Consider the following 284,187-nt stretch of genomic DNA (forward strand, 5'->3'; position numbering starts at 1 on the left):
TTAATGTGAAGAAAAGGAAATAAATATGTTATTTTTAATTTCTGGTTGTCTTTGTAGCTCAGTGATTGAAACTGAGTTAAGAAATTTCGATTCAAGGAATTCCTGTTCTTGGTCTTCATATGAATTCCAGAGATGGGAACATGTCTACTTGGATGCCCACGTAAATGGGTAGGAACAATTGGTTTGGTGTGTTTTTGCAATTGCATATCATTCCTCCATATTCCACAGATTTCTCAAAGTCCTGTAGGAAAAACATAACTGGATTTCCCAGTCCTTCCTTTTAGATTCTCCAAAAGACCAAAACCTTGAAAGATATCCATGAATATAGAAGACATCACCTGATTTGCTCGCAATAAAAAAGTTAAACGTTTGTTTTTTTTTTCCATCAGAATCAGTAGTGCATTACAATCATGTTGTTGCTAGCTGTACAGGAAACTGAGCTGTGCTTGCAGGGATACATCCAAATACATCTCAGACATCCCCTTACCTACTCTGGATAAACTCACCATAGAGTTAACTGATCTCTGTATCCATCTCAATGAGATGTTCTCTCTCTAGCATTATTTTATTTAACAAAATAAAATTTATTAACAATCTAAAAGATTTTAATGCATTAGGGAGTATATTGAGATGTATTCTAGTATTATCTCATGTCAGTACACATAAAAATTGAAATGTATCATGGAAATATTATTAAAATATGCAGACGTTTTAAACCATATATGAGCATGGAAGCACCTTAACATTGGAAGATTTTTCCTGAGAAATCTCAATTCAAGAAAGTAACTCTGCCAATTTGGTTTCAGGTTGGATTATTGCACTTAATGGATAATAAAATTAGACAGAAAGAGAAAGTCAAGATTTTTAACTAGTCAGATCTTCTGAATACAGATAACTTTGATTAAGTTGCACGTATGAAATAACTTTTAGTAGTAATGTATTGCTGTTATTTCTAATAAAATTTTACTTTACCTTCTTCTTCAAAAAAAAATCAAAATATCTTCTAGTTCAAATGCATATTTTCTTTGGGTACTGGAAATTTGATAGTTTAAGGAAACTGAAATCTTTGACTGAAGATAGAATCTGATTCTTATTATTGAACCCAATTTTATAATTACTTAGGAAAAGCAGATAGACTAATATGTATTCTATTTATTTCTAATTTGTATCTAGAGGTATCATAGGGGCCACGTTTTTGTACAATGGTAAAATCTAAGGCTGACAAGCATGAGAATGTGGGTTAAAGTTTGAGAATATCCACTTTGTGCTTAGGTACTAGAGAGGTTATGTCCATGTCCAGTCTATCCCTCTAAAGACCCTGGATGACTGGGGTGAGCATTTGAATTGGATAATACCTGGCTGGATTGGGTTGAGAACCATATTCAATACAATTATGAATGGATTGAATTTGGATTGCTTTAATCAGATGGAAATGGAATCTGAATTCAGATAACTGTATACGATTTGCGCCCTATGATATACCATATGGCTTAGCAAGATTAGGGTTCAATTGGAATAGAATATATACTTACTCCTCATTATCCCATTATTTTCTAATCTAGATCCTGTTAGTTATTATTTTTCTTCCACTAAATAACTATTGGACTATTTATGAACCTGATGTAAAAAATGTGTTACTGCATAAAGACAGATTGAGCAAGTAATGTAAAGAAACAATTAGAATTTGTTGCAGAATTGGAGTTCTCTAATATGGTTTGCAAGGAGCTGTCTTATGCATTGAATTTTAATGAAATGGTAACCAATAAAAAAATTTCATGGGGAAACAAACCAATTCTCCAATTCCTATTACCAAATTTCAGAGTTTTAGGGTTATAGCCTTATAGGATATAGTACAGTTCAGTAATTTATTTATTTTCCAGTTCTGGGTGTCTTAAGAATGGAGTTATATCTTTTAGATTTTATCGCTATTTCGAAAATTACTATTTATGGTAACTTTCAGACTTATTATTTATACTAATTCTCATAATTACTTTTTTTAGTAAACTCGTGGATTACTATTTTTAGTAATTTCTGGGTGTCTTTAAATTAAGTTAGTATTAGTAGGATTAGGGAAGTGTTATTAGAGTTTCTTTAGTAATTAGAATCCTAATTGGAGTGTCTTTATGGGTCATCTATTGATTTGTCTTAGTTCTAAAACAATTAGAAGTTGTTTTGGACTTTTGGGTCAGTTTCCTAGTCCAAAATGGAGTTCATAAAGGGTCATCCAAGCTCATGTATTGAGTCTATAAAAAGAGTCATTGTAATTGGAAAAAAGAGGAGAGTGATTTGATAAAATAAAGATTGGTTTAATGAATTCTGGTTGTTGCCAGAAGTTATCCTCTCTTTTCCCTCTCTCTCTCCTTATTTTAAGCTCTCTGTTTCTTGCTGTTTACCCCAAGAGCAAGAGTTCACCTCTTTCCTAATTTCTTACTCATTCTTTGGTGCACAACAAGCACTCTACTTGCTTCTCCATCCATATAATTCATCTCTACTCACCCACAGCACCTCATTCACCCCACAAAGCCCACAACCAGATCCTAAATTAGTAGGACCCCCTGTCCTACATCACCTCCAAACATTTTTTAAGGCGTTGACTCCTAGGTTATTTTTGATAGCATAGGGTAACAGATATCCATACGAAGATGAAGGAGAGAAACCCATATAGGAGATGTATTTGAATAGAATATCCCCATATAGGTATTCATACATGTTTGGTGCCTTATTAGGAAAGGAAAAGGCCAAAAGGGCCAGTCGGGGACCTTGTCATATGTTGTATTGCTTTATGATGCATAAGATCATATAGTATAAATGTTAGCTTGTTCATTACTGTTAACTTAGGCAACAGGGACTTTTTTGTAATTTTTGCCTTAATTTATTAGTTGTTGGTCACTCTAATATAAATAGTTTTGGGCTGGCACTGCTAGTTCAGTTTTTTTTGGGTTTTCATATTTTTCTTCCTCTCGTTTCTCTCTTCTCTCCTCTCTCTCCTTCTCTTCCTCTTCGTTCTTTGCTGGTGATATGGTATCAAAGCGCAAGTACTGGTCCTGAGAACAAATCGATTAAGTAGATTGGGACTCAAGAAACTAACCTGCAAGTGGTCTAGGAGCAGATTTTCGTTTTTCTCTTCCTCTTAGCCATGTGCCAAGAACAAAAAGCTTTAATTTTAGAAGACCATTATTAATGGCTCAGTGGTTTGGAGCCCAAATTTTAGAAGACCATTATTTGATTGGGAGTTGGAGGAGTGCTTGGAGTTGCTGGCAAAGCTTCTAGCAGTGGAGATTGAGACCCACGACTTCAGATATCAAATGGTGGAAAAGATGCAAGGATGGGAAGTTCACTGTCAAACTATGTATATTGCTTTGATTAGGAATCAGGTGGAGATTGAACCAATTAGAGTTGTTTGGGGGAAACCTGTTCCCCCAAGGGTGGAAACTTTTGTTTGGCTGAGTGCTAGAGGCTGTATTTTGACATAGGACATATTAAAGAAAATAGGTTATCAATTTCCAAACAAATGTGTGCTGTGTTTTGCTGAAGAGGAAAATATTCTGCACCTGTTGGTTCAATGCAATTTTGTGAAATCAATCTGATCCTACTTCTTCAAACTGTTCAAGGTGGATATGTCCTTGCCATCAGACACTAGTGCTATGCATCTCTTCTTAATATAAAAGATTTTTATTAAAGATAAAGAAAAATGGGGTTTTTCTTCCTATTCTTAGTTCTTCCTCGTCATCCCCCTCCTCTTAAGGAGGCTTATGCCTCCTTGTGTTCAGAAGGCTTACGCCTCTTACATTCTGAACTATGCCTCACTCCTCTAGGTAGTGGAACGCCTTGTGTCATGCCTCCGCATTTTAAAACATTGCTCCATACACCTGAGTAAACCCTTTTGCCACCAACCAGGCCTTGTACCTCTCTATTGTACCATTAGCTCTGTTCACTATGAAGACCAACTTGCACCCTACCGATTCCTTATCCACAGGAAGATCCACTAACTCCCATATACCATTTTTATGTACGGCGTTGATTTCTTCTTTCATTGCATCTGTTCATTTAGGTATTGAAAGAGCGTCTATCACATTTTTAGTGATAGGACACTATCAATGAAAGAAAGGAAAGCACGAAAAGAGGATGAGATGTTCTCATAGGAGACAAATGCGAGATAGGATGCTTGGTGGTACAAGACCTAACTCCGTTCCTTTGTACAATAGGGATGTCTAGGTCATTAGCACATGAATGACCAATAGCAATAGGGTTAGGAACATCAACAGGAATAAGATTACCTAGTTGGATAGGATCTATCCTTGGTGAATCTGATGATATTGGTGGTACAACTTCAAGTTGCTTTACAGCTCTTGAACTCAGCTGGCCCTTGCGTCGATGAAGAAAAACACGAAACGAAGGGGGGTCAGGTCGAGGAGGAAGAACCTAGACTTGTTTCTCCTTCACCCTACTCTCCCCCTGAGGAGAAACAAGAAAGAAATGATCACTCTCAAAGAAAGACACATCCATAGAAACATAGTATTTCCTGGAAACGGGGCAAAACAATAGTAACCCTTTTGAGAAGAAGGGTAGCCCAAGAATAGACATGGAATAACACGAGGATGATGTTTACCATGAGTACGAGACAAGTTTTGAACAAAACAATGACAACCAAACACATGAATAGGGATAGAAAAGAAGGGAGCTTTTGGGAATAGGAGCTAATGAGGGGCCTTGTACCCTAACAAATGAGATGGCATATGGTTGATAAGATAGACAACACATAACACATCATCTAACCAAAAACACTTCGGAACATTCATGTGGATAAGTAACCCACAAGCAACTTCAAGGAGATGGTGGTATTTTCTTTCTACAACACCATTCTATTGTGGTGTTTTGGCATAAGAGCTATGATGGATGGATCCACGCGAATCAAAGAACTGCGTGAGATCAATATGGAAATACTCTTTGGCGTTGTCAGATTGGAAATTTTGAATCTTCGACTGAAATTGAATTAATATCATGCGTTGGAAATCTTCTATAGTTTTTGGCACTTCATCTCTAGATTGCATGGGATACACCCATGTATATTTGTAGTCATCAATAAGTGTAATGAAGCATTTGTACCTGATGAAGGGTAATTTGGCACGACCTAGTGAATAAAGGTCATGTGGACGCGATCTGCCTGTAGGATGACAACTCAGCAAGGGGAGCCTAGTCAATAGTATGCGGAGTTCGGATGTTTGGCCACCTCGGCATAAAGCCACCTCGGCGCCTAATCGAGTTTGGGGCCCAGGAACCGAAGTGACACAATCAATTCCAGTGGCTTCCCAGTAGACTTCGAATATTACGGGATCATACCGCATAACGACAAGCCTTATCTTCTCCCCGATTGGATCAGGCGGCGACAATAAGGTTCATTGATTGATACATTACTCCCCGACTAAAGAGGAAATGGGTCTCGTCCATTTACGCCGTAGATCTCGGGACTGTTTCGGGAAACCCGCAATGGCTCAGCTATATAAAGGCATCAATCCCTCCATGGTCCAGGTACGCGCGCGATTACTTGCATCCAAGCTCTCTAGCACTCAAATTCTAGCTCGCAACCACAACATACTACTGACTTAAGCATCAAAGCGACCTCCCCGGGTCATCCACCTCGGTCACTCTGATCACTGTTTTGCAGTTTGCTCTAACTCATCACTCGAGTACGTCCAGGCAACCCTCCAACTTGGAGCTTCTAGATCACGCATCATCAGTACCAGTATTAGATGATAAAGTAACAGGGTCCCAAACATTAGAATAAACAATATGGAAAGGAAGTCGAGGTAGGAGGAGTAGAATCCATTTGGCGGATTGCCCTCCCATACAACTCCAAATGGTCATGGAAAGAATTAATGATATCTTCTCGGGGATTAGTCACGGAGAGGCAGTCCTAGCTCAAGATAGTTGTAAATGGTTGAGACTCCTAAGAGGCCAAGTTTGTTGCATTAAACTTCTTCTGACCTTGTTGTCCCTGTTTCTTATTCTGATTTGATTTTTTACTCAGTTTCTAGATCCACTTTGGCTTCCCATGAAGTTCCCAACAAGTATCCTGAGTATGTCTAGACTTTTGACAATGAGTACACCATAACTTATCTTTATCATCAACTTTCTTCTAAAAGTTACCCTTCTTAAAAGAATTACTACCTCCTACAACCACACTCCCTTTAGTTGCCAAGGCATTTTGCTCCCCTCAGAATTATTCATCACATTTTGCCTGCTTTCTTCGGACTGTACTAGGGCATACACTTCTTACATTGATGGAAGATCTTTACTTTCCCAATATCTGAACTTTAAGAGACTCATATATAGGGTTCAGCCCAAGAGAAAGGCAAAAACCCATTGTTGGGAAACCAGAGACTTGTAGGCCTTAACATCTGCATCACACTTCCAGTCTATGTTTTGATAGTGGTCCAGTTCTTTCCAAATTGAGGTCAAATCAAAATAGTATGTTGAGAGACTCTTTTTCCCCTGTTTACAAGTTGAGGAAGCAGCTCGCAACTGATAGATTTTGGCATAATGTCGTTGCTCTAAATAGGTAGAGTTTACCTGTTCCCAAATTTCATAAGTCGTTTCAGCCCACATGAATGCCTTCCTTACTTGAGGCAGCACAGATAGTAACAGCCATGACATCACCATGTTGTTTTCCTAGTCCAACCTATCATGTTCTACACCCCAGACTTCGGTTCTTTGGCTTTACTATTAATATAACCCACTTTCCCCTTGGAAGTTGTGTAAAGTTTAATTCCCCTAGATCATTCTAGGTAATTGAGACCATCGAATGGTATCACAGCCATAGGGAAAATCATGTCAAATTCTCCACTCACTCCACTTTGACTGGAGGACCCACTAGACACAATAGAATCCTCAAAAGACATGATATAAAGGTCTGATTTCACAGTTCAGTCCCAGTTTAGTCCCAATTCAGTCAAAAAACAGTCCTATAGAAACTTGTCCTCACACAAATAGCACTATATAACCATTCCCTTTGGTGCACACACAAAAAACATTCACTTCCACATTGACACTACTGAATCAATTTTGGAGATGAAACAAGATCAATTTCAGAACTAAACTGCCCTTATAAGTACCCCTTCATCAGTTTTCTTGGTTGCACAACTACTGTAATCTCCAAAAGAAAAGGTAGAGAACTGCTGTCACATAGTCATAGGTCATTTAGACCTACACAACCTAGTTATTTGGGCACAAAAAAGGATCACACAATCCACAAGACTGAGAAAAAATTTCACAGCAATTACAGGTCATTCAGATCTCCATAACTCACTTAGGTACAAAAGGATCACACGATCCATAGGAAAATGCAAGAATCACCTTCACAACATCTAACTTCCCTCCCTTTAATGGTTTCTTGGCACACGACCAAGAGCAAAGGGAAGAACTACACAAAAACTCCCTCCAGATCAGTCTGATGCATCACTTGACAAGTTCGATCCACAAAAGAGAGGAATTGAAAAAATTGGAGAAAAAAACTTGATCGAACTGCTTCTAATCCAGGAAAAGTTGCTCTGGTACCATGTTTTCACATCTTTGATCTCTTCAGGAGTCTTAGGTAACATGTCCTTGGAGAGTGACTCTATGTCTAAAAGGGATAAATCCTTTCTTGGAGTCCTGCATGTTGAACCTCTTAATGATTTTGTCGATGTACATAGGTTGTGATAACCCAATCGATTTCTTCTATCTATCTCTATAGAGTCAAAGTTCCAAGATATATGAGGCTTCTTCAAGATCTTTCATGGAGAATTGCTTTGAAAGTCATACCTTCACTAAGGACAACGTTCATGTATCATTCCCAATGAGCAAAATGTCGTCTACATAAAGTACCAATAACACAACCTTTCTTCCCACTATATTTCTATAAATACGGGGTTCATCCAGATTTTGCTCAAAATCAAATTGTTTGATAGTTGAGTCAAATTGGATGTTCTAACTTCTTGAAGCTGTTTTTAGCCCATAGATGGATTTATTGAGCTTACACACCATGTGTTCTTGACCTTTACCAAAAAAGCCTTCTGATTGTTGCATATAGATATCTTCTGTAAGATTTCTATATAGAATTGCAGTTTTGACATCCATTTGCTAGATTTTGCAACATAGTGTACAACTATTGCCAATACTATTCTAATGGAATTTAGCATGGTCACGGACGAGAAGGTTTGCTCATAACCAAATCCTTTCTGAGTGTAACCATTCATTACAAGATGATCTTTGTAGGTTTCAACCTTTCATCAGGGCCCTTCTTCCTTTTAAAGATTCATTTGCAATTAATTGCTTTTACCCTAAAGGGTGATTCTATAACAATCTTGACTTTATTGGTATTCATTGAGTCCATCTTAGCTTTCATGGCATTTACCTAGGTTTCAACCTTTCATCAGGGCCCTTCTTCCTTTTAAAGATTCATTTGCAATTAATTGCTTTTACCCTAAAGGGTGATTCTATAACAATCTTGACTTTATTGGTATTCATTGAGTCCATCTTAGCTTTCATGGCATTTACCTACTTCAAAGAGTCTATATCTAACATAGATTCCGTGTAAGTCAGGGGATCTTCCTCACTATCCTTAGTTTCCATCAAGTCTCTTGATTGTGGCCATAACAAATAGGAGGTCTAGGCACCCAGGTAGATTTTCTTGGTTGGGTGTTTGTATCTGGAACTTGTGGGACTTCTCCCACTACATCAGAGTTCTCCTCATCAAGAACTTCTTGATGATGATTGTTTAAGATGTAATCCTCTTCAAGGAAATGGGCATTTCAATTAACAAATACCTTTTGTCAACACTTATCTTTTTTTACGTGTGCTAGACAACCCCATATTTTGAACTTTGAAGTGTCTAACGCTTGGTTTCTTGCTAGTCCAAAGCTCATATAAAGTCTTAGGAATTGACTTGGCTAGAATTTGGTTCAACACATATGTAATAATCTTTAATGCATGTTTCCAAAAGGATATGGGTAACTCTAAGTAGACGATGAATGATTGGACCATATCTAATAAAGTTTGATTTCTTCTCTCGAACATACCATTTAATTATGGTGTAGTAGGAGGAGAATTGTGAAATGATCTCATTATCCCTTAGGTAGTCATTGAATTTTTTAGAGAGAGATTCTCCACCTCGATCAGATCTTAGTACTTTGATTTGTTTCCCTAACTATTTCTTGACTTCATGTCTGAATTTTTTGAACTTTTCAAATGATTCAAACTTATGTTTAATTAGGTACATGTACCCATACTGAGAATAGTCATTGGTAAAGATTATAAAGTAAGAATGCGATTATGTGTTATAACATTCAAGGGACCACATACATTTGTATGTATTAAGTCAAATGTGCCTGTTCTTCTTTCGGGTTTACTGGTGAATGGTCGTTTTGTCATCTTTCCTTCTAGGCAAGGCTTATAAGTTGGTAGATTTTCTACTATGAGAAAATCCAAAAGACCATCCTTAATAAATCTTGTGATACATTCTATGTTGATGTGACTAAGTTGATAATGCCACGGGTAAGTAAGGTTAATTGTCTCACATGTTCTTTTCATAGGGATTTGTTTTGAAATTGTTTCGATCACATTTATCTCTAGGGAAGGATGGAGTGCTAGAGATCATTTTCAAGTTCTTCATGTGCAAGGAACTTGTTATTCAATTTAATTGTAATTTTATTGTTGAATAATATAGAATGACCATTGTTACATGTTAACAGCTGTTATTTTTTCCTATGTATAGTACCGCAAGGGTACTATTGTACTTTTGCTCCTTTTTTATTTTAGTTGTTGTCGCCCAGTATATATATTAAAAAGCTGTGCCGCCAGCAGTATCTTTTGAGCTCTCAGTTCTCTCTTCTCTCTTCTCTCTTCTCTCTTCTCTCTTCCTCTCTCTCTTTTCTCTCTTCTTTCATTCTTCTCTCCTGCATAACATTACATAACTTAGAAATTGAAATCAAATTCCTCTTAAACTAGGGTACATAAAGACAATCTTCAAGTACTAAGAAACCTTCCCTAAAACCGAAAACTATTGTTCCTATAATAGTAGTTGTAATGGTTACAAATGTCCCCATGTAAAGAATGACCTCATCATCATTCAACTTTCTGCTTTCCTTGGACCCCTGCAAAGTATTATATGTATGAGTAGAAGCCCCAAAGTTAATACACTAGGATGTAGAAGTCACCAACATATTGGTCTCTATGATCTAAGTTTCAAACATACCTTCCTTCTTCTTTAAGGAGTCTAAGTACTGAGGATAGTTCATCTTCAATGCCAACCTACTTGTAGAAGTGACGTTCATATGATGACTTGTCCCTCTTCTGCTTCTTACGCTTGTCAACTTTCTTTTGAGGTTTTTTCTTGCTTTTGTTTTCTTCTTACCAGACTTGTCACCTCCAACAAGCATGACTACTGACTTCTCCTTTATCAATTCCTCAGCATGTTGCAAGTTAGCTTTTAGCTTGTTCATCTTGTTGTTCAGAATGAACTGATTGAAGGTGGGTAGAGAGTTGAGGATAGCATCAATCTTAGTGTCATCATCTAACTTACTGCGCAGAGCCTTCAGTTCATTGATAAAACCTTACCATTTTCATGACATGGTCATGAACTAGATGGTTCTCTGACAACTTAGTTGTCATCAACAGTTTGGAGGCCTTTTGGCGAGTAGAATGATTCCACTTCTCATACATTGTTTTAAGACTATCCAGTATCACCTTACATGAGGTGATTTTGTCAAACTATCTCTAGATAGAATTATCTCTTTCACCAGGATTTTTTGGTGCCTTTTGGGTGGATACCTTATCAATCTTTTAAGATAAGGTACATGATGACTTTTTTTTTGATAGATATAAGGTCCATGATGAATTCTCTCATGTCTTTTGAGCTTCCTCTTTGGCCTCCATTAGACAAGGTCCATGGCCATTTTGGAGTAAACTTTTCTAATTGGTAAGTATTGACTCATCATATTAGGAGCCCCAATATACTGTGAGAGGGCCTTCCATTTTAGGATAGGTCCCTTCCATTAGTCTATGACACCTCTATCGTCATATGAGATGATCCAACTGGCATCTGTAGTAAAGCAGATAGCCCAATTTTATGGTGCATCTTTGCTTATTGTTTTTGTGCATTTTCACACCAATGATGGAAGGCCTTTACAGATAACATCTAATGTTGATCCCTATCATCATACACTTGTATTATTCATGAGGGAACTGATGTTTTAGTAGTCCCTAACTTCAGTTCTTATGTCTTACCAAGGTGGTGCCCACTGAATTGATGAAGTTAGATTTTATGTGGGTCCCACGGATTAAGGTTACTGCGGGGTTCCCTTCTTTGGAGAGGAAACAGAGGGACCCACAATCCAGGGGATGATTCAATGATCTGATAAATATCATGGTAACGATGTGCATTCAACCATGATGGGTGTAGAGAGCCACTTAAGTATGAATATTGGCCAAGCACTTATGGCCCATGTGTTGGATTCACAATCACAGAGCAAAGAAGTATCCGATACAAGTAAACTAACAAGTGAAGCTTTAGAAGCCCAAACCTGTTTAGGTTAACACATTATCAGCCCAATGTTTGATGGTTTTACTTAATTAGAAGGTAATTAGATTATGGGCCCAACTATAAAAAGTAGTTGAGCCCATTATCCAACTCATAACTGCTTGGGTTGATCTTGCTTTAACCTAACTAGTTTGTTTTCTAAGAAAGGTTTGAATTGATCCATGGATTGGTCCATCAAACGCTTGACTCAAATAAGATTTAGATACTAATTAGTGATGTTCATGGGCTGTTAACAGTAAGCGATGAACCCTAGAGTCGGCCCAACAAATTGGATCCATTCTAGGTCCAATCAGCCTACGGTTTGGTGATCCATTTCAAGTACCAATTTAAAGTTTATGATCTGAATAGATTTAGCCAGTTTTGACAGTTAAAACAGTAGCAAATCAAAACATAAACACAAACAAAAACATGCTAACTAGGGCTGAGAGTGTGGTGATCAAAATCAAAGTGATTGAACTCCTTGTGTCAAACTAGGACTCCCCTTGTGGCTAGGGTCTCCAAGTCTTCCAATGTGATTTTAGAGTTGCAAATGGATACCATCTGGAAGTCCATCCACCAGGGACCAATGTTAGTAACAAGAGTTGTCAAAAATTATTTGTGGTCAACAATGGTTTGTTTGTACTGTCTATTGCTTACCTTGTTTCCATATAAGTTGTGTTTAATTTGATAAGAGCAAGAAGTAAAACAACTTGTGATGCAATCAAGCCCATAGGCCTTAAAGTCACCCACCAGAGACCAAAATATGCAAGCCCTCACTAGCTTAGTTTGTGGTCTAGTCGACCATTTTTATCCTTTGTAGAGGAAATTTAAAAGAAGAATATTATAGAGGAATATCTTATAGCTGCTGTCTTTCTTTTTAAGCTATGGTTTTTCCCAAAGGAACAACTCATTTATCACTATAAAAAGTCATCATATGGCCCTTTTTGAGAAATTAATGAACCCAATTTTTAACTTTGCAACTTGTGCTAAAGGGGTGGCGAGACTCCATTGTCCATCTTGGGTTTGATAAGATGCTATTTTCAAGTTGTTTTGTGGTAGTATGATTCTGTCCATTATTCTCCCTGTTCTCTCTGGTTTCTTTTCTTACTTCTTCCCTGCTATTTGATTTCTTTCCATTTGGTGAAACCACCAATAAAAGCACCTCCATCTTGGAAGCTTTGCAACTTGAGAAATATGAACCCCTCTCGAAGTTCGTACTTGTTTTTGCAACCTTGCCTTTGGTTCTGTGTTGTACCATTTTCTTCCTGCCCCATTTTCAATTGAAATAAATGCAGCCTTAGTAAAAAATGGTAGTCATTATAATCTAGTAACGACTTTACTTGCACTTACCGTATTTGATTGGAGGCTTGATTTGTTGATTTAGAAAAGCATTGTATATGCAGTAGGATCGTGCACTCTCATTGGTCTTGCTTCCATGGTTCTGTGTTTTGTACATAAAAGCTAGATATTTGAACAACATATCATGATCTTTCAATATCATTACATAACCATGAGGGCCTCTGCAAGGACCGAGACATATCAATTGTTCCAAAATCCAAATATGATTGTTTTGATGTCATTTTTCTTTTCTTGTTATTTAATCCTTTAAATTTTCTTATGTTGAAGCAATATCATAGAGGTATAGAAAGAATTAGATATTTAATAAATCAGTGGAAGCATGTATTAGACAAAAAATTACCTTTTGAAGTTGATTCATAACTCGAGGCCCATTCATTATATCTTCAGGTTATACTTATACCCAAGGTACTTCACAAATTGGTTATTGTTCTGCCACTTAGGCATTTGGTGGTTTCTGAGATGCCAGCTATCTGAGCTATAACATTATTTTTAAAAGGGGAACATACATGTAAAACTAATTAGTATTTGCTTCAGTTAAACATTATATTTGCACATAATGTTTATTCAAGCACAATTTTTGTCTTATCGTAGTCAGATAAATGAACTAACTTTAGTGAACAATTTTATAATTGGGCAATGGATTCCAAATTGCAAGCTTTTTTGACATTTTCTAAAGCTGGGGTATGTCAAACATAAAGCTGGAATTGATGTTATTTATTTTACCAATCCTCAGTAGAAATAATGACAGTAATGATGTTTTGACAGCAACGCTCAAATGTGCCTAAATTTGGCAACTGGGAAAGTGAAGGGAATGTACCTTACACGGCTTATTTTGACAAGGCACGGAAGGGCAGAAGTACTGGGAAAATCATAAATCCAAATGATCCTCAGGAGAACCCAGATCTATTTTCTGATACACCACCTGTTCGAGCAGATCTTCCCTCCAGGACAGGAGCTGAATTAGAGGGACCAGGAGATGAAAAGCCAAAGCATGAGCACCGGTCAAGCAAGGAAGATGCTGATGCCAGGAAAGTAACTGAATCTCCAGAACATCATGAAACTGAAGGTCGAAGAGCTGCTGACTTGCCTCATCAACGTGCTGGTGATCGTGGGGTAAGTTCTGGTGAAACCCCCAAAAAGGTTAGCAGACCAGTTGGTGGGTCTGACAGGAGTGTTGAACAGTCTCCGCTCCATCCACACTACCAGGCAAAGGCTGCAAACAAAACTGGTGTTTCTTCTCCTTCCTGGGAAAAAAAGTCTGATCATGGGCATGGTTTAGCTCCCGCAACCCCTGGAAGATCACGACTGAGACCTCGTGGTGATGAAACTGTAAACTTCTCTTGATCCCATTTTTCTCAGAAGCTTGAATACATACATAGACATGCACAAATATGTACTATATAGAGACATGCATGAATGTTTATGTGCTTTGTGCAGTGTGAGCTTCAGTTTTTTTCCCTGTTTTTTCAAGTCTTTCACTACTTAGTTGGTCTTATTATCAGTTGCCTAGTGCACTTGGCAAACCCTTTTTGTGCTCAGTCTTGAATCTTTTTTAATAGCATTGATTATATTATCTATGAGCTTGGTAAAGTGTCTAAGTGCTACTATTGCTTAAAGTGATTCTGTGCTACTCTTGCTTGCTTAGGTGATTCTCTAAGGTGGGGAAGAACTGATATACTATGGATTTTCTCTGTTGAGTAAGAGTATGATGTTATTTCCTATGTGGCAGTTTGAAAGAGGGCCTGCTGTACCAAAATTTGGTGACTGGGATGAGAACAACCCTGCATCAGCTGATGGTTATACCCACATCTTCAACAAAGTGAGGGAGGAGAAACAGAGTGGGGCAGCAAAGGTACCAGTCATTTCAACTGAATCATCTTACTCCAATGGTCGCCTTAAGCAAGACAAGGACAGTTCCGTGGTATGTGGGTTTCTTACTTCCATTAGCTCTTTTTTCTGGCTTCTATTGTTCTTGAACATCTTCTCATTTATTTGATTATTTCCTTGTCTTTTTCAGAGTTGCTGCTGTTTTGGGGGCAGAAAATGATGTTTCTATGCCCATAGATGAAATATAAGTTTATGGGACCTGTAAATAGCTCTCAAGTCTCTGTAGAGAGTTTATCTTTAAACATGCATTCTTTCACTCTAGTTTGTGTGCTTTATGTGACAATAAATATGAAGTTTTGTTAAGTAAAACTTTCACTCTTTTTCCTTTCACCGCCTTTCTTTTGTACCTTGATGACCTGTCTACCTTCCATTTTCCCCATCATGTTTTGATGAAGCAGATGCAAATTCGTTTATTTCATTGACAATACGTGGAGTTGTTTTTGGTGTTTTTGTTCCGAGTTCTTGTCTTTATTTCCTGTTATTTTCTAACTGAATCGATCAGACAAGAATCACACACACAAACAGGCATTAGATTTTTGAGCTCTTGGCTGGGCTAAGGATTGAAAAGTTGGCTTACCTCGCCTTGGGTTGAGCTACGAATAAAGCCTTGGATATTCCAATACCAGACGGAATCTGACCCAACCCAACCTGAGCTCATCCAACCTTCTAGTATATATTTATCCCATGTATGTAAGTACAACGTGTATTTTTCTCTTTACACTCATCCTTTTTTCCTCTGCAATGAAGAGGTACAGTACTTTCTTCAATGAAAGGGAGAGAAGGGGAGGGTTGGAAAAAGCAATGTTTTAAAAAAACGATCTAGAACCGGAATCGTTCTAGCCACTGGTTTTTAAGTTGACGGTTTGGCCGTTCAGTTCAAATGGATGGCCTGTTTTGACCAAAAAAAAAAATATTAAAAAACAATAATTAAAATCAAAATGGTCAAAAACTATTGAACATGTTGACGGTTTGATCACTTGGGTCAATGGGTCATTGACCAATTCAATGGTTTTTGGCCAAGGACCGAGCTTGGGGTAAAATGGAATTAATTATCTGAACAGTTTTCAAGTCAAACGGTTTAACCATCTGGGCCAATGATGGTTCGAAAACATTGGAAAAAAAAGAGAAGGCAAAATTTTTTCAATTGAATTAAAGTAGTTTGGTATATAATTATTGCATACTAATGTTGTGCACCAAGGGGTCAGTTCAAAATCGGAGAGTGTACACGTGTAGGACCGAACTTTCAACTTTGGTGTCACTATTGTGCAACAAGGGGAGTTACAAAAGCTGGGGACCGATTGTACTGACACATGCATCTTAATGGCAATTCATCCTTAAGAGAAAAAAAAAAAAAGATGAGATGTTGGTGCAAACTATTCTTCTTTGCCAGAGAAAAGATTTATCTTTTTGTTGGGTTCGTGACCATCAATCCACCACTCATCTTTGGTTTTTCATCGTATTTGGTGAGATTTCTCAATTTTATCTTGTAGCTACTGTTACTAAAATTGTTGTTATTATTAATATTTTAAAAATCGACCCGGAACCGAAACTGCTTTAGCCACCTTCCGGGTCAGCAGTTTGACCGTCTGATTCAAACAGACAGCTTGTTCTAATTAAAAAAAAGTAAAAAAATAATTAAAATAAAAAATGGTGAAAAACCGTTGTTTGGATTGATGGGTCGACTATCTGGGTCAATGGATTGCTGATCAAATTAATGGTTTTTGGCCTAGGAATGAGTTAAGGGTGAAATGGAACCGTTTTGGGCCAAACATTTTAATCATCTGAGTCAACAATGGTTCAAAAACACTGGTTATTATCTAAGATATCCAATATCTTTTGATGTGAATACCTCCAGTTGTTGTTAGAAAGACTATTTTACCCCATTATTGTTGTTGATAGTAGAAGTTGTTATACTTTGGTCCTATGGTTAAATCCTTGGTGTATTTTGTTCTTATTGTGTTTTCACTATTTGTCTCATTAAGCATATTCTATTGTGTTTGCTTGCATTTCTTCTTATTGATTTGCATATTGTACACAAGAGTATTATTAATCCCAATAAAGTGGCATCAAAGCTATTGATTCTAATATTTTATGTGTAAATCACGGAAGTGGGTTTAAGTAGAATGATTAGCTTGAATGGAAGTAACTGCTCCATTTAGAAATCGAAAATGGAAGATTTGTTCTATTGCAAAGACTTGTATGCATCGTTGAAGGTCATAAGGGTAAATAAAAAAAAAAATCTAATAATGATTGGAAAAAGTTTGACTGCAAAGCTCTTGAGTATTCAGAAATTGCAAAGAGTTCATTTATTTAACGTGGAAGAAATTGGAAGGATTGTATGGATAGAAGACAACTAACAACAAAGATTTCTTAACTAGGAAGCTTATGAACTTAAAAATAGAAAGAAAGGTCTTCCATTATACGACATTTCAATGAGATGCAAAGTATTATAAATTAGCTCACTACATTAATGAAGATGAGGTTTGATGATGTGATGATGAATCTTTTAAGTAGTGGAGTTACTATCAAATGAAGAAGCAAGAGGAAAAATCTTTGGGTTCTTTACATTCGAAAGTGCTTGCCACACAAACTAGGGAAGAAGGGGACATTTTTTTTTTGGATTTTGAGAGAGGTTGGTCAATGTGATTTTGGTTCTCATTGACCAAGAATTTTATGTTCTTTTTTCAGATTTATGTGGGGATCAGGGAAAGTTTATTTTCCTGGGGGGAAGTTGCTAACACTTGAATGAGACAAAAACGCCTCTTTTAATGATGGATTTTTTATGGATAAAATGGTCATTGCCTTATTTACATGAGAAATAAAAAAACATGGATAAATACACTTACCCGGATAAGTGTTTCCCAAGAAAAACTTCACCAGGTAACTGCATTTATCCGGATAAAAGCGAACAAGATTGTGATAAATCATGGAACAAATTTAAGATAAGAAGTGTAGTTTGTCACTATTGTGAAAACTCAAAATACTTAAAGAAAGAGTAAGAGAAACTTAAAAATGACTAAAAGAAAGAAAAAGAGGAAAAGCAAGAGCAAAAACCACAATTGCAGTTGCACTTGATGGTGAGGTTATTTTCTATGGTTATGAACTTTGTATTAACTTCATACATCAACAAAAAGATTGGGTTATTGATTTAGATGCACTCCGTGCTACTCTACAGACGTTGTTATAAAAGGGCACTTGACTTGTTTTTAAAACACACGAAAAAGGCAGCTAAGTGATGGAAGAGAATAGAGCCTCCCAGTTAGCCCAGTTCGGATTAAGCAGTTCCATGTTGCACTTTGCTTCCATGGGCTAGTGTCTCGGACCTCCTTTGTTTTCTTTATTGATGCAGATTGAAGATTGGAATGGATGATGAGCAGATCGAAATGGGTGATTCACCGGGTGGTTCATCAATTAATTGGTTGGCCAGTTTACATGAAGGTTCATTGAGATGGTGAAGAATGAAGACACTAGCCATTTCTTTTTTGTTAGTGCAACTTGATATCTGTGATTCGTGTCTATTTGCTGAAATAAACTCAATAGCAGTTAAAACATCCCCAGCAATTAAGTTCTCTATTTCATTGATCCAAATATTAATGACTATGATTTTTGTAGTTCATTTTCAAGAAAACTTAAGCTTAGTCCTACATATTGTGGGAATGTGGGTCACCACCAAGGAGTTCCGTATTTTGGATGTTCTTATGGAGAGGATGACTAGAGTCTGAGGTTGCAGATTGGTGAAGGAAACAGGAGCATTGGCGGATGATAGTGCCTCTGGTTCAGTTGGATGAGGAGGAATTGAAGATGAATAATACTTCTCCCAAAATCTTGATATCTAATAGGGATATTTAGAGGGATATTTTGGTAAATTTGATAAAACCATTTATTTTTTAAGGTCAATGGACAGGGAGCTTGGAGATTTTAAAACGTTATGGTGAGTTTTAGACAAGATTTTTAAAACCTAATCGAACAATGAACCAGGAGTCTGGTTTCTGAGTCAAACAGTTCGACTGTTCGAACTAAACGGATGGCCCGTTCTGACAAAAAAAAATAAAAAACAGTCAAAACTGTTGAACGGTTCAAACGGTTCAATTGCCTGGGTCAGTGGTTTGCTGACCAAATCAACGTTTTTTTGGCAAAATTCTAGTTTTGGGGAAAAATTGAACCGGTCACCGACTGTTTCTTGATTTTTCCGGTCTGACCGTTTAGTCCGATCAAGTTTTGAAAACCATGGTTTTAGATAATATCCCTTTATTTATCCATAAAATCCTTAGAGGTGTAAATCGGGTCGTGCTGCATGTGGCCTGGCAGGGCACAATGGCACGCGGGTTGTGCCAAGCTCAGCACGATGGTCTGGGCCAGCATGACAGGGCACGATTGTGCGTGTTATGCCGCCTGCGGCCCACGTGTTGGAACGGCCTAGCCCAGGGTACGATCCGCAGGTCCTTAGCTATATAGGGGCTTTTTTTTATAGAAATACCCTCCCAATAGCTATAAACAACTATATAGGGGGTATTTATATATTTTGGTTTGGGGGGGGGAGATGATACAAATGCCCCCAACAAGCAATATAACAAGTAGTTCGGGGGCATTTTGGGTAAAGTGATTAATAGCTTTACAATGACCAAAATACCCCTCCCAACAACTTAAAACGACTAATTTTTAGGGTATCTTGGCCAATTGAATTATTTTCAATTCCTATAAATAGCCCTATCCTCCACCATTCTCATCACACCAATTCAACAATTCCTATAAATAGCCCTATCACCCACCATTTTCAATTCCTACAATGATCAAAGTCAAGAACAATAGGAGAAAATGATGAAGTCAATATTTTTTGTATACTCAATAGTTGTATAGCTTTTTTTTTCAAATTATTGTAAATTTTGTTTTAATTTTATTTAATTTATTTGATATTTTATAATAACATAATTTTTTATATTTTATTAATTTATTCCATTTTCCAATTTTCATTTTTCATTCATCCAACCATTGTATGCTTTATATCATTCAAATTTAAATGAAATAAAATTCCTATTTTTCTTTGAATTTGTTATTCACTTTGAGTCTTTGTCTCTTTGACTTCTTATTTGGTTAAGTATTTTTTTCATTTCTTTGTTAGACTTCTTATTTTTTCAAATAGTTCCCAAAGTTAAATATTTTAGTTTTACATAGCAAAGAAATAAAAAAGTGTAAAAAAAACAAAAAAAAATCTGTCATAGTTCGGCTCACGTCAAAGGCCCGGCCTGTGGCCCAACCCAGCACGGCCTACAACCCTCCCAGCTCAAGCCCGCTGCATGGCTTGGCACGACATGGGCCTGCACGGGCTTGGGATATGGGCCGTGCTGGGCTGATCTCCCAAATTATCCCTGAGAAGGGCGGTACGGTCCAGGATGGCCCACACTTTGCACGAGCCGTTTTACACCTCAAAAAATCCTTAGATATTAAATGCATGAACTTTTTAAATTAGTTCTCCCATTTGCCATTTAGTACATGTAGGACAATTTGGTTTTAATAAGCACAAGCAAGATGGAGGACCGGGGTAATGTTTATATTCTGTTGAATTCATTGTTTATTCAGTTTTTCTTCTACACTTTTTGTTTTCAAATTACATAATGAATGCACATTTATCTTGCATTTATCTTTGGTGTTAGATTATCTACAATATAGGAATTTTTATGGGTTTGATGCTATTAGCAACAACTAGATTTTGAAACATTTAACAGTTTGATGTAATTGTATATAGGGGTTGGAATGGAACCTGATGTAGGGTGATTTGGCCCGACCTCGTAGCACGGGGACACGTGTATATGACCTGGCACAAGCGATAACTCAGCATGATAGCCTAGCCACAACTCGGCGTAACAAGCTCGTCGAGGCCCGACCAAATGACTCGATAGGTGTGACAACCCGCTAAGAAGCAAGGCCCAGTTCGCCTCAAGCCTAAAGGCAGAGCTCCCCAAGCTCCCCCCGTGCAAGGGGCCCTGAGCTCCTCCTAAGGGGCCCCGAGCTCTCCCTTCCTAAGAAGGGAGCACCCCAGATTTTGGCTAAGTGTCCCGAGGGAGAAACACCTCGGGGCAGCACCGTCGAAACTCTTGTTCGTACTTGCTTAAGGCTCGCCTCCAGTGCGAGCACCTCGGCGTACCTCGGTAGCTCGGTGCAGGGCAAACCTGCCCTAGGTGGTTTGGTGTACAACAACTTGGCAGACTGCAGGGGAGATCCGCCTAACAATCAAACCTGCCTGACATCCGTACTTGTTGGATCCAGTGGCAGTGCCCGCATCCCTTGCCAGGCGGCATTCTTCCTGCCGTCTCTGAAAAGCATGGCACGCCTAACGAGTTCGTACCCTGCTGTAGCAGCCTGCACCTACCACCCCAGCCCTGGCAGTAACGGCTAGGGCAGTGGCGGTTACGCCTGATGTGACCGAGCTCCGGTATAAGAAGACCCCGACCCTCACGAAACAAAGGTATTGATGCTAGCACTTTCAGCACTCTTAACTCTTTGTGTCTTCTTTGAGTTTCCTCAGAGTTCTAACTTAGCCATCGGAGTGTTCCCGCCGGGAGAGCTCCCCGGGAACCCTTCACCTTCCTCTTCCTCTCAGGTGCCGTCCGTCATAGATAGGAGCCAAGCCTCAGCCAGCTAGGAGTGCCCAGATTGTGCTGCATCATTTGGTGCCGTCTGTGGGAAACGCTTCAAAAGGCCTTCCTTTAACTTCTGTGCAACTCTCTTCAAAGAACTCATCGGTATTACCAACACCTATGGCTTCCTCTAGCAACGTCGGACGCTGGAACACCTCTGAGGATCAACCCCAGCTACCCACCGTCTGCATCGGGGAGTTCACCGTCCCCCTCTCTGTGGATGGGGTTCCAAGTCTGAATGTGACTCAGACGGTAGCACCCTTGACTGTTCCACTACCTTTTGTTGTCGGAACAACCTTCGCTGAATCCACCATCCTCTCTCCGATGGCCAGCCAAGGTCAGCTTGAGGATCTAATGTAGTGCATGCGAGTCATGCAGGCTCAGATGCAACAGTTCCAGCAACTCCAGTTCCACCAGCAGCAAGTGCTGCACCAAGTTTCCCAGTATCAGTATCAGCAACAGTTTCCTTCACTCCCTCCTCGGCATCTAGTTGCACAGCCAACCAAAACTCACCACCAAAGTGAACTTCCTTCCCGCCGAGGAGAGACCTCTGTATCATCCCATGGAAGGAAGGAAAGACCCCCTACCCCCGCCTCGCGGCCTGTAGTTAAGTCGGGGGCCTCCCAGCCGGTTAGGCCAATATCACCTCAGCGCTCGCAATTCGAACCTCCACTTGCCGAAAACCGGTTCGAAGTGCTGGCCGGCGACCTGGAACAAGGTCCCTCTGTTCGCAGCTACCGACAGCCATCCGAGCATTTCCTTGGGCCCATTGAGCTCAGTAATACCGAGGCCAGCAGCACCAACGCCGAGCTGGCTAAGAAGCAGCGAAGGCGTCGCTGAGCTCGCCGAGCTATCACCCGCGACCTGCCCGAGCTCAGAGGCAAGGTAGAGGTGAGTTCGAGCGAGGTAAAAGCTACACCGCTTCTTTCAGTTCCCTCCCCCCTGTCACCAGAGCTCCTTGCTATCCCCATGCCAAGGGACTTCAAACTCCCCCTGCTGGACAAGTACGATGGATCTTTCGATCCCAATGACCACGTGGACGCCTTTCAGTCCTAGATGCATCTGGCCAGAGCGAGCAAGTCTTGCATGTGCGTGGCCTACTCCACCACTTTCAAAGGAGTAGCCCGCACTTGGTACCGAAACCTCACGCCAGGTTCAATAAGGAGTTGGGCGCAGTTCGTGCAGGTCTTCACCTCCCACTTCGTTACTAGTAAAAGGTGTCCGAGGACCCAAGAAAGCCTTCTCAGCATAGTCCAGAGGGAAGGAGAGTCCATCCAAAACTACATCAAGCGGTTTAATGACGCTTGCCTGCAGATACCCGACCTAGACCCTGCCAGTTTGGCTCACTACGGCCAAGCGGGGCATCACCCACAAGGAGTTCAGATGGCACGTGGTTGTCAACCAACCCAAGATCGTGACCGAGTTCCTCGAACTGGCAGATCGGTTCATAGGGACAGATGAGAAGATTAACCAAAAGGGCAAGCAGGCCCTTGAAAAAAGAAAAAGGGAACTGGAGCCCCCGACTCCAAGTGACAGCAAGAAGAAGAAGGACCAAACTCGGGGGGCAAAGCCAACTTAACCTTTCTGAGCTCCGGCAACAGAAAGGGATTATACGCCCCTCAACACAAAGCGGGCCGAGATCCTCATGGCTATCAAGGACGCCCCATATGTGAAGTGACCACCTCGGCTTAAGGCCAATCCCAATGTTAGGAATAAAAACTTGTATTGTAGTTTTCATAAAGATCACGGTCATAGTATCAAAAATTGTAAAAACCTCAACGACAAGATAGAAGAACTTATCCGTCGTGGATATCTGAGAAATTTTGTACAGCATAATAATAATAATAATAATAATAATAATAATAATAATAATAAAGCAGGTCGACATGGGGAGCAGAGTAAAGAGGCTCTCGAGTTCAGCAGACAAGTAGAACAGCCGCAGAGGCAGCCTCTCGACGAGAGACCAGTCCGGGGGACCATCCATGTAATTGTCGGAGGATCAATTGTTTCGGCTGCACTTCGGCAGCAGCTCGGTCATCAGCCCGCGAGGCCACCAGGGAAGAGCTTAACCCCCCAAAGCGGCCAAGGGTAGAGGAACCGATCTTCTTCACTGAAGACGATGTGCGGGGGTCCGTTACCCCCATGATGACGCACTCGTCATAAAGATTAAGATCAACGACTTCGAGGTCTGGCGCGTCCTAGTCGACTCGGACAACTCGGTAGATATACTCTTCAAGGCAGCCTTCGATCAGCTTCAGCTCCAGGAAAGCAACCTGAAGCCCGCAAACACTCCACTTGTAGGATTCAGCAGTGAGGAGGTCAAACCTTTAGGGAGAGTCACTGTCCCGGTGGAGGTCGGCACTTGGCCTAGTGTGGTAAGACTCAACCACGAGTTTCTGGTGGTCGCGACCTCCTCCCCGTACAACACAATAGTGGGTCGGCCCATCACCTATGCCTTACGAGCAGTAGTCTCCACCTACCATCTGGCGATGAAGTTCCCTACAGACTTCGGAGTCAGGGTGACGTGAGGTGATCAGCTCGAGTCCCGCAAGTGCTACGTAGCCGCCCTCAAAGGAAAGGCCAAGGTAGCAGACGACCTTGAGCTAGAGCGACCCACGGAGTAGTTCGCGGAGCGAGCCGCGCCTACCGAAGAGACCATCCCCATCTCGGCTTCGGCAGAGGACCCAACTCAGGTACTTCAGATCGACTCTTCTATTGAGAAACCCCTGCGGTCTCAACTGGTAAGTTTCTTACTCAAAAATTTAGATGTTTTTGCATGGTCAGCAATAGAAATGCCCGGCATAGACCCCAACGTTATAACTCATAGGCTCAAACACTGATCCTGTAGTTAGGCCCGTTAGACAGAAGAAACGCAACCTAGCCCTAGAGCGATGGAGGGCAGTCGACGAGTAGGTCGGGAAGCTCCTTGCAGCCAATTTTATCAGGGAGGTTCATTACCCGAGCTGGGTGGCCAACCCCGTTTTGGTGAAAAAGGCCATCGGTAAATGAAGCATGTGCGTCGACTACACCGACCTGAACCGAGCTTGCCCAAAGGATTGCTTCCCACTTCCTAGGATCGACCGTCTAGTGGACGCGACCTCGAGGCACGAATTGCTGAGCTTCTTGGACGCCTATTCGGGCTACAATCAGATCACGATGGAGTTAGCTGATGAAGATAAAACTGCTTTCATAACCGAGTTCGGCCTGTACTGTTACAAGGTCATGCCCTTCAGGTTGAAAAACGCTAGGGCCACTTTTCAAAGACTTGTAAACAAACTGTTTGAGCCACTAATTGGCAAAAAAGTAGAGTGTTATGTAGACGACATGGTTGCCAAAACCCAATTTTCACATGATTTAATATAAGATTTACATTCAGTTTTTGAAATTTTGCGTAGATTTAATATGAAACTAAATCCAAACAAGTGTGTCTTCGGTGCCACCTCGAGTAAATTCCTAAGATACATTGTTAACCGGCGAGGCATTGAGGCCAACCCGGACAAAATCAAAGCCATCCTAGAAATGAGACCACCCCGTAAATTAAAGGAGGTTCAGAAGTTGAACGGCCGGTTAGCCGCCTTGAGTCGCTTCATGTCCAAGTTAGCAGATCACTGCCTGCCCTTCTTTAAGGCCATAAAGAGCAAAGGTTTTGAATGAACCAAAGAATGCCAGCTCGCGTTCGACGAGCTCAAAAGGCACCTCGCCAGCATCCCAATCTTAACCCGACCCGAAGAGGGTGATGTTTTAGAGCTATACCTCTCGGCAAGTGACGAGATGTCAGCTCGGTACTAATAAGAGAAGTAGATTGGGTCCAACGACGTGTCTATTATGTTAGTAAAGTGTTGTAGGGAGCAGAGACAAGGTACCCAGAGATAGAAAAGTTAGCCTATGCACTAGTCATAGCAGCCCGAAAGCTCCGCCCGTACTTCCAAGATCACACCATCGTTGTCCTTACCAACAAACCTTTGAGGCAAGTATTGCTCAAGCCCGAGGTCTCGGAAAGGCTGCCAAAGTGGGCTATCAAGCTCAGCGAATACGAACTCTAGTATAAGCCGCGAACTACTATCAAGGCCCAGGCCTTAGCAGACTTCATCGCAGAATGCACCTTTAGCTCCGAAGTCCCCAGGCCGGTGGAACACGGGGCCCCTAGTGTGGGTGAGCCCGGGGTTCCTGGGCTGGTTGAGCTCGAGCGTCGTGAAGTTGCAACCAGCGCAACATCCCTCCTAGTTAGGCCAAGCGCGAACTGGGACGAGGAACCTAGGATCCTTCACGTAGATGGCTCGTCAAACCGGCAGGGCAGCGGAGCTGGGATCGTTCTATATGGGCCAAGTGGTGTGAAACTGGAGTACGCACTATGCTTTGAGTTCGCAGCATCCAACAACGAAGCAGAGTATGAGGCGCTACTAGCTGGGCTGGATCTGGCAAAGGAAGTGAAAGCCAAACGCATTGTCGTCTGCAGCGATTCCCAGCTCGTGGTCAATCAAGTTATGGGTGAGTACGAAGCTCGCAAGCCAACTATGGTAGCATACTTAGCCAAAGTAAGAGGAGCTCTGCTCAACTTCCGGTCACACTTCATCCAGCGAATCCCGAGGTCAGAGAACGCTGAGGCCGATGCCCTATCCCGGTTAGCCAGCACTAGTGATAACACCATGAGGACTGTGTATATAGACAATTTGTCTCGGCCTAGCATTCTCAGGGGGGCAGAGGAGATCGCTCCCATCGTTCAAGTAGAGCCGAGCTGGATTGATCTGCTCATAAGCTTCCTACTACACGGGACCCTCCCCGCTGATCGTAATGCCGCCAGGAGGGTAGAGTGTTAGGCAGCCAAATACGTCATGATAGACGAACGGCTGTATCGAAGATCCTACATGCTCCCCTACTTGCGCTGCCTGCGACCCTCTGAAGTCGAGCTCGTCCTCCGCGATACTCATGAGGGCTTGTGTGGTGGACACTTGAGGGGCAGAGCCCTCGCTCAGAAAGCGCTATGATAGGGGTATTACTAGCCAACGATAAAGGCAAATGCAACCGAGCTCGTCAAAAAATGCGACAAGTGTCAAAAGCACGCCAACATCCACCACCGACCTGTCGCCGACCTAAAGTACCTCTCTAGCCCATGGCCATTTGCACAATGGGGGATTGACTTACTCGGGCCACCACCAGCTACAGGACAAAGGAGGTTCCTGGTGGTAGCAGTTAACTATTTCACAAAGTGGGTTGAAGCTGAACCTCTCGCAACAATCACAGCCCAGAATGTGCAGAACTTCTTTTGGAAGAACATAGTGTGTCATTTCAGATTACCTCGGGTACTGATCTTAGACAATGGTAAGCAATTTGAAGACATCAAATTCCAAAACTGGTGTCGAGACATGGGAATTCAGCAGAACTTCACCTCAGTGGCGCACCCTCAAGCAAATGGTCAGACAGAACTCACGAACAGAGCTATTCTCCGCGGACTAAAGGCGCGACTAGACCGAGCTAAGGGACTATGGGCAGATGAGCTGCCCAGTGTATTATGGGCCTATCGTACCACAAAAAAGACCGCCACCGAAGCAGTCCTTCCAACCGAGATCGAAGTTCCCTCACTGAGAGTAGAAGCACATGATGACAGGGTGAATGAAGATGAGCTACGCACCAACCTCGACTTGGTTGAAGAAGTACAGGACCTCACATACATCAGGACCGCGACCTACCAGTAAAGGGTAGCTTGGTACTATAACACCAGGGTCAAAAAGCAGACTCTCTGCGTTGGCGACCTGGCTCTCCATAAGGTTATGGTGCCTGAGCCTGGTGTTGGCAAGCTCAGTCCGAACTGGGAAGGACCCTATCGAGTAAAGCGAGTACTCGGGGAAGGAATGTACGAGCTCAAAACCCTGGAAGGGGAACAAGTACCTCGGGCATGGAATATTGTCAACCTAAGGCAGTATTACCTATAAATAACTGAGTAGACCACGAGTCACTCTCAGGGCTTAAGGACCAAAATGCCGAGCTAACAAAGACCTCGGTAAAATAAAACCCAGTCGCTTCTATGCCATGGACAAACTCCGAGAGTGGACCACGAGTCTTTCAGGGCTCAAGGGCCAAAATGCCGAACTAACAGACTCTAGCACAATAACCTAGCCACCTCTATGACGCGAACAAATTCTAAGGGGCTAAAACACCGATATGACCAAGGAGCTCGGCACCACAGTACATGATGTATCGAGGGCGCAAGCAAACCAGCAGATTCCACGACGCTTAGCTCACCTCGGCATACAACCACAAGACAGTTCGGGCATATACCTTACTATGCCTTACTGTGCCTTACTATGTTAATCACCTCGGTGTACGCCACAAGACAGTTCGGGCATATGGCTCACTATGCCTTATTGTGCCTTGCTATGTCAATCACTTCGGTGTACACCACAAGATAGTTCGGGCATATGCTTCACTATGTTCTACTACGTCAAATCACTTCACACACTCAACCATGATAGCTCGGATCAAACAACACTTGGAAAAGAAAGATCGCTTGAAAAAGAAAGATCACTTGGAAAAGGAAGATCACTTGGAAAAGAAAGATCAATTTCATTAACAAGTTTTGTACAATGAGCTCGACAAAAAGAAAAACAACAACAAAGACTGAGCTCGCAGGCTCGGAGTACGAGGACAATCACTTTGGGGGCTCTTCATCTCCACGCGAGACCTCCTCAGGAGCTTCGGGCTGGTTAGAGGCGTCCACTTCTTCGTCACCATCCTCCTCCTCTGAGTCCGGATCCTCTGTGGCTTGACAAGCTATTTCATCTGTGATTTGCGAGGTGGTGATGGCACTTGTGTCAAGCTCGGGGTACGTCTGCCTTATCAGCCACCTGTTGAGCTTGAACCCCTTGCGGTAGGCCTCCCCCAAAACAACATCGAATTTATCAGATTGGATTTACTCTATGACAGCCTTGATCTTCGTCTCCTCTACCGCTTGAGTGAAGATCTCGGTCTTCTCTTCGATGTCCGCCTTAAGGAACTCCACCTTGTGCAGGAGGGCCCTCTTATTCTCCTTAAGGCCTTCCGCTTCCGCCCTGACGACGTCCAGCTCGCCCCTCAGCGCACCCTTCTCGTGTGCCAGCTCCGCTTTGAGGGCCTCCACCTCGCCCCTCAGCACGTCCTTCTCGCGTGCTAGCTCGTCCTTCTCCTGTGTTAGCGCTGTGATAATGTTCCTCTGGGCCCTAGCGCCTCTCTCCAACCGGTGGATTTGCTCGTGAGCTGCCCGCAGATCGGTATGGGCAGCGTGGGAAGACTCCTCGGCGGTCAGAGCCCACTTCAGGTTCCTCTTGGACTGAAGAGCAAGGGCGTGCACGGCGGAGTTTGCCTGACAAAGGAAGTTAGTACTGAAGAAATGTATATATAAAAGAAAAGGAAAAATAAGAGAACTTACCACCATAGTGTGGGTGGCAGCCCGGGCTCCGAGCTGAGCAGGGTTGAGCATATCGGCCCAGACCGAGATTTCCTTGTTGTAAACAGCCCCTTTGCTTTTTCGAAGGCCGCATTGGGGGACCAAGATACTTTGGCCCCCATCCGGGCTCCCCGAGTTGGAGACCGTCGTCTCGGCTGTACGAATGGGCTCGGCGGAGACTTCGGCTGCTATGTCAGCAGCCCCGGTGGCAACCTCTGGCTCAGCTGCTGCCCTCATAGTGGGCTTAGCCGAGTTCTCGAGCTCCCTAAGTGGTATGGACTCCTCCAAGTCAATAATCGGAGGAGCCCCAAGGAGCTCGGGCTCGGAAGTTGGAGCCAACAGAAGCTTGGGCTCGGGAGTGGGGGCTGGCGGTGACTCGATATGGGCTCGCTTAGCAGCTTGCTTCTTCCTCCCCTTCATGTGCTTGAAGAGCCGATCTCCCTAGAGTTTGTCTGCCTCCATGGGACCTGCAACAGAGCTTGGCATTAGTACTCGAGTAAAAGAAAGGAACAGGCCAGACAAATAAGGTACTAACTACCTACCCGGACTCAAGCCGTCCTGGATGGGAATACTCTTAGTGATGTAATCCTTGAAACTACAACCGACCTCCGCCCACGATTGGAATGTCTCCCTGGTCTTCTTGTCGAGGATGATGCCAGGGTCTTGGATAGCCGCCCTCCAGTGAGTAGGGAAGGGCCACCCCGCAGGGTTCCGGACTACGAAGTAGTCCTGCTTCCAAGCTGGGATTTTGCTAGGAAGCTTATGATCAACTTGAACCCAGGGCAAGGGAACAAGTAGCAAGCCCTCCTGTGCTCGGGGAGAACACATGAAGCGCTCTTCTTGATGGTGAGGATAGAACAGAATATGTCCAAGTTAAGGGGAAGGACATACTCGTAGCAGAGGGAGATGGTTCCGACCACGTTACGTACCGAGTTCGGGTGAAGCTGGTCTATCGTAACATTGAAGTGGTTCAGGACCTCCACTATGAGTGGACGGAATGGAAGGCACAACCCAGCTATGAGATGCTCTCAGAAGATCACGACCTCGTCAGGGTCGTGCTCCCATGTGAAGTTACCCGCAGGTATACTGTAGGTGTACTCCCTAGGCAGGTTGTACTGCTGAATAAGGTGGCAGAGCCTCTCCAGGGTCATGGTGGAGGGTCCAAACCTGTCCAGCATCCAACCTCAGTGAGAGGTGGATGCCAAATTACCTGAGGCCTCCCGCGCCTCGAGGGACTGGACTCCAGTAGGGTTACCTTGAGCCGAGGTACCCACCTCGGGCACCTCAGCCTGGCCACAACTCAGCCTGACCACAACTCACCTCGGGGACACATGTATATGACATGGCACAAGCGACAACTCAGCACAACAGCCTGGTCACAACTCGGCGTAACAAGCTTGTCGTGGCCCGACCAAACGACTTGGTGGGTGTGACAACCCGCCGAGAAGCAAGGCCCAGTTCGCCCCAAGCCTAAAGGCGGAGCTTCCCGAGCTCCTCCTAAGGGGTCCCAAGCTCTTCCTTCCTAAGAAGGGAGCACCCCATCTTTTGACTAAGTGTCCCGAGGGAGAAACACCTCGGGGCAGCACCGTCGAAACTCTTGTTCGTACTTGCTTAAGGCTTGCCTCCAATGCGAGCACCTCGGCATACCTCGGTACCTTGGTGCAGGGCAAACCTGCCCCAGGTGGTTCGGTGTACAACAACTCGGTAGACTGCAGGGGAGATCCGCCTGACAACCGTACCTGCCTAACATCCATACCTGCCGGATCCGGTGGTAGTGCCCACATCCCTTGCCAGGCGGCGTTCTGCATGCCGTCTCTGAAAAGCATGGCACACCTGACGAGTCCGTACCCTGTAGTAGCAGCCTGTAGCAGTAGCCTGCACTTGCCACCCTAGCCTTGGCAGTAACGGCTAGGGCAGTGGCAGTTATGTCTGATGTGACCGAGCTCCGGTATAAGAGGACCCCGACCCTCACAAAACAAAGGTATTGAAGCTAGCACTTTCAACATTCTTAACTCTTTGTGTCTTCTTTGAGTTTCCTTAGAGTTATAACTTAGCCATCGGAGTATTCCCGCTGGGAGAGCTCCCCGGGAACCCTTCACCTTCCTCTTCCTCTCAAGTGTCGTCCATCACAGCTAGGAGCCAAGCCTCAGCCAGCTAGGAGTGCCCAGATTGTGCTGCATCAGAACCGTTGATTCGTTGACCCAATCCCTGGCCAAAAACCGTTGAATTGGTTAATGACCCATTGACCCGAGCGGTCGAACCATCGACCTATTGACTCATTTAATGATTTTTGGTCTTTTTTTTGTTTTTTGTTTTTTTAATTTTTGTTGTCAGAATGGGCCATCAATTCGAATCGAACAGTCAAACCGTCGACCCAAAAACTGGTGGCCAAAATGGTTTCATTTTCGGGTTGTATGAGTCACACATTCAAATGACATAACACATATGGTATTGCTTAATGGACCTCACAAGTGTATTTTTTTTTCAGGACGGGTCGTCCGTTTTTTTAATTTTTTTTTTTAATTTGGAACCGTCCAAGCAACTAGTTTTGTTTTACCCCAATCCCGGTCCCTTGCCAAAAACCGTTGAATTGGTCAATGACCCATTGACCCAAGTGGTCGAACCGTTAACCTGTTGACCCGTTCAATAGTTTTTGGCCGTTTTTATTTTTTTATTTTTGTTGTCAGAATGGGCCATTCGTTCGAATCGTCAAGCTGAAAACCGGTGGCCAGAAATGTTCCATTTTCAAGTTGTATGTCACACGCTCGAATGACATAACATGTATGATACTGCTTAATGGACATCGCACACTCAATTTGTTGCCTGTAATTTTTGTTGTCAGAATGGGTTGTTCATTCGAATCGGACAATCTAACCATCAACCCGAAAACCGGTGGCCAAAACGGTTCCATAATTTTTTGCTTGTAATATTTTGTTGTCAGAACGAGTCGTTTGTTCAAACCGAATGGTCAAACTATCAACCCAAAAACCGGTGGCCATAACGGTTCCATTTTTGGGTCATATGACTCACACGCTCGAATGATATAACATGTATGATACTACTTAATGGACCACACAAACTCAATTTTTTGCCTATAAATTTTGTTGTTAGAACGGACCATCTGTTCGAACCGAATGATCGAACCGTCGACCCAAAAACCGGTGGCTAGAACGGTTCCATAATTTTTTGCTTGTAATTTTTGTTGTTAGAACGGGCCATCCGTTCAAACCGAATGGTCGAACCGTCAGTTGTCAAAACGTTATTAACAATATTTATCAATAATAGTAAGTAATTATACTATTTAATTAAATAATCATTAATTCATTAAATTAATAATTACCAAAATTAAATTAAATTAACAGTATTTATCAATAATAGTCAGTAATTGTAATATTTTATTAAATAATCAATAACAATACTTTTAATAACATTTTTAATTATTTTTAATATAACAATAATTACTAAATTTATTAATAACAATATATATATATATATATATATATATATATATATATAAGATAAGATTTTTGTGTTCTAATATACTTATAATCTTCCTACAGCAAATACATTTATAATCTGTTTTGCAGGTTATTTAGGATCTGGGTTCTTAATCCCGTGTGTGTGTTTTTTTAAACATCTAACTCATTCTATTCTGTAGGACTTTCAAGATCTCAGCCTTCATTATTTTTATTCGTGCCATACCTTCTAATCTTGTCTAAGAGAAATATGATAATGGGAATGGTAGAATGTTGGGTTTGACTATGATTTGGAAAAGATATGATATTAGAAAAATAACTGACCAATAAACTAGAATCATAAATGTGATAGCGAATCAGGTATTATTTATCAAAATTTATGGGTGGATTTTGATTGGTCAAAACTCTTTCCATATCATATCTTTTCCGTATCATAGATTTTCCTAAAATGTTTATTTGTTTTGTATAGACTTTGTCATGGGTGAGAGAAGGATTTGTTTGAACTCACAACTCATTTATGGGAGGGACGCCGTAATGCCAACTGATAACTGACTATACCTGTAAATTGAGCGAATTTGAATCAAATCAGCTTATATTCAAATTCAAATTCGATTACAAAGAAGGTAATTCGAATTCGACCAATTACTTTTATTTTCTTTGGAAACCCTAAAGCCAGATGCATTGAAAGAAGAGGAAGAGGAGCCCTGCAGCGTTAATTTTGTTCATGGCTTCATGCCCTATGTCTTTTAAAAATAAAACTAGCAAGAAATATGCAACATCTGCAACAAGACATTGAACAAGATAAACGTAAACGGCAAGACATTGAATAAAAAGAAAAAAAAAAGAAACAAAATAAACTAAAAGAAACCTATAGTAGAGTGAGTAGAGGCGCTAAGATGGATCGTTTGTTGTTGCTCGGTTCTCGGTACTTGCAGCTTGAGAATAAAAAAGATGCAAAAATAGAAGATATTGAATAAATGTGCTAAAATAGAAGATATTGGACATGAATGGTGGCTTCTCAGTGTTCGCAGCTTGAGAATAGAAAAGACGGAGGGAGAAAAGAAGAGGGAAGAGGAGGAAAAAATAAGAGGAATGAAGTTAAGGCTATATTTGATTTGAAGGAAAAGGTAGGGAAAGGAAGGGGAAGACAGAATAAGGTAGGGGAAGACAGAAAAACCAATACAAGGTTTGAATAGGTTTCCTACCTTTTCCTACATTTTCCTTCAAGAAAATAGTAGGGAAAGGAAAGGAAAGACAAGGAAATCTGTACAAACCTTATATAGATTTTGATATTTTTCCCTACCTTTTCCTTCAAACCAAACATATCCTAAAAGAGAGGGTGGGGAAAGGACAGGAAAGAGAGAGAGAGGAGAGGGGGGAGGGAGGGAGGGTTATTGAGAAATGAGATCGAGAGACAGAGAGAGGAAGGGGTTATCTATGGGGTTTCTATTGTTCAATCCACCTCAATAAAAATAACTCTACCGTACAATTTGAGTAGGTGTCAACTCAGAATTGATGTCAATACACGGGGTGAGCGGGTATTAGTGTTATAGGTGGAGGTATTTAAAATTTTGAATTGTTGTAGGTCTGAAATTTAAAATTCTGAGGTGGAGTGCAGTATAGTTTTTACTATTTAGAAGTGGAGTAATCGAATAGGTGACATCATTGCAGCCTTGCTGAAATTTCACATTTTTATGATGGGCATCTAACCACTATTAAGTTTAAATTAACATATTATATTATATTTACTAGCGGAGGGGCCTTGCATTGTAGGGCTTGCAAAAGGTAAATTATTGTATAGGGGAAAAAAGAATTTGAAAAGGTAATTTTTAATTAATTTGTTTGGAAAAATTAACAGTAATTCAATTAATTTAATTAACAATGATTCATTAACTACGGTATTTATTAATTAGCAATGCCTATTATTTAATAGTATTTAATATTAATTAGCAATATTTAACAATATTTTAATTATCAATATTTATTAATAACAATATTCTATTTATTAATAATAGAATTTTATTAATTACTATATTTATAAATACTATATTTTATAAAATACAATATTTTATTCAAATCTTAGCAGATGCGGATCGGATTCGGGTGTATTTTTAATAATCAGATCGAGGTTTGGATTTTGTTGAATTCGATTTGAATCTAATCCGATTATAGCCTTATAAATAAGATGATATAATATGATCTCTTTACACGTATTGTCTCAACACACAAGTAGGGTTGTCAATGGGTCGAGTCCAACCCGATGGACCCTATGGACCTTAACCGATTGGGCCAGTTCTAGTTCCAAAAACTGGAACCGACAGGTCGGTTATGGGTCCTTGTATAGTGTCCTGATTATTATCGGTTCAGTCCAGTCACAATTTGATTCAGACCCGACCCGACCCGAGCTATATACATAATATATATTAAACATATATTTATTTATTTATTATAATTGGGTCTGTCGGGTCAGACTCGATTGTTTTGATAACCAATCAGTCCGGTTCTAGGTCTAAAAGTTACAACCCTATCAAGTTCGGGTCCTTGGTATTTCATGTCAAGTCAGTTCCAATTCTAGTTGGTCCCGACCCTAACTCAACCCGTTGATAGCTCTATTAACAAGAGAGAGAGAGAGATTAAACATTTATTTATTTATTCATTATAATCAGGTATGTCGGGTCAGACCCGATTGTCTTGAGAATCGATCGGTTTGGTTCTAGGTCTAAAAATTATAAATCCTATTGGTTATGGTCCTCGGTATTTCATGTCAGGTTGGTTCCGGTTCTAGCTAGTCCCAACCCAGACCTGACCTGTTGACAGCCCTACACAAGAAAGTGAGAGAGAGAGAGAGAGAACTTATAAGAAAAAAAGGAGGGACTTAGTGCGGAACATATAATCTTGTTTGAGAAGCAACTAATCATGTTCAGGAAAAAAGAATTTGAAAAAGGTAACTTTTAATTAAATTTTTTTAGCAAAAATTAACAATAATTTAATTGATTTAATTAACAATGGTTCATTATTTACGATATTTATTAATTAGCAATGCCTATTATTTAATAGTATTTAATATTAATTAGTAGTATTTAATAGTATTTTAATTAGCAATATTTATTAAATAAATGGTATTTTATTAATTACTATATTTAATAAAATATTATATTTAATAAAATACAGCATTTTATTTGAATTTGAGCATATCGGATTCAGGTGTATATTTTTAATAATCGGATCAATGTTTGGATTTTGTTGAATTTGATTCAAATCCAATTCGATTATAGCCCTATAAATAAGATGATATAATATGATCTCTTTACACGTGTGTTCTCAGCACACAAGTAGGATTGTCAAATGGGTTGGGTCCAACCTGACAGACGTGATGAACCTGAACTGATTGGGCCGAACTAGAACTGGCGGGTTGGTTACGGGCCCTGATATAGTGTCTCGATTATTATCGGTTTGGTTCGGTCATGAACCGGTTCAGACCTAACCCAAACTATATACATAATATATATATATTAATATATATTAAACATATATTTATTTATTTATTTATTATAATTGGGTTTGTCAGGTCAGACCTCATTGTCCTAAGAATTGATTGGTTCGGTTCTAGGTCTAAAAATTAAGACCCTATCGGGTTCAGGTCCTTAGTATTTCATGTCAGGTCGATTTCGGTTCTAGTTGGTCCTTACTTAGACCCGACCCATTGACAGCCCTACACACAAGAGAGAGAGAGAGAGAGATTAAACATATATTTATTTATTTATAATTATAATCAAGTATATCAGGTCAGACCCAATTGTCCCAAGAACTGATTGGTTTGGTTCTAGGTCTAAAAATTACAGACCCTATTGGTTCAGGTCCTCGGTTTTTCATGTCAGGTCAGTTCTGGTTCTAGTTGGTCCCAACCCAGACCTGACCCGTTGACAACCCTACACAAGAGAGAGAGAGAGAGAGAGAATTTATAAGGAAAAAAGGAGGGACTTAGTGTGGAACATATAATCCTGTTTGAGAAGCAACTAAATAGTGGACTTCTCCTCACACGTTGGAAGGGGAGCCATGTACAAAATAATAGATTTTCCTCACACGCTCACTTTATAACCCACACGTGGGGATATTGTTTTTTCAATGTTGAATGCATCAACATATCCATGTTTTGTAATATATAATACTAGTGGGGACCCGTGCGATGTACGAGTTTTGTTAAATGAAAACTAAACAATAGAAATACATAAGAGTATATACTTGTTTTATATTTTAACTTTTTAATAACTAATCTAATTGAACTCAACCCAATTTGGTCAGTTTTCTAGTATTTCTGATCAGCTTTGGTTCAACAATTTTCAAACTCGACCAAGTTAGGTCAATTTTGATTTGGCCATTTGTATATTGACCAAATCTGAATTGAATATAAATTTAATTCCTACACTTCTTAGTCTAAAATATTTTATATCATAAATTTAATTTTTAATTTATTTTTAATAATACCACTGTAATTTATTAAATTTAAATTTAATTTTTAAGTTTAATCTTTTGAAAAAATAAACCAAACCAAAAATAGACCCAAAAAGATACAACCTGAGTTGGTACGTTTCCATTAATGGTCAATCGGTTTTGGGTGGCAAACTCCTGACCTGGCCAGGTCAATTTGGTTGGTGAAACAGCCTATAACCGAACTAAACCAATCCTTGAACACTCCTAATTTCAACTAAATTAATAGTCTAATCTCTAATAAATAACAATAGTTTAATATCCAATAATTATTAAAAATTTATAGAAAAATACACAATTATTGAAAATAAGTTTATAATGGAAATACAATAGATATCTAATAAAAATACATGCAATAATCGTCACAAAAATACAAATACTGAAAATATATTAACTTAGTCAATAAATCGTGTAATCTCAAATAATAATTTAATCTCTAATAAATATTAATCAATAAATTATAAGAAATACATAATTACTAAAAATAAATTAATAAAAAAACACAATAAGTACAATAAATTAAATTTCAAAGGTTAAACAATTGTTGTTTAATCTCCAATGATGACTGACAATTTTCTGTTAAATAACAAAACAAAAATAGATTTATAAATAATTATTGAAAACATATTTATCAAAAAATACAATAAATAATTACTAAAAATACAATAAATATTAATTTTAGTATATATAAATATATAATGAATATACACTATTATTGTAAAATTATTACTAGTAAATATTAATTTTTTGAAAGTTATTTTCTATAACTTTTAATTGATATAAGTTAAATTAGTTATTTACAATATTATTTAATTATTTAAATATTTAAGATATTAATTACTTATTGAATTTAATAATCCATAAAACTATAATTAGTACTATTATTACATAATTCATTATTAATTTTTTAAAATACTAAATTATTATTGATATTAATATTATGAAATATATTATAATTATTTTTCTACTTTTAAGAAAATTTTTAATTTTATTACATAATTTCGTTATTTTAACTATTTAAAATTTAGTCATGTTAAATATTTTGTTATTTAAATATTTAAATAATATGTAGAATATTTAAAATTTTTCATTATTTCGTTATTCGAACGGTTCGAGTGCCCGAGTCAATGGTTTGCTGACCAAATCAACGATTTTTGACGAAATAACGGTTCTAGAGTAAAACAAAACCGATCACCTGACCTGTTCCTGATTTTTCCAGTCTAACCGTCCCATCCTGTCCGATTTTGAAAACCATGCTTTGAACACTTTTAATTAATCAATCAGTTCTTGTAACTTTTTCATTTCAATTCTTATAACTAAAGCCAAGTCACTGGTTCCTCAATCAACGGGCTATGGTGATTAAGCTGCATTTATATCAAATATTTGTACAATTAATGTGGCAAAAATTAATATGCTACATGTTCAACTAAATACATACATATGAAGTCAAGGAAAGATTACTTCAACCTCTCATGCATTTCAGAAATAGGCTTAGACATCCTTTGTTCTCAGGATTACAAGAATTGATGTCATTACAGTGGGGGTAGTAAATGTGGAGTAGCCGCTACTTCTGAATGTTTTTGTTTTCATTTATTTTTGGAATTACCACATCAGCCAAAAAATAAAATCATGTTCTTGAACTCTGTTTTTGTTTTCAAAGTAAAAAAACAAATTGGCTTTATAGAATATGATGTTGAATAATCGATGAAAACATGTTTTTAAAATTAGATTCAAGAAAATGTTTAGTTTCAGTTTTAAAAACAAAAAACTTATAGACAACAAAGAACATGTTTCTTATGTTTTTGTTTTAAGAAATGGTCTATTTTCAAAGATCGTTTTGATTTACTTTTGGGACGCGAAACAAGAAAGCCCCCTAGCCTAAATTATATTTCATATGTTATATATGATTTGCATTGATGAATTTAATTGTATTTATAACTACAACTTAATTTTCCCACGATGTGCTTCACACTGTATTTTTAACTGCATACTAAATTGTTTATCAGCATCAAGGTTGGCCTGCACTTATATTTTCTTTATTTTACTATTCAAATTTTAGATTTGAATGATTTTAACATCAACATCACAATGGTTATCCACTTTTTACGTCTATATTTCCAATTCTCACCATCATGGTTTTTAAAATAGAACCGGTGATCGAACCAGTTAAGGGTCCGGTTATTGGTTCGAATGGCCTGACCATTTAATTTGAACGGCCAGTCCATTTTAACAAAAAAATAAAAAATTTTAAAAAAAATTAAAAAAACTGAAAAACGGTCAAAACCATTCAAACGGTTCGAACGATTAACCTGCTGGTTCAGCAGTTTACTGACCAAAATCAATGGTTTTGGAAAAAAAAACGGAACTGGTTAGATAACTAGTTCCCGGTTTTTTTGGTCTGACCATCCGGTCCGATCCGGTTTTGAAAACCATAACTATAATAGCACAATTTAAATTCATGTAACAACTTCATGGTTTAATATTTGAATAACATAATATTTTAATTCCTATGGGGATTTAAAACTTCAGAAATTATAGATTGCAAGTCAATTTTTCTAAGATGCTTCATTTTGCACTCTACTTCATCTCAATCTAATTAGTGCTAATCATCAAAAGAGTGGCGGTCTAACTCCTCTCTCTCATATGGTTGGGTTCAAGGTAGGGGTGGGAAATGGGTGAGTTGGTTGGATTGGATTAGGCAAGGGTTGAATACCAATTCACTCATATTGATCCCACCAACCCACTATGATCCATCGCTAATTATTGTTAAAAGGTCATAAACCACCCTAACCCTGACTCACCCATTTTGACCCACTTGACTTATCCATATTGACCCTTAACCACCTTCACCCATACTGACCTACCTATCTTCATCTATAAATACAAAATTGGGTCGGGATGGCCCGTAAACCCGAAATAATAATCTTTAAGAGGAACGTCTCTCACTCAAGGTTGTTACGTGGCAAAAAAATGGGTCGGGTCGACCCATATACCCAAAAGTAACAATTTTTTGAGAGGAACATCTCTCAAGACCGCCATGTGGCAGAAATGGGTCGGGGCAACCCGTATACCTGAAAATAACACTTTTTGAGAGAATAATCTCTCAAGGATGCCACGTAAAAGAACCGAGCCAGGTCAACCCATATACCCGAAAAAAAAAAAAAAACATTATTGAGAAAACCATCTCTCTTAAGATTGCTACATGACAGAAATGGGTTGGGTTAACCCGGACATCCGAAAAAAACATTTTTGAGAGAATCACCTCTTTCAAGACTGCCACGTAACAAAAACCGGTCAGGTCAACTCATATACCCAAAAATGCAAAAATTATAGAAAATAGCAGAAAAATTGTAGAAAAATGCAGAAAATTACGAAAAATGCAGAAAATACCAGAAAATTACAAAACAAAATGCAAAAAAAAATCATAAAAAATAAAAAAAAAATCAGAAAATTGTAGGAGATGCATGAAAACATCAGAAAAATGCAAAAAGGCACCAAAAATGTAGAAAATGTAGAAAAATAATAGAAATTTTTAGAAAATGTAGAAAATAGCAGAAAATTTGCAAAAAAATGCAACTTTATAAAAGTGCTTTCATAAAAGTACTTCTACAAAGTTTACTTTCGTAAAAGTGTTTTCATAAAAATACTTTCGTAAAAGTACTTTTATAAAAGTGCTTTTGTGTAAAAGTACTTTTGTATAAAAGTACTTTTATAAAAGTTCTTTTATGCTTTCATAAAAGTGCTTTTGTGAAAAAGTGCTTTTGTATAAGTACTTTTATAAAAGTGCTTTTATGCTTTCATAAAAATGTTCTCGTAAAAGTATTTTCATAAAGTGCTTTTGTAAAAGTGCTTTCATAAAATGTACTTCTATAAAAGTGCTTTTGTAAAAGTGCTTTCATAAAATGTACTTCTATAAAAGTGCTTTTGTGTAAAAGTACTTTTGTAAAACTACTTTCATAAAAATACTTTTCATAAAATTATTTTATAAAATTGCTTTTATAAAAGTGCTTTCGTGTAAAATTGTTTGTGAACACGAAAGTTAATAAAATCTATTTTATTTCACTTTTAATCACAAAATGAAATGTGGCATGGTGGTTTGGCAAGCATAGAGAGCTTAACTTTGACCCCACCCATCTTGGCCCTAATGGGTACCCTTGACCTAACCCACCCTGACCCTTTTCCATTGACCCTAATGGGTTACTCGACCCATATTGACCCACCAATAGAATGGGTGGGTCAAATGGGTTGGGGTCAAGATTGCTAGCCCTAGTTCAAGGATTCTATTACTGATTGTGGGCTTTCAAGGACCACAATATACTTTGTGTAACTACAAATGTGCTGATTCTATAAGAGTGTGGTTGGACCATGTGCTTTTTTTCAGCAAACTAGATAGTTTTGTTTCCCTTTACTATAGTTGCTCACCTTTCTATTATGGCGATGACCATTCACCTATACTAGGTGACCCCAACTTTCTTGAATAGAAGAGACAAGGATTTGAGACTGTTCATTTTTTATCAACATTTGGAGATAAAGAAAATTAGATGACACTCGAAGGGCATTTGTGTCTTTTCAAATGCCACTTAATGGCTGGTTGACAAACTGGTTAACAGCAGGTACTGGATTGGCACATTTTGAATGTTCAAGTATTGAACTGTTGCGTTTTAAAGCTTAGGGACCAAAGTGACACTAGTTACAAAGTACAAGACTATAAGGTACTAATCGGGAATTTCCCCTTAAAAATATAAGATGTCCCTGAGTTGTTTTCAAAGGTCGTGTGTACCTCAAAGACATTTGGCAGGTCTAGAATGAGTTGCTTTATGCAATTATGTCTTTTAGGCCATGTTTGGGAGTGCTTAAAAATAAGCACTTATTTGGGCCAAGACCACACCATTAAGCACTTATTGGTGTTTGGGAAATAAGCCCGAAATACGTGTTTATTTTAAAAGTAAGGGCTTATTTTTTAAGCCCAAATTTCCAACTTTTTTTAAGTGCTTATTATATAAGCACTTATTCATTTTTTTTTCTTCCAAAAGTATCCCTAGTTGAATTTTAAAATACCACTTATAAAATTATCCCTAGTTGAATTTTATAAAAGTGCTTTTGTAAAAATACTTTTATAAAAGTAATTTTGTAAAATTGTTTTTATTAAAGTGCTTTCATAAAAGTACTTTCGTAAAAGTGCTTTCATAAATGTACTTTCATAAGTGTTTTTATAGAAAGTGCTTTCATAAAAGTACTTTCATAAAAGTATTTTTATAAAAGTAATTTAATAAAAGTACTTTCGTAAGGGTATATTTTGAACATTTAAAAGAAAATGAAGGATAAAATAGTCATAAATGCTTATTGGAGAAAAAGACTACCAAATGCCCAATATGAAATAAGTGCTTATTTTTTTTAAATTAGTACTTGGAAAAGTTGGGTGTCAAATGCAAATAAGTGCTTATTTGAATAAGCACTTATTTTTAAATACTTATTTAATAAGCATTTGTTTTTAACATAAGCACATCCAAACACAGCGTTAATCAAGTCTGTTATCTATAAGGCCCCAATTGTTTTTTGGGAAATGGGAGGAGGAAACCAACTTTACAGTGTTCTCTTAGTAAGCTTTGGGTCTGTTAGTTTCCCTAGGTATCACTTTGGTATCTATGCCGTTTATCAAAAAAATGGTGCCACATTCAATACAGCTAGGCGTTGCCGGTTTTTACTGCAAAAAGATCGTTTGGTTCAAGCTTTTTTTGAAAAAAAACACCCACATTTCGTAAATCAAGATAAGCTTGATGCAAACGTCATATTTATCATTTCAAGGGTGTTCAGAACTGTGATCATTTATTTAATAAACACTAGCACATAGGCACTACTTCAGCAATTCCCCTCTCATGCTCTTCCGTACGCATTGGGAATAGCAAAAGGTGACTTCGGTTTCTATAAACGTCTACCATTTGGAAAAGTTCTTTTTTAAAGCTTCCTCAAACGCTTAAGCATTTTTTCACTGTTATACTGATGTAACACCTAATTTTCATAAACGGTTGTAATTATTACCTTTCTCAATTTTACAAATAAATAAAGTACAAAAGTTGAATAAAAAAATGTAAACATAATCAAACACGTACTTCATGTATCAATGGGTCATCGCCCCAAACAGTTCAATTACGTGGATCCGATGTATCGCCTGTGTGGTTGCTAATGTATAATGAGTTGGAATGTTTCGGTGCTTTTCGATGCATTGAAACATTCCATGCAAACAATGGCATATGGGTTTGGATGGAGAAAACAGACCTTGTTTTATTCACCGCCAAGACCCCTTCCCCCCTCACTGCTACAAATCCTTGCCATTCGGCCGTCGTCGGTATGTTAGCAATAGATATTTTCATTTTTGTTTCTGTTTTGTTCAAGAAAACTATTCTATCTCATTGTTTTTCGCATTCAAGGTTTCTATCATTTTCTCATTGAAGATTTAGAACGCAATCTATACCAAATACCTCAGTGTTTGGCTATGCCAGTAGGTATACATACTATCTTTTTGTCGTTTTTTTTTTTTTTACTGTTTTGATAGACAAACTCATAAATCTCACCATTTTCTCATTCCCAGTGTTGGAAGGAGTTCAAAGTTCAGACTTCTTCCTAATCTGTTTTTTTTTTTGGGTTGTCGTCTGTGATTTTGGCTGCCATTCTTCAGTCTTCACCCAACTTTGGTGGTGTAAGCAACAAGTACAAGGCAATAAGCAAGACGACCAAGAGGATGTGGATGAAAGTCGTGAAAACTGATTCTTCAATCTTCATACAAGAGATATTCACGCAATTCACGCCAAGGTGTTGGATCTAATTCAACAACGATTTTAACTGTTGCATTTTATTTTTTTACTGATAAATAATATAAAACAATCATACAAAGATTTTGGGCCGTTTGATAAGCATTATACAAATATAGGATGCAGGATTAATGTGCACCACCATACATCATATTGTCTAGCTACCATATGAAAAACGGTGGTAAAATCACCTTACCAAACAGCAAAATCTGAAAATCGGTTGCTCAGAGCTTACCTGGCAGAAATGAAAAATGGGTAAACATGTTTTTTTGGGCGTAGGCATGTTTTCTCGAAAACCGGGCCCAAAAACAGCCACTTTACTTAACACCATCCAAGTGACTTTCCCACCTGGGAGAAAAGTTTACAAAATATAATGGGAATAAAAAGAATATGGGTAAGTAAGTGAACTTTCTTGGATAAGTGTGGGCATGTGCATTTACCCAGACAAGTGACCTTTTGAAAAAGGAACAAGGCCTATAGGCCGATGCTGTCATAGCTTATCATTTCCACTAGAAGGATATTCACCTCTACTTCTCAGTTGTATTCGGTTGCACCACAGGTTTTCTGGTGTAAACCTAACAGAGGTTCCACAAAGATCAATGTCCATGCAGCCATCTCTCCATTCAAAGCATCTGCAGGACTAGTGGTAAGAGATCATAAAGGCAATTTCATTTATGCTCGTCCCTGTCCAATCCCACTGTTCTCCAGCTGAAGCGGAATCCCAAGCATTTCTCTTTGGCCTGAAGTTTGCTGAAGAACTTCATCTCTCTTCCATTATTGGTGGTGACGCTCAATGCATTGTCAAAGTACCTGTTGGCAGATCACCTTGATCCTCCATGGCTGTTCATACTGTTTTAGCCGACTTCAGGACTTTACATGCTCACCTTCCTTCTTGCTCAGTTTCTTTTGTCCCTAGGAATGCTAATTGTGCTGCCCATTCTGTGGTGAAACAAGGTTTATCTCTTAATTATTTGCACTTGGTCAGCGGTTCCTGATTTTCTTTGCCCCTATCTTGTAAGTGACTCTGCAACTCTTTCTGAGCAAAGTTGAATGGATTAGCCTTCAGGCATTTTCTAGAAAAATAGTGTCTTGAGAGCATAACACATTTAAATAATGAAAGAAAACCCAATAGCCAACCTGGAAAAGTCCTTGGAAAAATAAAAATTTAACCAATTCAATAATTTGTGACTGAGAATGTTTCTAAGGTTCCAGCAAGCTCAACTGGTAAAGTCAGTAGATGCAGTTCTCAATGGTAAAGTCAGAAGAAGTAGATGCCTAAATGCTTGAGAACCAGAATCACCATCATGGATTGATTATACTACAGTTACCCCCCATAAAATGTAACAGAACTCGAATCACCTTCTGCTGCCCACTAGTCGCTACCCACTTCCCTCCTCACATTACACCTGATTACAACCTGTCCAATATTAAAAACCAGCTTCCATGTGTGAAACTAAACTATACGTCCATCCTGCTCTAAACCAGAAACCCAAGATCTCTATTTGTCCCATTCAAACTAACCCCTGTTCACCTTGCACTTCCCCAGAGCTCACAGCTCACAACACATTTCACTGGCATTTGAAGGTCTATTCACTGATGGCTGATACATCCACCATTTGCTTGTTTCTAGAAATATGAAAGTATGGTAGAAAGACATTAAAAGAATAAACAAAATCTCACCTCTCACGATAAAATCAAAATCCACAAAAGCACTATTTCTCTCTGTTGGGCAGCACTCAATCTGACATCAATCTCTGGCATCACCAGCCCTTTGGCTTGCTTCATGTACACTAAGTGAGAGGTCAATATAATGGTTCAAGACTGAAGGTGGCGATCAGAATTTCTGTTCAAAACCTAAAACTGGTTGCAGAGAAAGAGGTCTTATGTTAGTCTAATTAGATTGAATTGGTTAAATCTAAGGTTAGTTATTGGTTAAATCTAATTAGACTGAGAATGTAATTATTGAATTGGTTAGACTTTAGATTGAATTGGTTAAATCTAAAACTGGTTGCTGGGCCAGTTTTGGTCTTATGTTAGTCTAATTAGATTGAATTGGTTAAATCTAAAGTCATAATTAGACTAACATAATTATGACTGAGAATGCAGCATCAGCCCTTCCCACCAGCCTTGGCAGCAGTTAAACCTAAGTCTGGGGGTGATACAAAAAGGGATATAAAGAAGAAAGATAAGCGGGATCTAGTGTGTGAACATTGCAAGAAACCTAAGCATACTAAAGACACATGTTGGAAGTTGCACCCTCATCTAGTCCCAGCAAAACTGAGGAACAAAAGGGGTAATGCCCATATGGCTGTCAATACCGATTCTGCATCCTCATCGGGCACAAAAGGCACACCCCTAGACACCTTAGCTGTTGTTCGGGCTGCCCTAACTCAGTTGGAAAAGGAAGTTGGGAATTCAACTCAATCATCTCAGTCATCATCAGCTCCTTCCACATCAGCCTTTGCTCATTCAGGTACTCGGGCCTCAACTTATCATTCTTTAGCTCCAAGTAACATTGAACATTGTTGGGTAATAGACTCAGGTGCATCTGACCATATGACTAGCTTGCCATCACTGTTCACTACCTATCACTTATCTTCTGGTAGAGATAAAGTGTCCATTGTTGATGGTTCCCTTGTTCCCATTTCTGGCAAGGGAGACATCAAGTTGTCTAATACCATTTCCTTATCTTCAGTTCTGCATGTTCCTAAGCTTGATACTAACTTGCTTTCAGTCAGTAGTATTACAAAACATCAGAATTGTTCAGTAACTTTTTTTCCTGATCGATGTATTTTTCAGGACTTGGAAACAAGGAAGGTGATTGGACTGGCCGTAAGACAAATGGGATCTATTTGCTTGGAGAGAGTTCTCATTGGAAAGATCATGAAGATAGGAAGTCTTTTGTTTCTCAGTCTGTTAGTCTGATTATGCTTTGGCATAATCGATTAGGTCATTTATCCTTTCGGTCTTTGAAGAGTTTGTTTCCAAATTTGTTCGAGTCTGTTCAGATGTCAAATTTGAGATGTGAGAGTTGTGAGCTTGCAAAGCATTGTAGAACATCTTATTCCTTGAGTAATAAAAGCAGTAATTCTTTTGATGTTGTGCACACCGATGTTTGGGGCCCATATCACATCCCTTCTATGAGGGGGTACAGATATTTCTTGTTGTTTGTTGATGACTATACCCGTTTTTCTTGGGTTTACCTTATGCGCTCTCGAGATGAGGTTCCTGCTCTAACCCAGATCTTTCATCAGATGATTTTAACCCAGTTTGGGGTCAAAATCAAAATCTTCAGATCCGATAGTGCGAAAGAATACTTTACCAAGCCACTGGCCTCTTATCTACTTGATCATGAAATTATTCACCAGAGTACTTGCCCTTATACACCACAGCAGAATGGGGTTGCTGAGAGTAAGAATAGGGACATATTGGAGGTGGCTAGAAGCATTATGTTTAACTCCAATGTGCCTATCCGTTTCTGGGGCGATGCTATTCTTACAGCAGTGTATCTCATTAATCGAGTTCCTTCATGGGTTCTTGACATGAAGCCTCTCTTTACCTTTCTATACCCCGATAAAGAATTATTTACTGTTCCCCTTAAAACCTTTGGTTGCACTTGCTTTGTTCAGATTCTTGGACCTCATCGTTCCAAATTTGATCCTTAGGCCTCCAAATGCATTTTTCTCGGTTATGCACAAACTCAAAGGGTTATTGCTGCTATGAACCTACTTCTGGGAGGAGATTTGTCTCGATGGATGTTACTTTCTTTGAGGAGGTACCCTATTACCCTAGGGTTTCTCCTCAGGGGGAGAGTAATGAGAATGGGGTTAACTCATCAGAAGTTCCTTTACCTGTTCCATTGAGTGGGGTCAGTGGGAGTGGGGTTAACTCATCAGAAGTTCCTTTACCTGTTTCATTGAGTGATGAGGGATGTAATGGAGAGGATTGTCAGAGGTGTCAAGATTGGAGAGTCTATCACAGGCGGTGGAGGCAGGTTGATTTCGGCCATCAGCAGTTCAGGCCAGCCCCTGCGGATCCAGATCCAGGTACCACAGTCCCTTTATCAGATCCAGGTCCCCCTGAGATACCTTCCACTGTTGCTACTTTACCTTCTTTGGATGACCTTGACCTCCCCATTGCAGTCCGTAAAGGCAAACAACGTTGCACCACATCCACAACTCACTACATTTCCCAGTTTCTGTCCTATGATCGTCTGTCCCCCTCTTACAGGTCCTTTCTCACATCCATTGCTGATATTCCTATTCCCAGAACAATGCAAGAAGCCTTGTCAATTCCTGAGTGGAAAGATGCAATGAAGGTTGAAATGGATGCCCTTTTGAGGAATAATACTTGGGAACTAGTTGACCAACCTAAAGGAAAGAAACCGGTTGGATGTAGATGGGTATTTACTGTGAAACATAATGTTGATGGTTCCATTGAAAGGTATAAGGCCCGATTAGTTGCAAAGGGATTTACTCAGACTTATGGTATAAACTACTTGGAGACTTTTGCTCCAGTAGCAAAGATGACCACTATTCGAGTTCTGCTATCCCTTGCAGCCAGTTATTCTTGGCCCTTGTTCCAAATGGATGTTAAAAATGCCTTCCTCAATGGAGACTTACAGGAAGAAGTCTACATGCAGTTACATCCTGGATTTTATGATGCAGAGATAGGTAAGAAGGTTTGCCGGTTGAATAAAGCCTTGTATGGACTAAAGCAGTCCCCTAGAGCTTGGTTTGATAGATTCAAACAAGCCCTTGAAAAATTCGGCTATGTACAGGCCCAATCAGACCATACATTGTTCATTAAGAGAGTGGACTCTTCCTTGACTTTGCTTGCTGTATATGTGGATGATATTGTAGTGACAGGGAATGATAACAGTGAGATTGAGTCTCTTAAACAACTCCTTCATCAAGAGTTTGAGGTGAAAGATCTGGGAGAGCTACGATACTTCTTGGGTATTGAGGTTGCTAGATCTAAACATGGGATTTTTATTTCTCAAAGGAAGTATGTTCTAGATCTATTAGCAGAAACTGGAAAGTTGGGTGTTAAGCCTACAGATACACCTATTGAACAGAATCACAAGATCAGTGCAGAGGGTGGAGAGCCTCTTGAAGACAAAGCTATGTTCCAATGGTTGTTGGAAAACTCCTCTATCTTTGTCTCACACAACCGGACATCAGCTATGCAGTCAACATTGTCAGTCAATATATGCTCTCCTAGAACTACTCACCTCCTTGCAGTTGAGAAAATATTAGCATACTTGAAGAGATGTCCAGGTAGCAGTATATTATTCAAGAATAATGATCACATGAAGATAGAGGTCTATACAGATGCTGATTGGGCTAGGAGTGTTGATGACAGAAGGTCTATCTCTGGATATTGTGCATTTGTAGGAGGTAACCTTGTCTCCTGGAGGAGTAAGAAACAAAGTGTTGTTTCTCGTTCTAGTGTTGAAACTGAATATAGATCTATGGCTAATGGTGTGGCTGAAATCCTATGGCTGAAGTCATTATTTGAGGAGTTGGGTATTGCTTATGAGAAGCCATTAATGTTGTATTGTGATAATTATGTTGCTATTAATATAACTCATAATCCGATACAGCATGACAGAACTAAGCATATCGAAGTCGATCGACATTTTGTCAGAGAAAGGGTTTCGTCTCAAGAAGTGTCTCCCGTATATCACCTCCAACATGCAGCTCGCAGATCTTCTCACCAAAGCTGTTCCAAGGAAGAAATTAAAGGCAGACCTATGCAAGTTGGGAATGACAAATATCTATTCCCAACTTGAGGGGGAGTGTAGAGAACACTGATGTGGACCCCACTGTTGTGGTCCCCACTGTGTTCGTATGGCAGCATAGCATATGTTTTTTGTTAGTTGTGTCAGTGTTAGTTGGTAGTTATTTCAGTTTGTTGTTACAGCTTGTTATTTCAGTTTTTTTATTAGTTTATTTGCCATGTAAGCAATAAGGGCAATTCAGCCCTTTTACAATTAGTCAACATATATAAATATTAAGAGTGGGTCAGCAGATCATTATGATTGACCCTCTCTCTCTTTTCTAAAAAACCTTCGTGTGCTTCTTCTTTTCTCCCTCTCTTCTTCTTCTTTTCTTCTGAAATCTTTCTTTTTGCTTTCGAATTCAAGACTGATTGTAGTCTTGATTGACTACTCTATTGCAGCCAAGCTGCACTACTCCAACCATAGCCAACACCAATTAGGCCAAGTTTTACCATTTCTTCAAGCAGACTAATGTTCCTTTGTGTCCATTGTAATGGGTGCTCTTTTTTTTTTTGCAGTTAAAAAGCATTTTTACTAAAAAAAAACAATGCATTGGCAAGATCTCAATATTCATCAGTTTAAGATAACAGTAGCAAATTATTTATTCTGATTCTTGGTAGAGAATCTTCTCATCATATCATCAATAGGCCATGGAAGCAAATACCATGCTGAGTAAACAACTGGTGCTCTGCAAAACCATACTGAAAGTTTTAAACTCTTCTACTCATCTCAGTGCCTAAAAAAGGCACTACCTGTGCATCTCAAATTGAACTTTCAAAGGAAACATGAATTTGACTGCTATAACTCAGATTCAGATTTGAAGCAATAGCTTCTTCAAGTAATTTCAGAACACCTAGAAAGGTTAGGATTTCTTGTTTGAATGGGAAAAATTAGGAGAAGAGAGGTTTTGGGTTTCCAGTTTAAGAAGTAATGGAATGGACATTTAATTTCACACATGAGGGTTGAGCTCTCGTGTTAATGGACAGGTGGCAGCTGGGTAATGTGGGGAGAAATGCTGGTGGTGTCAAGTGGGTAGAAGATCCGGAGCCAGATTAATGAGGGAAGTTTTGCTACATAGGCCTTTTATTCAGTAATATACATGACTTGTTGCACAGAAAAAGGAAGCCTTCTTACTCCCAAGTAACTTTTCAATTTATAATTCTCAAAACAGAACAATGCTTGATAACCCAATATGTGGTGGCAATATAACTGACAAGGACTGGGGTGCCACTCTTAAATACACACCCCCTCAAATGTTGGCCTATACAATACATAGTCCAAAACTTTGTATTAGCCACATCATCTATCTACAGTACTAATAGACAAGGGATTGTACATGAACTGACCTAGATGAATTCAAGAACGTGATTTTACTAACTATATCAGTCATATTAGAGAATGTCATACCAACACCTGCATGCTCTAGCCAATTCCCTAGTTACCACCCCAAGTTGGCACCAATGAGTTTACTGTCCCTGCATATGCAAAATATAGTTTAACAATAGAACATTATAAACTATATCAAAGCCAAAAATGAAGATTGAAACTGTTTGCAGTTACATTTTAATTAAAGTTGAAAGAGACATACCTGACCCTTTACACTCTTGCGATTTCCAGCAGAACCCTTAATAGAACTGTTCACAATTGTGCATTGCCTAATAGCTTCCTCAAGTGCACAAACTGCAATATTATAACTCTCTTGAGATATTGATCCATCTTCACCCAATTTAAGGGCTCGTTGACATAAATCATTATAGCGTTGTACTCTAGATTGCACTACTTCTGTTCTCACTCTCGTAGAATACCTGCTTTTTGCATCCTTTGTCCATTGTTTAAGTATATAATGAGGGGGGATTGTTGATACAGTTGCAAATTGGAAAACAACCATTGCATGCCTACAAAGAAAACCTTTATATTCAAATAAATGACATAGACAAGATATCTCTGATTTTGATTCATCCCAAGTAACAATGAAGTCATGTTCTGCTTCAAAATCTTGGACCCTAAATATCATGGTGGTCCCATCTTGCCTCTCTTTTTTTGGTTGGCATGCAACTATACCCAATACCTCAACTTGAAACATTTTAAAGATTTCATGAGTGTAGATTGTTGACATTTGTTTCTCATAAGGTGAATGCGACTTCAAAGTAGGTATTCCATGCCATGTATCAATTTCTGCTTTGGATTCTTCTTCATATCTATCTTGCAAAAAGACTTTATATTGTTGGAAAAATTCTTTCAACATGGTTTTCCTCGTTAAATACTTGTCAAATGAAGAGTTAATAGTCTTAGATCGTTGACCAGCAGACATCCCTGCAAAGAAAGTGTCCTTCATGTATGTTGGGGCCCATTTCTTGCGATCTTCATACAATGATTTCATCCACTGATCTTCCCCAAGTTCAAAAGTTTGAACAATTTTCCACCACTGGCTTTCAAACTCTTCATCTGTCCATGACCTATAGATGCATTTATTAAACTCTGCCATAAAATTCTCATGGTTTTTAATTACATGACTAAGCTTATCTGGAATCTTTCCTAATATATGCCACAAACCAAACAGATGATGTGTGCTTGGAAAGATTTCTACAATAGCTGCTTTCATGGATTCAACCTGGTCAGTAACTAACACCTTTGGAGCAACTCCACCCATTGCTCTAAGCCATGTCCTCATTATCCAAAGAAAAGTAGATTTAGTCTCATCTGCAATTAAAGCACACCCAAAAAATGTAGGCTGAAAGTGATGGTTTGCTCCAATAAAAGGAACAAATGGCATTCTATACCTATTTTTTATATATGTAGTATCGAAAGATACTATATCACCAAAATAAGTATAATCATGCCTACCCTTCGGATCAACCCAAAACACATTTCTCAATCGTTGTTCATCATCCAAATCAATTGCATAGAAGAAGTTTGTGTTCTCTTCCTGCATACATGTAAAATATTCAAGCATAGCTTGTCTATCTCCTGCTTCAAGGTACAAATGTCTTTGATTTTCAACATCCCTCTCCAGATATTCACCATTATGCATGGGCATCATATGCATGAGACCATCCATGTTATCCCTATTTATTGAATTTGTACTCTCGTAGCTCCGGAAGTAATAGGATTTGGGTGGCAGAAGTTCATGGTTATGCTCCTTTATAAAACTAAATACAACCCATTTTCCATCTTTTGTTTTTTTCATATGCAAGCTTGCCTTGCATCCTATCTTATAACAAGGCCGTTGGTTCGCAACATCACCTGACTCTTTCTTTTTTCCTTGTCTAGAGCATGTAAAAGTTGTACTGATAAACTCCCGATTTGCCTTGGAACGAATGCTGTTTTTCTTTATACTCTCAAATCCTGCCATCCTAGCATATTCTCTATAAAATGAATATGCTTCATCTCTAGATTCAAATTCCATTCCCTCATAAGGTTCTAAATTTACATTCTCTTCAGTGACAACAAACCTCCTGGTAGAACTCATATCTGATTCCTTTTCACCACTCACCTCTCCATCAGTCATAGTATTTCCACCAAAATTTAGCCCAATATCTTCCATTACATGTTCATCTCCATCAGCATTCAGTCCAACATTTTCCATTTCATGTTCATCCACATGTGTCTCTAGATCAATTTCCATGAAGACAGTCTAAATCTTTAACCACACAGCACTTTTCCTGATAAAATTGAAGTATGAAAATTTATAAGTACTGAAATGAATGAAGGAAACTTTAACCCCCCCCCCCCCTCTCACTCCCACCCCCTTTTCTCCTTTTTTTCAGTAGGGTGGGGGTGTGCAAGAGGGAAGGAAATAAACAAAACAAAACCTGGTAGAAATACATGCACATTAAGACCAAATTGCAGTGTGACATCAATGAGGATACTAAAACAAGAGAATGCAAGATAATATAAGATCCACATACCGAGTACATATAAAAACAGGAAAAAAAAAGGCAATAACAAATCTGGCCTTCCAACCACTTTCTAGTCTCTCCATGTAAAATTGCACTCAGAATTTAAATCTTTCTCTTCTTCAGTTCAGTTTTTTCAAGCTTTACAAATATTCTGAACTAATTTCCCCACATATATGACTTTTAAGTTGGCATAAGTACCCACTTCAAAAGAAAACAACTGGGTTGATTTTCTTTTCTTTCCTTCTTCATCTACCAATTCACTTATTTCTTAGTTTCTATCTTGGGCTTTGAGTGAGAAATTAAAACTCATGATGAGTCGATTGACTACACCATCTACTTTCACGATGCTAAGTCCATGAAAACTGAACAGAGGATCAAAGAACCCTTGAAAGAAAATCACGCAACAGCAACATAACCAATCTATAATTTACCGGAAATCGAAAATTAAACCAAGAATATACCTTGTATTAGATAAGCACAAATGCACAGTATGATTTTCGCAAATCCACCAGAAATAACAAAAGCACAATTAGGGCTTCAGTTGGAAAGCTCGAATAACTAAGGAGTTCAGATCTTAAGGATAAATCTGCTCTAACAACACAGAGAGAGAGAGAGAGAGAGAGAGAGAGAGAGAGAGAGAGCTGGGCTCCCGATGGAGGCTAGAGATTTTTCTTTCTTCACGGATGATGGATCGGAGGAAAGGGAAATGCTAGCGCCACTCCCACCACGATATAGGTTTCTTTACTCGCAGGCTCGTAGTCGTAGCGAATTAGCGATGTACTAGCCAGTAGCCTCTAAGCGCAAAAGGACAAAAATAAAACACCCCTTATTCCTCTCTTGTAAATGTCTTCAAGCCGCAGTTGAACCCTCCGGTCTGACCAGTTGAACTGCGACCCAATCATGCTTCTGGTCCATTTCACCCTTGGACCGATTAAAAAAAAAATGTTTACTTGGTCAACGTCCTGGTGACCCATCTGGTTTTCATTAGACCTGTTCGATGGGTCACTGGTTAGACAGTAATTTTTTATTCTATTTTTGTATATTTCTAGCCATTTCATCACTAAAATCAGATATGTCCAACTCTTTTTTGTAATTTTTTACAATTTTCGTTATTTTTATACATTTTATCTATTATTTATTACCTACTAGATAACAATATGACTTAACTAAACTTTTTTTTACTTTGATAATTGAACCATTGACATGTGAAATGAAACCAAATTTATATCAATGCATCAAGAAAGCAATTTATATCAGTGCGAATACAAATGTGTAGAGTGCAAAACCTTATATTTTGTATTATTTCGTATACATTTACATTGTATATATTTGTCTTTGTACTCTTTTCAAACTAAGCTATGGGAAAATTTGGTTTATAATGAACAAACGAGTTCAGATGAGCAATCAACACATAGTGCCAAAAACGTTCCAACCAGCCATTGCAGCCGTACATTGGGAATGTCTCTCCATGAATGACAAGACAGAATAATCAATCTTTGTCTAAGTGGAGGGAGATATAAAGAATCTTCAAATTCTTAATTCTTGTATCATGTGAGAATTGCCCGGCAGAAAAGAATAGGTGATTTATCAGGATTATTGCATGCAAAGTTGGCAAATCAGCCATGAAGTTTCCTTTTCTCGAAGACTATGTTTGGTTTGAAAGAAAAGGTAGGGAAAGGAAGGGAAAGACAGGAAAATCAATACAAGGGTTGTAAAGGTTTCTCTACATTTCCCTACATTTTCCCAATTCAACCACCTAACCAATTCCTCAAACCTCAGGGTATCTAAACCAGCCTTTTTGATCTTGTCATATCATAAGAGAGTTATTCAAGGCGCCAAGGAGTCGTGTTTGCATCCATTTAACACATTAACCATAACAACAAAATCACTTTCAAACCATATTGACAAGTAGTCAGATCCCTTCAGCAAGCATATGCCATTGCATAATAGCTCTTGTTTCAACCTTTATATTGATCTTCATCTATTTATATCTATATATTAAAATGTAATGTATCAAGTTGCTTCAACCTCAATGGCACGTACCTAGTTTTAAAATTGAACAAAATAACTCGAGTGATAAATCATTGTTAAGACTTTAACTCTTCTCATTAACTCACTATTAGCTCTGTCTCTTTCAATAACTCATGCAACTAATTCTCTCTCCATTACTATATTAAATTGCCTATAAAATTCATTAACTTGAGAGTATCTATATTCGTTTTAAGTTATAACTATTAATAATAGATTAACTAGATTAATTATATTGAAATGGACATAGCCGATGATATATTATTTCGCTAAATAATCTACTTCCATTTAAAATTTAATTAATTTTAAGTTAGTTAATCAAGTAATAATGTGCATTTTAGAGTTAATATTATTTACTTCACCCCAAAAATAAAGTCAATGTTTTAAAATTTTACTTCACTCTAAGTCATGGGTCAATGGTTTAATTGTCCAGGTTGGATGAGTTAAACCGTGATCATCCATCTATATATGTATAATATAATATCATATAATATCTCTCTCTCTCTCACACACACACACACACACACACACATATATATATATATATATATATATACACTTTTTATTCTTACTTTTTTTATAAATAAAAGACATGAAAGTTGAAATTTAAGGCCAAAAGTTGAGCTTTTCTTTGTATAGTGAGGCAGCAAAGATTGTGAAAAGTTAACCCAAAAAAAAAAATACCCCAATCAAACAACCGAGCACAAAATGGAGGATTGTCAGTTTACAATCTTTTTTATGTATCTATTCTTTTTGTTCATTTGTTAAAGAGATGTAAGATTTAAATAAAGGGAATTGAATGAGGTGAAAAGTAGTAGTTCAACTTACAATTTAAACCTCATAGTTAAATAGGGATTATATTCAAAAATGAGTATTCTAGTCAAAAGAAAGTTCTACAATCTTATTCATATATTCAATAGTAGTGTAAATATAGAGTTATAGATGTATTCAATTTTTTCTATAATTCTTTTTTGTATTTCTATGTGTAAAAATAATTCTGATATATCACACTTACTTTTTGTTTAATATGATAATTATATAATATTATACATGTGCATTTTTTTCGCAAAATTTATGTAATTTTTCATTTTTTTATTTTATATTCTATTAATTTTTATTATTTATTTATGACATTAAATGTTAATACATTTGACCCAAAAGTTGAACTATTGATCTTTTCCAAATAGTAAAATAATTTTATTTTTGGTTAGTTCTAAATTATGTATTCCATTATCATTATCAATAAAAATAATTCTTGTTTATTACACTTATTTTTTAATTTGATTAATAAAAATGTCATAAATGTGTTTAATTTTTCCACATTTTTGTAATTTTTTTATATTTATTTCTATTTTAAAAATTTTATTACTTAACTCTGACTTCATATGTTGATCAATTTGATTCGGATGGTTGAATTGCTTAGCCACCACTTGGATAAAGAATGGTTTTGTTTTCAGTCGATTTTAAAATATATAGGTTTATATTGTCAATAGATCTAATTAGTAGCATTTATTAGTGAAAAATAACTTAAATATAGGGTTAATAAGAGAAAATGAGAGTTAATACCTTTAAGTATAAGACTTAATGAGAGGGGATTAAATGAAGTGGAAAGTAATAATTGAAGTTATATTTTCAACCCTTACAATAATAGATGGAATAAATAGACAAAAATGAGCATTTTAGTAGCCATAAAAGCTGGCATTAAAGTTGTAATAAAATGACTTTTATACCCTTTTCTCAAACAAATAAATAGAGGGTAATTTTAGTCCAAAGAAAATTCCACTTTCTATTCACACTATTGTATATAGTGTAGATTATAGTAGAGTTTAGATGATTAATGCAATTTCAACCATCTTAATTAAAGTTTATGAAAATACAAATTTACTCCTTAGATAACTCAAGTTGAAGGGACAAATTTTGTTCAATGAAAATTCCAAAATATAACACCACATTCAAACTTTTATAAGTAGCATAAATGATTTTAAGGCAGTCTTTTTAATAGTTTAAGTCCTGAAGTTGAGAATAAGAACAATGAAGAGAAAGATTAGAGTTTTCAGAACTCAGAATGCAAAGGGAGGGAATGAGTGAGTTGAATAAGGGAATGCTCATATGTGTATGGAATAAAGAATTTTAGTACTTTTCTAAGACAGTTAAGCTCAAATCCCTAGGCTGATTTGATAAGGGGCACACATCAGATTGCAGATCGGGGACCAACTATTGGTCTACACAAGCTATCATTATCACCTCTTTGTGATTTTATCATGTGTTGCCTGCGGGTGGCCTTTGTAGAGAACACGTGTTGCATGGAGATCATGCACTTTTCTATCCACGGGTTTGCATGGCTATCTTTTCGGGGGACCACAATCGGTTGGTAGGCATCATAGCGACTAGCCGCGGTTCATAACCATGCTGTCATTGTCATCATGATTTTTAAAACGACTCGGCAACCGAATCAGTCAGGGGTCTAGTTATCGGGTCGAAAGGTTTGATCATTCAATCAGAACGGTTGATTCATTCTGACAAAAAAATAAAAAATATTTAAAAAAAGATTAAAATCGTTCGAACGATTAACCAGTCGGTTCAACGGTTTATTGACCAAAATCAACGATTTTAGGGAAAAATAGAACCGATCAGATAACCGGTTCCTAGTTTTTCCGGTCCGACTGTCCAATCCAGTCTGATTTTGAAAACCATGATTGTCATGCCACAATGGGTGATTGCAGTTATCCAAAAGGCAGATTTGCATATGTGTGACCATGACTCTTGACATTATTTCGTGGCCAAATTGTCATTGTCATGCTGCGACGGTGATTGCAATTATCCTAAAGGCAGTTTTGCATACTTGCGTGACCACAAGTCATGGCATTCAAGCGTATTTATATCTTTCTACTGTACGCTGTACCCATGCATATCAAAAACATATCGCAATACATATCCATTTCCTAGCTTACCAATACGATGTGCGATATGATATTTTGAACCTTTGATGAAGACAAGTCAATATTGATTGTTTTAGTTCTTTTTCACCAAATGTATCATTAATTAGCTGGTTATTTCCAATTAAATTTCAAATTTGAAGGTGGAACGCCTGTGTGAAAATAACTCTTACTACTAGACCATATCTTAATAACTTGACAGAGAAAGATGGTTTCAAGTCACATTTTATAGAAAGTGAAATTAACAATTTTCGACAATGAATATAATTTATATTGGTTCCCTACAATTCATATACAAGTTTTGATTCTTTAACTTTTTCCAATTTTTCTTGAGTGTATCTCACGAGCAACGTACATCATCATCATCATCTAAGCCTTATCATGTTTTACTATTTCATTCTATTCAGTACCATATCTTTTCTTTCTTTCTTTTGTTTTGTTGATGAAATGGGAAGAGGGGCTACACAGAATGGGGGGTCGCACGTCCCCCGAAATCCAAACAATTAGGGTCTAGGAAGGTTTTCTAAATTATGTGTGCTTAAATCATTTTTTACTCACACTTGACATAGACAAAATATAGTGTCATATTTGTCTATATTCAATACCTTATTTCTAGTCATTTCAGCATGACCCTGGTGATTGCTAAACTGGCAACAACAATCTTGTCCACCATCTTCAATTGCTTATGGGAGAATGATGATAGGTAGTTGGATTAGTTTTCCAAGTCAAGTAAAACCCCATCCGAAACTTTCCATGTAGACAATGGATTCTAAAAAATGGACAAGTAATTGGAAGTGGAGTTGCATTATATTCATTTTTTGTACACGTTTGTTGACTTATACCAACATTCTTATCAGTATTGAAGTGGCAAATAAAACACATCTACAGAGAAAGCAGTTTCTGGAACACATCTTCTTACAAAGGACTTAGCTAGATTTCACAATTTGCACTGTATTAGATAATCATTACATCATAACTGAGCTACACCGGGTCCAGAATCAGTGGATGATATGCAGTTTGCCTCCACTGCTAAAGTCTTGACGATTCCATGACAGGGGTCAACTCCAAATGCGGCATTTGAAACATTTAAGGAACAGCTATTTTTTCCTTGACATGCCTGAAAATGTCTCAAAAAGTGGAAATTATTATCGATGCTGATGAAATCTAGTGCATGGTGGCAGCCATGGCAATGAACCTTGTCTCTAGACTCTCTACATGCTCATGCTCTCCATGATGAGTGTATTGATGCATTGATCCAAATTACTTGATTGATGGGAGAAGCTCTTGAATGGATTTTCAATAAAATATGTGCTATGTTAGAGAGAGAGAGAGAGAGAGAGAGGGAGAGGACAAAATGTCAAATGCATGTAGAGAACAGGCTCACCATGACACCATACTTGTACATGTTGACTTCGTACTTACCTCAGATACCACTGACATTGAACTTGGAGCATGGCAATTACCCATTGAGAATTGTCTGCAGCTTCCTTGAGGAGTACCATAACTAGCAAATGTTATGGTGGAGATTGTTTGTCCATCATCACAGCGCAGTTTCATTTCTGGCGCCACATCATTGAGTGATATCTTTCCCTGGATAACATCTTCATGTGACCAGATGCTGAGAGGTGGATAGTAGGATTCAGACACTTGAGCACAGATAGTTTTAGTAGAATGAGACTTGACAACTATTTCCAATGGGTTTCCTCCTGTTTCTTCAAAGATGACAAGTAAATTGTTTGATGCCCGCAACCATGATCTGGGGACATGATACCTGGAAACAGTAGGCATTAAGAACCCAAAATAGCATTCCAGATATTCATATGTATGCACAGTTTAATATGTCCAATGGCACTGTTTTGTACTTTTCAAATTCTTTTTGGGTTGAAAAGCTTGCTCAAGGAAGATAGGTAAATATCTTTTCTTTGTCTATGCCAAAGGGAAGATTTTTTGTCAAAGAAAAAAGAATCTTACTAAATCTTTTTGTATGGATATAACTTATAACATGATAATTTTAAATCTTATGATTAATAGAAACATTGCATTCTGCTCAAGCCAAAAGCAAATGGCCCAAAAGTTAGGTGGGCTAAAAGGTAAGAAAATGCAATAGAGAATCTGAAAATTTAGTTCATTTATCCAGAAAAAGCATCTGATATAGTCCCTAAAGAGATAATATGGTGGGTTCTTGAAAAAAGGAATACTAATAGATATCTGGACAACAACAATGCCACAACGCCTGTAGGAAGGACATCAGAGTTGCAAACAACAATGAGACTTCACCAAGGCTTAGCACATGGCCCTCATTTATTTGCACAGGTTATGGATGAATTAGCTAAATATATTTAGTAGGAGGTTCGATGGTGCATGTTGTTTGCTGATAACATAGTATTAATTGATGAAACTAAAGAAAGATTAATTGCAAAATTAGATTTTACAGACAAATACCTTAAAAACAAGAGGTTTTAAACTAAGGACTAAAGTAGAATATATTCAACGTAAATTTAAAATAGTAGGGGCCAAAACCAGGGTACATTTTGAAGAGCAAAAGATATCTGAATGTGACCTCTTCTTCCTCTCTTCTTTTCCGTTCTTCTCTCCCACTTCTGTCTATTTTCTTCTAGGTTTTCATGGTATTAGAGCTGGGATCTGGGCTCTAATCATATTCAGATTGTGGTTCTCACCTGAAACTTGCCTTTTTTGGTTGGAGAAGGAGAAAATTCAAATAGGACTGAGCTAGACTTTTGTTTCTTCTCTTTTTTCTCTCTCTTGGTCGCTGTACCAAGAGAAAAGCTGGTTAAAGAACCTAAATCTCGGACAGCTGAACATGATAGCATGGTGATGTCTTGGCTCCTAGGTTCGATGATGGGCTGAAACTTCTTGTGGGGTTTCGGAACAAGCTAAGGCAACGTACTATGAACAGAAACATTATGCCAAGATCTATTAACTTCAGGCAGAATCTTCTACCTGTAAATAAGGGGATCACAGCCTATCTACATACTATTTAGCTAATCAGCTCTTACTTCAGTTCCAAAGGCTGTTGTTGGAGTAGACTCATCTCCTCATCCAGTGCAGGTCACCACTGAACGACCACCGATCCGACAAGTGTATACACGTCGAACGACACCGGCCCCTCCTCCTGCTTCTACCTCATCTGCGGATCCTCTCATGGCTCCTATTGCTGAACCTTCAGACCTTGACCTACCCATTGCCTTACGGAAAGGTAAACGTAGTTCTACACTCCATCCCATTTCCAATTTTGTTTCATTATCTCGTCTTTCTACCTCACATCGCCAGTTTGTTTCACTTTTGTCTTCTATTTCTATGCCTAACAATGTTCAAGAAGCTCTTAGTTCACTTGGATGGTGGCGGGCAATGGAGGAGGAACTTTCTGCTCTTCAACATACTCAAACGTGGGAACTTACTACTCTCCCACCTGGTAAGCATGCTGTGGGATGTAAATGGGTGTATACTGTGAAATACTTTCCAGATGGTAGTGTGGAGCGTTTGAAGGCCAGACTTGTTGCTAAAGGTTACTCACAGTTGTATGGTGTGGACTACATGGAGACATTCTCTCCGGTGGCTAAAATTGGTTCCGTTCGTGTCCTAATTTCCTTGGCAGTTATGTATGATTGGCCTCTCCTTCAACTTGACATAAAGAATGCCTTCCTCCATGGTGATCTAGTGGAGGAGGTATATATGGAGCAACCACCTGGGTTTGTTGCTCAGGGGGAGGGTGGTAAGGTGTGCAAGCTGAAGAAAGCAATTTATGGGTTGAAGCAATCTCCACGTGCTTGGTTTGGAAAGTTCATCGAAGTGGTGAGGAGTTTTGGAATGAAGCAATGCCAGGTTGATCACTCAGTGTTCAGCTATGACTCAGAAGCTGGGAAGATTTTATTAGTGGTCTATGTGGATGATATTGTCATCATTGGTAGTGATAAATTGGGGATTGGAAAACTAAAGGTATTTCTGCAAAATCATTTTCAAACAAAGGACCTTGGAACATTAAAGTATTTCTTGGGAATAGAGGTTGCCAGGTCAAAACAAGGTGTGAATCTGTGCCAAAGGAAATATGTCCTTGATCTATTGGAAGAAACATGACCGATAGGTGCAAAACCGGCTGAGACCCCTATGGAACCAAATGTTAAGTTGAGTAGTGATACAGGAGAAGTATTTGAAGATGCTGGAAGGTATAGATGACTAGTCGGAAAGCTGAACTATCTGACTATCACGAGACCCGACATCTCCTTTGCAGTCAGTGTGGTGAGCCAATTCATGCAGAACCCTCGTATACCTCACTGGGATGTAGTCCTTAGAATTGTGAGGTATCTGAAAGGAGCTCCAAGCTATGGGCTATTGTATAAACCAGGAGGAAAACTTGAAGTAGTTGGGTATACAGATGCAAATTGGGCAGGCTCAGTGAGTGATAGAAGATCTACTACAGGCTATTACACATTTCTGGGAGGAAATCTTGTGACATGGAAGAGTAAAAAGCAGACGGTTGTGGCTAGAAGCAGTGCTGAAGCCGAATATAGGGCCATGGCTCACACTACCTGTGAATTAGTGTGGCTGAGGAATCTCCTACAAGAAATTGGGTTTCACATGGATAAACCTATGAGATTGTACTGTGACAACCAAGCTGCATTCCATATCTCATCCAATCCTGTCTTTCATGAGAGAACAAAGCACATAGAGGTTGATTGCCACTTTGTGAGAGAGAAGGTTCTTGCTGGAGAGATAAATACAGAACATGTGGGCTCCAATGACCAGTGGGCAGATTTGTTTACAAAAGCTCTAAGCTCAGGGAAAGTGAACTATCTATGTAACAAGCTGGGATTATATGACATATATTCTCCAGCTTGAGGGGGAGTGTTAAGATGTGCCGAATAGGGGTAGTTTAGTCTTCTTCTGTTTATTAAGTAACTTGCTTATGTGGCAGTGTTATTAGAGTTATTTTTTCCTCTGCCACAACTTCCCCCTGAGTCACAGCCACCCCGACCAATCATGGAATTGCCACAGCCCCCTCTGAGATGACCTCCCCCTCTTGTACTATGTCCACCACCTCTAGCTGTCACAAGTGCTGATCTATCAGACTGTGTGGGGTTCTCTGTCTGTCCCAAAGAAATTCTACGAAGTCTTGAGAATACTTCCTCAAGTGTAGGAAGAGTAGAGCCCCCCAATATTTGAGCTCTAACTGGTTCATATTCCGACTTCAGCCCACTAAAAATCTTGTAACATCTAGCTGCTCCCTTTGCTGTTGCTGAACTTGAATATCTGGAGTAAGGGGATGATAGACATTGAGTTCATTCCTTATATTCTTCATGCAGGCATAGTACTCTTCTAGTGTTTTGGTTCCTTGTTGTAAATCAAAGTACTCCTGATACAACTGATATACTCTTGTTGTGTTATCTTGTCCAGAATATAGCTTCTTAGCATGCTCCCATATATCCTTAGCCGTATCAAGGAACATGAAGTTGGCACTGATTTTGGGTTCCATACTATTCCACAACCAAGTCATGATTTGAGCATCTTCTTGTTCCCAATCATCAAACCCTAGAGAGTCAACCGATGGCTTCTCATCTCTTACATGCTTTACTTTCTTCTTTGCCTTGAGAAAAACTTCCACTGATTTAGCCCATGGAACATAGTTCTCCCCATTTAACTTAATTGAGGTAATTTGTACCCCTAGGTAGTCGGAGGAAATTACTACACTAGGTTTCTGATCATTGTAGCCATCTCCTATTGCTGCCATTGTACTCTTTCACAGTTGCCTCTAACTTTACTTCTTAGCTACAAGCTGATTGATGTTGTTCACAGTTTGATATTTCAGCACCTATTGCAGCCTCTAAACACAACAGTGGAAGCACACACTTGTTTTTATTCACACTACTGCTGACTTCACACACTTACGTCCCACATAAGCATCGGTTTACCATTCACTAATCACAAGTAGGCCCTCTTACAACCACTCAAAACAAATTGTGCATCACAAGCACCACAACACAATCAAATCTGCTGCACCCAGTTCAGATTTGTTTAACACACCTAAGAGGGCATTACACAACCACAAGGAGTTCGGCAAGGTCACTGCATTCTACCTTACACCACTCGGCCACTTACAGCAGCCCTAACACCACTTAACAACTTACAGCAGCCCTACACCATTCAACAACTTACAGCAGCCCTACACCATTCGGCTACTGCACACACAGCCCTTCCTAGGGCAACAATGAACCTAGTTCTCTAGGTTCTAATCAATACTAACAGCTTCTTGTAGGGTTTCTACCCAGAAATATAAGTAACACTAGAAGAAGAGAGAACCGACCTTCCTTTGAGAATATCAATCAACCATTCATTGCTGAAGTCACTTTCCTTGTTGAAGAAGGTTATGCGCAGCAGAGAGACAAGCTGTAATGTTTCTGACCTAGGGCGAACCAGTTCTCTCCATTGACTGACCAGAAACGAAGGTGAAGAGTCACGAACAAAGCTGAGGTGCTTTACCAACTGACGTAGGTCAGGAGCATGGCTCTGATACCATGTTTCGACTGCTGCTACAATAGTCCGAACAGGAAGAGGAGAAGAAGAAGAAGAAGAAGAAGAGAAGAAGAAGGGTCTGTCGAAAAACTGATGGTTAACCCATCCAGTCGACCCCCTTAATCTATATTAGATTCTAATAATGTTTACAAAGACAGAAATGCCCTTACTTAAGTGTGGGGCAGAGTAACTCTAATAACACTGCCACATAAGCAAGTTACTTAATAAACAGAAGAAGACTAAACTAACCCTATTCAGCACATCTTAACAGAGTGGAAAAGTGATGAAGATGCAAAGGACTATAAGAAGCTTGTATCTCAGCAATGTGTGTTTGCTCTCTTGTTGGGTCTGAATCCCATATATGGACCATTCTGTGTGTAGATTTTAGGAAGTAGGTGTGAGCAGAACCAAGAGCAAAGAAGAGCAGATTCAGGGGTGTCTTGAATAGTTGACCCCCACCCAAAGAGCCCCTTTATATTAAAAGATATGTACAGTTACAAGAATGCCCTTATAGGGCTGAAAGATAAAAAAGAACAAATAAAACAACAAGTGTACTGTACAATAGGGACTATACTAATAATATACATCAAGATGTATCTCCACACTCCCCCTCAAATTGATGCGTAGACATCAGCATTAGTTTGCCCATAAGAAAGAGGTGTCAAACCTGAGTCATGGCCTTGGTGAAGATGTCGGCAATCTGCATGTCAAAGGCTGCATGGGGAAGGGATATAGAGCCAGCAATGAAAAGATCTCTAATAAAGTGTCAGTCCACCTCATTATGTTTAGTCCTCTCATGGAAGACAAGATTAGATGCAATCTTGATAGCACTTGTATTGTCTGCATATAGAGGGGTAGGAGTAGGAAGTTGAGTACCAAGATCCATGAAGAGAGTCTTCAACCAAACTATCTCACTACAGGCAAAAGACATGGCTCTATACTCAGCTTCAGTAGAAGACTTAGAGACAGTTTGCTATTTCTTACACTTCTAGAAGATGAGAGAATCACCCATGAAGACACACCACCCAGTAGTAGATCAGCGAGTGTCAGGACAACCAGCCCAGTCTACATCATCATAAACTCTCAACTGTATGGGTGATGAGGAGGAGAAAAACAGTCATTGAGAAGTTGTGTCTCTAACATAACGAATGATGAGATGAACAATAGTCATATGAGGTTGACGAGGGGCACAAACAAACTGATTAACGACCTGAACAACATGTGAAATAACAGGCTGAGTCATAGTGAGATAGATCAAAGATCCAATAAGCTAGCAATACAAAGTAGCATCGGGAAGAACTAGGCCTTCAGATTTAAACAATTTGACATTCAGCTCCAAAGGGGTATCAACGTATTTCTCATCAGTAATTCTAGCTAATTTGACGAGATCAAAGGCATATTTCTACTGACAAATGAAATACCCCCAACTACTACAATGGACTTCCAAACCCAAGAAATAAGTAAGAGAGCCCAAGTCCTTCATGTGAAAGGAGTTATGAAGTAAGGACTTCAACTCACAAATTCTGTCATGATCATCCCCAGTTAAAAGCATGGCATCAACATACAACAGTAGAATGGTAATACCCTAGGGCCTTCTCCTAACAAAGAGAGATTAATTAGAGGAACTTTGGCTATAACCAGCCACAACATCTCGAAAACGCTCACACCAAGCCCGGGGTGCCTACTCCAGACCATATAGGGATTTCTTTAGGCAACAAACACGTGAGGAATCACTACAATATCCAGGAGGAGGCCTCATGTAGACTGTCTCCTTCAGTTGACCATGAAGAAAAGCATTCTTCACGTCTAATTGGTAAATAGTCCAGGAATGGACAACAAGCAAGGCTAGAAGAACGTGAACAGTAGTGATCTTAGCAACTGGGGCAAATGTTTCTTCATAATCAATCCCATATTCTTGACTGTATCATTGGGCAACTAACCAAGCCTAATATCGATCAAGGAAACCATCTTATTTTAGTTTGATCGTGTAGACCCAACAACTCCCAATAATGGAAGCATCTGGAGGAGCAAGCACATGATCCCAAGTATCATTCTCATGGAGGGCTTGAATCTCGGCATCCATGGCTTCTTTCCAATGATGACTCCTAATGGCTTGTTAATAAGAACGAGGAATATCTGTGGAAGAAAGTACAATAGAAAAAGAGCTATGGCTTAAAGGAAGACCATAGCGTTCAGGAGGCTAAGAAATACGAGTAGAACGATGAAGCGGAATAGGAGAACTACCATTTGAAACAGAAGGATCTTGGGGAAAAATGTCACTTATAGGAGGTGTAGGAGGAGGATGCTCTGGACCGGGTGGAAGGGGGGTAGTAGGTACAGAATCTGGGACACGTGGCCCCTTGCAAGTGGAGACGAAAAGATCTTTCTCAGCAGAGGAAGTAGGAGTGTTATCTGAATCAAAGTCCTGCAAAACAGAGATGGAAGGAGCAGACAATCTAGCAATTCTAGCAAAGAAGGAAATATGTTCAAGAAACACAACATTCCGTGAAATCCGAATACGACGAATACCAGGGTCATAACACAAGAATCCTTTGTGGTTAGGACTATATCCCACAAAGGCACGCATAGCAGACTAAGCAGTTAATTTAGAATGTTCACGAACAGAAAGATGTACAAAACAAAGACAACCAAAAATAGGAAGACTAGATTAGTTTGGGGAACGACCAAAATGTTTTTGAAGGGGAGAAGTGTTGCCAATAATAGAAGGAAGATAGCTAATCAAATACACAACTTTACTAGCTACTTCTACCCAAAACGAAATTGGAGTGTGAGATTCCTATGGTAATGTCCACACAACACTAAGGATATGTCCATTCTTACGTTCAACTACACCATTCTGTTGAGGAGTGTTTGGACAACTACGCTGAAATTGGATTCCATAACTCCTCAAGTAGACCTAAAAGGTTCCATCTCTATATTCTCCCCTTGAATCTGAACGGAGGATGCTCATATTACTTTTGAAGCAAGTTCGCACCATAGTATGGAATAATTTAAATGTTGCAAAAACCTATGATTTGTGTCATAGAAAATAAATCCAAGTGTATCTAGTACATTCATCTATAAACAATACAAAGTATTTGTATCCCAATCGTGAAGTAATAGAAGCAAACCAAACATCATTGTGTATAATCTCAGAAGGTGTAGTGGGATGCTCAGAAGTGTGGAAAAAAGTTAAAACATGACTTGTAGAGAACACTGATGTGAACCCCACGACTGTGGTCCCCACTGTGTTCGTATGGCAACACAATATGTATTCTTTGTTAGTTATGTTAGTGTTAGTTGGTAGTTATTTCAGTTTGTTGTTACAGCTTGTTATTTCAACTTTATTATTAGTTTATTTGCCATGTAAGCAATAAGGGCAATTCAGCCTTTTTTACAATTAGTAAACATATAAATAGTAAGAGTGGGTCGGCAGATGTGAATATTCGACCCTCTCTCTCTCCTTTTCTAAAACCCTTCATGTGCTTCTGCTTTTCTCCCTCTTTTCTTCTTCTTTTCTCCTTCTGAAATCTTTTTTTTTTTTACTTTTGGATTCAAGACTAATTGTAGTCTTGATTGGCTACTTGACTTTTACTCAAGCAATAGGCAGTGCAAGAAATATCAAAAGTATGAACAGGAGGAATTTTATTCTTAATTAAACCAAAATCAAACAAAAACTTCAATTTTTGAGAATATGGATGACCTAATCGTTGTGCCATAAATCCCAAACATTATTTCTATGACTCAAGAAGGAACCAGACATAGAGGAACTAAGATAAGCTGAGGATGCTACTGATTGAGATTTCTTGAACTCCAGCGCAAACGGACAACCCAACTTACACCCCCTTCCCTTTCACCTTCCCAGTGTACCGGTCCTATATCAAGCAACCATCATGAGAAAAGGTGGGAACATTTCCTTCATTAACAAGTTGGCCAACAGAAATCAGATTAGTAGTAAGGCTGGGCACTAAGAGGGTTTTTGAAAGAGGGAAGGGCATAGTGGAATATAGTTTAAGGGATAAACCAATAATGTCTAACATTTTACCATTGGTAGTAACAATGTGTTTATCGTGAGTTTCAGTAAATTGATTTGGTTGGTTGAGATAGGATCTTGTCATATGATTGGTGGCACCTGAATCTATAATCCAAGCATGTGAAGGAGAGGAACAATATCTAGAGAACTTACCAAACAAGCCAATAGCAGAAAAAAGAGAGGAAATGGCAGAGAATGCCAATTTCTGAATCTTTTCCTCGTCCATAGGTCCAATAGAATCACTTTTCATGGAAGAATCACCCATAGTGGACACAGTGTCAGTGTCTGTCCATCTGTTACCTAATAAGCCCAAGGCTGAGTCTTTTGAGAACCCTTAATTGGTCGGACTGGACAATCTGGAATGATGTGACCATATTGCTTGCAATAGGTGCACACATTCTTCTTATTACAGTGAGAAGCAATATGTCCAAAACCCTTACACTCATAACACTGGGTTTTGGAGAAGTCCTTGGAGGTTGACTTCTTACCTCCGTGAGATACAAAGGCTGTTTCAGCCCCAATTTCAGTCATCTTTCCATTAAACCCAGCTACAGTGAGAAGCCTAGTCTCTTCCCTCAGTAACTCCCCCAAAACAGAATCCAAATCTGGAAGTGTTCCTCGACTCAGAATATTGGACTTGATTATCTCATATTCAGGTCTAAGCCTCATCAAAAACTGATATACTTTCCTCTTCTCAAAATGTTTATGGAGATATCTCGCGCATTCTTCTGAGTCCGAGGGATCAATATGGACAAGTTCATATTCAGCCCACAAATCAAGAAAGCCTGCATAGTATTCCTGTATTCTTCTATCTCCTTGACAGTAAGCAAATATCTCTGATTCTATTTGATACTATCTAGACATATTGGATTGTTGATAAACTTTCTTCAAATATAAATACATTTCATAGGTTGTTTTCATTCTCCTCATAGGTACATCAATATGAGAATCAGTTGAGCTGAGAATCTAGGAAACAATCTTGCTGTTATCTAGTTTCCATTGTTGTAAGGCTTTGGCCTCGGTCTCAGCTGGTCTAGTGACAGTCCCATTCAGGTGTCCTTCCAAACCTTTTCCTTCAACATACAAATCAAAGTGGAACTTCCACATCATATAATTCTATCCATTCAGTTTCACAAGAATAATATCCACTCTGTCTAAAGCCATTACAGCAGAAAACAATAAATCACACACACACAAAAAGCCAAAAACAGGTTCGGAAATAGTCCAAATACCAGTCCAAACAGCAGTCCACTTCTGCCCAAGAGAGGGAAAGAGGAACCAGTACTACAGCAATCCGGACAAGTCCAGAGAAGGGTCCGAACAGCTTCAGCAAGCAAAAAAGGGGTTGACAGTCCAAAAAAGGTAAGTTTCAGGACTGTCAAACCAAAGAAGGGACTAAAAACCCTTCAAAAAGAGGATGAAAAGGAGATCCAAGAGAATGGAAAGCAAAAGGGGTCTAGGACGACACCAGATCTAGAGTTAAAGGCTGATTGGATCAGCCGAAAGAGAGAAAAGTGGGAAAAACCAACCTGTTAGGCATCTTTTTCAAAAAAACAGGAGGGTTTTTGTGCTGATCGAAACAACCCCCAAGAAGATCCGGATCAGAATCCGAACAGTACTGATGGAAGCCTTGAAAAGCAGTAAAGCACTCTTCAATCTTGTATAGAAACCAGAACTCCTAGGCTGATACAGGTGACCCGCTTTGATACCATGTGAGCAGAACTGAGAGCAAAGAAGAGCAGATTCAGGGGTGTCTTGAATGGTCAACCCCCACCCAAAAGAGCCCCTTTTATATTAAAAGATATGTACAGTTACAAGAATGCCCTTATAGGGCTAAAAGATAAAAAAAGAACAAATAAAACAATAAGTGTACTGTACAACAGGGACTATACTAATAATATACATCAGGATATATCTCCACAGTAGGGAACTTCCCTCAGTTCAAGAGGTGTATGTTCTAGTTCAATCTGAGGAAAGCAGAAGAAATTTGATGAATGCTTCTAAAGGGGAGTAGCCGGTTGCTTTAGCTGCCAGGGCAGTAGTTCTGGAGTGAAGAAGAATGACTCTAAGAAAGTTGATGATAAGGATAAACTTTGGTGTACTCATTGCCAATGGTCTATACATACTTGTGAGACTTGCTGGGAGCTTGTTGGAAAGCCCACGTGGGCTACCAAGAATCAAGACAGCTCTAAGAAGCCCACCCAAAAGAAGTTTAATTCTGCAAATATGGCTACTCAGGAATCTAGGACAAATAACTTGACATCTAGTTCCTCTCAAGAGAGCTCCCTTGGTTCTGACCCTAGGGAAGACATTGTTAACTCTTTCATGATCACTTGGAGTTATATGGTAGGACCCTTCGGCAAATGGATAAATTGGTTCCTATTCCTTCTACCTCATTTGCGTCTACATTAGGTAACAATGCTTCTACATTTCATGTGTTTACCTCAATCCTTGATACCCCTTGGATCATTGACTCAAGGGCTTTTAACCATATGACTTATAAGTCAAATTTGTTTAAATCTTACACCCTTCTCTCAGGTAGATAAAGTGAGACTGGATTATAGATCCTTTTCCACCATTGCTAGTTAGGGATTTAGGGATCTGTATCCCTTCCCCATGGACTTGGTTCTACCTAATGTTCTTCACGTACCTAAGCTTCCTATTAATTTGTTATTTGTAAGTAGTATTACTTAATCTTTGAATTGTTGTGTGACCTTTTTTCCCAACTCTTGTATTTTCCAAGATTTTGCCTTGGGGAGGACAATTGGTAAAGGAAGCATAGTCAATGGTCTCTACATTTTGGAGAATAAAGCTGGTCATGCGGCACCAGTCTCTATGGGTCTTCTAAGTCAGCCAGTCAATCAACCAATTGAGAGTTAAGTTTGTTTATGGAATAACCGTCTTGGTCATCTGTCATTTAAGTTTTTAACATTATGTTTCTAGAGTTGTTTTAAGTCTGTGCTTGTTTCAAGTTTGAAATGTGAGACATGTCAATTAAATAAGCATTGTAGAACTCATTTTCCTCCAAATAATAAAAGATCTACTATGCCTTTTTATATTGTGTATTCTGATGTTTGGGGTCCTATAACTACATCTACTAAGGGTGGATGTAAATATTTTATTGGCATGATTGATGACTATTTATGGTATATGTGGATATATCCTATGCATTCAAGGGACAAGGTGCCCAAAATTGTGAAGAATTTTCAGGGTATGGTTTTCACTCAGTTTCATGTTGAGATTCAGATTTTCTAATCAGATAATGCAAAATAAATCTTCCATCATGATCTAGCTAACACTTTTCTATCCATGGGTCTCTTCACCAGAGCTCTTGTGTACTAGAACACCACAATAAAATGGTGTTACAGAAAAGAAGAATTTCCACCTCCTTGAAGTTGCTCATAGTAATGTCCTGCACATGAATATTCCCAAGTGTTTTTGGGTTGAGGATGTTCTGGTTTCCCTTTACGTCATCAATCATAATCCCTCTCTTTTCCTACAGTACAAGGCCCCACATCAGCTTTTATTTCCTCGGTCTCCCCTATTTTCCATTCCTTTGCATGTGTTTGGCTGTTGGTGCTTAGTTCATGACTTGTCTCCTATATGGGCTAAATTAGATCCTAGGGCCATTCCCTGTGTCTTCCTTGGTAATCCATCTTCTTAGAAAGGCTACAAATGCTTTGACCTTACTTTTCACAAGTATTTTATGTCCATGGATGTGTCATTTTTTGAATCCAAGCCATTCTTCCCTACCTTTCCCAAGGGGGAATTGTATGGAGGAGAAGGTCCAATAGTAGATCCATCTTCCTTCTATCCTAGATCTTTCTCCCTTTTGTGTTTTACTAAGGCACCGTAAGAACCAACAGAGTTCAAAAAGTGTAGAGCAACCAAAAATTGGACTCCTTAAAGGAAAGTCCCTCTCAGCCAGGTACTCTTATTCCTCTTGAGACTATTGATTCTATTGCTATTGATGACTCTTGATGATCTTTGTTAGAATGTTAAGAGTGATGTTCGGCTGATAAGAGTTCTTACTAGCCCAGTCTTATGTCTAACTTATCTTGTAATTGGGCCTGTGTTAATGGGCCTAATCCTGTTTAATGATTTAAGTCATCTGGGTGTCCCATCACTAATCAGGGGCATCCCAGTAATTTCTTGTACCTTGTACTACATCCATCTATAAATAAAAGACTGGTCGACTGGCTAGTACAGTTCGACATTCTCTTCAGTTCTGTGGTTCTCTTCTCCTTTGCTACTTCGAGTATAGCTCTTCAGATTACATGGTATCAGAGCATTAGGTCCTTCCTGGTTTCAGCAGGCGCACTCTTCTCTTGCTGTCTTTTCGTCTTCTCTCTTCCTTTTCTGGGTTGTTGCAGTAAAGACCTAGGAGTGTAAGAGAGTAAAGCAAGTTCGAACCTAGGGTTTCTCTTGGTTGTAGGACTCAAGGGAAGTAAGACCCAGAAGTAGATGTCCTACTAGTTTTTTTTCAGCAAGTAGTAGCTATTGGGCTACTAAGAGGGGTCTGTATAGGACAGACCTAGTTGAGGACTGATTTCAGCAGTCCTAGCACTAGCCGAAAGGGGGAGAGCTTCCTCTACAGTTGCAGCTTCGTGCTCTAGCAAGACTTGCGCAGAACAAGTGGTAAAGACTTAGCCTCCTCTACAGTTGCAGCTTCGTGCTCTAGCAAGACTGGCGCAGAACTGTGGCAACTTCAGTTACAGATTTTCTTCAGGTCAGTTATCAGCCCTACTTTTGCACTGCACAGTTGCAGCCTTAAACTTTTACCAGCACTGTGAACTGGTTCAGTTACAGACCTTTACTTGCTATTTCGGCCAGTCCTAAACAGCACTGCACAGTACCTGAACTGTGAACACTTCTACCAGCACTGTGAACACTGTGATCACTTAGGCCAGTCCTAAACAGAACCACCTACAGCACTGTGAACAACTCTTGGACTGAAGTCAGGATGTCCTCACTATCCGGTGAAGTTTCCTCTAGAGATAACAGACCTGTCACAAGGTCCTCAAACCGGGAAAACCCTAATCTGCACAGCTTGCAGATTACAAGTGTGCTGCTAGATGAGTATAACTTCAGAGAGTGGTCTGTCTCAGCAATGCTATTCATTACCTCTCGTGATCTCAGAAGCTATCTGGATGGAGACAAGAAACAACCAGAAATTGGCAGTCCTGAATACACCATGTGGCGCAAGGAAAATGCCACAGTCATGTCTTGGTTGCTGGCCTCCATGACTCCTAGGGTGGCCAGAACTGTTCATCACTTCCCTACAGCCGCTAGAATTTGGGAGAAAGTATCTAAGACATACGGCCAAAAAAAGAACAATGCTAGAATCTACAGGCTGAATCAAGACATTGCAGTCCTAAGGCAAGGAGACATGTCCGTGGCAACCTACTTTGCAACACTGGAAGGCCTCTGGGAAGAACTTGACTACCACTTGATTTTGGATTGGGAAAATGCCAATGATAAGGGGAGGCATGACAAGCAGATTGAGGAGGGCAGAGCCTTCAAGTTTTTGGCGGGTCTTGACCCTGTATATGAAGGTATAAGGTCACAGATTCTAGGGAGAGATGAATTACCTGAGCTTCACCATGTCTACTACCTGGTGAGGAATGAAGAAGTAAGGAGAAAGGAGATGCAAGTTGACTCCCAGACACAGTCAACAGAACTACCTGGAGAACATTTAGCCTTAGTCTCCACTAAGGGGAATAGATTTTCAGACAAGAAGTCCCTCAAGTGTACCCATTGCAGTGGTGAGAAACACACAAAGGAGAAATGTTGGGTCTTGTACTCTCATCTGAAGCCAGCTGCTCTGAGAAAGGACAAAAGGCAACATAAGGGCCACACAGGAAGTGGGAATCTTGCCACCAACAATAGTAGTGACAACTCACAGAGTACTCAGACAGTGTCCTCTTCCACCGCAAGGCAGGCTACCGACTCCTCTGGACCAAGTACTTCGGGCTTCACAGCTAATGAGGTAGAGGTTCTCAGCTGGGCATTAGCCCGTCTGAAGAACAATTCTTTAGCTTCCACCTCTCTTGCCAAATCAGGTACAACCTCTGCATTTAGTGCAACTAGTTCCATTAATTCTACCTCTTGGGTGATTGATTCTGGAGCCACTGACCATATGACACATATGTCCTCCTTATTCTTTACATATCATTTGTTGTCTGGCCAGGATAAGATGAGAGTAGCTGATGGGTCCCTCTCCACCATCTCTGGAAAGGGGGTGGTTGACCTAATCAAGGACCTCTCACTTAAATCAGTTCTACATGTTCCTAGTCTTACCTCAAATCTGTTGTCTGTTTCAAAGCTTACAAAAAATTTGAACTGCAGTATAACTTTCTTTCCTTCTCATTGTGTCTTCCTGGACAGATTGACGAGGAGAACGATTGGGAGTGGTTATGAGTATGGGGGCCTCTACTATTTTGATGAAGATGTCAGCTAAGCCTTGCAAGCTTCTACTACTAGTCCGGAAAGTGTGGAGTCAATAGCAAGGCTGCACTTGTGGCATGCTAGGCTAGGTCATTTGTCCTTTTCTTCTTTAGCAATGTTGTTTACCGAACTATGTAAGGGCATTCCGAGTCAGAGTTTAATTTGTGATGTGTGTCAAATGTCAAAGCAATGTAGATCAATATATCCAATTTCTAGTAATGAAATTCAAGCCCCTTTTGATTTGATTCATTCTGATGTTTGGGGTCCTTCACTCATTGTTTCCATTGATGGCTTCCGTTACTTTATCAGTTTTATTGACCATTATTCTCGGTGCACTTGGATTTATCTGTTGAAAGGATGTGATGAAGTTCCCCGGATAACTATGATGTTTTGCAAGATGGTTGAAACACAATTTGATAAAAAGATCAAGCAATTCCGTTCAGACAATGCAGTTGAATACTTTGAAAGATCCCTGAACTCATTCATGGAAGATGCAGGCATGTTACATCAATCATCATGTGCTTACACCCCTCAGCAAAATGGGGTTGCTGAGTGCAAGAACAGGCACCTATTGGAGACAGCTCAAGCCCTTCTTTTCCAACACAATGTGCCCAAGCAATATTGGTCTCAAGCTGTTCTCACTACATCATACCTAGTAAATCGGATGCCATCTAAGGTACTAGGTATGAAGACCCCTTTCTCTGTTGTGTCCCACTCTTCCAGAGTTTCCTCTTCCCCCACGGGTTTTTGGCTGTACATGCTTCATACATGTGAAGGATCCAAAGAAAACCAAATTGGATCCAAAGACTACAAAGGGGATATTTTTGGGGTACTCTCCCATGCAAAAGGGGTATAAGTGTTATGATCCTGTCTCCAAGAAAAAATGTCACCAGATATTTTTGGGGTACTCTCCCACGCAAAAGGGGTATAAGTGTTTTGTTCCCATTTCATCACCTTCCACCACTACTAGCTGTAACATTCCGGGTCAACCTAGTGAGACTCCCACTGTAACAGTTACTTCTCCAGATTCGGCTGATGCTTCTGAAGGTTCCAGTAAACAAGAGAAAGAGATACTCACATACAGTAGAAGGAAGAAGGGCCCTCAACCTCATGATTGCAACCAGTTGAACTCAGATCAATCTGTCTCTGCAATCCAAGGTAATTCTGACTCACTCAATTCAGATTTGGATCTTCCTATTGTTCTCCGTAAGCCTGTTCGTTCTTGTACCACTCGGCATCCCATAGCTGATTATGTTTCTTACTCACACTTATCCCCTGCCTATCATTCCTTTGTGTCTGCTCTTTCCTCTGTATGTGTCCCTTCCAGGTATTCAGAGGCGGCATCTGATCCAAGGTGGAAAGAAGCCATGAATGAGGAGATGAAAGCCCTAATGAAAGCAAGAACGTTGGAATTGGTGGACCTGCCATAGGGGAAAGGCACTGTTGGGTGCAAGTGGGTATTCACAGTAAAGCACATGGAAGATGGGTCAATTGAGTGGTACAAGGCCAGACTTGTGGCAAAGGGATTTACACAAAAGGAAGGAATTGACTACAAGGAAACCTTTGCCCCAGTAGCAAAGCTCAACACAATCAGGGTTCTTCTATCACTAGCAGCAAAATTCTCTTGGGAACTTCATCAGCTGGATGTGAAGAATGCCTTCCTAAATGGTGATCTTCATGAAGAGGTATTCATGGAACCCCCACCTGGATATGATGTTGGAAAGAAGGTATGTAAACTAAGGAAAGCATTATATGGTTTGAAGCAATCTCCCCGGGCATGGTTTGAGAGACTTTGTTTGGCCATGAAGAAAGTAGGGTACACTCAGAGCAGTGCAGATCATACATTGTTTACAAGGAGACAGGATGACAAACTTACAACACTCATTGTGTATGTGGATGATATGGTGATTACTGGAAATGATGTGAAAGAGATGAAGAGGCTGAAGGAGTTCTTAGCTTCAGAATTTGAGATCAAAGACCTGGGAAATCTGAGATACTTTCTTGGGATTGAAGTTGCTAGATCAAGAGAAGGAATCTACATATGTCAAAGAAAGTATGTGCTAGATCTCCTAGAGGAAACAGGCATGATGGGGTGTAGGCCAGCAGACACTCCAATAGAACCAAGCCATGGATTACAAGAATCAATGGGTGAGGAATACTGTGATAAGGAAAGGTACCAAATTGGTAGGAAAACTGATATACTTATCCCTTACTCGGCCAGACATTGCCTATGCAGTGCATGTTGTCAGTCAATTCATGCACTCACCAAAGACCCCTCACATGAGAGCCGTGGAAAGAATTCTCAGATATTTGAAGACTTGCCCAGGGAAAGGAATTCTATTCAGGAAAAACAACAGACTTGAAATTGAAGCCTACACTGATGCTGATTGGGCTGGGTCTGTTGGAGACAGAAAATCAACCTCAGGTTACTGTACATTCTTGGGAGGAAACCTAGTCACATGACACAGTAAGAAGCAGAATGTTGTGGCTAGATCAAGTGCAGAAGCAGAATACCGGGCTATGGCACACGGGGTTGCTGAACTCTTATGGCTCAGAACTCTCCTTAATGAGCTTGGTATCAAGACTGAGGGTCCTCTCCAGCTGTATTGTGATAATAAAGCTGCTATCAACATCACCAACAATCCCGTGCAGCATGATAGGACAAAACATATTGAAATTGATCGACACTTTGTCAGAGAGAGAATTATTTCAGGAGAACTCTGTGTGCCTTATACACCATCAGAGATGCAGATTGCAGATGTATTGACAAAAGGGCTGGCAACAACAAAGTTCAGGGACATACTTGGCAAGCTAAACATGATTGATATCCATGCTTAGCTTGAGGGGGAGTGTTAGAATGTTAGAGTGATGTTCGGCTGATAAGAGTTCTTATTAGCCCAGTCTTATGTTTAACTTATCTTGTAACTGGGCCTGTGTCAATGGGCCTAATCCTGTTTAATGATTTAAGTCATCTGGGTGTCCCATCACTAATCAGGGGCATCCCAGTAATTTCTTGTACCTTGTACTACATCCATCTATAAATAAAAGACTGGTCGATTGGCTAGTACAGTTCGACATTCTCTTCAGTTCTGTGGTTCTCTTCTCTTCTTTGCTACTTCGAGTATAGCTCTTCAGATTACAATCTTAATATCCCAATTGCTCACAGAAAGGGCATTAGGTCATGTACTACTAAACACCCTATTGCATTTCTTGTCTTATAAAAATGTATCTCTCTCCTTTCGTGCCTTCTTAACTGCCATTGGTAGTGTGTCTATTCCCAAAAGTGTTGTCGAAGCTTTGTTTATACTTAAATGGATAGATGCAATGAAGGAAGAAATTAGTGTTATTCATAAAAACAATACATGGGAGTTGGTAGATCTTCCTAAAGGAAAAAAAGCCAGTCGGTTGTAAGTGGGTGTTTATTGTGAAACACAAGGTTGATGGTATAGTGAAGAGATAAAAGGATAGCTTAGTTGCAAAGGGGTACACACAGGTATATGGGGTTGATTATAGAGAGACTATTGCTTTAGTCGTCAAAATGAACTCTATCTGGATTCTTCTATCATTAACTGTTAACTTTAATTGGGAGATTCATCAACTTGATGTTCAAAATGCTTTCCTAATTGGAGACTTGGAAGAGGAAGTTTACATGATTCAGCCTCTTGGTTTCTAGCAAATGAAATGAAGGGAAGGTATGTAAGTTGAAGAAATCCCTATATAGATTGAAGCAGTCTCCAAGTGCTTGGTTTAGTAGATTTCACGTGGCCCTTCAATAGATTGGGTTTAAGCAATGTTAATCAGATCATACTCTTTGTCAAGAGGGAACATGAGAAAGTTGTAGCCTAATTGTATGTGGATGATATAGTCATCTTTGGGAACTTGAGTTTTGAGATTCAGCGGGTGAAAATATCCCTTGTAGTGCAATTTGAATTCAAGGTTCTAGGACCTCTATGGTACTTTCTTGGAACTGAGGTGGCCTGTTCACAAAAGGGAATCTTCATTTCTCAAAGTATATACATCTTGGATCTCTTACAAGATACAAGCAAACTGGGTGCAAAACCAGCAGATTCCTTTATTGATGCTAATCATAGACTTGGTGATTGTATTGGAGAAACTCTAGAAGATGTTAAGAAGTCTTAGAGATTAGTGGGTAAACTTCTCTACTTGTCAATAACTCAGCTTGATATTGCCTATGTTGTGAGAGTTCTCAGCTAGTTATGCATGCTTCCAAGAGGACTTCACATCCAGAAGCTGTAGAGAGGATTCTTAGATATTTAAGAAAAATATCTAGGGACTGGTATGCTGTTCAAGCACGATCACATGAAAGTTGAAGTTTACACTAATGCTGATTGGGTATGGTTAGATGATGATAGGAAGTCCACAAGTGGTACTGCACCTTTGTTGGTGGAAACTTAGTCACCTAGAAGAGCAAGAAACAAAGTGTTGTGACTAGGTCTAGGGCTGAAGCTGAGTACAGAGCCTTGGCTCATGGGGTTGTTAAAGTTCTTTGCAGTGTTTTCAACCGTTAACCCAGCCAGTCGAACTGTTCAAACCATCACCCGACCAAGATTCCGGGCCAGTTCATCAAGACCCGTTAGACAGTCAAAAACTATTGACTTGGTCAAGAACCGTTCGACCCGTCTGGTTCAATTGTTGACCCATTCGACCCAGTCACTGGGTCGCGGGTTGCACATTCAGTGTATGCAAACTTTCGGAGGCCATAACTTTGCACTCCGATGTCCGATTGGGCTGATTTTTTTTAATTTTGGGTAACTATTCGAAATCTATGCATCTCAATGGGCCATAGGTGCCTTGCCCCACTATTTTCACAAAAAACCCATATTTTGGCCTCAAATTACAATTTTTAATATTTTTATAAATAAAAATGAGTTAAAAAATATCAATTAAATATAAAAATACATATAACATATCTAAAACATATTTATATATTATTTATTGATAAAATATATTTCTGCACATATATACATATAAATATATATACTTAATACTTATATATGATGACATGGCACGGTCTGAACCATTCGACCCAGAGGCAAAAACGGTTCAGCCTCCAGGTCGGTTTTTAAAACATTGGTTCTTTGGGTAAAAAGTCTAATTGATGAATTGGGTTTCTCTGTTGATAACCCAATGTCCCTTTGTTGTAACAACAAGGTAGTTATAAATATTGCCATCAATCTTGTCCTTCATGATAGAACTAAACACATTAAAGTTGATAAGCATTTTATAAGAGAAGCTCAAAAAGGGCAAAGTTTGTACTACTTATATCAATTCTAAGGAGAAACTTGCAGATGTTCTCACAAAAGGACTTCACTACCTATGACAGAATGAGTTATGTGAGAAGTTGGCAATTACTAACATATATGACCCAACTTGAGGGGGAATGTTGTAATTCTGTTATGTTATGGCTACAAGGGCTTTTTTGTCTTTTTATTTCTTTCTATTGTATAGCTGTCACACTAATAGTATAAATAGAACACAAGGCGTCAAACTCCATTCTTTTTTGGTGCCTTTTTATTTTTTCTTCTTTCTCTTTTCTTCCTCTCTGGAATTCCCTTCTCTCCCACTTCTATTTTCTTCTAGGTTTTCAAAACTAATTACAAGACCATCAATGGTGTATCGAGTGCATGGTTAGGTAGTCAAGAAATAACATATCCATAAAATGTGTGGAAGAAATGTGAATGTTGAAATGGATGAGTGTAGACGAAGATGGTTTGGGCAGTAGAGAAACCATCAACAACACCAGTAAGAAGTGATCTGCCACAAGTTTAAGGGGGTAGAACAGTGTTCAGAAATGCATCCTTTATTTATCTATGTTGCTTTTAATTGTTCACTTTTTTCCTTTTATTCATTTTTATGCATTTTGTGCTGTCCTATAAGGTTGTACACAACCAAGGGTAGACTAGTCATTTTAGATTGTATTTTAGTTGTAGTTTATATAGTGGAAAGAAGCTATAAGCCCAAATTTTTTGACTCCCTTTCAAATCTTTCTTTCCACTTTCTTCTCTTATCCTTGTCCTATCTTTTACTTTCTATATATTTCTGATTTCTTTTTACAGTTCTGTTGGCCAAGTGGTACCAAAGCAAGGTTTCACAAAGAGAATTTTGGATATAACTCATGTAACTCTAGGATAATCTTTCCACATGGAAGATTAAAGAATTTGATTGTTTTTTTAAATCTCCCCTAGTTTAGATGATTTTTGGAGATGAATAAGGAAAATACATATCTTTTATTATGTTTAGAAAACTGATAGTTTTCACAAGGTAACTCTAAAAACTTAACAGAAGAAAATAAAGTAGGAAATAGGTGAGTCAAAGGTTAAAAAGACAAATGACCAAGGAAAAAGTGCCAAAGCATGATCCTCTACTAGGAAGAAATAGATTTGTATGTGTGATAGAACAAGAATTAGAAGAAATTGATGTCTTTCTATTGAGAAAGTAGTACATATATATACAACCTTGTAGATACTAAAAAGGAAGAAAATCATACAGCCTTGCAGATACAAAAAAGGAAGAACATCATACAGCCTTGCAGATACAAAAAAGGAAGAAAATCATACAGCCTTGTAGATACTAAATAGGAAGAAAATCAAAGAAAGAATAATTCCTATAATCAAGCTATTCCTAATTGGGCTAATACTACATATTTACAGCCTATAATTTCATAACACTCCCCCTCTAGATGGAGCATAGATGTCAATCATGCCCAGCTTGTTACAAATATAAGAAATCCAAGCTCCATTAAGAGCTTTTGTAAAGATATCTCCTAACTGCTCTCCAGTCTTTACATATGCTGTAGAGATCAAGTTTTGTTGAATTTTCTCACGAACGAAATGACAGTCTATCTCGATATGTTTAGTTCGTTCATGAAAAACTGGATTCGAAGCAATATGAATCACAGCTTGATTATCGCACCATAGCTTCGCTGGAACTAAGACTTTAAGACCGACCTCAGTTAAGAGTTGAGAAACCCACATAACCTCACACGAAGCTTGTGCCATTGCTCTATACTCAGATTCTGCACTAGATCGCGACACCACATTTTGCTTCTTACACTTCCACGAAACCAGATTACCACCAACGAAAACACAATAGCCAGTAGTGGACCTTCGATCAATCTTGGAACTTGCCCAGTCCGCATCAGAAAAACACTCAATGTTATTGTGACCATGATTCCGATACAGTATCCCCCGTCCAGGAGCTCCTTTCAAGTAACACAAGATTTGTTCTAAGGTTGCCCAATGATGCACTATAGGAGAGGACATAAATTGACTTACAATACTAACTGAGTAAGCAATGTCTGGACGAGTCACTGTGAGATAGTTCAACTTTCCAACTAATCTTCTATATCGTTCAGGATCATCAAAAGCATCTCCATCCTTTGTGAGTTGCTGGTTAGGAAGCATTGGAGTACTGCATGGTTTGACTCCCAGTTTCCCAGTTTCTGTTAACAGGTCCAAAACATACTTCCTCTGAGACAGGAAAATGCCTCTCTTACTCCTTGCCACCTCAATCCCCAAGAAGTATTTTAGGTGCCCCAAATCTTTAGTATTGAATTGGCTCTGCAAGAAGGATTTCAAGGATGAGATTCCCTTCGTGTCACTCCCAGTGATAACAATATCGTCTACATATACAACAAGTAGAATGATGCCAAATGTGGACTGCTTATAGAAAGCAGTATGGTCAGATTTGCACTTCCTCATCCCAAACCTCTCTACTGTCTGACTGAATTTTCCAAACCAAGCTCGAGGACTCTGTTTTAGTCCATACAGCGATTTTTGAAGACGATAAACTTTCCCAGACTCCCCCTGAGCAACAAACCCAGGTGGTTGCTCCATATAAACCTCCTCCTGAAGAACTCCATGCAGGAAAGCATTTTTAATATCAAGTTGGTAAAGTGGCCAATCATATGTAGCTGCCAGAGAAATAAATAATCGAACTGAAGTCAATTTTGCCACAGGGGAGAAAGTATCAGAATAGTCCACTCCATATGTCTGTGCATAGCCTTTGGCCACCAGGCGAGCCTTTAGGCGAGCCACTGATCCATCAAAATTAAATTTGACTGCAAAGACCCACTTGCATTCAACCGCTTTCTTACCAGCAGGTAAATCGACCAGATCCCAAGTACCATTCTCAGTCAAGGCATTCATTTCCTCAAGCATGGCATCACGCCACCCAGGATGGGATAAAGCCTGGTGAACAGTTTTGGGAATCCCTACAGAATCAAGAGAGGCAACAAACGAACAAGAAGTAGAGGACAAACGATCATAGGTAACATAAGAGGAAATTGGATAAGTACATTGACGTTTACCTTTTCGAAGAGCAATAGGTAGATCAATATCACTGGGCATTGGATCTGATGACGAAGAAGAGACCGGTGCCGGACTTGTCACAAGAGGATTAGGTCGTCGAGAATAGACTTGAGTAATAGGTAGTTTTGGTTGAGGTGGTGGTGGGGGTATTGGAACAACACTAGCGTCTGGACCGGTGACATGATACACTAGTAGATCATCATCCTCTTGTGGACACACAGGTGTAGATGGAGCAGTAAAGAAAGGAAGATGTTCATGGAATGTAACATCAGCTGACACAAGGAAACTGTTCAAGAGAGTAGAAAAACACCTGTACCCTTTTTGGAGACGAGAGTATCCCAGGAAGACACATTTTAATGACTTGGGGTCCAATTTGGAAACCTGCGGACGAACATCACGAACAAAACAAGAACATCCAAAGATACGAGGTTCAACAGGAAACACAGATTTATTAGGAAACAAAATCTTATAAGGGATCTGATCATTTAGAACAGTGGAAGACATGCGATTAATCAAAAAACACGCTGTAGAAACAGCATCAGCCCAAAACTGTTTAGGAACATGTGTTTGAAATAAAAGAGCCCTGGCAGTTTCAAGAAGATGTCTATTTTTTCTTTCAGCCACTCCATTTTGAGATGGAGTATCAACACAAGATGATTGATGGAGAATTCCATTCTGAGTCATGTAAGTCTGGAAGGAATCAGAGAAATATTCTAAAATGTGAAAGCAACTCAGAGCGAGATTTCATTAAATAAAGCCAAGTCATACGAGAAAAATCATCCACAAAGGTAACAAAATATCAAAATCCAGTCTTAGACATGATAGGACAAGGTCCCCAAACATCTGAATGTACTAACTCAAAAGCATGACTAGCCCTTTTATTAACTCGAGAAACAGACGATAGACGATGATGTTTTGCAAACTGACAAGACTCACAATCTAAAGAAGATACATCATGAAACTGAGGAGATAACTTCTTTAACAAAGGTAAAGATGGATGCCACAACCGACAATGAGCTTCAAAAGGAGATAAAGTATTGGAACAGGCAATGGTCTGAGGTTCCTAGGTATCCAAAATGTACAGACCTCCTGATTCTCGTCCTTTACCAATAATCCTCTTCGTCATAAGATCCTGAAACAGACAATGATCAGGAAAGAATGAGATACAACAGTTAAGGGTACGAGTGAGTTTGCTAACAGATACCAAATTAAAAGAAAATTTTGGTAAACTCAATACAGATGACAAAGAAAGTGTTGGTGTGGGATTGATAGTGCCAGAACCAAGGACAGAAGAAATAGAACCATCTGCTAAGGTGACTGAAGAAGGAAAAGTGTGTGATTGGAAAGTGGAAAAGAGACTAGGATTACCTGTCATATGATCTGTTGCATCAGAATCAATGACCCACTGAGAGGAAGAAGAAAGAAGACATGTATTGGTTTTACCTGACTCAGCAAGGGCAGTGATGGACTGAGAGGAGTTCTTTAATGCCTCTTGATACTGGGTAAATTTTGCATACTCATCTGCAGAAATTGTAATGGTCTGATTTGACGATGGATGAGGAGCATCACTCGTAGTTACAACATGAGCTGACTGAGACCCAGAAGACTTGTGGTTTTTCTTTAGCAATTTCTGGCAAGTCCTTTTAGTGTGTCCTGGTTCATGACAATAGTAGCAAACTACTCCCCCTGTGGCCTGAGTTCCAGCATTCCAACCACTATTACTGCCACCTCTGCTACTATTCTGAGAACGAGACCGACCAGTTGATCCACTATTCTGACTGACAAGTGCACTAGATTGTTGTACAGGTGAGGTATGGGAACCAATATCTGTACGAAGGACCCTAGTAAAGACCTCTTTTAAAGAGGTAATCTCAGGATTAGACAAAATCTGTGACTTAGCACCATCAAATTGAAAATTAAGGCCAGCCAGAAAACTCATAATAACCATCTGTTCACGTTGAGTCTGCTTAACTTTGATATCAGTACTGAAGGGTAACAAGGCGTTCAATTCTTCATAAGTGCGCTTGAAATTCATGAAATAGGTCTGAAGAGACTGATCCTGTTGTTCAGCCTGATAAAATGTCTTGCAAACATCAAAAATACGGGAAATATTTTCTTTACCAGAGAACAGAAAAGCCAAATATTCCATTAGTTCTTTCACAAACTCACAGTGAGAGACATGACCGACGTACTCATTCTCAATAGAATTGTGGATTTGCAAAAACAATTGAGCGTCAATCCTTAGCCATTCAGTGCGGGTCTCATTATTAGGAGGGTCCTTAGTCAGATGGTCGTCCTTAGAGATACTCCGTAAATACAAACGAACAGTCTTACTCCAGTCTAAATAATTAGTTCCGATTAGTTTTTGTTCAGTGATCTTAGACAGAATGGGGATAACACTAGGCATAGCCAAGTTCTTTTGTTCAACCGCCATCATAAACACAGGAAAATAAACTTTTAACAACCAGCAAAGCCAATAAAACAAAATCGGCAGCAGATGCAACACCCAAACAGCAAGAAACCACAACTGACAGCACCGAAATATCAACTGTATAAAAAGAACAGAGAAGAAAGACTTTCCTGATGGGCAAACAAACACCACAGGAGTAACACCGAGGCTGCTGTGCTACTCTCCGACCTGTTGTAGACTTGAAAGCCCTCTCCCGATCGAAGTGAAGACGAGATGGATGAAGGTGGGTAGGCCGATCTGGGATTCTGCTTCCACTGGTAGGGGCGGTGAGATGCAGATGTCACTCGGAATGGGTGACCTAGAGATCACAGCTGCTGCTCACTTGGGCAACGTAAAGAATTCAAAGCTGCTCACTTGGGCAGCAGAGGGAAGAAAACCAGAAATTAGTTTCAGACTGGAATTGGTGTCTCCAGCTCTGATACCATGTGATAGATCAAGAATTAGAAGAAATTGATGTCTTTCTATTGAGAAAGTAGTACATATATATACAACCTTGTAGATACTAAAAAGGAAGAAAATCATACAGCCTTGCAAATACAAAAAAGGAAGAAAATCATACAAGGAGATTACTCTGATGAAGTCCTCTACTAGGTGGCACATCAAGGTGGTAGATTCCATTTGCCTCATGCCCACTCCCAATCATCCTATTCAACTCAAAATCTTGAGAAACAGATTAGTCGAGGACAAAAACCACAGAGTAGCTTAGGGATTTAATGAAGCTATTAACAGAGGAGAAATTTGTATTTAGCTTAGGGACATGAAAAACTGAGGAAAGAATTAAGCCATCAATAACTTTAATATCTCCTTTTCTAGAAATAAGAACATCCATCAACAATATATTCCTTATCCTTTCTTGAACACAAGTAGGACTAGAATAAGAAGGGTAAACTTGTCAAATAGTCAAAAGCTCTTGAGTCTGCTATCTAAGAAATATTTTCATTACTAGTTGCCAAATCATGGTTGGCAGTGCAATGATGAGTAATGAGGAAGGACAATGGATCCTTCACTTAAATATTCACCCTTAATAACACCTCCAGCTGACTAAAGTACTTGCTATATTTTTCAAATTTAGCCCTGGCTGCAAGCCTGCAACAAGTGTCTCCTAGTAAGGAAAATTAGGTGGAGAGAGATTAGAAGCAAACTAATTAGATGATGTAGTAGCAACATTTGCATTGCCTTTCTTGCCACCCCAAAGTCTGGTAGGTTTCAGATGATACCAATGTCTATTTTTAGTATGCTTGCGTTTCCTATATTGCTCACACAAAATCTCCTCCTCCCCTACATGATCTCCAAGTCCCTAATATTAGGCTTAGGTGCAATTTGAGTAGTAAAATCAAGACATGACTGCAACTTAATATTGCTCCTTTTGTCACTAGACTAGAGAGTACACCTTTAGAAGAGAAAAATCTCCTCAAGTAAGAATATGTTGGTGGGCCAAATTTCTACCAAATTTGAAAAATATAGAAAGTACTTTAGTCAGATAGAGGCATTATTTTGTATAGAGATTACACCTGTGGTAATCTTGCTCCTTTTCTTCATTTTTTGATTGGTTTCAAATTTTGTATTTCATTTCCAACATCAATAAAAACAACTACAATTTATCACACTTATACTCTTTAATATGATTAATATAAAATATTAGAGATGTGCCCAATTTTTCTACATTTTTTTTTATTTTTTGTAATCTTTGTATTTATCTCTATTTTGAAAGTTTCATTATTTAACTATGACATCATGGGTTACCCATTTGACCCATATGGTTGAATTGCTCACCTGCCACCATGACAGAAGAAGAGTTTTGTTTTTGGGCTGGTTTTAAAAAAATGGGTTTTTGTGTTGTTAAAAGTATTGAATACGGATCTAATTGCTAGAATTTATTGGTGAGAAAAAATAGCTTAAATATAGGATTTAATGAAGCAAAAATAGGAGTTAGTACCTGTAATAAAATCCAGAAAAGGGTGAAGAAATGTGGAAATAAAGAAGAAAGGGGTGAGGAAGAGATTCAGTCCAGACAAGGTCCAACAAAAGAGAGAAGAAAGCAAGAAGTGAAAAGAAACAAGGTCTAGGAAAGAGATCCAAACTTTCCCCTCTCCCTCCTATTGACCTCTGTTTTGTTAGACTTATATTAAAAACAAAATTACAAAAATACCCTCCAAAGGTTGCATATAACATAAATCTAGAAAACAAAGAACAAAAAGACAATATTACTCCTGCAACATAAATTTCAACACTCCCCTCAAGCTGTAACATATATATCGTAAAGAACCAGCTTGTTACAAATGTAACCCATCCTGGCACAGCTTAAACCTTTGGTGAATAGATCAGCTAGTTAATTATCAGATCTTACATATGGTCTGACAACATCACCACTTGTCACTTTTTCCCTTATAAAATGACAATCAACTTTTATGTGTTTGGTTCTTCGTGAAAAACTGGATTGGAAGCAATATGTGTGGCAGCTTGATTATCACAAAAGAGCTTAATTGGCTTACTAATAGGATGCACTCCATTGAGGTTTTGAACCTTTGGCCACCAGTCAGGCTTTGAACCTCTGAACACTACCATCTTGTCTATGCTTGATTATATAAACTAACCGAAAACCAACTGTTTGTTTATTAGGAAGCACTCCATTGAGGTTCTTTTTTATCTTTAGTTGTCAACTTTTCGAGACCCTTCATCAACTAGATGTGAAGAATGCTTTTATGAATGGGACCTAGATGAGGAGGTGTATATGGTTCAACCCCTTGGTTTTCAACTGCAAGTGAAGGGAAAGTTCATTGTCTAAAAAAAAATCCTTAAATGGCCTAAAAAAATCCCTTGGGGCATGGTTTGATAGGTTTAACAATCAAATGTGTTGGTTTTGTGCAGTGCCAAACTGATCACACACTATTCGTAAAAAAAGGGTGATTTTGTTGCCATTTTGATTGTATACGTGGATGACATTGTGATTATAAGAAGCTAGGAAGAAGAAATTCAAAAATTAAAATAAATTTTGGCCTCAAAGTTTGAGGTTAAATATCTTGGACCATTGAGATACTTTCTTGGTATTGAAGTTAAGGAATCTTTATCTCTCAAAGGAAGCACATCATTGATTTATTGAAGGATAGTGGAAAACTAGGATGTAAACCAGCAGATACTATTATGGATCTAAAATGTAAGCTAGGGACCTATGAGGGTGAGACACTTTCAGATGTACAATAGTATTGAAGACTCATTTGGAGGATCCTGTACCTCTTTGTCACCCAGTCAAACATAGTGTTTTCAGTGTTTTAAGTCAGTATATGTGCTCACCAGAAAAATCTCATTTCAAGGCTGCAAAGAGTTTTTTCTTACTTGAAGAGACACCTTGTCAAGAGTCTTCTCTTCACTAAACAAGGCTACGGTAGGTTGGAGGATTATATTGATGCTAATCAGGAAGTTTTTGTTGATGATAGGAGATCCACCATTGGTTATTGTACCTTGTAAGGGGAAATTTGATCATGTTGAAGAGTAAGGAACAAATTGTGGTAGCAAAGTCAAGTGCAGAGGCGAAGTATTGTCTTAAGGGGTAGCTGAACTTCTATGGTTAAATAATCTTCTTATGGAGTTGGGAATATGGAATTTAGACCCTAATGTTTTTTATTGCAACAAGGCAGCCATCAATATTGCTCATAACCCAGTTATTCACGACAGGATGAAACATATTGAAGTTGACAAACACTTTATCCATGATAGATTTGAAAGGGGTGAAATATGCATACCTTTTGTTGGCTCAAAAGAGCAAGTGGTTGATGTATCTACAAAGAGTGCATCTATCTTGCACCATGAGGAGTTATGTAACAAGTTGGGTATGCATGACATATACAACCCAACTTAAAGGCATGCGTTGTGACTTGTGAGATATGCTCTTTTTATTCTTTGTAGCACAAGGGTATTTTCAAGAAATATTCTTCTTCAATTCTGCTCTCTTTTCTTCTTTTCTTATCTCCTCTCATCTATTCTCTTCTCTTCTCTTCTCTTCTTTTATTTTCTTTGACAGATTACAATCAGATTTATATTAGAATACAAAACAATTATGAGGGGTCTAGTTGAATGTATATGCCCATCTCTAAAGGATACCTTTATTGAGAGGGCAATTCATATGTATGCTTACAAAGATGCCCTTGGGCCATATAAAATTGTTGATCTACAACAGTCCTATACTATTATTGTGATCAGCAGAAAAGAATTTTATTAAATTGATAACTGGAGTTAATACACTCAGTTAACAAGAATGTCCACCCAACTCTAGAGCAGAGTTACATGGTAGCTCAAAAAAGTTGCTGCCTCAACACCCCTTGTTTGGCAAGGGCATCAGCCATCCCATTTTCTGTCCTCACCCAGTTAAAGTGAACTTCGAGGTCCTCTGTGATGCTTTCCATTTCCCTAAATGCATGCCTGAGAGTCCAAGGGATGTGTCTATTGCAACTTGCCCTGGAAATAATTAACTTTGAATCCCCTTCCACCTCCACCTGTCTATAGCCCAACAGTCCTATACTATTACAATAGGATTAAAGAAATAAACAAAATAAGAAAATAAGAGACCTATTTAAAAATCCTTCTGTCTAGAAAAAACTAAATGGCCATTTGTGGGATCCATAGAACAAACATATCCTACTTGATTTAATGCTTAGACTAAGAATCACTTCAAACATTCAGGGACAAATACAGAAAACACAGAACATAAGGAAGGAAGAGAAAGTGGCAAAGTATATTAACATTGAACTTTAAGTAGGAAGAAACATACCAGTTTTGAGTAGGTTTACCACAGTTTGTTGCACACTTTCTTTCATTATAGGTTCCACGGTAATCACATGTATTCTGGCAACCCTCTTTTGGAGCAACCAGTGACCAGTGTCTTCCAATATTGTGGCCATTAACCCAAGCTTGGCCCTTTCCCATGGTTCCCAGATCCAGGGCAACAGGATCTACTCCATCAGGAACATCAAAATATGTCTGTATGCAAATATAATTTCAGAATAATGTTAGAAAGAACACAGAAAAAAATATGCAGGCATCCATAAATAAAGTCTTTATGAGGCAAAGATGTAAGATACTTGGTTAAGTGCAGTTGCAACATTATGTTAGAAGAAACTATGGGGCCTAGAAAAGATAATGGATAATTGTTTTAATTGATAGCAAGATCAGAATGTGTTTTGATAAGAATGAGAAAGACGCAAGTAAAAATTTAGGGATAGAAACCAAAAGAAAAACTACCAGAGGCAGAAAATACATCAATAGTGGACCCTATGCATATGAAAAATACAGCTAATATGACATGTTATCCCCTAAAAAATATCTCTTCCCATTCCTCCTGCCTCCAACCCACTATAATATTCTAGAGGGGGTTTCAAATACACTCTTCTTTAGCAGACCATTAAGGAAGGGATTCTTCACATCCAACTAGAAAATAGACTGAGAATGCACAGTAAACAAGGCCAAGAGAACACAAACTATAGTAATCTTGTTAACTAGAGCAAACATCTCTTCATAGTCGATACCATATTCTTGTATGTATCCCTGAGCAGCAAGACAAGCTTTGCATTTATCTAGAGAACCATCAGACTTCAACTTGATAGTGTAAACTCACTAGCTCCCAATAATAGAAGCACCCAAGGGTGTAGGAACAAGATCCCAAGTGCCATTCTCATGTAAAGCATGAACCTTTGCATCCATTTCTTCTTTTTAATGGGGACTGCTAATGGCATGTTGGTATGAGTGAGGAATATCTGTGGAGGATAAAACAACAGACAAGGAGCTATGTTTTAAGGAAAACCATAGCAGCCAGTACGTCTAGAGATACGAGTAAAATGACAAAGAAGAATAGAAGGAACTAAAGTAAGATGTGGAGGGGTAACTGAAGAGGAAGAATCTGTGAGCATTAAGTAGATTGACGTCCCAAATCAAAATCTTTGGCTTTGACTTCTTCTGAGGCATGTATATAGACCAAACTAGTTTCTCTTCCATCTTTCGAGCCACTATCCAAGGTGAATGTAGTAGTTTTAATTTACACGATGGATATCTATTTAAAGACAACTAGTTATATGCCCCTAAATGTTCTTGGAGACTAATGATTTTGTAGGAGATCCATAAGGACATATTGGTCTAAACAAAACGTATTCCCTCATAGCTAAGTAGTACTACAATCCTAAGCTGCAACTAGATGTGGACAAGTATGTAAAACGACACCAAATTTTCCAAACTACAAAGGCCTCCAATGCTAGTCTATACACTTACCTCCCTGTTCTAACTCCACCATAGGTTGTCATCAACATGGATTTCATGCTCAATCTCTCTTGAACCATATGGGGATTTGATAGTGTCTTAGTGGTAATGGATTGATTCTCAAAGATGGTCCACTTCATCCCTAGTTGCAAGATCAACGACGCCTTGCACATAGCCTAGCTCATACTCAAGGAAATTGTGTGACTCCATGGCATCCAAAATCTATATTCTCGAACAGGGATCACAAGTTCATTAGAACCTTTGGTCTTGGCTCAGTTACAAACTAAAATTCAGCAGCTCCTATCACCCTGAGATTGATGGCTAGACAAAAGTAGTGAATCGCAAAGTCAGAACCTTGCTTCACATTGAGTTGAGCAAGGCACCCTAGGCTTGGGATGCTACTCTCTCTTTGGCAGAGCTCTACTACAACAAAGCTCCCAGCCAAAGCACTAAACTCAGTCCCTACCAGATAGTATGCAGATACAATCCCCCAAGACCATGGAGTTGACAGAGCTACCAATCAAGGGATGATGTGTCTTGTAATTCAACAATATGATCTCATATTTCAAGGACATTTGCAATTTTGCACTAGGGTGAAAACTCTATACTACCTATGGGCAGTACAAATCCTAGGTAGACAAACAATGAGGAAATCTGACCTTTGAAGTTGGTGATCTTGTATGGATTGCTTTGTCCCCAAAGAAATTACCAACAGATGGAAAGGAATAAGAGACAGAAAGGAGATTTCCAACCAATAGTAGAGGATGATATGGGGATTATGAGGAAACAAGAAGTTAGAACAACATCACTCCAATAAATTTTAAGGACAGGCACATGAGTTAATAAAGATTGAGCAATATCAAGGAAGTGTTGGTTCTTCTTTTAAGCCACACCATTCTGTTGTGGTGCTAATGAACAAGAAGATTGATGAATATGAGAATCAAAACAATTATTGAAAACCAATATGAAAATATTCTTTAACATTATCAGAGCAAAAAAATTTGATTGAAACACCAAATTGATTTCAATTTGTAGCATAGAAAGAAAGATAAGTAGACAATAACTCTGAACAATCTTTCATTAAATAAATTCATGTCGTCATCATAATGAACAAAAGTAAAAAGACTTGAACTCTTCTGATATCTCCCCCTAGAACAAAAGAGACTGTATGGTGTTTGCTAAGTTGACACAACTAACACTCCAATTTTGTGACCAATTCCAATGACAGTTAACTGTTTCAAGACCAGAAGTAAAAGATGACCTAACTGAAAGTAACACTAGTTAGGTGTAAGAGATGAATGAATAGTTTTCTATGAACTACCACCATCCAAATAGTACAATTCTCTAACTTCATGCCCTCAATCAATCATTTTCCCCATTTTGAGTCCTAGAAAACACAATAAGAGGAATAGATGAGACAAAGCAATTTAGGGCCTTAGTTAACTTGATGACAGGCATAAGACTAGAGGGAAATTTAGATACTATAAAGTAAAAAGTAAAGTAAGGTCAAAAGTAAGTGATACATTACTGGCACTAGAGACGGAAGAAGTGGTACCATAACCTAGGGTAACAATTTGAGATGTAGGTCTAATCTTATAGTTTGAAGCTCTAGAATCTATTACCCAAAAGTAGACTTAAAATGGGAAACATAAGCTATAGGTGAATAACGGGCAAGTGTGGCAATATTATTGGAAGAAGAGTACTGATGAAGTTTCTCATACTCTTCACATGTGATAGATATCAACTACTCCTTCCCAACTCCTAAAATAGATTCTCATCAATGGAAGTCACATGACTAGGGTCCTCTCCAACTAAGCATGGTTAGCCCGATTGGATGGTGGGCCGCGTAGATCACATTAGAGTTGATAGTATCTTCATGACCACAATGACTGCATTCACGTCATACTCTGTCTCCACCACTACTGCCTACACCCCAAGCACTTCCTCCATCTCTACTACTTCCATGACCATGACTTTTACACCTATACCTTTGCTATGTACACCTTTACCATTGCCTCTAGCCATGATTAACGTAAACCTCTCAGATGTAGGAGTGCCCTCACTTTGTTGTTTGAACACTCTCCTGATATGAGAAATAATTTAGATAAAGATGGAATCCATTGCTTCCCAAGATCTGAGCACGAACTGACTTGTATTTAGGACTTAACCTAGATAAGAATCACACAACATTCAGGTTCTCTCTTTGTTGTTGTCGTTGTGCCTTTATGTCACTAGTAAGAAGTTGATAAACATCCAACTCATGTCAAACTTTTAAACCATATATATGTAGTCTATCGATGAAAGCTGAAACATCTCTCCCATTTCAGAAAAATATGAATATTAGGAATTCCCAAAAAATTTCATATCCTTAGCAAAATGGGGATATTTTGGAGAAATTTTCCCAAATACCACCAATACTGTGAACCATGGTTATGCCTTTAGGTATTTTTACTTCATCACCAAGATACATTGTGAGTTTCAGCTTAAAACATAAACATAAATTAAGAAAGGAAAAGATGCTATCTAAAATGTAAAATATTGAAACATATTCCATTCCTTTCCAACAAACACTTTCTTTTATGTATATCATCCATATCAGTGAGAAGATGAATGTAAATAACCAAGATTGGAAGCCTTGGTCATGTCCGAAGAGGACCATTCCAACAAATATAGGATATAATAGATCCAAAATAATAGTTAATCTCTACTCCATAATATGACCAAGGCAAATCATATTTTTTGTTAAAATGGGATGCAAGTGTTAATAGTCACCATATGATGCAAAAATCATGAGCAAAATGTCATGTGTGGATCAAATTGTACCATGATGTATAGGAAAAAATATGTGGCACTATCTGTTCTTTCTTTTCATTTTCACTGGAAACATAAAATTTTATTAAAATATGAAAAAGAATATGGAACCTGTAGAACTTTTTGGTTGTGTCTGTTTTATGACAAAATTTTCCCTCTTCTTATTAGCTATTTATTTCAGCTTCTTGAATGCAAAAGTATCAAAGAATAAATGTACACTATTCTTGATGTTGTTCAAAAATGAATATTTTTTAGTAAAGACTAAATGTGAATAGTGATGCCTGGAATACTTAAAGTAATCAGGTTTAACCATACCTTGTACCAGGTAAACATAGATGAGCTTGACTCTGGTGGCAACTCAATCCAATCTGCTTGTTCAGTATTTTCTAAAGCATATAATTTCATGAACTCACCCTTCAGTCCAACCTATAATCAAAATATAAAAAAAATGCTGAATTGTTTTCTATCCCAAAAACAAAAGCAACAAAATTTACAAGTCTGACTTCTAACATGATCAAGACAAAATAGTAAATAAACGTTGAGAGCTGCCAGTTTAGGAGAAAACTTGTTTCACTCTTAAATTTTACTAACAAGGGGCTACAATGTTATACACATATTAATATAAAACTTAAAGACAATGATCATTGATATTAGCAGACCATTAGGACAGAAGGGACCCCAAGCCATAAAAGACCCAGATCTTGGAAGTTACATGTGCATCAGAGAACTCTATGGTATTTTTTGAGATTATATTTTAGTGAAATATGGAGAAGAAAAAGAAAAACAGCTTGGGTGTTTCAATTGACCTGGAAATGTTGGGAGGTTTTTCGGGGACTGGTTTAGTTTCTTCTGAGTCACCTAACTTTTTGGAACTCCACAAAGTTTATTTCAATTTTATTGGAGCTATCTTCAAGGTTTGGTGATGTTTTTCCTTCACAATATTTGTGGCCAAGCATTCATTTTTCAAGATCTAGGACTGTTCTGCTTGTAAGGCCTCATGATGAAGGCCTGTAGTGAGACAATCAGCCAGTTGATCTATCCACTTCGATATGTTTTGTATGGTCATGTTTCACAAGACTGTGGGAAATGTTTATGGCTGCTTGATTGTCGCAATAGAGTCTATTGAAGTATTAGCTTGGATGCTTATCTCGGTCAATAAGGTCTTCAACCAAAGTAATTCTGACACTCCATGGGCCATTGCCTTATATTCTACCACAGCACTAGATCGAGCAACAACTGATTATTCCTTGCTTCTCCATGAAACAATATTACCTCCAACTAAGGCACAATAACCGGATGTAGATCTTCTATCATCAATAGACCCTGCCCAGTCCACATCTATGCAGCCCTCAACCTTTAGATGCCCATGATTGGAGTACATCCCTTTAACAAGAAGGCGGCCAACCACTCTTTGAAAGGCTCCTTTGTCTAGAAGAACATCTCCTTCAATAGTACTCAACTAGTAATTGGGATCAATTGGAGTTTCTGCAGGCTTTCATCCTGTTGAGCAAGAGCAAGTGAAGAGAAGAGAGGAGAAGAGAGAAGAGAGGTGGGTCGAGTGATTGAAAGCCCTCCAGAACATAGGGGGCGAATGAATGAATTTATTATTTATACTAGTCCAGTCGAACAATATAAACAAAAGAGAAATTACAACAATACCCTTATGGTACTAAACCTGAATACACAAACAACTGTCAACACTCCCCCTCAAGTTGGAGCATAGATATCAATCATGCCCAACTTGTCACAAAGATCATGATGTCTGGAAAGGTTTAAACCCTTTGTAAAGATGTCTGCAAGCTGGTTCTCAGAAGTGACATAGGGGGTACACACTTCGCCTGTAATAACTTTCTCTCTGATAAAATGCTTGTCAACTTCGATGTGCTTTGTTCTATCATGTAGCACGGATTGGCAGCAGTGCTTATAGCTGCTTTGTTATCACAAAATAGAGTTATAGGTTTGGCCACTGGGAAACCCAACTCCCCCAACAAATTCTTTATCCACATGCCTTCAGCAACCCCGTGGGCCATAGCACGATATTCAGCTTCAGCACTGAATCTAGCCACCACATTTTGCTTTTTACTCCTCTATGTAACAAGGTTCCCTCCTATAAAGGTGCAGTAGCCACTGGTAGACTTTCTATCACTTTGGGATTCAGCCCAATCTGCATCTGTATAAACTTCAACTTTCAAATGTCCGTGCTTTTGAAATAACAAACCAGTACCCGGATACTTCTTTAGATATCGGAGGATTCTCTCTGCTGCTTCAAGATGGGAAGACCTAGGAGCATGCATGAACTGACTGAGGACACCAACAACATATGCAATGTCTGGGCGAGTCATAGAAAGGTATAACAATCTCCCTACAAGCCTCTGAAACTGTTTCACATCCTTGAGTGATTCACCACAGTTGTCACCTAATTTATGGTTGGGGTCAATGGGAGAGTCAACTTGCTTCACCCCCATCTTCCCAATGTCCTGAAGTAAATCTAGGACATATTTCCTTTGAGAAATGAAGATACCCTTCTTTGATCGTGCGACTTCAATTCCAATGAAGTATCTAGCAGGTCCTAGATCCTTCACTTCAAACTGAGTGGCAAGAAAAAGTTTCAATTTCTGAATTTCATCCTCCCAGTCACCAGTAACAATTATGTCATCCACATATACAATTAGAGCAGCAATTTTACCTTCTCCTTTTTTCACAAATAGTGTGTGATATGATTGACATTGCCTGTATCCTTTCTGCTGAACTGCCACATGGAATTTACTGAACCAAGCTCTTGGTGATTGTATCAGCCCGTATAAGGACTTCTTCAACTTAAACACTTTCTGTTCATTGCCTTGAGCTAGAAAACCAGGAGGTTGAATCATGTACACTTCCTCTTCAAGGTCACCATTCAAGAATGCATTCTTGATGTCAAGCTGGTGTAAAACCCAATCCAGATTAGCCGCAAGAGAGAAAAGGACTCTAACGGAATTCATCTTGGGAACAGGGGCAAAAGTTTCTGCATAATCAACTCCATACACTTGAGTAAATCCCTTTGCCACTAAGCGAGCATTATACCTTTCCACTGTTCCATCAGCCTTATGCTTGACTATGAACACCCATTTACATCCAACTAGAACCTTTCCCTTAGGAAGATCAACAAGTTCCCATGTGCCATTTTTGTGAAGGGCATTAATTTCTTCCCTCATGGCATTTGTCCATTCAGGAACTGAAAGAGCTTCTGCCACATTCTTAGGGATAGGGACACTGTCAATAGAGGTAAGGAAAGCACGGAATGAGGGTGAAATGTTCTCATAGAAGACAGTTGGAAATGGGATGTTTAGTGGTGCACAATCTAACACCCTTCCTGTGAGCAATAGGGCAGTCAAGATCATTAGCAGTAGAGGAAACATTTTCAATAGATTCAAGGACATCATTGGGAGCCAAAATACCTGAGCGAGTATGATCCTCCCCCGAGGAGTCTGGTGGCACTGGAGGTACAGCTTTCGGATTCGCTACAGCTCTTGAATTTGGTTGGCCTTTGCGACAATGAGAAAAAACACGAAAAGGCAGAGGGTCAAGGAGAGAGGGAAGCTGAACCAGTTTCTCCTCATGCCTACACTCCCCTTGAGGAGAAACAGGATAGAAAGGCTCATCTTCAAAGAAAGAAACATCCATGGAGACATAGAATTTACGAGAAACAGGATCAAAACAACGGTACCCCTTTTGAGTGAAAGAGTAACCAAGAAATATGCAAGGGATAGCACGAGAATCCAATTTCCCACGGTTGGGAGACAGATTTTGGACAAAACACCGGCAACCAAAGACACGAGGAGGAATAGAAAGAAGAGGAGCCTTAGGAAAGAGAAGTTGATGTGGGGCTTTGTACTCTAACCAATGAGAGGGCATACGGTTTATAAGGTAAGTGGAACAAAGAACAGCTTCATGCCAAAAGCGTTTGGGAACATTCATATGAAGTAGTAAACCTCGAGCCACTTCAAGGAGATGTTGGTTCTTCCATTCGGCCACACCATTTTGTTATAGTGTGCGGGCACAAGAGCTACGGTGAAGGGAACCATGCGAAGCAAAAAATTCCGTGAGGTCACTATGAAAAAATTCTTTTGCATTGTCTGATTGAAAATTTTGGATTTCAGTTTGAAATTGAGTGAAGACCATCCGCTGGAAATCTTGAATGATTTTTGGTACTTCTTCCCTGGTTCGCATCGGGTATACCCAAGTATATCTAGAATAATCATCAATGAGGGTAATGAAATACTTGTAGCCACTCTCAGATGGTAAAGTAACAGGGTCCCATACATCAGAATGAACAATGTGAAACGGAGATTCAGATTTACTATTTCTTTGAAGAAAATGAGTTCTACAATGCTTACTCAATTGACACGTTTGACAAGAAAAATCAGAAACAGACATTGACTAAAACAGTTTTGGGAATACAACTTTCAAAGACTCAAAAGACAAATGACCAAGACGACAATGCCATAAATAGACTTTTTTCTTACAGGACTGACTCATAGACTCTGTAACATGAAAACCAGCCTTGTTCTCCAGCATGTAAAGTCCATCAGCCATACGACCCCTACCAATCGTCCTCCCCGAGGCCAGATCCTGAATCACACAATGAGAAGGGAAAAAAGTCACTAAGCAATTCAAGGAATTAGTAACACTACTAACAGAGAACAAATTAATGGGAAATTTTGGAACATGAAGGACATCAGAAAGGGTAAGACCAAGAGGAAGAGAGAGAGTTCCTTGACCAGCTATGGAAGTGTATGATCCATTGGCTAGTCTCACCTTGTCTCTTCCAGAAAGAGGGTGATAGGTTTGAAAGTAAGAGGACGTACCAGTCATGTGTTTTGACGCTCCAGAATCAATGATCCATGGAGAGTCAGGGGTGTGAGAAGCAACATGGAAAGCAGTGGCAGGGTTACCTGACATAGATGCAAATGAGGTTGAGGAAGGAGCATCCATCTGACGAATTGCTCTACCATAGAGCTCTAAATGGTCACGGAAGGAATTCATAATGTCCTCCCTCGAGTCAGGTCCAGTGAGATGTGTCTGAGTCACAGTAGAAATGGGGGGCTGATTCTCCCGAGTAGCCATGTTGACCATGTGATGTTTCTTTGTACCTTGCTGTCCGTACTTCTTATTCACCTCTGAACCTTGCTTCTTAGTCAGATCTTGAGCCCATTTTGGTTTCCCATGAAGATCCCAACAGGTATCTTTGGTGTGTCGGGGTTTATGGCAATGAGTGCACCACAATTTGTCCTTATCTTCTGTTTTTTTCTGGAGATCTCCTTTCCGGGAAGAAGATCCCACACCAGTAGAGACACCCCCTTTTGCAACCAACACAACAGCATCCCCACCAGGGTTGTTCATCAAATTTCTCCAGCTTTCTTCAGACTGTACAAGAGAATTGACTTCCTGAACAGATGGGAGATCCTTAGAGCTGAGAATCCGAACCCTGATAGATTCATACATAGGATTCAGACCATGTAAGAATGCAAACACCCTTTGCTGGGAGACAAGCTGCTTGTACTTCTTAGCATCCTCATCACACTTCCAATCCACACTCTGGTAGTGATCCAACTCCTTCCAGACAGATGTTAAGTCAGAGTAATAAACTGATAAACACCTCTCCCCCTGTCTACAAGTAGAAGATGCTGTCTGCAGTTGATAAATTTTGGCATAGTGTCGCAATTCTGAATATGTAGACTTTGCTTGTTCCCAGATTTCATTTGCAATTTCAGCCTACATGAAATTCTTCCTGATTTGAGGTTGCATGGAAACCAAGAGCCAGGACATAACAATACTGTTCTCCTGATTCCATCTATCATATTCAGCACTCCCAGAGGATGGCTCTTTTATCCTCCCATTAATATAGCCTATCTTCCCCCTTGCAGTGATGTATAATTTGTCCCCTCTTGACCACTCCAGGTAATTTAAACCATCAAGAGGGACAACAGCCATAGGAAAGGATAGGTCACCCCCACCCATTCCATTCAGCATTGAGGAAACTCCAGATGTGGCTGAATCTTCACTGCCCATGATATCAGAATAAAAATTGAAACAACAACCAAAAGAGTACAGCCGTACAAGCCTATTGCAGAAATAGAGGTCCTTCTGACCACCGGTTTCACTGAGAGCAAAAAAACAGAACATTGCTGTTGCAGTACAAGAACAGGTCCTTCTAACCTACAGTTTCACCGAGAACAAAACAACAAACTGAACACTGCTGTTGCAGTACAAGAACAGGTCCTTCTGACCTACAGTTTCACTGAGAACAAAACAACAAACTGAACACTGCTGTTGCAGTACAAGAACAGGTCCTTCTGACCTACAGTTTCACTGAGAACAAACAACAAACTGAACACTGCTGTTGCAGTACTGAAACAGGTCCTTCTGACCTACGGTTTCACTGAAACAAGTCTGCACACTGCTGTTGCAGTACAAGAACAGGTCTGAATGACCTAATTAGTAGGCCTGATAGCTAACCAGTCAAGGAGATCAACAGGGTAGCCGAACAGTCAATCAATAAGATTAATATTGAGCAGACAATCAATTGGCTGAACAGACAATCAATAGTCCACAATACCAATAAAAAAAAATTTGAATACAGTTACTGTGTTAAGGAATACAATCACTTAACAGTAGGGCAGCCGAACAGTTCATCAAACAATAGGCAGTCAAACAGACAACAGTAGGGCAGCCGAACAGTTCATCAAACAATAGGCAGCCGAACAGACAAGGATGATAGTACCTCTTTTAGTTTCAGATGATAGTCTCCCTGTAAACCAGAACTCCTTCTACGAATCCTCAAACAATAGGCAGCCAAACAGAAGATGACCAATACTTCTTTTAGTTTCAGATGATAGCCTTTCTGAAGACAGAACACCCTCTACAAACCTCAAACAATAGTCTCTCTACAGTCGAGCAGACAAGAGGAGCAACTTCTGGGCTGGAAGACGAAAAGACTCTGTAACTTCTGGGTCGAACTGATTTCACCAAATTAGGAGTTCGATTGGAGACAACACTGGATGCAACAACAGTTAGCTTGACATCACCCTTTAGGCCTGGACGACTTGCTTTGATACCATGTTGAGCAAGAGCAAGTGAAGAGAGGAGAGGAGAAGAGAGAAGAAAGGTGAGTCGAGTGACTGAAAGCCCTCCAGAACATAGGGGGCGAATGAATGAATTTATTATTTATACTAGTCCAGTCGAACAATATAAACAAAAGAGAAATTACAACAGTACCCTTATGGTACTAAACCTGAATACACAAACAACTATCAACACATCCCAATTTCCCAACTTCATGGAACAAATCAAGAACATAATTTCTTTGAGAGAGGAAGATTCCCTTCTTGGATCTTGCAACTTCAATTCCAAGAAAGTACTTGAGACCACTGAGATCCTTAATCTCAAATTCTGAAGCAAGAAAAGATTTTAACTAAGAGATACCTAAGATGTCATCCCCAATCACAACAATGTCATCAACATATACTATCAATATAGTCAATTGACCAGCCTGAGACTAAGAGAATCCAATCTTCAAAACAACATTTCTAAATTTGTCAAACCAGGTTCTAGAGGATTTCTTAAGGCCATACAAAGATTTCTTCAGACAATATACTTTCCCTTCACCGTTACCGAAGCTTACTCTAGGAGGTAAGTCCATATACACTTCTTGTAGATCTCCATTAAGAAATGCATTCTTCACATCCATCTGATATAAAGGCCAAGGGAAATGAGCAGCAAGGCGAGCTTTATATCCTTTGGCCACAAGGCAAACTTTATACCTTTCAAGTAAACCATCAGCTCTATGCTTAATAGTGTATACCCACTTACACTCAACAGGAACCTTATCCTTGGGATGAGGCAAGGATAAGGCACAATCTCCCAAGTCTAGTTCTTTATCAATTCCAAGGAAGTATTTGGCAGGTCCTAGATCCTTCACTTCAAACTGAGTGGCAAGGAAACCCTTCAACCTTTGAATTTCAACCTTCCAGTCACTAGTAACAATTATGTCATCCACATATACTATTAAGGCAGCCATTTTACCTTCTCCCATTTTCACAAACAGTGTGTGATCTGATTGACATTGCTTGTATCCCTTTTGCTGAACCGCAACATAGAATCTGCTGAACCAAGCTCTTGGTGATTGCTTCAGCTCATATAAAGACTTCTTTAACTTGCACACTTTCTGTTCATTGCCTTGAGCTAGAAAACCGGGGGGTTGAACCATATAAACTTCCTCTTCAAGGTCACCATTCAAGAAAGCATTCTTGATGTCAAGCTGATGTAGATCCCAATTCAGATTAGCAGCAAGAGAGAAAAGAACTCTAATAGAGTTCATCTTGGGAACAGGGGCAAAAGTTTCTGCATAATCAAGTAAAAAGATACAAGGTGATAGTTGACCACACATCTAGTAGAAAGAAAGATACAAGGTGATAGTTGACCACACACCTAATCGGCTGACACCAACTTCAGGGTAGCCAAATAGTCACTAAGATCAACAATGTAGCCGAACAACAAGAACAGTCAATGGGAGAAAAAAAAAACTTCAGTCCATCAACAATGTAGCTGAATAGTAGTAACACACAAGAGACCAGGGCACCCGAACAGTAGGTGGACAGTACCTTCTTAAACGCCAGCCTCTCTGCAAGCTAGAACATCCTCTTCGTACATCAGGTGACAGCCTCTCTACAGCTGAGCAATCAAGGAAAACAACATCTGGGCTGGAAGATGAAAAGACTCTGTACCAGAACTCTTTTCTGCGCTAGGAAGCTAAACAGTCAGGTCGGCACCTTCTTCCTTCTTGAAGTCGAACATCAGGGATACAACTTCTAGGAGATGAAGAGGCAACCTACTCGGCATTGGAGAATGACCTCAACTAATTTGTTTTCAGGCCTAGACGAACCCGCTCTGATACCATGTTGAATGCCTCAAAAGAATGCTAGAATGCTTTAGGCGAGAGAAGCATTTGTTATTTATACTATACTGGTTGTACAACATAAAGAATGGAAAAATTACAGAAATACCCCTGCGGTACTAAACCTGTGTACAACAACATCTGTCAACAGTATATGAGCCCCAAACATTAGTATGAATGAAATAGAAAGCAACATCATTTCTTCTATTACTCGCAAAATATGTGGTTCTACATTGTTTGGATAAATGACAAACTTCACATTGAGGATTCAAGTTGGACGTTGAACTGAACAAATTTGGAAACAAAAGTTTTATAGACTTAACAGACATATGACCAAAACGAAAATGCCATAATTGCAAACGACTCAATTTCTCATTAGAACAAGACTTGTCCTGGCTCAACAATCCATATTCTGAAGCTTCACTAAAAAGCTAGTCTTTACCGATTTCATGCCCACTTCCAGTCATCTTCCTCATGATTAGATCCTGAAAAACACAATGGGTAGGAAAAAAGGTTATAGAACAATTATGGGACTTGGTAAGAGAACTAGAAAATAACAACTTTTTATGCAATTGAGGAACATGAAGAACAGATCCAAGGGAAAAGTTATGGGTAAGTTTGACTTCTCCCTGACCTGACATAGGGGTTTGAGATCTATTTGCAACAGTAATCTTGCCCTTTCCAGTGGTAACTTATATGAAGTAAAGTGTGTAGGCATACCAGTCATATGGGCAATAGCCCCAGAGTCAACAATCCATGGGTTGGAGGTGGAACAATCAAGTGCAGTACCTGTGTTAGCATATATGCACTAGATGGATTACCAAAACCAGATGAAAAGGATGCCCCACTCTTTTCCAAGTGGAATAGAAGACTCCGAAGTTTATCCATCATGTCAGATGAGTCATGAGATTGAATGATCACATTAGAAGATTGACCCTCATTACCAACTATGGCCAAATGACCATTGCCTTTTCTTCCAATTGTAAACTTGTCCAATTTCAAGTGAGGATTGAGATTCCAACATCTTTTCGTAGTGCGACACTGTTCCTTGCAGCTGAGGGAGAGGTCCTCTCTTGTCAGGCAGTGCTTGATCATTAAGGTCTAAGAGGTTAAGTGTAAGACCATTTAGGATAGTACCTGATGGGCTAATCTTGCACCTGCCCACAGCCCCTGGGTTTTTATAAGATGGCTTGGCCCAGGGACCACTTAATGTAAGTGTTGGGCCCATAAGGTCCATGTGATGGGCTCAGGGGTTCACTGAGCTTTTCAGTGAATTCGGCTGGGCCTTGTAATAAAGGCTGGGCCGAACCCATGTGGCCGGTGTGTAGATCAATGCTTGGGTCCCACGCCATACAAAGAAGCCCAACTAGGCAGTAGATTGGAAACTAGTTAAGCACTGAACATTTAATGGGCCAAAAGCCCATTTCGAGCTGGGCTGATATGATCACCCATCTATGGGGCGGATCTGAGATTAATGTTAGCAAAAGGATTGGGCCTTTAACCTTATCCACTCTTGGAGACCAAATTCAAATCAGATTTGAGTCTGGTAACCTCCTGATAAGATCAGGAGTAAGCTAACTTAATCTGCAAATAGGATTAAGATAATCCCCTATCCAAATACTGATTTGGATTGGGATAACTCCTAATTTAGGAGGTTTCTTAATCAAGAAGAAAGGAGGAAAAACCCTGAGAGAAAACATTAGATTTCGAACAGGGGTTTTTTAAGTAAGCAAGAAAGCATCCTGCAAACTGAGATTAGATCTCATTCACACTCCAGAGAGAAGAGAAGCAATTCAGCCATATTCATCCTAGGAGTTCTCCTCTAGCCGCCGCCACGCTTTCTGACAAGATTCGATCTTTGAAGAAGAAAGAAGTCAAGAAATCAGTTCTTGACATCACTCTTGCAAAAAAGACTGAAAAAGATTCGGTGTTCAGAGTTTCCAGAGGATTCTTGCGAAGGATCCAGTGTGTAGGACGCACTCTGCTGGTTCCGTTCCCGAAACAGCTGTGTCATCTTCAGCAGGAGCGGATCTTGGTGTCTTCTTTGGGCGTGAACACCAACTTTGGGAGATACTGTTTCTCTGGATCAGGTATAACTCCTCCCTTTTCTTTTTGGTTCAGATCTGGTTCGATTATGGTTCAAGTAGGATCCTTGAATATTGTATTCTAAATTTAAGGAATATGATTCCCAGTTGGAAGAAGGTAGGAAAATTTTTGAAATTCGCCCACCCATTCTGCAATCTTTTTGGAGTCCATTAGATGGATTCTACCATTCTTTCAAGGGTTACAAGTGTTATGATCCTGTCACCAAGAGAAAGTATGTCACCAGAGATGTAGTCTTTTTTGAGTCTCAACCCTACTTTCAATCTTCCTAGAATCCTCTTCAGGGGGAGACTAATGGGATGGAAGAGGATTCTTTTTCTCCCTTCTTTTTTGTTCCTCTATCTGCCTCGGGCCTTCCATCCTCTCCTTCTACTCCTAGTTGTGGCATCCCGGGTGAACCTAGTGAGGCTCCCACTGTTCCTACTACCTCTCCTGATACTGCAGATGTTCCTGAGGGCTCTAGTAGGCAACAGAAAGATATAAGAATCCCCTACAACAGAAGAAAAAAGGGCCCTCAACTCATGACAACAACCAGTTGGACTCAGATCAATCTGTCTCCGCAATCCAAGGTAATCCCAACACACATACTTCTGATTTGGATCTTCCTATTGCTCTTCGTAAGTCTATCCGTTCTTGTACTACTCGGCACCTCATTGCTGATTTTGTTTCTTACTCACGTTTATCTCCATCCTATCACTCCTTTGTGTTTGCTCTTTCCTTTGTACATGTTCCTTCTAGGTACTCAGAGGTTGTGTCTGACCCAAGGTGGAAAGAAGCTATGAATGAAGAGATGAAAGCTTTAATGAAAGCAAGGACTTGGGAATTAGTGGATCTGCCAGAAGGGAAGAGCACTGTCAGGTGCAAGTGGGTGTTCATTGTAAAGCATAGGGAGGACGGGTCCATTGAAAGGTACAAGGCCCGGCTTGTGGCAAAGGGGTTTGTTGGAAAACGTTGGGTTACTGGTGTAGATGCATATTTGGTAGTTAGCATCTATATTTGGTAGTTGTGAAAAAATAGGAATGTGTGAATATGTATTCCTAGGATTGTGGAAGAGTATAATCCCTTAAATATGGGGATTAAAATAGTTAGTCCCTTAATTATAGGGATTGATTTAGGAAGATGTTTTCTATTTATTGCAGCAGCTTACTGGATAAATATGCCAGTTGGCAATGGAATGATAAGATCAGTTTTTTACCATTTCAAAACATGGTATCAGAGCTCTAGGTTTGCCAACATTGAGATTTTTTTCTCCGGCCTTCATTGCCAAATCTTTCCCCTGCTTTTCTGGCCTTCATTGCCAGTTTTGTGTTTTTTTTTTCGTGTTTTTCTAGCCTTTAGTGCTGATCTGTAATCAGTAGTGTTTCTTTTCCTCCTTTATTCTCCTTTCCCGCTAGCCTTATTCTTCCTCCATTGACAATGTCCGACGTGACTGCAACAAGTCTCCCGTCCAAACCGATGAAGGAGCAACGTGTTAGACAGTTTTGTATGCCCTTAGCTTCAATATGATTTGATGTACTTTTGACATTTAGTGTAAATAAATAAAGTGCATGTTTGATTCATGTTGTTTGGTATGATTCTGTGTAAGACCCTAAAACTGGACACTTATTGAGGCTCGTGTTAGGTTTAAATGTTCACAACCATTGCATAAGTCTGAGGAGATTTATCCTGCCAAGGCTGATACTGGTGTGCCGCCAAATGTTGGGATGGCCTGTCTTGGCCACCAGGGTAAGACCAAAGGCACATGTAGTATGGGATTAATCGAATCCTTGAACCGGACCAAATTTCTAGTATTGCCCTGGACCTTAGAGACAGATGGGCAAAACTGGAAAGTTACACCTGACCCCTAGACTCGATTATGATACTTCACTAGGTGTCGGATCGGGTTGTCTTTGATATGCCAATCAGTGAGATCTTTAGCAGGGGTCAAAACCTGGGCACATTGGGGCAGTCTGAGAATTCATTTGAGTGGGTGATCATAGTGACAGGATCAGCCCCTTTAACGGACAAAGGTAATTACCGGGAATGCACTCTCTCTGATGGAAACGAAACTGCCGGCAGTTGATTTCAATCGTTGGAATTTTGTTTTGCAAAATTTATATATATGATATATAGGTATTTTCACTTTCAAGTTGTTTGCAAATGGTTTTAATTCCCGGGATCCATGTGAGTAGAGAGTGCAGCACTGTTCCTTGTAGCCGAGGGAGAGGTCCTCTCTTGTCGGGCAGTGCTTGATCATTATGGGCTGAGAGGTTAAGTGTAAGGCCAATTAGGATAATACCTGATGGGCTAATCTTGCACCTGCCCACAGTTCCTGGGCTTTTATAAATGGCATGGCCCAGGGACCACATAGTGTAAGTGTTGGGCCCATAGGGTCCATGTGATGGGCTCAAGGGTTCACTGGGCTTTTCAGTGAATTCGGCTAGGCCTTGTAATAAAGGCTGGGCCGAACCCATGTGGCTGGTGTGTAGATCAATGCTTGGGTCCCATGCCATACAAAGAAGCCCAACTGGGCAGCAAATTAGAAACCATTTGAGCACTGATTACTTAATGGGCCAAAAGCCCATTTCGAACTGGGCTGATATGATCACCCACTTATGGGGCAGATCTGAGATTAAGGTTAGCAAAAGGATTGGACCTTTAACCTAATCCATTCTAGGAGACCAAATTCAAATCAGATTTGAATCTGGTAATCTCCTGATGAGACTAGGAGTAAGCTAACCTAATCTGCAGATAGGATTAAGATCATCCCCTATCCAGATGCTGATTTGGACTGGGATAACACCTAATAGGATTAGGAGATTTCTTAATCAAGCAGAAAAAGAGGAGAAACCCTAAGAGAGAAACAACAGAATTCGAACCTAGGGTTTTTGAGCAAGAAATCTTCCTGCGAATTGAGATAGGATCTCATACACTCTAGAGAGAAGAGAAGCAACATTCGCCATCTTCATCTCAGGAGTTCTCCTCCAGCCGCCTCCATTCTCTGAAAAGATTTGATCTTTGAGGAAAAGAAATCAAGAAATCAGTTCTTGATGTCAGTTCTGCAGAAGGAACTGAAAGGATTCGGTGCTCAGCGTTTCCAGAGGATTCTTGTGAAGGATTCAGTGTGTTGGACGCACTCTACTGGTTCCGTTCCACAGATTGTTGTGCCATCTTCAGCAGGAGCGGATCTTGGTGTCCTCTTTGGGCGTGAACACCAACTTTGGGAGATACTGCTTCTCTGGATCAGGTATAATTCCTCCCTTGTCTTTTGGTTCAGATCTGATTCGATTATGGTTCAAGTAGGATCCTTGAATATTGTATTCTAAATTTAGGGAATATGATTCCCAGTTGGAAGAAGGTAGGAAATTTTTGAAATTCGCCCACCCATTCCGCAACCTTTTTGGCGTCCATACGATGGAGCCTACCATTCTTCAGTGGTATCACAGCCAGGTTCGAATCTTGAACCAAGAAAACCAGATCTGAACCTGCGCAGATGGGCAAAAGTTGTTCTACCAAGATTTGCGCAGATTATTTTCTTTATTTCAAGAAATTGTTTCTTGTTGAGGACGATTGATCTGAAATTAATTTATATTAAATCTAAAATTTATTTAGAACTGTTCTTTATTTATTTTGATTTAATGGGTTGTTCGAACCTGGAGATCAAAGTGAAGATTTGGTGCAGATGGTCTGCGCAACCCTTTTTTATTATTCATTCAATTCGGTCTGTAAATAATTTTTTTTTTCTAGATTGAATGTATAGGATTTGATCAAGAATGTTATTAATTAATAGAAATAGGATTTCTGTAATTTTTTTTATTTTCTTGATTGAACAAGGCGGTGCTGGAGATTTGCAGATGGAGAAATCGCATTCTGCGTTTTGCAGTTTATGAAACTGCAACCCTAGTGATTAACCTCTGTTTTGCAGGTAGTGCAAACAGTCCATATTTGATTTATGATTGTCTAAAATCAAAAATTATTAATTTCAGATCTTTTATGAATTAACTCTTGAATTGAAAATCAGTTTCGGACAATTCCGGACTAGATTGGACCAAAACCGTTTGGACCGAATCTAGGGTTCGAAGGGGACTGTTTTTCAATCCAATTTTCTCACACTTGCGGTTCCAAATCTGATGTTCAATTGCAAGGATTAATTCGGCCCACCTGTAAAGCCTAGTTTTAAAGGGTTAAAACTGCAAAAGCCCACTCCTGTGAGAAAAGCTATATGGGCCGAACTGCTAACTACGATTCAGCCCATATACCTAGACAGCATTAATAGTTAATGTTATGTTTTAAATGGGCTGGTTAATGGGCTTTACAGTAGTTAATTTGGTTGGATCAATTCTTCCATTGCATGTGATGTGTGGATGTATGATGTGCTGCGACCATGAGCCACAAGCACTTGGCTCATGATGAATCCTTAGTGGCTCTTACGCACACCATGGCTGAATGCACATCATTGCCATGGTGTCCCCAAAGGTCATTGGATGACCGCTTCCTTGCATGGTGAGCCCCACAACCCTGAAAAGGGACACGTGCAGAAACCCTAGCCGATTAAGGCCCACCAGAAATCTGACTTTATGAAAGTCAGTGGGAGCCACTCTGGTTTGACCTAAAATTAACTAGGGCGTAATTTTGCTCCCTCCAGCAAATATGGGTACAATAGGGAGATCCATGTGATGGACTCTCTAAAGGCCTTCCGTCATTAGCACAATGATGGGTCCTTCGGTAATGAGGAAACGCACCATAAAATTGGGCTATCCATTTGCTGTTAGATCTGTCAGAGTGTTTCATGAGATGATAGGGGCGTCATAGACCGATGTGGGAGGGGCTTCACCAGAAAATGGGAACTCTCTCATGGTACCTTGGCGTAACCTGAATATGATGGGTGAGCACTCACTGGACAGAAAGGTTTACCTGAAAACAGGTCTGAACCTTGTATGACAGAGGCCAAAAGGAAACTCATACAATGAGTGGATATGATCCGTCACAGAAAGGTGGTGGGGTTTTGCAGCTGAAACAGTTGGCTTCACACATCCTATGTGATTTCCCACATTTATAGAGACATTTCGCTATCTCCGTCACTGAGATAGGAGGGAAATCTCAGAGATAAACAAATGGGAATGGAACATAGATTAAAAGCCATATCTATGTAGACGATAACAAGCTTCCAGATGATAACAAGCTTAAGGGCCCAAACTATGCCGACTGGTACAGAAATCTTATGCTGGTCCTAACTTCCGAAAAGTTAGATAAGGTAGTGAAAAATCCTGTCCCGGAGCGTCCGGGTGATAGGGCTTCTGAGGCCCGAAGGAGGGAGTACCAAGATTGGGAGGATAAGAACTCCCTAGCCCACTGCTTTGTCATTGCCTCACTGGACAACTCAATACAGAGGCAGTTCGATCAGATCGAACTAGCCAAGGACATATTGGACAGTCTAAAGACAATGTATGAAGAGCAGAATCGTTCTACTCGACAAAAGGTCTTGAAACTATTCATGACCGCGCAGATGTCCAAAGGGCAGAAAGTTCATGACCATTGTCTTCAGATGATGGGCTACATTAACGAACTCGAAGCCCTTGGATCCGGGCTAGATCTTGGCACACAAGTAGATGCCATCCAGAATTCTTTGCCCTCTTCCTTCAATGCATTCATAAAGAACTATAATATGAACAAGCTGAATGTCAGCGTCCAGGAACTCAGCAATATGTTGCAGAGGGCCGAGGACTTACTTAAGAAGGACGAGCCTGTGGTTATGCTTGTTGAAGCTAACAAATCGGGCAAGAAAAAGAGAAAGGCAAAGAAGCCCCAGAAGAAAACTGCCAAGCCCAAGAAGCAGAAGAAGAACAAGGCATCTGATGCCTGTCACTTTTGCAAGCAGACCATCCATTGGAAGAGGAATTGTCCTGCCTACCTGGAATCTAAGAAAGGTAACTTCGAAACTTGTGTCATAGAAACTAATATGTTAGTTACTTCTGTGTCCTGGTGTGTTGACTCCGGAGCTTTAACTTATGCGTGTAACTCACTGCAGGGGTTCAAAGTTAGCAGAAGACTGAGTGAAGGTGAAGTGACACTGTTCTTGGGAACGACTGCAAGTGTTGCAGCTGCAGCAATAGAGACCGTAGAATTAGTCTTTAGAGAAGGAGTGCTTGTACTTAAAGATTGTCTTTATGTACAAAACTTGAGAAAAAATTTAATTTCTGCTTCTAAACTGTGTGCTGATGATGGATATACTGTTTATTTTAGTAATATGATTACTGTTAAACGGAATGATAAATTCATCGCATGTGGGGAACTGGAGAACGGTCTCTATGTTCTACATCCTTCTCTGGAAACTAACTTAACCGAAACTACGTCGGTCGAAAATCCCATGAAGAGAACTCATGATACAGTAAGTCCCACATGCCTCTGGCATTACCGACTTGGTCATATTGGTGTTGACCGAATCACAAGGATGGTCCTTTGGATTTTCTAACCGTAGAAAATCTTCCCAGTTGTGAGCCCTGCCACCAAGGTAAGATGACTAAATGGCCATTTAGCGGTAAGCCTGAAAGATGTGCAGGCACACTTGACCTAATACATACTGATGTATCTGGGCCCCTGAGTGTTAGGACTCGTAACCAACACGTGTATTTCATTACATTTACCGATGATTATTCTCGGTATGGTTACATGTACCTAATTAGACATAAGTCTGAATCCTTTGAAAGGTTCAAAGAGATCAGACAAGAAGTCAAGAAATAGTTAGGGAGAGAAATTAAGGCCCTTCGATCGGATCGAGGTGGCGAGTATCTCTCTGACGAATTCAGGGACTACTTGAAGGTCAACGGGATAGTGTCACAATTAGTTTTTCCTGCTACACCTCAACTTAACGGTGTTTCAAAGAGGAGGAATAGGACCTTGTTGGACATGGTTCGGTCACTTCTCATACGCTCGGAATTACTCACATCCTTTTGGGGATATGCACTAGAGACTGCTATCTACGTGCTGAATCGGGTTCCAACCAAATCGATTCCGAAAACTCCATATGAACTCTAGACCGGAAGGAAGCCAAGTGTGAGACACTTGAAGATTTGGGGTTGTCCGGCGCACGTTAAAAGAACAAGTGCAGACAAGTTGGAATCCAAGACCAGTCGTTGCCTATTTATAGGCTACCCAAAAGATTCGGTGGGTTATCTATTCTATGACCTAAGTGAGCAGAAAGTGTTCTGCAATCGAAACGCCCAATTCTTAGAAACCGAATACATCCTGGACACCCATCGTCAGGAAATAGTTCTTGATGAGGGGAGTTCAGGAGCAGTGGGAGATGTCCCACAAGTTCCAGGTAGTGACCAACCTAGAAGATCCACTCGGGTATCCAAGCCACCAGTCCAATATGGTTATGACCAGGATAGTTACCTGGTGGAAGCCTTGACTAGTGAGAAGGATCCCGTGACTTATGCGGAAGCTATGTTGGACATAGATTCCCAGAAGTGGGTGGAGGCCATGAGAGCTGAGATGGACTCGATGGAGGCCAATGGAGTCTGGACTCTAGTAGATCTGCCCTCCGGGGTAAAAGCAATTGGTTGCAAATGGATCTATAAGAGGAAGTAGGGCCCCGATGGCAGAATTAAGACCTACAAAGCTCGTCTGGTGGCGAAAGGGTATACTCAGAAAGAAGGCATCGACTATGAGGAAACTTTTTCACCCATGGCCATGCTTAAATCCATTAGGATCCTGCTAGCTGTAGCAGCATACCATGACTACGAGATTTGGCAGATGGATGTCAAAACCGCGTTCCTGAATGGAGGTCTTAGTGAAGATATCTACATGCAGCAGCCGCAAGGCTTCATTGCTGCTGGTCAGGAACACATGGTATGTAAACTTAACAGATCCATATATGGAGTTAAGCAGGCTTCTAGGAGTTGGAACATCAGTTTTGATTCTGCCGTCAAAACGTTTGACTTTGAGCAGAATCCGGATGAGCCCTATGTTTACAGGAAGTCCAGTGGGGATAAGATCACCTTTTAGGTGTTGTACGTGTACGATATCCTACTCATTGGGAATGTAGGAATGTTGACTTCGGTCAAGGTATGGCTTTCGCAGCAGTTCTCCATGAAAGATCTTGGAGAAGCTTCCAATATACTGGGTCTTCGACTCTATAGAGATAGATCGAAGCGGATAATTGGATTATCCCAGGCTGCTTACATTGACAAAATTGTCAAAAGATACAACATGGAGAACTCCAAGAAGGAAAACGTTCCTTTCAGGCACGGAGTCACTCTCTCCAAAAGATGTCTCCCAAGACTTCTGAGGAGATTGAGGGCATGAAAGACGTTCCCTATGCCTCAGCCATAGGGAGCATCATGTATGCCATGCTGTGCACTCGCCCGGACATTGCTCAGGCGGTGAGTATGATAAGCAGATTCCAAGCCAACCCAGGGCAGGAGCATTGGATTGCTGTGAAGAACATACTCAAATACCTTCGAAGGACAAAAGAGTTTTGTCTGGTATTCGATGGTAGTTCACTACAAGTTCTAGGGTATACTGATGTCGATTTCCAGTCGGATCCAAATGATAGAAAGTCTACATCTGGGTATGTTTTCACGATAGGATCGTGTGCTGTTTGCTGACAAAACAGCAAACAGGGGTCCACTGCAGATTCCACAACCGAGGCCGAGTACATTGCTGCAAGTGAAGCCGCCAAGAAAGCCGTGTGGATGAAGAAATTCATTCACGAATTGGGAGTGATTCCGTCCAGCACATCACCCATCCCGTTGTTGTGTGACAACAATCGAGCAATCGCATAGGCTAAAGAGCCTCGTGCCCACTCGAAGTCAAAACACATCGAGAGGAAGTACCACGTACTGCAGGAGATCGTTGGTAGAGGGGACGTCCTGATTCAGAAGGTAGCATTAGCGGATAATGTGGCAGACCCATTAACTAAGCCACTGACACAAAAGGTGTTTGAGAAACACGTGGAAAGTATGGGACTCCGGCATGTACCAAACTGGACCTAAGTGCAAGTGGGAGCTGTTAGACAGTTTTGTATGCCCTTAGCTTCAATCTGATTTGATGTACTTTTGGCATTTAGTGTAAATAAATAAAGTGCATGTTTGATTCATGTTGTTTGGTATGATTCTGTGTAAGACCCTAAAACTGGACACTTATTGAGACTCGTGTTACTTTTAAATGTTCACAACCATTGGATAAGTCTAGAGATATTTATCCTGCCAAGGCTGATACTGGTGTGCCGCCAAGTGTTGGGATGGCCTGTCTTGGCCACCAGGGTAAGAATCAAGGCACATGCAGTATAGGATTACTCGAATCCTTGAACCGGACCAGATTTCCAGTATTGCCCTGGACCTTAGAGGCAGATGGGCAAAACTAGAAAATTACACCTGACCCCTATACTCGATTATGATACTTCACTAGGTGTCGGATTGGGCTGTCTTTGATATGCCAATCAGTGAGATCCTTAGCGGGGCTCAAAACCTGGGCATGTTGGGGCAGTCTGAGAATTCATCTGAGTGGGTGATCATAGTGACAGGATCAGCCCCTTGGTTGGACAAAGGTAGTGATCGGGAATGCACTCTCTCTGATGGAAACCAAACTGCCGGCAGTTGATTTCAATCGTTGGAATTTTGTTTTGCAAAATTTATATATATGATATATAGGTATTTTCACTTTCAAGTTGTTTGCAAATGGTTTTAATTCACGGTATCCATGTGAGTAGAGAGTGTAGCACTGTTCCCTGCAGCCGAGGGAGAGGTCCTCTCTTGTCGGGCAGTGCTTGATCATTTTGGGCTGAGAGGTTAAGTGTAAGGCCATTTAGGATAATACCTAATGGGCTAATCTTGCACCTGCCCACAATCCCTGAGCTTATATAAGATGGCTTGGCCCAGGGACCACTTAATGTAAGTGTTGGGCCCATAGGGTCCATGTAATGGGCTCAGGGGTTCACTGGGCTTTTCAGTGAATTCGGCTAGGCCTTGTAATAAAGGCTGGGCCGAACCCATGTGGCTGGTGTGTAGATCAATGCTTGGGTCCCATGCCATACAAAGAAGCCCAACTGGGCAGCAAATTAGAAACCATTTGAGCACTGATTACTTAATGGGCCAAAAGCCCATTTCGAACTGGGCTGATATGATCACCCACTTATGGGGCAGATCTGAGATTAAGGTTAGCAAAAGGATTGGACCTTTAACCTAATCCACTCTAGGAGACCAAATTCGAATCAGATTTGAATCTGGTAATCTCCTGATGAGACTAGGAGTAAGCTAACCTAATCTGCAGATAGGATTAAGATCATCCCCTATCCAGATGCTGATTTGGACTGGGATAACACCTAATAGGATTAGGAGATTTCTTAATCAAGAAGAAAAAGAGGAGAAACCCTAAGAGAGAAACAACAGAATTCAAACCTAGGGTTTTTGAGCAAGAAATCTTCCTGCGAATTGAGATAGGATCTCATACACTCCAGAGAGAAGAGAAGCAACATTCGCCATCTTCATCTCAGAAGTTCTCCTCCAGCCGCCGCCATTCTCTGAAATGATTTTATCTTTGCGGAAAAGAAATCAAGAAATCAGTTCTTGATGTCAGTCCTGCAGAAGGAACTGAAAGGATTCGGTGCTCAGCGTTTCCAGAGGATTCTTGTGAAGGATTCAGTGTGTTGGACGCACTCTGCTGGTTCCGTTCCATAGATTGTTGTGCCATCTTCAGCAGGAGCGGATCTTGGTGTCCTCTTTGGGCGTGAACACCAACTTTGGGAGATACTGCTTCTCTGGATTAGGTATAATTCCTCCCTTGTCTTTTGGTTCAGATCTGATTCGATTATGGTTCAAGTAGGATCCTTGAATATTGTATTCTAAATTTAGGGAATATGATTCCCAGTTGGAAGAAGGTAGGAAATTTTTGAAATTCGCCCACCCATTCCGCAACCTTTTTGGCGTCCATACGATGGAGCCTACCATTCTTCAGTGGTATCACAGCCAGGTTCGAATTGGGAACAGTTTGATGTAAAGAATGCGTTTCTCCATGGTGATCTAGAAGAGGAGATATACATGGACATTCCAACGGGTTTTGGAGAAGCCATTAAGGGGAACAAAGTTTGTAGGTTGAAGAAAGCACTATACGGTCTCAAACAGTCTCCGAGAGCATGGTTTGGAAGGTTTACAAAGGTGATGCTTAGTACAGGTTACAAGCAAAGTCAAGGTAACCACACATTGTTTATCAAACACACAGCCTCAGGGGGAGTTAATGCTCTATTAGTCTATGTGGACGATATAATCGTTACTGGGAATGATAAAAAGGAGGAAGCATTGAAAAACTGCCTTGCCAGAGAATTTGAGATAAAAGACTTGGGGAGACTAAAGTATTTTCTCGGAATTGAAGTTGCACATTCTAAACAAGGCATCTTTATCTCTCAACAAAAGTATGTTATTGATCTTTTGAGAGACACAGGAAATATGGAATGTAAACCAGCTTCCACGCCTATAGATCCCAATCATAAACTTGGAGAAGCCAGCGAGAATGCAAGTGTAGACAAGGAGATGTTCCAAAGACTGGTTGGAAAACTCATTTATCTTGCACATACACTGCCGGATATTGCATATGCTATAAGTGTAATAAGTCAGTTTATGCATAATCCTAAAGAAGTTCATCTGCAGGCTGCTCATCGAATTCTGCACTATTTGAAAGCCAATCCAGGGAAAGGAATTTTATTCAAAAGGAATGGGGGACTGGCTCTTGAAGCATATACAGATGCCGATTATGCAGGATCTCCAGTAGATAGATGGTCCACTTCTGGTTACTGTACCTTCTTGGGACGAAACTTAGTCACTTGGAGGAGTAAGAAGCAAAATGTAGTGGCTCGGTCAAGTGCAGAGGCAGAGTTCAGGGCTATGGCACAAGGAGTGTGTGAATTACTCTAGTTGAAGATAATTTTAGAAGACTTGAAGATTCCACAAGAAGAGCCTATGAAACTATATTGTGACAACAAGTCAGCCATCAATATCGCTCACAATCCTGTTCAACATGACGGGACGAAGCACATTGAAATTGATCGACACTTTATAAAAGAGAATCTGGACAACAAGTTGATTTGCACTCCCTATGTATCTACAAAAGGACAACTGGCCGATGTACTTACTAAAGGGCTCAATAGTACAAACTTTCATAGAATTGTAGCCAAGCTGGGAATGGAGGATCTCTATTCACCAGCTTGAGGGGGAGTGTTGGAAAACATGGGATTACTGGTGTAGATGCATATTTGGTAGTTAAAATCTATATTTGGTAGTTGTGTAAAAATAGGAATGTGTGAATATGTATTCCTAGGATTGTGGAAGAGTATAATCCCTTAAATATGAGGATTAAAATAGTTAGTCCCTTAACTATAGAGATTGATTTAAGAAGATGTTTTCTATTTATTGCAGCAGCTTACTGTATAAATATGCCGGTTGGCAATGGAATGATAAAATCAGTTTTTTACCATTTCAAAACAGGGTTTACTGAAAAAGAAGGGATTGACTACAAAGAAACCTTTGCTCCAATAGCAAAGCTCAACACAATTCGGGTTTTATTGTCATTTGCAGCAAATTTTTCATGGGAACTCCATCAGCTGGATGTGAAGAATGCCTTCCTAAATGGTGATCTTCATGAAGAGGTATTTATGGACCCTCCACCAGGCTACGACTTTGATAGAAAGGTGTGTAAACTGAGGAAAGCATTATATGGCCTAAAGCAGTCTCCTCGTGCATGGTTTGAGAGGCTTTGTGGGGCCATGAAGAAAGTGGGGTACACTCAGAGTGGTGTAGACCATACCTTGTTCATAAGGAGACAGGATAACAAACTTACAGCACTCATTATTTATGTGGATGATATGGTGATTACTGGGAATGACCTGGAAGATATCAAAAGACTAAAGGAGTTTTTATCTTCTGAATTTAATATCAAAGACTTGGGCCATTTGAGATACTTTCTTGGGATTGAAGTTGCTAGGTCAAGAGAGGGGATCTATATATGTCAGCGGAAGTATGTACTTGACCTCCTAGAAGAGACAGGCATGATAGGGTGTAGACCAACAGATACTCCAATAGAACAGAACCATGGTCTACAGGAATCAGTAGGGGAGGACTACTGTGATAAAGAGAGATACCAAAAATTGGTAGGGAAGCTGATATATCTGTCTCTCACCCGACCAGATATTGCTTATGTTGTGCATGTTGTCAGTCAGTTCATGCACTCTCCAAAGATCCCTCATATGAGAGCAGTTGAAAGGATTCTCGGGTACTTGAAGACTTGCCCAGGAAAGGGAATTCTGTTCAGAAAACACAATAAAATTGAAATTGAAGCTTATACTGATGCAGATTGGGCCGGTTCTACTGGAACAGAAAATCAACTTCAGGATATTGTACATTTGCTGGAGGGAACCTGGTTACATGGCGGAGTAAGAAGCAGAATGTGGTTGCTAGATCAAGTGCGGAGGCTGAATATCGAGCTATGGGTCCTCTCAGGCTGTACTCAGACTAAATGTTGGTGAGCTTGGCATAAAAGCTGAGGGTCCTCTCAGGCTGTACTATGACAACAAGGCTGCCATCAACATTGCAAATAACCCAGTGTAACATGACAGGACAAAATATATTGAGATTGATCGACATTTTGTTAGAGAGAATATTCTCGGGAGAACTCTGCATTCCTTATACTCCATCCGAGATGCAGATTGCAGATGTGCTGACTAAAGGGTTGGCTGCAACAAAATTCTTGGACCTTCTTGGCAAGCTAAACATGACTAACATCCATGCTTAGCTTGAGGGGGAGTGTTAAGTTGACTGTTTTTATGTATTGTTGGTCCGGCTGATAAGTGTACATGTTAGTTAGTATTGGGTTTTAAGCTGTTAGGTACTGGGCCTTTGTTATTGGGCCTAAGTCTGTTTAGTGTTTTAAGCAGTCTGGGTGTCCCATCACTAATCAAGGGCATTCTAGACATTTCATGTAACACTGTATTGTAACCTACTATAAATAATAGTACTGCCAACTGGGTTACTCTGTTCGACATTCTCAGCACTTGTTTGCCTTCACCTCTCTTCTACTACTTCAACTACAACCTTTCAGCAAACAATCACCATGTAAAAAAGCAAACTTGATGTCAAGCTGAAACAAGGGCCAATCAAACATAGCAGCAAGAGAAATCAGAACAGGAACTGACCCAAATTTGGCAACTGGAGAGGTGTCTGTGTAATCAATACCATACTACTGTGAATAACCTTTGGCAACTAACCGAGCTTTCAACCGTTCAACACTCCCATCAGGTAAGTATTTAACCATGTACACCCACTTACAACCGACAACATGCTTACCAGGCGGAAGAGTGGTTAGGTCCCACGTATGAGTACGAGTCAGGGCCGAGAGTTCTTCCATTGCTTGGCGCCACCCTGCAGAAGTGAGGACTTCCTAGACATCCTTGGGAACAGAGACAGAGGATAACATAGAAACAAACTATCGATGGGAAGCCGAAAGGTGAGATACAGAAACATAATTGGAAATGGGGTGGAGAGTGCAACTACGTTTACCTTTCCGCAAAGCAATAGGAAGATCAAGATTAGAACTTGGGGTTGGGGCTGGGGTGGGAACAACTGCTGGATTTATCGACGGTGATGAAGCTGGGGGAGGAGGCAGTACCTGACGATGTGTATACACTTGCCGGATAGGTGGTCCTCTCTCAGGTAGCTGCACTAGAGGCAAAGACTGGGTCACAACTGGAACAAGAGGAACGAGATCCTCAACAGGAACTAGAAGAGGGGGTGATGGCAACGGTGGAGAAGAAGTACCCGACCTGAAGAAGAAAGGAACAAACTCAAAAAATGTAACATCAGAACACACAAAAGAACGCCGAGAACGAGGATTATAACACTTATACCCTTTTTGAGTCCTGAAATAACCAAGAAAGACACACTTAGTGGATCTAGCATCTAACTTGTCCATTCCAGGCCCAAGATTACGAACAAAACACACACATCCAAAAACTCTAGGAGTAAGGGGAAAAGGAGACAACGTGGGAAACAGAACAAAGAAAGGGGACTGACTTTCAAGGATAGACATGGGAATGCGGTTAATAAGAAAGTAGGATGTAAGTACAGCATCACTCCGAAAGGGTTTCGTGACATTCATCTGATGTAAGAGGAACCGAGTAGTTTCCAAAAGGTGACGGTTCTTTCTTTCAGCCACCCCATTTTGTTGAGGGGTGTAGGTACACGATGTTTGATGGATAATGCCATGTTGTTCCAATAATTCTTGAAAGGGTGTGGAAAAATACTCGCGGCCATTATCAGAATGAAGAATTTTGATATGTACACCAAATTGATTGCGAATTTCAGCATAAAATTTCTGGAAGATAGAAAACAATTCACTCTTTTCTTTCATAAGGTAAAGTCATGTCATCCTTGAATAATCATCAACAAAACTTGTAGCCATTATAAGACACTACTCTGTTTGGACCCCAAATGTCCAAATGGACTATAGAAAAAGGACTCGATGTACGACTATCAACTCTAGGACTAAAAGAGACACGATGATGTTTCCCAAACTAACACGACTCACAATTTAAATTAGAAAGATGACTCAACGACGGAACAAGCAACTGAACAACTCTAAGAGACGGATGACAAAGTCTGCAGTGCCATTGACGAGGGGAGAGAAATGACCGAAGAGTTGTTGTCGAACCACCTCCATCAAGATAATACAGTCCACCAGCTTCATGCCCTCCACCAATCTTCATCCCCATCTTGAGATCCTAAAACACATAAGAGGAAGGGTAAAAAAGTTATTGAGCAATTAAGAGACTTAGTCAATTTACTAACAGACATCAGGTTAAAGGGGAACTTGGGAACATATAAAACTGAGGAAAGGGATAACGAGTCTGTTAGACAGTGTATGCCCTTATCTCCAATCAGAATGATGTACCTTATGACATTTAATGTAAATGAATAAAGTACATATTTGATTCATGTTACTATGGCGTGTTTCTATGTAATACCCTTAAACTGGACACTTATGAGACTCGTGTTAGTTTAGAATCTTCACAGCCGTTGGATAGATCTGGGGAGATTTATCTTGCCAAGGCTGACACCGATGTGCCGCCAAGATGGTTGGGGTGGCTTGTCTCAGCTGCCAGGGTGAGACCTGAGGTACATGTAGTGTGGGTTTCTTGAAACCCTAAACCGGACCAGAATTCCAGTATTGCCCTAGACCTTGGAGATAGATGAACAAAACTGGAATGTTACACCTGACCCCTAGACTCGATTATGATACTGCACTAGGTGTTGGATTTGTTAGACAGTTTTGTATGCCCTTAGCTTCAATCAGAATGATGTACTGGGTCCCACGCCATACTGGGTCCCACGCTTAAGGCTGGGCTGAACCCATGTGGCTGATGTGTAGATAAATGCTTGGGTCCCACGCCATACAAGGAAGCCTAACTGGGCAGCAGTTTGGAAGGCTTTTTGAGTACATAACCTTAAATGGGCCTTAAGCCCATTTCGAACTAGGCTGATTTGATCAGTCATTTAAAAGGGGCGAATTCTGAAGTGGGTCAGCTAAAAGGATTGGGCTTAGACCCTATCCACTCAGAGAGTCCAAGATCTAAATGAGATTTAGATCTGCAAACCTCCTAATTAGATTAGGAGATAGCTGATCTGATCTGCAGATAAGATAAGGATTATCCCTTATCACTAAGGGACTTCTAACCCAAATATGATTTGGATTAGCAACTCCTAATCTGATTAGGAGCTGATCCCTTTGAGATTATAAAAGGGGAAGGGGGCGGCAGCCTTTTACATGATCAATAGCACTCTTCTCTTTGAAGAAAGAGAGATTGAGAGATTTCCTGCATACTGCGAATTCTCTCCTGCCGCCACCTTCCTGCCATTGCCATTCCTTCAGTTCGATCTCCAGTTCTTGGGAGCAATCAAGATTTGATCTTGATCTCAATCTTTTGGGAAAAGATTGGTTGGAGCTGTACTCACAAGCCGTCCAGTTGATTCTTGCGAAGGGTCAAGTTCTTTTGAAGAACATTGTTGATTCTGCTCCATCCTTCACTGCGCCATCTTCAGTGGGAGCAGATTTTGGATCCTTCCTTGGGCGTGAACACCTCCATTGGGAGATAGTATTTCTCGTATCAGGTATAATCCTCTCCCACTCCTTTTGGTTCAGATCTGGTTCAGTTTATGGTTCAAGATTGATCCTTGAAAATATGATTTTCTAAATAGGGAATACGATTCCCAGTTGAAGGGAGAGATAAATTTTTGAAATTCGCCCTTTATTCCGCAATCTTTGGGTGTCCATAGGATGGATCTCTCATCCCTTCAGGATTGGGCTGTCTTTGATATGCCAATCAGTGAGATCCTTAAAGGGGGTCAAAACCTAGGTATGTTGGGATAGTTCGAGAATTCATCTGAGTGGGTGATCATAGTGACAGGATCGGCCCCTTTGTCGGACAAAGTGAATGATCGGGGATGCACTCTCTCTGATGGAAACCAAAAATTGCCAGCAGTCGATTTCAACTGTTGAAATTTGTTTTGCAAAATATATTTATATAGAGATATACATATATATATATAGATATATATATATATTATGGTTTCAAAATGTTTGCAAAAGGTTTTAATTCCCGGGATCCATATGAGTAGAGAGTGTAGCACTGTACCTTGCAGCCGAGGGAGAGCTCCTCTCTTGTCGGGCAGTGTTTGATCATTATGGGCTGAGAGGTTAAGTGTAAGACCATTGAGGGTAATACCTGATGGGCTAATCTTGCATCTGCCCACAGTCCTTGGGTTTTTATAAGGTGGCTTGACCCAAAGACCATTTAGTGTAAATGTTGGGCCCATTAAGAGCCCATGGTGATGGACTCATGGGTTCACTGTCTCCTACAGTGAATTCAACCAGGCCTTGTAACAAAGGCTGGGCTGAACTCATGTGGCTGATGTGTAGATCAATGTTGGGTCCCACGCATTACAAGGATATCCAACTGGGCACCAGTTTGGAGGTTAAGTGAGCACATGGACTTAATGGGCCTAAAGCCCAATTAGAACTGGCTTAATAAGATTAATTAAAGAGGGGCGATTCTAGGATTTAGATCAGCAGATAAGATAAGGGATTATCCCTATCCACTCAGAGAGTCCAGATCCAAATAAAGATTTGGATCAAGAAACTCCTAATTAGATTAAGAGGGTTGATCTTTATCTGCAAATAAGAAAAGGGATTATCCTTATCTCTTAAAAAGAGTCCAGATCCAAATACAAGATTTGGATTAGGAAACTCCTAATGGGATTAGGAGATGCTCTCTTTAAGGCTATAAATAGAGGAGCAGGGCGAACCTCCAGTTCATCCTTCAGTCTACAGATTCAAGAGAGAAGATAGCATACAGTTGGACAGTCTCGATCTTCTGCTCTTGCTCTCTCCTGCTATTGCCGCCATAACCAGTTCGATCTCCACTCTGGGAGCGATCAAGAAAGGGTTCTTGATATCATCTTTTGGTGGAAAAGGTGATATGAAGTCGTGCTCACTCGCCCTCCATCAGATTCTTGCTGAAGAATCAGGTTCTTGCTGAAGAGCCATCCTGCTGATTCTGCTTCATCCAGCACCGTGTCATCTTCGGTGGAAGCAGTCTTTGGATTCATCCTTCGGCGTGAACACCTTCAGATCTGGTCTGGTTTAGGTTCAAGATTGATCCTTGAAAATGCAGTTTTCTAAAATAGGGAATGTGATTCCCACATGGGAGAGAATTTTTTTGAAATTTCGCCCAACCTACCTGCATGGTTCGGCCATCCATATGATGGATCTCTCATCCCTTCACTACCACAACCATGCTGACCTCCTCTACCACCACAACCTCCCCTTCTCGTAACTGCAAATGCAGATCTATCTGACATAGTGGAAGTCTCTATGGGTCCAACTGAAATCCTCCGAAGACGAGCAAGCACTTCCTCAAGAGAGGGAAGAGTAGATCCACCTAGTATTTGTTCCCTGATGGGTTCATACTCAGACTTCAGCCCTACTAAAAATCTGGTCACATCCAACTGCTCTCTCTGTTGTTGTTGAATTTTGACATCAGGTGTAAGAGGATGATAAATATTCAACTCATTTCGTAAATTTCACATACTGGCATAATAGTCCTCAAGACTCTGGTTCCCTTGTTGCAGATTGAAGTACTCCTGGTACAATTGGTAAACCCTAGTAGTGTTATCTTGTCCAGAATATAGTTTCCTTGCATGATCCCAGACTTCCTTGGCTGTATCTAAAAACATGAAGTTCACACTAACTTTGGACTCCATGCTGTTCCATAGCCAAGTCATAATTTGAGCATCCTCCTGCTCCCATTCATCATATCCCGGAGAATCAATTGGGGGTTTATCTTCCCTTACATGTTTCACTTTCTTTTTGGCTTTCAGGAAAACTTCAACAGACTTAGCCCAAGGGACATAATTCTCACCATTTAGTTTTATAGAGGTCATCTGCACATTCAGATAATCAAAAGGCACCATCACACTTGATTTGTATTCACTGCTGTCTCCCATGACTGCACAAGAAAACAATGGGAAGTTGTACCACTAAATTGTTACTCTACTCCCCTAATAAATCACCACACTCCACACGAATGACCGAACACCACTAGGGGTCCTAGTACTTGGTTTCAGCAACAACACTTACAACTATTCACCACTGTTTCAGCAACAATATTCACAACTGTTCAACACTTTTAGCAACAGCACTATTGTTGCCGTCTACTGTCAGCACTAGAAACCCTCACAACACACCTCACGAATAGGATATTCAGTTCTGCAACATATAAAAAAAAACTTGCTACATACCACAACTTAATTTGAAGATCATGTACCTGTCGAGTAGAGGATACCAAGTCTGCACTGTTACCATCACAAAACCAGCCCTCTTCGAATTGCCGAGTAGAGGGTTTTCTACCAAGCACACAAAACCACAACAACTGCACTCATTGGAGGCATGGAAACCCCCAGAAGGAGAACATGACCAGTCCTTTTCTTTCTTTCTGGAAAACTCTCTAGGTATCAATGAGAATTCTGCAAAACCCTAGAAAGGAATGCGCAGAACAGAGAGAAAAGGATAAGACTGATCTGAACTGATTATCGTGGCTCTGATACCATGATAAAACTCAGACTAAATGTTGTATAAGTTCAGATCAGAAGAAAGAGGAGAAGAAGAGAGAGAAGAAGGAGAAGAAGGAGAAGAAGGAGAAAAGGTCACACCCGAACTAGAGAGAAAAAGTCAAATCCCTCTAGTGGGCCCTTCTTTTATTTATACTCTTCTAAGATATACAAGAATTATCATTGTGCCCTCACTTAAGTGAGAGCCACATCAGCTGAACAATACATATATAACTAAACATAAAAGGACTATACTACCCTTGTACAGCCAGATCTAACAGGATGAAACAGGGGCTGCACCCCCTTTTATTCTTAAATTTTTTTCATTCTTTTTTTTGTCATCATTGCTGATTTGAAACAGGGGCTCCTCCCCCTTATTTTCTTCTTTCATTTTAGCATTTTTCTCCTGTTTTGCATACTTTAAGCAAGAATCAAGAACCACAAGCACAAAAATTAGTTTAGAGATTTGTAGGTTAATATATAAAACCCAAAACAACTAGCTCAGGAGAGGTAGAAATCTGTAGGTTTTCCATTTTTAGATTCCACCGCGTAGGCTCACCTAGGTGCCTGAGCGACCCATTTTCACCTAGCCTCACCTTGGCACCTTGAAAACTATGTTACTAAACCCTTCAATCGTCATGTAATCTTTTATCTTGACCATTGTTTTGTTCAAGACTTGAGAACTGGGAAGATAATGGAAATGGCAATGAAGCTAACAAAATATACTTTCTAATCCTAATATCACGACAATCCTTGGAAATATCCATCCCATAGAGGTGGTAATTATGAGTCTATAAGTTAAATAAGGTCATAAAATAATCAGTTGGGTCATCTGTCATTTAAGGCATAGAAATTCTTGTTTCCTAGTTTCTTTTTTTTTCTTTTCAACTAGTGTCGTTGTCATGTCTTCAATGTGAAATGGGTTAATGTCCATTTGTCAAAACATTGTCAAACAACTTACCTTTCAAGTAATGTAGTTCTTTTCCTTTTCATATCATACATATTGATGTGTAGGGCACATATTCTACATCCAGTATTTGTTGTTATAGATGCTTTATATTATTCATTGATGATTTCTCTAGAATCACTTGGCTATACCTCCCAAAGAGTAAAAAAGAATTATGATAATCATTAAGAATTTTACCTGCATGATAGAGACTCTATTTGAAATAGAGAATAAAGATTTTCCGATCTAATAATGATAAAAATAATTCGAGTGAGGAATCATTCACCAAAACTATTGTATTTTACACCTCAGAAAAATGGTGTAGCAAAGAGGAAAAAACACATGCATGTTGTGAGGTGGCAAGAGATCTGTTAGTGAAGGGGTATTTCGGTCTTTGTACACCTGTTGAGAGTGCTGATGTGTACTATTATGTTAGTTTGAGTGCCTCTTACTTAAATAAGGGCACTCTTGTCTTTTCCAGTCACATTATTAATATAATAACAGGTCTGGCCGAATCTAGGGAGACTTTTCCTAATTTTCGAACCAGACCTTTTCTCTTCTCCTTCCTCTTTCTTCCTTCTTCTTTCTTTTCTTCCTTCTTGCTGTTTACTTTACAACTAACAAACATAACAGATTTCTAGGGCAGGCTGAACTTTAACATGGTATCAGAGCAACATCAAACAAATCAGTCCTGCTAGAATTTTGTTTTCTGCGCATTTGAACTAGGGTTTTCTTAGATTTCTCAGCCGTTGGTTGGAGACTAGGAAAAGGGCTGAAAAGGAGTGATCGCCCTCTTCCCTTGGAGGTTTCTATGCCTCCGGTGGTGGTGTTGGTGATCGGTTGCTGTGGTTTCTAAGCCCTCCCCTAATTAATGTAGGGCTGGTGTGTGTGGTGCAGTGGTGTTTCATTCCTTCGTGTGGTTGGCCTTCAGGCGATGAGGTAAGGAGTTTTTTTTTTATGCATATTTTCTGTTATGGAACACATGAGAGGTGTGGTACAGATCGTATGATGGGTTTTCAGATTGCAGTATGCTAGGGTTTATGTTAGAGTTTATGCTGGTTTGTGTGTGATTCGAAGGGAAGTAGTGTTTACTTAATGGTGAAACTTCCGATAGCTGTAGAGTAGAGTTTGTGGTGTTACAAGTACAGCTTTCAGCCTTTGTCATAGCTGAAATCAGTGTGCAGATTTCGGTAAAGTATCTGTGTGGTGTGCAGTGTGTAGTGCTCAGTTTCAGTGATAAGGGAATTCGGCAATGGCAGATAATAGTGATAGTAAACCTAGTGTGATGATATCTACTGACTACCTGAATGTCCAAATGACCTCCATTAAACTGAATGGAGAGAATTATGTCCCTTGGGCCAAGTCTGTAGAGGTTTTTCTGAAGGCGAAGAAGAAGGTAAAGCACATAAGAGAGGAGAAACCTCCCACTAGTTCTCAGGAGTATGAAGACTGGGAACAGGAAGATGCACAGATTATCACATGGTTGTGGAACAGTATGGAACCCAGAATCAGTGTGAACTTCATGTTTCTTGACACAGCCAAAGAGGTGTGGGATCATGCTAAGAAACTGTATTCTGGTCAGGATAATACAACTAGGGCATATCAACTATATCAGGAATACTTCAATCTGCAATAGGGAAATCAGAGCCTTGAGGAGTAATATGCCAGTATGAGAAATATCCGTAATGAGCTAGATGTCTATCACCCTCTCACTTCAGATGTCAAGGTTCAATACCAATAGAGAGAGAAGCTTGATGTGACTCGGTTTCTGGTGGGGCTGAAGTCTGAGTATGAACCAGTACGAGCCCAGATACTAGGAGGATCTGCTCTTCCATCTCTAGAGGAGGTGTTTGCTCGTCTTCGGAGGACTTCCATTGGATCTATGGAAACCTCTAGTATCTCAGATAAATCAGCATTTGCAGTGTCGAGAGGACGAGGTGGCAGAAGTGGGGCTCAAGGATCCCAGCCTAGCCGAGGTGGCAGTAGCGGTCCAGTGTATGGCCAGAGTGGTAGTGGTGGTCCTACACATATCCATGGTGGTGGTCGTACTGGAGGTAGAGATTCAAGGGGAGCTCGTGGTAGAGGACGTGGCTCGGGTCCACGAAGGTGTACTCATTGTGGTTTGGATGGACATACTATTAACTACTGCCATGACTAGTGACACCAGTTCCAACTTTAGACAAGAGAACTGATCAGCTGACCAGATGCCTTCTACTTCTCCAGATGGTCCAGGCAGGGAGATGGTGAGTGTTCCTCGTGATGAGTATGAAAGGTTTGTTCAATCCATGTCACAGCAGAACACAGCTACCTTTGCACACTCAGGTATGGCTTGTTTGGCATCCACACCCAACCCCTGGGATTATTGACTCTAGAGTCACCGATCACATGACGAGAACTCCAGGTGTGTTTTCATCTCTCACTCATTGCTCACCATCACAATCTGTTACCCTTGCTAATGGCTCCACATCATCTATTCGTGGTGTTGGTAATGTTGACCTAGACCCTGTGTCCCTATCCTCTGTTTTATATGTACCTAAACTTCCATTTAATCTTATGTCTGTTAGTAAGCTGACCAAGTCCCTTAATTGCTCCGTTACATTTTACCCCTCTGTGTGTTTTTCAGGATCTCAAGACGGGGATGAAGATTGGTGGAGGGCATGAAGCCGGTGGACTGTATTATCTTGATGGTGGTGGAAGAACGTCAATGGCCCTTCAGTCATCTATTTCTCCTCTCCAGTGGCATTGTAGATTTGGTCATCCTTCGCTGAAAGTGCTGAAGTCCTTGGTCCCTTCATTGAGTCAACTTTTTGTTCTAGATTGTGAGTCGTGTCAATTTGGGAAACACCATCGTGTTCCCTTTAGTTCTAGGGTTGATAACCGTGTGTCGAGTCATTTTTCTTTAATTCATTCAGATGTTTGGAGTCCTTATAAAGTGATGTCATATAATGGACACAAATATTTTGTTATTTTTGTTGATGACTTTTCAAGAATGACGTGGCTCTATTTAATGAAAGAAAGAAGTGAATTATTTGCCATCTTCCAGAAATTTTATGCTGAGATCCGCAATCAATTTGGCGTTCACATCAAAATTTTCCGTTCTGATAATGGCCGTGAATACTTGTCTTCACCTTTTCAAGAATACTTGGACCAACATGGCATTATACACCAAACTTCATGTACCTACACCCCACAACAAAATGGGGTTGCTGAGAGAAAGAACCGACATCTTGTAGAAACGGCACACTCACTCATGCATCACATGAATGTTCCCAAACCCTTTTGGAGTGATGCAATGCTCACCTCTTGTTTCTTAATTAATCGGATGCCCACATCTATTCTTGATGGTCGTTCTCCTTTTAGTGTCTTGTTTCCCAACATGTTTCCGTTTCCGCTTCCTCCTCGGGTATTTGGGTGTGTTTGCTTTGTCCATAATCTGGGTCCCGGGACTGACAAGTTAGAGGCACGATCCCTTAAGTGTATCTTCCTTGGCTATTCCCAGACTCAGAAAGGGTACAAGTGTTACCATCCCAGTTCTCGTCGTTCTTTGGTATGTGCTGATGTTACTTTCTTCGAGTCTACTCCGTTCTTCATGGGGTCCGGTGATGCTGCTTCCTCCACATCACCTCCTCCTCTTCCCCTTCTTGTGGCTGATCCTCCTCCTCTGGTTTCAATCGTGCCTACATCTTTGCCTCCGGTGCCACCGTCCGTTGACAGCCCACCTATCCGTCACGTGTATACACATCGCCCACGCGCACCGGCTACGCCTCCTCCGGCTTTATCACCGTCGACAGATCCGACTTCAAATCCAACACCAGCCTCCGACTTTGATCTCCCTATTGCCTTACGGAAAGGTAAACACACCTGCACCCTTCATCCTATTTCCAATTTTGTTTCCCTTACTCACCTCTCTGCCTCCCATCGCCAGTTCATCTCCTTGTTATCCTCAGTGGTTGTTCCTAAGGATGTCCAGGAAGCCCTTACCTCTCCAGAGTGGTGTCGTGCTATGGAAGAAGAGCTCTCTGCACTCCATCATAATCACACTTGGGACTTCACCGCTCTTCCTCCTGGGAAGCATGCTGTCGGTTGTAAGTGGGTGTATACCGTTAAGTACTTGCCAGATGGTCGTGTTGAGCGCCTGAAGGCGTGGCTGGTTGCAAAAGGGTACTCCCAAACCTATGGCATTGACTACACAGAGACATTCTCCCCGGTTGCTAAGATAGGGTCAGTTCGTGTTGTCATCTCCCTGGCAGCTATGTATGATTGGCCTCTACATCAACTAGATATCAAAAATGCCTTTTTGCATGGTGATTTGCTCGAGGAGGTCTACATGGAGCAACCACCAGGGTTTGTTGCTCAGGGGGAGGATGGTAAGGTATGCAGACTTAAGAAGGCTATATATGGCCTTAAACAGTCCCCTCGAGCATGGTTTGGTAGGTTCAGTGAGGTGGTCAAGAAGTTTGGTATGAAACAGTGTCAAGTTGATCATTCTGTCTTCAGTCATGACTCTCCGGTAGGAAAAATACTACTGGTGGTGTATGTAGATGATATCATTGTGACTGGGAATGATAAAATGGGCATTGACAGATTGAAGGCATTCCTATAGGAACACTTTCAAACAAAGGACCTTGGCAAATTGAAATACTTTTTGGGCATAGAGGTAGCAAGATCTAAGCATGGCATTAATTTGTGTTAGAGGAAATATGTGCTGGATTTACTGAAAGAAAAAGGTTTGTTGGGTACTAAACCGACTGAGACACCTATGGAAACCAATACGAGGCTGAGCAGTGATATAGGTGAAGTATTTGAAGAACCTGGCAGATACCGACGTCTTGTAGGCAAACTAAACTACCTAACCATTACTCGGCCAGATATCTCATTTGCGGTTAGTGTGGTTTGTCAGTTCATGCAGAAACCTTTGGTCCCACATTGGAATGCAGTGCTAAGGATTGTGAGGTACTTGAAAGGAGCCCCTAGCCGTGGGTTACTGTACAAAAGTGGTGGAAAGCTGGAAGTAGAAGGATACACCGATGCTGATTGGGCAGGTTCCATGTCTGATAGACGGTCTACCACAGGCTATTGTACCCTCCTGGGGGGTAACCTGGTAACGTGGAAAAGTAAGAAGCAAACAGTTGTGGCAAGAAGCAATGCAGAAGCAGGGCCATGGCACATACTGCTTGTGAATTAGTGTGGCTAAGGAATCTTCTACAGGAGATAGGATATGACATCAGTACTCCAATGAAGCTCTATTGTGACAATTAGGCAGCGGTTCATATCTCTTCCAATCCAGTGTTTCATGAAAGAACCAAGCACATCGAAGTTGACTATCATTTTGTGAGAGAGAAGGTGCTGAATGGAGTGATAGAGACTGCATATGTTAATACAGGAAATCAGTGAGCAGACTTGTTTACAAAAGGTTTGAGTCGGGGGAGAGTGGACTACATATGTAACAAGCTGGGATTATATGATATATATTCACCAGCTTGAGGGGGAGTCTTAGTGAAGGGGTATTTCGGTCTTTGTACACCTGTTGAGAGTGCTGATGTGTACTATTATGTTAGTTCGAGTGCCTCTTACTTAAATAAGGGCACTCTTGTCTTTTCCAGTCACATTAATAATATAATAACAGGTCTGGCCGAATCTAGGGAGACTTTTCCTAACTTTCGAAGCAGACCTTTTGTCTTCTCCTTCCTCTTTCTTCCTTCTTCTTCTTTCTTTTCTTCCTTCTTGCTGTATACTTTACAACTAACAAACAAAACAGATTTCTAGGGCAGGCTGAACTTTAACAAGATCTACTATTTCAAGTGAGTGTTCCCACTCAATTTTGGGAGGATGTTGTTCAGACAACAAACTTGATCAATAAGTTTCCATTAAAAATACATAAATTACTTTGCTCACATCAGCTACTAGATGATCCTTGAGAGTCTTTGGTTGTGTTTATTTTGTTCATGACTTGAGTCTTTCCCAAGTTAAGTTGACCCTAAGGCCATAAAGTGTGGTTTGCATGGCTATTCACCTATTCAAAATGGGTATAAATTCTATGGTCCTTCTTCATACAAGTGTATGGCCTCTAATGATGTCACCTTCTTTAAATCCTAGTATTTCTTTTAAATTCATGTCTCTCCTCAGGAGGAGAATCTATCTGAATAGAGACAGAGTCCTCTTTCTTCCACTACCTGTTCCTTTTGAAGTGCCAACATAGGAATTGTAGGTGTCTATTAGGCATAAGAAGATGATTTTTGAAGTTGAACAACAACCACAGTATCTCCTCGGGTTCAGGTAATGTTTCTCTTCCTGTCAATTCATCTATTGTTTTTTGCTGATTCTACTTTTGTTCAACCTTATGTTTATCTTGTTCGGACTTCTGTTAATCTTGATCTTCCCTTTGCCTTACATAAGGGGAAAAGGCAATGTACACATACTTGGGAAGGCATACCTAGTAGAGGACTATTGTGTGCTCATCATGGTCATAAAGTTGGAAGGCATATATTTACGTAAGTTGGGCTGGATCTGTAAATGATAGGTCTGCTTCAGATTACTATACATTTATCGATGGGAACATCATTTCTTAGAGAAGTAAGAAACAATTTGTGGTTACTAGGTCAAGTGCAGAATCTGAATAATGAGCAATGGTACACGAGGTAAGTTTTTCTAAGACCTAAGAACTCTCATGACTGAGTTGGAATTTAATTTTGAGACAACCAATCAGCTACTCATATTGATAAAAACCATGTTTATCATGATCATACTAAACACAGAAATTCAGGACAAAGTTGCAAGTGGAGAAATCTACCTTTTATGGTTAAGTGATCAACTAGTTTATTGTGAGGTTGTTCCTCAACCTAAGATGGAAGACAACTTGTAAAGCTTGGAATGTATGATATTCATGCCAAGCTTGAGGGGGAATGTTGACAGGAACCAATTTAGGGGCAAACTTGTCTACTCCTAATTTTTAGTGATGAGGAGCTTCAATACATATTACTATAAAAATTAATTATAATGATGGCTGCAGCTTATTTTGCTTTTTCATTTCTTTTTTTTTTCTCTCTAATCTCAAGTCTTCCATCAATCATTAACAAGTATAAACAACAATAAAAGTAAGAATCCAAGATTTTTTCAATTATGGGACAGTGTTTTTAAAATTGACCCAAAAAAATAATTGTTTTTTCATCTGGGTGGGAGACTGAGATTCAACTGTTTGGGTTAAACAGGACAATGTGCTGTCATGCTAAATAACAAAATATATAGAAAATAGATAAAATCACAACAAAGTTATTGAAAAATACAGTTTTATAGAAAAAATTGGGCATAACTCTAATCTTATATATTTATCATATTAAACAAAAAATAATGCAATAAATAAGAAGTATTTTTATTAATATTTGATCTGTAACCCATAGGCCGGGCTAAACAGTTCAACTGATCAGATCACCCAATTAATGGTATTTTGTGGGAAAGCAATTCGGTAGTGAAACAGACCCAGAATTCTGGATGGGTGATGGGTTAAGCAGTCTGAACAACCAGTTCAACCATAGGTTTAAAAAATATCAATTAATACTTTGGGCTGCTCAATTCACAGTTAAGTCATGCATCACCAGCCTCCAATCTAATGAATTTTATGTATTTACCGTCAAAACCTAATCTTCATTTGTTTTACCATACACCAGATGATGGCAAACATGGCCACGTTTGGGGCAAACATGTCAAAACCCAATGCATTTTGGGACTTCATCATGGGGATAACTTATAAACCCTAAGGGTGCAATTCAGGTGGGTCTGCGCCTAGCATTTCTTAATTGATACAGCTGAAATTCTTAAAATCAGGAATTCAAATTTGCACCTGTAATAAACCCTTCCAAAGAGATAGTTACAAGGATAGAAATTGGAAGCAACAAAACAATTTTAATGGGCATTGCAATGATCTCCTACATTTCATAAGAAGGTTATAGATATTAGATGGATCGCTTCCCTATTGAGTATTTTACTATTTAGCGTTCATATCAACCAGGTAATATAACATGATAGCACGTTGATACTAAAAAAGGTGCTCAAGAAGAACCCACATGAATAAAAGAAAGTTTACCTGATAAGTCCAAAATGAATTTGTAAGATCCATCTCTCCATTTTTCAATCCTGTCAGTTTAATTTGTCCTTTAAATCCTGCTCCATCTTTCTCAAGGAAGGCACCAGAGTTCTAAATGAAATAATAAAAGAGACAATGAAATTAAGTCCCTCTCCATTATTAATCATTTACTAATTAGAAATTTAGTACCAAATAATGGAAAACCAAAATCTATAACAGGACCCAAAAGCTTTAAGACGAAGCATTTAGACTGTACAAAAGAAAATCTTATCCCTATTATCTTCTTCAAAATGTGGACTAATCTGTACTACTATTAGAAGTGGGAATGACATCTAGATTCTAGAATTTTTCTTGACTAAAATAACCCTACTGCTGAATTTAGTCCCATTTTATCATAAGGGGAAAAAACACAATCTGATCTACTAGTTATATTAATTCACTCCATTCCCTATATTTAAGGTATTAACTCCTATCCCCCTCTCATTAAATCTTATATTTACTGTATATTAAATTAATGAAATTTGTGGACTTTTTCTTCACTAAACACCCCCACTTTTGAATTTGTTCCATCTCTAACTGTGAGCAAAAACATGTAATTTAAACTATTATTTTACACTTCATTCAATTGCCTCTCATTAAGGTGTTAACTCCCCCTCCTTAGATCCTTTATTTGAAGAAATTAACTCCCAAATTCCCTCTCATTCGTCCCAAATTGCCACTTTCTGATTTATTCCATCAAACTACATTACATCAAAATATAGCCATAGTCCGCTTCACTTGGAGTTAGTGTTCTTCCTTGACTTCCTCATCAAAATCAACTCCCTTGAATAAGTCAATTTTGGGTGCTTTACTAGTATTGTCTATATGATGTGTAGTTTCGTAGTATTTTGTGCCAAATGTATTAAATGCAATTTTGCTGATAAATTGGAATCTTAATTCAGGACATATGGGATAAACTTCTCCAAATTTGGCTATTCCACAGAGTAACCCATGACCACATCCAAAACTGCAAGTAATATGTAGATACTACAGCAGAGGAAAATAGTGTTATCTCATTAAATTGATGCCACCACATGATAAAACACATTAACATGGATAAAACAGCAAATGCCAGAGTCTTCATGAGATTCTGGTTAGACAAAACTTCAGACAATATGCAGATCGGAATGTTCTAGAAAGAAGATTGACAGCTTATCTTATCAAATGCTAGGATAAGATGCATCTAAAGTATTCTTTTAATTAAAATTACCTGCAAGCCCACTGTCTGGGATAATATTGCCAGCTCATTGTATCCTTGTGATAAATTTAGAGGATGCACCACTTGGACCCAATGTCCAACTGTACTGCCTTCATTTTCAAAAGATATATCAACTTGGGTGAAACTAGCATGAACTATGTGAGCATTAAAAAATATAAATAAGATTAGTAAGATATGTGCATTTTAGTCCTATGCTTTATTTACATATGCAGAATCACATGACTGGGATGAGCATGCAGGTCAATGATCATTCATTACACACTGAAGATGGTTGTGGGAATAGTGTATTAAAGGGGTAATGATCATGTGGTTGGACTTTGTATGCAAACTGCAGGGTAATCAAGGGATTGTCAGTGTATTATTGTGAATACATCAAGGTTGGGTTTCTTAACCATCACTGGTTTCGGATCGTTAGCAGATTAAAATTTGAGGCTGTCACCTTAATCATAAAACTTGACTCCTACAAGGGGAATTGCTAAATATGAATATGTCAATCTTCCAATTCGTGAGAACACCAAAGGTTTCAGGGGTGTCTACAGTAATATTGGACCCCCACCCAAAATGAGTCAAAATATATATATTAATTATGTATAATTGCAATTGATCCCTTGAAAGGATGAAGAGGAAAAACAAAGAATTACAAAAGAGCCCTTAGAGGGCTAAAAGATAAAAAAGAAGAAAAATAAGACTAAGACTATAGTACAACATGGACCATAGAACTATAGTACATCAAGTGTCTCCACACTCCCCCTCAAAGGCTCAAACTGATGCTGAGACATAAGCATCAGTCTGCCCACCAGATATAGATGTCTAAATCCCATCATAGGCTTCGTAAGTATATCAGCAATCTGCAAATTGGAAGCAATATGTGGAAGAGAGATGGAGCCAACAAGAAATAAATCCCTAATAAAGTGCCAGTCCACCTCAATGTGCTTGGTTCTCTCATGGGACACTGGATTAGACGCAATCTTGGTGGTGCTAGTGTTATCAACATAGAGAGAAATAAGTGTAGGGAGGTGAACACCAAGATTAGCAAGGAGAGATTGAAACCAAACAATCTCACTACACACAAATGACATAGCCCTATATTCGGCTTCTGTAGATGACTTAGAAACTATTTGTTGTTTCTTGCATTTCCAAGAGATGAGGCAGTCACCGAAAAAGACACACCACCCTGTAGTAGACCGCCATCTAGTGTTAGGGCAGCCTGCCAATTTGCAGCAGCATAAGCCCTCAACTGAATAGGAGAGGAGGAAAAGAATAGCCCCTGAGATAAACTACTACGAACATAACGGATGAGATAGATGAGGGACCCAACAAGTTGTCGATATAGAGTAGCATCAGGAAGCAAGGTCCCATCAGATTTATACAACATTGAATTCTAGAGGTGTAGCAACTTGTTCGGTTTCCGTATGACCAGCAAGCTTAACAAGATCAAATGGATATTTGTGCTAACAAACAAAGTAACCTCGATTATTATGGTGTACTTCCAGCCCTAAGAAATAAGTAAGAGAATCCAAGTCTTTCATATGGAAGGAACTATGGAGAAGAGACTATAATTCCTGAATTCCAACCTCATCATCTCCAATCAACAACATATCATCTACATACAACAACAGGATTGTAATGCCTTGAGATCTTTGATGGATAAAGAGTGAGTGATTAGAGGCACTCTAACGATATCCAACAACAACAATAACAACATCTCAAAACTTCTCAAACCAGGCCCAGGGAGCTTGTTTGAGGAAGGAACAACTAAATCCCAAGTGTCATTCTCTTGTAAGGCATGAATTTCTGCATCCATGGTTTCTCACCAATGACAACTGATAATGACCTGCTAATATGAGTAGGGAATATTTGTGACAAATAACACAGCAAACAAGTAACTATGGTTTGAAGGGAAACAATAATGATCAGGAGGTCTAGAAATATAATAGGACCAACGAAGAGTTGTGATAGGAATAGAAACAAAATCGGAAGGAACATCACTTACGAGAGCATCAGTGGAGGGATGATCCAGGCCGGGAGGATGTGGGGTTGTAGGCATAGGATCTTGGGCACATAACCTTTTGTGAGAAAAGATGAAAAAATCTTTTGCACCAGCTAGAGGAAACAGATGGAGCAGATAGCCTAGCAACAACTAAAAAGGAGATATGCTCAAAGAAAACAACATTTCGAGAAATACGAATGCGACGAACAAAGGGATCATAACAATGAAATCCTTTGTGATCTGGACTATATCCCATAATGGCACACATAACAGACTGAGCAAATAACTGGGAACGTTTACGAGACAGAATATGAACAAAGCAAAGACACCCAAAAACATGGAAACTAGATAAGACTAGAGGACGACCAAACAGTTTCTAGAAAGGAAACATATTAGAAAGACCAGAGGAGGGAACACAATTAATCAAGAAAACAGCAGTGCTAGCAACCTCTACCCAAAACGAAGGAGCATGAGATTCTTGTAGCAGGATTCTCACAACACTAAGTACATGACCATTCATATGCTCAACCACTCTATTCTATTGAGGTGTGTTTGGACTACTTTATTGAACTTGTATCCCATGACTTCTTATATAGGATAAAAGTCTCCATCAATGTATTCTCCCCCTAAATCTGAATGGAGAATACGTATATGAGACTGAAACGAAACTTGTATCATAGCATGAAAAAACCAAAATGTAGGATATACTTCTGATTTGTCTTAGAAAGTAAATCTATGTGTACCTAGTGCAATCATCAATGAACAAAAACAACATAAAGTACTCGTATCCAAGTCGAGAAATAGCAATTGAGGTCCAAACATCACTATGTATAATTTCAAATGGTGAAGTGGCATGCTCAAATGTGAGGAAAGGGTAGAGTGTGGCTTTTGCTCAAACAACAAGAAACACATGAGGTATCAAAAGTATTTAAAGATGGGATTTTATTTTTAATAGAACCTAATCAAACAAAATTTTCAATTTTTTAAAATGTGGATGTCCCAAATGTTTATGCCATAAACGTTATTTCTTTTCCTAACTAAACATCAAGAAGAAAATTCTCAAACTCCAATGCAAATAAACAACCCAACCTACACCCCTTCCATTTCACCTTCCTAGTGTACCAGTCCTAAATCAAACAACCATCATGAGAAAATGTAAGTGTATATCCTTCGTCAACAAGTTGTCCAATAGAAATCAGATTAGTAGTAACGTTAGGAACAAAAAAAGTTTTGGTAAGAGGAAGGAGGTAGTAGATGACAACTTAGACAGGTCATTACTACTAATGATATTCAACTTTTCACCATTAGCAGTAATGATATGTCTATGATAGGCTTTAGAAATGCTATCTAGTGATTCAGGGTAAACTCCTGTCATATGATTAATTGCTTCGGAATCAATGATCCAAATATAAGATTGAGAAGAACAATAATAAGAAAACTCACCAGATAGGCCAAAAACAGAAAATGCAAAGGAAATAGCAAAGGATACCAGTTGCCGAATTTTCTCTTCAACCATAGATGCAAAAGGCTCACCCTTATCAGAAGAATCACCCTCGGTAGAGGAGATATCAGTGGTTTGTCCTTTAGTCAATTGATATGCACGGGGCTGGCACTGCTTCTGGACACCTTTAGATGGCCTAACCGGACAGTTTGGAATGATGTGACCATGTTGCTTACAACAAGTGCAAACATTCTTTTTCTTGCAATGAGAAGCAATGTGACCAAACCCCTTGCATTCATAACATTGTATTTTGAAGAAGTCCTTAGCACTAGATTTCTTGTTTCCTCGAACAACAAAAGTTGTGTCAGCCCCTAAGTCAATTGATTTCCCATCAATACTTGCAACAGTTAAGAGTCTAGTCTCCTCCCTCAACAATTCACCCATCACTAAATCCAAATCTGGAAGAGTTCCTCTACTCAGAATGTTAGACCTGATTATCTCATATTCAGGCCTAAGTCTCATAAGGAATTGATTCACTTTCCTCTTCTCAAAGTGCTGCTAGAGATACTTGACACATTCTGCAAGGTCCGAAGAGTCTGTATGGACAAGCTCATATTCTGCCCACAAGTCAACGAAACTGGCATAATATTCACGAATCTTCTTACTAGCAATAGGCAAAAATCTCAAATTCAATCCAATATTGTCTAGACATGTTGGATCAATATACACCTTCTTCAAGTATGCATACATCTCATAAGAAGTATGCATTCTTCTCATTGATATTGCAATATGAGAAACAACTGAGCTGAGTATCCAAGAGACTATTTTCCCATTGTCCAACTTCTATTGTGAATAAGTCATGGTATTAGTTTCATCCAGCTTAGTAACCTTCCCATTCAAATATTCCTCCAGGCCTTTCCCTTCAACAAAGAAGTCAAAATGGAACTTCCACATGCTGTAGTTAGTTCCATCTAACTTTACGGGAATGATATCAGCCTTCTCAAACATTCAGAATCACAACCATAGTCCAAAACAGGTTAACAGAGCTCAAAATGAAGCTAAAAGAAGGAAGAAACGGAGATTAACCACCCAACTTAAATGAGTAACAGTTCAAGATCAATACTGATGTAATACTTCACTAAATAAACTGAGATTATGCTACAGAAATCTCAGAATAATAGGGTTACATAAATGTCAGTCCCAAAATGGAAGGTTTCAGGACTGTCAACTACAAGGGTGGGATCAAAACCCTATCACAACCGAACCATTCTTCAAAGCAGACCAATAACAAGTTAAAGGAGGCCTGGGCAACACCAACTATAGAGTCTTAGGCTGATTGAATCAGCCAATTTAGAGGAAAAAAGAAAAAACTGACCTGCTGGGTGTCTTTTCCAGATAAAAAACCTATCAGCTTCCGCCGAGTAAAACAGCCTTCAAAAAACCTTCAACCAGAGTTTGATAGCAATCAAAATACTCAAACAATCCTCTAATAATCCAAGAAGCTAATCGAATCAGCAGCTGGTAGACATGACCCGCTCTAATATCATGTCAATCTTCCAGTTCGTGAGAACACCAAAGGTTTTAAGGGTGTCTACTGTAATGTTTGATCCCCACCCCAAATGAGTCAAAATATATATATTAATTATGTATAATTACAAAGGAGCCCTTGAAGGGCTGAAGAAGAAAAGTAAAGAATTACAAAAGAACCCTTAGAGGTCTGAAAGATGAAAAAGAAGAAAATAAGACTAAGACTAAGACTATAGTACAACAGGGACCATAAAACTATAGTACATCAAGTGTCTCCACAGAATAAGCTTGTGAAACAGACAATCAAAAACCAAAAGATTGTCCTAGTTGTGGCTCCTGGATCATTCATCTTCACCAAAGTATAATGTCATAAATAACAAAACATGTTTGCATGATTTAGATATGTATTGATTGTGCCAAATCTATGTCCATTTTGCAATGCTTTGTTTGGTGAATTGGGTAAGTATCTACTTAATTTCACATGCGCCTGAAATAAATTATTAACAAGTACAGTTAAAAATTATTGCAATTAGATTGGAAACTTGAGTTTTTCAATGTCCAACCAGGAGTGCCTTTTAATGTTATGCAATGTGAATTTTCGATAAACGTAATTATATTTTGAGTCTTCAATTACCATGTTGCATGTTTATTTATTGCAATCTTTTTCTTCTCAATATCCCCCCTTTTTTATCAGTGTTTTCTTGATAAAAGTAAGAGAAAAGGAGAAAAGAAGAAACAATGGGAGAAGAGCGAATAGAGAAGAAAAGAGAAACATATCTTGGAGAGTCGAAAGATTGGGCTAGCGGTACCAGCCTTTCTATTTATAGTAGGGCAACCCAATAATATTAACAAATAAGGTAAAAGGACAAAAATTCTTGATAATATCAGGTATGACTTGAATTCCGGTAATTCCATAAAATTTTGGGAACAAACCTGGGTGGGGAGCACCCCTCTAAAGGATCAGTTTCCATCTTTGTACGCTATATCTGATTTGAAAAATGAGCCGATCTCGTATGCTATTTGGAGAGGACTAAGGGGAAGGACAATGTGGAGAGGACTAAGGGCTGCAGTATGTTGGACACTGTGGGAAGAAAGAAACTCCAGGATATTCTCAGAAACTCAGAGAGGGATAGCAGATTTGAGGACTATCATACAGTTTAGGGCGGTACAGTGGCTGAAATATCTGGAAATATTCACAGATTACACTGTGGATGACATGTTGAGAAAGTGGGGTGAAATTGCAAGTTGCACGCAGACCAAGTCAGTACTGAGTGTGGCTTGGACCCCCCCACCTAGTGGATTCTTGAAATTAAACTTTGATGGATGCAGTAGGGGAAACCCGGGACAATCAGGGATCGGGGGTGTTTTTAGAGATGAAAATGGGGCCATCTCTGCTATGTTCTCAGGCCCAATTGGAGTGGGTGACTCCCTTAGAGCTGAGATATGTGCAGTTATGGAAGGAGCCCAGAAAGCTAAGGAATTGAACATCAAGAAACTTATAATTGAAGGGGATTCAGAGGTGGTGATAGGGTGGCTGACCAAAGAACAAAATGATCTTTGGAAGTATAACAATGAGAAGAGGAAATTCAAATGGCTGGTGCGGGAGATGGAAGTTAAGACATGTTGGATTAAGAGATCAGCTAATTCCCTAGCTGACGGTTTAGCAAAACAAGGGGCAGAAAGGGATTCCTTGTTTTGGGCTAAGTTGTAATGTTAGTGTCCTTGTATCTTTGTATTTTCTTCTTTCCTTTCTTGAAGTTCTTTGTGACTCTTGGAAGATAAGTGTGTTTGTCTTCCACTTGTAAATTTTCTACTGATGAATTAATGAAAGTGTTATTGATCAAAAAAAAAAAGGTAAAAGGACAAAAATGTTCTACAGCACTACATTGCAAACTATTGACAGCTTTAACACTCTCCCTCAAGTTGAGACATAGATGTCAATCATTCCCAACTTGTCACATAAAGTCATTGTGCTGCAAGTGATGTAGACCTATTATGAAGATATCCACAAGCTACTCTTCTGAATTGACATAGGGAGTGCACACTTCCCCACTAACAAGCTTCTCCCTGATAAAGGGACATGGGACTATCAACTGCAAACACCAGCTCACCCAACAAATTTTTTATCTACATATTCTCAGCCACTCTGTGGGGCATTGCTCTGTACCAAGCTTCAGCACTGTACATAGCCACCACATTTGTTTCTTGGACATGCAACAGATTCTTACTCCCATGTCAATGTCCATGCAACTTGCAAACCAACCATAGAAACAAAAAGTGACTTTTGTATGTATAATCATTTTTATTGCATTCCCATCACTACCATTGAATGTGTATTCATATCTTTATTGCACTGCATAATGTTCCTTCCAATTACCTGCATGCTGGCCATTTACAAAGATTCGTACCACATCACGCATACTGTTTATGCTAAGTGTGGGATTAATTCCAGTATTCTCCCAATACGAAATGTCATCATCAGACATATTTATTCTGCATTCAAGTAATGTCAAACAGGCATTAACAGAAAGAAATGGAAATTAACCATGACCAACCCACAAAAGAAGAAATACAACCAGTCAAAAAAATTCCTGGAAGGAATAATGATACTTGAACATAAAACCTTGCTAGAAAGAAACAATATTTAAAGGGTATATATCTCATTTGAATAGTGGATGTTTAGGTTGATTTATGGGCCAGAAGTTATGTAACCTGTATGGAGGTAGTTTAGTTGATATCATTTGCTGTTTTATATTTTTAATGGGTCAGCTGTTGTATGTGGCCATTTTTCCTCCCATTTTGCTTTTCTTTTCTTCTCTTTTCTGTGCTCTTTGATTCTTCTTTTGTAGGTATCAAGTCATAGTATCAGCTCCATAAAGAAATCAGATCTGTACATGATTCTTTATGATTTTTGTAGCCCCCCACAAATCAGTGTTTTTTCATTTCCCAAGGGAATTGGTCTAGGGTTCTAAAGGGATCTAAACCCTTTCTTCTCTAAATTTCTTGTTGCCTTTTCCAGCAACCATAATGGTGGGATATTGTGGTGTTGTAGGTGGTGAAGTTATTCTCTTCTCATAAAGGGATACACATTTGAAAAAATCTGATTTGTGATTTGCAAACTTACAAATGGTATGACTAATTTTTTTTCTTTATTTGATGAATGTTAATTGGTGTTTGGTGTTGTAAATAAATGTGTCTACATTCAGGTAATGAGAAAAGGATTGGAAAGCACACACTTTCAGGGAGGTCAGGTGTTTAGAATAGGATTCCCTTTCAAACCTTCAGATATGATCTTATTTAAGCCAATAGTCTTGTTGTGAAGATGTAGAACCATAAGCTAGGGTGTACAAGGGAGAACGGTGTTGTCTCCTCCTGTATACGTCTCCATACTAAATATCGTTTTCTCTCTCCACCATGGATGTGCACAATCATGCAAAAACTCATTAAAACCTGTCTTCTCTTCTTTTCCTCATTTGTTGTATTTTGTCATTCTTTTAAATTCGTGTCACTGTCTTAGAACAGTTAATATGCCTCTACTGTAGCATTTATTCTTTTATGGTGATATTATAGTCTTGTGCCTTCTTTTTCTTTATGGAGTTTCAATCACCTGTTTCACATGAAGTAGGAGAAGCCTTGCTAGTTTATACAGTGAGCATTTGTTGTTGCTGGTCGTTGCTGATCCAGTTGAAAGTAGGATTGTTTTGCATAGTGGTAGTCATTTTGCTTATGGGCACAAGCAATCACCTCAAGTTTGGTTTGAGAAATTTCATAATGGCTTTATTATATTTGGTTATGTTCAGACCAAATCAAATCATACCCTCTTTGTGAAGAGGAAAGATGGTTTGGAGACCATACTTATTATTTATATTGATGATATTGTAGTTACTGTTGATGATGTGCAAGAAATTGGAAAACACAAGCATTTTCATAATACAAAATTTGCAATAAAGGACTTGGGTGAGCTGCGGTATTTCTTGGAAATTGAAGTTGCCCATCTAAGGATGGTATCTTTATTTCTCAGCAAAAATATGTGTTTGATTTGCTGGTTCAAACTGGGAAACTTGGTGTTAAGCCTGCCTCCACTCCTATATATTTGAAACATAATGCTCCTAGGGACACTCTGTTGAGGGCCCGGGAATAGGATCTCGTCACGGGTCGGTCCACGGGGAAAACCTCCTGTTTTCCCTTGTTCCTTCCTGCTCGTGATGAACCTATCTTGGCACCTTCGGTGATTTGTCCAAGAGATCACCAACTCTCCTAACTCACTCTTGACTGAAGAATTTGATATCTCATTCAATAATGGGGTCTCCTTAAATAGGAGATTACAAGAGTCCTAATCAAAGGGAGTCTCCTTGCTGAATAGGGAGACTTCCAGTTTTATCTTGCTAAGGATAAGATAAGCTAATCCAAATCTGATAAGCTACTAACAAGATAAGATAAGCTAAGCTAATCCTAATCTGATAAGCTATTAACAAGATAAGATAAGAGATAAGAACAATAAGATAAGAACAAGCAAAATGAGCTAAACTAATCTAGATAAGGCTGCTGTTGCCGAACTGGGTAGGATGAGCATCACTGAATCCTTGCTGCTGCTGGCGGTGGGCCCGGGGCCTGTTGCTGCCGGCGGCGATGGTACGTCTTCCCGAGGAAGGCGTCCATAACATTACTCCCCTCCTGGACTATGAGCTTGTCCTCAAGCTCAAAAGCTGGATATGTGGCTTGGAACTCTGCCAATGGGATCCATGTGGCTTCTGTTGGTGGTAGATCACACCATTCCACCAAGACTTCAAGGATTCCAAGATTAAAATGAGAGCGGGTGACAGTTTTAGGCTGGGGGACCAGTTTGCCATCTTTCAAGGGTGGCAGGGAGGGAACTTGGTCCGGGGGAACACCCGTAAATGGTTTCAGCAAGGAGATGTGGAAGACATCATGAATTCGGCTAGTCTCTGGCAATTCCAGCTGGTAGGCCACACTGCCAATCCGTCGCAGAACCTTGTAGGGCCCATAGTACTTAGGGGCCAGCTTCGGGGCAGCCTTGTGGCGCAAGGAGTGCTGCCGGTAGGGCTGGAGCTTCAACCAAACAAATTGTCCTGGATCGAACGACAGTTCCCGGTGGTGCTTATCATAGTGGAGCTTCATGCGGAGCTGGGCCTGCTGTAAGCGAATGCGGACATCGGCGAGGAGGGCGTCGCGGTCCTGTAAGGAGTGATCGATTGCGTCCAAGCGAGTAGATCCAGGCTCGTAGGACAGCAAGCGGGGAGGATCTCTACCGTAAACGACGCGAAAGGGAGTCATGCCGAGGGAGGAATGGTAGGCTGTGTTGTAGCAGTACTCGGCCCAAGGAAGCCATTCCAACCACCGTCGAGGTTGATCACCTACGAAACAGCGGAGATACATCTCGATAGTGCGGTTAACCACTTCCGTCTGACCGTCGGTTTGTGGCCGGTAAGCTGATGAGTAGGCCAGGGTGGTGCCGTGTAGTCGAAATAACTCTTTCCAGAAGGCACTAGTGAAGACCGGGTCTCTATCGCTGACGATGGATTCCGGCAACCCATGTAAGCGAAAGATATGTGTAAAGAAGGTGAGGGAAACCGAAGTGGCACTGTACGGGTGTGATAGAGGAATGAAGTGCGCGTATTTAGAGAAGCGGTCGACTACCACAAAGAGAACTGATTTGCCCCCTACCTTGGGAAGTCCCTCAATGAAGTCCATGGAGATGTCGGCCCAGATCTGCGATGGGATGGAAAGGGGCTGAAGGAGGCCTGCCGGGTGTAGGTTTTCCCATTTGTGCTGTTGGCATGTGGAGCAATTCTGGACAAAATCTCGAATAGAAGTCTTCATACCTCGCCAATGGAAATCAGTCCGGATGCGGTATAGTGTTTTTTGAATGCCCTCGTGGGTGGAGTTATGGATGCTGGTGATGATGGTGGGAATCAACGGGCAGTCTGCTGGAAGATGGACTCGTCCCTTATACAGTACCAACCTGTCGTGAAGTGACCAATCGGGGTCGGCCGTGCCAGTCTGGATCTTCTGCAGTAAGAGCGACCATTCTGGGGACTGTGGTGCTGCCTTCTTAATGTCGTCAAACAGAGAGATCCGAGGTTGGGAAATGCTACATAGAACCATCACGTCTTCTTCTCGCCTAGACAAGGCATCAGCTGCGCGATTAGAGGATCCCGCCTTATATTCCACCCGGAAGTCAAACCCGAGCAGTTTGCTAACCCAATGCTGCTGAGGGGAAGTGGTGAGACACTGCTCTAACAGGTATTTGAGGCTGTAATGATCAGTTTTGACAATGAACGACCACCCCCACAAATGCAGCCTCCAGTGCGGGATGGCTCGGGCAAGGCCAATTAGTTCGCGCTCATAGGCTGGAAGCTTCAGATGCCGGTCAGCCAATCTGCGGCTGAAGAAAGCGATTGGGTGCCCTTGCTGCTGTAGTTCGGCCCCGATACCCACTCCGGAAGCATCGCACTCGACTGTAAATTCGAGGGCGAAATTAGGTAATTGCAGGACAGGGGTTGAAGACAGTGCATTTCGCAGTGACAGAAAAGCTTCATCAGCTGCGTCGTCCCACCGGAAGGAGTTTCTCTTCAACAGGTTGGTTAACGGGGCTGCCAACACTCCATAGTTCTGTACAAATTTGTGGTAGTAACCCGTTAAACCGAGGAACCCGCGTAAGGCCTTGGCGGATTGAGGTTTGGGCCATTCTGTTATAGCCTGAATCTTGGAACTATCAACTGTTACACCCTACCCATGGATGATGTGGCCGAGGTAAAGAACCTGTCGCTCCCCGAAGGAGCACTTGGACCGTTTAAGGAATAAGCTATGTTGGCGTAGGAGTACGAAAACGGTCCTCAGATGGTGGACATGCTCTACCCATGATTTGCTGTAAACGAGGATATCATCAAAGAAAACTAAAACAAATTTGCGCAGATGGCACTGGAATACCTCGTTCATTAGTGACTGAAATGTAGATGGTGCATTGGAGAGTCCGAATGGCATGACTAAAAATTCGAAGTGGCCATGGTGGGTGCGAAAAGCAGTCTTCTTCACGTCACCAGGAGCCATGCGAACTTGGAAATATCGGACCTGAGGTCCAACTTAGAGAAATACTGGGCACCATGCAACTCGTCCAGCAGTTCGTCAACAACGGGAATAGGGAACTTATCTTTGATCGTCCGGTCATTGAGTTCTCTATAGTCAACACAGAACCTCCACGTTCCATCCTGCTTCGCCACCAACAAAACCGGCAAAGAGAAGGGGGAGTGACTTTTGCGTATGATCCCTTGGTTCAGCATCGCTGTACATCGTTTTTCTATCTCATCCTTCTGTAAGTGAGGGTAGCGATAAGGCCTGACAACGACTGGTGCTGAACCTGCCACCAAAGGAATACGATGGTCGCAAGCTCGGGAAGGGGGAAGGCCCTTCGGTTCCAGGAACAGATCTGAAAACTCGGCGAGAAGTTTTTCCATGACTGCCGGTTCTGTCTGGAGTGCATGAACCTGCGGTGTCTTTTCTTTAACCCTGCAACCGTGCCATGAAATTTGCTTGCTATTCAGGTGGAAGGTCATGGTGAGTGCGCTGAAGTCCCACAAAATCGGGCCTAGGGTAATTAACCATTTGACCCCAAGAACAATATCGAACCCATCCAATGAGAGTACAAATAAATCAACAAGAATTAGTTCAGAATTGACCTGTACTGGGACATCCTTACAAATCCCTGGACTGTGAACTTTTTCACCATTTGCGACGGCTACCTGTAGTCGCGGCCGGAGTTCCATTGGTAGTTTTAACTGCAGGGCTGCATGTTCACTTATGAAGTTGTGTGTGCTCCCTGAATCGACGAGAATGCGCACCGGCTGACCTGCGATCTGTGCCTGCAACTGCATGGTCTGAGAGGTTTTAATACCGGTGATCGCATGGAGAGAGATCTCTGGTTCGAATGTGACGGGTTCCCCTTCCTCCTCTTGCTCATCTATGAGAAGGCAAAAAAGCCTCTTGCATCTATGTCCCGCCGAGTAGAGGTCATAACAGTTGAAACATTGACCTCTCGCTCGGCGCTCTGCCATTTCTGCCCTGGTCAAGCGCTTGATGGGAGGAGTGACCATGTTACTGCCTGTACTTGTCACTGCTCTAGAGGTGGTGGTCGTCGGAGGCTTCATTTCCCGGCTGGTAGCAGAAGAGGGGGTCGTTGCTGCTGGTCTTGGGGGCACCCACGAGTTCGGTGGACGACCCACATTAAAAATTCCGCGGCTGAGCTGCAGCTTGCGCTCAAATGTGCGGGCTAAGTTCATGGCTGTGACCAAATTTGGGGGATTCTGCATCTCGACATCCACTCGCAGGGGTTCTGCTAACCCTGATGTGAACATATCGACTTGCTGGTCTGGTCGCACGGAGGATGCCCTCGCGAGGAGGGTTTGGAACTGTCGCTGGTATTCAGCAACTGTTCCGGTCTGTTTAAAGTTAATTAGCTCGCCTAGTGGGTTGCTGGTCAATGGGGGTCCGAACCGAAGAAGGCAATAGGATTTAAACTGGGGCCAACTGAGCCCGGGTTCTTCTTGCTCTAACCGATAAAACCAAAGTTGTGCTTCTTCTGTTAAATGAAAGGCGGCTAGGCTTACCTTGTCCTGGTCATTTGTCCGTTGATTCCGGAAGAACTATTCGCAGCGATACAGCCAGCCTAGGGGGTCTCCGTTGCCGTTGTACGATGGGAACTCCAGCCGGCTGTACTTGGGGATGATGGTTGCTCCATGGCCGACGGACTGCTGTTCGCCGGAAGACTCTGGCAGATCTGGCCGGCGGTCGTTAGCTGCTGTCCCTCCGTCAGAGTTCCTTTCCCTGCTGGAAAGAAACATCTCCATTAGTCGTCGCAGTTCTCGCACTTCACCTTTGATCTCACGAACTTCGGAGCTAGTCTCCACGAGTTGGTGCTCGAGGTCGTGGACCCTGGAAGGTAGCTGCTCCAGATCTCCCATGACGCCTTGCTCTGATAGCAAGTTGTTGAGGGCCCGGGAATAGGACCTCGTCACGGGTCGGTCCACGGGGAAAACCTCCTGTTTTCCCTTGTTCCTTCCTGCTCGTGATGAACCTATCTTGGCACCTTCGGTGATTTGTCCAAGAGATCACCAACTCTCCTAACTCACTCTTGACTGAATAATTTGATATCTCATTCAATAATGGGGTCTCCTTAAATAGGAGATTACAAGAGTCCTAATCAAAGGGAGTCTCCTTGCTGAATAGGGAGACTTCCAGTTTTATCTTGCTAAGGATAAGATAAGCTAATCCTAATCTGATAAGCTACTAACAAGATAAGCTAAGCTAAGCTAATCCTAATCTGATAAGCTATTAACAAGATAAGATAAGAGATAAGAACAATAAGATAAGAACAAGCAAAATGAGCTAATCTAATCTAGATAAGGCTGCTGTTGCCAAACTGGGTAGGATGAGCATCACTGAATCCTTGCTACTGCTGGCGGTGGGCCCGGGGCCTGTTGCTGCCGGCGGCGATGGTACATCTTCCCGAGGAAGGCGTCCATAACACACTCATTTAGTTATTGAGAAAAGATTTTCTACTACTTGAAAGGATCACCAGGGAAAGGAATTCTATTTTCTGATCATGAAAATACGAGGTTAGAAGCTTATGCAGATGCTGACTGGATAGGTTGTATTGATGATAAAAAGTCTACATCTAGGTATCGCATTTTAGTTGCTAGCAGTCATATCTCTTTGAGAAGTAAGAAACAGCCAATGGTGGCAAAGTCTTCAACTGAAGTAAAGTACAAAGCAACGCCTCATAGTATATCTGAATTACTGTGGCTTAGATCTCTTTCGGAAGAGTTGGGCATTGTCTACAATAAGCCAATGATGTTGTACTATGATAATCAAGTGGCTATCAATATAGCCCATAATCTATTCAGCATCACAGAAGCATATTGAGGTAGATAGACATTTCATATTGGAGAGAGTTTCTTCAAAGGAAGTTTGTCTACAACACATCACATCTAAAGAGTAGTTAGTTGATGTTTTAACTAAGGGAGTTGAGCATAATTGATATCTATGCTCAGCTTGAGAAGTGTTGAGTTGTTGGGCCGGACACTAGTTTGACTTTTTCTTTCTTTTGGTTTATGCTAGTGAACCTCATTTATAATAGGCCTACATATATATTATATGCTTAATTTATGCAGCCACCCTTATTAAGGGAATTCATGTAACTTTATCATTCATTCTAATTAGAGTTAAAAGCATATGATTTGGGGGCTGGGAGATAGCCATGATTCCCATACAAAACCCTCTCTACTCTTCTTTCTCCTCTCTCATTGATCTGAACTTTCTCTCACCTTTCCTCCATTAAATCTTAATCGATCACACCTTTTTGTTGTTTTCTCTTTTTCTTCTAAACTAAATGGCCTATTGATTTGCCATTTTTACTTTGGGTCATTTACTAAGAAACCCCCTATACTTTCACATAATTACTAAGACCTACCCTACAGTTTGTGTACAACCCCTCTACTTTGCAATCACTTATTGTCAATTCCCTTACATGGAAGTTTAAAATAATATTTTTTTGAATTTTTGCCTCAAAAAAAATATTTTTGACCCTAATGTCTATTCAACCAAAATAATTAAAAGAAAAAATAACTGAAATGTCGATTTGAAATAACAAAAAATAAAATATTCAATAATAGAAAAAAAATAGAGAATAATAAATTAAAATAAAGGAAGATAACAAAAAATATAAAATAAAAATAGAAGAGAAAAATAAAAATATTTATATACTATTGCTATTTACTATTATTTTATTTCTATTATATACCTTTATTTTGATTTAACTTTTGTTTTTGTTTTCTCCCCTTACTTTTTGTTTTATCTTTAGAATAAAAAAAAAAAATTGGGGGAGATATTTGTTTCTAAAAGGGTGATCTAAGAAATTTTATAGGTATTTTTAGAATTAAAAAACCATTCCCAAAGGGATAAACAAATGGTTCCTAACAGAAGCTGCATTAAGTAAAGTGAGTGCTAAGTAGAAAAGTGTCTTAGTAATATGGAAACTATAGGGTAGGTCATAGTATTTACCATGAAACCTTAGGGGGTCTTTTAGTAAATGGCACGTTTTCTTGCTTTTTCTTTTTTTTTGTACTTCATGGGGCTACACAATGGGCGGTATCCTATCCCCTAATACCCACAATGCCCCAACCCAGGTGAAGGTGGGAATCAATCCCAAGTCCCCACTACAACCAGCCAAAGACCTTACCAACTTAAACAGTTAGCACCTTAATTGCTTTGCTTTTTAGTGGATAAACAAATTAAATTTGTAATCAATCCAACTGCAACTTCAGAAATTAAGGAGAACTTCTATACTTAGCCATAGGTCATTTAATTCAGCCATTTCAGCTGTAATGAAATGGCCACTAAATTGAAATTTCTATTATCTAAGGGAAAAAAGTGTAGAGAGACTAGGCCGAATATGCCCTTGTACTTGTTTATGTTTAAAGTAGCATAATGTTTACATTTTATGTGTTAATGGGCTTGTTAACTTGTTTTGTGTTTCTTTTAAGTTATTTAAGTGCTGGCTGCCCACTTAAGGGCAGAGATGTAATTAGTCATAGTTAAGTGAGTTCAATAAAAGATTAAGAGAGAGAGGAGGAAACCATCGAACTCTCTTCTCCTTTCTCTTCTTCTTCCTTCTGCTGTAATCACCTCTTTTTCTTCTTCTTTTATTGCTGTAATCAGGTTTAATTATCAGATTTGAAGGACAGTTTTACATCTTGGTATCAGAGAAGTTTTTTCCTCTTCCTTTTTTTTCCTTTTCTTTTCCCATACACCCTTCGTTTAGAAGAGCGTATGGAGAGATAAGCTTCTGATCATTCAGAGAACTATTTGCCTAGTTGGTAGAGGATTTGGTGAGTTAAAGTCTGGCTGAATAGTGTCAAGAAGTGGAGCTGTTATTTTTCTGCCCAAAACCCTAACCGACTAGAGAGATTTCAAGTTACAGGATAAGGAGAAGGATTGGGTGTGGCGCTTAGGGCTTGGGAGGTCTCTTTTGATTCCTAGAAGGGGGTGGTTGAGGTTTGAAGAAGGTTGGGAAGCTCTGGTAGGAGAGGCCTCCTTTTCTCTCTTTCACCCATTGAGCCGGGTGCAGTGAAACCCTAGTTTTTGAACTATTTGGTACTAAGCTGACCTCAGTTGGGCCCATAAAGAGTGAAAAACCAGTTTTTTATTTTCGTTTGATTAATGGAGCAATCTAGAAGTGAAACGAAGCAGATTCTGATATCCAGGGCTGGTCCGGTAGATTCCTTTTTTAGTGGAGTGACTACAATTAAACTAGATGGAACCAATTATCTAGCATGGGCACAGTCTATACAGATTTATGTTTGTAGTAGAGGTAAACTGGGGTATCTCACAAGCAGTAAGGAGAACCCCATAGCGACAGACCCTACATATGAAAAATGGATGCAGGAGAACTACACAACGACTGGGTGTTTAGTCAACTCTACACAGCCCCCACATAAGCCAACATTACCTCTGGATGACTTCTGCCATGGAGATTGAGACAATGCCACTGAAACATATTCACAGAAGTTGAATGTTTCGGGAGCCAATAAGTTGAAGAGTGATGTGAACAATCTGAGACAAGGGGAAAAGAGTGTAGCAGTTTACTTTTCCATGTTGAAATCATTGTGGCAGGAGATTGATGTTATGGGGACAGTTGTATGGGAGAGCACCAAGGATGCAAAGACATTTAGAAAATTGGTAGAACGAAACAAGGTGTTTGAGTTTGTTACAGGACTCAACCTTGAGTTCAACATTATTAGGCAAAACATTTGGCCAAGGATGAAGTCACTCTTGCTTAAGCATACTCTATGGTGAGCAGTAAAGGGAGTAGGCGACAAGTACAATTACAGGAACCACCTTCAGAACACTTTGCAAATGTTGGGATAAAGCCGAAAGGGCCGACTGAGAAGAAGGAAGTGATATGTGAATATTGCAAGAAACCAAAGCATACTAAGGACACTAGTTGGAAACTCCATCCAGAACTTCTCCCGGACAGGTTTTGGAACAACAGTAGCAGCAACTTCAAGAGTGGTCAGACAAGGAAGCCTAAAACTGCAAATGTTGCTACAGTGCCTAAAGGTGAAAATAGAGAAAGTGAAGAAAAATCGTCTATGGAGTAGTTGGTAGCAGTAAAAGCTGAGTTTGAAAGGTATGGGAAGTTACTTAATCACTTGGAGACCATTGTTGCAGCATCCAACCCTTCAAACAACACCTCCTCATCAGCATTTGCTCAATTTGGTACTCATGCTTCTACAAATCATGCTATTGTTTCAGGTAATCATAAAATCCCTTGGATTATTGATTCTAGTGCATCAGACCATATGACTAGTATACCTAACCTCTTTTGTTCATATCAGCTCCCCTCTGGTAAAGAGAAGATATCCCTTGTTGATGGGTCTCTTACTCCCCTCTGGCAAAGGAGATGTCAAAGCTTCTAACACTCTTGTTTTAGCCTTTGTTCTCCATGTCCCCAAGCTTAATACCAACTTGTTATCTGTTAGTAACTTGACTAAATCCATAAATTGTAGCATAACCTTGTTTCCTACTCATTGTGTTTTTCAGGACCTGAAATGTCAGAGGATGATTGGAAGTGGCCATGAGGCGAATGGAATATATCTGCTGGACATGCCTAATAGAAGTCTTGGACCACCTAATGGAGTTGCTTTGGAGTCCGTTTTGTCAAAGTCTATTGATCAAGTCATGTTATGTCATTTACGTTTTGGTCATTTATCTTTTTCTGCTTTGAGTCATTTGTTTCCCTGACGTTAAGGGAATATCTCTTTCGAGTCTTCGTTATGACTCTTGTGAACTTACAAAACATTGTAGACAATCTTATCCAATGAGTAATAAAAGATCTATTTCTTCTTTCATCTGATGTGTGGGGGCCATATCATTTACCTGCTATGGGGGATAACAAGTATTTTATCCTCTTTATTGATGATTTCTCTTACTATACTTGGATTTACCTAATGAGATCCTGGGATGAAGTACCAACTATTGTGCAAAAGTTTCATGAACTCATTCTTACCCAGTTTAACGCTAGGATCAAAATACTTCGATCGGATAACACTAAGGAATATTTTGAGAAGAACCTTTCATCTTACCTTGATGCCTTTGGGGTTATCCATCAGAGTTCTTGTTCCTAAACTCCACAACAGAGTGGAGTGGCAGAAAGGAAGAACCACCATGTGGTTGAGGTGGCTAGAAGCCTCCTTTTTGCATCTCATGTTCCTACAAAATTTTGGGGGGGGGGGGGGGGGATGTTATTCTTACTGCTACATACTAACCGCATGCCTTCCCAGGTTCTGGGTTTCAAAACCCATTTTAGCCTCCTCTTTCTGGATGAGGATCTCTTATCTCCCTCTCCGAGTTTTTGGGTGCACCTGTTATGTGCATCTTCAAAACCATCAAAGACACAAATTTGAGCCTAAGGCACACAACTGTGTCTTCCTAGGATATGCCTCCACACAGAAAGGATATTGTTGTTTTGATCTAGTTCATGGCACCCGCTTTGTCTCTAGGGATGTCACATTTGCTGAGTCTATTCCTTTCTTTGGTACTTCCCCCAAGAGCGAGCATTCCGAGGAGCCGTTTGCTATGCCCCCGGCTATATGGGAAAGTTGTCTCCACTCCTTCAACAGAGCCTCACGCACCTTCCATCACTACTGAGGTCACAGGTCAGCCTTCCTCTTACCCATCTGCTACCTTTCCAAACCTTGACCTTCCTATTACCCTTTGCAAAGGCAAGCGGAAGTGTACAACACATTACATCTCCAAACACCTGTCCTACAGCCTTCTTTACCCAAGTCTGTACCAGAAGCCTTATCCAAACCAGAATCGAGGGATGCTATGATGACTAAGCTAGATGCTTTGCTTAAGAACCAGTTGGTTGTAAATGGGTGTTCACTATCAAGTACCATTTTGATGGTACTGTTGAGAGGTTTAAGGCTCGATTGGCTGCTAAAGGCTACACTCACATGTATGGGATTGATTATCTTGAGACCTTTGCTCCTATGGCTAAAATGACTTCAGTTCAAGTTTTGTTATCTCTAGCTACTACCTTTGATTGGCCCCTTCATCAATTTGATGTTAAAAATTCCTTTTTGAATGGAGACCTACATGAAGAGGTCTATATGCCTTTACCTCTAGGAGTGTATGGGAAGGAAATGCAAGGGAAGGTGTGTAAATTGAAAAATCCCTTTATGGTCTCAAACAGTCTCCTAAAGCTTGGTTCAAGAGATTCAGAGCTGCCCTTATTTCTTTTGGTTACACATAGACTCAATCTGATCACACTTTATTTGTGAAGATAAGTAATTCCTTGGTCACCTTTTTGACTATTTATGTTGATGACATTGTGATTACTGGTAATGACACCTAGGAAGCGGTTAAGCTCAAAAGGTTTCTTAACACTGAATTTGAAATCAAAGATTTGGGGGATCTCAAATATTTCTTGGGAATTGAAGTTGCTAGATCTAAGGATGGTATCTTCATTTCTCAACGCAAGTATGTCCTTGATTTTCTTGCAGAGACTGGCAAACTTGGTGCTAAATCAGCCTCCACCTCAATAAACTTAAATCATAAGCTTTCTACTACTAATGGTGAATTGTTGTCTGATAGGGAAGTGTTCCAGAGACTACTTTGGAAGTTGCTATATCTCTATATGGCTCAGCCAGATATTTCCTATGCAGTGAGTGTTATTAGTCAATTTATGCATTCTCCTAGAGATACACATTTAACAGTTGTAGAAAGAGTTTTATGTTACTTGAAAGGCACTCTAGGGAAAGGTATCATGTTTTCCAAACATGGACACATGAAGTTGGAATCATACACTGATGTTGATTGGGCCGGATGTATTGATGATAGGAGATCCACCTCGGGATACTATGCTTTGGTAGTGGGGAACATTGTCTCATGGAAGAGTAACAAACAGTCTGTAGTAGCCAAATCTTCAGCTGAAGTAGAGTATAGGGCAATGGCACATGGAGTGTCAAAATTATTGTGGCTGAGATCACTTTTGGGAGAGTTGGGTATTGACTATGAAAAGCCAATGATGTTCTATTGTGACAATCAAGCAGCCATCAACATTGCACAAAATCCCGTCAAGCATGATAGAACTAAGCACATAGAGGTCGACGAACACTTTATACGGGAAAGTGTTGCTTCAATGGAAGTTTGCTTGCCATTTATTGCTCCAGAGCAGCAGTTGGTTGATATATTGACCAAGGGTGTTCCAAAAGGAAAATTAACTCACTATATAAGCAACCTAGGCATGATTGACATCTATGCTCATCTTGAGGGGAAGTGTAGAGAGACTGGGCCGAATGGGCCCTTGCATTTGTTTATGATTTAAGTAGGACCATGTTTACATTGTATGTGTTAAAGGGCCTTTTTCATTATGGGCCTACTAACTTGTTTAGTGTTTCTTTTAAGTTATTTAAGTTCTGGCCACCCACTTAAGGGCAGATATGTAATTAGTCATAATTAAGTGAGTTTAATAAAAGATTAAGAGAGAGAGGAGGAAACCATCGATCTCTCTTCTCCTTTCTCATCTTCTTCTTCCTTCTGTTGTAATCACTTCTCTTTCTTCTTCTTTTATTGCTTAATCAGGTTTAATTATCAGATTTGAAGGACAGTTTTACATCTAAAAAGAAAGACAAATTAAAATAATATTATACAAAGGAAAAAAAAAGAAAGAAAAAAAAACTGCAGGACTTACTACAACATAAGCAAAAAATATATCAGACTGAATTTGGAAAAAGCTAGTTGAGTATACTCAGGCAATCTATCAGATGGGCATGCACATGATACTGATAAAACCACAATCAATTGTATATTTTACCGATGTACCTGGTTATGTACCACAAGTAATCACTAGTGTCTTTTGTCACATTTAAATGTTCCAATAAGCCTTGCACAGTGAAATTTCTTTCACCCCATGCACCAATTGGTTCTTTTATAGTCTTCCAGGCTTTTGATACAAATGAAACTTCATCATGATGCAATGGTTGTCCAGGTCCCATTATATTTGAAGAAAGTGAACCATATCCTAAGCTTTTGATGGAAGTCTGGGCCCCAACCTACTAATGTCATACAGAAAATGAATGGAACTCATAAATGTAAATGGAATTAAGAAGACATATTGCAAGAAGCTGAAACAAACAAGTCATGGAAGCAGCTCAAGTATTTGGATACTGATACATTCCAGAGAACGAAAAAAATAGACAAATGACAAGGTAAGTCCAGTTGCATTAATTACATGTTATTCTAGTAATCTTTTATCAAATATGTGGATTTCATATTCGGAATTTAAACTAAAAAATTAACAAACACACACTTTCTCATCTCTTTCAAACCACACACCTTCAAAGAGAAAAGATAGAAGAGTGAAAGAAAATTAGGACTTATTAGGAGCAGATATGTCATTGTCCATCAAGTTAATACTAATTTGATTATATGAAGAGTGTGGGACAGATAAGAAACCTCATACTCCATTCTCCTCTTGCCCTAAACTCTTCCCATTTCTTCTATTTTCCCTTTTTCTCTGTTCTGAACACTTTCTTCTTGATTTTTACGCATAAATCACTGAATATCCATTGGAATATTTGCTGGTCTAAATCACATCTTGGTATCATTACAGTGCTCCTATTTTCATCTTCTTTACAAAGCCATAATCTAATAGATCAGCAGGGTGTATGGCGGTTAAGTGGCTAATCATTAGTAACTGATATTGCCTGGTTGGGGTTGAACAGTTATGCCCTTATCTCCAGTCAGATTGATGTATCTTTTGACATTTATTGTAAATGAATAAAGTACATATTTGATTCATGTCATTGTGGTGTGTTTCTGTGTTTTTACCCATAAACTGGACACTTATGAGACTCGTGTTAGTTTAGAATCTTCACAGCCATTGGATAGATCTGGGGAGGTCTATCCTGCCAAGGCTGACACTGATGTGCCACCAAGTTGGTTGGGGTGGCTTGTCTCAGCTGCCAGGGTGAGACCTAAGGCACATGTAGTGTGGGTTTCTTGAAACCCTGAACCGGACCAATTTCTAGTATTGCCCTAGACTTTGGAGATAGATGGGCAAAATTAGAATGTTACACCTGACCCCTAGGCTCGATTATGGTACTGCACTGGGTGTCGGGTTGGGCTGTCTTTGATATGTCAATCAGTGAGATCCTTAAAGGGGGTCAAAACCTGGGTATATTGGGACAGTTCGAGAATTCACCTGAGTGGGTGATCATAGTGACAGGATCAGCCCCTTTGTCGGACAAAGTGAATAATCGGGGAATGCACTCTCTCTTATGGAAACCTAAATTGCCGGCAGTGGATTTCAAATGTGTTTGAAATTTGGTTTTGCAAAATATATTTATATAAAGATATACTTATATATTATGGTTTCAAATTATTTGCAAAAGGTTTTAATTCCCAGGATCCATGTGAGTAAAGAGTGTAGCACTGTACCTTGTAGCCGAGGGAGAGGTTCTCTCTTGTTGGGCAGTGTATGATCATTAAGGGCTAAGAGGTTAAGTATAAGACCATTTAGGGTAATACCTGATGGGGCTAATCTTGCATCTGCCCACAGTTCTTGGGTTTTCATAAGGTGGCTGGATCCAAGAACCATTGTGTAAATGTTGGGCCCATTAAGAGCCCATGGTGATGGGCTCAGGGGTTCACTGTGACATACAGTGAATTCGGCCAGGCCTTGTAACAAAGGTTGGGCTGAACTCATGTGGCTGATGTGTAGATCAATGTTAGGGTCCCACGCCATACAAAGAGAGCCAACTGGGCTAGTAGATTAAGAGTAAGTGAGCACATAAGCTTAATGGGCTTAAGGCCCAATTCGGACTGGGCTTAAGTTAGTTAAATTGAAAGGGGGCGAATTCAGCTTTTAAGCTGATTAGGATTAGCTGAAGGATAAGAGAAGTCTTATCCACTTAAGAGTCCAGATCCAAATATCATATTTGGATTAGGAAACTCTCTCCTAATTAGATTAGGAGGTTGATCCAAAGAAGGCTATAAATAAGGGGGCGTATTCCTCAGATATGCACAACAACAAACTGCAGAATTCTTCCCCAGTTCGATCTCCACTTGTGGATCTGATCAAGAAGAGTTGTTGATATTGTTTCTTGGTAGAAGAAACAATTTGAAGTCGTGCTCACCAGCCCTTGCTCGATTTTTGCTGAAGAATTCAGGTTCTTGTTGAAGAACCATCCTACTGATCCTACTTCACAACACATTGTGTCATCTTCAGTGGAAGTGGGTTTTGGTCTTTTCTTTGGGCGTGAACACCTACGTCGGGAGTTACTATTACTTCGTATCAGGTATATCCCTCACTCTCTTTTGTTTTCAGATCTGATTCGGTTTTTTATTCAAGAATGAACCTTGAAAATGTAGCTTTCTAAATTAGGGAATACGATTTCCGGATGGGAAAGAGAAATTTTTGAAAATTCGCCCAACCTTCCTGCAGGGTTCGGCCATCCATATGATGGATCTCCCATCCCTTCAGTTGGTAGAAGTGTTTCAAGAGTTTTTGGAGAACCTTGGAGACTCAAAAATTGTCCCAGAGTCCCGAGTTTTTTTTGCTCAAAAACCAGAACCAACTGGAGAAGGTACACCTCATTCAGATTGAGCACTAAGGAGATAGTTTGGAGCTGGTGCTCGTGTTTTTTTCAAGATATTTTGAACCTAAAAAGAGATTTACAGCCATTGGAAAGCCTTTTGTGAAGGCTGCTAAGAGTAGCTGCAACATCTCTCTTTTCGCCCCAACCCTAGTTTTCTATGGGTATACAATTGTATGTCAAGTGATTTTAGGTCAGTATGTCATATTGTTGTTTACAGCAGTGTTTTAAAAGGCGTGGGAGGCGTACGCCTGGAGGCGGCCTCCAAGCAAGGCGCTCCCAAAACGCCCTGAGGCACATGAAAGAAGCGCCTATACCCTTGAAGCGTGCACAGAGGCGTACACTTCCAAGGAGGCGTATGCTTCTGTTAAGCCTTTGACAAGAGGCTTACAACTCTCATGTGTGGCATTTTAAACATTTAACAGCTTAATTGTTTTAACTTTTTTATGTTCTGATTGGTGGGGCCACGATTATATCATGGCCCCCATTGTATACAATCATTTTTTAAGTGTAAAGAGGGGGGAAAAGCCCTCCTTCAATTCATTTTGCAAACCAAACCATTAGGGCTCGAAAGAGGGAGGTGAACTCTGAAACCCGTGAACAAGTCTCAAGTCTCAACCGGCAACTTCAATCGATCAATTCAGGTATGTGTATTTTTTTTCTTTTCCTTTCTTTGTTTCCTTCTTCTTCTTCTTCTTCTTCATCTTCTTCTTCTTCTTCTTCAACGTCACATACTCAAAATCTCAGATATGGGTGCTTTTATTTTTCTTTTCTTCTTTTTATTTACAATTGCAAACGAAGAAAGAGCAGGACTGCTGGAGTGAACCTGGGCAGCTGTGAGCTTGTGACCTGTGAAATGGCAAAGGGCAAGCATTCTACTCTTGTGAACTGCGAACTTCAACAGTTCGACCATCAAGCTGCAACAGTCAGTTTCAGTTATGCTTTTTATTATTTATTTCGGTAGCTCTGTAATCTGTTCTTCATTTCTTTTTTCTTTTCTTTGTTTATTTGTTTCGTTTCTTCTTCATTTTAGTAGCTCTGTTTTCAGCCTTGAGCTTGAACAGAGCTGCATAAATAAAATGCCACAAAGCCCTGTTCTGTAATCTGTTCTTCCTCATTTCTTTTTCTTTTTCTTTTTCTTTTTCTTTTTCGTTTTTGAACACATTTAGTGGACCGAATAGGCCAAGACCCAACTGCTGGCTGTAGCTTCATCAGTTCAGCCTTCAAATTCAACTCTTCAGACTTCAAGTAACTTGAACTTCTATCAGTCTGTTACTTCTATGATCTATCTATTTTGTCTTCTTTTGATTTATTGATTTTCCTTGCCTCTTGTGTGTGACTAAATAATAATTTGTGAATTGTGATTGTGAATTACTTGAAACTGAATACTTATAGAAAGTAGAAACTAGAAACTTCAAGTGAATGATGGAAATTATAATTTGTGAATTTTAACTCATACTCTTTTTTTTAATTTAATTAGGTGCTGCAATTTGATCACTTCTTTGCTCTCTATTTCATCAAGAACCTAGAATGTCTAGAAAGGATTTTGCTTGGGCATATGTTAAAGAAGAGGATGGGAAAAAAGGCTATATTTATTGTGCATTTTGTAGTAAACTGTACACGGGAGGCATAAACCGATTAAAACATCATTTGGCTAGCACCAAACATGGAATGAGTGAGTGCAAACAATGCCATGAAGAGGTAAGATTAAGATGTCAAAATACACTTACTAAATTTCAAGTTGAGAAAAAGAAGAAGTCTGATTATGTGTCTAGTGTTGAGAGGTTTAATTGTACACCTATGACTCCTCAACAAGGAAGTTGTAAGGCTCCTAATTCTAAATTTGAGGAGTCTATTGTGGGAAGTGGAAGCCAAAGTGGAAGTGGTGTTACACAGTGTATGCCCTTAGCTCCAATCAGAATGATGTACATTATGACATTTATTGTAAATGAATAAAGTACATATTTGATTCATATTATTGTGGTGTGTTTCTCTGTAATACCTTAAACTGGACACTTATAAGACTCGTGTTAGTTTAGAATCTTCACAGCCGTTGGATAGATCTGGGGAGATTTATCTTGCCAAGGCTGACACTGATGTGCCACCAAGTTGGTTGGGTAGATTGTCTCAGCTGCCAGGGTAAGACCTGAGGTACATGCAATGTGGGTTTTCTTGAAACCTTGAACTGGACCAGAATTCCAGTATTGCCATGGACCTTGGAGATAGATGGGCAAAACTGGAATGTTACAACTGACCCCTAGACTCGATTATGATATTACACTAGGTGTCGGATTGGGCTGTCTTTGATATGCCAATCAGTGAGATCCTTAGAGGGGGTCAAAACCTGGGTATGTTGGGACAGTCCGAGACTCAAGGGTTCACTGTCTCCTACAGTGAATTCGGCCAGGCCTTGTAACAGAGGCTGGGATGAACCCATGTGGATGATGTGTAGATCAATGTTTGGGTCCCACGCCATACAAGGATAACCAACTGGGTAGCAGATTGAGGGGCTAGTGAGCAGATAGACTTAAAGGGCCTAAAGCCCAATTTGAACTGGCTTAATAAGACTAATTAAAAGAGGGTGGTTCTGGGATTTAGATCAGCAGATAGGATAAGGGATTATCCCTATCCACTCAAAGAGTCCAGATCCAAATAAAGATTTGGATCAGGAAACTCCTAATTAGATTAGAAAGGTTGATCTTTATCTGCAGATAAGATAAGGGATTATCCTTATCTCTTAAAGAGAGACCAGATCCAAATAAAAGATTTGGATTAGGAAACTCCTAATGAGATTAGGAGTCTTTGGTTTATAGTGCATAGACTGCACTGTCTTCTTGCCGCCCTACTGAATTCCAGAGAGAGACAACACAGTTTGACTGCACTGTCTTCTTTCACTTCTGCTCTTGCCGCCCTACCAGTTCGATCTCCACCAGTGGGAGCGATCAAGAACAGTTCTTGATATTTCCTTTTGGTAGAAAAGGCAATCTGAATTCGTGCTCACCTGCCCTCCATTACATTCTTGCTGAAAAATGTGGTTCTTGCTGAAGAGATATCCTATTGATTCTGCTCCACCTCACACTGTCTCATCTTCAGTGGGAGCAGTCTTTGGTTTTCTCCTTGGGCATGAACACCTTCATTGGGAGTTACTGTTATTCCGTATCAGGTATATCCCTCTACTCCCTTTTGGTTTCAGATCTGATCCAGTTTGGTTTCAAGATTGATCCTTGAAATTGCAGTTTTCTAAAATAGGGAATGTGATTCCCACATGGGAGAAAATTTTTGAAATTTCGCCCAACCTTCCTGCAGGGTTCGGCCATCCATATGATGGATCTCTCATCCCTTCAAGTGGAACTCCACAATCATTTCCACCACAACCGGCAGGCCCAATGGATCAAATCGTTTTAGCTGAGCCATGCCAACAGACATTAAATTCACAATGGAAAAAAGATCAAAAAAAAGATGTTGATAGGGCTATTGGAATATGCTTTTATGCTAATGCTTTACTTTTAATTTAGCAAATAGTCCTTATTTCTGTTGGAAGGGTTAGGATCCATCATATGGATGGCCGAACCATGCTAGATGGCTGGGCGAAATTTCAAAAATTTCCTAATCCTTTTGGGAATCGAATTCCCTATGTTTTGAAAAACTGCATTTTTAAGGATCGATCTTCCACTGAACCAGACCATATTTGAAACCAATCAAAGAAGGAGATTTATACCTGATACAGATACCAAAAATGCAGATCACAAGGTGGAAGTTCACGTCCAAATCAGTCCTAAAACCATCCTCCAGAAAATGGCTGTGTATTCCTGAACTCGGTTCAGCAACACAGTTTTTAGCAAAACTACAACCCAACTGCTTGGATCGAACTGGAGAAGGTGAGCATGAAGTTCCTCTAAATTTTTCTTGCAAAAATCATAAGAAAATCGATCTCTATTAGTCCTTGAAAGCCTAGGTTGTGATAGGGTTTCTTCGAAGACAAAAGAGAAGAAAAGAGAAGAGAGAGTGGTCTTCTAGTCTAGTTCGCCCTCTTCTTTTCTCTCTTTATAGAACATTTCTCCTAATTAAGTTAGGAGATTATCCAAATCTAATTTGGATCTGGACTCTATTAAGAAATAAGCCTTATCCTCTTAAGAGGATGGGTGCTCCATACCCATTTTCAAACCCAGATTCAACCCAGAGCACATGACAAGCTATCATGCAACAGCTTACTTAATTTTATAAATTATGGGCCTTAGGCCCATCAGCTATAAGGCTCACAACCCAAGGGTGTTGCATGGCCAACTTAGGCCTGATTTGTATGGTGTGGAACCCCACAATGACCTCACATAAGTCTACATGGGTTCGGCCAAAACTCTGGGAAAAGGCTTGGCCGAATTCACTACTAAACGCAATGAACACCTGAGCACATCACTATGGGCTCAATATGGGCACAACATTTACACTTAAATGATCCTTGAATTCGGCTATCCTATGAAGACCACAAGGATAATGGACTTAAGTAAGATAAAGCCCATCCGGTAATCAGCCCTTAATAGTCTCTTACACTTAACCTCTCGGCCCATAATGATCAAGCACTGCCCAACAGGAAAGGACCTCTCCCTTGGCAGCAAAGTACAGTGCCACACTCTCTGCTCGGATGGATCCCAGGAATTAAAACCTTTTGCAAACATTTTTCATAAAACATAATATATATATATATCATATAAATATATTTTGCAAAACCAAATCTCAAACACAGTTGAAATCCACTGTCGGCAATTCAGGTTTCCATCAGAGAGAGTGTAAGCCTTATCATTTACTTTGTCCGACAAAGGGGTTGATCCTCTCACTATGATCACCCACTCAGATGAATTCTTAGACTGCCCCAACATACCCGGTTTTTTACCCTCAATGGATCTCAATGATTGGCATATCAAATACAGCCCAATCCAACGTCTAATGCAGTACCATAATCAAGTCTAGGGGTCATGTGTAACTTTTCAGTTTTGCCAATCAATCTCCAAGGTCTAGGGCATAACTGGAAAATGGTTCGGGTTCAGTGTTTCAACCAAACACACACTGCATGTGCTTTGAGTCTAACCCTAGCAGTTGAGACAAGCTGCCCCAACTTCTTTGGCAGCACATCAGTGTCAACCTTGGCAAGATAAACTCCCCAAGTTTATCCAATGGCTGAGACATTTTAAACTAACACAAATCTCATAAGTGTCCAGTTTAAGGGGTAATTTCACAAAAACATACGAATGTCAACATGAAACAATAATGTACTTTTATTCATTTACAATAAATGTATCTATACATCAATCAGATTGGAGCTAAGGGCATATACTGTCTAACAATTTCAAGAGTATGTGTGAGGCAATTGCAAATTTTGGTCCAAGTTATAAGCCTCCATCCATGCATGATTTTGCCACTAGGATCTTGAAAGAAGTGGAGAATATACATGAATTGGTGGAGGAGTATAGGAAATCATGGAAAGACTATGGTTGCACAATTATGTCTGATGAATGGACTGATGCAAAAAACAGGTTCATTATCAATTTTCTTGTAAATAGTCCAAGTGAGACAATGTTTCTAAAATCTATTAATGCATCCAACTCAATTAAAGATGGTGAGCTTCTTTTTAAATATCTTGATGATATTGTTGAAGTAGGAGAGGATAATGTAGTTCAAGTAATCACAAATAACCATTCAAGTTATATGCTCGCTGGAACAAAATTGATTGAAAAGATGACAAATTTGTACTGGACTCCTTGTGTTGCACATAGTATAGGTTTAATGTTACAGTCCATTGGGAAGATGAAAGTTTTTAATGAAACAATTGAGAAGGAAAAGTAGGTCACAAAATTTATTTACCGCCATGAATGGGTTTTAAACTTGATGAGGAGATTCACAAAAATCCATGAGGTTTGTGTCACCCTCAATTGGTGGTTGGATGAAATTGAACATTGGTCACAGAAGTTTGGGCAATCCTGGACCTTTAGGAATTGGAGGAGTGATAAGAGATGAGGATGATACCATTTGTGTGTTGTATTTAGGTATAATAGATAGGGGTGATTCATTTAGGGCAAAGCTTATGGCAGCAACTTTTGGGGTACAAAAATCTAAAGAAATGGGGATTCAAGGTTGGTTATTGAAGGGGATTCAAAGATAGTAGTTGGGTGGCAGAAGAAAGGTAAGGGGATGATTTGGCAATATTGAAATGAAACCAGACGTTTCAAGTGTCTTTCAAGAGATCTGAACATTCAAATAAGATAGGTAAGAAGGCCAGCTAAATTTTTGACAGATCGTTTGGCTAAACAAGGAATTCATACACAGCAAAGGTATTGGGCTCAATTGTAATAAGGTGATGGGTTGTTTGTTTCCAGAACAGGTTTCTCAATTTTCACAACTTCTTGTTATAACCTCTTTTTATTTTAAGTAATTAATAAAGTTTTCCGTGTTCCTGTGAAAAAAATTTAAAAAAAAAAAGTTGAATGGTTTCTGTGAATAGTTTCTCTATTAACCTCCTTTTAATTTCCTTCTTCTGAGATTTAGTTGATGCTTTTTGAAATCAATTTGCATCACTTCTATACCATGTAGAACATTAAGAAATTAATAAATAATATTGTTAATAATTGTATTATTCATTATACACAGTTATAAACTAGAAACAACAAAAAGAAAATTGTAAGAAACTAATGCATAAGTCTACACCAAAGGACTAGATTTGTTCAGAAATCATGTTTTATAAATTGCAAACTCAAACCTTTGAATGGATTTGTAGAGAAGATGGGCCAAATGGCCCATAGACTATTTGTCTTATTTTGTTTCTTTATGTTCTTTGCTGTAATGGACCTCAACTTGGGCCTCTTCTCTTATGTTATGTCTTTTAATTATCTGCCCAACTAAGGGCCTCTCTGTAAATTACTAAATTAAGTTAACGAAATAGGATTAGGGGTGTAAGAGGAGATTATGTTCAAAAATCTCTCTTTGAACCCTTATTGCCACCACCTTCTTCTTCCTCTTCTCTCTTCTTGAAACCTGATTTCTGCTATTCTCAATCAATTTTCTACAACATTTTGAACAGTTTCAAAAGGCAATTTTTCTTCAAGTGTGCCCAAAACCCTAATTAACTAAAGAAATCCGATTGCAGGCCCCACAGGAAGTTTGACCTGGGCGCTCAGTGACTGAAAGACTTCTTGTCGTCATCTTGAAGATCGATTCAAGTTGCTTGGTGTTCTGTGAAGTCTACAAGGTGCAGCTGGGTTTTTTCTATTTCTCCCGAGTCTCGGGTGTGACGCAGTTAACAGATATGACTGCATAGAGGTTGATTCACAACACAATATTTTTTCTATCTTCATTGATTGTTATTTGAAGTTATTAGAGGTTATTTTTGAAGTGTTTTAAGAAGATGGACCCTTCAGAAGTTGACAACAAGCATGTTGCTGAATCCAAACAAGTTCCGGGAGCCTCTGTTGACTCTCTACTAGCTGTCACCACAGTCAAGCTAGATGGAACTAATTATATGGCATTGTCACAATCAACAAAAATTCATATCTGCAATAGAGACAAATGGGGTTATATCTCCGGGAGCAAGAAGGCTCCCTCGGAAGATGATCCATCCTATGAAAAAAGGATGCAAGAAAATTATACTGTAATCGGATTGTTAGTGAACTCAATGCAACCTCAAATTAGTCAACGCAATTTGTGGATGCATTCAGCAAAGGAAATATGGGGCAGTGTTGCTGAACCCTATTCCCAGAAATTAAATGTAGCTAGAGCATACAAGCTAAGGAGTGATTTGAAAATTTTAAGGCAGGGGGAGAAACCTTAGGCTATTTATTTCTTAATATTAAAATCTCTATGGCAAGAAATTGACTTGAAGGAAATTGTAGCCTAGGAAAGCACTAATGATGCTGAGACCTACAGGAAACTTGTTGAGAGAAATAGGGTGTTTGAGTTTTTGACAGGGCTGAATCCCGAATATGACATCACAAAGCAGAATATCTTATCCAAGAATAGTGTTTCATTGTCTCACGCCTATGCCTTGTAAGTAGTGAAAAAAGCAAGAGATTAGTCCAGGTTCAAGGGGCTGGTCTAAATGATCAGTTTGCTAATATGTGGGTGAGACCTAAGGGAATTACAGGAAATCCAGTTGCCTCAAGGAAAAAAGAAATTATTTGTGAGTACTGTAAGAAACCAAAACACACAAAAGACAAGTGTTGGAAATTGCATCCAAAGCTTCTTCCCCTTCGTTTTCAAATTAAGTTTGATAATATGAAGGCAGGGAGTGCCAATATTGCTGCTGGTCCAGATAGTGATAGATGCCTAACTAAAGAGAGGACTACTAGTGAGCAGTTAACAGCTATGAAGGCAGAGTATGAGAAGTTTGGAAGGATGATCAGTCACCTAGAGGGTGTGGCCTCCTCTTCCAACCCTCCGAGAAATTCAACCTCTTCTGTATTTTCTCATTCAGGTATACGAGCTTCTACCAACCATGCAACTATCTCAAGTAGTCGTAGGATCCATTGGATTATTGATTCTGGTGCTTCTAATCATATGACCAGTCTTTCCACCTTGTTTATTTCTTATGATTTGCTTCCTGGCCGTGACAAAATCACCCTAGCCGATGGCTCTCTTGCTCCTATCTCTGGCAAGGGAACCATCAAGGCTACAAACTCTTTGGTACTTCCTTCTGCCCTTCATGTACCCAAACTAAATACAAATTTGTTATTTGTAAGCAACCTAACTAAGTCTTTGAACTGTCGTGTAACTTTTTTTTCCTTCCTACTGTGTTTTTTAGGATCTAGAGTCTCAAAAAATGATTGGGAGTGGCCATGAGGTGAATGGAATATATCTGTTGGACACTCCTGGACAGGGCCATGGACAACCTAGGAAAGCTGCCTTTAGATCTACATCTTCAAAGTCTGTCAGTCGTGTCATGTTATGTCATTTTGGTTTGGGTCATCTTTCATTTTCTTCATTGAGTCATTTATTCCCAAAACTATTCAAGGGAATTAGTTTGTCAAGTCTTCATTGTGAGTCTTCTGAGTTGTCAAAACATGTTATGTAATAAAAGATCTTCTTCTTCATTCCATATTGTGCACTCTAATGTGTGGGGGTCTTACCACTTACCCTCTATGGGCGGTTACAAATATTTTGTCTTGTTCATTGATGATTTTTCACGATATACTTGGATATTTTTTATGAAGTCCCGTGATGAAGTTCCTAGACTTGTGAGGCAATTCTTTGAATTTGTTCTAACCCAATTTGATACCAGAATTAAAATTTTCAAATCCGACAATGCAAAAGAATATTTTAAGAAAAACCTAACACGTTATCTCACTGATTTGGGGGTTATTCACCAAAGCTCCTGTGTTAGGACCCCAGAACATAATAGAGTTGCTAAAAGAAAAAAGCGGCATATTATTGAAGTTGCAAGAAGTATCCTGTTTGCCCCACATGTCCCTACAAGATTTTGGGGTGATGTTGTTCTCACTGCAACCTACCTAATCAACCGTATGCCATCAAGGGTGTTGGGATTTAAGTCTCCTTTCAGTCTTCTTCATCCGAGCAAGGATCTTTTTCCTATTCCACTCCGTGTCTTTGGCTACACTTGCTATTTACATATTCCAAGTATCCAAAGATATAAATTTGAACCAAAAGCCCACAAGTGCATTTTCCTTGGTTATTCCCCCACACAAAAGGGTTATTGTTGTTTTGATCTAAAGACTGGAACTCGGTATGTCTCAATGGATGTCACCTTTGATGAGCTTCTTCTTTTTATGATCCTTCTCAGGAGAGGCATTGTCCAAAGGGGGAGAATTTGTCATAGTTGTTTGCTCTCCCCCTTCCTATCCCAGTTGAGTCTTCTTTTGAGCCTCTTCCTCCTTTAAATGAGTCAAGGGAGGATCAGTCATCTCATTCTCATTCCAATGTTCCTATTCCTCCTCCATTACCTCCTCGTCCTCTTTTTAATCCCAAGTTGTACCAATGGCAGAGAACTAGAAGTGAGCAAATTGTTTCCTCTACACCACATGAGCCTCCTGCACTTCCAGTCACAGAAGAGACAACAGGTACTGATACAGCCACTTTGGAGCCATCCTTCCAAGACCTTGATGTCCCTATTGCTATCAGGAAAGGTAAAAGGAAGTGTATTGCACATTGCATTTCCAAACACCTTTCTTATAGTTTGTTCTCTCCTTCAAATTTTGGTTATCTTTCTTCTGTTGCTTCTAACCCAATACCCAGGTCTGTGTCAAAAGCTCTTACTATTCCAGAATGGAGGGATGCTATGAGAACAGAAATTGATGCCCTACATAAGAATGACACTTGGGAAGTGGTTGATTTGCCTGAAGGGAAGGAACCAGTAAGTTGTAAGTGGGTTTTTACCATCAAATATCATGCTGATGGCACCATTGAAAGGTACAAAGCTAAGCTGGTTGCAAAAGGTTATACACAGACATATGGTATTGACTATCTGGAGACCTTTGCTCCTATTGCAAAGATGACTTCTGTGAGAGTTTTGTTATCTCTAGCTGCACTCTCAGATTGGCCACTTTACCAGTTGGATGTAAAGAATGCATTTCTAAATGGAGAGTTACATGAGGTCTATATGTCTCTTCCTCCAGGGATGTATGAAACAGATATGGAAGGGAAAGTCTAAAAGCTGAACAAATCTCATTATGGACTTAAACAGTCCCCTAGGGCATAGTTTGAAAGGTTTAGGGCTGCCCTTGTTAACTTTGGCTATGTACAAACTCAATATGATCATACCCTCTTTGTGAAGAGGAGAGGCTCTTTGGCAGTATATCTGATTGTGTATGTTGATGATATAGTTGTGACTGGTAATGATGTATCAAGGATTAATGACCTTAAATCTTTCTTTTATATAGAGTTTGAGATCAAAGATCTGGGGGAATTAAGATATTTTCTTAGCATAGAAGTTGTTCGATGTAAGGATGGGATCCTTATCTCTCAACAAAAGTATGTACTTGACTTGCTCACTGAAACAGAGAAGATGGGTGCTAGACCAGTTGCTACTCCTATTGATATGAGTCATAAATTCTCGGCCTCAGATGGAGTATTGTTGAAAGATAAGGGAGTCTTCTAGAGGCTACTTGGGAAATTGCTCTATTTGTGCATGATTCGGCCAGACATTGCATATGCTGTCAACAGCATTAGTCAGTTCATGCATGCTCCCAGGGACACTCACATGACAACAGCAGAACGAATTTTGTGTTATTTGAAGGGTTCTCCTGGAAAGGGAATTATAATTGCTAAGCATGGTCATATGAAACTTGAAGCCAAAACAGATGCTGATTGCGCCGGAAATATCGATGACAGAAGATCTACCTCTGGGTACTGTAGCTTGGTGGCAAGTAATATTGTTTCTTGGAGAAGTAAGAAACAATCAGTTGTTGCCAAATCTTCAGTCGAAGCTGAATAAGAGCCATGGCTCATAAAGTTTCTGAGTAGTTGTGGCTTCGATACTTCATGGAAGAACTGGGTATTGAGCATGATAAGCCATTGATGTTATACTGTGATAATCAGGTTGCCATCAACATTGCTCATTCAAGAAAGAGTGGCTTCTAGAAAAGTTTGTCTAACTTTCATCACTTCTGAAGGACAGTCAGCTAATTTCCTTACCAAGCGCATCCCCAAGGCTAAACTTCAGCATGATACTGGCAAGCTTGGCATGATTGACATCTATGCTCAGCTTGAGGGAAAGTGTAGAGAAGATGGGCCAAATGGCCCATTGACTGTTTGTCTTATTTTGCTTCTTTATGTTCTTTGTTGTAATGGGCCTCAAATTGGGCCTTTTCTCTTATGTTATGTCTTTTAATTATCTGCCCAACTAAGGGTCTCTCTGTAAATTACAAAAATTAAGCTAATGAAATAGGACTAGGGGTGTCAGAGGAGATTATGTTCGAAAATCTCTCCCCTTATTGCCACCACCTTCTTCTTCCTCTTCTCTCTTCTTGAAACCTAATTTCCACTATTCTCTATCAATTTTTTGCAACATTTTGAACAGTCCTTTCTGTTAGACAGTTATGCCCTTCGCTCCAATCAGATTAATGTACCTTTTGACATTTATTGTAAATGAATAAAGTACATAATCGATTCATGTCATTATGGTGTATTTTTATGTAATACCCTTAAACTGGACACTTATGAGACTCGTGTTAGTTTAGAATTTTCACAATCGTTGCATAGATCTAAGGAGATTTATCCAGCCAAGGCTGACACTGATGTGCCACCAAGTTGGTTGGGGTGGCTTGTTTCAGCTGCCAGGGTGAGACCTGAGGTACATGCAGTATGGGTTTTCTTGATACCCTGAACCGGACCAAATTCCAGTGTTGCCCTGTACCTTGGAGATAGATGGGCAAAACTGGAATGTTACACCTAACCCCTAAACTCAATTATGGTACTGCACTTGGTGTCGGATTGGACTGTCTTTGATATGCCAATCAGTGAGATCCTTAGAGAGGGTCAAAACCTGGGTATGTTGGGGCAGTCGGAAATTCACCTGAGTAGGTGATCATAGTGATAGAATCAGCCCCTTTATCGGACAAAGTGAATGATCGAGTAATGCACTCTCTCTGATGGAAACCTAAACTGTTGGCAGCTAATTTCAAACGTTGAAATTTGTTTTTGCAAAATATATTTATATAGAGATATACATATATATTATGGTTTCAAAATATTTGCAAAAGGTTTTAATTCCCGGGATCCATGTGAGTAGAGAGTGCAGTACTGTACCTTGCAGCCGAGGGAGAGGTCCTCTCTTGTCGGACAGTGTTTGATCATTATGGGCTGAGAAATTAAGTGTAAGACCATTGAGGGTAATGCCTGATGGGCTAATCTTGCATCTGCCCACAGTTCTTGGGTTTTCATAAGGTGGTTGGATCCAAGAACCATTTAGTGTAAATGTTGGGCCCATCAAGAGCCCATGGTGATGGACTCAAGGGCTCACTGTGACATACAGTGAATTCGGCCAGACCTTGTAATAAAGGTTGGGCTGAACCCATGTGGCCAATGTGTAGATCAATGTTAAGGTCCCACGCCATACAAAGAGAGCCAACTAAGCAAAAGATTAAAGAGTAAGTGAGCACATAACCTTAATGGGCCTAAGGCCCAATTCGAACTGGGCTTAAGTTAGTTAATTAAAAGGGGGCGAATTCAGTTTTAAAATGTTAGGATTAGTTGAAGGATAAGATAATTCTTATCCATTTAAGAGTCCATATCCAAATATAAGATTTGGATTAGGAAACACTCTCCTAATTAGATTAGAGAATTCTTCCCAGTTATTGCCGCCCCTGCCTAGTTTGATCCCCACTTGTGGATCTGATCAAGAAGTGTTCTTGATATTGCTTCTTGGTAGAAGAAGCAATTTGAAGTCGTGCTCACCAGCCCTTACTTGATTCTTGCTGAAGAATTCAGGTCCTTGCTGAAGAACCATCCTGCTGATCCTGCTTCACTATACACTGTGTCATCTTCAGTGGAGGCAGGTTTTGGTCTTCTCTTTCGGCGTGAACACCTGCGTTGGGAGTTATTGCTACTTCGTATCAGGTATATCCCTCACTTCCTATTGGTTTTATATCTGGTCCGGTTTTGGATTCAAGAACAAACCTTGAAAATGCAGTTTTCTAAATTAGGGAATACAATTCCCGGATGGAAGAGAAACTTTTTGAAATTTCGCCCAACATTCCTGCAGGGTTCGGCCATCCATATGATGGATCTCCCATCCCTTCACTTTCATTTCAAAAGGTTGTTTTTCTTCTGGATTAATTCAGTGAAACTGTGCATGCATGTTTGAGCTTTCATCCTTCTGAACTTTTCTTATTGCAATCTAGGCATTGTTTCAAATTATTTCCAGATAGGGAAATCCTACGGGTACTTGTCTTATAATTGTGGTTGATATGTGAATTAAAATAGGCTAACAATTGCTGGTTCATTTGGTTCAATGAATTGAGATTTTGAAGGAATGGCTGAAGGAGGAGGTAGAAGCTTCAGGGTAACTACTCGGTGGAGGAAAAATCTGAAAATAGAGGCAAAGGATTTTTTTTATTTGAGTTAAGGATTAAGGGTCAACCAAGCTTAAAGATAAGGGAGTCGAAGATGGCAACCATGTTGTTGGAAAGGTTGAACACAATAGATTGCGTTAAGGATTTCATCTCTGATGCAGCCACAAAGGGGAAGCACATTATATGGAAGGAAAAACTTATAGAAAATGGAAGGTATGTAATAGAATGTAGAAGGAATGCAAAAGGTTATTACAAAGTCCTCTCAGAAGTTTTTGCAGAAAAGAAAAAACAGATAGTCTGCTTTCCACAAGGCAGAGGTAGCAAAGGCTGGCAAGATGTCACTTTAGTCTTGAAGGTTTTTTTGGCCTCAAGAAAAGAAAACGCTAAGGAAACTATGGGAGAGACCAAAAAGTTTTCAAGGGAGAGGAACTTACTAAGAATGAGTTTAGCAGTGATACTTGGGGGAAGAATATGGTACCGATAGCACACTGCCTTAGTAAACCAACTATGACTGTAAATATAAAGAAAGAACACTGGACCTGGAAATGGGTATTGACTGCTAAAGAACCGATCCAAGAGTGGAAAAAAGTGGCTGATTTGTTGATACGAAAGTTGTGTCATAAGCAGTTGTTTGTGTTAACTCCTTTTGACAAGTGCAAGGCTATGCTTGACCTCTGTGAAAATAGAGAACTTGTAGCAATGCATATACAAGATGCTCTAGGGACTTTTACATTGTTCAAATGGTCGCCTGGTTCTAACTCTAAGTCCTTATCCGTTGAAGAAGAAGAAATGGTCTGTTTGATTGGTCTCCCTTTCTACCTCTGGAACCACGAAGTAGAGGAATCCATTGCAATTGTCTATGGAAGATGAAGTAATAGTCCATTTGATTGGTCTCCCTACCTGCCTCACAGATAGACGAGGGTGCAGCAAAGACTTCAAACGGGATGGAAGATGCACAAAATTCTCCTCTTGCTACAAATGAGGACCTTCCCTCGGCTCAGTTGGTTCACCATATTGGTTTTGAAGGGCAGATCTCCACTACACCGTTATGTACAGAAACTCCAAAAAGGGGAAATCCCCTAAGGCCGATTTGGTTGTCAAGTTTAACAAAGAAATAATCAAACCTGGTATAGTCCAATCTACAAACTCAGGGATCCCTATTCTTGGCTATGCGCCTTTAGTTCCCTCCGACCCAAGTACTCTTGTCCATTCAATTTTTGGTACTAATTTCGATTCTTTGCCTGAAACAGGTACTCCAACATCCCAGGAGGAAAGAACAGTCAATAAAGGGAGGGGTGAAGACCTTTGGGGTGAAGAAGGGGAGAGAGTGTTAGACCTTAAGAGAAAAGAGGAAGAGGAACTAGAAAGGATTTGGAACTAGATTTGTGCCCTCTTGGAGGAATATAAGCAAAAGGAAGAGTGTTGCTTAGATGCATATCTAGAGAAGTGTGATTCTTCTTGTAAGTTATAGGATAGTGAAAAGGTAACAAATGTGGAAGTAATTTCTAGGACAGGAAGAGTAAAGAAAGGAAAAAACAAAAAACAAAAAGATTAGAAGTGGAGAGATTAAATTCAAACATTAAAGGGGATATTAAATTTAGTGGGAAAGGGCAGAAAAGGAAAGCACCTAAACAGTGATTTGAGGGGCAACTGGGGTGGGTTTATCCTTATCATTTAAACAATGAAAGTTATCAATTAGAATATAAGGGGGCTCACGAGTGCTAAGAAAATAAGAAGTATGAATGACATATTACGAAAAGAAAATCTTAATGTTGTGATGCTACAGAAAACTAAACTACCAGGCCTAGACAGAAGATGGGCAAGGAGTGTATGGAAATCACGAGGTGTGAGCTGGATTTCAGCTCCCACTTGGGGTGCTTCTGGGGAATAGTAACCTTTTGGAAAGAAGATATGGTGGAAGTTTTGGAGGAATTATAGAGGTGTAAAACGGGTCGTGCCACCCTCCCCAGGGATAATTTGGGAGGTCGGCCCAGCACGGCCCACGGCCCAAGCCCGTGTCGTGCCACGGGCCTAGGTCGTGCCAGGTTGGACCACAGGCTAAGCCTTGGGCGTGGGCCGAACCGGGCCAAACTAGTTTTTTTTTTGACATTTTTTATTTTTTTATTTCTTTGCTAAGTATAAAATATTTAACTTTCCTTTGGGAACTATTTGAAAAAATAATAAATCTAACAAAGAAATGAAAAAAATAATTAACCAAATAAGAAGTCAAAGAAACAAAAACTCAAAGTGAATAACAAATTGGAAGAAAAATAAGAATTTTATTTCATTTAAATTTGAATGATACAAAGCATAAAATGGTTGGATGAATGAAATACAAAAATTGGAAAATGAATAAATTAATAAAATATAAAAAATACAATATAGTTACAAATTGAAAATAAAAAATTACATTGTTAAAAATATCAAATAAATTAAATAAAATTAAAACAAAATTTACTATAATTTGAAAAATGCTAATACAACTATTAAGTATACAAAAAATATTGGCTTCATCATTTTCTCCTACTATTCTAGACTTTGCTCATCGGCTTTAGGTGAAACATCAGGTGTAGTGTCATGCCCTCCTTTGTCTTGTAATCTATCTTCAGCATCCAACTAAACTTTAAAGCAGATGCACATCTCTATACTTTCATCATTCATACAGCTTCTCCTGTCATCCAACACCTTAGTACCTGCACTAAAACAAGACTTCGTTGGAACTGTAAACACCGAAGAGGTTAGTAGATCACGTGTCATGGCGACGAGAACTAGATAATTTTTTACATTTTCACTCCACCAGGCTAAAATATCAAAATTATTTGTTCCCTCTGAGGTGAAGGAAGAATCACCTAAAATAGAAAAATTTTGTTTGTAAATAAAAATTAAGTTCAGTAAATGAACTTATTACTTATTAAATAAAAAAGTTTTTCTCTTCGACTACTGGACTCAAGTTGAGAAGTGGAAGATGCAACTATACAAGTTGTGAACTTTTATTATTCCCTGTTACTTCAGAATCATATAAACTACACATTTCAAATAATAAACAATTAATTTCTTTTTTATTTTCAATTTCAATATTCATATTTTCACAATATGTGTCAAGTAAAATATCTAAACCATCTTTCCTAATCCTAGGATCTAATATTGTAGCTAAGCAATAAAGAGGAGAAATGTTCTCCCAATATTTTTTAAATTTATTTTCCATTATTTCAACAAGCCCATAGGCCGTATTGTGTCGGCCTGTGACAGGCCATGCCGTGTGTCGTGCCAGCTTGTGGACCCAGAACCCCAGGCCTAGCATGGCCCGGACCACCGTGTCGGGCCTGGCACGGCATGATTTACACCTCTAAGGAATTGATAGGCAATTTTTCAATCTCTCTTTAATTTAGAAACTTGGATGATGGAGCAGTGTGGGTTTTAACCAATGTTTATGGGCCAAACAATTATAGAAAGATAAATGAGTTATGGAATGAGCTTTACACAATTCAGGAATTGTGGGAGGGACCGTGGTGTTTGGGTGGGGATTTTAATGTAATTAGATTTACAAGGGAATCAAATAATCCTTAACTGACTGGACAGATTTATAGGGGAATCAAATAAAGTTCAATAACTTTATCACATGGTCTAATTTTCAAGAAAACCCAACCTGCTCCAAACTGGACAGGTTTCTTTTCAATGAAGGATGAGAGTATCTGTGGAGCGGTCTAGTGTCAAAAGCCCTACCTAGAGTTACCTCGGATCATTTCCCTATTATGCTAGGTCAAGAACTTTTAGGTGGTGGACTTAGGCCTTTTTAGATTTGAGAATATGTGGTTGACATACCTGGACTTTGTATGGAAGATCAAAGAATGGTGGCAGGAGTTGAGGGGTGTGAAATGGAAAGGAGTATAGTTTCACAAGAAACTAAAAATGTTGAAGGCCAAAACAAAAGAATGAAATAGAGATCATTAAAGGAGATTAGAGGAGCGAAAATCCACCTTACTTTCCTACACTGAGTAACTAGAGGAGAAAGAATCCCACAGAACCATGAATGAAAAGGAGAGAGAGTTGAGGTGGAAGTTGAAAAAAGAGCTAGAAGAAGCCCTCCATAGAGAGGAAATTTCCTGGAGGCAAAAGTCTAGGCATAAGTGGATTAAGGAAGGTTATGGAAATGCCAAATATTTTCATGCAATAGCTAATGGGAGAAGGAGAAAAAAAATTGTGGCTAATTTAGAGATAGACAAAGAAGTGATTCACTGTCAAGAAGAGATAGCAAGGCTTTTGGTGGGCCATTTCAAGTCACTTTTGAAAACCTCTTCTGTCTCAAGAGAGATTGGAAGGTTTAGATTGGCCTAGGTTGGAGGAGAACTACTTGAGATGGTTAGAAAGAGATTTTGAGGAAGAGGAAATAAAACAAGCAGTCTTTTCCATGGATAAATCAAAAGCCCCAAGACCAGATGGTTTCACATTGGCATTCTATTAGGATTGTTGGGAAATGGTTAAGGAGGACTTGTTTATAGTACTCAAGGAATTTGGAAAAAGACATATAATCAGCCCTAGAGTTAATGCCACTTTCCTATCCCTTATTCCTAAAAAGATTGATGCTAAGCAACCTAAAGACTATAGGCCCATTAGTTTGGAGACTAGTATTTATAAAATTCTGGCAAAGGTGCTTTCTTTGAGGATCAAAAGGGTTTTACCCTCCCTCATTAGCATGCTCAAAGAGCCTTTGTACAAGGCAAACAAATTACTGATCAAATCCTAATAGCAAATGAGTGTGTAGAGGACATGAGGAAATATGGGAGATAGGTTTTGCATATAAATTGGACCTTGTGAAGGTGTATGATTTGGTGGACTGGAGCTTCCTCTTAGAGGTACTTAGGATCTTTAGCTTTGGGGAAAGATGGTGCAACTAGATATCTGGATGTCTCACTTCGGCTCATTATTTTGTGCTAGTCAATGGTGTAGTAAAAGACTCTTTTCCAGCCTATAGGGGTTTAAGACAAGGTGATGATCCACTATCCCCTTTCCTTTTTACTTTGGTGGCGGATGTGCTCAGTAGATGAATTTCCAAAGTAGTTAGAGAGGAGGTAATAAGTGGCTGGAAAATTGGTAGAAATAGTATTTTAGCGACCCACCTTCAATTTGCTGATTATATTATCATATTTTGTGAGGGAAGCAATTTGAGGTTAGTGAGTAACCTTAAGGATCTAATAATTGGTTTTGAAAGTGTCTCCAACCTTAATGTCAACTTTGAAAAGAGTTGTGTGGTAGGTATTCATCTGGAGGATAGTGAGGTTGAGTCCATTGCAGCCTACTTGGGATGCTTTGTTGCCTCTTGGACCTTGACTTATTTAGGTTTACCTTTGGGTGGGAATCCTAAGGAAAGTAGCTTCTAGAATCCAGTTGTGGAGAAATTTGAAAAAATATTGGCAACATGGAAAAAGAACTACATCTCCTCGAGGGGAAGGGTAACTTTGATCAGGGCCACACTTACCAATCTCTCAATGTACTTCCTTTCTATTTTTAGGATCCCCTCTAGGGAGGCTAGAAAATTGGAAAATTCAATGAGGGATTTTCTATGGGAACCATGGGGTGAAAAAAAAGATCATTTAATTAGTTGGGAGATAGTCAAAGTAAAGAGCGAGGGGCTAGGTTTAAGGAATTTGGTTCTTAAAAATGAAGCCTTGTTGCGAAAGAGGCTGTGGAGATGGCTGATGGAGAGAGAGAGAGAGAGTTTGTGCAATAGGGTGGTGGGTAGCACTCATGGTTGTTCTAATTCAGGCTGGGAAAGTATCTTATCGGGCTACCTATCATCACCTTCAAAGGCAATACATGGCATTCCTCCCAAATTTCTACAATGTGTAAGGCATGATGCTTGTGTGGGCAATCTTGTTCTTTTTTGGGAAGATACTTGGGTGGGGTAACTTGCCTCTCAAAGACCTTTTCACCTCTCTTTACTCTCTTTCCCTTTATAAAAAGGATCTTATTTCCTCGTTCTTCTCCCCTTCAGCCCTCCCTCTTTCTTTGAACTAGGACTTCAGATTTCGCAAAGGTTTACGGAAAGCTGAACTTCCTTGTGACACTGAGTTGCTTTCTCTTCTTGGTAATGTTTGTTTGGACCCTTCTTCTTCTAATAAGAGAGTGTGAGCCCTTGCTTTCCAAGGCTCTTTTTCTGTGCTTGTTTTTCCAAATCCCTGGGTCTTTCCCTATGTGAGAAGTTTAGACCAAGCCTATACCCCTTAAAATAGTTATCTTTTGCTGGAAGGTGTACCATAGTAAGATTAACACTTTGGAAAACTTGCAAAAGAAAAGAGTCTTCTTTGTGTCTATCCCCGAACCGGTGTATATTGTGCAAAACCCATAGTGAGGGCTGCTACCATTTAACATATTTTCCAACCCCGTTGTTGCAACTCTGTGGGATTGCATTTCTGATTTGTTTGGTTGCAGGTGGATTTTGCCATTAAAAGTAAAATTGTTGTTTAGCTCATCTACCTTTGTTTGGCCAACAAAAGAAAGGGAAATGCATGTGGAGATGCATTAAGCAGCTACGTTGTGGACTATTTGGGAAGAAATGAATTCTAGAATCTTTCTTAACAAGGAGAGAACAACCCTTCCAGCAATGAAGGAATGTATATTAACCATAGTTGTCAAGGCGACAAGGCGCCCTTGGAGGCTCACCTTGCCCAGTCACCTAGCAGTTCTGTATATTGTCTTATAAAATACTTTTATATTGTTACGTTTTTGAGATTATAATTATAAAATAGACATTATTAAACAAAAATAATCATTTTTTGTGTTTATAAACTATTTTCTTTTTATTATTTTCTTATTTGTTAGGGTTTAATCAACACAAACATTGCTAAATGCTGTATTGAACCCTCAGATTTCAAAACCTGAACCAATAAGGAAGAACATAAAATACTAATTTACCTTCTTCTTCTAGGGGTTCAGCCCCTATTTCTTTTCCTATAATATAAATAGGGGTAGAACCCCTATATTTTTTTATTTTCTATACTTTAACATGAAGTTTATACTTTTCTTATGAAAATTATGGATATTTATTAAGGAAATATGATTATGGAACCTAGGGAACTACCCTAAGATACATGTTTTTACTTAAATCCATCGCCTAGGTGATGCCTAGGCACCAGCCTAGGTGACAAGGCACCCCCCTATCGCCTAGCCTCGCCTTGGCGCCTTGAAAACTATGATATTAACTAGAGTTATACACTGGTTGAGAACCCTAGACTCCTTTACTCCTTTTTTCATTTGATGACTTTTGGAGAAGCTGGGCTGTAATAGCTAACATGTCTTCTCACAAAAATAAATCTGCAGCATTTTGGGTACTTCCTCCAGAAGGTTTTATTAAACTGAATTTTGACGGAAGTAACCAAGGCAATCAAGGTTTGTCAAGGATTGGAGGAGCCTTGAGAACTAAGGATAGCAATATCTTATCTCTGTTTTCAGGCCAGGTGGGAGTAGGTGATTCTACAAGGGCTGAGTTGTTGGCTACTGTACAAGGAATTCAGATTGCCAACCAACTTGGGATAGAGAAATTACTGATTGAAGGAGATTCTAAGGTGATTGTGGATTTGCTGCAGAGCCCTGATTCAGTTACTTGGAGCAATAGGGATCTTATGAAAAAAAAAAATTAAATGGTTAACAGGAGACATGATAATTAGAGTCCAATGAGGGGTAGGTCAGCAAATGCTTTCGCTGGCTTTCTTGCCAAACAAGGGGTATCTAGGGAAGAACTATTTTGGGCAAGTTTGTAATTTTTTCTGGTTTTTTTCTTGTTTCACTGCAATATCTAGGAGGTTGCACCTCACGCCTCCAAGGGATGCTTGTAACAGCCTATATTCTCTGATTAATGAAACTATAGTTCAATTATCAAAAAGAAAACATAAATGACATAGCTATTTAACCCACCAACTCATCAATTTGCTCATTCAATAAAATGAATTCATTTCAAACTTCCAATAACATATTTGTACAATCATATGCACATGTTAGAAGTGACCCATCATCCTTTTATCTCCAATTAGATTATTTTTTACTTTTACTTGTGTATTTCTTAAATAATGTTAATTATAGTATCACATGACCTTGCACCCAATCAATTGACCCATGACCTAGTCCCTTTATATGTCAAAGGATATGGGTCTCTTAGCATGGTTATAGAATGAAAATATTTAAAAAATACTAGAATCAATATGAAGGATGAAAGGCATCATAGAAATGACATATAATAATAACAAACTAATGGCACCATAGGCATGCTGAGTTGCACTAGAGCATAACAAATGCCTGTATCAAATTCATTTATTATTAACTAAACCACAATATCATTCAAAAGAAGGCTAGAAACAGAAGTGGCAAAATAGTTATCAAGAAACATGTTACAATGCATAGAGAGAGAGAGAGAGAAATGTTCTAAAATTCTGTTTCCACCAGGCCTATTTCTAACACTTTTTGCAGATAACACACATTGTTTTGAAAATTAATAACTTGTAAATTTCAATCACAATTTCAAACTAGTCACAAAACCAGTTCTATAAGATTTTTCATCTATTTCAAATTGTCCCTGACTACTACTTCTGGTTCCATACTTGTGGTCATACAAAACAATTCCCAAATTTGGGTCCAAGTCAATTTCTATAGGCTATTATTGTGGTCATAGTCATAATTGGCATTCTGTTTGGATGTCTGACTTCTATTTTTCTTCTATTTGGAGAATAGTGTTGCCATGTGTCTTTTTGGATATTTATGACTCTCTCAACTCAACTCAATTGAACTAAGTGTTTTCCCCACTATATGGACTGGCTACAGGAATACAGATTTCTCATTCCACCCTGTTCAGTGCCATAAGCAAATTAGGAAAAGGAGAAAATCAATAGCAATAAATACTATTCTCATACCCATATAGAAGTTGGAACTGACCTTGGCAGTGTTGAAAGCAACATTCTTACAGTCTGGTAATATACTCACTGACCAAGGTGGTAAAGTATATACCCGACCGAAGAATTTTACAGTAGCTGCCTTCCGTTCATCAATATTTGCAAGAAAAGCTGAGCACCTGATCTCCTTTCCTGATTGATTTAAGTGTAGACCCTCATACTGATGATAAACATGTGCCTGAAAATGAGTACACCTACGGTAATAAATGATACATTAAAAAGGAAAAAATAGAAGAATACACAATCTGAAAGGAGAATACTATTGTTTGCAATGAAGTACCGGAAATGAACCAAAATATTTTCTAGATGAAGTCCTTCACTTAAACAAACACAAGAATAAGTAATTAAAGGCCCATACCAATGAGGCCCACTAATAGAAACAATTCTGATAACAAAATAAATAAAAGGAATGACAAATAAGGCCCATCTGGCCCAGTATCTCTACAAGAATAATGTGTGATAAAGATTTGTTTTTTTTAACAATCATAAAGATTTTGTAATTTAACCTTTGATTAATGTAAACGTGATCTTAAGATACATCACTTGCTAAGAGCTCTGTACTAGGCTCCTACTTTTTAAATTCAGGTTTGGAGGGAAGATACCCCTCCATTACAATATAAAGTTTTCACATCAAAAATATTTCAAGAGATCTGTTGGCTAGAATATCTTCGTTCACCAGTTCAGCAGACTAAATTCTTATTCATACAACATTGCTCTCTTTTTCCTCTCATCTTCCTTTTACTTCTACCACTGGAAGCACATCAATAACATGGTATCAAAGCGGGTTTCCATGTTCCAATTAACACAATTTGCTGCTTTCTAGTATTTCCCAGCTGCTTCTCTTCTCTGGTTTGGAAACAAATGAAGAACAGATATCCGATCACCTCCCCCTATTTCCTTGTATGTTTTTCTTTCTTCCCTCAAATAATCTGATAAAGAAGTGATGGATACCCTCTAATTGCTAATATGCAAAGAAAGAATAGAATCATTATGATTAATGGTCTCTTTGTGAGGTTAAATAAGACATGATTATGCAGTTCATAAGGCATACTAGTGCTGGTCAACCTGATTTTCTATGAGAACTATGACTTGCTATGATGTAATCTTATAGTTTGTGCTGTTGTTGCTGTATTGGAGCATGATATCACTGTTGAACATGTTGGACAGTACTATCTTATGCTGAAATAGAAAGTTTAATGCCTATTCCGATTGTGACACAATGTAATCTTGGTTCATTTTTTGTGATTATTTTTTGGTTAAAAAGTGACTGAAAAATGGATTCCAAGTCTGCTGTTGTGCTGTCACCAGACTTTCTACCCTTAAGAGAGATTTTGGCCAACGTATGGTCATGCTTGACAACACACTCCTAGTAAGAGTGATTCTCATTGATAAGCATACCTATACTTCCACCTTGCCAATAGTTTCTCTGATCCTCTATGACCAGAAAATCTATGTATTTGCAAATGCAACCTTATGTGATACTTATTAGCGATAAGTCTTCCTTTGAACATCTCTCTTGATGTTGGCTATTCTTTTAAAGGTACCTTCCTGTATTTCTTTCTCATCTTTCTCCTTATTAGAAATGAAGAAAATATTGAATAGCTATCATATACCGAAAAGAATACAAGATTAACAATGAAAAAGAAACCTCTTGTAATGGAGGATGACATTTTTTATTTCAAACTAAATTGATAAAACTCAAAATCCAACAATGGAAGATCATATTTATCCAAATAGAATCCGATACATAACAATGAGGTCACTCAATTAAGAAGGAATTATAGTTTGACTAAAACCTCCTGCTTTGGTCCCAATTTTATATATTGGGGTGAGTCATCAACAGCAACTAAAGCAGGTTCACAGAGTTTTATGGCTGCATGCAGATCCTTCAAATGCCCCCACTTAGGTTGGCTTAGCAGGCCTAAAGAGAAGAGGACACACAATTAAGTTTAACAGACACTCAATCGGCGTATTAACATCAAAGTTGATCCAAAGAAGTTCCCAGATGAAACAATGGTTGCCAACTTTCACCTTAGAAATTAAAAAGAAGAATAGTTTTATCTACCATACTCTTTCAACATAGAAATAGTTTCACCTACCATATTCATCAATTGGAGCATCATAATCATAACTAGTTATATAGAATGGACCCCCAGATGTTCGTCCAAAGTTCGTGCCCCCAAAGTACTGCAATTATTGAGACAAGAAACAGATATGCATTAAGTTTGTATTTTTCCAATCAATAAGAAAAACTTTGTTAGAACCTGTGTTGTGTGCACTCTCCTTGATGGACAAACAAGAAAAGGGCCTCAACCAAAGAGTCTATTAAAGATTATGGATGACTCCATATAACTGTGTTAAGTCCTTAATTTTTCTGGACTGGGAGCATGTTATTAAGCTACTCCCAATCACAGCTTCAAAAGAGAGAGAGAATAGCAGGCCCTAAGTTAATTGGGTTTATTTGTAATGCAATAAGCACTTAATGGGCCTGCAGTAGAGCCCATTTAATGGGACAGAAGGCCCTAAAAATTAAATTTATGTTAATTAGTAATTTTGTAAGGTGTCCCACTTATTTATAAAGGAGATGCCGCTTGTCTTATTCTAACAAGAAGATTACTTTCCCTCCTTTAGCCACTTGAAGAGGGGGCACACATGTCACCCTAGGAAGAAGGATTTATTTTCCCTCCTTTAGCCACTTGAAAGTGGGGGGGACACATGTCACCCTAGGGGAGAGTTATTTTCCTGCTCTAACCACTTTAAGTGGGGTGACACTTGGCACCCTAAGAAGAGAGGGGTGGGGTGTTGCTTAACTACCTCCCTCCTCTATATAAACCCCTTTCCTATAAGGAGAAGAGTTAATGCCATTTTGTTGGCTAATACTAATTTATCTGCAGGATTTCTAGCACTAAGAAGCAAGTGGGAAGAGAAAAGAGAAGATTAGTGTGAAAAGCATAAAAAAAGGAAGAGGAAGGTAGGGAATCTTGTTTCTTCCTACACCCCTTCACTACGATATTCTTTGTGCCTCCCACATGAGATGGAGGTCCATATTCTTTCTATTCCTCTCACTCCTTTCTTGCTTCCCTTATTTTTTTTTCTTTTTCTTTCATTGTCTCACATTTAGTCATATGTGGAGACAACCACCTACAGCCTTGCTCATGAAACTTGGCTTATTATGGTTCCTCACACCATATTAACCCATGTGTGAGAGGGGAAAACCATCTATAGCCTTGTTCATGAAACTTGGCTGATTATGATTCCTCACACCATGATAATGCACATAACCACAATTTAAAGACCATTTGCAGCCTTATTTGCTTGTTATGCATAAAAAAAGTTTATTTATTTATATTTGTTGGTTTTCTCTCAAACAAAGAGGGAAAATATATCAAAATTTTCAAATGAAAACTCTTTAGGAAAATGCTACTTAGTTTAGTCTATTCATTTGTACTTCTAAGCTAGGATCAAGAGGTTTCTCTCATCTCTGCCCCCTAGCAGAGATGCAATTAAGGGAACATCTACATGATTTCCTCAATGGGACTTACCCAAATATGAAAAAAAACCCAGTTATTAGTCTAATTAGGTGAATTATGTTTCTTGAGAAATTATACTAAAAACAGTCCACTAACAAACTACTAATATTTGATGTCCACTAACAAACTACTAATGTGTTTTTTGAGAAATTATACTCAAACACCTAGGATCATTACCCAATAATGGTCCTGGCTATCTCAGCTCTTGTGAGGGGTAGACTAGATAAAGACCTAATTTTTGGCATTTTTTGCACAAAATGACTGCTCAAGAACTTAAGCCCATATTCTCATGCTTGTTAGCCCAAGAGTTTACCACTGAACCAAGCAACAGCCCCTAGATTCATAAACACCTCAATGACATAATTAGATTTTGACTTGTTCAGATGCAATATTTCAAAACATGAAGTCATGAAGCAATACATTTCACCTATTGAAAGCAAGATATGTAAGTAATAAGACGGATGAGTGGACTGATTATTGACTACATTTTAGTTTCCCCTCTTCTCTTCCTTCTTTTTCTTTCACAGTTCAGATTCCAAGTAAAAGCAAACTAGTTGGTGTACTGGGAAAGTTGAGCATGATTGACATATATGCTCCACTTGAGGAGAATGTAGAGAGTAAGGGTATTTATGTCTAATTTCTCGAAATTGTTAGTGGGCTTATTATAGTCTTTTTGTAATTTCTTGAACATTTAAGTATATATGAATAAAAAAGGCACCACACTTGAATATTCTTTTTTCTCTTGATCTGTCTTCATGTTCATCTCTTCTTCCTATTCCTCTACACACTTGGAAGCACTAAGTCATTCCATTCCATTATTTATATACACTTAAAGAACATATCATAGAAACAAGACTTAAAATATACCCATCAAGTCCCAGAGTTCAATCTTTGGGGCTTATGGAGTCCAACATCTCATGTCAGATTCCAATACTCATACCAGTAACCATGCAATATAGATTGAGAGCATGCAAAAAGAAAATTTTGCATCCAAGTGAGAGGAGATTGTTAGACATTAATTACCACTTTGGTCTTTCTTTATACACAGATTCCATTTTATCTTTCCTTCTTGTAATCAGCTCACAGATAGTAGGTCTTCCCATCCTCCTTTATACATACCTTACTAATTACTATAAATAAATTTTCCTTGTTAACAATCAAATAATATTTGACAAATAGTAGATACATGAATAAACATCCAGATAAATTCAATGAATCGGGAAGAAAGGGTCTACGGAGAACAAAGCACTACAGATCAATGAGAGGGGGTTGGGAGGAATATAGTGGTCAATGTTCCTCTGATCTTCTGGTTGGTCTACCAGGCTCAATGTTGTGCTTGGGATTGGGAATTGGGTTCTTCCATCTATGTCTTGTTTGCAATCATATATATTGTTAAAAGGGCTATCATCAGATCACCTTTAGTGTCGCAGGGGCACTTTTCTATTTTTACTTTATTTTTGATCGCCCTAATATAAATACTAATGCTGGCGCCACCAGCACAACTTTTTGGGCTTTTAGTCTTCTTCTCTTCTCTCCTCTCTTTTCCTCTTCTCTTTCTGCTTTCTACTTATTATTTCAGGTTAATATGGTATCAGAGCAGGTCTGGTAGGCCAGAAAAAAAGATTGATCAAGTGTTTCTTTCTTTTTGCTGTGTTTTTTTTCTTAGAGAAGATAGAGAATACAAATCGGACTGATATGAGGAAGCTTCTCAGACCTTTTCCTCTTCCTCTCTTGATCGCATACCAATAAAAACCCCTGTAACAGGTCTGGGTGATTGATGTGAAGGATTTAGAACCCGTCTTCAACCCTTTTTTGTGGATTGTGTGATCCTTGTGGTCTGTTTGTAGATCAGGGGATGACCTGTACTTGCTGTAACAGAAATAAAGTGAAAGTTTGGTGATCGTAGGGCCTAAATATGTCCTAGTGATGATTGTTCCACTTCTATTTGATGCTGTACAGGCATTTCCAGCAATAGTAATCTGTGTGAACTGGAGAAACAAACCTCCTTAGTGCTGGACTATGTGGACTGAAAAAGTTAATCTTTCTGTTGCTGGATTGTAGTGCATCCTTGTTTATTTGTGCAGATTAGGTGTCACCTGAAGCAATTACTATGACTTCGGAGGATTCGGCTAGCTCTGGTGTATCCTCAATCCAAAATGGGCTGAGTGGGTGGGTAGATTTGAGCTTCCCTATGGCTGTTGTTCCCCTAAATGGACTTAATTACCTAGAGTGGTTGAAAGGGATCAAACTCTATATCACTGCAAAGGGGAAAATAGGGTATATCAATGGAAAGATTAGGGAACCAAAGTTTGGGGGTGCTGAGTATGACAACTGACAAGTGAGACCAGGAAAACAGAATGGTGATGTCATGTCTTCAAGTATCTATGCAGCCTCAAGTGAGAAGAAACTTTATGTGGGCTGATACAGCTTATAAAATCAGGGAACAAGCTAAGTCTACCTATTCTGAACAGCGGCATTATGCAAAGATTTATCAGTTACAGGCAGATCCATCTACTTGTAAGGGGAGAGAAGTCTTTCTGTACGCTATTCAAACTTAACTTCCATCTAACAAAGTGTGAAATGGAAGTGTTATGAAGATGCTAAGGCTTACAAGTCTCTTGTTTCACAGTAGCGAGTGTTTGCTTTAGTAAAGTGGGAACAAAATAGTAAAGCAAAGGAGAATGGAGGAGTAGGTAAAGGTAAAGAAGAAGGGCAACAGCACCTTACCCAGCCCTTCAAACTGATATTTATATTAGGGCAACATCAAAAAACATAAGATTACAACTTGACCCCCCCATTAGTAAAATAAAAAAGCCCAAGCCCATTAGCACTTAATAACAGAAGTATAGCCCAACAAGAAATAGGAAGACATAACATAAAAAGGCCAAGGCCCACACTGTTAAGTCCCACAGCACTCCCCCTCAAACGAGCATAAATGTCCATCATGCCCATCTTGCATACCAAGTCTCCAAATCTAGCTTTAGCAAGTCCCTTAGTGAATGCATTTGCAACTTGTCTTGTAGATGGCATGTAAGGGATACATAACTCTCCAGACATTATCCTTTCTCTCACAAAGTGTATCAATCTCAATGTGTTTGGTCCTATCATGCTGAACAGTATTATTAGCAATATTTATTGCAGCATGGTTGTCACAATAGAGCTTCAAGGGTCCTGACATAGTGATTTCCAATTCCTTTAGGAGTATCTTGATCCAAAGAAGTTCAACCACTCCGTGTGCCATTGCCCGGTATTCGGCTTTAGCACTTGACTGAGCCACCACAATTTGTATTTTGCTTCCCCAAGTTACAAAATTTCCACCCACATGTGTGCAACTTGGGGAGCATGCATAAATTGACTGACAACATGGACAGCATAAACAACATCGGGTCTAGTGAGAGATAGATAGACAAGTTTACCCACAAGTCATTGATATCTTTCCTTGTCTGGGTAAAGGTCCTCATCCTTTTCCTGCAATCCATGGTTTTGTTCAATAGATGTCTCAATAGGCCTGCTACCTAATTTTCCTATCTCCTTCAGGAGGTCCAAGGCATACTTCCTTTGACAAATATAAATTCCTTCCTCAGACCTGGCCACCTCTATTACCAGAAAGTACCTTAGAGGCCCCAAGTTCTTTATCTCAAACTCATAGGCCAAAAACTTCTTAAGTCTTTTGATCTCTTTTGGATCGTTTCCAGTGACCACCATGTCATCCACATAAACAATCAATGTTGTTGGTTTCTCTCCTTTTCTTCTATAGAATAGTGTGTGATCCACACTACTTTTATGGTATCCCACAGTCTTCATTGCCTTGCACAATCTTTCAAGCCAGGCCCTAGGTGATTGCTTAAGTCCATGAAGGGCTCTCCTCAATCTGCATACTTTTCCATTCATGTTATACCCCAATGGAAGATTCATATAAACCTCCTCTTGAAGATCTCCAATCAAAAAGGCATTCTTAACATCCAACAGGTGCAATTCCCAACTATAGTTGGCTGTTAGAGACAGTAACACCCACATGGTGTTCAACTTGGCAACTGGAGCAAAGGTCTTTGTATAGTCAATGCCCTCCTTCTGTGTGAACCCTTTTGCCACCAATCTTGCTTTAAATATCTCCATTGATCCATCGAGCTTATGTTTCACAGTGTACACCCATTTACATCCAACAGTGCTCTTTCCAACTAGTAGATCCACCACTTCCCAAGTACCAGCCTTCAATAATGCTCTCATTTCCTCATTCATTGCTTCCCTCCATTTAGGGTCAGCAACTGCCTCAAAGTACCTGAAAGGAGTGGAAATAGAAGACAAGGCAGAAACAAAGGAATAATATGCTAAGGAAAAATGAGAATAAGAAACAAACTTATCTATAGGGTGAAGAGTACAAGGGTAAGTGGGCTTTTGCAAAGCAACCAGAAGATTCAAGTCAAGGTCAAAAGTAACAGGGATATTATCTTGGCCAGCTTCAAAAGCATCTAACTGGTTGTAGTCATCAACTGATGGGCCTCTCTTCCTTTTCCTCCAACACACACTCATCTCCTTCCCAACAATCTTGTCAACTTCTGTAGTAAGAACCACTTCATCATCTTGGGTAGTGGGAGCAAGAGCAGTTCATCATCTTCAGTTCGAGGATTAGGACACGAACCATGACCATTAGAACACTAAGGGGCAAGAGGAGAGGATGGAAGAGAAGAGATATAGGAGCAGAGACAAATGATTAACTTCAGAGGAATTCTCTTCCACCCCACAAGTCTCCCCATGAAGAGGATTCTGAGAAGGTTCAAAGAAAGATTATAACGCACAAAAGGTAACATCTATGGTGACAAATTTTCTCCCTCTATATGAATCAAAGCACTTTTATCCCTTTTGTGTAAGTGAATAACCCAAATAAAAAAACCAAATTGCCCTTGAATCCAACTTGGTTCTTTTTGGATCCTTAATGTGAATGAAACAAACACAACCAAAGACTTTTGGTGATACAGAAAACACAAGATCGTTAGGACACAAGACAGAGAAATGGGTTTCTAACCCAAGTATCTTGGATGGCATCCTATTAATCAAATATGATACAGTAAGTACTGCATGAGACCATTACTTTTTGAGAACCTTGTGTTGAAACAATAAAACGTGGGTTGTCTCCATGAGATGTCTATTTTTCCTCTCTGCTACCCCATTCTGTTGTGGGGTGTAACTACACGAGGATTAGCGTAAAGTCCCTTCATCTTCAAAGAGTGTTTGAGGTGTTTTTAAAGTATTCAGCTGCATTTTTTTTTTTGATAAATGAGTAAGATTTTATTAAACCAGAAAATAAGAGTTACAGGCAGCCCAAGGAAAGGCACGAGGTGCAACCTTTCCTTTAAAACTAGTTACAGAATTATAAGTTCAAAAGAAATTACACAGAAGTCCAAAGTAGCCCAAGAAACCCCCTGTTTTGCAAGTGAATCAGCCATTCAGATTGCTTATCTGCCTACCCACTGAACTCTGATTGTCATACTCCTTGTTAGCCATTTAACCTTTTTGAGAAGATCTCTAAATCCCCAGACCACAGAGTTCGGATCCTCCAACCAAACCACTATCACTTGGGAGTCCCCTTCAACAATCAGATGCTTTATTCCTAGCTGGTTTGCGATCTGGATTCCTTGCACAGCAGCAAGTAATTTAGCCCTTATAGAGTCTCCCACACCCGCAGGACCTGAATACAAAGATATAATGCTACTATCTTTATTTCTCAGCACTCCTCCTATACTTGAAGGTCCAGGGTTACGTCGGCTACTCCCATCAAAGTTCAGCTTAATAAACTCCTCCCCAAGTGGTATCCATTCAACCACATATCTGTCCTTCCAAGTAGAAGTATTAGCCACTGCTAACCAGCTTCTCCATAGGTCATCGAAAGAGTATGCATCAAAGAGATTTAGCGTTTTAAGCCACTGAATTTTCCTTATCAAAATACATTCTTTAACTTCCGCAAATCTCCTTTCCTTTTCACAAAAAATTCTGGTGTTCCTTTCTTCCCAAACAGTCCACAACAAAGTTGCTCTTATGCACTTCCACATAATTCTCCCTCTCTTGTATGTCATACAAAGGAAGATGGACTTAACAGCAAGCTAGTATCAGATGGCAAGTTCCACCTACACTCAAACAACATAAAAATCCAATTCCATAAAGCTACAGTAAAGGAGCAAGATATCAGTAAGTGGTGACAGTCCTCATTCTGAGTTTTACATAGAACACGCCAATTAGGGGATAAGTACCACTTTGGTCTCCTCTTTTGCAAGTTTTCCAAGGTATTAATCTTACCATAAAAAACTTCCCAACAAAAAACAGCAATCTTTGGGGGGATGGATCTAATCCAGAATTCTTTAACTGGGAAGTTCTGGGATGCAGAAGTGGAGAAAAGGGACTTGAAAAAAGAAGAACAAGTGAAAAAGCTTTTCGGGTTAGGGGTCCAAATTCTTGTGTTAGGTTTGAGGGGATCTAAGCAAATAGACTCAAGTGAAGACAACAGTTCTGAAACACAAGCACTTTCATCATCATGTAACCCTCTTCAAAAACCAAAATCCTTGTTTAAGGCCAAAGAAGTAGAAGTTGGGGAGGAAATAAAACTAGAAACTGACTCTTTCTTATAAAGGAAAAGAGAGTAAAGAGAAGGGAAAAAGTCTTTAAGAGGTTGGTTACCTACCCAAATGTCTTCCCAAGAAAGAACATTGTTTCCAGAATTAACATCATACCTGACCAGATTCAGAAAATGGGGAAGGATTCCGTGTATAGCCTTCCAGGGTGTTGCAAGAGTCACCCGTCGAGATACCCCAGCATCCCAACCATTCTGCAAACAGCCATGAATACTCTTCACCACCTTGTGCCACAACCTCTCTCCCTCTCTCCCTCCAACGGCCATCTCCAAAGCCACTTCCCTAGAAGAGATCCATTCTTAAGAACTAGGTTACCTAATCCTAATCCCCCTTCTTCCTTATTTCTTCCGACTATCTCCCACCAAATCAGATGATCCTTCTTCTCTTCCCCTACCTCCCGCAAGAAGTCCCTCATCACCTTTTCTAGTTTCTTAGCTTCCCTTGAAGGTATCCTAAACACCGAGAGAAAATAAACCGGAAGACTGGCAAGAGTCACCCTAATCAAGGGCACTCTACCCCTAACGATATGTAACTTTTCTTCCAAGAAGCCAACCTCTTTTCGAATTTTTCCACAATTGGATACCAAAACTGACTTTCTTTTGAGTTAGCACCTAACAGAAGACCCAAGTAGGTTAAAGGCCAATCAGACATAGAACACTCTAGACAACCTGCTACAACCTCTGCCTCCCAAGCTTCCAAATTGATTCCAACCACACAACTTTTGTCAAAGTTAATTGTCATGTTTGAAGCAAACTCAAAGGATTTAATAAGATCTTTTAGGCTTCTCACTCTCCCTAAATCTCCCCCTTCACAAAAAATGATAATATCGCCAGCAAAATGAAGATGAGTCCCCGAGACACTATTCCTGCCTATTCTCCATCCACTTATCAGCCCTTCCCTGTCTACTTTAGAAATCATTCTACTGAACACATCTACCACAAGTGTGAACAAGAAAGGTGAAAGGGGGTCTCCTTGCCTGAGCCCTCTATAGATGCTAGTCTATAGAGGGCTTGAGTAATGAGAAAGGGGGTCTCCTTGCCTGAGCCCTCTACCTATCTTGAACAAAGACTCCTTGGGCTTGAGTAATGAGAAAGGGAAGGACCTTTTTAATCCTTAAAGAAAGCACTTTTGCCACAATCTTATAGATGCTAGTCACCAAGCTAATCAGCCTGAAATCTTTAGGGTGTTTGGCATCTAATCTCTTCAGGATAGGAGCTAAGAATGTGGCATTAACTCCACGACTAATCACATGGTTGTTTTCAACCTCCTTAAAAACCTCAAGCAAATCTTTTTTGATAGTGTCCCGACACTCCTGATAGAAAGCCATAGTAAAACCATTTGGTCCAAGAACCTTTGACCTGTCCATAGAGGATTGCTGAAGAGGATTGAACAGCAGTAAGGGCAGATGTTATACCTGTCTTTGCAAATGAGGATGAAGCAATGGATGATTGTTTCAACCAAGCCATAGCCCGGTTGAGGATATCTACCTCTTTGGTTGTGAACTCTAGGAAGCTATTTGGTGGAGTAGTGGTCTGTCCTACGTTGGTAGAGCTGGTATCGTTGCCCTTAAAATCTCCATTTGTTACATTTGGGTTGGCTACATAACCTGAATTGTAGTTCGGACCCTTGTTTGGCTTCTTGTCCTTCCAAAAAGCTGCTCGTTTCAGGTGTGGATGGAGAATCCAACAAGTATCCTTAGTATACCTCTCTCTCCCCCACAATGTGAACACTTCAAGTTCTTATCAGCCCCTTTTCCACCCTTAGAGATGCTGGAAACAAGTGCAGACTGCTCACTAGGTTGAAGTGGAACACCAATTCCCATTTCTTTCCTCCTCACCTCCTCGCTCCTGATCAAGTAAAACACATGATGCAGACTTGGAAGTTCATCTCTCCCTAAACTTTGAGCTCTAATGCTTTTGTATGAGTGGTCCAAACCAGCTAGAAATTTGAATATTATTCCTTTAATTTGCTTGTCATGCCTTTCTTTGTCATTAGTGTTGTCCCACTCAAGGACTGAATGGTGATCAAGTTCTTCCCATAAGCCTTCTAATGTAGCAAAATAAGTTGCTACAGCCATGTCCCCTTGAAACAAACTAAAGATGTCTTGATTCAGCCTGTAAATCCTAGCTATATTTTTCTTTTGACCATAAGTGTTTACAGTTTCTCCCAAATCTTGTGGGTTGTTGTATAATGCTGAACAGTCCTCACAATTTTGGGAACCATAGAAGTCATCAACCATGACATCACAGTTGCATTTTCCCTACACCAAGTCCTATAACTTGGTTCGTCTTCCTTGGGCTCCTTAATCTTCCCATCAATCTAGCCTTGTAGTCTATGACTCACTATGGACCATCTTACTGAAACGGCTTTTATTCATCTAGCTTCACATTAGTAATCTGTACTATAGGGTTTCCAAGGTGAATAACATTGTCAACAGTCCAAGATCCTCCAGAGGATACCTCACTAGTGCTGGAAGACATTATAAACTCACTCAAAACAATACTCTATTGCTAGTAGTCAATTACTTCACGAAGAGATTTCGTAGTAGTCAACTACTATCAGTATCCTATTCCTAGTAGCCGACTACTACCTCAACAAAACTCGAAATAGCAGCAAGTATAATAGGTCTAACAGCACTTTCCTTTACTCAAAATTCGCAACCAAGCTTGGTTGGACTGTAAACTAATCTCCTGGAGTGATATACTGGCAGTCCAGTAGCTAAACCTGTTAGATGGGTCATCCTAGTAGTCCATACGACTACTCCATAGTTTCTTGCCCTACCTGGGCATACCAGCAACTATTCTGGGTCTCCTTGGAGTTTTTCCAAGGACAAACCTAAAAACTTCAGCCAACCACGATCAGCAGTAGAACTCCTTGTTAATCCAACAATAAAAAGAGAAAACTTCAGACAAGATGAGGTGAAGAAGATAGGTGAGCAGAATGAGATCAACTTAATGCTCTGATACCATGTTTGTATTCTGATTAATGAAGAAGAAGGAAAAGAAGAAGAACTAGAAATTTAGAATAGGGCGGTAGCACCTTACCCAGCCCTTCAAACCGATATTTATATTAGGGTAACATCTAAAAACATAAGATTACAACTTTACCCCCCATTAGTAATAAAATAAAGAAGCTCAGGCCCATTAGCACTTAATAGCAAAATAGCCCAACAAGGAATAAGAAGACATAATATAATTGGGTCAAGGCCCACACTGTTAAGTCCCACAACAAAGGGAACCTGATTCTCAGGAACACATCATTACTAGGAAAGTGGCTCTGGAGGTTCCCATTGGAAAGAGATACGTTGTGACACAAGATCATTGAAAGCATTCATGGCATGATGAACAATGGCTGGGATGCAAGGGTGGCCATTTCTTCAACCTCAAGTTCCCCTTGGAGAGAAACCCAAAAGGTATACCCAACCTTTATTAATTTTATCGTCTGATGTGGGGTGAGGGTTCTCTTTCGGGAAGACATTTAGCCAGCTGATGCTCCTCCTAGTTCCCTTTTAACGGGCCTTTGTTCAATGTCTGACCACAAGTACCAACCAATTTCAAGATTTGTCACTCTCTCTTCTCTGGGTGTAAGTTGGGATTTTGGCTTCAGAAGGGGGCTGAGAGATAGTGAGTGTGAGACCCTTATTCAGTTATTGGATAAACTTTAGTTTGTTTTCTTAGAGGTGGGAGAAAATTTCCCAGTGAAAGAAATTTGGAGTAAACCCATACCAACTAAAGTTCAACCGTGTTGGGAGGTTTTTCTTGGAAAGGTGAACAACTATGATTTGCTTCAAAAAAGGAGGCCGAATAGATGTCTTTCCCCACATGTGTGCTTTCTTTGTTTTGCAAATGGTGAATCCTTACCCCACTTACTAATCTCTTGTCCCTTTTGAGTTGTTTATTTGGGAGTCTTTTTGTACTCTTTTAGGTTGCAGGTGGATAGCTCCTCAGGATGTAGGAAGTCTTTCCAGTCCAAATTTCCTAAGACTATCAACAAAAAAGAGGAAGAACAATGTGCAAACTAGTTAGAGCTATTGGGGTTGGTCCATTTGGGAGGAGAGGAATGCAAGAATATTTAATGAGAAGCTCAGGTCAAAGGAGGAGTTGGTGGAATTAATAAAAATTAAATTGGCTCAATGGATAAAAACCCTTGACATCTTCCAATGTTTTACAGTGACTGATATAATAAGGGCTTGGAATGAGGTGGCACACTCTTCAAAACAAAAGGAAAGAGAGATGATGGAATGGAAGTCATTAGAGACTCCTCAAGTAAAATGCTGGCTATGTACTCAGGACCTATAGGAGAAGGGGACTCTTTAAAGGCTGAATTGATGGTGTGTTTAGGCTTAATGATATGCCTTAAGGGAGATAGATAGTTTGAAAGGGGACCTGAATGCTTCATTTATTTGGACACGAAGGGTGGCTAATAGGATGGCTGACACTTCAGCTAAGCAAGGGGTGTTAAGGCAGCAGTTATTCTGAGCTCTATTGTAAATTAGTTATATGGACATTGTTGTTTTCGGTATATTTGGGTGAATGGATACCCAATCTATTTTAACTTCTACCTCCCATTAATAAAACTAATCCTTTTTGCTGATTAAAAAAAAAAAACTACTCACAGCTTGCCTTGCCCTAGTAGGACATAACTGAACCTGTTCTGGGTTCCCTTGGACCTTCTCCAAAGGGAAAACCCTAGGAAGCAACAAGGTTTTAGAGCACCACAAGCAGAACTAGGGTTCCTTTAACAACCATAAGCAAAAATAAAGGAAACAAGGAAGATGAAACAGCAAGAGATCAAACTTTCGAACCAGTAGGAAAGGTAGTATTAATGCTCTCTCTGATGCCATGTTTACATTCAGGCTTGAAGAAATAAGAAGAGAGAAGAAGAGTTTGAAAGAAATGGGCAGCATACTTCCAACAGCCCCCCAACTGTTAGAATGATATGTTAGAAGGCTTGAGTGTGTTCGGCTGATAAGAATTCCTAATAGCCCATTCTTATGTTAATCTTATCTTGTAACTAGGCCTTTACTAATGGACCTAATCTTGTTTATGTCTTAAGTCTTCTGGGTGTCACATCACTAATCAGGGGTATCCCAGTAAAAGCATGGTCGACTGCAAGTACAGTTCGACATTTCAGCATCTCTTCTTCTTCTCCTCTTCTCTGCTACTTCGACTACAGTGGTTCAGCTTTCATGGTATCAGAGCATTGAGCACTTTCCTGGTTACTGCCAACGCCATCTCATCTTTCTTGCTGTAGTTCACCTTTTTTTTTATCTGGGTTGCTGCTGTGAAACCCTAGGGTTGCAGGAGAACAACACAAGGTTCGACCTAGGGTTTCCCTTGGTTGTAGGGCGCAAGGGAGGTAAGACCCTGAAGCTGGAGTCCTACTAGTTTCTAGTAGTTAGCAGCTATTCGGCTGCTAAGAAGAGGTCTGTATAGGACAGACCTAGTTGAGGACTGATTTCAGCAGTCCTAGTGTTGTCTGTAAGGAGGGGAACTCCCTTTACAGTAGCAGTACTCGAAGTGCAAGTGGAGTCTACATAGCACAGGTCGGTTACCAGCCCAGAACACTTTTTTCTGCTGTAACAGAGCTGCTTCAGAACTGTGACAGTCTCGGCAAGTCTGAAACTGTGTTGCGAGCTGTCAGGACCTGCTGAGGTTACTTCGGCTAATCAGAACCTGCATCAGAACTGGTTCAGAAAAACCTTTACAAGACTGTGGCGACTTCAGTTACAGATCATTTCCAGGTCGGTTACCAGCCCTACTCCAGCTCTGTGAACTGGTTCAGTTACAGAATTTTTTTTTTTCCTTGCTGCTGTACCCGAACTGGTTTAGTCCAAGTGAAGCCTATCTGTGTGCTATCAGCACTGTGAACTCTGTGACTACTTCGGCCAGCCCTAACCAGAACCACCAACAGTACTGTGAACAACTCCTTGACCGAAGTTAGGATGTCATCACTATCCGGTGAAGTTTCTTCTAAAGATAACAGACCTGTAATAAGGTCCTCAAACCTGGAGAACCCTAATCTGCATAGCTTGCAGATTACAAGTGTGCTATTGGATGAGTAGAACTTTAGAGAGTGGTCCGTCTCAGCAACACTGTTTATTACCTCTCGTGACCTCACTGGCTATTTGGATGGAGATAAAAATGAACCAGAAATCAGCAGCCCTGAATACACTGTGTGGCACAAGGAAAATGCCACAGTTACGTCTTAGTTGCTGGTCTCCATGACTCCTCGGGTGGCCAGAACTGTTCATCATTTTCCTACAGCCACTAAAATCTGGGAGAAAGTATCTAAGACATATGGCCAAAAGAAGAATAATGCTAGAATCTACAGACTGAACCAAGATATTGCAGCCCTAAGGCAAGGAGACATGTCTGTGGCAACATACTTTGCAACACTGGAAGGTCTCTGGGAAGAGCTTGACCATCACATGATTTTAGATTGGGAAAATGCTAGGGATAAGGAGAGGCATGACAAGCAGATTGAGGAGGGCAGAGCCTTCAAGTTCCTGGCAGGCTTAGACCCTATATATGAAGGTGTAAGGTCACAGATTCTAGGAAGAGATGAATTATCTGAGCTTCATCATGTTTACTACCTGGTGAGGATTGAAGAAGTAAGGAGAAAGGAGATGCAGGTTGACTCCCAGACAAGCAACAGAATTATCTGGGGAACATTCAGCCTTAGTCTCCACTAAGGGAAGCAGATTTTCAGACAAGAAGTCCCTCAAGTGTACCCATTGTGGTGGTGAGAAACACACAAAGGAGAAATGTTGGGTCTTGTACCCTCATCTGAAGCCAGCTGCTCTGAGAAAGGAAAAAAGGCAACATAAGGGCCACATAGCAAGTGGGAATCTTGCTACCAACAGCAGTAGTGACATCTCACAGAGTACTCAGCCAGTGTCCTCTTCCACCACAAAGCAGGTTGTTGATTCCTCTGGACCAAGTACCTTGGGCTTTACAGCTAGTGAGGTAGAGGTTCTCAGTTGGGCATTTGCCCGTCTGAAGAACAATCCTTTAGCTTCCACCTCTCTTGCCAAGTCAGGTACAGCCTACGCATTTAGTGCAACTAGTTCCATTAATTCTAGCTCTTGGGTGATTGACTCAGGAGCCACTGACCATATGACACATATGTCCTCATTATTCTCCTCATATCATTTATTGTCTGGCCAGGATAAGATGAGAGTAGCTGATGGGTCCCTCTCCACCATCTCGGGAAAGGGAGTGGTTAACCTAAGCAAGGATCTCTCTCTTAAATCAGTCTTACATGTTCCTAGTCTTACATCAAATTTGTTGTCTGTTTCAAAGCTTACAAGAAATTTGAACTGCAGTATAACTTTTTTTCCCTCTCATTGTGTTTTCCAGGACAGATTGACAAGGAGAACGATTGGGAGTGGTCATAAGTATGAGGGCCTCTACTATTTTGATGCAGATGTCAGTTCAGCACTGCAAGCTTCTGCTACTACTAGTCCAGAAAGTGTGGAGTCAAGAGCTAGGCTGCACTTGTGGCATGCTAGGCTAGGTCATTTGTCTTTTTCTTCTTTAGCAATGTTGTTTCCCGATTTATGTAAGGGCATTCCGAGTCAAAGTTTAGTTTGTGATGTGTGTCAAATGTCAAAACAATGCAGATCAATGTATCCAATTTCTAGTAATGAAATTCAAGCCCCTTTTGATTTGGTCCATTCTGATGTTTGGGGTCCTTCACCCATTGTCTCCATTGATGGCTTCCGTTATTTTATCAGTTTTATTGACCATTATTCTCGGTGCACTTGGATTTATCTGTTAAAAGGACGTGAAGAAGTTCCACGGATAACTATGATGTTTTGCAAGATGGTTGAAACACAATTTGATAAGAAGATTAAACAACTCCGTTCAGACAATGCAGTTGAATATTTTGAAAGATCCCTGAACTCATTCATGGAAGACGAAGGCATGTCACATCAATCATCATGTGCTTACACCCCTCAGCAAAATGGAGTTGCTGAGCGCAAGAACAGGCACCTAATGAAGACAGCTCGAGCTCTACTTTTCCAGCACAATGTGCCCAAGCAATATTGGTCTCAAGCTGTTCTCACTGCATCATACCTGATAAATCGGATGCCATCTAAGGTACTGGGTATGAAGACCCCTTTCTCTGTGTTGTGTCCCACTCTTCCAGAATTTCCTCTTCCCCCACGGGTTTTTGGATGTACATGCTTCATTCATGTGAAGGATCCAAAGAAAACCAAGCTAGATCCGAAGGCTACAAAGGGAATTTTTTTTGGTTACTCTCCTATGCAAAAGTGGTATAAGTGTTATGATCCTGTCTCCAAGAAAAAATGTCACCAGAGATGTAGTCTTTTTTGAGTCTCAACCCTATTTCAAATCTTCTCAGAATTCTCTTCAGGGGGAGACTAGTGGGATGGAAGAGGATCCTCATTCTCCCTTCTTTTTTGTTCCCCTTTCATCACCTTCCACTACCCCTAGCTGTAACATTCCGGGTCGACCTAGTGAGACTCCCGCTGTGCCAGTTACATCTCCAGCTTCAGCTGATGCTCCTAATGATTCCAGCAAGCAAGAGAAAGAGATACTTACATACAGTAGAAGGAAGAAGGGCCCTCAACCTCATGATTGCAACCAGTTGGACTCAGATCAATCTGTCTCTGCAATCCAAGGTAATTCTGACTCTCTCAATTCAGATTTGGATCTTCCCATTGCTCTCCATAAGCCTGTTCGTTCTTGTACCACTCGGCATTCCATAACTGATTATGTCTCTTACTCACATTTATCACCTGCCTATCATTCCTTTGTGTCTGCTCTTTCCTCTGTATGTGTCCCTTCCAAATATTCAGAGGCGGTATTTGATCCAAGGTGGAAAGAAGGCATGAATGAAGAGATGAAAGCCCTAATGAAAGCAAGAACGTGGGAATTGGTGGACCTGCCAGAAGGGAAAGGCATTGTTGGGTGCAAGTGGGTATTCACAGTAAAACACAGGGAAGATGGGTCAATTGAAAGATACAAGGCCAGACTTGTGGCAAAGGGATTTATACAAAAGGAAGGAATTGACTACAAGGAAACCTTTGCCCCGGTAGCAAATCTCAACACAATCAGGGTTCTACTGTCATTACCTGCAAAATTCTCTTGGGAACTTCATCAGCCGGATGTGAAGAATGCTTTCCTAAATGGTGATCTACATGAAGAGGTTTTCATGGAACCCCCACCTAGATATAATGTTGGAAAGAAGGTGTGTAAACTAAGGAAAGCTTTGTATGGCTTGAAGCAATCTCCCCGGGCATGGTTTGAGAGACTTTGTACGGCCATGAAAAAAGTGGGGTACACTCAGAGCAATGCGGATCATACATTGTTTACAATGAGACATGATGAAAAACTTACAGCTCTCATTGTTTATGTGGATGATATGGTGATCACTGGAAATGATGTGAAAGAGATGAAGAGGCTGAAGGAGTTCTTAGCTTCAGAATTTGAGATCAAGGACCTGGGAAATCTGAGATATTTTCTCGGGATTGAAGTTGCTAGATCAAGAGAAGGAATCTACATACGTCAACGAAAATATGTGCTAGATCTCCTAGAAGAAACAGGCATGATGGGGTGCAGGCCAGTAGACACACCAATAGAACCGAACCATGGATTACAAGAATCAATGGGTGAGGAATACTGCGATAAGGAAAGGTACCAAAAATTGGTAGGAAAACTGATATACCTATCCCTCACTCGGCCAGACATTGCCTATGCAGTGCATGTTGTCAGTCAATTCATGCACTCACCAAAGATTCCTCATATGAGAGCAGTGGAAAGAATTCTAAGATACTTGAAAACTTGCCCAGGGAAAGGAATTCTATTCAGGAAGAACAGCATACTTGGAATTGAAGCCTACACTGATGCTGATTGGGCTGGGTTTGTTGGAGACAGAAAATCAACCTCAGGTTACTATAAATTCTTGGGAGGAAACCTAGTCACATGGCGCAGTAAGAAGCAGAATGTTGTGGCTAGATCAAGTGCAGAAGCAGAATACCGAGCTATGGCACACGGGGTTGCTGAACTCTTATGGCTCAAAACTCTCCTTAATGAGCTTGGTATCAAGACTGAAGGTCCTCTCAAGTTGTATTGTGATAATAAAGCTGCTATCAACATTGCCAATAATCCAATACAACATGACAGGACAAAACATATTGAAATTGATCGACACTTTGTAAGAGAGAGAATTGTTTCAGGGGAACTCTGTGTGCCTTATACTCCATCAGAAATGCAGATTGCAGATGTATTAACAAAAGGGCTGGCAACTACAAAGTTCAAGGACATACTTGGCAAGCTAAACATGATTGATATCCATGTTTAGCTTGAGGGGGAGTGTTAGAATGATATGTTAGAAGGCTTGAGTGTGTTCGGCTGATAAGAATTCCTATTAGCCCATTCTTATGTTAATCTTATCTTGTAATTGGGCCTTTACTAATGGGCCTAATCTTGTTTATGTCTTAAGTCTTCTGGGTGTCCCATCACTAATCAGGGGTATCCCAGTAATTTCCTGTACTTTGTACTTCACTTATATATATAAATAAAGGCATGGTCGACTGCAAGTACAGTTCGACATTTCAGCATCTCTTCTTCTTCTCCTCTTCTCCGCTACTTCGACTACAGTGGTTCAGCTTTCACCAACAATCTTTCATATAAGGGCATTAAGGAAGAAATACAATGACAAATGTGCCCCTGATTAGTAAGCAGGAAGAAATGTAAAGAATACAAAATAATCCCAGGCCCATTTATCCCAATAAGAAAGAAACAAAGATAACTAACATAAACATAAACATAAATGGGGCCAAAACCATAATGCTAGGCTACACGACACATTATACCATGTAATAGTTCTGGTAGCTTCCTCCACGTTCAAAAAAACGAGCTATAGCAAATGCAATATCTTCAACAGGTCTATGAGGCACCCTTCCCCCCCAAGATGCAAACCTTCAAAAAGGAAAAAGAATAAACAAACCAACAAAGGTTAAGGTTGGGCATATAAACTTCTATATACATTTTCCATAGAAATCAAACAATTAATTTATCAATCAAGCTCAAAATGAATGATGTGCTGGAGAGAGAGAGAGAGAGAGAGAGGTTACTAGCAGTCATTTATCAGAAACCACACAACAGAAAGGAGAAAATTGTATTTATCAACTAGAATGAATCAGTTAAGCTAAAATAACCAGAAAGTGTTGATTCTCAGCAACAATGTATATCAGAGATGACAGGAAACATTTGTTATTGTATTGGACATCAAAACAATTTTTTTCTCTAAAACGTATTTATGCATGCATGCTCAAATGCAATAAAAGAAAAAATTCACTTCTTTTTGTAAGTGAAACCTTTGGTGAGACATTCACCAATCCTGCTTTTGACAAGATTAGCATGCTCAAAGTTATGCGGTGATCAAAGAGGAGTAAATGATTTTTCTGGAAAGTCAAGGAAACCAAAGAGATTTTGAAATCCAGCAAGGTTGAAGGATATCTACATGGTATTCAAGATTCTTTAGACTATTTCATCAATCTAGAGAAGGAAATTTTGAGTTGGACAATTTATGGGGGTTCTGGAGTGTCCACTTGATCTCCCATTTCTACCAGTAGGTATTGGAGGGTTCCCTACACCCATGTTTAGGATTCCAATCAACCAATCCTAGGATTACTTCTCCTCAGGGGGAGATAGTGAAGCCAGGAGTAGCTCATCAGAAGTTCCTTTTCCAATCCCATTAAGTGAAGAAGGATGTAATGGGGAAGAATGTCAAAGGTGCAAGGATGTGAGAGTTTATCACAGACGATGGAGACGGGTCGATTTTGGACATCAGTAGTGCAGGCCAGTCCTAGTCACCTCTGCAGATCCAGATCCCAGTACCACAGTAGCCCCAGTTCCTTCTACATATTCATATCCAGGTACTACAGTAGCCCCAGTTCCTTCTATAGATCCAGGTCTAGGTACCACAGATACTACAAATGAGAGACATCCAACCATAGAGCCTTCACCTTCATTCAGTGACCTTGATCTCCCTATAGCAATTCGTAAAGGAAAATGCCGTTGCACCACATCTCACTACATTTCTCAGTTCCTATCCTATGATCATTTGTCTCCCTCCTACAAGTCTTTTCTCGCATCCATTGCTGATATTCCCATTCCCATAACAATATAGGAAGCATAGGAAGTACCAGAATGGAAAGATGCGATAAAAGTAGAAATGGATGCCCTCATCAGAAACAATACCTAGGAGATAGTTGATCAACCTAAAGGAAAGAACCAGTTGGATGTAGATGGATATTCACTGTAAAACATAATGTTGATAGTTCTGTTGAAAGGTATAAGGCCCGATTAGTTGCAAAAGGATTTACTCAGACATAAGGTATTGAGTACTTAGAAACTTTTGCACCAGTAGCAAAGATGACCACTATTAGAGGATGTTAAAAATGCCTTTCTCAATGGAGACTTGCAGGAAGAAGTTTACATGCAGCTGCCTCCAGGATTTTTGGTACGGAGACAGGAAAGGTTTGTCGGTTGAACAAAGCTCTATATGGACTAAAACAGTCCCCCAGAGCATGGTTTGACAGATTCAGACGAGCCCTTGATAGGTTCGGATACGTGCAGGCTCAGTTAGACCACACCTTGTTTATTAAGAGTGTGGGTTCCTCCGTAACCTTGCTTACCGTGTATGTGAACGACATTGTAGTAACCGGGAGTGATACTAGTGAGGTTGAGTCTCTTAAGCAATTCCTTCATCAAGAGTTTGAGGTAAAAGATTTGGGGGGAACTACGATACTTCTTGGGCATTGAGGTAGCTAGATCCAAGCATGGGATTTTTGTCTCTCAACGAATGTATGTTCTTGATCTACTAGAAGAAACAAGAAAGTTGGGAGTTAAGCCTGCAGACGCACCTATTGAACAGAACCACAGGATTAGTGTAGAGGGTGGAGAGCCTATTGAAGATAAAACTATGTTTCAACGGTTAGTTGGAAAGCTTCTCTATCTTTGCCTCACACGACCTGACATTAGTTATGTAGTCAGTGTAGTTAGTCAGTATATGCACTCTCCTAGAACTACTCACCTTCTTGTGGTTGAAAGGATATTAGCATATTTGAAGAGGTCCCCAGGCAGAGGCATTTTGTTCAAGAAAAATGACCACATGAAGATAGAAGTTTGCACAGATGCTAATTGGGCTGGGTGTGTTGATGACCAAGGATCTACCTCTGCATATTGTGCCTTTGTAGGAAGTAATCTGGTCTCCTGGAAGAGTAAGAAACAAAGTGTTGTTTCTCGTTCAAGTGTTGAAGCTGAATATAGGTCCATGGCAAATGGTGTGGCTGAGATTCTATGGTTGAGATCATTAAATGAGGAATTGGGTATTGTTTATGAGAAACCCCTAATGTTGTACTGTGATAATTAGGCTGCCATCAATATAACCCATAATCCAGTACAGTACGACAGAACTAAGCATATTGAAGTGGACCTGCATTTTATCAGAGAAAGGGTTACATCTCAAGAAGTATGCCCTCCCTACATCACCTCTAGCATGTAGCTTGCAGACCTACTCACCAAGGTTGTTTCAAGAAAGAGGTTAGAAGAAGATCTATGCAAGTTGGAAATGACAAATATCTACTACCCAACTTGAGGGGGAGTGTAGGAAACTGTGGACCCCACATTAAGTGTATTCGTGTGACACCCAGAGATGTACTTAGATTTAAATTGATTAGGATCAGTTTTCCTAGTAGGATTAGTTTTATTCTATCTTATCTAGGATTTGTTTTATTTTAATCTTATCTTTTATTGCCATGTAAGCATTAAAGTTTTTTTATAATTAGGAAACTATGTATATAAATTAAGGAGTGGGGCGGCTGTTTTAAACACACCAACCACTCTCTTCTTTCTAATACCTCTCCACGAGTTATCCCTCTTCATCTCTCTCCTTTTTCTTCTCATCTTCTCTCTTCCTTTCTTTATTTTCTGTTCAAAACCTAAGAGATATTTGTAGTCTTGTACGACTACTTGAAGAAAGAAGAGAAAACAGAGAAAGAAGAAGAAGAAAAACAGATAAGACAATAGGGCGACACACTCTCTCCAGCCCATAAAATTGATATTTATATTAGGGTTACAATAGTACATGAGATGACCATCTTACCCCCCATTAAGGTCCATGCCCATAAACCACTTAATAACATTACAGCATAACAAAACAAGGTATGACATAACATAAATGGGCCAAAGCCCATACTGTTAAGTCCCACAACAGCTTCTTCAGTGCAAATTATGCTATTTAAAATCCTATTTGCAAGAACTAATGTTTAAAGTATTTGAAAGGTCATTGTTTTTGTTTATTTTAAAAGTTGTATACCATTACTGATTTACAAATAACAAAAAAGGAAATTCAGTAATTTATCCTTTATAGACCATAACAGGAGTGTAAAACATGAAAGAATCCACAAAAAAAAATATGAAATTTTAAAAAGGCACAAGGCACACCAGGCATGCACCTTTTAAAAGGGACTATGCCTAGGTTCAAGCAAGGCATATAGCCTAAAATGCGCCCCACCTGTGTGCCTAGGTGCAGCTTTTAAAAAACAGGATGGACCTATGATCTTCAAACTAGAATGGAAAAGATATTAAGCCCCATTTATAGAAGCAAAAGAGACCCCTTCCAACTGGACATCATTCCCATCGATGATTTTTTTTATCAGACATGAGAGATAAACTACAGGCTAGAGAAACTCTTGCAAAGGAAAATGATGGATTGAAAAATGAAAATATCAGAAGCACAACAGTGAAACAAGACAACTTCACAACAGTGAAACCAGGGAAAGAAGTACTGAAGTGAACTGCAACATAATACAAGGCATCAGCATACCATCCATTCCAATCCTCTGTCCATAGCACTGGTTTCCTATAAGAATTTGGCTTGAAACCATCACAATAGAATCCATTACATGCATCTATCTGCAAAAAGAAATAAATGTGGCAGAAGAATGAGTATCCAAAACTTTAGCTAATAAAGAAATCAACCAGCAAAATAAACCACATCTTCTTTTTCTTTTTCTCTTATTTTTTAGTTTTCTTATTAGCTAAGTTTCTACTTAATTAAACTATTTCTAAATCTTCCGTTACAACAAAAAACAATCACCAAAGGAAAGATAAAAGGGAATTACAATATTTTCAGGAGCATCAGTTTGCTTGCACATAACCCAAGGAACGCCAGCACCAAGCCCAATAGCCATGCTTGCAGCCCATTTAACATAATCTTTTCCTCTCTGGCCATATGAACTTTCAATATTTCCATATTCATTCTCAATCTGTTGAATTTGTTTCCAGTTAGTAAAAAATAATAAAATATTACTTCACAAGACACAGGGACCACTATGAAAATGTATAAATCATAACCCCTTTTATCCACAATTAATAATCCAACTTTAATTGACAGAAAATTAAGAAGTATTGAAGTACTGAAAAAGATGTAATTTAATCATGAGAACATGTATCAGACACAAACCTCAACAAAAAAGAAACAATCATAGAAGTCCAAAAATATCAACATTTCCAAAAAGTTATTTTAATAAATCCTGAGAAAGTTTCTAACTTAATTCATGCATATGTGCAACAAAGGAAAATGTATTCAGTGTTTACTGAATAACATGAAAAATTCAAGATTGCATAAAATTGACATATCAATACAGCACAGAAAAAGAATTTTGTGATACATTAGTGTCGAGGGCTTAAAGTTGCTGGATTGAGAACGGTTATCAAGCTACTCCTAATCACAGATTAAAATTTTGTCCCTTTCTAGGTCATTCATCTAAGCCCACTCATACAGGTGGGATGGAATAGTTTAGGGCCCATTTGAGAGGGCTGAAGCTTTGTTTGAGCTGCTTTGGAGAAGCCACTAAAAGAAGCTTTAGAGGGAAGCCCTATTTCTGGATGAAAGACAGCTATTTCGGGCTTTCTGAGGTTTTTGCCAAACATAACTTACGGACTGTCTGGGCGGGGCCCACCTCATAAAGCTAGAAGCCACTACCTAAAATCCCTCCCAAAGAGGCATTTAATTAAGAAAATAGCCCTGCAATAGAGCCCACTTAAATAATGAGTATCAGTCCCTAAATTGGTTCGAGAAAGATGTGCCCCAATCACAATTTATTAAATCTATAATTAATAGACATGGGCCTAAAGTAAAGCACATTTAAGTGGGCAAAAGGCCCTAAAGAGGGTGGGTCCATGATAGTTAAGAGAGGTCTATCTAGACATTTAAAAGTCCAGCCTCATCTGTTTTTTTTTTTTTTTCGATAACTGAGGAAGAGCATTTGTATTAATATTCAAATAATAAGGGAGGGTGAGCTTCACTCCAAGCTGTACAAGGATCTGTATACAGTATGACTAAATACAAAAAGTCAACTACTGTAATTTGAATTAAAAACGAGGTGCACCTAGTTGTCCTTTGCTTGACTAAAAGAAATACCCCTAGATTCCTCCAAAATAGAAGCTCACCGATAGAAGGTTCTTTGAGCTTTTGCCTTGATGCCCTCCACAGAGCTAGTCTGCCCCTCAGAAATAATCTTATCTCTCTCCCTCCACACAGTCCAGCAAATGGCAAAATGGAGGAATCATCCATGTTGAGTGGGCCGACCTGTGTTTAGTTTATTTCCTTTTAAATTAAGATGTTGTTGGGCCTTGGGCCCATTAGTTTTTATTTTTTAAAGAGCTGTAATTACTTAGGTTGAGTTGCCGCCCTACTAAGGGCATCTTTGTAATATCTCATACTTAAGTTAATTATAAATAGAATGAGGGGCTGGCGGCTAGGGTTAAGTTAATCCATCCTAGTCGACCTTCTTCTCTTTTCTTCCCTTTCCTCTGTCTCTTGCTGAAATCCCCAACTTTCTACTCTTCCTTCACAAGAAGCTTGGCCGAAATCAGCACATAAGGTTTTCTATTTGGTATCAGAGCGGGTTGAAGGTTCTTGAAGAGATTCATTCCTACAGCCCTAGATCAGCCGACTGCATGGAGATTTAAGAGGCTGATCGAAGTTTTCAGGTAAGCCCAGTTTTTGGATTTTCTTGGTGGATCTGTATGCCCTATAGCTGGTCTAGGGTTTCTCATCAGAATCAGGAAAAACTGGAGAAAGGGGAAGAGTCCTGATTTTGTTGGACTCTTCAATTTTGACCTAGGTAGTGGCACCCTATTTTTTTAGGGTTCCTCTGGGCTTTTTGTAAGGGGCGGTTCAAGTTCCATGTGGTTTGGAGGCCTCTAGAGAGGGCGGTTGCTTCTTCTCTCTCTTCTCCCCATCCCACCGAAAAGGAATCTTTCGTGGAAAGAAAGTCCAGGACACCAAAGAAGTGTCGTTGGTTCCAGAAGGTAATCTGTTTATTCTTGTTGCATTTTTTTAGCTGTTTTTTGTACCTCTTTGAGACACATGGAGGGACACAGAGTTGAATATAAGCCCGGGAATGAAATGGGACCAGTGGGAGGAGGTGTTGGAGACCCCTTCGGAGCCGGAACCATTACTACAGTTAAGTTGGATGGTACAAATTACTTGGAATGGTCCCAATCTGCAAAGATGGCCATCGGGGCTCGTGGAAAATTGGGATATATTACTGGTGAAGAGGTAAAACCCGAAACAGGCAACTCCCGGTGGGTGCAAGAAAATTATATGGTAATGACATGGTTGTGCAATTCTATGTTGCCACATATAAATAAAAACTTTTTATGGGCAAACACTGCTAAGGAGATATGGGATGGGGTGGCAGAGACCTATTCACAGAAGGAGAATGTTGCTAGGGCTTATCAACTAAGAAATCAAATTATTGCTACTAGGCAGAGAGATAGATCTGTTGCAGCTTATTTTTCAGTCCTTAAGACCCTGTGGCAGGAGATTGATCATCTAGAGACCTTTGCTTGGGAAACCACCAAGGATGCAGCTACCTATCAAAGACACTTAGAGAAGTATAGGGTGTTTGAATTCCTTGTTGGCCTTAACCCTGAGTATGACATTGCACGACAGCATCTTCTTTCCAGGGACAGTGTCTCTCTCCCAAGCATATGCATTCGTGTCAGGAGAGGAGTGCAGGAGGGATGTAATGATGAAGAATCTCATGACTGATCAGTCTGCTATGGTAAGTGCTGTGAAACCTAAACAGAATGGCAATGAGAATAAGTAGGAAGACAAAAGGGACTTAGTCTGTGACTACTGTAAGAAACCGAAGCATACAAGAGATACTTGCTGGAAGCTTCACCCACATCTTGTGCCGACCAGATTGAAGAATAAGAAAGGAAATGCACATATGGCAGTTACTGGTGACACTCCGGCCCCCCCTACTACAGCTGCCTTGGAGTCTGTTGCAACTGCTGCAGTAAGGGCCGAGCTTGAGAGGTTTGGGTTACTTCTGAATCAAAGGGATACAGCTAGTTCCAATTCAGCTGCAACCGGACAACAAGGTACAGGTAGCACAGGTGGAACTCACTCTACCTCCCTTGCCCACACAGGTAGTCCACATGTCACTGCAAACTATGTTTCTGCTTCAGGTAAGGAGAGATCTCCTTGGATTATAGATTCTGGAGCATCAGAGCACATGACCCATTGCTCCACCATTTTCTCCTCTTACCAGCTCAGTTCTGGCAGAGATAGGGTCTCCATAGCTGATGGATCCCATGTTCCTATTGCTAGGAAGGGATCTGTCAAGATTAATGATTCCATTTGTTTACCCTTTGTCCTCCATGTTCCTAGATTGAGCACCAACTTGTTATCTGTTAGTAGTTTGACTAAGAATCTGAACTACTCAGTAATTTTTTCTCCTAGACATTGTATTTTGCAGGATCTGGATTCAAAGAGGACGATTGGGAGTGGTCGTGAAGTGAATGGAATCTATCTCCTGGATACTCTTCCAATTCACCAAAGTCATCATGTTTGCAAGGACAGTGAGTCAAAATTTGTGGATCATATTATACTTTGGCATAATCGTCTGGGCCATTTGTCTTTTTCTTCTTTAAGTTCTTTGTTTCCAAAACTGTTTGAGTCTGTGAGTCTGTCAAGGTTGAAGTGTGAAGGTTGTGAATTTGGAAAGCATTGTAGACACTCTTTTAAACCGAGTAATAAAAGATGTTCTTCTCTTTTTGATGTTATTCATTCGGATGTGTGGGGCCCTTATCATGTTCCCTCTATGGGCGGCTATCGCTATTTTCTCCTGTTTGTGGATGATTTCTCTCGATATTCCTGGATTTACTTGATGAAATCACGTGATGAGGTACCATCCTTGGTGAGACAATTCCATCAGATGGTATTAACACAGTTTGGAACTAGAATCAAGATGTTCATATCTGACAATGCTCGGGAATATTTTGAGAGACATATTGCCTCATATCTGTTGGAGTATGGTGTTGTCCATCAGAGTAGCTGCTCCTACAGTCCACAGCAAAATGGTGTTGCAGAGAGAAAGAACAGACACATTGTTGAGACGGCAAGAAGCATGATGATCACAGCGACAGTTCCGGTTCGTTTTTGGATTAACAGGATGCCTTCTCGTATACTTGGATTCAGCACTCCATTCAGCCTTCTTTTTCCTCAGGGGGAGATGTTTCATATTCCTCTAAGGGTGTTTGGGTGTGTCTGCTTTGCGCATATTCTTGGTCCTTACTGTTCGAAGCTTGATCCCAAGGCAAAGAAATGTGTCTTCCTTGGATATGCAGAGAATCAGAAAGGGTACCGCTGCTATGATCCAGTCTCCGGGAACCGGTTTGTTACTATGGACATCACCTTTTTCGAATCTACATACTTCTTCTCAAGGAATCCTTCTCAGGGGGAGTGTTTTGGGGAAATAAGTCAGCAGTCTATCCCTCTCCCAGTTCCAGTTCCTGTGCCTACTACTGTGCTTGACAACCATCCGATGTCACCTACCTTGCCCCCCCCCTTTGTGTTCCGTCTCACAATATTACTCACGGCAGAGACTTCATAAGGAGATTGATTCCACTACAGCAGAACTCACACCACTTCCTGTCGATCCCTTGGAGACTCCAGATTCGGCTGATACAGATCCAGGTATTCCTCTTGATCCCTCTACTATTCCAGTTCCCATTGGTCCCACTAACACTGTTACAGATAACCTTGATCTCCCTATTGCTCTTAGAAAAGGGAAGAGGAAGTGCACTACTCATTGCATATCACAATACTTATCCTACAGTGGACTTTCTCCTTCCTACCGTGCTTTTCTTTCTTCTCTTGATTCCGTGTCTATACCCAAGGGTGTTAGTGAGGCTCTCTCCAAACCTGAGTGGAAGGTCGCTATGCAAGAAGAGATGGAGGCTTTGATTAAGAATCAGACATGAGAGATTGTGGACCTACCAGAAGGCAAGGAGACAGTTGGATGCAAATGGGTTTACACAGTAAAGTATAAGATAGATGGAAGCATAGAGAGGTACAAGGCAAGGCTTGTTGCAAAAGGATACACACAAACCTATGGCATTGATTATCTAGAGACCTTTGCACCAGTTGCAAAGATGACCTCTGTCCGGATACTCCTTTCTCTTGCTGCCTCATACTCTTGGCCCTTGTTTTAACTGGATGTGAAGAATGCTTTCCTAAATGGGGATCTGCAAGAAGAGGTGTATATGGATCTTCCAGCTGGTTTTTATGATAATGCTAAAGAGGGAAAGGTATGCAAGCTGAAGAAGTCACTATATGGCTTGAAACAATCCCCCAGAGCATGGTTCGACAGATTCAGAAAGGCCCTGATTGTTTTTGGATACACTCAAACTCAATCTGATCACACCTTGTTTGTGAAGCGCAGGGGATCCTTGTTGTCAATCCTGATTGTTTATGTGAATGATATTGTTGTCACTGAGAATGATCTGAGTGAGATTGATAGTCTGAAGAGGAACCTGCATAAGGAATTTGAGATTAAGAACCTTGGAGAGCTGAGATACTTCTTAGGCATTGAAGTTGCAAGATCGAAACATGGAATTTTTATCTCTCAAAGGAAGTATGTCTTGGACCTTCTCCAAGAAACAGGGAAACTTGGAACAAAGGCAGCTAGCACCCCCATTGATCAGAACCATAGAATCAGTGCATCAGAAGGTGAACCAGTAAAGAACCTTAGGAGGTACCAAAGACGTGGGTCGGCTACTATACTTGTGCATGACAAGACCGGACATCTCCTATGCAGTAAGTGTAGTGAGCCAATACATGCATGCTCCACGAGACCAGCAATGGAAGGCAGTTGACAGGATCCTTGCTTATCTGAAGGGACATCCAGGCAGAGGCATATTGTTTACTGATCATGGACAGCTCAAGCTAGAGACCTATACAGATGCGGACTGGGCAGGATGCCTCGATGACCGAAGATCAACTTCAAGAGTGTGCACCCTAGTTGGGGGCAACCTAGTCTCATGGAAGAGTAAAAAACAAACAGTTGTGGCAAGATCAAGTGCAGAAGCCGAATATAGGGCCATGGCACATGGATTTTTAGAACTTCTCTGAATCCGTTCTCTATTGGAAGAAATCGGTGTTTAGGCAGAAGAACCTATGATGCTATACTGCGATAACCAGGCAGCAATTAATATTGCTCAAAATCCAGTCCAGCATGACCGAACTAAGCACATTGAAGTAGATAGACATTTTATCAGAGAAAGGGTAACTTCTGGAGGAGTTTGTCTTCCATACATTTCTTCTGATCTACAGCTTGCTGATGTCCTCACAAAAGGCGTTGCAAAGAATAAGTTGGAGCATGATCTACGCAAGTTGGGGATGTATGACATCTACTCCCAACTTGAGGGGGAGTGTTGAGTAGGCCGACTTGTGTTTAGTTTATTTCCTTTTAAATTAAGATGTTGTTGGGCCTTGGGCCCATTAGTTTTTATTTTTTAAAGAGCTGTAATTACTTAGGTTGAATTGCCGCCCTACTAAGGGCATCTTTGTAATATCTCATACTTAAGTTAATTATAAATAGAATGAGGGGCTGGCGGCTAGGGTTAAGTTAATCCACCCTAGTCGACCTTCTTCTCTTTTCTTCCCTTTCCTCTGTCTCTTGCTGAAATCCCCAACTTTCTACTCTTCCTTCATAAGAAGCTTGGCCGAAATCAGCACATAAGGTTTTCTATTATCCACAAGATATTTATCATGCTTTAAACATAAAGCATGATAACTAAACCTCACAACACACCCTCAAGTTGAGCATAGATATCTATCATGCTCAGCTTGCCCAACAGTTCATGTAATCTTGTCTTTGGCAATCCTTCGGTGAGAACATTAGCTAGCTATTTTCCAAAAGGCAACTAGGGAATACATAAGTCTCTTGAAATAATCCTTTCCCAAACAAAATGTCTATCAATCTCAATGTGTTCGGTCCTTTCATGCAAAATAGGATTGTTTGTATATTGACACCAACTTGATGGTCACAATAAAGCTTCAAGAGACCATCAATCTAAATTTCCAACTAGTTGAACAAAATTAGAACCCATAGCGTTGCCTCCTAGTTGAACAAAATGTCTATCAATCTCAATGTAATGACATGCGTCACATCCTGAGGAAACCTAAAGATCGTGCTCTAACAACCTTGTGGTCCCAAGTGACACGTGTCCCAAAAGGAGAAACCAATGTTCAAAGAACTGGATCGGGCATAGAACTGGAGAAGGGAGAGGTTCACAGATCATAGGTTCAATCGGGGTCGAACCGAAGGTCAAACCATGACAATGTGGCATATATGTATATGTTGACACAACATGTTTAGTACCGAAGGGTACTTTTGTAATTTCTTCATACTTTATGTTGTACGACCAGCCTAGTATAAATAATAACATACTGCACACGCCTGCAGTGTTCTTTTGGGCTCTCAATCCTCTTGCCTCTCCTCTCTTTCTCTCCTCTCTTTTCTCTTCTCTTTTCTTGCTCAACATGGTATCAGAGCAAGTCGTTCAGGCCTGAAGGGTGATGTCAAGCTAATCTGATTTGTTCATCCTCCAATGTCAAACAGTCAGTCTCTTCATCTCCCAGCCGTATCCATCTGCTGTTCGACCTTAAGCAAGAAGATGCCTGCCTGACTTTTCATCTTCCAGCGCAGAAAGGAGTTCTGGTTATAGAGAGTTTTCTATCTGATGTTCAAAGAAGTCTGCCAACATTGACTGTTCGGCTGCAGCGAAGCTATCATCTGATGTTCGTAGAGAAAGTTCTGGTTTATAGAGAGGATATCATCTGATGTTCAAGAAGGTATTATCTACTGTTCGGGTGCCCTAGTATTCAACTGAAGTTTTTTTTTGTGTTTCTTTGCACCCATTGATGGACTGTTGATGCCCTAATATTCGACTGTGGTGTTCCTTTTGTGTTACTGCTGTTCGGCTACCCTATTGATGGACTGAAGTAGCTCTTTCTTTTTACTTTGGTCTCATTGGCTGTTCGGCTGCCCGGAAGTTGGCACTGTAACAGGTCTGCCGATTAGGTGTGTGGTGAACTTCACCTTGTATCTTCCATTCTGTTGAGAGGTCATATGATCTCTGTAAAACTGTAGGTCATACAGACCCGTTTATGTACTGCAACTGCAGTGTTTGTCTTTTGGTAGGTCATACAGACCTGTTTACATGCTGCAACAGCAGTGTTTATTCTTGGATCCCTGTGAAACCGTAGGACATAAGGACCTGTTTGTGTGCTGCAGTAGCAGTCTTTTTAGTGGGGTGTGACCAAACCAGTCAGGGCCCCGGGTCACAGTTCAACCAGTGCGACCGGATGGTCAGTCCAGTTTTCTAAGCACTGGGAGAAACAAACAAGATCTGTCTCCAAGCATCATTCAAATTAAATCATATTCTAGAATTCTGGTTTCATACTCCCTTACTTCTATAAATAGGGAAACCACTCTCTGTAAAGGGGATCTGATTTTCATTCCACTCAGAGTTAAGTTCTGCCCCCTAGTGGCATCTTCCTTACCGCTTCCAATACTCTAAGTCCATCCTTATCCCTATTGGCTTACACTTCCCCTCTATTTTATTTGTTTGAAAAAGGCTTGGGCAGAACAAAGTAGTGATATCTTGTGTGGAGGGCCCCACCTACAACTAAAGAGAGAAAATGTACACCCAAACACACGTCACAAAAGAATGGGATATAAGTAAGTGAGAAGTGGTTTCACCATTTGCCTTACAATAGACACACATACGAGGAAAAAGGCATTTATTTGCCCTACTTATTTGAAGTACATCACACAAGTGTTTATCTTTCCAAGGAAAGCTTCCCAACAAGAAGGCTTGTACTTTTGGAGGGATAAGCTTGCTCCAAATTTCTTCGCAAGAACCCCCCCCCCCCCCCAAGCTACAGCACTTGATTGTTACATGTTTTATACCTTGTTTCTAAATATTGAATATTATACTTTGTGTTTGTAAGAATTATATGCTTCTAATAACAATCCATGGTTATCTACTTTCTTGAGTGTATCCATGAGTTTTTGTGCATTATCTTAAGATTGAATTTATTGATCTCAATTTGGTACCAACTCTTTAGTCCCCTAGTAATCCATGCAATTCATGTTTAAACTGAACTTCAAAAATATTTTCCAAACCTGCAATAATATGATGGGACCACCTTGCCAAGAAAAGAGCATCTCATCCAGCATTAGATCTACAATCATTTTGACAAATCTATGCATCTCCTCCTGGAAAATGCAACGATGTAATCAATATCAACAAAAGTTACTGGCTAACAAGAGCTATCCATGATCTTAGTCCTCACTCATCATAACAGCAAAATATAATGCAATGACTCATTTAACCTTGAACTCATTTCCACAAAACAAGTATATTTTTGAAAGAAGTACTGAACCAAAATAAAATGCTGCCTTGTATTAGGAAGAGAGAAACAGAAAGAAAGGGAACAGAAAATTATAAACAAACCTATTGGATAATATACAACAAACAATTAGTAACAGAAAGGATAGTTCTAAAATCCTCACAGTACGTGCAATGTAAGATGTCCTTGACAATCAAATATGACCATAAGTATTCTATACCTTGAATGGTGCATTGTTGGTCCGGAATTCTATACCAGGGACATCACGTAGCCAGACTGGAAAACCCCTGCAAGATTATCAACAAAAATAAGATTAGAGATCTCACAAGTGGCACTTACTGGTGTATTGGTCACATCATAAGGAAAATAAATATAAATAAGATCTAAGTAACAGCCCCATTAAAATATATTGTTTTGGGATATTTCAGAAATGGCACAAACTTCAAGTTCTGTAAGACCTCCCAGCTTAACCTTGTCTCCTACCTCAATATGCTCCCAAGGTTCTGTTTGTTTGCAGTGCAAATCTAAACCTGATGCAAATTTTGCACCCAGTTAACTTTTGCATCTATTTATTTTGTGATTATCATTTGCACTCCTATCAGATGCAAAATTTGTACTTTTTGTCTCATCTGCACTAATTTTCAGTGCATTGTAACACCTTCCTCCTACCTTAATTTTCTCTCATATAAAGTTTGGGACAGCATTATCTTACTTCCTACCTCACTTCCAAACAAAAAAAAAAAATACTACTCCTACCACCATTATCTTTCATATAAGGTGGAGAACACATCATTTTACTTCTCACAAACAAAAAAGAAAAGTCAAATCTGAAGCAAAAGTAAACTAGATTCTACAATGAGTGGACTGCAAACAAATTGAGTAAACTGCCATTAAAGAGAAGATAGAGTATAAAGTTTTTTTTTCATCCTTTACCATTCAATACCATGAGAAACTTTAAATAGAAACAATTGTCTTATGAAAGGAACTATATTATAAAACAAAGTAAGAGAGGAAGGCAGTACCCAAAGTTCCATTCAGCACACACGTAAGGCCCTATACGGAGATGGAGGTAAAGTCCACTTGATCCAACCAGTTTCACAAACTTGACAATATCGTATCTCCCTTCAAAATTATACTGAAGAGAAATTATAACAAATAAAAAGAAATTTTCAGTAGGAAAAAAAAAAGTATATTCTAAGTTTTGTGCACAACTTCCATGAGAGAACACCAAGATGAACGACTAACCACACCTGTCCTCTTATTGGCTCATGCCCATTCCAAAATACATAACTTTGGATCATATCTGCTCCACCTTCTTTACTCTTGGCAATTAGATCAGGCCACATCTGCATATGTAAAATAAATTGACTAAAAATGACTTGACTCATAGTATGTATTCGAGCAAAACACACACATTTGTTAATGTGCTTACGCACACACTAGCACAAGACCTTGAAAATGGTCTATTGAGGGATGAAAATACTCCAGTGGGGTAAAAGGAAGAAATAAAACCCCACAATAGTCCAATTTATATCATTAAGCTTAAAAGTGAAATTGAAAATGAAGAAAAGCACAAATAAGTGGATATTAGATCCCAAGGGCTGAATGTATTTCATGAATAAATCAACATAAAAAATCTCTCCTGCAGTGAATTGCAAGTACTTAAAGTAGTTAATGTGGTCTCACAAAAGTCAACACGTATACTTAGAATGCATTCATTAGATAAAATCAAAACTATCAATAATAACTGCCTGGTCAATCATGCCATATTTAAAGAGTATCAATTTTAATATACATCAGTCAGACTCTGGATCACTCAGCAACTGAAATGCAGTGAAGTACAAAAGTAGCCGAAATAGATACCAAGAAAAATCACCTTGCAAGAATCTCGATTACGCGATACTATTTGCACCAAAACTACGCTTAATCAGCGGAAATTTCGAACTTAAAACAGAAAATTTAATCATAACAATGAGAAAACAAAAGATTATCATTACTATCATGACTAAAATCAATCCAAAAACCACCAAATTCTCAAAAAACTAAGTCAAAAGTTAAATTGATGAAAAGCCAGAAATATTGTCTAATCAAGGTAAACCAATGACCTATACAAAACTAAAACTTGATTAAAATCATTAAACTGAAATGATTCGAATCAAATTCATCCAAGCGTAGCAAATTGGAACCTGAATTACAATTCAGGAAAATGATTAGGTAAGTGGGGTACCTCAGGCGTGGCACGAGGGTAGTGGATTCCAGCAGAAATGAGCATACGTCTCTTCCCATCGATGATAAGAGCTCTGTGATCATAGCTTACGTTGAATGGCTTAAAGAACTCTGCTGAAACCGCAAAGTAAGCAACTGAAGCAATAACCAGACACGCAAGCAAAGCTCGAGAACCCAGCATTGTTTCCCGAACGCATAGAAAAGTTAGGGGGAGACTGGAGAGAGGTGGAAGAACTGGTCGGTCTGCTTGCTGGAAATTTGCCAACAAACGACTACGCTTGAGAGTCGCGAGAAGCCGAGAAGTAAGCAATTACCAAACCAAATAAAGTGCCTTGGGTGTCCCAATCGACGGTTCTCGGGTTCTGTCTATGTTTGTTGTTTTTTGGCTTAACTTCTCCTCCACGTTAAAGGATCAATCTCGTGGTTTATTATATATATATATATATATTACTAAAAAGAAAGAAACAGAAAAATTTGTTTGTTGAAGAGGACGAAATCTGCTACCCCGTTGGCGTAGCCTTGGGCTAAGAAGCTCTTCGATAAGAGAATTGCGATACTGATAATCGGATTTGGTCCTCCCAAGACCGTCCGCACACCATCTCACGTTCTCTTACAGCCGTGCATTGGGAATATCTCTACATAAATGCTCACCTTAAAGGCTGTGAGGACTGTGTGAGCACAGTAATGTGAGACCAAATCCAAACTAGGGACATAGATAGTTGGCACATGGGAGTCCGGATCTATTCATCAAAGAGTGGAGACTAGATTTTCTTCTCACACAAGGTGCCTCACACCAACCTCACGCGCACATCCTACCATGCATTGGGAACATTCTAGGGATGAGAGATCCATCATATGGGTGGTCGAACCCTGTAGGAAGATTTGGGCGAAATTTTAAAAATTTCTCTCTCTCCCATCTGGGAATCACACCCTGTTTTAAAAAATTGCATTTTTCAAAGATCAATTTTGAACCGAACCAGATCTGAACCAAAATAGTAGGAGAGGGATATACCTGATACGAATAAATAATATCTTCCAATGGAGGTGTTCACACCCAAAGAAGGTTCCAAAAACTGCTCCCACTGAAAATGACACAGTGCAGAGTGGAGCAGAATCAGCAGTGTTCTTCCAAAGAACCAAATCCTTCACCAAGAATTCATGGAGAGTAGGTGAGCACGACTCCCAATCAGTTTTTCACCAAAAACTGATATCAAGAACGCTTCCTGATAGCTCCTACAACAATGGAGGTCGAACTGGCTATGGACACAACTAGAGGAGAACGCAGGGAGAAGATGGCACAGTCACACTGGTGCAGTCTTCTCTTTGTGTAAACTGAGATCTGATCTCTGGAATTTTTGTGGGAAGGGGTGAATGGTTCGCCCCCTCCTCCTTTTATAGCCTTAAAAAGAGCTCCTAATCTCATTAGGAATTTCTTAATCCAAATTTGTATTTGGATAAGGAGTTCTCTTTAAGAGATAAGGATAAGATAAGTACATTATCTTATCTGCAGATTAGATCAGCTCTCTCCTAATCTCATTAGGAGGTTTCTAGATCCAAATCTGTATCCAGATCTAGACTCTCTGAGTGGATAGGGTAAGATCCTATCCTATCTGCTGATCCAATCCCAGATCCGCCCCTCTATTTAATTAATCCAACTAAACCAGTTCGAAATGGGCTTTACGCCCAATAAGTCTGTGTGATTATTAACCTTCCAAATTGCTGCCCAGTTGGGCTTTCTTGTATGCCGTGGGACCCAAACATTGATCTACATATCAGCCACATGGCTTCAGCCCAACTTCTGTTACAAGGCCCGGCCGAATTCACTGTAGGAAACAGTGAACCCCCTAAAGCCCATCACATTGACTCCTAATGGGCCCAACACTTACATTAAGTGGTCCCTTAGCCAAGCCACCTTATAAAAACCCAGGGACTGTGGGCAAATGAAAGATTAGCCCATCAGGCATTACCCTCAATGATCTTACACTTAACCTCTCAGCCCATAATGATCAAACACTTTCCGACAAAAAAGAACTCTTCCTCGACTGCAAAGAACAGTATTGCACTCTCTACTCACATGGATCCCGGGAATAAAAACCTTTTGCAAACATTTTGAAACCATAATATATATATATATGAATATCTGTATATAAATATATTTTGCAAAACAAATTTCAACGATTGAAATTGGCTGCCGGCAGTCTTGGTTTCCATCAGAGAGAGTGCATCCCCCGATCATTACCTTTGTCCGACAAAAGGGCTAATCCTGTCACTATGATCACCCACTCAGATGAGTTCTCGGACTGTCCCAACATACCCAGGTTTTGACCCCTGCTAAGGATGTCACTGATTGGCATATCAAAGACAACCCAATCTGACACCTAGTGTAGTATCATAATCGAGTCTAGGGATTAGGTGTAACTTTCCAGTTTTGCCCACTAATCACCAAGGTCCAGGGCAATACTGGAAATCTGGTCCGGTTCAGGGTTTCAAGTAAACCTACACTGCATGTACCTCGGGTCTCACCCTAGCAGCTGAGACAGGCCACCCCAACACTTGGCGGCACATCAGTGTCAGCCTTAGCATGATAAATCTCTCCAGACTTATCCAACGGCTATGAACATTCTAAACTAACACGAGTCTCATAAGTGTCTAGTTTAAGGGTATTACACAAAAACAAACCACTATAACATGAATCAAATATGTACTTTATTCATTTACAATAAATGTCATAATGTACATCAACCTCACGCGCATATCCTACCATGCATTGGGAACATCTCCCGTACTTATAAGTTATTATTCACGGGAGATGTTCCCAATGCATGGTGGATGTGCCTATGAGGCGCCTATGTGTAAGGAGTAGATCCCGTTCCCAAAGAGTGCGCCTCACACTGATCTCATAGTATGTCCAGGCTGCACATTAGGAACATCTTTTGTACTTATATTTATTATTCATGGGGTGGTTGTGAGGTTGCTACAAGGCATGCTCTGTAAGTAGCAAATCCCAATTCATGGGCCAAGTAGCTTGACAGGCCAGGCTAAGTCGGGCTTGGAATGTTTGGAGAGATCTTTGGTTGGATTATTTCCCAAACTTTAAAGCTGTTGGGCCTGATCCAGGTGGCAATTACCCAATTTGGGTAAGTGACATGATTGACGTTGACAGAAGAACCCGAAATCAAGAGTTGATCAGAGGCAGTTTTAGTGAGATTATGGCAAATCAAATTCTAAAGTTAAATTTGGTTGAGGGTTCGTGGGAAGATAGATTAGTGTGGAAAGGTTCAGCTTTAGGTATGTTTTAAGTTAGGTATACTTACTTTGAGGCAAAACATGTGACGGATGAGGGCATGGTAAGCATTTCTGCTTCTTCTAGAGACCAAAGTTTTCAAATTAAGGTATGGAAATCAATCTAGAATCTTAAAATAGACCCAAAAATTTCTCATTTCCTTTGGAAGTATTGTTTGAATGCAATTGCAATAAAAGAAAACTTGGTGAAAAAACAAATTTCTGATGATGCTACTTGTCCAAATAAGATTTGGATTATGACTTTATTTCTAATTAAATAAGCATTATCTTCCAAAGAGAATGGGTGCTCTATATCTAAATCTATAACCATTTTCCATCCAAATCACATGACAACTTAAGTTCTCATGAAACCATTTAACTAATCACATTAATAATGGGCCTTACGTACATTTTCTTTAATGGTTTTCAAACTTAGGCAATGCATGGAGAGCTAGGCCTAATCATTGTATGGTGTGGGACCCACAAAGTTCTCACATAAGTCCACAAGGGTTCAGCCACACCTTTAGAAGAGCTTAGGTCGAATTTGTTGTCTACCCAACCAACTTGGCTCAATTTCGGCCCAAAGTTTAAATATAAATGATCATTCAGTTCAGCCACCCTATGAAGACCTAAGGATGATTGACTTACTTAAAATGAAGTCCATCAGATAATCAGCCTTATAATAGTCTCTTACAAATAGCTTCTCAATCTATAAATATCAAAATACTACTTATAGGGAAAGACTTCTCCCCAGACTACAAAATCCACAATAACACTCTCTACTCAGATGCATCCTAGGACTAAAATCTTTTGTAACATTTTTCATAAAATAGTAATATAACATATAACATTTGCAAATCAGATTTCAAATATAGTTGAATTCCATTGATGGTAATTTAGGTTTCCATCAGAAGGAATGTGAACCTTAATATTCACTCTATTTGATAAAGGGAATGAACTTATCACTATGATCAGCGATTCAAGTAATTTCCTAAACTGTCCCAACATGCCCATATATTTGACCTTTGAGGTATCTCACTAATTGGCATATCAAAATTAGTTTAGTCCAAAATCTAGTATAGTATAATAATCAAGTTTGGTCTAAGTGCAACTTTCCAGTTTTGCCCATCTATTTCCAAGGTCTAGGGTATAACTACATATTGGTACGAGTTCAATGCTTCTTCCAAACACCTATTGATTGTGATTACGGTCTAATTCTAGTAGTTGGGACAAGTTGCTTTACCAATTTTGTACAACACAAGTGCCAATCTTGTTAGAATAAACTCTCCAAATCTATTCAATGGTTGAGAACATTCTAAATTAACACAAGTTTCATAACTCTCTAGTTTAAGGAGAAACTTATATAAATATAACAATTTAACATAAAACAATAATGCACTTTTGCCATTCATTCATAAATGTTTATGTACATTAATCTTATTGGAACTAAGGGCATACACTATCTAATAGCTCTCACTTGCACTTAGGTCCAACTGGGTATAAACCTTAGTCTATATTATCCATGTGTCCCTCAAACACTCTTTCTATCAGTGCTTAGTTAATGGGTTTGCAACATTTTGTGCTGGTGCTACCTTTTGAATATAGATATCTCCTCTATCAACAATCTCCCAAAGAATGTTTATATTTCCTCTTGATATGCTTTCACTTCGAGTGGGCTCGACTCTTTGGCTGAAGCAGTGGTTCTACTCTTGTCACACAATAGTGGAATGGGCGATGTGCTAGATGGTATGACTCACAAATCTTGTATTAATTTCTTTATCCAAACTGCTTCCTTAACAGCCTCACTTGTAACAGTGTACTATGCTTTGGTCATGGAATTTGTTGTGGACCCTTGTTTACTACTTCCCTAACTGGCAACAGAGGAGCCCAATATAAAGATGTATCTCAATGTAGGCTTTCCATTATTTGGGACAAATTGGAAATCAGAATTTGCGTAACCGATCATTTATAATGAACTACTATTGAAGATAAATCAATTGTCTTTAGTTCTTTTTAGGTATTTTAGTATATTATTCACACCTAACAACTTGAACAACGTAAGGTTAAGCGCATAATATAGCATTCATGATGCTCACTACAATTGAGACATACGGAACATTTCTCATGTCCTCCATCTCCTGAAGGGTCTAAGGCACCATTCCTTTAGAGAGATTAACTCCATGTTTTAAAGAAATGAAGCCCTTCTTGGAATCATGCATGTTGAATATTTTAAATACCTTGTCAACATAAGTACATTGAGACAATCCAATTAACCGCTTTCATCTATCTCTATAAAGCCAAAGTCTTAAGATGTAAAAACCTTCTAAAAGATCTTTAATGGAGAATTGCTATAAAAACCATACTTTCATTCTGTTAACATTCCTATATCATTCGCAGCAAGAGCAAAATGTCATACACATATAGAATTAAGAATGCAAACTTGTCTCCCACTGTTTTTTTTTTTTTTTTTTTTTGTAAATACAAGGTCATCTAGATTTTGTTCAAAATTAAAATGTTTGACCATTGAGTCAAATTGGATGTTCCAACTTCTAAAATCTTGTTTTAATCGATATATGGATCTGTTGAGTTTACATACTATGTATTCCTAACCTTTAGCAATAAGGACTTTTGATTGTCCATATAGATATCTTTAAAAATATCTCCATTCAGAAACACAATTTTGACATCCATTTGCTAAATTTCATAATCCTATTGTGCAGCTATAACCATCAGTATCCTAATAGAATTAAGCATGGCCACAAGCAAAAAAGTTTCTTCATAGATTAATTCCTTTTTAAGTGTAAACTTTCACTATAAATCAAGCTTTATAAGGTGGCTTGAACCAGTGGGCTAATCTTTCATCTACCCACAGTCCTTGGGTTTTTATAAGGTGGCTTGACTTAGTGACCACTTAGTGTAAGTGTTGAGCCCATTAAGAGCCCATGGTGATTGGCCCAGAGGTTCACTGTTTCCTACAGTGAATTCGACCAGACCTTGTAGCAAAGGCTGGGCCGAACCCAAGTGATTGATATGTAGATCAATGTTTGGGTCCCTTGCCATACAAGGATACACAACTAGGAAACAATTTGGAGGTTGAATGAGCACAGGGACTTAATGGGCCAAAAGCCCAAATCGAACTGGTTTAATTTGATTAATTAAAGATGGGTGGTTCTGAGAATTAGATCAGCATATAGGATAGGGAGTTATCCTTATCCACTCAGAGAGTCCAAATCCAAATAAAGATTTGGGTTAGAAAATTCCTAATAAGATTAGGAGGGCTGATCTTTATCTGCAGATAAGATAAGGGTCTATCCTTATCTCTTAAAGAGAGTCCAGATACAAATAATATTTGGATTAGGAAACTCCTAATAGGATTAGGAGGAGCTCTCTTTAAGGCTATAAATAGAGGAGGAGGGCGAACCCCAATTCTCCCAAGCTGATTATAGATTCAAGAAAGAAGATAGCCCCAGTAAGACTGACGCCATCTTCTGCTCTTGCCTCTCTCTATTGCTGTCGCCATTGCCAGTTCGTTCTCCACCTGTAAGAGCGATCAAAAGTGTTATTGATATCAGTTTTTGGTTTAAAACTAATCTGAAGTCGTGCTCACTTGCCCTCCATTAGATTCTTGGCGAAGAATCAGGTTCTTGCTGAAGGACCACCCTGCTGATTCTGCTCCACCCTACACTAAGTCATCTTTAGTGGGAGCAGTTTTTAGAGATCGTCTTGGGCGGGAACACCTTCATTGGGAGTTATTACTACTCTGTATCAGGTATATCCCTCTCCTACCTTATGGTTTCAAATTAGGTCTGGTTTAGGGTTCAAGATTGATTCTTGAAAATGCAGTTTTCTAAAACAGGGAATGTGATTCCCACATGGGAGAGAGAGAAATTTTTGGAATTTCGCCCTACCTTCCTACAGGGTTCGGCTATCCATATGATGGATCTCTCATCCCTTCATTCAGCACATAGATCCTAACCCTATAATGGAGTCATTAGAACTGACTTATGTAAGATAAAGCCCATTAGGTAATCGGCCATGTAACAATCTCTTACACCTAACCTCTTAGCATGCACTCATCAAAACACTGATCACAAGAAAGGACCTCTCCCTTCACAATAAAATGCAGTGGCACACTCTCTACTTTAATGGATCATAGAATTAAAACCTTTTTCATAAAATCGTAATATAACATATAAGTACATTTTGTAAATCAAATTTCAAATACAATTGAAATCCACTACCGGAAGTTTAGATTTCCATCAGAGTGAATGTAAACCCTAATATTTATTTTGTCTAACGCAGATGTTAATCATATCACTATGATCACCCATTCAGGTAATTTCCTAAACTGCCCCAACATGCCCAAATATTTAATACCAACTCTTTGGTCCTTGGTTTGGATGATTGGTTCATCTAATATTCAATTAGCATGTCACTATGAAGGAGGGCAAAGTGGACACCTCCTCTAGTCACTATAACTCAGTGACTAAGATACAATCCTTCACCAACAAAATCATCTTAGAGACTTCAGATGGCACCACCGACCCATAGGATAACCTCGGAAGTTTTCGTGTTATCATGCTACTTCATGGAATCTCTGATGCCCTAAGGTTCCATGCCATCCAAGCAACGATCAAAAAGGTTGTACAATGCTAGTTCTCAGGTCTTCCCCCTCGGTTCATCCCCTCATGGGACCATTTGCAGATGCATACCTCTTCCTTTCCCATTTTTTGAGCAATAAATGCTGTCAGAAGACCTCAGTCGCACTAATAGTGATTAGACAGGAATTGAATGAGCCACTCTAGGACAATATTCAATTCTTTAACGTCGATCCCTAGAGGTTAAAGCGTTAAAGACCTTGACTAGCCTGTTATAGTAGCGATTGCCACCAATGGCATAACGTCATCAGCATTTAGCTTCCTCCTTGCAAAGCAACAACCTCGAAACATTGTAGAATTTCTATTACGGGCCAAAAAGTACATAAATGCAAATGAATTTAAATCCAACAAGCACCCAATTGGAGATGAATGGGTTGATAGGAAAAGGAAAGATGGATATTAACAAAGGCCTAGTGAATCACAATGCTAGAAGGAGCAGTTGCCACGCAGGCTCTGCCATCACATAAACGCCTCACTCCCTTTAATGCCTCCCAAAACTATGTCCTAATGTAGATTGAGAAGGAGTACATGTACTGCCCCAAAAATGAAGAAAAATGCCTCCCTAATGTTGTGAGCTATAACATGAAATAGAAACCCTAATAACAAAGGTTTACCTAAAGGACTTTGTCCAAAAAGACTAGGTGTCTAGGTCAACCTCAAATCTAGCTAACCCCCAGCTAGCAAATCCCTAGTTGAGGTCATCAATGTCATCTTCAATGGTCCAACAATAAGTAGAGAAAGTTTATCCACCAAGAAGGCTGATGTCCAACAACTGCAAATCAAACACATTCTCCAAGAGAAGCCAAAACTAGAGGAGGTGATCACCTTCTCTGATTGTAAGGGGTTGTCACCCCCATGACGATGTCGATGTGTTTGTGATCTCCCTCACGATGACCCACTATGATGTTAATAGAATACTTATGGATGATAGCTCGTTAGTTGATTTCCTCTTTTATGATGCATTCGACAAAATGAGGCTGACCCCAGATCAACTTCAACCTACCAATGTCCCCTTAGTTTCTCTAGAGCGACCACCAAGCCAGAAGGAAAGATTACCCTGCTAGTCACGACAGGAATAAATCCCCAACACACTACCTTGATGATCGAGTTCTAGATAGTTAAGGATGGCTTGTCATACAATGAAATCATCGACCAACCAACATTGCAACTTCATGAAGGTGGTGGTATCTTCATACACCTAGTGATGAACTTCCCAACAAATCACAACATCGGGGTAACCAATAATTAGCCAAGCAAAGCTATGTAACAATACTTAAGGGGAAGATAAAAGAGTCATTACTTGTGGAAAGGCTCGACCTCAAAGACAAACTGAAGACCAACCAAGGACAAACTATAGCGGACCTCATCACTACGCCAGTAGATAAGGCCAAGCCTGAGAAGATTGTATTGATTGGATCCCTTCTCCCAAAGGGTACACACTCCAAACTGGTAAACATCGACGTATTTACTTAGTTTTCTGCTGATATGTAGGAATTAGCCCCTTGATCATAACTAATAGATTAAACATGGACTTGAGTTGTAAGCTGATTCAGTAAAAGAATAAGAACTTTGCACCCGAATGATGGGGAGTGATCCGTGAGGAACCGGACAAACTACTCAAGGACAATTTCATTAGAGAGGTGCATTACCCTGATTAGCTACCTTGTGTGGTTATTGTAAGGAAAGCTATTAGGAAATGGTTGATCTGCATTGACTTCACAAGTCTAAATAAATCCTACCCCAAAGATAGCTTTCCCTTCATCCATAATCAAATCATGATGCACCCAGACGATGAAACAAAAACAACCTTCATCATAAAGACAAGTACATATTCTTACAAAGTTATGCCATTTGGGTTGAAGAACATTAGAGCCACCTGTCAAAAATTGGTCAACAAGATTTTTAAGGATCAGATTGGTCACAATGTCAAAGCATACATTAATGACATCATCGTGAATGCCCTCTAAGCTAACCAACACATTATTGACATCAACGAGATCTTTGGCATCCTACAACAACACCAGGTGAAGCTAAACCCAACTAAGTGTACCTTTAGGGTAACCTTCGGAAAGTTCCTTGGCTTCACGGTGACACAACAAGGCATTGACGCTATCTGCAAGAAGATTGAAGCCATCCTCGATACGGAACCTCTAAGGTCAATGAAAGAAATATAAAAACTCACAAGCTGAATAACAACCCTTAGAAAAACCATGTCTTGGTCAAGAGCTCGGTGTTAGACTTCTTTCGGACAATCAAAAAGTTGAAAGACTTTCAGTGGATATAAGTGTCAAAAGGCCTTCTAAGATGTAAAGATGTATTAGGCCTCCTCAACATTGTTAACTCAGCTAAGCCCAAGAAAAGAGCCATACCTATACTTTTTAGGTGGTGACGAAGTAGTAAGCTCAGTACTCATTCAAGAAGATGCAAAGGGGCAGAAACTAGTGTATTATTCCAGCAAGGTCCTTCATGGCATTTGTACAAAGTATACCAACATAGAGAAGATTGCATTTATGTTAATGAACTTGTTCAAGAAGTTGAGACTTTACTTTTGAGCCCATATAGTAGTTTATTTAACCAACCCCTATGGTAGATCTTATAGAAATCTAAGACCTTAGGTCAGTTGACGAAGTAGGCTATTGAACTTGGAGACTTGATTTCACATACAGGCCAAGGCTCGTCATCAAAACTCAAGTATAAGAAGACTTTGTTGTTGAGTGTACCTTCAATAGTAGTAGCACGCCATAACCAAAAGTGTTTCAATATCTTTGCTTTCTTATTGTACTCTACTTTTGAATAATTGTGACCAATTAGTACATGTATCAACAACTCGCATTTTTTCGATAAAGTTTCTTTTATAGTTCTGGCTGCGATAACGTCTATATGCATCCCAATGAGTTGAATACTATAATCTATGTACAAACTTTCAGATATGCTTCCCATATTTGCTCACACCTCCTGGCAACCCTAGGATGGTATTCATTCCCCGGTAACCCCGGGAAGGCCCTTGCAACCCCAGGAGCATTCATTCCCTAGAAACCCCAATAAGGCCTTGGCTACCCTAGGTGCATTCATTCCCCAACAACCCCAGGAAGGCCTTGGAAACTCCAGGCGCATTCATTCCCTGGAAACTCCAGGAAGGCCCTAGTAACCCCAAGCGCATTCATCCCCTAGCAACCCCGGGAAGGCCCTAGCAACCCCAGGCTCGCTAATATCACCTGGCAACCCCAGGCTTGCACTTACATCCCCTGGCAACCCCAAGCTTGCACTTAGATCCCCTAGCAACCCTAGACGCACCCACGCCCCCAGGCAACCCTTGGGGGGCTTTGTCGACATCAGGTACGATCACTATCCAATTTATAAATGCGAATACTTTGTCTAACTTACAAATTTAACAATTCAAAGGGGGGGGGGGACAAACTCCACCCATCCCGCACAATTGACAACAACACTTTGCTAAAGAACAACACTAATTTTGACAATCGCTACCTCACTCCCATAGGAAGGCTTACATAGCCCTCTCATACGCTAACCAAATTCTTACCCCAAAAGGCAACAATGGTCTGATGCACATAACCAACCTTTAGGGTTAGCCGCTTCCCAAACAGGGTTGCAATGAAACCCTAACTCCTACTAATTATTTATACTATGACTGAACCCCAACTATATCGCCCGTGAAGGGCCCCCGTTGACCTCAGACACAACAACCCTCGATCCTGACATGGGTGGCAAAACTGCAATGCAACTCAACTTCCTTTTTCAAATATGAACCTTAATACTCACCTTACAATAGACTATGTATTGGTTTCTCGCACTTGATAACATTGTGATATTGGGACAACTCCTCTCTATGAACATGTTAAATATTTCCTACTTTTACGTAGCCTTATCGCACATGATAGTACCTCATGCAATGGAATAACACTGCTTGATCTGTGATAAAGTTTATTATGCCAGTACTAATATTAACGAAACACTTTCCAATATTAGCGAACGTTCGCATCTTTCAGCGACTCGCGCTGAGCCTCCAAGATAAGGGACACGCACGGTATCGTTTTCATTAGTACGCGATTAGTGACTGACTACAAACACAACGGTGCCCAATTATGATTAACGTTCAGAATACTCATAAGTACTTATTTGCAACAGAATGCACAAAATGCGTAACTTTGAACAATTTGACTACCATTTGACATTCGCACTGAAATAGATTACGACAAAGTCCCATAAACAACGTGACTTTCAAAGGAAAACCACAACACAAACAACTCAGACTATTTCTCATTGTAATAAAGTTTTATTTGCGATAACGAATCTCTCCCGTAAGCCGTATGAAAGGCTCTCCAAAGGGAGGTCCAATACAAAGGATAGACATGATCACGATGAGACAAGTACTTTTACCTACGCATAGTCATAACAGAGATAAAGTAACTAAGACAACCACAAAACAGCGAAAGGAAAATTCAGCAAAAATTGGTTTACACTTCACTAGCACTTTCTTTACAACTATGACCTTACATTCATGAGTTAGCCCATTCATGCCCATCGCGATAATGGACTCCAACTCCTGGCCGCACCCTTTGAAACTCTTATAATCTTCTGGCTTTAACTACCTTCCGAGGAAGACGCACATCCTTCGTCAAACGGAATAGTATAGAATGTGACACAAGTAGACCAGACTTCCAAAATGCATAGCCAGCATCACAACCGAGGCGAAAGATCAGGAAAGCTCTTCATCAGGCATGTTCATTATACGATCCATCAAAGTGGCAATGGTGTTCAACGCAGGCCCGATAATCATTGGATGAAAATTCGCCAACGATAGCCACCCATGCTGTACAGCTGTCGAAGCGAACTTGGCCACCAAACCGGAAACAGAGTATTTCTCACCCTTACATTCACCTTGAACCTCCATAGGATCCTCAGTTCAATAACCCAAAGGAGGGATATCATGCTTGTCGCAATACTCCCTCAATTCCCGATAAATCTGGGCAAACTCCTCCTCTTAAGTTACCTCTTCCGGCTGGAAAACAATCCCAGGTTCTGTGCCCTCGTCTTCCTACTGAGCCTCCAAGCACTCGGAGACACCAACTCCCTCAATTGGGGCGTCCGGCTCGACGGGAGCACTAACTTCTGGCACCTCGGGAACTTTGGCTCCGCTAGCCGCAGGCGGGGCTGGAACCTCCTCGCAATGCACCGCAACTTCAGAAGTGACCTGAACCCCCTCTCCCCGTTCCGCTTCATCAGGAACAACATCACCAGCGGTAACACCCTCGGGGACCTCAAATGCCACATAGGGGGGCTGCGATGATCTAAGCTCCTCCACTAGTCGCCTAATAATGGGCATGACAGGCACAGTAGCAGGGATGGGACCAAATGGACCCTATGAGGGAATACCAGAAACAATTAGCAAATAAAACGTAATGTGATAGCATTCTAATATAAAGATATAAAAGACATACCTCTTCAGCCGCAACAGAGGCCTCTGATGTCCCCGATCCTGGGTGAGCTTCATCAGCTTCCACGCACTTTAAAACAAAGGACTATAAATGGTTTAATAACGACAACAGTAAAGCCAATATAACAATGACAACAACAAGCAAAACAGCCCTAAAGAATAAAGTCAACTTACTAGACCAGCCTCCCTACGAAGAGCCGTTGGAACTTCCATGTCCAACCGAACTCCATTGCTCTCCACAGACTGCGAAAATGACAAACCAGACCTCATTCATATTTACTTGCGATAAAGGGGACCCAAAAGAAAGACAGAAATCAACAGAAGGATTCATATGCCAAAGGACTATCCATAGGACCTCACTTCAGACGAGGGGGAGCCTTCCTCTTCAGCTGCCCACTTGAGAAGCGAATGATGGCACCCCCAGAAGAGAACGCCACCACTATCAAACCCACTAGCTCCATGGCCGGGGCAGTCTTCTCCATAGATGGTGACGCCATAGAATCCTGACCACCCTCAACATGGGCCTCTCGCGCATGCGATAAAGTTGCAACCGAATCCACAGAAGCCGGTGCAGTTGAAGGCTGGAAGGAGAGCGCCACCCTCGTCGATCTCGCCCTCTTCGCAACAAGGGGACAACTGCTTTCCCCTCCTCCAAAACTGGGGGCCTCCTCTCGCGTTTAGCTCCCACCTTCGATGATCGTAGTACAGTGAAGGATGGAATGGCTCCCCTGTTTGCGGCATGGCCCACCGAAGGAGCTAAAGAATGACGGAGCTAGGGGTCCTCCTAACCACCTCCTGGAAACCCCCGAATAACACACAGAGATAAGAAAAATGAAGTGCCCAACAACCCTGTTCCCTTGACAACCCCGCAACTAGAAGACGCAAAGAACCTGGAAAAGCACAACCATGGCGTCAAACCCAGAAGATGTCCTCCCCTGCAGACTACAAAAACTGACCACCTAGATCATCATACCCGAAGTGACGCATCACCCGGTTTGGGCGGTAGGCAGCCAATTACGCTTCACCTATGCGATCAAGATAAGCCACCACCCTAGGCCATGTCACCAGTCGTGCGATACCCGTAGCAGGATTATCTATATCGACCACGCACTGCTGATCGCCGTCACTGGGAACAAACATGCCGATGCAAAACCGAATGGTATTGCGAACAGGTCGGGCATACGACCTCCATACAAAACCATCCAGTGAAGCCAACCTCATGTTGATCTCAGCCATCTTAAAACTTCTACGCTGGGCAGCTTGAAGCCAACGTTTTCCTCTACAAACATAAAAAACCTTCTCCTAGACCTCTTCCCCCCCGTAGAGTGGCAATGGGGACCCGCATGCATGCAACAGGGCATGGAGTGACTCTGAGATTGAAGCGCTCACACAAGAACATGCAGAGAAATGGCACACACACATAACTGATACGCCTCTTGCAGGTCGGGTCCACTAATTGATGGATAGTGTCATCCAGTTGCTCGTAGAGATACCCTAAGAACATCGAGGCTAAAGGAAGCTGATGGCCAATCGTGACAAGGACAGCAAGAAACGAAGCCAACGAGATGGCACTGACTATCTGCCTCCCTCACCATTACATCCCACACACCATGAGACTCGAACCAGAACTCCAACCAGTGATCGAAGGCATCTTCCCCCAAGAGGGGGTCCGATCCACCTGCGCCTTGAACGCTGCGATCACGTGAAGAAACTCGTGACAGAGCTCCCTATAGTCCGCAGGAATAGACTCGATATGATGAAGGTGCTGGGCAGATATGGCACCCCCAACAGGTTAGGCCAACAGGGCAGCCACATCCTTGACCGTAACAGTGAATTCCCCAAAAGCCCCAACGAATGTGTGGGTACGACAACACTAGTGCTCAACAAATGACTCACATACTTTACACCCTCCCAACCAGAAAGACCCATGTAACAACCTACGAACCTAAGCAAACCAGAATCCTGCAACATTCGGCAGTACATAGGGTTTTCAAGAATGTATTCCACCCAAACAGTATAGCTATTGGGGGATTTCACACTATTAGTCCTAGACTCCTGACATTTGTAGGACATAGACTGGTCAGATCACACAAACATAGAAACTCAATCCCGCGGATGGGATCGAATATACCCTCTACACCCCACGAAACAAGGACCGGAGACCAAAATCCCTATTCCCCTTCAGTTGCTATAGCTGCCTCTCATTCCAGTAAAAACTCTATCGTATCCACCTCCCTAACGAAGTCGTAGAAGGGACACTCAACCCCCTTCTCTCTCTTCTTTTGGCTAGGAGCCATGACGAACAAATAATAAGAATGACAAAAAACACGAAACGAAGAAGAAATAACAAGAGACACAAAGGGCACTACGGAGGTGACAACAAGAAGGTAAAGTAAGGAACGACCACAATCTCCTTACATGATTATAAAGCTTTCGTCACGCATGCGGAACGACAAACGGCGCCGGAGAAGATGAACGGATGCCAGGACAAAACTCGAAAGGATGCTCAGCGAAAAAGCAACCCATGTAATTTACATAAACACCCTCCAAAAGGCAGGACAAAATGGTGCATTAATTCAAATATAATGCCATATCAGCAACCATAATCTTAAAACATATCGGGTAACAAAACATCGCCGCACGAGTAGTTAGGCCTCATTAATTGCGGTCTAATTAACAGTAAAATCGCTAATCATGACCGCCACACGGGCAAACAGCAACGGTCGTCCCAACTTCCATCGGCAACATAACACACCAATAGTTACGTTAGCCACCATTGATAGGGGGGCTTCACCCCTAACAAGTCATCAATAATAACACCCTCCCCTGACCCCTTTCTTGTTGAAAAGAGTTAGTGGGCTCGACATTTCAACAAACACCCCTCGGCAAATGACTAGGCAAGTTAAACTTTACAAAATGGATATGAGTACAACCATTAGCAAAGGGAGTTGGTTAGAAACCGTTTCTTTTTTTCTTTCCAATGTCTTTCACTAATTATCTTCCTGCCAACGGTCAAGGGGGTTAGAACACACAAATAGAGCATGGCATTGACCATTGACAAGAAACAAATTAACAAAAGACAGGGGGGCTAAGCTGTAAAATGTAAGAAACTACCATTGCGGACACAAGACATGTAGGATCTATACAAAGCTACAAAATAGGGAAAATTCCTAGACCCAACACACAAGTGAACCCACTACAAAACCCAAAAATGAGAAGGCAAGTTCTTATCAACAAGCTCCCACTTACCGACAAGCAGGGGACTAATGTAGGTATATAGTGTTCGCTCAGACCCTTAGAGAACATCAAACACTAAATTAACACCACGAGGTTGCATGTGAATAGCCTACAATCAACTTTCCTAATGCGAAGAACCTGCGATGCACCACAAGTCCTGCGATGAACTCATAGCGCACATCGCAAAAACCGCAATAAACCCACGGTCCAACTCACGCCCTCAACGAATCCACTTGTAGTCTGAGCCAAAGGAAACCATGGCCAGACCTGTAACAGGGCCCCACACCTGTTCGAACATGCGATAAACACAGGGCCCATTAAAGAACCGCGCCCAAACGACACCTACGCGCGTAACTCCAAAGGAACAAACGTGGCATGGCACCACATGTGGCTAATAAGATATCACTCGCTAGGTGATGATGTCACGAGCGCCACGTCAATTTAAGTAGGGTGCACAAGAGGCGGTTGCACACGTGAGTAGTGAGGGCTCCTGAGTGAAAGGAAAGCCGATCCTCATAAAGTTCTCCATGAGACACATGGCAAAGCCCTAGTGGTGCGGCCGATGATTAATAGCAAACACAATATTCCCTTTCCTAAGAGGAGACAAACATCTTAGGAATAGAGGCTACTTCTTAGTCCGTAACACTGAGGGGTGGCCTTTCCCGACCCACTGGAGGGCGGCCATCCAAAACCCGGTGTCAAGCTGGACTTGAAGACAAGGGAAGAGCTCCAGTCCTAGGCGGAGCTCGGTCTCAAGTTCGCGGACTATGTGACCGAAGACAAGCTCGTGTAGGCCGGTTTGAGTCCAGCTAGGTCGTTACTTTTTTATTGCCTTTGTTTTATTTGATGTTGTTTCTGATGTTTTGCTTTTGTTACAGCAACTTTCTTTGTCTATCAAAGAGACCATTCCCCATCAAAGTCTTACCCTACCCACACTTTCAATTGGGAGAGTTCTTTTTTGTTGTTTTCTTACTAACAAAACCAAAAATAAAAAGGGAATGGGATGGGAGAAGAGAATAGGAAGAGAGGTTTCGGTTTTGAGTTTTGGAGGGCTAAGAGGAAGGAGAGGGAGAGAGGAGAAGAAGGGATTTTGGTTCTTGAGAGCTTTAGGACTTTGGGAGAGTGTAAAAAATGGTTTTGTCCTAATTGGAATGGAGAGGAAGGAGAGGTTTCTTGTTGGGGTCGAAATTTTGGCTCCTTAAGGGTCAAAAAGCATGTTTCCTTTTCTAATGTAACTTGAAAAAAGGAAAGTATGCATGCTATTTTATAAAAAGATGGGGGAGTGTTTTGAAACTTCCTAAAAAGGGTGAGGGCGCCTAGGGCTTTGAAATTTAAAAGAAAAAAGCTTCGAAAATTCAAGGGCTAGGAAGGTGACATGTGGTGAGGACTTTTCGCAAATACCAAAAGTTTGGGGACTTATGGGGAGGGACTTAAAACCTTTTGTAAACATTTTGAAACCATAATATATATGTATATCTCTATATAAATATATTTTGCAAAAACAAATTCCAACGGCTGAAACCAACTACCGGCAGTTTAGGTTTCCATAAGAGAGAGTGCATCTCCGATCATTCACTTTGTCCGACAAAGGGGTTGATCCTGTCACTATGATCACCCACTCAGATGAATTCTCGGACTGTCCCAACATACCTAGGTTTTGACCCCCTCTAAGGATCTCACTGATTGGCATATAAAAGACAGTCCAATCCAACACCTAGTGCAGTATCATAATCGAGTCTAGGGGTCAGGTGTAACTTTCCAGTTTTGCCCACTAATCACCATGGTCCAGGACAATACTGGAAATCTGGTCTGGTTCAGAGTTTCAAGTAAACCTACACTGCATGTACTTCAAGTCTCACCCTGGCAACTGAGATAGGCCACCCCAACACTTAGCGGCACACTAGTATCAGCCTTAGCAGGATAAATCTCCCTAGACTTATCCAACGACTGTGAACATTCTAAACTAACACGAGTCTCATTAAGTGTCTAATTTAAGGGTATTACACAAAAACACACCACTACAACATGAATCAAATATGTATTTTATTCATTTACAATAAATGTCATAAGTATATCAATCTGATTGGAGCTAAGAGCATACAACTGTCTAACACTCTAGCTTATATCCGATTGGACCTAAGTGCAAGTGGGAGCTGTTAGACAGTGCATGCCCTTAGCTCCAATAAGCATGATGTACATTATGACATTTATTATAAATGAATAAAGTATATATTTCATTCATGTTATTATGGTGTGTTTCTATGTAATACCCTTAAACTGGACACATATGAGACTCGTGTTAGTTTAGAATCTTCATAGCCGTTGGATAGGTTTGGGGAGATTTATCCTGCCAAGACTGACACTGGTGTACTACCAAGTTGGTTAGGGTGGCTTATCTCAGCTGCTAGGGTGAGAACTGAGGTACATGCAGTGTGGGTTTTCTTGAAACCTTGAACCGGATAAAAACTCTAGTATTTCCCTGGACCTTAGAGATAGATGGGCAAAACTGGAATGTTACACCTAACCCTTAAACTCAATTATGATACTGCACTAGGTGTCGGATTGGGATGTCTTTGATATGCCAATCAGTGAGATCCTTAGAGGGGGTGAAAACATGGGTATGTTGGGACAGTCTGAGAATTCATCTGAGTGGGTGATCATAGTGACAGGATCAACCCCTTTGTCGGACAAAGTGAATGATCGGGGATGCACTCTCTTATGGAAACCTAAACTGTCGGTAGTTGGTTTCAACCGTTGGAATTTGTTTTTGCAAAATATATTTATATAGAGATATACATATATATTATGGTGTCAAAATGTTTGCAAAATGTTTTAATTCCCAGGATCCATGTGAGTAGAGACTACAGCACTGCACCTTGCAGCCGAGGGAGAGGTCCTCTCTTGTTGGGCAGTGTTTGATCATTATGGGCTGAGAGGTTAAGTGTAAGACCATTGAGGATTATACTTGATGGGCTAATCTAGCATCTGCCCACAGTTTTTGGGCCTTCATAAGATGGTTGGACCCAAGGACCATTTAGTGTAAATGTTGGGCCCATTAAGAGCCCATAGTGATGGACTTAGGAGTTCACTGCATTCAGCAGTGAATTCGGCAAGCCTTGTAACAAAGGCTAGGTTGAACCCATGTGGCTAATGTGTAGATCAATGATAGGGTCCCACACCTTAGAAGGAGAGCCAAGCTAGCCAACATTAAAGTGGAAGTGAGCCTGAAAGCTTAATGGGCCTAAAAGCCCATTTCGAACTGGATTAATTAGATTACATAAATAGGGGCGGATCTGGGATTTGGATCAGTAGATAAGATAAGGGATTAACCTTATCCACTTAAAGAGTCCAGATCCAAATAATGATTTGGATCAAAGGAACTCCTAATTTGATTAGGAAGGCTGATCTTTATCTGTAGATAAAATAAGGGATTATCCTTATCATTTAAAGAGCCCAGATCCAAATAAAAGATTTGGATTAGGAAACTCCTAATGGGATTAGGAAATTTTCTCTTTAAGGTTATAAATAAGAGAGCAGAGCGAACCTCCAAAAGACATTCGCTGAATACAGAGAAAAGACAATACAGTTAGACTGCTCTTGCCTTCTGCTCTTTTTTTTTCCTGCTCTTGTTGTCCTACCCTGTTCGATCTCCAGTTCTTGGATTGGATCAAGATTTGATCTTGACATTGTTTATTGCCAGAAGAAACAATTTAGAACCTGTGCTCATTGTCCCATTCGATTCTTGCTGAAGAATCACTAGTTCTTGGTGAAGAACTACCTATTGATCCTACCTCACCCTAAGCTATGTCATCTTTAGTGGAGTGAGGATTTGGTACTCTCTTTGGGAGCGAATACCTACGTTGGGAGGAGCAATCTTGCATGGATTCCGTATTAGGTATATCCCTCCCTAATCTTGGTTTCAGATTTGGTCCAGTTTGGTTACAAGAACGAACCTTGAAAATGCAGTTTTCTAAATTGGGAACAGGGTTCCCGAGTGGTAGTAAAGAAATTTTTGAAATTTCGTCCAACCTTCCTGCAAGGTTCGGCCATCCATATGATGGATCTCTCATCCCTTCAGTTGGTTCCATGTTCTAATATTTATGGGACCACATACATCTGTATGTATAAGGTCAAGTGTGCTTGTTGATCTTTCAGGCTTACCTATAAATGGCCTTTTTGTCATCTTGCCTTGGAGGCAAGGCTCACAAGTTGGTAGATCTTCCACAGTTAGAAAATCTAGACAACCATCATTCACCAATCTTGTGATACGTTCTATATTTATATGGCTAAGTCGGTAATGCCACAGGCACGTGGGATTAATTATAACACGTGTTCTTTTCTTGGGGATGTGCTCCAACACATTTTCAGTTACATTTGTTTCTAGAGATTGATGGAGAACATAAAAATCATTCTCAAGTTCTCCATGAGTAAGGAATTTGTTAATCAATTTGTTTCTAATCTTATTACTAAATAGAAAAAAATAACCATCCTTACATAGTTTAGAATCTGAAATCAAATTTCTTCAAGTAATGGTACATAAAGACAATCTTTTAATGTAACAACTCCTCTAAAAACCAAATCTACTATTCCTATAGCAGTAGCCACAACAGTTGCAATTATCCCTAAGTAAAGCACATCCTCGTCATTGTTTAGCCTTCTTCTTTCCTTGAACCCCTACAATGTATTACATGCATGAGTGGAAGCCCCAAAGTCACTACACCAAGATGTAGAAGTGACCAACGTATTGGACTATTGCAAGAGATTTGAAATTATCCTCTTTGTTCTTGCGGGATTCCAAATACTAAGGAAAATTCCTCTTCCAGTGCCCAGTTTGCTTACAGAAGTGACATTCAACTGAAGACTTGTCTCTATTTTGCTTCTTCAGTTTGCCTCCCTTTTTCTAAGGCCTTTTCTTACCCTTCCTCCTTTTCTTGCCAAATTTGCCACCTTCAACAAGCATGGCTACCGGCTTGTCCTTCTTGATCAGTTCTTCAGCTCTTTGCAACATATTATTGAGCTCCTACAAGCTAATTTTTATCTTGTTCATGTTGTAGTTCATGACAAACTAATTGAAGTATGAGGATAGAGAGCTCAGGACGGCATCAGTATTGGTGTCATCATCAAGTTGCGAGCCAAAATCTTCCAATTCATTTCTGTAACCTATCATCTGCATGACATGGTCATGAACTGGTTGGCTTTCAGTCATCATCATGGTCATTAACAGTTTGAGGACCTTCTATCTTGCAGAACAATTCTACTCCTCATACATTGTTTTCAAACTATCTAGGATATCTTTGCAGATATCAATTTTGTCAAATTGTCCCTAGATAGAATTGTCCACGGAGGCTATGACATAACACTGGGTAAGAGAATTTTTCTCTTCCCATTCTAGATATTCCCTCCTACTTGCTTCAGAAGCCCTATCACCCGGATGTTCCGGTGCTACGATCTTGGCAACCTTGTCCAATTTCTTGGATGTGAACACTAGATTTAGGTTACAATACCAATCTACATAGTTGGGTCCTTTCAGTTTATTGTCATCTAACAATTTAGCGAACTGTCTATTTGTCATTTCTGATAAAGGCATGAATAATTAGTCCACGACCATAACATTGTTTCATGTTACTTTTCATAGAATGGACTTTTCTCTATGTTCCATCTTTATTTATTCATCTCTGAGATTTCCCTCCTATCTCAGTGACAATGACACAGTTCATGTCCTTAAAAATATGGAAAATCACATAGGTGCATGGGGCCAATTGTTTTAGCTGCATAACCCCACCTCTTTCTGTGAAGGATCACATATCCACCCATCCAATGAGCTTTCCTTTTGGCCTCCATCAAACAAGGTTCATTGCCATTTTAGGTTAAACATTTCTAGATGGTAAGTGCAGACCTGTCATATCGGAAGCCCCAAGGTACCGTGGAAGAGCCTTCCATTTTAGGATAGGCCCCTCTCACTAGTCTATGATGCCCTATCATCTCATGAAGCAATCTCACTGACTATCTCATTGAAATGGATAACCCAATTTTATGGTGCATCTCCACCCACCAATTCAGCCCGTTTTCATGCTAATGTCAGAAGTTCTTTAGAGAAATCATCCTGTGATATTCCCCATCTCATTGCACTTATATTAATCAGGAGGGAACATATATATATATATATATATATATATATATATATATATATATATATATATATATTAGTCCCTAGGTCAGATTTATGTCATACCATAGTGGCTCCCACTGACTTTCATAAAGTTATATTCAAATTGGCTCTTAATGGGCTAGGGTTCCAGTGAGGTTCCTCTTGGGGATGAAGCAATTTAGGGGGCCTATTGAAAAAAGGAGATCATGCAATGATCTATGGGCATCATGGTAATAATGTGCATTTAACCATGATGTTCGCAGAGAGCCACATAAGTTAAGTATCCATTCAACACATCACATACACAATTGATCCAAATCAATTTAAAACTTGTAAAACCCATATCCATTTATATTAACACATGATCATCTCATCAATGGACCAAATTATCTAATAATTTTGTCTTGGTATATGGGCTAAACTGCAAAAAATAGTTCGGTCCATATAGCAATCAATGTTGAAATAGGCTAGTCTTGCTTTAATCTATCATAAAAGGGGTTTTCAAGTATGAGCCGAATTGGTCCATGCAATGAGCCATCAAACCCCTGGCCTAAAACTGATTTTGTGCCACTTAAACCGTGATCCAAGGGGCTGTGGTCAGATCCCAAAGAACCATAGGTTCGGCCCAACAAGATTAGACCAAAACTAGGTCAAATCGGTCTAAGGTTTGGTGTCCAAAACATGCATCAATTCACATAGGTAATTATCTGAAATTATCAGTTATGATTCACAATTAAAACAACAAATAAACAACAAATAATCAAAAATAAATGACTAGGGCTAATAGTGTGATGGTCTGAATCCAATCTAGACAAAAACTGCATCCCTACGAAACTGCAATCTGTAGATCAATCTCCATCTGCAAGCTTTGTCTTCTCCGCAATCTCTAGCGATTTCTTTGATGTAAAAAAAAAAAGAAAAACCCTAATTTCTATTGCTTATGTTAGAAAAACCTAATGCATTCTTTCTAGAAAAGAAAAAAAAATTAATTACAGGCCACATAATCAAATTAATGAATTTGGTGTACACAAAACTTGCCGCCAATAAGATTTCGATCTCCATCACATTTTCAGCCCAAGATTTCAAGAATCCATAATAGAACAATTCTAAAAATATCAGAATATATTCATCAAAATTTCATATCATTCACCCACTCTAAGAACCTATTTCTTAGAGTTTTCTGCTAACTGCTCAAATCGACTAGACTAGTTCTTGCCGATTTGAGTTTTGGTTCAAATCTAATTCGATTCAGTCCAAGGGATAAACCTAGTGCTCTGATACAACTAAAGGAAGGGTTATAATCCATTATATGGATGGCCGAACCATGCTAGATGGCTGGGAAAATTTTCAAAAATTTCCTAATTCTTCTAGGAATCAAATTCCCTATGTTTTAAAAAAATGCATTTTTCAAGGTCGGTCTTGCACTGAACCAAATCAGATTTGAAACCAACCAAAGAGGGAGATGTATACCTGATATGGATACCAAAAATGCAGATTCCAAGGTGGAAGTTCACGCCCAAATCAATCTTAAAACCAACCTCCACTGAAGATGGCACACTGTATTCCTGAAGCCAGTTCAGCAACGCAATTTTCAACGAAACTGCAATCCAACTACTTGGATCGAATTGGGGAGGTGAGCACGAAATTCATTTGGATTTTTCTTGCAAAAATTAGAAGAAAACTGATCTCTATCAGTCTCAAAATAACTGTAGTAGAACTAGGGTTTCTTGGGAGACTAAAAGAAGAAGAGAGAACAAAATAGAGAGGTGTTCTAGTCTAGTTTGCCCTCTTCTTCTTTTATCTCTTTATGAAGCATTTCTCCTAATCAAATTGGGAGATTATCCAAATCTAATTTGGATATGGACTCTTAAGAAATAAGCCTTATCCTTTTAAGAGGATGGGTGTTTCATACCCAATTCCAAACCCAGATTTGCCCCATGTCACATGACAACTTAAGCTGTTATGTGACAGCTTAATTTATCATATTGATTATGGCCCTTAGGCCTATCAGCTATAAGGCTCACGACCCAAGGGTGTTGCATGGCCAATTTAGGCCTGATTTGTATGGCGTGGGACCCTACAATGACCTCACATAAGTCCATATGGGATCGGCCCAGCCTTTGTGAAAAAGCTTTGTCGAATTCACTATTAAACACAATGAAGCCTTGAGCACATCACTATAGGCTCAAAATGGTCCCACATTTACACTTAAATGATCTTGAATTCAACCATCCTATGAAAACTCAAGGATAATGGACTTAAGTAAGATAAAGCCCATCAGGTAATCAGCCCTATAATGGTTTCTTACACTTAACCTCTTGGCCCATAATGATCAAGCACTGCTCGACAGGGAAGGACCTCTCCCATGGTTGCAAGGTGCAGTGTCACACTCTCTGCTCAGATTGATCCTGGGAATTAAAACCTTTTTGTAAATATTTTTCATAAAACATTAATATATATCATATAAATATATATTGCAAAACAAAATCTCAAACACAGTTGAAATCCACTACCGATAGTTTAGGTTTCCATTAGAGAGAGTGTAAGCCCTATCATTCACTTTGTACAATAAGGGGGCCGATCCTATCACTATGATCACCCACTCAGATGAATTCTTAGATTACCCCAACGTACCCAAGTTTTGACCCTCAATAGATCTCACTGATTGGTATATCAAAAATAATACAATCTAACACCTAGTGTAGTATCATAATCAAGTCTAGGGGTTATGTGTAACTTTTCAGTTTTGCCCATCAATCCCCAAGGTCCAGGGCATAACTGAAAAATTGTTCGGGTTTTGTGTTTCAACCAAACATACGCTGCATGTGCTTTGGGTCTAACCCTAGCAGTTGAGACAAGCTGTCTCAACTTCTTTGATAGCACATCAGTATCAGCCTTGGCAAGATAAACTCCCCAAGTCTATCCAACAACTGGGAATATTCTAAATTAACACGAGTCTCATAAGTGTCCAGTTTAAGGGATAATTTCATAAAAACATACCAATATCAACATAAAATAATAATGTACTTTTATTCATTTACAATAAATGTATTTGTACATCAATCTGATCAGAGTTATGGGCATACACTGTCTAACAAGAATTACTTCAACAAGATAAAGATGGAGCACATTAGGGTTTGCATTCTTCAATATCTTTCTCTAGGATTTCTGGTAGCAAGGTGAGGCCTTTATTATAAGTTTGGATGATGTTTTCCACCAAAATATACTTTGGGACAAAAATGAAAAGGATGTCAAGCAGGTCTTATAGAATGAAAGAGGAAAAGGATTAGACACCTCTCTCCCATGTCGAATAGGTGGGGCCCACATGGAAGATTTTAAATAGGCATAGATGAAAAACAAATAATTTTTAGTCAATGTAAGATAAAGAGAACCAGAATATCGACTTTCTTCTTTTGGACTAGCAATACACGAGACAGTGAAAACATGATATGAACCAGACGATAGAGATATATACGCTACCGTCCTAAAAGAGTCAAGTTTCAAGCCTAACCAACTCATGAGAAGAGAAACCAATTATTAATTAGCAACATGAATAGCATTCAAAACACCTAATCGACACATCCTAATTAGAAATTCCAATAACTAAAGAGAAAGGCCTAGAAATGCAAATACACCAACTTCGAAAGTTAGGGTGATAGCATTGATAACTTAAGGGTTTGTTTGGTTTGCAGTTGAAATTAGAATTGGAATGGTCTATTCCCATGATCCGTTTGATTCAGACAGAAATGGGAATGAAAATTAGAATCAGTAGGAATGATATTTCATTCCTAAGGAAAAGGCAAAGAATGACAATTGCTTCAAATAGGGAATGCCATTCCGTCTAACCAAACAGTTGAAATCGAAATAAACCCATTCCAATTTCGATTCCGATTCCGGACCCTATTCCTGCAAACCAAACGGAGCCTTAATCATATGTTAGTAATCAAACTAACTCGCAAACATGCATCTGGCCATCTCACTTTCATTATTGTGAAGAGGAAACAGAAGAGATAATGAAATCCATACCTGTCAATATAGCCATTTGATTTCTTTGAAAGTATTTTGCCCTTCCAATTGAACTCTGCAAGTAAAATGACGATATAAATGAGCATGATACTTGCTTGTTCAGAAACAAGAAAAATAATGTTTTCTAGTAAGAAACTAGAGGATCCACAAAATTTGCTTTCAGACATCAGTTTGTATTCTGACATAAGATATCTTGAATTGAGGTCTGCTTCTTATGACAAAGAGGATTCATATGGGATACTGGTTTTGGTGATGTGTTGCAATATTCCAGTTTCAGAAGTTCCCAAAATTTTGAAGTAAAAGAGGAAAGAGATCATACTACAATTACAGTTAGGACCATTTGACAGTGACAGAAGTGACTGAGCTAAATGACTTACGGATTTATCTTTCAGTGGATAAAAAAAATAATAATTATATAATAAAATAGTCATGGGTGTAGTAACTGATCCAACATCAACTTCAGCCATAAGGCCAAAGGTACAGACATTCATGGCCCATTTGGTTCATGGGAATAGGGTTAATAGGGTTTGGAATCCAAATTGGAATGGGTCCATCTCTTTGGTTGAACAGAATCAGAATTTCATTTTCATTATTCTTCCATTTAAGAGAATGATTATTCTTTTGTCCTTTTCTCCTTCTTGGGAATGAAATCTCATTTCAGTTTATTCCAATTCCAATTCAGATTACTGTCCAAATCAAACAGATTATTGGTATAGATTATTCCAATTCTGATTCCAAAGGATTTAAAATCTGATTTCAACTTCTAACCAAACAAACCCTCAGTTCAGCCACTTTTGCTGTTATCAAATTGTCCTCTTAGTGTTTGCACTATGTTTTCACCCATTATTGGAAAAGAACATTACTCTGGATGGTTATGGTTTATGGATGCTTGCATCAGCTTGATAAGATCAAAGGCCTGAGACATCTTGTTTCTTGTAGGTGTGAGGCAAGAAGCTTAACCTCATTAGTTTCTGTTGTCTGCTGAAAGCTATTATTTCCTTTTTAGTATTATTACATACTATATATACATTAGATGGGGAATCGGGGTTTGGGGCGGAGCTCGCAGGTAAGCCCACTCACCATATTGAGTCAACCGTTATTATTTCAAATATTTTATTTCTGTATGTTACCTCAAGGCCCCATTTGTTTTTCGGTAAATTATTTACTCAGGTAAATCTAATTATGTGGGTTCTAGGAAACATTTATCTGTGTAAGTGCATTTATCCATGTTCTTTTATTTCTCATATAAATAAGGCAATGATCATTATTTTATTCATAAAAATTTATTATTGAAAGGGGCATTTTTTGTTTCATTCAAGTGTTGACAATTTCCCCCCTAAGTGGGAAAGTTATTTATTCACTTAGGAATTTATCTGGATAAGTGATATCTAGGAAAATAAACTTTCCCTGATCTCCACATAAATTTGAAAAAAGAACATGGGATTATTGATCAATGGGAGAAACCAAAATCCCATTGACCAACTTTCTCCTCTCAAAATCCGAAAAAAAAAATGCCCCCTAAAAACCAATGTTTTCAAAATCAGACCACATAAATCAATTACTTGACCAGTTCCATTTTATCCCAAAACCGCTTTTTAGCCAAAAACCGTTGATTTGATCAATAAACTGCCGACTCAGACAATTGAACTATTAAATCCAAGAATGATTTTTGACCGTTTTTATGTTATTTATTATTATTATTTTTTTTTATTAAGACAGGCCATTCAGACCAGACAATCGGATCCTAAATCCGATTGTCAATGCTTAAATAATGGAGCAACTTTGACAAACAAAAAGAGCATGACAGTAGGGATCACAAAAAAGACGAGGCAGGCCGTATGCGTATCATGCACTCCAAAGGAACGTGCGGTTTCTGTTAAGACAAGACCGTCATTGTACATGGCACTGTACCCTGTTAGATGACTTTGGTAAGAAGTAAGGTCTGTTTGGATAAATTTTTTCCTTTAAATGTTTTGTATTTTTGTTAATAATAGCTTTTAAAAATGATTTTTGACCCTTGAATGGTGAAAAGGCCATTTTAAGACAAAATCAAATGGCATTAAAGATGTTGACGAGTACATTAGACAAATAATAAAATAATAATGCCCGTTGATGTGGGTCTCACACAAAATTCTCACTTGTTTTTTCCCCTAGAAATTATTTAAGCTAAAAGAGCCAAATTATTTTTCTATTTTATTATTAATTAATTTTTAAATAAAAATAATTATTTTGTTTTTATTCTTGGTTAGATGTGAATAAGGTAAACTTTAAGTGGAATTAACTTGTTTTTTCCCCTTGAAATTACTTAAGTTGAAAGAGCCAGATTACTTTTTGTTTTATTAATAACTCTTTATTTTGTTGATAATTAATTATTAAATAAAAATAATTTATTATTAATTAATTTTTAAATATAAAATAATTAGTTTGGTTTTATTCTTGATCATATGTGAATAACTAGGAATTTTAAGTAGGATCCACCTATATTCTTCCTTGAAATTACTTAAATTGAAAGAGTTAGATTATTTTTTTTGTTTTATTAATAATTAATTATTAAATACAAATAATTATTTTGATTTTATTCTTGATCACATATGAATGATGGGAATTTTATGTGGGACCCATGTATAATTTTTTTGACTTAAACAAATGGCACATTATTATTAAGGGGTTTCTATAGTTCAGTCCAACTCAAAAATCTGATCCCCACCATATAGGTCAGATGAATCCTACCAATGGATTGATGTTAAATTCACGGGCAAGATGCGGTTTACAGGGGGCTACTAGTAGAGTAGGAGGGGCTGCAATTTCAGATTTTTGAAGTGGATTGGAGTCCATTTATCCCTATTACTAAATACAAATAATTATTTTTGTTTTTATTCTTGATCACATATAAAATGATGAGAATTTTATGTGGGACCCATGTATAATTTTTTTACTTAAACAAATGGCACATTAGAAAATGTTATATTATTTTATTATCTCCGGTGTATGACCTGACACGACAATACGTGGGCCGATGAAATGGATCATGTTGGCACGCAGGATTCCAATTCCTATCTAAACCAAACAAACATAGAGCTGTAAATCGGTCTGTACCACCTATGACCCGACATGATAATACGCAGGTTGTGCCAAGCACGACATGATGGAATGGGTTGTGTCGGGCTTGGAGTTTTAGGTCCATGGGCCAACACAACACAGCATGACTAAGTAGGTCGTGCCGCTCGCCGCCCACGTGTCGACACGGCCCAAAATGGCCCATATATATAAATATATATTTATATGTTTATATATAATATATAATATATAATATATATATAATTTTGTTTACAATTTTATTATACTATTTTATTTAATTATTATATATATAAACAATCGTATATGTCAAAAATCATATAAAATAAAAATTTAAACATTTTTTTCAATTTTTTTAAAATGGACCACTTATAGTTTGGCCTGGTCCACGGCCTGGCCTGGTCCAAGGCTTGGCCCATGGATCAGCCCGACCCATGACACGGCATGGGCCTGTGCAAGCTCAAGCTGTGGGCCATGCCGGGTCGACCCCCAAATTATCCCAAGGAAGGGAGGCATAGCCCGGGATGTCGCGTGGGCTGGCACAACATGGCCCACACTTTGTGCAGGCCACACGTAGGTCGTGCTGTGCTGACCCAACACGACCCATCTGATAGGTCTAAATGAATCATAGGAATAGACCATTCCAAATCCAATTCCATCTATGAACCAAACGGACCATAAACAATTTAAGTAATGAGCCTAAGACTTAAGTTATAAGTGGATTACAAAATTATATCGAGTTGGTGTAACTTGGCTTTACACTATAATACCGTATGAATTTATTACAGCACACTAATTCATTTGTATTTCTACAAGATAACAAGCCTAAGATTTAAGTTATAAGTTGACTATTGGTGTAATAACCTATCACCTTTTTGTTAAATTGGTTTTATATTAGTTAATACGGTCTGATTAATATTATATAAATTTCTTTATTAGGACAATAATAATCCATTTGTAATCTACGTGTTACAATGCGGATGGAAGTGTAACCCGCCCCGCATTGTAACATGTAGGTGTGTAGCCCATCCGGACTCATCTCTAACACAGTTCGTTTTCGTTTGAAAATAGCTTTTTGACTATAGATTGAAGATAAACATTGCCTTTTTAAACTTCGCCTGTCAAAAGTGGCCTTTTCCCAAAATTCAAAGGGTTGTCCGAGCCCAAAATACCTTTTAGAAACACTAATAATCTGAAGCCAAAATATCCACAAAACCAAATTGGGGTTTCAGCACAAATCATGAAGCCCACCGACATTTTTTTTTACTGTTTTGGTTTTTCTTTAAACAGTCTTAATAATGTATTTTTTTTCCATTCTTTTATAGGGTGTATATGTGTGTTTGTATGTTTGTGTGTGGAATTGAGATAGCACGCTCTTGCGGTCTGCAGCACCTCCTTCATGAGTTCAAAGTTCAAACCCATGGAGATGAAGATCCTTACTCAGAACTGGCATTGAGAACTGGGTCATTCTTTAATGCTCTCTTTTTTAGTCGGTTGTACTTTGATAACCGTTGAAGTGGCTGAACTGAATGGTTTATTGCTTTATGTTTTAGTGAACTAAGTTATTAAAGAGTTTAGCCTATGAGCTCCTTAATCGCTGAAGCTGCTGTAGGGTTGATTATCATACCCTTTAAATTATTTTATCCATTAAAATACAAAGCAAAATTCATTCAGTTGAGACTCTTAAGCTGTTCCCTTGATCCACAAAATGCAACGTTTGAGCTGAAAATTTAATTGGCTGATTCAGAGAAAAGGAGTAAGTGGAAAATATTTACTTGTAATTTCTTCAAAAGTACAAAGATTTTCCATGCAAAAAAAGAAAGAAAAAAGCAGCAGCAGCAACAGAAGAAGAAGAAGAAATGTAGTCTGGTTTTATCCCTTCTTACAATGCCGACTCACACGGTGAAGCCATCCAATCCCTTTCAAGGCCTTGGAAAGTCTAACAAGATTAGACCTCCCCATTCCCAACTTCATCTTCCCTGTTGAGAACCTCAAAGCTTGTAGGCAACACAATCGTTCAGCTGTTTCTTCATCTTCCTCTTCATCCTCATCGTACTCAACTCTGCATTTCTTTGTCTTCTTTTCCTTTTCCTTCTCTTTGTCTCTGTTTTCCACCTTAACCTTGCCTGATTCAGCTTCATAAGCCTCCCATAGTAAATCCATCCCTTCCTCTTTATCAACATTCTGTCTTTCTTCATAAAGCTTGTATGCTAATGTCCTCTTCCATTCCTTTTCTTTCCTCATTAACCCAAAGCTCCCAAGATTTGGAACCAGAGGACCATTAAGCTCTTGTGAAGTATTCTCTCCAGCATTGTCTGAACTTACATTGAGTGGGTTTTCGGTTCCCATGTAACTCTGTGCCTCAGATCCAGTACCAATTTGCAGCTTCATTTGGCATTCTCTAACCTTGTTGAGCACTGTATCCAGTGGCCGAACTTCCGTATCTTCTTTATAAGAAGTCTCTTCTAAGAGGCCTTTCTGGCTAATTCCTTCCAATTTCTGCCTAGTAATTTGGAGTGGATTTTCTTCTACATTGTAATCTAGCACTTCAGACACACTTGAACCAGCTTGATGATCTGAACAATTGACTACTTGAGTTTCATCAGTTTGTGGACAATTCTCTTTGTACCTGGTTTGTGAATTTCCAGCCAGATGTTCTTCTATGTCCAAACAAGTTGTATCAAAAACTACAGTACATGCTTCAAGCTCTTCGAAAAGGCAAAATTCAGCGACATCATTGTCAAGCTGCGACCGCAATGCATCTAGAACTTTATGAAATGAACTGATGCAGAACCCCACCTTAGAGCCTGAGACATCAGGAGCAAAATCTTGGGTGGGAAGTCCAGAAGAGATGGTGAGGAAAGCCAGGAGGAGGAGAGAGGTTGTCATGAAGAGGGGAGAAAGAAATGAGACAAGTCTTACAAGATATGGGGAGAAGAACATCAAGTAAGAGAAATATAGTGGGTGAGAGAGTATGATGGAACAAAAGAAGATAAAGTCAGAAAGGAGAAGGCTATAGAAATTGGTGTTAATAGTGTTGAAGAAACAGAATTCAGACATTTCTTCTCTCTTCAGGTGAGAAATAGAGACAGGGATGGAGAGAAAACAGAATGAGATGGAAATGAAAATGGAGACTGTGATGAAGAAAAGAAGAATGGCTTTTGTTTTGCTGTAGGAAAAACGAGAAAGAAGAGAAGGGCGTGATTGGAACAGTGAAAGGGGAGTGATGAATAAAGGAGAGTAAGAAGAAAACAAAGTAACCAACACACGGGTGAAGCAACAGCTTTAGAAACGTCCTTCCAAGCCATCAATAATGGTTCCTTTGTAGGGACCAAATTACCAAAATGTCCATTTACAGATCACGAATCCTTCCACATATGAGACATTTCATCGTAATATTTCAACCACATTCCCCATAGTATCTTCTTGGGTCAAATACGTAATAATTGGTATCAGATCCCATCCCACATCCCAGGTTCAAATTACTATAAAGGTTATAAACAGCAAAAGCCATTGAAGGGGAAAGAGCTACCTGCCGCCAAATTAAGGAGCAAGGCTTAGCTGAATGCGATGGCTGTTCAGCGAGTTGTGTAACCAAACAACTAATGATAATGTTCTAGCCAGTAATCAAATATACGAAAAAGTACAGATACATCCAATGCAGAATTCTGAATTCCAGCCCCCCTACTATTAGTCTTTTCTCCCCCTATAAATCACATTCTGGCTGTGAATTTAGCATCAATTCACGGTCAGGATGCATTCCCCCTGTACTATGGAGCTATAAAATTCTAATTTGGGATGATTGGCCATTCTCCCTAAAATATATAGGACCTGTTTCTTTCACAATGAGGCCCATGAAGTTATTATTGGCATGGAATATTATCATTTATTCCACAATCAGTTGAACAGCCATCACTTAGAGTGAGAGCCATTACTCGGTGTAATGGTAAAATCTTGGTTTGCCAAGTGTGAGAATATAGATCCAGAGACCAAATCAGCCCCCCTTAAGATTGTCCCCCACAACGTCCCACAGAACATCCCTGCTGTGTATTGGGAACATCTCCCGATGATAATCTCAGAAATGATGATGTCATCATCGGGAGATGTTCTCAATACACAGCAAAGATGTGCTGTGGGGGGCAATCTTGTGGGGGGCTGATTTGAACTCATAGATCCGGGCCTCAGAACTGCCACTTTGTGCGACTGTAGATCTCCTACCCACAAAACACTACCTCCGTGCATTGAGAACATCTCCCCATGCATAATAACATGTAAAAGCATGAGATGTTCCTCATGTGTGACTGCGATCCCATGTGGGTGGGTGTGGGTAGAATCATCATGGGTAGGAGACCCGGACTCATTTTTTGCAAAAAAAAATACAAAAAACAAAAAAACAAGGCCAAAGATTAGGTCTGTATCCAATGCATCCCTCCCAAGACCCCCAAATAATCAGGATCATTATTGGATAATGGCCTTTTTTTAAGAGTGAGAACCACTAGGGTGTTGAATGCGGAAGAGGTTAAATGGACTTGGTGGTATTTAAAGATGATAGAGGTTAAATGGATTTGCTTGACATGTGACAACAATCTTAGCTTTGTTTATTTACGATGCAAATCTAAATTGGATACAATTTTTGCACCCAATTCAGTTTCTCATCTGTTTGTTTGCAACTATTATTTGGACTCCTACCTAATTAATACAACCTTTGTATTTTTTGTTCATTTACACTCATTGGCAGTACAAATTTTGCATCCAAAAAATTGGTACAAAATTTGCACAATCTTCCACCCACCTCAATTTTTCCTCATATAAAGTGTAGACCACATCTTGCTTTCAGCCTCATTCCAAAACCAATAATCCTCCTCCTACCCCTGACAAATCAAATAAATAAATAAGACATAAACAAATCTAAAGCAAAAATAACTAAAATTCAACAAAACTAAGCCTAAGGGTTTTGATGTATTGGTTGAGTATGTAAAATTATTATCCTATAAAATAATATGATAAGGATATATTCCTGCACTCTTTCACCATTGGATTCCCCTTCTAACACGATTTTAGGAAAAGGGTGCTAGATGAGTAATACATCTAAAAGCTACCCTCTCCGTAAGGATATAATGAAAGGCTATTGACACAGGCAAGGGTGTTATTGTAATTAGACTATAATCATATGGGTAATTTGGACATAAATTGGATGGGAAGACAACAGAAGGTGTGAGTGCGGATTAGGGTTTAGGCGGTATGGTGGATATTCACATGGAGGATCATTCATGGCCACCTGAATGCACCCCCATCCATGCATTTCTTTTGGTCTCTCTTTTTCACCTAACGAGGGGACCATGTGTTTGTTGTTCGTTACCTTGTTACATCCAGGGTTCGGCTGTAAGGATATTATGGGAATAAGGACAATTTTTCTCTTCTGTTCTCTCTCTCCCCTTCCCCTTTATCAACAACTATTTCTCACTCACTTTATTGAGATGGGTAGAATGCCCTAATAGGGTACCCCTCCACTGAATGACAAAAATGCCCTCCTTGTCCTTGTCTCGTTGATTAGAACAAAGTTAGTGGATTTCTACTTCATGGGGTCAGCGTTGTTAATGGTCTATTTTCCCTTTAAAAGATTAGTTCTGTCCTGAAGAAAAAAAGTGTATAATGGTTTTAGTCAACCCCATCTCCTTTTAACATTCCTTCCTGATGGGCTCTGTTGATAGGCCGGGAATTGTGTAATACCCATGGGGGCCCATCAAGATAAAAAGCCCAGATGGTCATTGGGCCTGGAAGCCCGAATTTCTGTTTCTTTTTAATAAATTCCTTGGATGTCAACGAAAGACATTGAATCGGTAGTTGAGATGGTTGCTTGGCATATGGAGGTAAAATGTTTCAGGATAAAATATTTGATCTATATTTGCTTCCATTGTCAAATGAAAATTTTGTTTTCCTTACCATTTGCTTGAAAAGTATTAGAGGGGACGGAAAACAAAGTTTCACTGTAAAAGTAGCCAAAGTTATAACTGCCACATTTCAGACTGAAAAAATTTTAAAGAGACAAACGCAGCCTTAACCCTATAGGATGAATAAGAGAAAAGAAAAGATGTCGTACACATGGATATTCTCACCTCATATTTTTAAACCAAAAGTTTTGATTATAAAAATATTTTTAAAACAGAATCGGACAACAAACCATTCAGGGTCCGGTTCCCAGGTCGAACGGCCTGACCATTCGAACCAAATGGACGGCCTGTTCTAACAAAAAAAATTAAAAAACGGCCAAAAACTGTTGGACAGTTCGAACGGTATGACCACCCAGGTCAATGGTTTGTTGACCAAATCAACGGTTTTTTCCCAAAATGATGGTTCTGGGGTAAAACGGAATCGGTCAGGTGACCATTTCCAGGCTTTTCCGGTCCGATTTTAAAAACCATGGATTATAGTTAATTTCTGTGTCTGTAATGCAAGTTCATTTGCATAGTGCAAATGAAAAGAGTGAAAATTCTGGTTTGTTTTTGCTTCAGCACCACTTCATTTGTACTATATATATATATATATATATAGTACTATTAAGAATATGAAACTGCTTGTGAAATATTCCTATTTTTTAACTTAGTCCCTCTTGAAGGTAAAAAATGTAATTTGAATTATTATTTTTTCTCTCATTTAATTTCCTCTCATTGATCCATACCCTCTCTTTAAATCATTCCATTTGACCTGACCTGCTTTTGCACTTGACCTGTAAAAGTTTCTTCTATCTCTTTCCGGTTTACTGTGCAAGTTTCTTTGCCTTGTCTGTTTTCTTTCATCCCCTCCTATCTTTCTCATTCCCTTTCCATTTCTGTTGTACTGTCATCCCTATCCATTTCCTCTTTATGCATGTAAGTAAAGGGTAAATATAAGTTCATTATTTAATCATATTTAACTTTTATGACTTATACCAAAACCAAGATAAGTATCTGTTTTATATAATAATAGTGTAAGGGCATGTGTTATGTATATGTGCAACTAAAAGATAAAGATATAAGTTGACATTTATGATCAAATTTAACTTGTATAACCTGCACCAAAACTAAGCAAATAGCCGCTTTATAATAGCATAGATAGATTAGCATGGTGTATGTAATATGTTACAAGAAATATATTTGACTTTTATGGTTGAGCCAGCTTAGACCTTGACATCCCCAGCCCATTGCTCCCCTAGCCCAGCCTAGACTTTGACTGCCCTCCCCAAAAGCCAAGATTGCTTTTTGCACCTTAAAAAAGGAAAATTCGAAAGAAAACTTAATATGGTACCTCTACAGTTTATGGAAGTTTAGCTAACTACCATTTAGTTGACAATTTGAAGAAATTTTAATAAATCTTAATTTCTAGATATGTTTAGCTAGACGTGCTTTAACTACAACTAAGGAATCCAGTGATTTAATAGATTAACTAGTTAAAAATACTATTTTTATTTTGTAATTAATGGCTAATTTGGTCATTATAACTTAATTTATATTAAATATTTTATTATAAATCTATTTATTTTAATGACTAATTTGATCATTATAACTTATTTATAATAGACAATTTAGGAGATTATACATTTAATTTTATAACTTAAGGGTAAATTATATCACCTTTTTTGTTGTTGTTGCTAGACTACCTGCTCCATCTGTCTCTGTTTTGTATTTTGACTCAAAGGATGTTTTTCCTCTAGCTGGTGTGAAAGATTTTCTTGTCTTCTCTCACAAAAGGTTACGTGCCCCAGATCCTATGCCTTCAACCCACTTCCAACCTAGATCATCCCTCCATTGATGCTCATGTAAGTGATGTTCCTTCAAATTCCGTTTCTATTTATACCACATCTCTTCATCCTTCCTCTCATATTTCTAGACCTCCAAACCGTTATGGTTTCCCTTCAAACCATAATTCCCTGTCTGTTGTGTTATCTATCATAGATATTCCTTGCTTCTATCAATAGGCCATTACCAATCCTCATTGGAGAGAAGCCATGGATATAGAAATTCATGCCTTACATGAAAATGACACTTGGGATTTGGTGGTTCCACCCTCAAATGCTTTAGTCATTAGAAGTCATTGGATTTACACCGTCAAGTTAAAGTCTGATGATTCATTGGATTGGTACAAAGCTCGTCTTCTTTCTCAGGGTTACACTTAGGAATATGGCATCGACTATGAAGAGACATTTGCTCTAGTTGCCAAGATAACTACTATTTGTATCCTCCTAGCTCTCTCTCTGTTGTGCATTCATGGGCCATTTATCCTTTAGCCTTTCTAGGGCTCCTTTGTGTTCTCTCATGAACCTCTGGGTCAATCATCACATTAGACACCCCTAAAACCTTTGGTGTTCTCTCACCAACTGGAAGATTGACACCTGCACGAACTAAAGACACGCTAGGACAGAGCTAAAGGAAGATGGGTTGAGGAATTGACTAGTGTCCTCTAAGCACACCATACAATAGTAAGAATGGATACCAAGGAAACCTTCTTCAACCTCGCATTTGGGAGTGAGGTAGTGATCCTGGTAGAGGTCAATTCTCCTACACAGACTCGACTATCTCAAAGAAGAGCATCATGCACCTTTTATTGCAATGGTTGAAGCTGAATTTATAGAAGTCAGTACCGAAATCACCCAAGATTGTCTTGTACTCGTTGGTGGCCTTGAACTTGGCCACGACCTCCTCCTTGGCTCGGCTCACCCTCTCTCCACCTTGTCCAAGATGTTCTTTACAAAGAAGAGTTTTCCTCAACTCATGCACTCGGAAAGTCAATTTCCAGACCTCCTCCTTAGCCTTGAGAGCTGCCTTGGCCTCTAGCTCGGCCTTCATTGCTGCCTCAATGCCCTCCATCTTCTCCATGTGCTTCTACAAGCCATGCAGTCTATTCACCACATAGACACCCTACAAGATATACACAGTCAATATGGATCCAAGCTCTACAACTTGTCAAAAAATCAAAATCAAGGAAAAAATTACCACAATGGCCTCATGAATGGTCTAACTATGTTCCCACAATGGATGTTCCACACTGGGAAATAGATATCATCCTTAGACTACCTCAAGGTCTAGCCCTCCGATCTCATCAATGTCACCTATTGGTGGCTCCAGCCCATCGACCTCTACACCTTAGGGTCCACCACAATGACCTTGTTTGTGGTTGTCCTCAACTTCTTTGGAGGTATTGGTGTAGGATCCTCGACTCGCCATATGACAAGGGCAACATCTGTTACAAGAGCCCTCTTCGCCAGAAGCGCAACATTTGTCAGTCCTCATTGGGGTCCATCTCAACCTCTATACAGTACAAACTAAAGCCAATACTTGGAAGAAAAGAAAGCAGCAAATTCTAAGTCTTAACAATTTGGTAACTGACCAACCAAAGCCAACATCAACCTAGCTTAGATCAACATGGCCGAGGAGGTGTACAACTTTATATCCATCCCAATCTCTATCTGTGCCAGCATCACACTGTTCTCCTTAGATAGTCTCTAGTTTGGGCACCTTCACCTTGGTTCTCAGGGTGGTCAACTCGGTCCCTAACGACAACTATCCTTACATTTCACAAAGAAAATCCTCCTCCCAATAATGGACAAAAGAGATGACCTTGATGAGTACCTTTGCATTTGGCCCAACCAAGTAGTAATAGCTTATTGGTTCTTCTTGATGTGGACTATGTTGAAGATCGAGAAGGTCATCCAAAGACCATGAATGCTACAAAAGCAAAGGAGCCTAACCAGGCACCTGAAGGAGTTCGTCATCAATTGGACGGACAAAACCTTGTGCCACCTTAGCACAAAAACCAACCTTGGATCCAAGGGGAATCTAAGGCCAACGACTAAACTCCCCTCATACACATAGAGCTCGCCTAACCAAGGAAAATCTGCCCTCTCTCCTCTCTTTGAACACCTAAGCTCATACTCTGGAGGGATGCAATACACCTCCGTGATCCTCTTCATGTCATCCTTCTACAGTGAGCAAGGAATGTGGCCAAAGCATTCCAAAACCCGAGTTGGGACCTTGGGTTCCTCATCTAATATCTCGACCTCGGCCTCGATCTATTCATGCACCTTGGTTGGAACAAAGTCCTCATCTAACTCCTCCCGAACCTTAAGCTCTACCTCAACCAAGGCCTCATTGGTGTTAGTCTCAGGGACCATGACCTTGGTTGCCTCTTGTGGAGACGATCCCAAACTCCCCTCGCTACCTGAGTTAGAGCCATTAGACCTCAAAGACAAAGACAAAGAAAATGAAGACATAATGGCTTATTGAAGATGAGCTTTATTGCAAACTAGAAAGCACTAGACTATGACGAGGACCAACCAAACTCTAGAAGGTACTCTTGCTCAAATGACAAAGGAAAATGACTCATCCCTTACCTTATATAGAGGTAGCCAATGAGCAAATTGAAACTGATCAATAATCCAAATCAAGCCCCACACTCCATGCACGTGTGGGAACTTCGAAAGATGAAACAGCGCAACCTGTAGTCCATCTATTCAAATTTCAAAATTTCAATTTTCCTGCATACGGTCCGTCATCGTTGCTCAAACCAGACGTAACCACGAACCGAATGATTTGACCAAGGCCAAAACCCACCACTGAGCTTCGTGATCAGGCACATTAGTGCTGAGCACCTCACTCTTGGACCATGGGATTGGGGGGCTGGTGATGGAGTTGTATCCTGGCCTGACCAAATCACCACATAGAAGCCAACATGGCTAAGGTTTTAACCAACAATTGGATCATGTCAATAAAGATGGGCCCCAATGCATGATAGGAGCGACGGCCATGAAGCACACCAAGAACCTCGGATAGAGTGAGGAACATGACGAATGATGACCCCTCAATGACCTCCCATGGTGGGGAGCACGGAACCGCCCTAAGACCCCAGCGAAGGACGCCCCACCACATGCCACATGTCCCGAAAAGTGAGGAGCACCACAATACTCCCCTCAAGTATTTAAGGGAACACCACTTAAGGTATCCTACTTCTTTAATTCTCTCTGCACTCTAGCTCTCCAGCTCTCTCACCCTCTCTTGCTCTTCAACTCTGCTCGCGCTACGACTAGCTTTTGTCCTCAACAACTTAGCCAAATTGACCTCCCCTCCCTTGCTTATTGACTTCAATGTCAAAGTGCTCCTCCCCGGGAACCACCTCAGCGCCTCTAACTTTGGCTTTTGCAAATCATCGAACTCACCACCTCGTCTAGCACACCTCTCCCACCTAGCTCGTCCAACACAGCTCAGCTCATCCAGCTTGACAAGACTTTTATCTACAACTCATCTACCTCAGCTCAAACAGCATCAGAACTCATCCTTGATGCTAACCATTTGGGTTTAACCATATAATTTCAATTTGTTGATATATGTTCCTGATTAATAGAACAAAGTGTTGTATAAGAAAAATTGAAGAGCCCATAATAATAAAATGAGGGAAAATGCCAAAAATATCCTTTCTAAATTTCTCATAGAGGAACATTGTTCAACCTTAAATCAGCGCATTCAAATTTATACTACACAAAACGGCCTTGGAATCTTAACCCTGAACCTAATGAATAATCAGAAAATGACAAGTTTAAGAATCTAGATTGGACTGGAAATGTACCTTGAGTCTAGTTTTGGTTTGATAGAAAATAAGAGGGAAACAGAAAGCTGAGGAAACATAACTTTAAGGTTTCATGTCATAAGCAAGATTTAACATGCTGAAGGCAGAGGAAAGAGAATAGGAATCTAGAGAGGTGAAGCATGTAGAGAACACTGATGTGGATCCCACTGATGTGGTCCCCACTGTGTTCGTATGGCAGCATACTTTTGTTAGTTATGTCAGTGTTAGTTGGTAGTTATTTTAGTTTGTTATTTCAGCTTGTTATTTCTGCTTTATTATTAATTTATTTGCCAAGGCAATTCAGCCCTTTTACAATTAGTCAACATATATAAATATTAAGAGTGGGTCGGAAAATGAGAACATCAACCCTCTCTCTCTTTTCAAAATCTCTTTGTGTGCTTCTTGTCTTCTCTCCTCTTCTTCTTCTCTTCTGAAATTTTTTCATTCTTTTCTTTTGAATTCAAGAATGATTGTAGTTTGATCGACTACTTGGTATCAGAGCCGACCTAGGAGCTCTTATGTTATTCTAATTAGATTGACTACATGAGAATCTCCTAGGTTTAGAAGTTTTTCAACAAAGGAGGAGGATCAGCTGATTCTTGGAGGTTACTGGTAGTGTGTAGCTGCTACTGATGGAGGGTGATTTGACCCGACCTCCTAAGAAGGCGACACGTGGCCGTGACTCAGCATAAGCGGCAGTTCAGCATGATAGGCTGCGACTAAGTAACGAGCTCGTAGGACAGCTCGCTACCTTACAGCTTGCCACGAAATGAGATTGCTACAGTGCGAGCTCGATGACCCCAATGTACTGGGATAACCAGCTCGCTACAAGCCAGTCCTCCAGGAGCTCGCTACAAGGCAGCTCGCTACGGGATAGCTCGCTACAAGGTAGCTTGCTAACAGGATAGCTCGTTACAAGGCAACTCGCTACTAAGCAACGCGGCGTTTTCAGGAAGCTTCTTATCTGACGAGACCGTACCCATCAGACTGCACATCTCCTAACTGACGGCACAGTCCCTGCTAGCCCAGCAGACTGCACCCACGTTTCTCGACAGGTGGTGGCATGTCTGTCCTTTCTGGGTCGTGTCACTCGTCCGATTAGGTAGTACTCTGCAACGGTTACCTGCGCAGCCCTGGCAAATAACGGCTGTGTCAGAGGTCCAGTGGCGGTTACGCCCAATTCGACAAGAACACCCATATTTAAAAGCCCCAGGATCGAAGGGGCAAAGGTATCTTGAATTAATCTCGAACTTTCATTGATCTAGCGCTACCTACACTCTTAGCTCTCTTTGCATTCATTACCGCTCTCTCAAGTGTCCTTCACCGTCTTCTTCTCAGGTACCGTCCGTCGCCAGTTAGGAGCCAATCGACTGCCAGCTAGGAGTGCCCGGATTGTGCTGCATCATTTGGTGCCGCCTGTGGGAAATGCTTCGAAAAGCCTTCCACTAATTTCTGCAAATTTCCTCTAAGAACTTAGCATTCATGGCTTCCTCCAGCAATGCTGGACGTGGTGCCAACCAGAACGCTTCTGGGGAGCAACCCCAGCTCCCCTCTGTCTGTATTGGATAGTTCACCGTCCCCCTCTCCGTGGACGGAGTTCCCAGCTTGAACGTGCCTCTCACAGTGGCACCTGCGAACGCTCCACTCCCTTCCACGGTTGGAACGACCTTCGCTGAACCTTCTGTTGTTCCCTCAGTGAGCAACCAAAACCAACTTGAAGACCTGGTGCAGTGCATGCGAGCCATGCAAGCTCAAATGCAACAGTTCCAGCAACTTCAACTCTACCAACAACAAGTGTTGCATCAAGTTTCTCAGTACCAGTACCAACAGCAGTTCCCTTCATTGCCTTGGGCCCAACAACCGCTTCCCCCTCGGCACTCGACCACGAAGCAAGCCAAGCCCTCCCATCAGAGCGAACGTCCTCGCCGGGGAGAGGCCTCTCAAGCCTAGAATCCTTCCAAAAGCCAAGCCCCATCCCATGGCAGGAGGGAGAAACAAGCCACTCCCGCCTCGCAGCCTGCAGACAGGTCGGGGGACTCCCAGCCGGTCAAGCCCGCATCACCTCAGCACTCTCAGTTTGAGCTCCCGCTCGTAGAAAACCAGTTTGAGGTCCTAGCCGCAGACTATAGGCAGGGCCCTTCGGTTTAGAGCTATCATCAGCAGTCCGAGCCCATCGAGCTTGGTAATACTGAAGCAAGCAGCACCAACGCTGAGCCGACGAAGCAGCAGCGGAAGCACCGACGAGCTCGCCGAACTGCTACTCGTGTCCTACCCGATCTTAGGGGTAAGGAGGAGGTAAGCTCAGATGAAGTAAAAGTTATTCCTCTCCTTTCAGTTCCTTCCCCTCTGTCGCCAGAACTTCTTGTTGTCCCCATGCCAAAGGACTTCAAGCTCCCTCCCCTAGATAAGTATGATGGATCCTTCGATCCGAATGATCATGTGGATGCCTTTCAGTCCCAGATGCACCTGGCAAGAGCCAGTGAATCCTGTATGTGTGTGGCCTTCTCCACCACCTTCAAAGGAGTGGTCCGCACCTGGCAAGAGATGCCCGAGAACTCAGGAAAGCCTCCTCGGCATAGTTCAGAAGGAAGGGGAGTCCATTCGGAGTTACATCAAGCGGTTCAATGACGCTTGTTTACAAATACCCGATCTGGACCCTGCAGTTCGTCTCACCGCGACCAAACGAGGCATTACCCATAAAGAATTCAAGTGGCACATGGTTGTCAATCAGCCCAAGACCGTGACCGAGTTCCTCAAGCTCGCGGATCGATTTATAGGGACGGAGGAGGAGATCAACCAGAAGGGTGAGTAGGCCCTCGAGAAAAGAAAAAGGGAAACAGAGCCCTCAACTCAGGGCAATAGCAAGAAGAAGAAGGACCAAGCTCGGGGGGCAAGGCCGAATCAGCCTTTCCGAGCTCCAGCTGCAAAAAGGGCGGACTACACACCCCTCAACGCGAAGCAGGACGAGATCCTCATGGCGATCAAGGATGCCCCGTATGTGAAGTGGCCACCTTGACTGAAGGCAGATCCTAATTCAAGAAATAAAAATTTGTATTGTAGTTTCCATAAAGATCACGGTCACAGCACCGAAAATTGTAAAAACCTCCGCGACGAGATAGAGGAGCTCATCCGTCGCGGATACTTGAGAAATTTTGTACAAAATAATAATAATAATAAAGCAGGTCAGCAGGCCCCTGGGAAGGATTACAATACCTGTGGAAGTCGACACTTGGCCTAGCATAGTGAGGTTCAACCACGACTTCTTAGTGGTCGCAACCCCCTCCCCGTACAATGCCATAGTAGGGCGGCCGATCACCCATGCCCTACGAGCTGTGGTCTCCACTTACTATTTGGTAATGAAGTTCCCCGTGGACTTCAGAATCGGTATAATGCGAGGTGACCAGCTTGAGTCTCGCAAATGCTACGTTGCCGCCCTTAAAGGGAAAGCCAAGGTGGCCGACGACCTCGAGCTGAAGCGACCTACAGAGCAGTGCGAGGAGTGAACTATGCCCACAGAAGAGATCGTCCCCATCCCAACATCGACGGAGGACCCGGCCCGGACACTTCAGATCGACGCTTCCATTGAGGAGCCTCTACGATCTAAGCCGGTATGCTTCTTACTTGAAAATTTAGATGTTTTTGCATGGTCCACGGCGGAAATGCCTGGTATAGACCATAGCATCATAACTCATAAGCTTAATACTGATCCTGTAGTTAGGCCCGTTAGATAAAAGAAACGCAACCTAGCCCCAGAGCGATGGAGGGCAGTCGAAGAGGAGGTCGGGAAGCTCCTCGCAGCCGATTTTATTAGGGAAGTCCATTACCCGAGTTGGGTGGCCAACCCTGTTCTGGTAAAGAAGGCTAACGGTAAATGGCGCATGTGCATCGACAACACCGACCTGAACCGAGCCTGCCCAAAGGACTGCTTCCCATTCCCCAGGATCGACCGTCTAGTGGACGCGACCGCAGGGCATGAGTTGCTGAGTTTTCTAAACGCTTATTCGGGCTACAACCAGATCAGGATGGACCCAGCTGATGAAGAAAAGACTGCCTTCATAACCGAGCTTGGCCTGTACTGCTACAAGGTCATGCCCTTTGGGCTAAAAAATGTCGGGGCAACCTTTCAGAGACTTGTAAATAAATTGTTTGAGCCATTGATTGGCAGAAAGATAGAATGTTATGTAGACGAAATGGTCGTCAAAACCCAATTTTCGCATGATTTAATACAAGACTTGCATTCAGTTTTTTAAGTTTTGCATAAATTTAACATGAAATTGAACCCGAATAAGTGTCTTTGGTGTCACCTCGGGTAAATTCCTGGTGTACATCGTTAACCGGCGCGACATTGAGGCTAACCCGGATAAAATAAAGGCCATCCTAGACATGAGACCACCACGAAAAATGAAGGAGGTTCAGAAGCTGAATGGCCGAATAGCTGCTCTGAGCCGCTTCATGTCCAAGTTGGCAGACCGCTGCCTACCTTTCTTTAGAGAAATTAAAAGCAAAGGGTTCGAATGGACTGGAGATTGTCAGTTCGTGTTCGACGAGCTCAAAAAGTACCTCGCTAGTATACCTATCTTAACCCGGCCCGAGGAGGGCGATGTTTTAGAGCTGTATCTCTCGGCAAGTGATGAAGTGGTCAGCTCGGTACTGATAAAAGAAGTAGATCGGGTCCAACAACCTATCTACTATGTTAGTAAAGTGTTGCATGGAGTAGAGACGAGATATCCGGAGATAGAAAAGTTGGCCTACGCACTAGTTATTGCAGCCCGAAAGTTTCGTCCGTACTTCCAAGCTCACACCGTCATCGTCCTCACCAACAAGCCTCTGAGGAAAGTTCTGCTCAAGCCCGAGGTCTCTGGTAGACTGACAAAGTAGGCCGTTGAGCTCTGTGAGTATGACCTCCAATACAAGTCACGAACTGCTATCAAGGCCCAAGCCTTAGCAGACTTTGTCGCGGAATGCACTTTCAGCTCCGAAGTCCTCAGGTTGGTCGAGAACGAGGCCCCCAGCTCAGGCGAGCCCGAAGCTCCCAGGCCGGTTGAGCTTGAGCACCGTGAGGTAGTAACCAATGCGGCATCTCTCCTAGTTAGGGCAAGCACGAATTGGGATGAGGAGCCCTAGATCCTTCATGTAAATGGCTCCTCAAACCAACAGGGCAACGGAGCTAGAATCGTTCTGTACGGCCCAAGCGGCACAAAACTGGAGTACGCACTACACTTCGAGTTCGTGGCATTCAACAATGAAGCGGAGTACGAGGCGTTAATAGCCGGGCCAGCTCTAGCCAAAGGAGTGAAAGCCAAGCATATCATCATCTGCAGCGATTCCCAACTCATGGTCAATCAAGTCACAGGCGAATAAGAAGTTCGCGAACCAACTATGATTGCCTACTTAGCCAAAGTAAGAGAGGATCTGCTCAACTTCCAGCCACACTTCATCAAGAAAATCCCGAGGTCAGAGAACGCTGAGGCCGATGCCCTATCCCGGTTAGCCAGCACCATTGATAACACCATGAGAACCGTGTACATAGAGAACCTGCCTCGGCCTAGCATTCTCGGGGGTGCAGAGGTCGCTCCTATTGTTCAAGCATAGCCGAGCTAGATTGATTTGCTCACGAGCTTCCTGCTACACGGGACCCTCCCTACAGCCCGCAATGTTTCCAGAAGGGTAGAGCGTCAAGCGGCCAAATACGTCATGATAGACGAACGACTGTACTGAAGATCTTACACGCTCCCCTACTTGCGCTGCTTGTGACCTTCCAAAGCCGAGTTCGTGCTCCACGACACTCGTGAGGGCCTGTGCGGCGGACACTTGGGGGGCAGGGCCCTCGCCCAAAAAGCGCTACGACAGGGGTACTACTGGCCAACAATGAAAGCAAATGCAATCGAGCTCGTCAGAAAGTGTGACAAGTGCCAGAAGCATGCCAATATCCACCATCAACCCGTTGCCGACCTCAAGTATCTCACCAGCCCGTGGCCTTTCGCACAATGGGGGATCGATATACTTGGACCGTTTCCACCAGCGACGGGCCAGAGGAGGTTCTTAGTGGTAGCAGTTGATTATTTCACCAAGTGGGTAGAAGTTGAACCTCTCGTAACAATCACAGCTCGGAACGTACAAAACTTCTTTTGGAAAAATATAGTGTGCCGCTTCGGGTTACCTCGGGTGCTGATTTCTGATAACGGTAAGCAGTTTGAGGACATTAAATTCCATAAGTGGTGCCAAGACATGGGAATTAGGCAGAACTTTACCTCAGTCGCACACCCTCAAGCAAATGGTCAAGCGGAAGTCACAAACATAGCTATTCTCCGCGGACTGAAGGCATGGCTAGACCGAGCTAAAGGACTATGGGCAGACAAGCTACCTAGTGTTCTATGGGCTTATCAGACCACAGTGAAGACCGCCACAGGCGAAACCCCCTTCAACCTCACCTACGGCACTGAAGCAGTCATCCCAGCTGAGATTGAGGTTCCCTCGCTACGACTAGAAGCGTATGATGATAAGGCAAATGAAGACGAGCTGCATACCAACCTCGACCTACTTGACGAAATAAGGGACCTAGCATATATCATAACCGCAACCTACCAGTAGAGAGTAGCTCGATACTATAACACCAGGGTCAAGAAACGGAACCTCCGCGTCGGCGACCTGGTCCTTCGTAAAGTTATGGTGCCTGAGCCCGGTGTAGGTAAGCTCGGGCCAAATTGGGAAGGACCCTACCGAGTGAAGCGAGTGCTCGGGGAAGGAACATACAAGCTCGAAACCCTAGAAGGGAAACAAGTACCTCGGGCCTGGAATATTGTCAACTTAAGGCAATATTACCTATAACTACTAAGTAGACCACGAGTCACTCCTAGAGCCTAAGGGCCAAAATGTCGAGCTAACATAGACCTCGACGCGATAAGACTCAATCGCCTCTATGGCAAGGGCAAACTACTGAGTAGACCACGAGTCACTCCCAGAGCCTAAGGGCCAAAATGCCAAGCTAACGTAGACCTCGGTGCGATAGGACCAGTTGCCTCTATGGCATGCGCGAACTCCAAGAGTGGACTATAAGTCACTCCCTCAGCCTAAGGGCTAAAACGCCGAGCTAACTAAGACCTCGGCACTGTGAAAGACCTAACCATTTCATCGGCAATGGCTAAGTATTAATACCGAAGGGATAGGCAGCTCGGGCATGAATCCTATGAAGTGTAGCCTGCCTCGATATCCTAGTTGAACCCGATAAGGGACAACCCACGTCAACTTAACCTAGGTGCATATAGTTCGAGCTTACTATGGTGACCACCTCGGGGTATTATAATACTACCTCAAGTACCAAGGAACAGTTCGGGGTAACAACTACCGAAAGATCCTACTTCGGGTACGTAGCTCTAACAGCTCGAGTGATAAAGTCTCTTCGACAGAAAGTAAAGAGCACACCATACTTAGCAGGAAAAACAAAGCATTTCAATGGTAATTCTTAAAAACAAAAAAATGGGCCCAACCGCCCAAGAAAGTTCATCAAAAGAAATATTTAAAATCGGGTTCAAACACCCAGGAACAACCAGAATCCATTCAGAAGAAAAAGAATAGAAGCAACCGGCCTCAGGGATCCACCGCCTCCACATCCCCGTAATCCTCTGGAGAGTTAGGCTCCTCCTCCTCCGCCAAGTCCGCGTCTCTGGATCCAGACCCTTCATTGTTATGCCCTCAAGGTTGAGCCTAGAGAACTTCTTCCGGACCAACCAGCGGCAGAGTTTAAATCCAGAACGGTAGGAGCTCGAGCCGTACTCCACCTGGAGGTCGTGGTACTCCTAGGAGTCCTTGAAGTCCCACACCGCCTTAGCGCGCTCAGCCTCCACATGGTATCAAAGTTCCGAGTTCGATCCTGAAGCATGGACTCCAAGTCCTAGACTTGCTGGCAAAGAAGCTCCCTCTCCGCTGCCACCCTCGACGACTCCTCCCGGTAGCGAGCGCTCTCCTCAGATAGTCGGGCGATCTGTGCCTCTTGGTCCCGGACGAGCAGTTCCTGGGCCATGCTCCCCTTTCGAGCCTGAAGGACTTCACCTCAGGCCCGATCGAGCTCGCCTTGGAGCTTCTGCACGGTTGACCTCTGAGCGAGAGCATCGCCGGAGTGAATGTTGGTCTGGAGGGCCATGGCGTGGATGGCAGAGTTCACCTGCCAACAAAAGGCCGAGGTCAAAAAAAAAAAAAAAGAAAAAAGAAGAAAGGAAAAGAAGAAAAAAGCAGCCACTTACCACCATGCAGTGAGTAGAGGCTAGCCTAGCGAGCTGTTTGGGGTCCATCCCTCCCCAGCTGGCGACCTCCTCGTGGGAGACTGCCTTCCGACTCCTTCGCGAAGCCACGGTGAAGTCGGTGACGCTTTCCCATCCTCCGGTAGGGAACTACGGTAAGGCGAAGGGATGGGACTACTCAGACGGAGGGAACTGCCCTTGCGCCACCTTCCGTGGCTACTCCCTCGAACGGGACCTGTGGGACCTCAGGCGGTGGAGGAATGAAGGCTAGATCAGCAGCCTCGAACTCAGCGCTCCCAGAAGTAGAAGCTCAGTCAGGGCGCTTGCGGGACAGAAGGCGGCGTGCGTCTACACCGGACATGATGGCTGCCAAAAACCACAAGGCATTAGTCCAGTAAAAAAAAAATTACAAGGCACTACGCGACCTAAAAAGCAACCTACCAGGACTCAGGCCGGCCTGCACGAGCTTGTCCTCGGTCAAGTAGTCCGACCAATGGAAGCCAACCGCTACCTAGGATTGCAGCATTTCCTGAACTTTGGGATCCAAGTCAACACCCAAATCCTAGATGGCGGCCCTCCAGTGAGTTGGGAAGGACCACCCTTCAGGGTTGCGAACTACAAAATAGTCCCGCTTCCAGGCCGAGATCCTATTCGGCAGCTCGTGCATGAGCTTGAAGCTGGGACGGGGAGAAAAATAATAGGAACGCCTTTCTGGAGGTGCTCCAGGGGAAGCATTTTTAATAGAAAGAATGGTGGAGAAGATGTCAAGGTCAAGAGGAAGACAATATTCATAAAATAAAGAAATTGTCCCAACTACATTTCGGATCGAGTTGGGGTGAAGCTGGTCAATAGTAACATAAAAGTGGTTCAAAACCTCCACTATCAGAGGATGCAGAGGAAGACGAAGGCCAGCGACGAGTTGTTCCTGGAAGATCACGAGCTCGTCGGGACCGTGCTCCCAAGGATAGTCACCGGATGGGAGACTGTAGGTAAGATTTCTGGGGAGGTTGAACTGAAGAACCAAGGTCCTGAGTCTCTCCATTGACATGGAGGAAGGACCAAAGTTGTTCGGCTCCCTACCCCGGGAGGTAGAAGCTGTCTCGCCGGAGGCCTCCTGAGCCTCTAGAACCTACCCCTAAGCTCCCCTTAAGCTCGAGGGGGCGTCATCTTGGTCACCACCCCGGGGAAAGTTATTGTACGGGTATCAAGACATACTGACAAAGTGATAAGACTCACCAGGGAAAGCTGGACCGAAAAGACGGTGTGAACAGAAGAAGAGCTCGAGCAGCTAGACGAAGACGCGACCTCTGAATTCGAAAGCAAGGCAAGTTGGCGTAAGGGAAATGAGGCCTGGAGCCCTCCTATTTATAGCCACTGTGCCTACAAATCGACGGCTCAGATTAAGGCGGATCTGACGGTTCGCAGTCAAGCTAACCGCACGTCTTCTGAAACCGAAATGTGACTGGTTGCACGTCTCCCATGATTAAGGTAATGCCGGTTGCACGACTTCCAGTACTAAGAGCCGTTTTGGCGCGTTTTTTGGCATTCAAAAGGTCCAGAAATCCCTTGACTTCCGCATGTGTATTTAATGCGATTGGTCAATCAAGTTTGAATTTCAGGTCAAATCCACCCGTCACACTCCATGAACTCCTCGCGCCAAAGTGGAATCCTTAGCCCGAGGAGTGGGGGGCAATTGATGGAGGGTGATTTGACCCGACCTCCTAAGAAGGTGACACGTGGACATGACTCAGCATAAGCGACAGTTTAGCATTACAGCCTAGCTGCGACTGAGTAACGAGCTCGTAGGACAGCTCGCTACCTTACAGCTCTCCACGGAATGAGCTCGCTACAGTGCGAGCTTGAGGACCCCAATGTACTGAAAGGGAATACTCCAAGACAAGTCTATCCCAGCTCGAGGAACCCAATGTATTCCCACTGGGCAAGTCCCCCGGGAATCCTTCACCGTCTTCTTTTCAGGTACCGTCCGTCGCCAGCTAGGAGCCAGTCGACCGCCAGCTAGGAGTGCCCGAATTGCACTACATCAGCTACTAAGAAGATTGTAGAAGGCTGAGAGAGTTCCAGTAGTCAGGAAGAATCATAAAAGGCTACGGATCCTCAAGATTAGGGTTTTGCATCAGACAAAAGGTGGCAGCTAGAGATTTTCTTTCATAAAATAAGTTTTTTCTTGAGAATAACTTTAAAAAAAATCATCTTCGTCTATTCGGAGAGGTGGGGCTGGAAAATTTGTATTTTCTCCTTTAGGGTTTTGTGAGAAAACCCTATAATTCAGAACTGTTGTTGGTTTCAAATCAGATTTCGAACTGGTTTCATACAGAATTCTGTTTTCTTTGTTCTTTGGAAGACCTAGGCCGGCTGTTATCAGTTGTTTGGGTACTGTTTTTTCTATTACAGTAGTTTAAAAGTTTTTTTATTAATTCTTGACTAAGAATGGAGTTCAAGAATCAAGGGGAAGGTGTTTTTGGGACTAGCAATTCCAGTAACATGTCTGAGAATGACTTTCAAATTACAACTGTGAAGTTTGATGGATCAAACTACTTAGAATGGGCTTAATCAATCATGATGGCCATTGAGGGTAGAGGAAAACTCAGCTACTTGTTGGGAGATGTGAAAGAACCAACTAAGGAGGACCAAACTTATACCAAATGGGTTCAAGAGAACTATTTGGTTATGGCATGGTTGTGCAACTCCATGCAGCCACATATCATCCGAAACTATTTGTGGGAAAAAACAGCCAAGGAAATCTGGGATGTCATGAAAGAGACTTACTCCCAACCCCTTAATGTTGCTAGGGCTTATGAATTGAAGTGTGAGGTTAACAACCTTAAGCAAGGAGAGAGACCAATCTTGGTTTACTTTTCTACCTTGAAATCTCTATGGCATGAAATTGACCACATAGAAACACTTGAGTGGGAAAGTCAGAAGGATGCACAGAATCATAGAAAGCAAGTTGAAACTAATAGGGTTTTTGAATTCCTAGCTAGTTTGAATCCTGACTATGATATTGTGAGACAACAAATACTAACAAGAGACAGTGTGCCCTTATCTCAAACCAACTCCTTAGTGCATAGTGAAAAGACTAGGAGAAAAGGTTATGATGCAGCATCAGCCCTTCCCACTAGCCTTGGCAGCAGTTAAACCTAAGTCTGGGGGTGATACGAAGAGGGATATAAAGAAGGAAGATAAGCAGGATCTAGTGTGTGAACATTGCAAGAAACCTAAGCATACTAAAGACACATGTTGGAAGTTGCACCATCATCTAGTTCCAGTAAAACTAAGGAACAAAAGGGGTAATGCTAATATGGTTGTTAATACTGATTCAGCATCCTCATTGGGCACAAAAGGCACGCCTCTAGACACCCTACCTGTTGTCTGGGCTACCCTGCTTCAATTAGAAAAGGAAGTTAGGAATTCAGCTCAATCATCTCAGCCACCATCAGCTCCTCCCACATCAGCCTTTGCTCATTCAGGTACTCAGGCCTCAGCTTATCATGCTTCAGCTCCAAGTAACACTGAACATTGTTGGGTAATAGACTCAGGTGCATCTGACCATATGACTGACTTGCCATCATTGTTCACTACCTATCACTTATCTTCTAGTAGAGATAAAGTGTCCATTGCTGATGGTTCCCTTGTTTCCATTTTTTGCAAGAGAGACATCAAGTTGTCTAATACCATTTCCTTATCTTCAATAACTTTTTTTCCTGACCGATGTGTTTTCAGAACTTGGAGACAAGGAAGGTGATTGGGACTGGTCGTAAGACGAATGGGATCTATTTGCTTGGAGAGAGTTCTCATTGGGAAGATCGTGAAGATAGGAAGTCTTTTGTTTCTCAGTCTATTAGTCGGGTTATGCTTTGACTTAATCGATTGGGTTACTTATCCTTTCGGTCTTTGAAGAGTTTGTTTCCAAATTTATTTGCGTCAGTTCAGATGTCCAATTTGAAATGTGAGAGTTGTGAACTTGCAAAGCATTGTAGAACATCTTATTCATTTAGTAATAAAAGAAGTAGTAATTCTTTTGATATTGTGCATACCAATGTTTGGGGCCCGTATCACATCACTGCTATGGGGGGTTACAGACATTTCTTGTTGTTTGTTGATGACTATACCCATTTTTCTTGGGTTTACCTTATGCGTTCTCGAGATGAGGTTCCTACTTTGACCCAGATCTTTCATCAAATGATTTTAACCCAGTTTTGGGTCAAAATCAAAATCTTCAGATCCAATAATGTGAAATAATACTTTACCAACTCATTAGCCTCTTATTTGCTTGATCATAGGATTATTCACCAGAGTACTTGTCTTTATACACCACAACAAAATGGGGTTGCTGAGAGGAAGAATAGGCACATATTGGAAGTGGCTAGAAGCATTATGTTTAACTCCAATGTGCCTATTCGTTTCTGGGGAGATGCTATTCTTATAGCAGTGTATCTCATTATTCGACTTCCTTCACGGGTTCTTGACATGAAGCCTCCATTTATCCTTCTATACCCCGATAAAGAATTGTTTACTGTTTTCCTTAAAACCTTTGGTTGCATTTGCTTTGTTCAGATTCTTGGACCTCATCGTTCCAAATTTGATCCTAAGGCCTCCAAATATATTTTTCTCGGTTATGCACAAACTCAAAATGGTTATTGCTGCTATGAACCTACTTCTAGGAGGAGATTTTTCTCGACGGATGTTACTTTCTTTGAGGAGGTACCCTATTACCCTAGGGTTTCTCCTCAGGGGGAGAGTAGTGAGAGTGGGAGTGAGAATGGGGTTAACTCATCAGAAGTTCCTTTACCTATTCCATTTAGTGATGAGGGATATAATAGGAAGGGTTGTCAGAGGTGTTTGGATTTGAGAGTCTATCACAAGCGATGGAGGCAGGTTGATTTCGGTCATCAGCAGTTCAGGCCAGCCCCAGTTCCTTCTGCGGATCCAGATCTAGGTACCACAATCCCTTTATCAAATCCAGGTCCCACTGAGATACCTTCCATTGTTGCACCCTTACCTCCTTTGGATGACCTTGATCTCTCCATTGCAGTCCGTAAAGGCAAACGACGTTGCACACATCCACAACTCACTGCATTTCTTAATTCCTGTCCTATGATCATCTGTCCTCCTCTTACAAGTCATTTCTCACATCCATTGCTGATATTCCTATCCCTAGAACAGTGTAGGAAGCCTTGTTAGTTCCTGAGTGGAAAGATGCATTGAAGGTTGAAATGGATGCTCTTCTGAAGAATATAAAGGAAAGAAACCGGTTGGATGTAGATGGGTATTTACTGTGAAACATAATGTTGATGGCTCCATTGAAATGTATAAGGCCTGGTTAGTTACAAAGGGATTTACTCAGACTTATGGTATAAACTACTTGGAGACTTTTGTTCCAGTAGCAAAGATGACCACTATTAGAGTTTTGTTATCCCTTGCAGCCAGTTACTCTTGGCCCTTGTTCCAGATAGATGTTAAAAATGCCTTCCTCAATGGAGACTTACAGGAAGAAGTCTACATGCAGTTACTCCTGGATTTTATGATGCAGAGACAGGAAAGAAGGTTTTTCGGTTGAATAAAGCCTTGTATGGATTAAAGCAGTTCCCTAGAGCTTGGTTTGATAGATTCAGACAAGCCCTTGAAAAATTCGACTATGTACAGGCCCAGTCAGATCATACATTGTTCATTAAGAGAGTAGACTCTTCCTTGACGTTGCTTGCTGTATATGTGGATGATATTGTAGTGACAGGGAATGATAACATTGACATTGAGTCTCTTAAACATCTCCTTCATCAAGAGTTTGAGGTGAAAGATCTAGGAGAGCTACGATACTTCTTGGGTATTGAGGTAGCTAGATCTAAATATGGGATTTTTGTTTCTCAAAGAAAGTATGTTCTAGATCTATTGGAAGAAACTGAAAAGTTGGGTGTTAAGCCTGTAGATACACCTATTGAACAGAATCACAAAATTAGTGCAGAGGGTGGAGAGCCACTTGAAGACAAAGCTATGTCCCAACAGTTAGTTGGAAAATTCCTCTATCTTTGTCTCACACGATCGAACATTAGTTATGCAGTCAGCATTGCTAGTCAATATATGCAGTCTCCTAAAACTACCCACCTCCTTGTAGTTGAGAGGATATTAGCATACTTGAAGAGGTGTTCAGGTAGAGGTATATTATTCAAGAATAATGATCACATGAAGATAGAGGTTTATACATATGCTGATTGGGCTGGGAGTGTTGATGATAGAAGGTCTACCTCTGAATATTGTGCCTTTGTAGGAGGTAACCTTGTCTCCTGGAGGAGTAAGAAACAAAGTGTTGTTTCTCATTCTAGTGTTGATGCTGAATATAGATCTATAGCTAATGGTGTGGCTGAAGTCATTATTTGAGGAGTTGGGTATTGCTTATGAGAAGCCCTTAATGTTGTATCGTGATAATCAGGCTACTATTAATATAGCTTATAATCTATTACACCATGACAGAACTAAGCATATTGAAGTAGACCGACATTTTGTCAGAGAAAGGGTTTCGTCTCAAGAACTGTGTCTCCCATATATCACCTCCAGCATGCAGCTTGTAGATCTTCTCACCAAGGCTGTTCCAAGGAAGAAGTTAGAGGCATACTTATGCAAGTTGGGAATGAAAAATATCTATTCCCAACTTGAGGGGGAGTGTAGAGAACACTGATGTGGTCCCCATTGTGTTCGTATGGCAGCAAATTTTTGTTAGTTAGTAGTTATTTCAGCTTTATTATTAGTTTATTTGCCATGTAAGCAATAAGGGCAATTCAGCCCTTTTACAACTAGTCAACATATATAAATATTAAGAGTGGGTCGGCAGATGTGAACATCAACCCTCTCTTTTCAAAATCTCTTCGTGTGCTTCTTCTCTTCTCTCCTTCTCTTCTTCTCTTTTGAAATTTCTTCATTCTTTTCTTTTGAATTCAAAACTGATTGTAGTCTTGATCATCTACTAGGCATAAGCAGCCTCAAGACTTTTTGAGACATAAGCCTCAAAAAAATATTGATTTATTGTATAACCAAGACGATATGAAAATTACATGAAACTAGGTTTCTATGTAATCCTATATGACTTATTTAATAGGCTGATAAATAATGTATTTAGGGAATTGACTGTAACAAATAATAAAAATACTTAGCATAATTGATTGTAGGTAATTTTCATCCTCATGCTTAACATTCTTTTTTTTTTTTTGGTAGATAACATTTGCATCTGTGAACCTGTCTAAGGTTACAAGTAGATTTTGTATTAGTGATATCAATAGAACAGTGGACATTGCTTTGGGCAGTGGTAAAATCTTGGGCTGACAAGCTTAAGAACATGAATCTGAGACTGGGTGGAAAAGATATGCCAAGATAGGTCGATATCCAGTCCAGTTTTCCCATCAGAAGACCCTAGATATCTGGGAGCATGATTGGGTAATGGTCCTATTATACTATTGAAAGAATATTATCGATGTCAAACATAATATCAACACTTTTGTAGTTTATGACATTCTCTTTCTATTTTATGATTGAAACAGGTGCCTTCTCTTGAAGTTTTAAGTCTATTTGCTATCTTTTACCAAATTATTGAATTTAGACTTTTCTTGTCAAGTTTGAGTCGGAGTACAAGCATATGAGACTACTTAACAGAAATGAAATTATCCTAGAGAGTTTTTCAAATTCTAGAAGGCTAGAATTCTAAATATCTGCTTGATCAATTGGTAATACTTGGTTTGCTGGCATTGAACTCTCAAACTCATGTTGAAATACAGTGTCAAAAAAACTGATGATATATCATCTGGGAATCTGTACCTATAATTATATGGTCAGTTTTTGTAAGCTTTATTCATGAAAATGACCATTCTTGAGCATAAAATTTGGTTGAGAATTTTTATTACACTTGTTTTGAGGCTACCTGGAATGATGTGGTCCTTTGAATGCATAAAGAAAACGGAATTTTTTTGTCTTGCTAGAGATCTGACTTCTTGTCTATGCATGTTCAAGTGTTATCTCATGATTTAAAGCCTCTAAATTTGTAACCCACCCCCCCAATACAAGGGTGATCATTCTTGGCCCGGCATGGAAACCCCACCCAGTCCAGCCTACAGATTTCCAGACCCAGGCCCATGTTTTTGTGTTCAAGCCTGGCGTGGCCTAGATCTGCATTAGGCCCACAAAATTCTGGGCCAGGCTTGGGCCCAGCACTTCAGGCCCGGCTCCAGCCCAGCCCACAATATATATTATATATCTATATACTTAATAACATATATAATGTTTATATTATAAAATATTATATTATATGTATTATATATAATAATGTATAAATTAACGTTATATATTTTATATTTTATATTTTATATATTACATATATAAAAATATTTTATTTTATATTAAATGTTTTATATATAAATTTTAATATATATTCCATACATTCACGAGTTAACACTTGAGTCAACTCATGTATGAGAGTTCTCCTAGGAAACGCCTTAATAGATGAAGGCAAGGTCTTCATTGTAACTCCTGGGCAATGTCGGATTTGGGGCTGTAATAATTCGGTTCTGCCTTAGAGTTTTGTCTGTCTGATATCAGTTATGTAGAAGGAGAAAGGTGGAAGAAAGAGAGAAAGAGAGAAAGAGAGAAAGAGAGAAGGGAGAAATTCTGGTTCGAACTAGAAGACTCAACCTAACATCTCCCAGTCGGCCAGACAGTATTTATATTATTAAAATTAATTGAAAAGACCTATGTGCCCTTACTTAAGTTAGGAGCACTGATTCCAATACAACATTACAGATCAGCAACATTGAAAAGACCTACGCTAACACTCCCCCTCAAGCTGGTGAGTATATATCATATACTCCCAGCTTGTTACATATGTAGTCCACTCTTCCCCGACTCAAGCCTTTTGTAAATAAGTCAGCCCACTGATTTCTTGTATTAACATGTGTAGTGTCTAGCTCTCCATTCAGCACCTTCTCCCTCACAAAGTGACAATCAACCTCAATGTGCTTGGTTCTTTCATGAAACACTGGATTAGAGGAGATATGAACGGCAGCCTGATTATCACAATAGAGCTTCATTGGAGTGTTAATGTTGTACCCTACTTCCTGTAGAAGGTTCCTTACCCACACTAATTCACAAGCGGTGTGCGCCATAGCCCTATATTCTGCTTCTACACTGCTTCTTGCCACAACCATCTGCTTCTTACTTTTCCATGTCAATAGGTTACCTCCCAGAAACGTGCAATAGCCTGTAGTAGACCACCTATCAGACATAGAACCGGCCCAATCAGCATCAGAATACCCTTCTATTTCAAGTTTTCCACAACTCTTGTATATCAGACTGCGACCCGGAGCCCCTTTTAGATACTTCACAATTCTCAGAACTGCATTCCAATGAGGAATCATAGGTTTTTGCTTGAACTGGCTTACCACACTAACCGCAAATGAGATGTCTGGTCTAGTAATGGTTAAGTAGTTCAGTTTGCCCACAAGTCATCGGTATCTACTAGGGTCTTCAAACACTTCACCCATATCACTGCTTAGCTTGGTATTTGTGTCCATGGGTGTTTCAGCTGGTTTGGCACCCAATAAGCATGTTTCTTCCAACAAATCAAGCACATATTTTCTCTGGCACAGGTTAATACCATACTTGGATCTTGCTACCTCTATCCCCAAGAAGTATTTCAGCTTACCCAGATCCTTTGTTTGAAAGTGATCCTGCAGATAAGTCTTCAGCCTGTCAATACCCATGTTATCATTTCCTTAGTCTGTACACCTTACCATCCTCCCCCTGAGCAACAAACCCTGGAGGTTGCTCCATGTAGACCTCCTCGAGTAAGTCACCATGTAGAAAAGCATTCTTAATATCAAGCTGATATAGTGGCCACTCATACATGGCTGCAAGTGAGATCACAACACGAACTGAGCCTAACTTAGCAACCGGTGAGAATGTCTCTGTGTAGTCAATACCATAGGTTTGGGAGTACCCTTCAGCAACCAACCGCGCTTTCAGGCGTTCAACACTACCATCAAGCAAATACTTAACCGTATAAACCCATTTACAACCAACAACTTGCTTCCCAAGAGGAAGAGCAGTGAGGTCCCAAGTATGATTATGATGAAGGGCTGAGAGTTCTTCTTCCATGGCTCGGCACCACACTGGAGAGGCAAGGGCTTCCTGGACATCTTTAGGAACAACAACTGATGATAACAGGCTGACAAACTGGCGATGGGAAGCCGAAAGGTGAGTAAGAGAAACATAATTAGAAATGGGATGAAGGGTGCAAGTATGTTTACCTTTCCGCAAAGCAATGGGTAGATCAAGCTCAGATGCTAAGTGCGAGTCTGGTGCCGGATCCGTCGACGGAGATGTAGCTGGAGGAGTAGTAGCTGGTGCGCGTGGGCGATGTGTATACACATGACGAATAGGTGGGCGTTCAACAGGTGGTGGCACCGGAGGCAAGGGTTTGGTCACGGCTAGAACAAAGGAAGGAGGGTCGACAACAGGAAGTGGAAGAGGAGGTGATGAGGAGGAAGAAGAATCACCGGACCCCAAAAAGAACGGAGTAGACTCAAAGAAACTGACATCAGCACACACAAAGGACCGTCGAGAACCAGGATGGTAACACCTATACCCTTTCTGGGTCCGAGAGTAGCCAAGGAAGAAGCACTTGAGAGAACAGGCATCGAACTTGTCATTCCCGGGACCCAGATTATGGACGAAGCAGACACACCCAAAAACTCTCGGCGTAAGAGGAAATAGAGACACAATGGGAAACAAGACCTAAAACGGAGAATGACCATCAAGAATGAACGTGGGCATCCGATTAATCAGAAAGCAAGAGGTAAGCACGGCATCACTCCAAAATGATTTGGGAACATGCATGTGATGCATGAGGGATCTTGTTGTTTCAAGGAGATGGCGATTCTTTCTCTCAGTCACCCCGTTTTGTTGTGGGGTGTAGGTACACGAGGTCTGATGTATAATGCCGTGTTGGTCCAGGTATTCCTGAAATGATGAGGATAAATATTCGCGGCCATTATCAGAACGGAAAACTTTGATGTGGGTACTAAATTGGTTACGAATCTCAACATAAAATTTCTGAAAAATGGTAAACAATTCACTTCTTTCTTTCATTAAATAGAGCCACGTCATCCTTGAAAAATCATCCACAAAATGACAAAATATATGTATCCATCATATGACATCACTTTATAGGGACTCCAAACATCTGAATGAACTAAAGAAAAAGGACTCGACACACGGTTATCAACCCTAGAACTAAAGGGAACACGATGGTGTTTTCCAAACTGACACGACTCACAATCCAAAACAGAAAACTGACTCAAGGATGGAACCAAGGACTTCAAGACTTTTAGCGACGGATAACCAAATCGGCAGTGCCACTAGAGAGGAGAAAGAGATGACTGGAGAGTTGTAGAAGTTCTACCGCCACCACCGTCAAGATAATACAGTCCACCTGCTTCATTCCCTCCACCAATCTTCATCCTCGTCTTGAGATCCTGAAAAACACACATAGAAGGATAAAAGGTAATGGAGCAGTTAAGTGATTTGGTCAGCTTACTAACAGACATAAGATTAAAAGGCAATTTAGGAACATACAGAACTGAGGAAAGGGATACAGGATCTAGGTCAACATTACCAACACCACAAATTGAGGATGCGGAACCATTAGCAAGGGTGACAGATTGTGATGTTGAGTAATGAGATAAAGAGGAAAACACACCTGGAGTTCCAGTCATGTGATCGAAGGCTCCAGAGTCGATGATCCAGGGATTGGGTGTGGATGCCAGACAAGCCATACCTGAGTGAGTGAAAGTCGCTGTGTTCTGCTGTGATTGGATAAACCTCTCGTATTCATCACGGGGAACACTCGCCATCTCCTTCACAGGACCATCTGTGGATGTAGGAGGCATCTGATCAGATGAATAATTCTCCTGTCAAAGCTGGAACTTGAGTCACCGGTCGCGGCATGATTGGCCCAGGTTGAGGGAGGACCATGTAGATCATAACAATAGTTGATAGTATGTCCATCCATACCACAATGATTGCACTTCCTCGGGCCTGAGCCACGTCCTCTACCACGGGCTCCCCCTGAATCTCTACCCCCAATACGACCACCACCACAATTATGAGTAGGCCCACCATTGCCACTTCGGCCATACGCAGAACCACTACCACCACCACGGCCAAACTGAGCTCCCCTAGCTCCACCTCTAACACCACGGCCTCTCGATACAGCAAAGGCAGATCTATCTGAGATATTAAAGTTCTCAGTAGATTTGAAAGAAATCCTTCGGAGTCTAGCAAATACCTCTTCTAAGGAGGGAAGAGCTGATCCTCCTAATATCTGAGCTCGTACTGGTTCATATTCAGACTTTAGTCCCACCAAAAATCTAGTCACATCAAGTTGTTCTCTCTGTCGTTGCTGAATCTTGACATCAGAAGTGAGAGGATGATAGACATTCAACTCATTACGTATGTTTCTCATGTTGGCATAGTACTCCTCAAGACTCTGATTGCCCTGTTGCAGGTTAAAGTACTCTTGATACAATTGATAAACTCTGGTTGTATTGTTCTGCCCTAAATACAATTTCTTCGCATGGTCCCACACATCTTTGACAGTATCAAGGAACATGAAGTTCACACTAATCCTAGGTTCCATACTATTCCACAACCATGTGATGATCTGAGCATCCTCTTGCTCCCAATCTTCATACCCGTGAGAGTTAGAGGAGGGTTTCTTCTCTCTGATGTGTTTTACCTTCTTCTTTGCCTTCAGAAAGATTTCGACGGATTTATCCCAAGGCACATATATCTCTCCATTTAATTTAATGGAGGTCATCTGAACATTCAGGTAGTCTGTAGGCACCTTCACACTAGGCTTATAATCACTATTATCTCCCATTATGTTATCACCGATTCTGCACACTTGCTGAATTCTATTATCACTGAGATCTGCCCACTACACACCACTAGGTCACACCTGTCACACTGATTGCAACACTTATTGTTGTTGGAATGTGTGCTCTTTACACCACAAACCCTAGATCACACCTGTCACACTGATTTCAGCACTTGTTGTTGCTGAAAAGTGTGCTCTTTACACCACAAACCCTACTCCTACAACTACCTGAAA

General features: G+C 40.2%; 4 protein-coding genes across 12 annotated transcripts in view; 1 reads left to right on the forward strand and 3 right to left on the reverse strand.

Moving 5' to 3' along the window:
* Positions 1 to 15,130, forward strand: part of LOC104609426 (RPM1-interacting protein 4-like) — a 17,989-nt gene extending 2,859 nt beyond the window's left edge. Inside the window, exons 2-4 of the mRNA XM_010275740.3 lie at positions 13,679 to 14,242; positions 14,643 to 14,834; positions 14,931 to 15,130. Of these exons, the coding sequence (XP_010274042.2) occupies positions 13,679 to 14,242; positions 14,643 to 14,834; positions 14,931 to 14,960 (786 nt within the window). The 3' untranslated portion in view covers positions 14,961 to 15,130. The remainder of the gene's footprint in view (positions 1 to 13,678; positions 14,243 to 14,642; positions 14,835 to 14,930) is intronic.
* Positions 15,131 to 43,632: 28,502 nt separating this feature from the next.
* On the reverse strand, positions 43,633 to 54,079 carry LOC104609427 (protein FAR-RED IMPAIRED RESPONSE 1-like). 4 transcript variants are annotated; one of them, XR_016084378.1, is made up of 4 exons: positions 53,771 to 54,079; positions 50,999 to 53,072; positions 50,824 to 50,885; positions 43,633 to 44,664 (listed from the first exon to the last, which is right to left on the reverse strand). XR_016084378.1 is itself a non-coding variant. In XM_010275741.3 (3 exons), exons 2-3 carry the CDS (start codon positions 53,033 to 53,035, stop codon positions 50,877 to 50,879), a joined length of 2,046 nt encoding a protein of 681 aa, XP_010274043.2. In that variant the 5' UTR covers positions 53,036 to 53,072; positions 53,771 to 54,079; the 3' UTR covers positions 50,563 to 50,876. The 4 variants fall into 4 exon arrangements, 1 of the variants encoding a protein (XP_010274043.2); XR_737263.3 differs by having other exon boundaries at positions 50,818 to 50,885; XR_737262.3 differs by having other exon boundaries at positions 50,757 to 50,885.
* Positions 54,080 to 59,050: 4,971 nt separating this feature from the next.
* BGAL9 (beta galactosidase 9) lies at positions 59,051 to 221,726 on the reverse strand. Of its 6 annotated transcripts, none has more exons than XM_010275742.2 (19): positions 221,308 to 221,723; positions 220,331 to 220,426; positions 220,103 to 220,215; positions 219,301 to 219,367; positions 218,854 to 218,946; positions 209,485 to 209,628; positions 209,187 to 209,275; positions 205,168 to 205,273; positions 186,268 to 186,355; positions 185,965 to 186,089; positions 184,152 to 184,346; positions 158,447 to 158,676; positions 143,922 to 144,037; positions 136,578 to 136,675; positions 135,329 to 135,439; positions 95,451 to 95,561; positions 90,847 to 91,055; positions 59,696 to 60,044; positions 59,051 to 59,390 (listed from the first exon to the last, which is right to left on the reverse strand). In XM_010275742.2, exons 1-19 carry the CDS (start codon positions 221,485 to 221,487, stop codon positions 59,244 to 59,246), a joined length of 2,667 nt encoding a protein of 888 aa, XP_010274044.1. In that variant the 5' UTR covers positions 221,488 to 221,723; the 3' UTR covers positions 59,051 to 59,243. The 6 variants fall into 6 exon arrangements, with proteins under 6 accessions (XP_010274044.1, XP_010274045.1, XP_088757975.1 ...); XM_088901849.1 differs by lacking the exon at positions 59,051 to 59,390 and adding an exon at positions 86,641 to 86,725 and having other exon boundaries at positions 59,855 to 60,044; positions 221,308 to 221,725; XM_088901851.1 differs by lacking the exons at positions 59,051 to 59,390; positions 59,696 to 60,044 and adding exons at positions 81,346 to 86,434; positions 86,641 to 86,725 and having other exon boundaries at positions 221,308 to 221,725.
* Positions 221,727 to 252,948: 31,222 nt separating this feature from the next.
* LOC104609430 (uncharacterized) lies at positions 252,949 to 254,822 on the reverse strand. The gene has a single exon (XM_010275745.3). It carries the CDS (start codon positions 254,245 to 254,247, stop codon positions 253,060 to 253,062), a length of 1,188 nt encoding a protein of 395 aa, XP_010274047.1. The 5' UTR covers positions 254,248 to 254,822; the 3' UTR covers positions 252,949 to 253,059.
* Between the last annotated feature and the right edge of the window lie 29,365 nt (positions 254,823 to 284,187).

Source organism: Nelumbo nucifera, chromosome 3 (genome assembly GCF_055504915.1).
Source record: "Nelumbo nucifera cultivar China Antique chromosome 3, China Antique-T2T, whole genome shotgun sequence".
NCBI classification, from domain to species: domain Eukaryota; kingdom Viridiplantae; phylum Streptophyta; class Magnoliopsida; order Proteales; family Nelumbonaceae; genus Nelumbo; species Nelumbo nucifera.

Excerpts from the sequence above, each read along its gene's own strand:
- LOC104609427 (XM_010275741.3), bottom strand. The coding sequence starts at position 53,035 with ATGGAAATTGATCTAGAGACACATGTGGATGAACATGAAATGGAAAAT.
- BGAL9 (XM_010275742.2), bottom strand. The coding sequence starts at position 221,487 with ATGCTGGGTTCTCGAGCTTTGCTTGCGTGTCTGGTTATTGCTTCAGTT. Across the intron at positions 209,276-209,484 it reads CTGATGCTCCTGAAAATATT|ATAGATGCATGTAATGGATT; the intron begins GTAATTCCCTTT and ends TTCTTTTTGCAG. Across the intron at positions 60,045-90,846 it reads GGTAAACCTACTCAAAACTG|GTATCATGTCCCCAGATCAT; the intron begins GTATGTTTCTTC and ends TACTGTTTCCAG.
- LOC104609430 (XM_010275745.3), bottom strand. The coding sequence starts at position 254,247 with ATGTCTGAATTCTGTTTCTTCAACACTATTAACACCAATTTCTATAGC.